A 288,358-nucleotide genomic window follows, 5' to 3' on the forward strand; every position below is an offset into this window, starting at 1 on the left:
TGAACATTTTTATTTTATGAAAGCAGTTCTAGAGATAAACCTGTTTATTTATATGGTTTTCAATTTTCCCAGAAAAATGTTATTAATATATAATGTTATTAATATAAATGTTTTATCCCAGTATATTTCCAGGAGAAAAAAAATGAAGAATTCTCTCCAGAGGCACATGGCAGTAAAGAAAGGTGAAATCTCTCTTCACTACATGCAGAGTACCAATATAAAGTAAACATACATCTCTTATTTTTAGACCATGCAAGTACAGGGTCTTCTTGGTTATAAACAATATATATTTTTATCATTATGCCCAAATTTAGTCTGATATATCTACATTGTGGATCCATGTTGTCTAACTGTTGTTTTACTGATCCCATTATCTTTGAGTGCAACGCCAAAAGTATATTTACTGCTGAGCAAAGTGCAGTCATAGCTACTGCTGAGAAATGAGTGGAATAGGGCAGGGGTGGGCTTCTTATCCAGCTGAGTGCTTGGGAAATGATCCTACTCTGGATTAAACTAATATTAACAATATCTGTCCCTTCCCCAGAAAATATTTCTTGTCCTTTAGGAAATGTTCCTGATTCATTTGGTCTAAATTCCCCGTTGTGTTTTCCTTTATTCCATTAGCCCTTGTTAGATGATGCTGGATGACCCAAAACAATTCTGCTAAACCATTAATGATTATCCTATCCATCCTTCATTTGCTGTTTAGCTACAACTATATGCCTTTACTCCTTTTAATCTTTAGTTTAATGAAGTGTAATTAATCAGGCTCACAATGAAATATTGGATCTTGAAATTTCTCAATTCTTTCATAATAAGCTACTTCATGCATAAAAAGCTGACTTGGAAGAAGAATTATCACAGCTGCTTTCTCTCCCTTGTTTGGGTAAACAATCTCCATCAAAATGGGAATATCACTTAACAAAACCGTAACCAGTGTTGTTATAGTTTGCAACAGAGAGAAACTTTCCAGAGACACAATTTAAACGAGCTTGAGGTTTCTGTTCTGCGGCGTTCACTTAGAAGCCTGAATGCTATTGATTACTTGTCTAATTTGTATTATTTTCCAAGCTTCCCAGACAACTTGACTGTTTTGTTATCCGATCTCCTCTCAGACTTGCATTTCTGTTCAAATCCTTGCAGCCGCATTCAATACTCAGAAGTCTGTTGGCCCATTTTAGAGCAGGGTCATTTTCTTCAGATGGCAGGACTCTTAAGGGGTAGAGGAAGAATTGACAACTCAACTAAAGAAAAAAGAACTCCCTTCCTGCTGTTTTTCTTCTGTTCCAAATGCCGAGGAACGTTAGTCAAAGAAAACCCTCCATTTGTCACACTGGGGAATTAGAGAGGGTACCCAGGCCCTTTTGAATAGGTAGACAATTGAACAGTTATCCAGCTCTCCCCCTCCCTAGAAAGGGCCCTGTCCAAAGAATAAGATCATCTCTTTGAGATGATCAGATGGATTCATGCTTTTCAATCAAGCCTGCAAAACCAATCCCTGATTACAAGGGAGGGTGTGCTAGCAATGGTAATGTTATCAGGAATATCCATGTAGTCAAAAAAGGCAAGATGGCAGCCACAGCTGTACAATAGAAGCTATCCTTTTTAATAAGCTTGCACCTGCGATAAAACAATCTTTTAATCAGAATGTATCCTTTCAAATAGGAAATGGACTTTAATTATAGCTCTCTCCTGAGGTTTTTTTTTTTTTTTATACTCTCCTGGTGCTTTTATTGTTTTAATACTGCAAAGTGGCCAGAGTCTGGTGAAACAAGGAACCTAAAATCTTTGTAATGAGTAAGTATTAATTATGTCAAACATTCTTTCAGGGTGTGAATTTTGCCACATGATACATTATTCATCCATTGATTTTAGAGGGGAGAAGAAATGGAGGCAAATGTATACTGACAATGCAGAGGAAAGGCAGGGTAGATCTGTGTATCAACATTTCACCCATAACACCAATAACTGAATCCTCATTTTAGTATGTTTCATTAGAAAGATTTCAGACTGATACTGAGAAGTAAATCCCATTTAATTACAAAAGTGTTCCTCATTCTGAGTAAACATCCATAAGCACGAACCAATTTTTCATTCTGTTTGAAGGCTATTATGGAGATTCTCCATTTTTTTGATGGCAGGATTACATATACATAACATCCGTTTCTCAGCATCTCTTGAATGTGGCTTTCAACAGATCTTCAGAATTATGTCTTTCTATTCCTATGCTCTTTTGATAATATAGACCAGTGATGGTTAACCTTTTCGGCACCGAGTGCTGAAACTGGAGCGTACACATGCATGCCGGGGCCCAGAGGAGAGCAGCTGTCCAGTGTGCATGCGCACAATGGAACCTGGAAGAGCAGCTGTGTACCACCTCTGGCATGTGTGCCATTAATTTGCCATTACGGATATAGACCATTTTTAAAAATGCAATTAAATGTTTTAAACAGGGATGATGGCTTTCCAAGATTTCCTATGATTGATGATGGTTCCATGCTATCAAGTCATTGTCAACTCTTAGCGACCTCATAAGGTAGATAGATTTACTCCACAATGATTTGTCCCTAACCTCGTCTCTCAGATAAGCCTACAGTACAGTCATTGATACTATACTGAGACTGGTCATCCTTTCCTTTGTTTGAACTTTCTCAGCATTTGAGCTTTTTCTAGAGAGCTAGAGATCTTCATAATGTGTCCAAAAGAGATTAATTTGAGTCTAGGCATTTCTGCCTTGAATGAGGACTCTGGTTTGGTTTGTTTGATCCATTTGTTGTCCACGTGATTCTTAGGAGTTTTCTCCAACATCAAATATCAAAGTTGTCAATGGTCTCCATATACAGGTAGCCCACTACTTACAACAGTTTGTTTAGTGACCATTCAAAGTTACAAAGGCACTGAAAAAGTGACTTTTTCACACTTATGACACTTCCAGCATCCCCATGGTCATGCAATCAAAATTAAGATGCTTGGCAACTGAATTTATTGAATTTTAGTTATGAAAGTTGCTGTGTCCAGGGGTTCATAAGATCACCTTTTTCCACCTTCTGACAAGCAAAGTCAATGGGGAAGTTAGATACACTTTAACAAAGGTATTACTAACTTAACAACTGCAGTGAATCACTTAACAACTGTGGCAAGGTCGTAAAATGGGGCAAAACTCACTTAACAAATGTCTCGCTTAGCAATAAAACCTTTGGCCTCCATTATGGTCATAAGTCGAGGACTACCTATACTTCTTTTCAAAATCCCACAAAAGTTTCCTATAATGTCACAGGGAATATCACAGCATGCACAATTCTGATCTTTGTAGGTGTGGACACATTGTGGAATTTGAATATCTTTTCCAAGGCCTTCGGGACTGCTCTACAATGTGCTAATGTGTGGCATATTTCTTGAGTCGTTATTTCATTGCTATTGATAGTTGACCCTAAAAGGCAAAAGATAATAGTTTGGAAAAATATTCAAATTCCACAATATGTCTATACCATCTTGATATCTTATTGTCAATTGTCAGTAAGGCTGATTATTTTACCTGTTGTCATTAGTTATGATTTAGTGATTTCATATATAGTATTTATATACCACTTTCTATGTTGACCAACTCAAAGCTGTTCATAATAACAGCAGTAATAGATAAGACACACAATGAAATGAATATTCATTAAAGGGTTTGGCCTATTTAATGCTCATACGAGGAAGGTGGAATGAACATCTAGAAGAAATAGTAAAAGAAATGGTGGTCTGTGACAGAGGGATAATCATATGCTTCTTCATTGACATTGGTAGCAAGAGAGCACACACAGAAAAGATCTGCAATGAGAGTTTTTCAAGTATATTTTAGGAAAACTGGGATTAAAACTTTAAAGAGTTTAGGGCTTGATTTATCATTGATTCATTTATTCTTTGCTTTAACCAAAGAATAATAGATTGTCTTGTTTGAAATCTGTCTAGAAATGAATATTTGCAGGGGGGCTGTTCTGACAATAGTCTCCTCTAAGTGGTTTGCTCATTATGAAAACAGGAAAGGAGAGGAGTTGCATTGCTTCCCCCATCATTCAGGCCTTTAAATATCAATGGATTTAATATAGAGGTTTTGTTGTTGGACTTTAAAAATCAACAAACAGATGACTCCAATCACTCGAGCTTTCCTCAAAACTCATCCATTCTCTATGCCAAGAGGTTGCATTTCCAACATCTATCATAAGTTTTCCTCAGAAAAGAGGTGGTTTTAAATACCAGTAACTCTGATGGTTGGGCTTTTCCCCAATGGAAGTCTTAGAGAAACCAAATGTTTGCCAGAGGAAGCTCATAACATGCTGTATGTTTAATTATGTTCAATTCATTAACACAGCTACAGTAGTGAACAATTTATTGATGTAGGCAGAAACACTTAGAAACAGCCAATAAGTCATAGATGAGAGAAACTCATTCTTTTGCAATGTGAGCAATACTCTGGCAAACTCCTAAATCACTTCAGAACATGATCTGAGTCGTAGTTTAGTTTTTTCACTTTCTGATGCAAATCCCTACAATAATTAAACATAGTTTGAGAAGAAAAGATTACATTATGCCCTATGATACATTAATCATAGAATACCACTTTAAATCTGGTATTATTAGAGTTATCTTGGTGGTTTATAATTTCTCTTGTAAAAAATAGAAAATGACATTGACAATGGTTTGTTCTTATGGGTAGAGGAATCTTCCAGTGACTCTTATATTAAATACAGAGCATTGGGCCAAAACCAGAGAGAGATGATTCAACTCCAAGTTCAGGTCTGGAGGTATTCTTGCGATGATAAGTCTTTTAAACTACTGTATAGATGACCGGGGTAAATAAAAGCTAAGGGATTTGTCCAGTGCAAAATTTCCTGTGGCACTCAAAAATGGAATTGTTGTGTTCCAAAATTAGCATCGCTTAGTATCATTTTTTTCTAGCTAAGCTTCACCTCTTGTTTAATCTATTTGTAAGAAGGGGTAAACTTCAATAGGAACATGTTCCCAATCACTGTCTGCCCATGCTAGAGAAAACAACATTTATTATATTTCTGTTCATCTTGATAAAATGGTTGTCAAATCAACAGACATTGTAATTTACCATAGAATCTTAAAGATGGAGGTGAACATAGAGGCTACTAGCCCAATAGACCACTCAATGCAGAATTTATTAGAGCACCCCCCCCCCCCCAATCTTTTGGGAGCCAGGAACCTGTTCCATGGAGAGTGTTTTTTCTGTGGACCGGGGGCAGGGGACATGGATTCACATGCTGCCTGGATCCCATGGATGCCCAGATGAGGCTTTGCTCATTTTCATGGCCCAGTTCCTGGTGGCCCGGGGTTTGGGAACCCCTGCATTAGAGCATCTCTAACAATCAATCATCCAATCCCTGCTTCAAAACCTCTAGTAAAAAACTAATATCAAGTAACAAACTTTTCTTCCGATATGTATGGTAATCACAAATAACATCCCTTCATGTTTGAGCGATATATCATTATCTTCCTGATTTAAGATCTCTAGTTGTGCCAATTCTTCCTTATACTGTGCATGATGTAGAAACATGTGAGATTCTGAGTGCCACTATCCTATTTTTGGTTTCAAATACATGCAATTGCTAGGGTAGTTCATAGTTTACTCAAGGTCAAATAGATAACAGTCAAAGCATACAAAAAGGAGTCTCTGAAAGACACTTGCCTGAGTTAGTTTGCTTTTAATAGGAACATTCAGAAAATAGTTCAAAATCAGTCCAAAGTTCTAAAAAGCAGGTCAGGTTTGTCAGCCAGTCCAATGGTCAGAATTTCATGTGCAGACTCCATGCAAATGTCATCCAAGAGTCAGAAATCAGATAGTTATTTCCAGCAAAGGAACAGGGGTCAGGGCTGCCTCTTAAATTAGGCTGCAGCCAGCTGTCACTAATCAAAAGATTTACTCCCTTGCTTGGCAAGGAGCCTCATGGAACATCTTTACTCTGCTCTCCTCACTACTTGCTTAGTGTGGAGGCTGAGAGGCCTTACATCATCTTCATCTGACTGCTCCAGCTGTCCAGGTGATGCCTGTGTTTCATCAGCCTCAAGTGATTCTTGACTCTGTGTTTCCTAAGGCTGACATGTCATAGGTTCAGCTGGAGCATCTTCCTCAAACTCAGAGTCTAGGATCTGGGCCTTGACACTCAGGTAATAATATCTCTATTATAGTCTTGCAAAAGCCTGTCCTCATCCTGGCTTCCTGCTCCTCCCTGGGCATTTTCTTGGTCTCAGTGTTTGGCTGCATATTCAATTCTGGGCTTTTGATTTAGTTACTCTGTCCTGATAAAATTGCTGAAGTATCTACCAGACAATGATGACAGTATAATGATCAGTCTGGATGGATTGTTTTCAACTTGAAGAAAAGATATTCCTGGAACTCAGGTATAGAGTGGGAGGGTGGAATCCTAAGGAAAGAATCTGGCAGGTTAGCATTTGTGTGTAGTATTTCCTTACTACATGAAATAGATGGTGGTGATGGGAATCATTTCCATTTTTGCTAAATAACCTACATCATCTGATATATCAGTTTTATTAACTTCAATTTAATCAAAGCTAGTCACCGGGGGATTTGCAAACTGGTTGATTATATGTCCTTCTTTCCTTCTTGTACTTAAGTGGTGTTTAAATTTAGTGCCTCAGTAAGCTCCCAGTTTGTTTTTTTTCCTGTCTATAATTATGTCTTCCATATTTTGGATCTATCAGCCTCCTGACCTTTTTCAAGTTTGTTGATATAGGATGCTGCTCTAATTTTCTTTGAAGGGTTAATGTTTGGGTTTTGCCTCTCCTAAAATTAAAGATGCACATCTAACGTAACGGAGGCCATTGCTGCTGAAATTACATATTTCAAGAGAGCACTTGAACTTCATCAACCAATTCTTCTCAGTTACTCAGGGTTAAATCCAAGACATATGCTCCTCTTGTTCTGTTCTGCATGTTCTGAAAGATGAAACTGGCAGCAAAGCAAACCATTTTCAACAGAGTTAGCCTTCCAGCAGATGTTAGGGTAATTGTAATCACTCATTAATACTGCAGCAGAAATTTAGAGGCACTAAACTCTTCTCCTTATCCTCATTCCAGAAGCCAACTCTTGTTCTTGAAATGTTGGCTCACTCAACTGTGCTTGGCCTTCAGCTGACTGGAATACTGAAGAATCAACATTTCTTGGTCTTGAAAGTCTTGGCTTTGAAATTCTTTCATTCAGCCCTTGCTTTTCCTAACAGAAAGGCAAGTGCCAGGCAAATCTAAGCCACCACATAAAAGGTTTAACAGCCAGATTTCTGGAAGGATATCTACTGAGTCTTAGCAAGGCCAGGGAAGAACCATTGGACCTGCAGGCCAAGTTTTCCATCACTGCAGACATACAACAAAATAAACTGAATGTGAAATTGTGCCTTTCTAATAATCTTGTAGACACAAAACATAATTGGCATAAACTTGATATTGTGCATGAAATTAAATTTTTGAAAGACCAATTCACTAATTTTCAGTTACTCTGCCAATAATAGCAAATCTCCTGTTCTCTTCCTCCTCTTTTCCAACATAAAAATGTTTATTTTGCTATTCTCACTTTCAATTTTTTTTTATATTGGGAAAACTAGGTTATAAGGCCAGTTGCTATCTTAAGAACATTAGCTTTTAAGGGTAAGTTCTTAGTTTTGTTCAGACAAGACAAGTATAAGGAGTGCATGACAAAATGTCTTTCTGAAAATGCAGTTTAGTCATGCTGTACTTTAATTTATTGGCTCAATCTGAAATCAAAGAAATTAGTTCTGCCATGCCATTTACTCTGTAAGAGTATATGATTGTGTGCTCCTAATATTCAGGAGCCTTGATTGCTGAGGAAAGAAGCATCTGAAGTATAATTTCCAGCTGGTTTTTAAAAATAGGAATAAATATATCTTTTCTCATAGACTCAGCATTTTATTTGATATTTACTTTTTAAAAATAATATACTGGACAAAGAATGAGATTTCATAGAAATTGTTTGGAAGGTGAAAAGGCAAAGAAATATAGGCTGTGCTCAGAGCAAGTTTTTGTTTTCTTTTATAGCTATCAATTTTCTTACTGAATGTCTAGTTACAGCAGTGTTTCTCAACCTTGGAAGCTTGAAGATGGGTGGACTTCAACTCCTAGAATCCCCCAGCCAGCAGCGCTGGCTGGGGGATTCTGGGAGTTGAAGTCCACCCATCTTCAAGCTACCAATGTTGAGAAACACTGAGTTACAGCTATAGAAAAAAACCATGTTCTAAACTGTACTTCTATCTAAATTAGATTATCTAAATTAGATACATCTATCTAAATTAGGTATCAATTCAAATGTACCTCTTGTTTCCCAGCATCTTCTATGTTCTCCCCTCTTCCCAGGGTCCTCGTGCTACCTCAGTATTCAACCCATCTTTCCAACATCTATTTCTGGTTGCTATTGCCCTTTCTATTGATCTGCCCTGCATCTTCAATTGTGTGTTTTGTTCAATCTAGTCCAGAATAACAAATATAGATGCAACTTAAAAAAATATATCAACCAGCTCATTAAATAGTATATACTTACCAAAACCAGATATCCTCCTTCTACAGAGCTGAAGGCTGTTTTGTATACAAACCATTTTATTAAAAATGAACCAATACTGTGGAGCTACAGCAGATATTTCAATATGAGGTGTTCATAACTGCACGGTTTATAAAATGGCACTAAAGTTGCAGTGTGGCAACAAAGGGTTGTTTATGGCAAGGGATAAGTTACAGAATTAGTCACCTGTTAAAGGAAGAATCTAAAGAAGGGGTGGGACAGGAAAAGCCTAAGCAGACTAAGGAGATAAAAATGACAAAACAACTAAGACAAACATTAGCGCTACTCTCTTATCACAAGGAAACAGCACTAGATACTTTCCTCTGCAATTATTCCGCCTAGAGATTTAATTGCCTCAATTGAGGTTTAACTCCTCCCATATGACCAGTTGAAAAAAGAATTCCAACCTTTAATTTCTCAAAACCATACTAACCCTAATGCGAAATATAGTCCTGGAAGAAGAGACAAATGTGGCCTTCTGAAATACATAATATTCACATCTATTGCTTTAAGTACACCCTTTCCTACCAAATTCAATGAGTGCAAAAAGGGCAGGATGTGGTGGTCTTAAATTGGTCTCATAAAATCTACAAGCATATTTTGCTCAGGGAGTAGATTGTTAAAATTGGCTGGTTTGGAAGGAAGGAAAATGGATTGAGCGAGGTCTGAGTGGTAGATGAATGAATGGATTAGAAAATGGGAAATCCTTTTTTTTTTTTTAAAAAAAACCTAAATATATGCAGAATGCTATAAGCAACTGAAACAACAACTGGTTTGCTTGGAATAGGTTATGTTTATAATAGGGGCAAATATATTTAAAAGAAACCAAGGAAGAAGATTAATCTGAGAAAGTATTGGCAGATCTAATTGGACTGATGGGAAAATGTAGTAGAAAGGTAAGTAACAACACAAGAGTGAATTATCACGAAGAGATAAACTACCAGAAAGCTGTAGCAATCAAAGAGATAGCCCTCACATCTAAAAATTATGGTGGCCTCCCTATTCATCAACACCTTTCTATGAATGCCTTCTGACCAGCCCCTGCTCCCTCCCAGAACAAAAGCACTCAGATTTATTTGGTGAAATTAAATCTTTACAGGAGGGACTTGCTTGGGTTGCCATTCTTCACTTACCAGAATTAAAAGACATTCATTTCCGGCTGCTGGTCATAAATACAAAACTTCCAAAACTTTGAATTTGACAACCTGCCTTACTCACAAATACAAAGAGGCATCCAAATATGCTTTAAAATTTCTGTCAACTTTGATTTGTATTGTTGTCATCTTTGAAAATGATCTATGCTTTGCCCCTGCCCAAGAGCTGGGCTCTCTGTTCTTTGTATCTGATACCATCGGATATTATGAAACAGGATATAAAATGATATGGTCGAACCTATTGTAGCGTTGAGCCACTTTTTATGTACAGAGAACTTTTGGAGGGCTCATCAACCAAATTCTGTGAACAATGAATATCTAAGAAGCAGACCAATGAAGCAGGAAAATTCTGCAGTGATTCGCTAATGGTTTTATAATCCTTCAGTGCCCTCCATAACAGTGATTCAAAAGAGAAGGATCCACTAAGTCAGGGGATAAAAGAGAAAGGAAAAGAAAAACAAATTAAAACACCTGGAGTAACGTAAAGAATCTGAAATCTATAAGTCAAACGAATGACATGATTATTTCCTATGGCAGATATAGTAAAAGTAAATTGATCCAATTATAAGAAAGTATAGTTAGGATTGGGAAGTTATATACTGTATGTTTTACCGCACAGAGCCATGTGGTTATGTACTGCTTTGGAGAGCATGGAGGTGCTTACAAAGGAATTGCAAACAACTCTTTAAAGCAGAGGTGTCTTCTCCCAGGACCATGTATCCATGCCCTGCAACTGTAGCATAATCCTGGGGAAAGCCATTTTTGGCTTGAATTTTAGACAGTAAGTGTTACAATCAATTTGCTATCACCAATACAATACTTCTAAATGTGTTGGAGTTAAGACGCCAGGATACCCACACAGCATATTACTGGTCACCTGGAAATGAATTCTGGGTGTTGATTTTTCAAGACTTTTGGAAGATAATGTAGGGAAGGGTACATTATATTAACATTTTAACAATTTCATATGGATGACATCACATCATTAATTTATTTCATTTTATGTTTATTTATTGTTCAATAGAAGAAACAGGCTATATTTCTGAAATAACTGTAAAAACAGCCGAGACTATCTGATTAAGAAAATGCCCCTGATTCTTCAAATTGTTGTCAAATAGCATTTATTTTAGATGTCATTACTATTTGGAGTTTCTGATTGTTGAAAGGAAAGATGGAGACCTGTTCCTGAAATTGTTTTCGGATATTCTTCATAGAAATGATGACAGCAGTTGACCAATTGCTATGGAAACCTTCTTTCAATTCAAAAGTTCCACAACTCGATTATACTAATGATGTCAGTATAAAAATCTTCAATGACTGTATGGTACAGTAAGCATAGGCATCATTTTTGGCCTTAAAAGAGTTAGCTTACAAAACTGGTTGGAGAAGTAATGTTTAAACAAATTGCCCAGCTCTGGAATAGGCTTGACCAAACTTTCCAAACAGAGGAATTGATGGTAACACGGTTAAGAAATCCTAGAGGGGAGAAAAAAATGGAAAATGTGTGAAAATTTAAATCTGCCCCCACCCTGAACTGAATACTTTTTTCCCTGTGCTTCTATGTATACAAAAACATTATGACAAACTCAACTTAATCATGGATATTCTGTTAGAACATTTTTCACATAAATAACTCCTATATATTTATAGATCTGCAAACAATAATTGATGCCCAATAACCGAGAGGTATAATTTATGTACAGTAAAAAACAACTCATTCTTACTGTTGTCCAAACATTTCATAATAATAATGATAATGATGATAATAATAATAATATGAAAGCAAAGATACAAAAATCCACCAACAATCCAAACTGCCGTCTTTGCAACAACAGAGTCGAAACTGTTTCACATTTAATATGTGAATGCAGCAAAATCACACAAACTGATTACAAAGCTAGACACGACCAAGTTGCTAAATTAATCCACTGGTCATTATGTAAAAAATACGACTTACCTGTATCCAAAAAGTCATGGGAACATAAAGTGGAAAAAGTTATAGAAAATGAGAAGGTGAAGATCTTGTGGGACTTTCGAATACAGACGGATCATCATTTGGAACACAACACGCCAGATATCACAGTTGTCGAAAACCGAAACGTACAATTTATTGACATCGCGGTACCAGGAGATGCCAGAGTCAAAGAAAAAGAACTGGAAAAAATCATGAAATAACGCGACCTGGCCATCAAACTACACGGTTATGGTTGAAACAAGTAATAGTGATACCCATTGTCATTGGGGCACTTGGTACCATGTCCAAGAATTTGATAAGATACATCAACAAATTGCAGCATCCTGCAATAACACAGTGGAACTGCAAAAAACTGCATTACTTGGAACATGATACATCTTAAGAAGGTACTTGGTTGATACCTAGGATGCTGGCAGCAACCCGTATCAACCATTAGCACCAGTCAATGGTATTTGTGATGCATTTTTGAATGTTCAGTTGACTGAGTTTCATGTTTAATGAATAAAGTAAATAATAATAATAAAATCTGGCAAGACAGGTATATCTATGAGTATGCAGGACGGAACAATCTTTTTCTCTAATTATGTACAAGAAAAAATGGAAGATACTCTCTTTGTTTTGCACATTAACAGACTTTTCCCCCTGGGGCTGTAAGTGAGTTTAGTATTGGGCAGGAGAGGCTCTGGGAATGTTACTTATTCAGCCTTATTGTTCATGCTGGAGAAGTTGGCTTCTAATGTGGTAGAGGAAAACCCAAAGGTAATTATCACTGGGATTTCAATGACTCTATCTAACTTTGAAGGGTGTGATTTAATATTATCGCCACTATGATGAAGAGCCGATTTAAAGTTATTTCCTTAAGATAATGTTATAAACGTTGTGCAAAATCCAAAATCATGAATTTTAGAAACAAATAAGAGAGATAGAAACTATTTCTAATTCTTCCTTCTTCCCTGCCAGCCTCTGATTGAATTAACTGTACAACATTATAAAAAATATTTACAATATTTAATTCATTACACTTCTATTAACTTACTTCTAAGTGAAAAGATGAAAGAAAAAGAATTGAGTAAAGTGACTGCCAGAGGCTCTGAAGCTGATAAAGGTCTTTTCCCCTGATGCTTCAAAAAAATATTTCTGATGAATTTCTAGGTACCATGAGAACAAGAAACTTCTTTGAAAATACAAACATTATAATGAAAATGTGTTTTGCCAGATTCCAGGGAATATAACAAATCCCCCCTCCCCCCCCCAAAAAAAAAGACTTTATATTCAAAGAAAGCTAAAACTGGGGACTGGTTTGTATTTGGATAATTAGGTTTTATTGGGGTAAACAAGGGGGGAGGAAAACATCAAATCACAATAAACTTGTTGGAAGTCACAATCAGAATATAATAATAATAATAAAAAAAACCCAGCTGTCATTATTTTACTCTCAGTAAATCTCTGCTTCCGTCTCTCATCATGTTAAAGCAAGAACAGCCATTTCTGACCCCAGAAATAAGCTCTGATTTGAGAGAGCAGACGGCTTTGGCTATTAGGATGACTTGCCAGACAATAACAACAACTGACTGCCAGAATTAGCTCCTTGGGACAATTTAGGTTCCTTTGAAGTGAATGGCTTTTTGAGCTGGAACTGAGCCCATGTCCAGCTCCAAATCCAAGTCAAAATGACAAAGAGGAAGTCTACTGTGTCATTCCAGTCCCTTAGCATAAGATTACTTTATGTTGGCAGCTGTACTGTTTATCTTGTTGTTTAAAAGCTATTTCACTACATGGTCACAGCTGAATATTTAAACTAGTGGATGGGTTTCCTCTGACTGTAGCAAGACAAGTTCCCACCAGTTCTTAGAACAACTTAAATGGCTGTATGATATTATGCTAATGAAAGAGTATATTAAAATGTGATTGCCTTCTTATTTTTCTAATTATTCAGAAAATATAATAAATGCCCAAATTATTAACCAGATTTTGCGGGCTAGTTAATGCAAGCAAGCATTCTCCGGTCACAAATTCAAATGAATTGTCTTAGATAAGACTCACTGATATTACCAGAAGCAATTTGGAAATAGCTTATTCCTATGTTTAAAATCACCAATTGCTTAATTTTAATTTGCTTTTAAAAATGGAGTGTTTTAATTAGTATGGGCCAAATTTGTTTAATATGTTTTAAATTGTTTTTAAACTTTATATTGTATGTGTTTTATCTTTGGCTGTTCACCGCTCTGAGTCCTTCGGGAGAAGTGGGGTATATAAATCCAAATAAACCTTAAACCTCTGAAATATATATTTTTAAAAAATACGATTGTCATAAAACAGTTACAGAACTACTTCTTTACTGGGTCATTTTAAAACAGTAATGGCCCCCTTTTTGAGGAAAGGGGCTCAATACACAGCAGGGGTGGGTTCTACTTACCTCCGCTATCGGTTCGCAACGGAAGCGCATGTGCGTGCATGCGCAGAAGCTTCTGTGCGTGTGCAGATTATTCATGATGATGTCCGGGCGGGTGGCAGAGCCGGGTGGCTGTTACTACCGGTTCGCAAGAATCGGACCAAACCGGGAGCAACCGCCACTGATACATAGGGTTTTTGTTAACCTTGGACTGTTTGGTTTATTAATTTTTTTATTCCTATCTGTATTAAAGAAAGTCACAAGTTATTCTTTTTCTCTTTTTTTTACTTTCTCTTTTTTTTTTTTTTGCATTTCTATCTTCTTTCTTTCTTGATCGTTTTTCTTTTACACATTTTTTCTTGTCTGTTTTTTATCTTATGTTTTTGAAAATCAAGTTATACTGTATATTTAAAAAAGAGCTATATTAGGCAGGTAATGAAGTACAGAGGTAGGGCCATATTACACATTTATGGGAGGCCAGGAATTAAATTGTTTTCCCACTTTTTGCTGGAAGGGTTGGTTGTTGAGAAAGAAAACACATTAAGCTAATATGCTGCAATGATTAAGATGTTGGATTTCTATAGTGATATTGAAGAGAATGCAGAGTTTGTTAAAAGTCGCTTGATCGTGGGGAGGAAAGCTATGGCAAATCTAGACAGCATATTAAAAAGCAGAGACATCACCCTGCCAACAAAAGTGCGTATAGTCAAAGCTATGATTTTCCCAGTTGCAATGTATGGCTGTGAAAGTTGGACCATAAGAAAGGCTGAGTGCCAAAGAATTGAGGCCTTTGAACTATGGTGCTGGAGAAGACTCCTGCGAGTCCCTTGGACTGCAAGGCAATCAAACCGGTCAGTCCTAGAGGAGATCAACCCTGACTGCTCTTTAGAAGGCCAGATCCTGAAGATGAAACTCAAATATTTTGGCCACCTAATGAGAAGGAAGGACTCACTGGAGAAGAGCCTAATGCTGGGAACAATTGAGGGACAGCAGAGAATGAAGTGGCTGGATGGAGTCACTGAAGCAGTAGGCATGATCTTAAATGGACTCCAGAAGATGGTAGAGGACAGGAAGGCCTGGAGGAACATTGTCCATGGCGTTGCAATGGGTTGGACATGACTTCGCAGCTAACAACAAGAATACATATACATATACATATACATATACATATACATATACATATACATATGTATGTATGTATGTATATGCAATGGATTCTGTATTCTAAAATATTATATCCAATAGCTGATAATCCAAACCCGAATGCTAAAATCCCCATTAATTTTGTAAGAAAGCATAGTCATTTTCTGATCCTATTATCTTTCAAGAGAATATAGTCTAATATAGTCATACTAACTAGATCAATAGACCTAGTGAGCTTTTTGGGCTGTCCTATGGGTTAATCAGTTTATGTACATAATTCAAAGGCTACAAATGACATTAGCCAAGATCAGTGTATTGAGGAGTATTTCTCCAATTCAGCTAAAGCAACCCAATGTCCTAGCCTACCAATATAGTCAGTGAACCCAAAAGCAGCTTTATGCATCCGATCCCAATCTAGATTATCCCTAGAGACGGCAGATGAGTCTCAGGGAACATAAGCAGTTTTTCAATCTTGTTAATACAGTTCAACTCCTCAAAGTTTAACATTTTTAAAAACAGTACATATGGGGAAACAAATCTATCAAAAAACAAAAACTCTAAAGGTCCAAGAAATCCATCAGTGTCCACTGGATAAGTGATGTAGCTACAACATTGGTTAGCAAAAATCTTGGTTTACTGATATCTCCATTCTTCTCTCAGATAAACAGATGGCTACACGAACAAGCTGACCAACATATGGAAATATTCAGCAGAACCTAAATTGAGGAATGTTTAGATAAGAGGCAGAAAATCATTGAACTTTCAACAGTATATTATAGCATAGCATCTTCTATTATGCTGAGATGGAAAAGATTAAAATATATTGGATATGTCACTGAAGGAAAGTTTCTCAGGCATATGTTTAAACTGGAGACCAGGACACAATTACACTGAAGCACAATGTATTTGGTTTATTGACAGAATTGATATTGGAAATAGAGAAGCCTAAAGAGGGTTCTTATAGAAATTATTCTTTCTTTTTATAGTTTTACAATAAAAACCAAAGGTAGTCATTAGTCATGTAATAGAACATAGCAAGTTAATGTGATTGATAAAGTTAACCTTACTGATTGGGTTAATTCACATATATATTACAATGCATAATAAGTGGGGGGTGGGGAGGAGAAAGCCATACATCCCTGAAAAACTTATTCTTTGGATTAAATAAAGGGGTCTAAGAATTGGTGTCAGTTATTGTTTTAGTAAGTAAGTTGTTATTTTAACCTAACTGCTATTTAAAAATCTTGAATTCCCAATGCTTTTAATTCTTTGTGGCCAAATCTACATTTCTGCAGGTAACTTTCATTTATCTTGTTAGCACTTGTTACAGTAGGAATGCCAAACAATACCAAATGCCTGATTATTTTCTTGCCTAACCAAGCAATACTGTTTACATAAAACATATGGATACATCCCTGAATTGGACCACTCTAATTTTCCACTAATCATTTAGGAAAGTGGATCTAGAACTATGAATGGATCTAGAACTATGAATGGAAACCAATAATATTCTCAACTAGGAATCTGATTAACATTTGAAAGCTTCTCATGGTTTACCTTTTCCTTACTACCAATTTAATAATTTGCATATGTTTGTTTATAAGAAGTTTATACCCATAAATGGGAGTGTGGCATATATACTTTTAAATAAATTCAGAATGTGAATGCTGTTTATTTTTAAAAGACTAAAGAAAAAGAAAGACAGAAAACAACTTGTACTGAGGTATTGCTTCTAGCAATAGTTATCTAACTAGCTATTTTTAATTATTTCACAGATAATAAAGGTTGCAATCCTATGTTTGGAAAAATATACCAAATTAAGGTCTGCAATGTAATAATAGCTTTTTAAGGTCGTATATACTAGATAGATTTTGTCCTGATATCAGCAGAGTAAAACCCTGTTTATATGAAAGAAGCTTTGCTTTTTTGTTGTGTTTCTTGCTATCCAGCAAAATAGATTGAATTAGAGGATAAGGCATCTTAGTCCAAATGACCAAAATCACTTGTTTCAGAATTATCTTTTGGAAGAAAAAAAAATTCTCTTCTCACTTTGCTTCACAAACAGAATCGACAATCCTAAAGTTATCCACTTAAGATTTATAAATGAATTATGCAGTTTTCACTCTCACACCTACAACTAAATTAGGGTCTATGCACTATCTGAAATGTTTATTTCATTGGGTACCAATCATATGTTTCTATGTAAATAAAAAGATATGTTTTGTTTTCAGATGTTGTCCAGTGCAATTGTACTTACATTTTATTTGGAAAAAAGCATTTAATAGCAAAGATATCTTACGAGGACTCAGTGGGAAGTTCTGCTTCAAAATCAATGGCAAAAAATATGGCCCCCTCCATTTAACTCTAGGGGTCCTCATCCAAGTCTTTGCTGAAATCCTAATGACTGTAATAGTAAAATAAGAGCTTTGAACTGAGAAGCTACAAGCTGCAAGATACTTCACAAACTTTTAATGACTATGCAGTGCTATTTAACAGGAAAAACAAAAGGGGTTGGGAGGAGGGATAAGAAAAATAAAGGAAAAAAATGGGAAACTACTATTAAAATAAAATGTTAATCAATATAAATTGGGGATTCCCGTTAATCAAATTAATGCTGGTTAACACTTCCATGTAGTACTAGGGCTTTTGACATGACAAAATAAGTATAACAGGCCCTTTTGTCAATACAACACATATGTCATTTAAAGTGCTCAAAGCCACTAAGCTACCCTAAAAAAGATTGATTTATCTGCTCCAATGTTTCTTTGGGGCAAACTTTCCTCAAAACTGAAACCAATTAGTGGGCCTGGCACTTGTAGTGCAGAATGTAGGTCAGCATCAAGTAATAAAAAAGTATTGACTTTTCTCTGTCTGTAAGCAGCATGAAAGGGGTACCATGGCCTTGTCGTATATGAAAAGAGCTCCATTAATTTCACTTATTTCAACAAGGGCTGTCAAATACTAATGCTGCTATTGCACTTTTCACACAAAGTACATTGACACCAATACTGGTCTCAGTGAAACAAGTTTAAAATATTTCAGCTAATGAAAGGGTCCTATACTATAATTTTCAATTCCTACTTGTACATCTAGACACCTTAAGTAGCATTGCTCAGAAACAGAGAGATGAGGTGGGATATTAACCATAACCAGCAATTACTTCTCAGGGCTAAAGGAATCTGATTCTTATTTATAACCTGATCAAAATAATCAACCAGAATGGTAGGCATTATCTTTCCATGAAGTTCTATCAGTTGTAGATTTGCTATGAATAAACATTTTTAAAAAATCAATGACTAAATTAGGGTTTTACAAACCTTTAAAAAGGGGCACTTCACAAACTTTTGTTGTAGCATCTGAAGAAAGTTGGTGCACTACTAGAGGCTATAATTTAAATGTCTCTGATGTAACTTATTTTATTAGTAGTAAATGTTCTACACTACAGTATATATCAGGGAGGCGAACCTTTTCGGCACTGAGTGCCCAAACTGGAATGTGTGCACGCCAGAGCACTAAAAACCTGAAGACCAGCTGGCCAGTGCACATGCATGTGCTGGCCACTTGGTCTTCAAGTTTCTGGCTCTCGCATGTGTGCCAGCCAGATGGTCTTCGCTTGCGCGGGTACGCCGGAAACTCAAAGACCAGGTGGCCGGCACAACCGGCCAGATGGTCTTTGCATTTCTGGAGCTCTGGCGTGCATGCAGACCAGCTGGTTGGTACGCTTGCGGGCGCCGGAAACAAGAAGAGCAGCTGGCGACGGCGCGCATGCCCACAGAGAGGTCTCTGTGTGCCACCTCTGGCACGTGTGCCATAGGGTTGCCATCATGTGTGTGTGTGTGTGTGTGTGTGTGTGTGTGTGTGTGTGTATATATATATATATATATATATATATATATATATATATATATATATATATATATATATATATATATTACTTTTCAGGAAAACAAAAAAAAATCTTAACTAATCAAGGAAAGGAATTTATTCCAGTCATTTTGTGGACTGTTAAGAAATTCATTAATCCATAAAAGGTTATTTTATTTAATTTTTGTATGCTGAGAAAGAAGCGCACATCTTTTCAGTTACTTTATCATATCTCCTATCTACAATCAGCCTCCACATTCTTATGATATTATCCTAGAGTTCATTTGAAGGCTGAGTACCTTCCTTAGCTGCAATCTCAGACAAAGTGTTTTCCACATAAGGATTTAATGGTATTTTTCAATGAGCTGGTGGACTGCCTCTAAACGCAGCACATCTAACTCTCTGGCTAATTACCTCCTCCAAATGAAAGTAAAGCTAACAACAAAGATATCTCCAATTTAACAAGACTAACTGACAGAAATTGAAGTCAATTTTCAACTTATTTAATGATTTTATAAGTAGGCTTGAATCAACCTGTCATCAATTTCTAAAATAGAAAAACTAGTCATCATAAAAAAGTTTTTGTATTCTTCTGCATGCCTGTCATATTATTAGCATTCTGCTTCATACTTTATTTAGCTAATGACAACAAGGGTATGAGAACATTTATAAATATGAGGGAATTATTCTCACAGTGAGAAGTCTTTAGAAATGTTAATATTTTTATCTTTCAAAGACAAAAATATATTAATTTTGGTATAATTTTTGCAACAGAATTTACTTATAAATATTGACCAAGCCTCTTAAAAACGAGAAGAAACATACTTCTCTCAGTGTTTTCTTTCAATTGTAATTGATGGTCAGTGGCTAAATAGCAAATGATACCTCATAACAGCTGGTTTATTTTTGCAGAGAGTCAGCTTTGATATTGTAGTAATTAAGAAATATGTGTATATATGTATATGTATAGATGTATATAGGGACATGGTGGCTCAGTGGCTAAGATGCTGAGCTTGTTGATTGAAAGGTCAGCAGTTCAGCGGTTTGAATCCTTAGTGCTGCATAATGGGGTGAGCTCCCATTACTTGTCCCAGCTTCTGCCAACCTAGAAGTTCCAAAGCACGTAAAAAATGCAAGTAGAAAAATAGGGACCACCTTTGGTGGGAAGGTAACAGCGTTCCATATACCTTTGGCGTTTAGTCATGCCGGCCACATGACCATGGAGATGTCTTCGGACAGTGCTGGCTCTTTGAAACGGAGATGAGCACCGCCCCCTAGAGTTGGGAATGACTAGCATATATGTGCGAAGGGAACCTTTACCTTTACCTTTACTTTTACCTTTACCTTATAGGCAGTGGTGGGATTCAGCCAGTTCACACTACTTCGGGAGAACCGGTTGTTAACTTTCTGAGCAGTTTGGTGAACTGCTTGTTGGAAGAAATCATTAGGGCATAGAACCGGTTGTTAAATTATTTGAATCCCACCACTGCTTATAGGTGTATATGTGTGTGTGTACACACATATAGACATACCATGTGCTTGTTCGTAAATAGATTTATAAATCTATTTTGATAGCATTTGTAAAAGGATGAGTTTGGAGTTCAGTTCAGTTGGAAGACAAACAGAACAGTGCATGGTAAAATAAATGTTATTAGGAAAAGGGTGAGCTACTAGTTTTTCATAAAGTCATAATAACTCATGCAAGATTCAAAGCAATCATGGAATTATAAGATCATAACTAAACAGTTTTTTAATCTAATCTTTATTATATGAGCAGCTAACTTAATCTCTTCTCATGAACTGCTAAAATATGCCCAAGGTGCATTTAAAATAAAATCAAGAGAAGATTTGGTATCAGAAGTATAGACATGTCAGTGATTTTCACATACGTAACTCTCAGAAAGATTTAAACTTGATAAAAAAGTATATGGCTGTCCATATGATAAAACTACATTTGAAATTGAGTTATGTACTAATGATGAACAACTTATTTCTAAAATATACAAATTTTCATTGAGACTGGAAATAGAAAACGAACAAGTTAATGATTGCATGATAAGATCGGCTAAAATTTTTGGATATAATATATAAATGAGGCATTGGGAAACATATGGACAAAAGGGTTGAAATGTATAATAAGTTACAATCTTACAGAGAATTTCTATAAAATAATGTGTAGATGGAATTTATAACTGGAAAGATTGTAAAAAATGCATAAAGGGAGTTAAAATATAAGTTGTAGATGTAAATACCAAGGGACATTTTATCTCCTTTGGCAGATTTGTAAAAAGCTAAAGTTATTAATTAGAAAATTAAAGGTTAATATACAATTCAGACCAGAGACATTTTTGTTGGGTTGATGGACAAAACTTTGGATAAATTGCATGGCATTTTTTCTTATATATTATAACGTCAGCAAGACTGCTATAGACTCAATGCTGGAAGGATCCAACAATATCTATAATGGAAGAGTGGTTGGTAAAGCTGATGTGATGACAAAACCAATGGCTCTAATTAGAGAAAGGACATTGGCTAAATTTAATACCAATTAGAAGCCACTTTTGGACTTTTTCATGAAACAGAAAAAAAAATGAAATCACGGCTAGTAATATTTATAAATTATTAAAAATGGATGCTATGTTGTAATTGCAGAGCAAGAGTTGGGCTTAAGTTTTGTTTACATTTGGTTGTGAAAGACGGTGAATTGTATCTTTGTTTTTTCTGCTATCTGCTATTTTTATTTATTTTGTCTTCTATTATCTCTTGACTATTATTTTTTCTTTTCTTACTTTCCCCCCCCCAAAATTAAGAAAGTTATATAATTTAATCTCTTCTCCATGTATCATCATTACAGCTAACTTTTGTTGAAATTAGATATTATATAATACCTAAGCAAAAGCAACACATCTACAAAGAAAAACAAGAAAGTCCAGTTGCCTCTTGAAAAAGCATCTTTGGAATTGCAATAATTAAGCTGATTTTATTGGACATAATTTATATTTACTTGCTATTCAAAAAGTAGTGCTCTTCCTGATTGTGGAAAAAAACAATACACCTAGCCACTTATAAATAGGGTCATGTTTCCTATTTTGATCCTCAGCTTTCCTGGAATTTAGCTGCCTATTTCCAAGTGCGCCTTCACATCTGCAAGTATTAGAAACAGCTGTTTTACCCCTCTTTACGTAAATGTTAAGCTTCTTAGGAAATTGAATTCTGCTATACTAATGTCATGTAGTCTAATTTACACTTCATGATTCATTAAAGTATAGTTTATTGGCTAAGGAAAAAAAATATAAAATAGTAAAAAAACATAAAGGACTACAAAAAAACCCAAAGAAAGGTTAATTTTAGTCTGACTAAATTGTGTTTAGCTGAGGTATTATAATATGGCATCATATATGCTTATACATTTACTGTATTTCTAGGTCTGTAAGGATGAGTAAGATATATATTTCAATAAAGTACTCATAAATTGCAAAAGAATAACTTTATTTTTCCTATATGATATATATGATATATATATGATATATATATATATATATATATATGATATATATATTATATATATATATATATATATATATATATATATATATATATATATATATATATATATATATATATATATTTGTTTGTTTTCTCAGGTTTTCGCGGGTATTTGTATGTAGGTCTTTGGTTATTCGGGTCTTCTCCCACGTAAAATTGGAAGTGTCTTGGCGACGTTTCGACGAAGTCTCATTCGTCATCTTCAGGCTGGTGTTCTCGGCTTCGTGCTTCCAGGAGCAATGTGAGATCGCAGCTGTCTCTTCCTTTTAACTGCTAGTGGGGGTGTGAGCTGATTGGGTGGGAACTTGGCTGTGTTCTGATTGGGTGGAGGTGTGTTCTGATTGGTTAGGGGCTTGGCTGTGCTCTGATTGGATGGGGGGTTGGTTGTGCTCTGATTGGCTGGGGGTGTGTTCTGTTTGGGTGGGGGCTTGGTTGTGCTCAGCTTAGTCTGAGTTGCAGGGGGATTTGAGCTGGTGAGCTGCGTTGTTGTTGTTTGGCTTCGTGTTTGTGGCCATGCGAGCTCTTCATGGTGGGTGTCAGTCTGCTTCATGTATGGATTGGAGGGGTTTAAAGTGGCTAATGATGCAACTGTGGTCTGGCTTCTGGTCCTTGGTCGTGGCTCATTATCAGTGTGGGTTTGAGTCTGCTTTCGGTGTGGATGTGTGGTGGTGACATCCTGTGTGGCTCTCGTGAGTGTGGGTCTGGTGTCATTCGTCGTGTTAGGGACTCGTTTGTCAATAAGGGCGGGTTTCCAAATGGCTGGTAGGCAGGAGGTATCGTCTCGTTTGTTCATGCTGTGTGGGCGTTTTTCTATCTCGATGGCTTCTCTGATTATTCTGTTGTTAAAGTGTTCAGTTTTGGCGATAGTTCTGGTCTTTTTAAAGTCAATATTATGTCCTGTGGCTTTAAGGTGTTGGACCAGGGAAGAAGTTGGTTCCTCTTTTCTGACTGAGTTCTTGTGTTCTTCTATGCGTGCACTTATTCGTCTGTTGGTTTGTCCGATGTATGTGGTGGGGCAGGCGGTGCATGGGATTTCATATACTCCTTGATTTTCTAACTCAATTGAAGCCGAGAACACCAGCCTGAAGATGACGAATGAGACTTCGTCGAAACGTCGCCAAGACACTTCCAATTTTACGTGGGAGAAGACCCGAATAACCAAAGACCTACATACATACATACATACATACATACATACATACATACATACACACACACACACACACACACACACACACACACACACATATATATATATATATATATGTTATAGGAAAAATAAAGTTATTCTTTTGTAATTTATGAGTACTTCTTTATTGAAATATATATCTTACTCATCCTTACAGACCTAGAAATACAGTATATATATAAAGTGTGGGCTATTATTTTGTCCTGGCACTTCCTAAATATGCTTAATATCTATATTTCAACCCAAATTGCCAGAGATAATATTCTATTTTTGGAACGAATGCACTCTTCATTACAACGAAATTAAATTAAGACAGTGATGTGAATTTCCTCACAAGCTATTTCATACTTGGATACCCTTGAACTTTACTGAATCAAAGCTAAAAAACAAAAGTACAGATGAAATTGTTGGACTGGCATTTTAAACTTATTGACTGTTGTAACTGAAATGGTCTAAGTCTTACATGATAATTTCCAAAATTATTTTTTCTAAATGGGGATAACAGCTAATTTTCTCTACATGTTTAAATAAATGGTATTTATCAAATGTAACATTTGCTACTGTATAATAGATACTCTTATTAAAAGAGTAAGTTGACATGAAATGGGGATTATCCCTATTATTACTGTTTATACATAAGATATGTTAAAAGATTATGTGATATTACAGAAAAGAAATAGTAATCTCCAAAATTTTATTCTTACATTTTCTTACTATCTCTTGAAATAATAAAAATATAAAATTGACGCAGTATGAGTGAGGCTCTCTCTTTCCCCACCTACCCCCAAATACACACACACTGTTCAGCACTGTTTTATGCTGGTTCACCTGCTTTCTCCGAAGATGGTCCAAATTGGTCCAGTTCACAGCCCCTGCTTTGTTGGGTGCACACTATCCACTCCTTTTTAATATCTACATGACACCACTGGGTGAGATCATCCATCACCATGGGATGAAGTATCACCAGTAACCTGATTATACCTAGTTATATATCTCCATCCCAAGGGAAATGATTGATGCTGTGAACATTATTTTGCAGTGCCTGGATGCTGTGGGGGCTGGGATGGGAAACAAGATACTTCAGCTGAACTTGGTAACATGGAATGGTTGTGGATGGGCCCTTCTGCATCTAAGAGTTTATCATTTTTTGTCTTAGATGGGGTTGCATCAGACAGTGTGTAATCTGAGGGTCCTCTTGGACACACAGCTCCTTCCTGAAGAGCAGGTGGCAGCCATGGCTGGGGGGGCGGGCTTTGATCAACTCTGTGTTGTGCATCAGTTATGCCCTTTCCTGGATAGGGATACTCTCCATTTGGTCACTCATTGCTCTGGTCACTTCCCATTTGGATTATTGCAATGTGCTTGACATGGGGCTACCCTTGAAAAGTATCTGGAAGCTTCAGCTGGTGCCGAATGCAGCCACACATGAGTGTAGGGTGCCCAAAGAAAAGCACATGTAACATCTCTGCTCCGCAAACTGCACTGGATACCAGTTTGCTTCTGGGACCAATTCAGGGTGTTGGTTGTGACGTATAAAGGCCTACATGGCATAGTGCCAGGCTATATAGGGAACTGGCTTTGTCCCATTACATTGGCCAACCCACCTGGTCAGGCAGAGATGGTATGTTGCAAACCCCATATTAGTTAAAGAACTCCCACTGGTGGGGGCTAGAAAGAGAGCCTTCTCTGCTGCTACACCCACCCTGTGGAATATTCTCCCCCGAGCATAAGGCAGGCTCTCACTCTCCTGTCCTTCCGAAAAGGAACTAAAACATGACTCTCTGGCCTTGTGTGGGGAGCGCAAAGGAGCATGCAGCTGTGAGGCTGATCAGTGCCCTGAGATCTCACCCTTTGCCTTTTAAATTAATCTTTAACAGGGCTTAATTATTATTGCCTCCTTCTAAATAATTTTAATTTTGAAATTTTAGTTCTAACATTTTAATTTTTATATATGGTACTGTTTTTAAATTCTGTTATTTTATAGTACTGCCCAGAGACCTTCTTTGAGGGAGATGGAGTTCAGAAATGCGAAAAATAAAATAATTATTATTTATTAGCAATTAAATCCCCTCATATATTAGAGGTTATTTTAGTAATAACCTGATTTCCTTCTCCCTCACTACTTCTTTGTAGGTCTTAATAATAGATGAAAGTGAAAAAAACCCCACTGTTTATACAAGGTAGTTCACAGTCTGAAGCATTGGTTTGAAATACTTTTCAAAAGAAAAGATGTCATGCAAAGATGTCATGCAATCCTGAAACAAATCTTTTAATGGTTTTTTTCATAAAACAGGCAGGCTGTCTGTGAATTCATCAGATATTCCGGATCATAAGAATTCTTCTTTAGCTACATTTCTTTGTTCAGGATTTTGTTGTCTTTAATCTCCAGGTTGTTATTATTGTGTGAAAAGAAAAACAAACAAGGGGCACCTTTAGATCATCATTCTGCAAACTTTCCAGCTTTGCAGATTGGTGGGGGAGAGGTGAGAGGGGATGGTTCTGCGCAAGTGGTGGGCAAGAGCACATGTATGCAGTTCCATTTGCACAAGCAGTGGGCATGTGTTACCACTGGGGTTCCCACCACTCGCACAAATAGAGTTTAGTGTACATGCACGCACTTCCCCACCCGCCACTTCCCCGGCCCAGTTCTGAACAAGTCGTGGTCTGGAGGTTTCTTTCACTAAAGGAATTGTAGAATTAGGCATTTTATGGGATTCAATGCTGGGCAGTGTTTGGAATGTCTTGTTCATTCCATTCTTTGTGTGTCTCTCACATGTTGACATCGTATCCTTCTTGATAACATGTCAACATGGCTTCTTTATTTTGGCATAACTTATCAGCTGGAATTTTTCTTTGGGAACCTCTGGACTTTTGAAAACAGAATCTTTCATATAACTTTGTTGGCACTGGATTCCTATTTTATCAAAAGTCCCACCATTGTTAAGAACACACTTACAGTTACTTTGAAATATGCCTCCTCATGAAGTGTGATAAGGTGTGAATTTCTGAATTACTGATCGTTATTAATTTTATTGCTCCAGATTTTTAGATCTACTTGAAGAAAATGGAAAGCTATCTATAAGTGTCATTTAACTGTAAAAACGAAATCAATGCAGAGAATAAAACCCATAATTGCCTTTAATTGCCTTCATTTTTCAGATTTTAAACATCAGCACTTCTAGAAAATGTAAACCTTTCTGAAATGGAATGTTAATTTTTAAGCCTATAAATGCTTGTAATGTACTACAAATTATAATTTGTAATTACAATTACAATTTGTAATTTGTACTACAATACAAATGTTACAAATTAACATTTCATTTTTTAATGAAAGCTATATTTATATTTTAACATATAGCATTTGTTCAAATTTTAGTTGGTAAGTAACTTGACACTGTGAAAAAATGAAGTGGAAATGTTATTCTGAATTGCATATACCGGTAACCATTTCTGCGAATTACTTCCTACAGAAGTTCAAAACAAAACAAAACAAAGCCATACTTGATTTTTCTGAATGATATATGCTAGAATATAATCCCAACTCATTTAATCTGAAATCTCTGATTATATTTAGGCTATCTCTCCTTTGCCCTGTGTCTCATGTGGTTATGCCAGAATGCATTGAAGCCCAAGAATAACCATTTATGTGTATATATGTGAATATGTTCTATTACTATTGTGAGGTGGATTAAAAGCAGTATATCAAGAGTTATTTTTATTAGTTTTCTACCAAGTGATCAGCTGATAGAAGTAATATATATAACATGCACCCATGCTGACCTACACACATACGTTTGAGTATTTTATCCTAAAAAAGATAATATTTCAAAAACAGCCTAAGCTTTGGGGAAAAACCAATTACAGAAACAGCTTTAAAAGTGCCAAGCACCGGGCAGAAGCAATTCTAGATCAGTTTAAAAAAGTGATTGATGAAACTCTAATCTGAGCTGAAGGAACAGTTTCAAGACAAGCTGCGACCATTCCCCACACTTCATTAGCTGCCATAATTAGCCTGGTGTTTCAATTTGTTAGAACTGGTGGGGACAATTTTACTCAGAATACAAACATCAAAAAGCAGGGTCTCTTCGACTTCAGAAGTGGCTGATGAAAGGCTTTCTAGTCCTTCTGTTAACTGAAAGATTAATTACAGCTGATGGGAGGCTGTACTTGGAGTGTCACTCTGTCTCTGTACATTACTTTTAGCATTAGAAGAAAGACATGGTTGACACTGCACTGCTCAGTCAAGCAGCTTCACATCAGGGCACCAAGTCGGTTTTAATATGCATGGTTTTGTATTGTTTGATTGACTTGTTCTCTCCTTTCCAAGGACCTAAGTGCTGTCACTAACTAGACTGTATCAGCAAAACATAGAGCAGGTATAAATTAAAGGACATTGTTAATTTACACCCACATGGAGTCAACCTCATTATTATCATAACTTTCTTTAGGAAACTTTTTGAAAACGTCATCATAACTGACCTGCTCTGAGTAAAATGACAAAAGATGTAACAGCAATACAGTGTTCTTAGAAAGAAAAATAGAAAAAGTAGAAAAGAGAGAAAAGTAAATAACTTTATATTAATATAATCCTTGCTCAATAAGCAGAACTCCATCAGCACAGATGCAAACAGTGAATGGTTTGATTTCTTAGCTCATTTGCATTCTGTGAAAGTTAGAAAATCTTGACAGAAATATTGTGTGCATGTTTAATAGATCATTTGTCAAACTCTTAGGATGTGTTGATTAAAAGTTATCATCTAATTTGGGGTTTGGGGTCATTGCTGTCTTTGTTTTGGAATAGAAAACAAGACTAGAGACAAATTACTTCATCAAAAATAGAAAGTGAAAAATAGTCCAGATTCATAGCTGAGCACTTACTAGTGCTCTTACTAGGACCAATTAAAATATCCTAAATAAGTATTGTATGCTAGCTTTCAAGTTCTCCAGAGTCCTTCATTGGGCTAGGTGACACAAAAAACAGAGATAACAGGTGACACAAGCCTTAAGAACAAGGAACTGCAAAGTTAGTGGTCAACCATCTATCAGTTCATCTATAAGTGTTTCTGGTTCTCCTTTTGGGATACAGTATGGAGAGATGGACTATGAAAAGATCTTGATCCTAATAGAACCACTTCATTATCTGCATGAATACAATGATTCAGGTAATCCTCGATTTACAACAATTGGGACCATAATTTCTTTTGCTAAGCAAGGTGGTTGTTTAGTGAGTTGCAACTGATTTTATAATCTTTTCTGTCACATTGTTAAGCAAATCTGGCTTACTCTATTGCTTGTTGAAAGTCGACTAGGAAGATTGCATATGATACTCATATGACCCTCAGACACTGCAACTGTTGTAAATATATGTCAGTTGCCAAGCACCCAAATTTTGATCACATGACTGTCAGAATTCTGGGAGGGTCATGTGAGGACACATTTTTCAGTGTTGTAACTTTAAATAGTTGCTAATGAATGGTTGAGAACTTCCTGTAAAGTGAAGTGAGATGTTTCTAATGTTAGTTTACATACTTAGAATCCCCGGAAAAGAAAGCAGTAGTTGACCAATCATTAAAGGGAGATTTAACTCTGATAAACTCCCATGCTGGCTAGGAAAATAGTAAAAAAAAAAAAGTGAAATATGAAAGTATTTATATTAGTAAAAGTAGAGAATTTTATATTGCACTGTGACAAAAAAAAGGATGTCATTTTGCACAACAAAATCTTTAGCATTTTGAGTTTTCTTATTGCTATGGGTTTTCTTCTCTCCTGGCCTCAACTGTGTAGCAGGATTTAGCATGCATTGGGACAACCCAGGATACCCATAGAACAAATCTGGATAACTTTGCAAAAAGAGATAACTGTGTAAAAAACTTTACACAAGATGCTCCATGACAGCTCCAAAATGGGTTTGGCTGTTTGCCAAGATATTAGCAGAATTATTAACTAGATATCAAACTTTTTTATTCAATCATCTCCATTAAGAAGAATTGTTTGGAAAGCTGAGATCTTTTTGTATGCTAACTTATCAGAATGCTGATTTTATTTTATACTAGCTAGCTTTCTTATTAAAGGTAGGCAATAGGCAACACAAGAGATTTATTATACAATAAACAAATCACACTGGATTGTTAGTTAGATGATATAATAAGTACCATATAATTTCACTTTAGAATCTGCTTATTCTTTGAAATCCCACAGTACTATTAGAGCACAGAATGTTTTTGCTGAGAAATTACAGAACTGAAAATCAAGTTTTATAAAATATTCAAATGGTTGCTGACAAACCCTTTTCAAATGTTAGAAAATGCTGACAATTACTTTTTTCATGCAAATTTCACTGAATGGCTCAGATTCTCGTAATCACCACTTTATATTCTACCTTCCAAATTATTATTTTTTTGATCCATTAGTAATCTTCTAAAAATGCTGTTTGGGCTTGTATATTTGTGTGTATTTAACTTTCTGATTAGGGAACCTGAATCTAATATGATAGTACAAACGGACTGTGGTCTTGTTTTTGAGACAGCAATTATTATTTTTTTGCTGATTGAGCTGTGCAGTTATTATTTGCTTTGCCACATCCTTTGTCGTCAATGAGATTCTCTCAATCATCAGGATTAAAGATGGAGAGAAAAAAAGAAGATCATGCTGTATAAAGAGAAGTGCATTTAAAAAAGTTAGAATGCCATAACTTTTACATATTAGATCTACGATCAAATCCAGAACCTATTTCACTGTATGCAAAAAGATATTTCAGAACCTATTCTTTGATAACTTTTTGCAAATCATATATCACATTGGAACTTGATTAAACATTATTGTTAAATTTTTAACTTTGTATATTAACTTTGATTAATATAACCTGCATTCTGAAGAGGAATTGCTTTTGTCATTAATTATCTAATTAATTATCAATATTTGTAATGTGAATTTTTTTTTTTGAATTGCTATTTTGCAGCAGACCTGGATCACATGTACACGCACAGACTTTTTTCTAAGATTATTATAAAATGGGCTGTTGAAAACATATTTTATCCCAATCAGTGTGTAAAAATAAAATTATCCATAATCACGCCATGTTCCTCTATCATACATATCATACAGTTTAGCTGTAATGATCCCCACACACTACACTCGCACATCAATTATGATAATCATAATAACGGTCGTTAAGCTCAATGTTCATTATTATCTGGATGCTGGTGACAGCAGATTCAATCATCGGGTGCAATGGGCGGGCAGGCACAATCCCACCCAAGTTTCTGCAGACAGCGATGTGCCACATTAAGCCTATGATGTCTTCCACATCCCACTTCATTTCAAAAGCTGCAGACGGTAAAGGTCAACTTTATGTTCTGTGCAATATGCTTAGGTTCTCTAAATTAATTGTTTGGAGTACTGGCTATTTTTATACTTTGTAGTATATTAAAAATTCTATCTGAAAACAAATATACAGGAGCAAATAAGGAAAAAAGGCTTAGAATGGCTGGTAAGTCACCAAAAACAAGGTATATGATGTAAAGTACTACTAGTAGTAAGATCTTAATTACCACTTCTTTATTTTGGGAGAGAAGGAACATCTCTAAAGTTGCTGCCATTAGCAAGTTATTGGTCTAAAATCTTTATAGAAGTTTCATTTTTTGAATTAAAGATTGTGGACTATCATTTCATTTTGATGGATATGAAATTGTAAGCATTTTGACAAGTGGAAGATTGCTTAATAGTTCTTATCCCTTAATTACCTCATCACAAGGGACAAACCATGGTTGATTACATTTTTGGTGCCTAGTGCATTCTTATTTTAAAAAATTCATACTTCCTGTAAATGTATTATTAATCATTTGGGATTTTCAACCTAAACCAATATACAGATTAGAATATAACTTCCTTCATGTTGTGCTTGTCTCTGAATTTTTAAATGCAGCTCTCAGTTCAAGATCACATCCAAAATCTGTATGTATACTTGTAAAATTTAAAATTAAATATTCTATATTAGAAAAAATTATATAAGAATGTAAAATTGCATCAAAATAAATGCACATTTTTCTATTTTAAACAAAGATTGCAAAATCATATAGACATTTTATGAAGACATATAACTGAACATATGGAGATACAGCACTAAGACAGTGAGACTGGCAGCACATTTAAAAAATAAATTAAATAAGTATATATTGAATATTTACCGTATTTTTCGCACTATAAGAAGCACATTAGCTTTAGAGGAGAAAAACAAGAAAAAAAATCTGCTTCTGCCTCCCAGCATCTATCTGGTATTCATCTGGCTAGCATCCTTGCAGCAAACAGCCAGCCTCCTCCGTGTCTGCTGCCTCCGCCGGGGAATGCTGGAGCCTTTGCTGCCGAGCAGCTGATTGGTGGTTGGATCAGCCTCCCGGAATACCACAAATCATCAATATTGCCACTGGTGCCTATCGCCACCGCCCATTCGCTACCGCCACTGTTCGCCGCCACCCATTTGCTACCGCCCGTTCTCCGCCACTTATTGCTGCTGCCCATTCACTGCTGCCCATTCACTGCCACCATTCGCCACCGCCAATCCGCAGTGATAGACAACGGCGAATGGGTGGTGGTGATCGGGTGGTGGCAAATGGCAGCAGCAGCGAATGGGCAGCAGCAAATGGGTGATGACAGGCAGCGGCGATCCCTGCCGCTTAGAATAGCTGATCAGCAGTATTCCAGGAGGCCGATCCAACCACCAATCAGCTGCTTGGCAGCGAAAACTCCAGCGTTCCCAGTGGTGGTGGCGGCGAACACTGCCACCACACCAACCTCTCTCCCCCTGCTGCAATATTTGCTCTATAAGACACACAGACATTCTACCTACTTTGGGGGGGGGGGAAGTGTGTCTTATAGTGCAAAAAATACGGTATGTACTATTTGTTTAATAAGGAAGAGAGCCATCATTTGGCATCTTCTGCTGTATTTTTGTGAAAAACAATCCATTGAACCGAAAGCAATTGCTCGTTTTGATGCAATGGCAAAGATGGAGCAATAAACAATAGTAAAGTTTTTCTCATGTTGAATCTGCATTCGTTATCCATCTGGGAACTGAGTATGAGGGTATGAGTGACTGTGAGTAGAACCTCTCGATCTAGAAATGGGTGCAAATCGTGCACAACATGAAGCTATGGAAAAAGCCTTTGGCTATGACTGATAGATCCTTTTTGAACAGGAGATGTGAGTTCAGATGGACCCTCAAATTGCTCCCTGGGTCTATTTGGGGTAGTCCAACCCATTCAGGACCAAAGATGATAAATCCCCAGATATAGAAGGTCCCCAAATCCAAAACCACTCAATCTTGCCAGGGTTTAATTGAAGTCTGTTTCCCCATTCAGAACACTATAGCCTCCTAGCATTGAGAAAGGATATCACTTAACTCAGAAGTAGCAGAAATATAGAACTGTCATCAGCATATTGATGATTCCTCACCTCATGGTCATGATCTCACATAATCTCACAAGACCAAAAAAAGTACCGAACCGTGCAGCTTCCCACATAGCAGAAGCAGAAAGTGGGGCTTCTCACTCCCAATCAATACAAATTGGGACCGGCCTCAGATAATAGAAAACTGTGATCCCCATCTTCAACTCCCAGAGCTAGCTCAAAAGTATACCATGGAAAGGAAGAGAACAAGCCCAATATTGCATCACCCACTTCCAACCGCCAAAGACAGTGAAAAAATATACCTGGGTTGATGGCATCAAAAGCTGCTAAGAGATCAAGTAGAATAAGGATAGATACACTACCTCCTTTCACTCCCACCAGAGATTACCCAAAAGTGGAACCAATGCCTGAATCTGGACTGAAAGGAATCCAGACGGGGCCTCTGAAGCTGCTGCCGAAACTTCATGAGATAGGCCTTAATAATGGTTATCACTCATATTAAGTTGAGTTTACTCCTTGTTAGTTTCCAGCAGCTCTCCAGGCATTTCTTCACCCATTTCACCTCTCTCAACTTTTCCATAAACCATAGAGAATATCAGTTCCCAAGGGGAAGGAGAGGTTGCATGAGTGCAATCTATTCCATGGTCTCAGCTGTCCTCTTGTGCCCTCAAGTGACAACTTCAACTGGATCATGCAGAAGATCATCAGGAATAATCTCTAGCTACTTCTGAAACCCATTTGGTCCCTCAGTCACTGGGTACACACTGATCAAAGAGCTCCCACCTCTATGATACTGCCAAAGAATCTCATGGCCACCAGGGAGTGACAAAAGGGTCAAAAAACCATCACCACTTCCAGATCACATCTCCACTGTTCTAAGAGGAAGATACCAAGTATGTAACTACTGTCCTATGCAGGGCCTGGGATGGCCTGGGATAAGCCCAGGGTTGTCATGGAAACCATGAATTCCTGAGCCATCTCAATCCCAACTCCCAGAGAAGGCAGATTGAAGTCCCCAGGACCATAAATCTGGGGAATTCCTCTGCTACCTCTGAGATAAGAATCAAGGAGTTCTACTGTGAAATCTATTTTTAAAATCTTTTGAATATACATATAATCATTACAGCACAGAAGGCAAGTCTAGTTCCACATTCAACTCCTCCCTGCCCTCCCTTGCTTTGGCTAGCCTTAAGAAGTTGTATCTTATCCTTGGTTATCCAATACAGCTCACCTTCTTTGTTATCCATTTCTCTGGGTGTTCTTCCCGGAAATACTTGAGTCCATAATTTGACTGACCATATTTGCTTGCTCTCTGAATGGATGGAATATATACATCTGGCACATTATATGAAAATGGCATAAACCTGAAAAGTAAAACATTATATATAATTATTTTTCACTTTACCTTACTCATTAGAAAGCATGTACATTACCAATAAGAAAATCGTAATTTAAAACAACTTTTTCCTGCCTCAATTATCAATGTTGCTTTATAATGCCCTACTAATATAGCCAACAGTTGTAGTAGTACATTTGCAAACAATAGTGTTAATAGTACTATTATACTATAGTGCAATAGTATAAACATTCATCGCAGAGTACATAATACAAATAAGTTAAGAATTAAATTGTGCTCAAATGTCAATCTTCAGAAGAGAAAAATGAATATATATTTCCATATAAGGAGTGCATTTGTCCTTATGTATATAGTGATTCTCAGTCATCCAGATCATGGTTGTCCCAAAGGTGTTTTTTCAAAAGGCAACTATACTTCCTTTGTTTTTCCTTGAAGACAATTTGCTTCTTCTCCAAGAAGCTTCTTCAGTTCTGATTGAATGGTGGAGAATGGAAAGATTTATATTCTTTGCAGTCATCTGGCCATTAGCACTCTTTCTGAGAGTCGTTGAGGCCACTTGAAGGTTTATCTGTGCCTTCTGGGTCACCTGAATAGTGCAAATGGATATGGGACCTTCTTGGAACTGCTGAAAGGACTATGTCATTCATTCATTTAATCTCATTTTGTTTTCTAAGTTTTTTGTCTCTTTGCTATATTGTCACATTCTTTCATTACTTCCTGCTTGGATTTTTGTAGCATGTTTGAATGGAGATGCCCTTCAAAATGTTCAGAAACTACAGCTGTTTCAAAATATTGCTGCCAAAGTGCTCACTATATGACTCCTTTATTGCTCCAATAAATAATTACTTTTAGAGCTTTAAACAGTTTGGGCTCAAGATGCCTAAAGGATCACCTCCATCTGTACATGTGCACCCGCACTTTAAGAGGTCATGTCCATGATTTCATCCAGGCCATGAAACTTCTTTCCCTCAGAGATTAATCTAGAATTTTCTCTACTTTTAGTTAGTTAGCTTGATAGGCATTTGTATGTATTTCTATTAACAGTACTGAAAATGAAAAGGAAGATTCTAAATTTGTTCAGAGGATGGGTGAAAGCAGAATGAGAAGAATAAAAGCAAGCAATAAAATAAAATAAATACCAGAAACTAGGGTTGGGAAAAGTAGCAGCAAGCAAAAAAAAAAAAAAAAAAAAAAAAAAAAAAAAAAAAAAAAAAAAGGGGGGGGGGTGGTGCATGAAAGTGAAAAACTGTCCTAAACAGATACAAAAATTTGAAGGGGTGGGGTGGATGGAGATTTGAAAACACATACAATAAAGGGAAAGCAAACAGAAATTAATGGGAGCATGAGATAATGGTGGAAATGGAATAAAGGAGGAGGTAGGTATCCCCAAGTCTGGGCAGCATAAAGCAAAAGGAATTGAATCACATTACAGGTAGTCCTCAACTTACAACCACAATTGAGCCCAAAATTTCTGTTGTTAAGTGAAACATTTGTTAAGTAAATTTTGCCCCGTTTTACAACCTTTCTTGCCACGGTTGTTAAGTGAATCGATGCAATTGTTACATTAGTAACACAGTTGTTAAATGAATCTGGCTTTCCCATTGACTATGCTTGTCAGAAGATTGCAAAAGGTACATGATACCAGGATATTGCAAATGTCATAAATATGAGTCAGTTGCCAAGTGTCCGAATTTTGATCATGTGACCATGGGGATGCTGCAATTGTCGTAAGTGTGAAAAAATGGTCATAAGTCACTTTTTTCAGTGCTATTGTGAATGAACTGTCACTAAATGAACTGTTGTAAGTCGAGGACTACCTGTACTTTGACGGTGGTCTCAGTAAGGTAGAGAGTATCAGCAACTTTTATAAGCAGTAGAATCAGTAGAGAAGAATTTTGGAAACTATTCTAGACAAGGATATCATAATCAGTTACTTAGCACAGAAATTACTGTGGTAATTACTGTGGTAAATCACCAGGGCCTGGTGGCTCAGCAGACTGATAACATTGTGACTAACACCAGCTGTCTGCAATTACTGTAAGTTCGAATCTCACCAGGCTCAAGGTTGACTCAGCCTTCCATCCTTTCTAAGGTAGGTAAATTGAGGACCCAGTTTGTGGGGGCAATAAGCTGACTTTGTATAAATATACAAAAGTATGAAGGCTATTGCTTAACGCATTGTAAGCCGCCCTGAGTCTCCGGAGAAGGGTGGCATATAAATCAAAAATTAAAAAAAAAAAATTACTGAGGAAGAGCTACACTATAACCTCTGATGTTTATTTATTTAAACATTTTTAAATCTGCTTCACATCATTGATTTATGATGGACCACAATGAATAGACAGATTCAAGAACAAATAAAACACAATAAACAAAAACTGATTGTATCTTCAGGCTTGTGTAGACAGGCAGGTCTTAACTAAGCGCTGAAATAAGGTGAATCTTGAACCACTGAAGGAAGAATATCTGACGATTAGGCTGCGAAAGCAGAGAAGGCCCTATATTCCATCTCCCCATGATGATATAATGCAATGAGACCTTTCAGCAACACTTTATACCTTTGGCAGGTATAAAACGAAAAGAATTGCTGAACTGTAAATGACTGAATTTTAATTTTTTTACTCAACCCTTAAAGCAGAGCAGAAGCCATTGTCCTTTGGTGCAACTGTTTCAGTATGACTGTTTTATATACCATTTCTGAACAAATCTAACTCCTACATTATATACTATAGGTTGTTATAACTCTCCATTTTTGGCTCAAAGGCTGTGCCACATGAAGTGCATCTTCCACACTGCATCTCTAAATTTCACTGAACTGGAATAACTCAGGTGAGTTTTTAAATTCTTTCTATATAGAAATTTAAAATGTTATTTTCTGAGAGGTTATGTAGAAAAATGTAAAAAAGGGGGAAATTGAGGACAGTTATATTTTCTGAAGCATTAACAATATTACAATATATTTGCTATGTATTACTTTTGTAATGTCAATTAAAAAGCCTGCTTATTTTAAAATAGCCTCTTATTTTAATAAACTTACTGAATTTTATGTAAAAATTCTCTGTTGAAAGAAATTAATATTTTATCAGCTGTAAATTACATCAATAAACCTTCCTTGTGGAGAAACAAATTGGTCTTTATTAGCATCTGGCCAGTCAAATTGCCCATAAAGCCTTCTAAACCAAGGGCTCTTGAAAATTAACAAAACAATAGCACAGAAGAAGCAGAGCTTTAAATTATACAAAGCTACAGAAGCATGTATATACTCATGGGACAGGTGGCTCTCATATAAGACGGATTATAGCACTTCCAGGGCTAATTTGCACTTGGGATGGACATCACACACACAAAAAATTAATGTGGCCCCAATGTCCCTGAGTATACATAGGAGGTACAGAAAGCCGGCTGCTCCACTTAGAGTTTTTATCACTTCTGAATTGCATTTTAATAGTACATTTTTCTTCGGTTCAGACATTAAAGAAAATTGGCTCTCTCTAGGGATTGGATGACGACTGAAATGACAAGGCTAGTATTTAGGAATTTGCCTATGGAAGCATGGAATTTAGGTAGTCTAAATATTCAGAAGAAGTTTTGCTTTTTGTGATAAGGTGCACATTGTTGCAAACCATCAGTGACAATGTTACTTACTTACTGTAGAAATATGTACTTTACGGTAGAAACTCCATTATTTCTAGGACTACTGACACTATTAGAAATTAAACTTAAATTTATATTCCCAGGAAGCATTTTATAATAAAATAAACATGGAGAATAGCCAAGATCACAGAAGATTTTTTTGGAAAATGAAAGAATTAATTATCCAGATGAATGATAAATATATTAAAACATATAACAAAATGGCTTTCACTAAAGTTTGAACATGAAATTGCCAAAACAATGGGGAATTTAAGCAAAACAAAATCATGAATTTAAATGATTTTGAATAGTCATATAGAACCAGATTTCCCTGTTTAGATTTTGAATCAGAGACCTACATACTTCAACATAAAGTTAATCTGAATAAATGGAAAATTTTATGCTTCTAGAAAGTTGCTCCTCAAATAAGGGTAAAAAGTCAATGTGGTTTATTAATGTGAATTTGATTCCTACAGGATGTGATTTTGTGTTTGGTAAAACCAAATTTTACTTGTATTACAGTGCTATAATAGCTGCTGAGCTTGCCACATGCACTACACTGTAAAGTGTTCAGACAATCTGAAATAATGTATAAAGTACTCAATATCAAACTGTAAGGGAGCAAAGCAACATTTTATGTAAAAGGTTGCACACATCTGATGAAAACCACAAATCTCCACGTAGTAAGTTACTTGAGAACATTTGGGTAAAAATAAAAAGAGAAAGAAATATTATTGATAGTGGAGATTGTGGAGATCTGCTTTAGGCTACTGAGATAGGTAGAAAACTTAAATATTACCTTGCAGTGTCCACTGCCTTCTGTGATGACACAAAAATGACAACATGCACCCAGTAATGTCATAAGGCAAAAACCATTACATACTTCTATCTTGATACATGACATAATTACGTAAGAAAGACATGGCATTTGTGTGATGGTGCTTTAATTCTGCCTCTCCTACCTGGACATATCTACCATTCTACATTCAAATTACCCAAGAGAAATTTGGAGGAATGAATAAATTTCAATAATTTTAATATTAATTTGACAGCAGACAAATTCTACCAATGATAAATAGTTTCATAAATTCCTGATTTAATTTGCTGACATTTACCATATTTTTCGCTCCTGACCATAAGATGCACCTAGGTTTAGAGGAGGAAAACAAGAAAAAAAATCTGCCTCTGCCTCCCAGCGTCCATCTGGTATTCATCTGGCTAGTGTCCTTGCAGCAAACAGCAAACAGCCTGCCTCCTCTGTTTCTGCTGCCTCTGTCAGGAAACACTGGAGCCTTTGCCTCTGAGCAGCTGATAGGTGGTTGAATCGGCGTCCCAGAATATCACTGATCAGCAGTTCCAGGCGGCAGGGATCACTGCTGCGGTTCGCCGCTGCTGCCTGTCTCCCATGTTCACTCCATAAGATGCACAGACATTTCCACCCACTTTTGAGAGGAAAAAAAGTGCATCTTATGGAGCGAAAAATACGGTATGTAGAGAAAGTCATCAAATTAATTGGCAGTAACACACAGGATAGAACAGTCAGATTTAGAATAGTCTTGGCAAGCTGAAAAAGTACGTCCAAGCCAACAAAATATATTTCATGAATTCATTTTAAATTGGAAGGATAAGAATAATACCATGTAGAGCAGGGGTGTCAAACTCGTATTGTCACAGCGGTGTCACGTGATGTATTGTGACTTTTCCCCCTTTGCTAAACTAGGTGTGGCTGTGGTCAGCACATGACACATCTGGCCTGTGGGTCGCGAGTTTGACAGCCCTGTTGTAGAGCTCACTTAATGAACACTTACGATCTAAATAGGAATCCACTTTGCAATACAGTATGTAAAAGACTGGTGATTCTAGATTAGAATAACAGAGGTTTAGCATTCAGATCACTATCTATACTTTTCATTATGCTTCCATCAGGTCTTATTTGCTATCCTGACATTGCTATTTAAGGGTATACTATCCTATCATTGCTGTTAAAGGCTATTAACACACATAGATGTGGCTATAAGGATGAGTGAAGATGTCTTATTAGAGTTGAAGATGTTTATATTTGTATTGAGGTTAGGAAAGATTAAGTATTGATAAGATAGTCATTATCAACTATTTGGAGGATTATCATACATATGAAGAAGAAAATTTAATTCAGAGAATTCAAACCAATGAGATTACATTATAATAGAAACTATTTCTGCCAAAGATTAAAAAAACATGTCAAAAATGACAGAAAATTCTGGTTATATTACATTTATATTATTCCCCAGTTATCAGTTTTTAACATTGCATATTTCTCATTTTCTGATATTCAACTAAAAATCATGAGGCTGTTTGATTGTAATACCAGTTTACAGGAGAAGCAAAAGTTTCAGATAAAATGCAGCTTAGTTCTATATAATCAAAAATAACAGAGACCTCTTAATTGCAGACAATTCTAGAGCTCCTTAATTATAGAGAAGCTTATTATCTGCATCCCCAGTGTTATAAAATACCAGAACTTCATTAGAAAAATTAAGGTGGAAAAATGAAGGCACTACTTTGTAAATTTCCAGTGGAAATTAGCTAGAAGAGGCAGAGGAATACTGGATCAAAAGAGGGTAATCATGCTTAACTGTGCCCTAGAGCACCAGCATTTATAATACGATTTGCTCAGTAACTACCATTCCTATTACTGCTTGTATGGGGTATTCTGTGTTAATGGGGTTAGCTGATTTAGTATTGTAACTTAAAAAGGCTCTGCTGATTAATAAATGTCACACACTGTGCTAGTAATTAAAGTAAATGGAAGAGTTACAAACAGAATGTTGAATGGTTAAAACATTATCTGAAATATATGATAATCCCTATTTATCAGAGTACAGTAGTACTCCAGAAAATATTCAAATTGCTAAAGTTAGAAAGCATCTGAAAAACTAGACATCATTTGCAAAAATATCCTGATATGTGAGATTGGTTCAACATACTATTCAGTGTTTTTTTTTACACCTTCCCTTTGTTCTTCAGATTTGTAAACACAAAGCTAAACTCTCAAATAATTTGTCCAAGTGAAGACAATACATACCTGCAATACTACATAAAAACAATATGGGCAAATAACTTCTAGATAAATGGTTGTCAGAAACTGATATAGGTAAAATACTTGCATAGTATTTTGACATGATCTATTATGGAAGATTGATGGATCAAATCCAGGTTATTGTATTTCACATCCCTTCCCTGCTCCCAAGTAAGTCCAGTGATAGATCTGCTCTCCAATCAACTGGAAGTGGTAATTAGTACTATCAAAACAGGCCAAGCCTACCATGACTAAAAAGGCAGATGCTTCATGTAACTGATCATGCCTTGAAAATGAAGAAATTTATTCTTCAAGTTATTATTTGGGTTGAAAAACTAAGTTGTTTAGTATTATATCTCAAGTGCAAAAATAGTATGGATTTCCTTGGACACTAAATATTATGATGAGGGAAGCATTATTTGTTCTTCTACCTGAGGCAACTAAACATCTTGAGGTTGTTCTGCTGCATACCCACATGGGTAGAAACATGTGGCTGCGCTAACTATCTTTAAAATGTTTGCTACTGGAAAAGCTTATGGTAACTAAAAACAGAATTAATCCTTCAGATGCAGCCCTAAAGAAAGAATGAGGCACAGTTTCAGTTAAAATCATATAATTTATTTTAGGCTACAAATGAAATTTTCATATCTAAGGGTTAATAATGTCTTTCTGAACATCTTATTTTGAAAGGTCCATTATACAGTACTTCTGTGATAAAATTCACTTAATAACCTAAGATATTCTGAATGTTAAAATGATATGTGGCAGCATGAAATGCTGAAACAGAGGAAGGTGTTCCTATCTGAACAATAGGGTTATCAATTTACAGCACATAATGATTGGGTCTATGCAGAAGATAAATGGGATTTTTAAGTTACAAACAGGCTTAAATGAACATCTAACAACGTCTATATAAAGACATCTATATTAAGAGACTTAGCTTAGTATTATTTTTTTTAATGAATATTTGCTCAATTTCCAATGCTGATCAGTTTCCAGCCAACACTTTCCTAAATAACACCTGTTAATGTGCTTCTTATAATACAAATGAATATACAAACTGAGTGAGGTTATGGGCTGATACTGAAAGCTGGTAAACCTTCCTGCTTTGACGGAGTTGTTGACAGAAAAATCACAGAGTGATTTTTCAGGAATATTTAATTTATTTGATCATGCTTAATGCTGTAAAAGAATTTGTCAACTAAAGCAACTACTTGGTATTTTTTACATACACATAATTATACACATATTAGAGTTTTCTAAAATATTTCATATATTTATATTGTGAGCTATTTGGAGCTTGTTGAATGGGTCACAATCAATCAATCAATCAATCAAACAATTGGATTACTACAGAATAATAATCCAACCAATGAATCAACCTGTTTAGAAAAGTCAAGCAGATTTTGTCTCCATTCATTCCAAATAAATTGAACAAGCTTAAAGCACCACTATATTACATAAAACAGAAAAGATAAGTCACATACGTTTCATCCTGTATACGATTTCGCCATTCTTCTTGTTTTTGTTTTTCTTGGGCAAGTTGAAGTGAAATACTTGAGGGTGCCACCCGCACAGATGGTTCCAAGGGTTTGAACCGTTGCTGCAGTACGTCAACAGTATCACGGAAGGGTCCCTGAGAATTTCAGGTAAAGTATTTATTTTTGCCTTCTTTTATTTTCGAGGAGTTTAGATTGTATACAGAGAAGAAATAATGTTTGCAATTAATATCTTCATTTTACCTTTAGATAATGATAGTTTCTAGAAAGAGAATCATGATATTCTCTTAAAATAAAAACAATGATTGTTTGCAATTTGAAACTTAAATGTGATTTGTTAGTTTTTATTTCAGATGCAAATAATATAATGACATAGATACGTTTTCACAATACTAGAGGAAATGGATAAAGATGTGCCCCAACTGTTTGTAATTCTTTGTATGACCGGCTCACATAAATTGCAAACTATAGCATAATTATAGCAAACTATAGTGCAAACTATAGCAGAATTGCTAACTATAGCAGAATTATAGCAAAGTATAGTGAACTCAACTATGTGTCTGAATGATCATCTATTTGGCAACTTCAAATTTCGATTAATAAATGCTCTGTCTTACATATTGATAAACATAATCAGAATGTCAAGTATAAGCTAGATGGCATTGATCTAGCAGATGACCCTCACTTTGTTAAGGACCTAGGTGTACTTATCTCTGATGATTTATGCTCCAAAGCTCACTGTAACAGCATTGCTAAAAAAGCATTAAGAGTTGTAAACTTAATGTTGCAAAGCTCTTTTTCTGGAAACATTGTATTGCTAATTAGAGCTTACAAAACTTATGCTAGACCAATTTTAGAGTATTGTTCAGTGGTGGGTTGCCCCCAGTTCGCACCGGTTCTATAGAACCAGTAGTAAAACCGATGGGAGGCTCCACCCACTGACCCTGACGTCATCAAAATGCTTCTGCGCATGCGCAGAAGCTTCTGTGTGAGCAAAGCGAGCGCGCGCGGCCCCGTTGTGAACCGGTAGTAAAGATAAGTAGAACCCACCCCCGATATTGTTCAACTGTTTTGAATCTCTACCATATATCTGACATCAATACAATCAAGCGAGTTCAGAAGTACTTCACGAGAAAAGTCTTGCGCTCTTCTATACACAATAGAATTCCTGATGCTACTAGGCTTGAAATTCTCAGTCTGGATAACTTAGAACTGTGGTGCTTGAGGTCAGACCTAGGTATTCCATACAAAATTATACATAGTAATGTTTTATCTGTAAATGATTTTTTCTGTTTTAATTTGGAATAATACGCACGTGAACAACCACTTTAAACTAAATGTAAATCATTCTAAACTTGACTTGTAAACTTGTAAAAATATGATTTCTGTAATAGAGTTGTCAAAGTCTGGAATGCGCTACCTGATTCAGTTGTCTCAGCTACAAATTTTCACAGTTTAAGTCATAAATTGACTTCCATGGACTTTACTTTATACTTAAGTGGTCAGTAGAGGAGGCATGCATAATTGCACTAATGTGTCTATCATCCCTGTCATTATATTTTTATTCTCTTATTCTTGTTCTTGTTTTTGTTTGACAAATTCCAATAAATAAATAAATTAAATAATTTTATAGATATCTATTCAGAATAGCTTAGAGGATTTTTTAAACTAGAAATTGAAAGATAAATATAAATTCTTGCTTTCTGTACTTAAAGAAAACAAAACTTTTCTAAATCAGAAACATTCCTATACAGTATGTAAAAATGTTTTGTTTAAACAGATTCTTTAATGCTAAAAAATTAATTATTCTTAGAATTTTTAAAAATGGTGCATTACAATTTCTATTATTTTAACCATGAAAAAAATTTACTACTGTGTTTCCCTGAAAATAAGACCCTGTCTTATATTTCTTTTGGATCCTGAAATAAGTGCTTGGCCTTATTTTCAGGGAGGTCTTCTTATTTTGGGGCGCTTGGAGCAAGACGGGGCTCCTCTTGTCATCTTACCTGATTTCCAGCTCTGTCTCCCTAACCCTAACCAGAGGAAATGGCGGGGACCAGCTGCACATCTGTTTATATATTTTCACGGAGGGCTTATTTTTGAGGGAAACATATTTTCGGGAGAGGGCTTATTTTCAGGGGAGGGCTTATTTTCGGTGGAGGGCTTATTTTTGGGGAAACATGGTACATTTATCAGATATGATAAAGCTGACACTTTCTGAATATCTTAAAAATAAGCTTAATAAATATTTACCTAAACCTTTTGATAAAAGCTGCATTTAATATTTAATACAAATAAGAAATTATCTGTGCAGTGAGTTATTGTAGATCTTTTTATATTTTAATAAGCAACATGTCTTTTATATAAGATCTCATTCTCAGAAACTTCAAATGAAGTGGAAAAACTGTATCTAGACCATAAAATTTATGGGTGAACATGCATAAACAATTGTTTTTCTACATGAAAAAACAACCCATATCACTAGCTGGCACAGAGAACAGCTCTCTAGCCTATCTTTATTATATACTATATATGACAATGTTCAATATGTATGCATACTGTAATTGCATTCAGCTATGATTAGTTCTTTGGTTTGTAGTTATCAATGGTGTGGGGACATTTGAACATATGAATGGCTTATAAATTAACCCCTACATTGCAGTTTTCTGTAAAAAGACAATGTTGTCTGGCCTTGTAAAAATTCCTTGTATCACCTCTTGCCTTTAGGCAATTGTGAGTATAAATTCACCAAGACTATCATTAGCACTATAACTTGATACCATTTACAGTCAGCTGTGACTTTGCTGAGCGACTAATTACAGCCTCTTTCCTTTTTTACCACTGTTGTTCGACTTGTGAAGTAAGGAAGCAAATTCCCCTCCTTCCAAAGGAAGTGAAGGCAAAATCCTAATCATGCCTCTTCTTCTGAAGGATCTCTTTAAATAGGTTATCACTAACAAGTCACAGCTGGAGTTACTGCAAGAACTGAGTGAAGACTGCAGGGCTAATAAAAAGAAATGATTCACGCCTCATTTATGTTCACTTATGTTTTACATTAATAGAAACCAATAATAGGAACCAGTTACCATAAAAGTCATGGACCATAAATAACACAAATGGCAAATAAGTATCATCTAGTACTTTTCACAGCTGGACAAGAGGATTGCTATATTTGAAAGTTGTTAATGGATTTTTACTGGAACTTTACTTTTTAAAGGCACAAACAGCATTCAGATTCCATCGACAATGTCAATAACTACAGTAGATATGTATTGTGCAAGATTTCTTATGCACCCCAAATTAGTTTATTTCTAGGTTCACTATGGAACACCTTCAGAACTTTTAAATGATTGCAAAAGAAACTTGGAAGATGGGAGGGAGATGGACAGTTTAGTTAGTGATATAAAATAATACACATTTATTAAAATTGTTTGGAAAATTTGCATCTAAGAACAATCAGTAAAAAGAGAATTAACTCTGACTTTATCTGACTGAACTGTATAGAATACAAAATGAGAAAAATATTACAAAAGGGCTTTTTTGTTTTTTTGTTTTGTTTTTGTAGTTCAAAATCCATCCAATTCTCTTTATGTGACATTTCAGAATAAATAGTACAATTCAGAACAGAAGCAAAGATGTCAAGGAACGGAGTGGCAATTCACAATCCATACAGTAATATTAAAGCTGCATGGATAACGCCTGCACTTTTTAAGACAAATAACATAATAGAGACATGACTGAAAAAAAATCCTGAAATTATATATATTTATAACAAGCATCTGACAAAATATTCCTGTACTGAATTCTATTTCTATAAGCCGTTTTGGTAGTTGCCTGTTGACATTCATATTACACATCATAGATTGACTTTTAATTGACAACTATGAACATGTTGCTTGTTTAACATTAGCAATGGCATACTGAAAAGGGGACCTGGCTTAATCCTGAATTTCCCAGTGCTGAAACTGTAGTCCATGGAGTTGAATCATTGGGTTATCTAGTCTAGTTGGAATATACTGATACTGGCCCTCCAAATGTTGTAGTTAACACTTGTACCTTTTTAACTGAAAATGCCAAGTGCTGAATTTGAGACCATTATCTCAGAATCCATGGCTAGAGACCAGAAGAGGAAAACATTTCCTACAATTGTTTTCATTGAACGTTGTTGAGGTCATTTACTCTGGTACGCTGTGGTTCTTATTTTCCCCTGAATCTCATCTATATTAAAAATTAGATTTGGCAAATACTGGAATTCATAATGCCACTTTTGTGGCCTTGATAAACTCAATGAAGTAGAGAAGAATTCAGTGAAAGATTATGAGAGATAACAATTAATAAACTTTTGGAAGTGCAGTGAAGGGAAGAAGTATATGGTTCAACATTAAGAATATTAAGGCAAGAATGTGCCTTTTCTCCTTCATTGTTTAATGTAGAAAGAATGGTTGTCATGAGGTGTGACAACCTCATACCTAGTGACATGCTTTCTACATAGTGGATGCCATATTGAGAGCTGAGAATAAAACTGATTTGCAGCAAATGTCTGATTGAGTGTACAATTCAGTATGGATGTGAAAATTAATGTATCAAAACCACATGTGTTTGATAATAAAAATGGTTACATAATTTCAAAGTATACAAAATAATGAAAAACAAGAGAAAGTCCATGAATTAAATACAGTACATAGTTCTTGCCTTACAACAACAATTGGGACCATATCACTTAGAGATGACAATCTTGGCAATCCTGGTTGCCCATTCTAACCCCAGGATCATATGGGTTATTAAGCAGGAAGAGAGCCAGGCAAGGGGGAAGGGCATGGAAGCTACAAATGTGCTGCAGCTAAGTGCCAGGGTGAGCAAATGCGGCAATGGGGTTGCAGGTTTAGTTTAGTTTAGTTTAGTTTTATTTGATTTGTATACCGCCCTACTCCCGAAGGACTCAGGGCGGTGAACAGCCAAGCAATAAAATACATAAATACAAAAATTTAAAAAACCAGTTAAAATCAAATTAAATCATTTTGGCCCAGACAAATTAAAACACCCCAATAATTTAAGAACAGATTTAAAATTTATATATTAAAAGAGGGAGGAGATTAGGCCAAGCCTGCTTGATGGAATAAAAGAGTCTTCACAGCGCGGCGGAAGGTGCGCAGATCCGGGATCCTCCGTATCTCTGGGGGGAGCTCATTCCAGACGGTAGGTGCCCCCATAGAGAAGGCTCTCCCCCTAGGGGTCGCCAGCCGACATTGTTTGGCTGACGGCACCCGGAGGAGTCCCTCTCTATGAGAGCGTACTGGCCGGTGGGAGGCTATTGGTAGTAGTAGGCGGTCCCGTAGATAACCAGGTCCTAAGCCATGGAGCGCTTTAAAGGTGGTAACCAAAACCTTGAAGCGCACCCAGAAGACCACCGGGAGCCAGTGCAGCTCGCGCAGGAGAGGTGTCACATGGGAGCGCCATGACGCTCCCATTACCACCCGCGCGGCCGCACTCTGCGCCAGTTGGAGCCTCCGGGTGCTCCTCAAGGAGAGCCCCATGTAGAGAGCATTACAATAGTCCAGGCGGGAGGTGACGAGGGCATGAGTGACCGTGCGTAACGAGTCCCGATCCAGAAAGGGACGCAACTGGCGAATCAGGCGAACCTGATAGAAAATCCTCCCGGTCACGGCCGTCAAGTGCTCTTCTAAAGACAGCAGTGAATCCAGGAGGATGCCCAAGTTGCGAGCCCTCTCCGTGGGGGCCAGTGATTCGCCCCCAATAGTCAGAGATGGCGTCAACTGACTATATCGGGACGTCGGAAACCACAGCCACTCGGTCTTGGATGGGTTGAGCCTGAGCCTGTTCCTCCCCATCCAGATCCGATGGCAGGTGGGCCAGCAAAGGCCATGGGAGGATTCAAGGGAGCAGATGGACAGGCTAACATAAGCCACAGGTAAGTGGGGAGGAGTACTGTGAATGCATGGGCACCATGAAGTGCAGGAGACTGGTGGGATGCTATGGAACATGAGATGCCTGGGATCTCATACTCTACAGTAGTGGTTCCTGAGGAGAAAAACCATTGGAAGTGACTTACAGGAGCAACTTGTGACCTTCACTGTCAGCTTCCCATTGGTTTTATTTGTAGGAAACTGGCAGGGAAGGTCACAAATGGCGACCATTTGACCTTGAGACACTGCAACCACTGTGACATCAATTTTAGCAGTCCTAGTTGCCATTGTTAAATGAGGACCTCACTTTCAACTTCCTGCTGGCTTTCCCATTGCCTTTGCTTGTGGGAACCTGGCAGAATATGTTGAAAGTTGTGATCAGATGATTGCAATTTGCTGCAACATCATAATCATGAGCCAGACCCCAAGTGCCCAGGTCACAATCACATAATTGAGGGGATGCTTCAATGGCCAGAACCCTGAGGACCAGTCATAAGTCCTTCTTATTCAGTGTCATAACAAACTTGAACAGTGACTAAAAGAACAGACATAGCCTGAGGCCCACCTGTACAAACATAAAATTATAACTGTGTCATTGGGCAATCAAGGCATGTTGAGTTTTACAGTTAAACACAATTTTGCTGCATTGAAAGAAACTTACATTGATTGAAATCACATTGGTTTGACAAGAGTAACTGTACTTAAAATAAATCAGTATTCTCTGAGTATTTCAACATATAGGGAAATCACTATCACATTAGGAACATATGGGCCAGTAGAAATTAAGTCCTTAAGAATTTACATAGATCAAACTCTTTCCACAGAAGCAAAGTAGCAATATGTTCCTAAGTGAATTCCTAACAAGAGTTGTGTGCCTTAGACAAATGTAATTTTAATGTTGGATTATGTTGTGCCCCTTTAGCAAAGTAACTGGATTGTATTGCTGTCCACTGATTTGTATACAGTTTGAACCACATAATTTTGATGTGCTTTGGGTCTGATGAAGTTAAGAAAAACCATTGTCTAAGTACTTAAATATTTAAATTTGCTCTGCTGTTTGATCATTTAACATTCAGGAATGCAGCCTGAGTGACTTGACAGAAATTAGGATCCCAGTTTTAATATAATTGATCTCAAATACTTCCTCAAAACAATAATTAGCTATTAGGCATTCAGACCTCATGTTAATTCAACTAATGTTTGCAACAATAGCAATGCATCATCTCCTTAGAGCAGGCCTGTCAAACTGGTGGCCCGCAGACCAGATGCGTCATGTATAGGCCACACCCCCTCAGCTTTACAAAGGCAAAAACCTTGTGGTACATCATGATCTGGCCTGTGACGCAATCGAGTTTGACACCCGTGCCTTAGAGTAAAATTTCAATGTGCTTACATTTATTTCTGAGTATGGCATCCTGAATTACTCGTGTTGGTCACAAGGGAGTAGATATACAAATTGCATCCCTGTCTTATGTCTGGGATAATTGTTTGAAATCAGATTTCTTTAGTATGGTGGCCTTTGGTCTAGTGGTTAAAGCACCAGGCTAGAAACTAGGAGACCTTGAGTTCTAGTCCTGTCTTTGCTATGAAAGCTAGCTGGGTGACCTTGGGTCAGTCACTCTCTCTCAGGCAAACTCCTCACAAAGTTGCTGTTGTGGGGAAAATAAGAGCAGGAAGGTGTGTGGGATAAGTTTGCTGTCCTGAGTTATTTGTACAAATAATACGGGTGGAATACAAAACAACCAAACAAACAAACATACCTAATTTCCTTCAAAAGGATCTGACTAGCAAGCTACAGCAGTGCATGAGAGACAAATGAGCTTTGGATCATTTTCCTTAATAAATTTTAACTCATTTGTTTAATTGGGTTCTCTTTTTTTAGTTTTAGGATCTATTTGGAGAATAAATCACATTTAGGTCATATTTATGTGGTGTTTAAACACCACTGTGTAAGACAACAGTTTATAATTATGTTTATTTCTGAATTAAAAATCATACTTCAGATAGAACATACCTATCAGCAGTATAAATATTGTCTAAATGCCACTTTCCTTAAGTGAGATCCAAAGACAAGTTAATATTTATTCCTTAAACATTTGAAAGAAATGCAGCTCGTACTTTAACACTCTCCTTGAGCACTTTTTTGCTATCATAACATACGGTGGCTAATATGGAAAATACAGTTAATGTCAAATAACTGCTGTCACAAAATACTAAGCCATAAGCATGGTTAGTAATTATAAATCCCCATTTTAACATGACCCAGCCATTTTCAGAACAGTGCTTCTGCTGGATTTTCTTTCCCAGCTGTTTCATCAGCTCAGACCAATGTCCTTTCTCAGAAATATACCTCTAAACTGTGTTGTCCACGGATTTAGCCGTGTGACTCCCATTAACATCAATAAGAGTCACACAGTTAAATCTACGCACAGCACTTTGAACATTTACTCCACAGCATACATCCGAGGGCACTGAAAGGATTAAAGTATTATACCGCAAATTCCCCCTTCAAGATACCAGAAAATAAACAAAACTCTTTTGTTCTAAAAGGCTTTAAGTTTCTTGGTGTCTAGACTAAAGGGAAGAAAAGATTACAAAATAGCCTAAAACAAGAGAAATATCAGATCAACACATTGTATAACAATTTGTGGTTTTACAATGGTCGATTATAATCAAGATACTCCATCCACCCTAAGGAATAACTTAATTGATTTTAATTGACCACTGAACACCGCAACAAGTTTTTAGTGATTTGAGATTTTATACTCCTATTCTAAATAGAGGCATTTTCTTTTTAGCTTTTAAAATACTCATGATTCCTACATAATGTAGACTTAACAAAGTTATATTTGGAACAAAGTTCCAAATGTATGTTCCTGTTGATTTTTTAAATTTCTTAAATTTATTTCTTTATTTGTGGAACATTTAATAAAGTAAATTGAGTCAAAATTTACATTCTCAGCAAGGTAGATAAATTTACCACTTTTTTTTTTAACCTGAGGCTGCAAATGAGGCTAGTGGAAAATCATGTAAAATGTACTAACAATGTATGTTTTTTTAAAAATTACTGAACTGATTTCAAAATGTGAAACATGTTCCATGTGAACACAGAACACATGAGCATCCTAGTCTTATCAGGATAAATTGTTTCCTACATTTTGATATTCCTGCTAAGACCCCCTGCCTTGAGCACTATTATAAAAGGATTATGGCTATTTTAGTACAAAGGTCATCAGTTCAGAACAATTGGGGAGGGGGAAGAAAAATGGGAAATAAATAGGAACAGATTACAAAGTGTTGGGCTTTCCAAATATTCTACTGTGTTTCCCTGAAAATAAGACCCTTTCTTATATTTTTTTGAACCCCGAAATAAGCGCTTGGCCTTATTTTCGGGGAGGTCTTATTATTTTGGGGCGCATGGAGCAAGATGGAGCTCCTCTTGCCATCTTACCCGATTTCCAGCTCTGTGTTTAAATATTTTCGGGGAAGGCTTATTTTTGGGGGGAGGCTTATTTTAGCGCATGCACTCAAAAGCCTGATTAGGCTTATTATCAGGGGATGTCTTATTTTCAGGGAAACATGGTACTCATTTAATTGTTTCCATGTCTCTGTGATACCATTTACACTCCCCACCCATTCCAAATTTGGAAACCATAGAGGGGAAGAATCAAAATAAAAGAGCCAGAGGAATGATCATTGAAAAGCAATCGGGAAAATCAGCAAGGGATGCAAGGGATTGGACTCCTCCAGTCTTCTTGAATTCTAACTACCTACTATATTAAGACTAAATATAGAAATATAACAGAGTGGTCTTTCTTGATATCCTGGCCATTAGAAAAATGCAACTCTGATGGTTAATTACTGAAAGAAGACAGGACCCAAGAAAATAAGATGCAGAAGATTTGCTCACTCACAAGTAGGAGTCATGTGAGAATCAGTACAAAAGGAAATTGGGACTGGAGAAAAGGGGATAAAGGAATTCAATACTGCATCTGCATCTGATGATGTTATCTAGTTTGGTAATGAAATGTCTGCAAGAAAACAACCAAGATCAGAGAGCACTAAGAATCCCACAGTTCAACCCTGAACTACACATATTCTCTTCGATAAGTAATTTATTGTTCTCTGGAAGGATCACCCTACAGCAACTTTAGAAAGAAATCAGCTGTTAATAGCAAATGGGTACCTAAAAGTCATTAAGCATATTACCTGTGGTTTTTGTCTTCGAATTGGAGGAAGAGTTGACATTGTTTGTAAACTAAAGGAATCAGTATAAGTTGGCCATGGAAAATCCATAGCATTTTTCTCAATCTTCTTTTTGTGACTCAAAGGTTTAGCTTTCTTTAACTGCATTTCCCACGGATCAGGTGACTTTCGATAGGGTGAATTATATATGCCTGCAATCTAAAACACAATATTATTTTGTTGGTGTTTATTCAAATTATATTAGTGAAATCAATATAAGTAATATTTTAAAAAAGTGTTTACTCTTGAATCAGAAAAGGACAAATATATAATGCTTATGTATATACTTCACATCAACTGTAATTCATTTTTTGAACTAATTTTTTCATAGTTTTCAAAATTCTTTCTGCAGGAAACCATTTCCATTGGACTTTAGACACAAAATTTAAAGCTATAATATAGCAAAAAGATAAAAATTATATGCTATTGTTACCTTACATGATATATACATGTAGTCCTCGACTTATGACCATAATGGACTCTGGAATTTCCATCATAAGTCATAAGTCAAGGCAACCACATAACCAATTTATGATTTTTTTTGCAGCAGTTGTTGAGCAAACTCCACAATATTTAAGTGAACATGGCATATTTTTGTTACTAGGTCATTAATTTTGCTTTCTCAACCAGCTCCATTAATTTCATAATCCATTCTTCTGCTATAGGAATTCACATATCTAAGTCTTGCTGTTGTTATCATATGTAAGAACTAAGTCACATGTTTCTTCTCAATCTTTGTATCCATCTTGTTTATCCATTCATTAAGCAAACACTACAGTCAATAAGCAAATCCTATGGGTGATTTTTTTTTCTGGAACCAGGCGTTCACCTGATATGCCAGTTGCGCCCCTTTCTGAGTCGGGATTCCTTATGCACAGTCACTCATGCTCTCGTCACTTCTCGCCTGGACTATGCTAACGCTCTCTACATAGGGCTCCCCTTGAGGAGCACCCGGAGGCTCCAGCTGGTCCAGAATGCGGCCGCGCGGGTGATCATGGGAGCGACATGGCGCTCCCATATAACACCTCTCCTGCGCGAGCTGCACTGGCTCCCGGTGGTCTTCCGGGTGCGCTTCAAGGTGTTGGTTCTCACCTTTAAAGCGCTCCATGGCTTAGGGCCAGGGTATTTACGAGACCGCCTTCTGCTACCGATAACCTCCCACCGGCCAATACGCTCTCACAGAGAGAGCCTCCTCAGGGTGCCGTCGGTCAAGCAATGTCAGCTGACAGCCCCCAGGGGGAGACCCTTCTCTGTGGGAGCACCCGCCCTCTGGAACGAGCTACCTCCTGGAATACGGCTGATTCTGGATCTCCGCACTTTCCGTAAGCCCCTAAGACGTTTTTATTTCAGCAAGCTGGCCTGGCCTGAATAGGTTTTATAGGTTAGTTTTTTAATTGTATTGCTAGGGGTTTTAAATTGGGGCGGCCGTTTAATTTAATTTATTTTTAATTATTTTAACTTTTATATTGTATGTTATTTTAATTCTCGGCTGTTCACCGCCCTGAGTCCCTTCGGGGAGAAGGGCGGGATATAAAATTTAATAAATAAATAAATAAATAAATAAATAAATAAATAAATAAATAAATAAAAAGGCTGAAATGAGCATGGAAGGAGGGCTGTCATAACTATGAATGGTCGCTAAGTGACCAGTTGTAAGTCAAGGATTACCTGTATTCCCTCACAGAGTTAGAGTACATATAGGTTCACAGGAAGATGTCTGAAAGGAAGTCAAATTATTTGTCCATCTAGGCTAGTTCTTCTGACCCAGCTTCCCAAACACGACAAAACCTCTGAAGTTAACTCAAAGATTCTTTTATTAGGAGCCCCGGCAGCCCCGGCAAAAAGTTTCTCTCTCACTGTAGGCTAACAAGTCCATCCATCCGGAAGATGAATAGTTGTCTGCCACATCTATGTATTCATCTCCATCCCCTGACTTTTATCCCCAGAGCTAGGGTGGGGCTTCGCTAGCAGACGTGGCTCTTCCTTTCCAAGGATCGGCCCACATATTTCTACTGCTCTCCTCTGCCTTCTGCGCTTCTGCCATTGGACCCAGACCTAACCCTAACCCTAACCCTTCCTCATCAGCCACCACCAGAACTGGGGGCTGTTGACTCTTCATCTGAGGGCTGACGGACGCATCTCTCTCTCTCTCTCTGCCAGCTCCACTCCCTCTTCCCCCTCGGAGCTCTCAGGTTACCTTGATGCTGACTCTCTCCTCTGATTTGGCTGATGGAGGGACTGGGGGCTGACAGGACACAACACTAGTACTGTATTGTCTATTATATGATGGCCGTGGCCAGGGGGTCCTTTTATCAGGTTCGCCTGATTCGCCAGTTGCAGCCCTTTCTGGATCGGGACGCCCTGCGCACAGTCACTCATGCCCTTGTTACTTCCCGGTTGGACTATTGTAATGCTCTCTACATGGGGCTCCCCTTGAAGAGCACTCGGAGGCTCCAACTGGTCCAGAATGCGGCCGCATGGGTGGTTATTGGCGCAACTCGTTGTGCCCACGTGACACCCCTCCTGCGCGAGCTGCACTGGCTCCCAGTGGTCTTCCGGGTGCGATTCAAGGTGCTGGTCACCACCTTTAAAGCTCTCCATGGCATAGGGCCCGGGTACCTTCAAGACCGTCTTCTGCCACCAATAGCCTCCCACCGACCAGTTCACTCCCACAGAGAGGGTCTCCTCCGGGTGCCATCGGCCAAGTTATGTCGGCTGGCGATACCCAGGGGGAGGGCCTTCTCTGTGGGAGCCCCAGCCCTGTGGAACAAACTCCCCCCGGAAATACGTAAGATCTCCGACCTCCGGGTGTTTCGCTGCGCACTGAAGACCCTGTTGTTCCGCCAGGCCGGGCTATCAACATAATAGTTTTAAATTGGGGTATTTAAATTTCTGGGGTTTTAAATTTGAGCCAAATCTATTTAATTATTTTAAATTTTAATCGCTGTTTTGTCTTGTGTTTTTTTTAAATAGGCTGTACACCGCCCTGAGTCCTTCGGGAGAAAGGCGGTATAGAAATAAAATTATTATTATTATTATTATTATTATTATTATTATTATTATTATTATTATTATTATTATTATTATTATTATTATTATTATTATTATTACTTTATGTACTAAAACGGATTCCCCCTCCCATTATTTCTGCATTCTATTCTTTATGATAGGGTGGGATAGAGAGGCTGGAGGAGGAACCAACATGGATTCCTAGCTCCATACCTGTTGTATGATGGCATAAATATTAAGTTCCATTCAAACTGCTATTATCACTTCTTCTTACAGGAACTAAGGAAGGCACTGGTAAATGTGACTTAAGGTGCCAATAATTTTAACAAGAGAAAACAGCTGAGAGCTTCTGCACACAAAACAGGTGTTATATCACATTGTTATATCTCTTTTGTGATTCAAGAACACTGGTAGTGTAGGGTAAATCATTTCTTCAGACAAGTTTGTTTCTATTGCTGATTTTGGCACATAGGAATGCCTGAAAAACTTCCAGTTAACTGACAAGATTCTATAAAGAACCACTGGTTATAAAGGCTACCCCATATGTATCCGCTTTTAAACCTGGAATTGTAGAGGTCAGCAAGACTAGTCACAATATTTTTTTTTACCTATTTCAGGAGATAGGGAAGATCTTAATGAGATCTTGTAGACCACGGGTGCCAAACTTGCCAGGTCACGCTGCCGTCATGTAACGTATCGTGATTTTTTTTTTCCTTTGCGGAGCTGGGGTGGGCATGGCCTGAGCATGATGCATCCAGCCCGTGGGCCACCAGTTTGACACTCCTGTTGTAGACTGTCATTTTGTTAAAATTGACAGTATGATTTCATTAATTTACTACTGTATGCTGTACTTCAGATCTTTGATAAAATACCAGTAATACATTTTGAATAATAAATACAATCCACAGCATCTTATACATGATCCCTATTTTACTCATGTAATTTAAAATAAAGAACTCAAGAATTCTTATATCTGTCTTCAAAGAGTATGTGCTCCTAATAATTGTGTCTGTCATTTCCCGGCTTACACAATCTTTAAATGTCAAAAATAGAATTCTACACTGCATTACAAAAGTGACTATAAAATAATTTATGTACAACTATGATGACTTGGTTATCCTTTTCATAATACTCCATATTGATTAATTTGCCCTTTTACCATTACCAAAACTGAATTTATGTTTCTGTGAAATTATTCACAATAACATTGAGGAATCTCTTTTTGGTTTATTTATCCATTGTTCACATTCCATCTTTGTATGGGTTAGCTAAATCACAGTTTGATTTGTTTGGCTTGGGCTAAGTGCAAAGCCATCAAGCTGGTTTATTCAACAAGCCAGCATTTTCTATGGTTTAACATGTAAATCAGTCTATATGAAGATTAAGTAGGAGCAAGAACTGACTCTTAATGGATCACTTTATCTACAAAGCCATTTTGTTTCCTATTCCTATTCTAATTAAAATTATAGATTTTCTACCCCCACCCTCGCCACAATAAAGTCCCAAGTAGCGCAGGGAGAACATGACACATTTTTTTTCTGTATCCATGTCTTCCCAAGCATTTCTCACAAGAGCCCCTGTCAAACCTAGCTTTCTAGACATCATTTTTAGGAATAATTTTCTGAAGTGACAAACACTATAGGGAAATCTGTGCTAACGGTTAAAAAACCTACAACTGAGTTATTTGCAGTACTGTCATGCTAACTTCCAACTCAATAAGACCAAAGAAATCTCTGGGGAAGACTCCGCTAATAGCTTCTCACTGACCTCTTTGAAGCCGTCTTCTGCTGAATAGTGCACAGTGGTGAATATGGCAAATGAGGTGTGAAAGCTCTGTGGCATTCCCTCCTCACTTAAAAAAAACCCTATGATTCTGACTCACTAGAAAAAGAAAAATGGAGCTACACAAACTATTTCTAGTTTCTGCCCTAGAATTCTCTCTTCACCCATGCATGATCCATAAGCATTATTAATTTTACCAGATCCCAAGCTTATGAGCAAATGTATCATTTGTTATTCAGCCATCCTTAGCATTACATTAATATTTTGAATCATTTTAATGTTTCATTTTGCTTTCTTCATATAATTTTAATCTTGGTAATGAGGATGGCATGCAAATAAAAAAGAAAGGATTTGCTGGAAAGAATCAGGTTAAATGAATATCATGTGTAATATTTTCAGTCCTATGGGTTTTTTTTCCAAACTGGGCAGATAATTTGTAAAAATCCATTTTCCTAATTTCCCTTTGATGATAATAAAGGGAATGTGATATTTATGATATTTGCTTTGATACACAGACAGGGGTGGGTTCTATTTTTTTTTACTACCAGTTCTGTGGGCGTGGCTTATTTTGTGGGCGTGGCTTGATGATCATGTGACAATTATTTAGGATTTAGCAGAGGTACTGGTCTACCAGGCTTTTAACTGCATTCAGAGCTGTACCGATCTACCCATTTATTTTTGCAGGCACTGATCTACCCATTTATTTTTGCAGGCACTGATCTACTCATGTATTTTTGCAGGCACTGATCTACTCATATATTTTTGCAGGCAACGGTCTACTCATTTGTTTTCTTTTACCACTGATCAGCTGTAGGGAGGCCCTTTGAAGCCCTGCGGCAAGAGTTTAAACAGTTTTTTTTCCTCTAGCCATCAGCTGGGACTCAGGAGGCAGCAATAGATTGGGGGTGGGGCCAAATAAAAGGTAAGAATAACGCGGGTGGGTGGGCGGGATGGGCAGAACCGATTCGGTGATGTCATATCGTCACCACTACTGGCTTGGCCAAACCGGGAGGAACCCACCACTGTACACGGAGATTATTAACCTTGCTTAAAAACAGAATATTGTATTAGGAAAGAATATGTTTTTTGGCTGATGGTTGCCCAACATACAGAAATATACTAGAAGCAGAGTTACCAGTTCTCCAATGTTCTGCTAATTGGGCAGAGTCTAGAGTTCTTTTGAGCACACAATCTATTGATTCAGGGACAAAAATATGTAACATACATAAAAACTTTAGCTACTGCAAATTCTAACAGATGCTTAACAACAGCTTTAAAATACATTTTAAAAAGCATTCATAGAAATCTTTCTTCCTCATAACATAGAAGTTAACTAAATGCTTGCAGAACATGAAAGTAGCCAATTCAGGCTGAACAGATCATATTTCTGTTATATGTGGAAGGAACTAAGCATTTAAAAGACTTTATTTTTATACAGACATAATCTATTGTAATTAGTCTGGGAAAATAGGACATTAACCTATATGGTTTAACCATGTTGTAGCTTGTCTAACTATGGTTTGCTTATCTAAACTTATCCAAGAAAAACTTTTTGTTTATTTTCCAACTCAATTTTTTTAAAATGGAACATTGTAATAGTTTGCCTATCATTTATTTGCCTTTAACTATGAACTATTATGTGTGAATCTAAAAGCTTATTGTTAGTTTGTTTCTTTGTGCAAGGTAAGTCACCTATCAGAAAACAAAAACAGTAAGAAGCAAAAACAGATAGCAAAATGAAACTACTCTACAGACTAATCTGCTCTTACTGGTATTTTCATTTCCATCTTAGTTTGTTTGACAAGAGCCTGTTCCCACCTTCCTAAGCCTCACAAATCATAAAGCCTAGCTTCTCTACTCCTATTAGAGGAAAGGGAGATTTAAAGGGATCACAACAGTTATAATAGCATCTCAGCTTGAAGACATGTACAAAACACCACTTCACTCCCTATGGGATACCTTGACTTTTTCATCCCCAGAACTGGAGATAAATACCTAGCAAAGTGGAGAATTTTTATTTCTTTTGGGAAGAATATTTTCTGAAAGTTATTGTCTTTCTCTGGGGGTTTTTTTTGGTCATTCCAAATCATAACTGCAAGATCCAACAGAGACTGCAGATAGGTATTTCTAGTTGAGATGTCCTTCTCATACATAGACCAATCATTATAGTCCTTAGGATTATAAAATTTATATAATGTATACAAGTATATGCTAGACATGCCTAGCTCCCTCATCATCCTTCTTATGATTTAACCTCCAGATCCATTATTATATTTATTGCTCTTCTTTGCACATTTTCTAGGGTCTCAGCATCTTTTTTGTAACATGATGATCAGAACTATACACAATATTCCAAGTGTGGCCTCACTAGTGCAGTATAAAGCAGCATTATCACTTCTTGTGATCTTGATGCTATCCCTCTGCTAATGCAGCCCAGGACTGGGTTTTTTTGGCAGCTGAACACATTTCTGTCTCATACTTGAGCAGTGGGCCACAAGGACACCTAGATCTTTAAGACTGTTGAGCCAGGTACCATCTATTTTGTACCTCTGCATTTGGTTTTTCCTACCTAAGTGTAAGAGCTTACTTTTCTCACCACTGTACTGCATCTTGTTGGATAGGACCCAATGCCTAAATCCTTCTGGATCTTGAGCCTATCTTCCAAAGAAATAGCTATTCCTCCAGCTTTGTGTCATCTGCTAGTTTGATGAGTTTCCTATCCCTTCAAGATCATTTATGAAGATGTTGAAGAGTACTGGGCCCAAGATCCCATGCAACCCTCCATGTAGATAAGTTCCATTGAGGACTACCTGCTGAGTACAGTTGGTCAGTCAACTGCGAATCCATCTTGTGGTGGTTCTGTCAATCCCACATTGTTCTAACCTACCAAGAAGTAGGTTGTTGTCCACTTTGACAAATGCCTTGCTGAAGTCAAATTATATTATATCCACGGCATTTCACTTCTCCTCTAATTTAGTTATCAAAAAAAGCAATAAGTTTGTCTAGCATTATCTGTTTTTAACAAACATGCTGGCTTCTATTAATCACCTTGTTCATTCATAGGTATTTTGCATGTACTCACAAATCCTCCATTTGATTATCTTTTCCAGGATTTTCCCAGGTATTGATTAGCCTATAATTCCCTGGATCCATGTATATACATCACATAATAATGTTCAAAGTTTATGAATTTATGTGGTTGCATTAGTAGCTGTCCAGGGCCACATGTGACCAGTGGGCTGCGGGTTGGTCACATCTGATCTAGAATAAGTACAATGTTGCTATGAGACAGTTCTGAGTGATACATATAAAGTCCTTTAAAATTAAGTAAATCAGCTTTCCAAAACATGTGGTGGAGTTCTCAAGTTTGAGATCAAAGCAGTGAATCAAGTTTCACTGATATTTAAATGACTATGGACACTTGCCTATGCAGGTCTAAGAAAATATCCTAAAGAAAGATCCACTGTACTTTGTGCCTACTCAACATTCTTTATAACAAGATAGCATTGCTTCAGAAGTTGGAAGAGGAAAGTTATCTTTGTTATTTTAATTATCCCAGAAGAAGATAAGAGTTGATTCATAGAGGCCAACTTTCACAGATAAATTAGAATAGAAAACAGCCTCCAATGCATGGTTAATTCTACATCAATGCATTGTGCTACTCCTTCCATTACCATAGGGCAGTGATGACGAACCTTTTTGGCACTGAGTGCTGAAAAGGGAGCACTTCGTGTGTGCATGCTCAACTGGGCCGAGACCAGGAATAGGAGTTGCCCAGGGGTATGCACGTGCGGGAGAATGTACTTGTGGTTTCTTCAGGTTACTGCCGGCAAGCTTCAGGTTACTGCTGCACATGTGCATGTGCCAATCAGTTGGCCAGCGCACATGCTCATGGCGGAAAATGGAAGACCAGCTTTTCTGATTTCTGGCACTGACGCAAGAACAAAGGCCAGCTGATCAAGCATGCATGCCAGAAACACAGAAGAGGAACGGACGAGACTGCACATGCCAGGCGACATGACTCCGCATGCCGCTTCGGGCATGCGTGCCATAGATTCGCCATCACAGCCATATGGTCTAAAAATTACACTTGAGGAAAAGATCAAATTGACTTCCTATGAGGACTGATCAGTGCTTCAGATTCAAATGCAACATGTTTCAGAATGCTCAGAATGATGCACACAACACCTGTCTGCAACTCCTTAAACCAAATGTGTACTTTCATGGGATCACACTGCAGTTGTAGAATGCAAACCCACAATCCTGAAAAAAAAAATAAAAGTGCTTTAAGGAGCTTCTTATGTCATATTTCTTTCTTACTTCTTACATTACATTAAATAACTCCTGTCTATATGTTAGTAGCAATCACTGTACCTGAGACCTGTGACAAAGTTTGATGCCATCAAATTGGACCCAACTCCTAGCGACTATATGGATAAAAACCTTCTATCACAGCAATCCACAACTTTTTCAGGTATATTTCAGTGATTCTCTATTTACATCTTATGTTCAGAGTAGGTGAGTTTCAGCTTGCTAATCATTGCTTTAAAGGAACAATATAGTTTTCTTGCAATCCATGGTTCTATTATTTTTTCAAAATCCTTAATTCAAATTCGAATGTTTTTGCGTTCACTTTTATCCCAATATATAGGTTCATAGCCCTACACTACCACTGAGAAAACCATGGCTTTAACTATTCTGATCCTTGTTGTCATAGAAATATCCTTCACCCTTATCTAAATTTGTCGCTGCCTTTCTCCCTTGGATTAATCTCCTCTTTACTTCTCTAGCATGCTGTCTATCTTTATCTATTATTGAGTCTCAGAAAACAAAACAATATACCACCTTCACTTCTTCATTGTCAAATGTAAATTCCCTAAGCAGGCTAGTTAACATTCCTTTAGTTTTCTTATTAAATATTAACCCACATTTTTCACTATCTATTTGTGCTTTCCTAAGAGCTATTCCTGAGCTGTTCCTTTCACCAAGTAAGTGAAAATCTAGTCTTCTAAATCTTTGCTTTCAGTTAACATATTGTGATCTGCATATTTTCAATTCTTAATGTTTGACCTCCAGTTCTGAGTCTACTTGTCACCGTTTAAAATTTTACTATGTTTATATTCATTGTAGAGTTAAACAAATAGGTAACATTAATATTTATCTCATTGTCTTTCTGATTCTGCACCCTCTTATTTCTCCAAATTCAATTTTTACAGTATCTTCTTTTTCATTGTAATAGTAGGTGGTGCTTAACTATGTTTTAAATTAAAAAAAAAAACTCTGCATAATATTGATCATATTGAAGAACTGAAGCTAAAAAGCTACTAAAGCCTTTATGACAATGATTGATAAAATGTGCATACAGAACACATATATGATTTGTTTTACTTAGTATATATTCACAATATGAGAAAACCAGATTTGGGGAGGGGAACATAAATGCGAAAGAATAGAGAGATTCAACTGAAATATTTCCTAGAAATGGAAATGCTGAATCAACACTGACCAATGCACTTCATCATAATTATCAGGACATACTATTGCCAAGGGATTTATAAAAAAATCCCACTCAGCAAATAATTGCCTTGCTGTTAGGAGATAGTCAAGAGTGTTAACACACTGTCACGGACCAGAATTTAGTCAGATATTCAACATTCAATTACTCTTGCTGAGAACAGAAAAAAACATGATAGTTTTTCAACCACTACAATTATGGCTCCACAAGAATTCCACTGAACATTCCTGCTAATCTCTAGCTAGAAAAGTGGGTTATAGTTGTACTTCTGATGGGAGATATGATAGAAGAATCATTAAAGATGGGGGAGATCCTGATGTCAGCAGATCATGCCTATCTGACCAGAAGAAGATCAGAGGAAAGGAGACCAGCATTCTGCCAGTCTGAGTAATCACTGCTAAGGGACTAAGGGATTTAGGCGCAGTTGAGGCCTAAGTTAGAAGAAATTCCCATGGCAAGCAAGAAAATCATTAACATAGGGATGGCCTATTCTAGAGTTAAATAAATTTAATGTAATCTTTTAACTTTATCAATATTCAAATGTAATGATAAACAAAATTAACAGAATGTCTGTATATAAAAATGGAGAGACATCATTATCTGTTATCTGTGGGAAATTTGACATTTACTTTTCTACTCAAAACCTAAGGATTGATCTAGGATTCTGACTGGATATGTAATATTTAAATTAAATGAGCTTTTTGTCATGCTTATTACAATCGTATTATCCCAAGTAATAAAAGGGATAAGCAGATATGTATTCTTATGCTATTTATAGTATATCTTTTGAGCTGCCTAGAATCTGGAAAGTTTTGCTACTTGTTTACATGAACATGATGCCTTTTTAACTCAATCTAAATATGGCTATTAATGTTGATTTTTCCCCTAAAGAGGAGCATTTTCATAACAGATTTGCCAACATCTAGAAACGAGTAAAGAAATAACTAGAAGTCAGCATGGGTTTGTTAAAACCAATCTTATTTCATTCTTCAACATACTGATTAAATCAGTAGACGAGCGAAATACTGTGGACATAATATACTTAGACTTCAGCAAGGCCCTGGTAGCGCAGCAGACTAAAGCCCTGGTAGCGCAGCAGACTAAAGCACTGTTATTAACATCAGCTGCCTGCAATTACTGCAAGTTCAAATCTCACCAGGCTCAAGGTTGACTCAGCCTTCCATCCTTTCTAAGGTAGGTAAAACGAAGACCCAGATTGTGGGGGCAATAAGCCGACTTTGTATAAAATATACAAAAGTATGAAGGCTATTGCTTAACGCATTGTAAGCCACCCTGAGTCTCCGGAGAAGGGTGGCATATAAATCAAATAAAAAAAAAAAAAAAAGGCATTCGACAAAATAGACCACAACCTATTTCTTGGTAAGCAAGAAAAAAGTGGGATAGATAACATCACCATCAAATGGACTTGTAACTGGCTGACAAATGGTACTCAACAAGTAGTCCTTAATGATACTATATCTACATGGAGGGAAGTAAGGAGCGGGGTACCACAAGTTTCCGTCTTAGGCAAGGTCCTCTTCAATATCTTCACAAATGACTTAGATGAGGGAATAGAAGGGGAACTTACGAAATTTGCGGATGATACTAAGATGGCAGGAGCAGTCAACACCCTAGATGATAGGCTCAAGATCCAGATGGATCTTGACAGACTTGAACACTGGGCCCTATCTAACAAAATGAAATTCAATGTAGAGAAAAGTAAAGTCTTACACTTAGGCAAGAAAAACCAAAAGTACACATATAGACTAGGTGAAACCAGGCTTAATAGCAGTAACTGTGAAAGGGATCTTGGAGTCTTAGTGGACAACCAATTAAATATGAGCCAACAGTGTGCAGTGGCAGCCAAAAAAGCCAATGCAATCCTAAATTGCACTAACAAAGAGATACAATCAAGATCAAGTGAGGTACTAATACCACTCTATAAAGCCTTAGTAAAACCACATTTAGAATACTGCATCCAGTTTTGGTCACCACACTATAAAAAAGATTTTGAGACTCTAGAAAGAGTGCAGAGAAGAGCAACCAAGATGATTAAGGGACTGGAGGCTAAAACATATGATGAACAGTTACAGGAACTGGGCATGGCTAGTCTAGTGAAGAGAAGGACCAGGGGAAAACATGATAGCAGTCTTCCAATATTTGAGGGGCTGCCACAGAGAAGAGACGGTCAAGCTATTTTCCAAAGCACCTGAAGGCCAGACAAGGAATAATGGATGGAAACTGAACAAGGAGAGATTCAACCTGGAAATAAGGAGAAATTTTCTGACAGTGAGAACAATCAACCAATGGAACAGCTTGCCTTCAGAAGTTGTGGGAGCTTCATCAATAGAAGCTTTCAAGATGAAACTGGACTGCCATCTGTCAGAAATGGTGAAGGGTCTCCTGCTTGGGTGGGGGGTTGGACTAGATGACTTATAAGGTCCCTTCCAACTCTGATAATCTGTTAATTTTATCGATGTTCAGTCAGATTTTCCTAGAACCAGTCACATGTAGGGAATGTTTGTTGCTTAAGGCTAAGATCTGCTTGTTTGATTTATTATATACAGATATCTTTCAGTATATTTGAAAATTTCTTTTGAGTTTAATAATAATTGTATTTATATAAGGGATATAATGTGACATTCATCTAACTAGACATAAAATTAGATGAGTCAAATTTGCTTAATAAAAATGTAATTTAAATTTTATATTTTTATTTAGATATTCAAATGCCATGATGCAAAGGTGGGTTCTAGTTACCTTTACTACCAGTTCGCAACGGGAGGTTCTGCGCATGCGCAGATCACCAAATGTGACATCAGGGCAGGTGGGTGGAGCCTCCCATTTTTACTACCGGTTCTCAAGAACCGGACAGAACCGGGAGCAACCCACCACTGCCATTATGTCTCCATACCTACAAAGTTCAGAACTGTACAAGCCATGGTGTTCCCTGTGACATTCTATGGAAAGTTGGACTTTGAAGAAGCAGGATAGGAATAATATTAACATTTTTGAACTTTGGTATTGGAGGAGATTGCTGAGAATACCATGGACAGTCAAGAAAACAAACCAATGGATCATTGAATAAATCAACTCAGAGTTTTCACTAGAGGCAGAAGTGACCAGTCTCAAATTATCCAATTTCAAAGACATAAACAGAGACTTAATGCTGGGAAAGCTGGAATGAAAGAGAAGAGGATAACCAGCAGCAAAATAGATGGACTCAGTTACAATGCCAATTAGTGCTTGATTTGGAGACTAAAGAGAACAGGTTAAGGATAGCCCGTCAAGGAGAAACTCTATGCATGTGGTCACTAGGAGTTGAAAATGACTTGATAGCACAGAATCAATCAAATATATATATATTATTTGCTTCCTTTATGTCTCCAGATGAACAGCATTTTATCTAGAATTCTTCAACTACCATTTAAATATCCACACTAGAAAATTGCATTTTGTTGTTGGCATTTTCAAATTAAGGATCTATTCATGTCTATATTTCAAAACACACTGAGAAAAAACAGCTTTTAAAATTATAATCTTCTGCCATTATGTTGAAATAGCATTTCATTTTTTTAGTTTTAACATTTCTCCAGTTACTCCATCTACACTTAAAGTATTCCCACTTTTCAAAATCCTCCCAATATTTATATTTATTTTCTTTTAACATTTAAAAAATAATTTTATAGAATTCCTTCTGATTTCATTCTTTATATCACTATCTTTCCGTCACAAATCTGTAAAATATTTCTTCCCAAATTCTTTCATCACTTTCATTTTTAATTTCAGTCATTCTACTGGAACATCCATATTTAGCTCTCTTCCCCATACAAAACCAAAGTTCCATTTCCATAAAAAATGAAGTTAATTTAACCTGCTTCTTTACTCTGCATTTAATTTAAAATCTTTGTTGCTTGCTTTGGCTACATTCTCTTTAATAATTCTTTTCATATCATTATATTTTTCTTTCAGCCCCATTTTTGCAGTGATCATTCTCTTCCATATACATTTTCTCATATACCAAACAACCTTTTTACACTTTCCATCAGTATAACTTCACACACTTTTCTGGCATTCAGTAACTTAATTCTCTATACTCAGTTCCATGTAGCTTCCATATTCTCTTTCCTTGCATTTATATTCTACTTATTTTGTTAGAAGATAAATCTATCTTTCAATATTTTTTCATTGAGGCTTCATATTTTCTTTCTTACAGTTGTTCTACTTTTACTCTTCTTTAGGCATTTTTTCAGTACTTCATAAGTGAGCAATCAACTAAAATTGGATCAACAGTCATTTCCTCAAAGTGAAGAGAAAACAAAACTGAGCAGAGTTTAGATTTTACCTGATTATATATCCTGTACTGCCATAAACCATTTTATCGATAATATACTGATTACTTTTACTGGATTATTTAAAAGTGAAAAGCAATGTGAGCACATCATTTTTGTTTTCAGTTTTTGAAAGCCTACTTCAATGTAGCTATAATAAATAACTTAGGTGTTTTAAATTCTAGTTTAAAATCTGTTTTAAACTAGAAATAGCTTTCATGCAGGGTCTAGCTTAAAGGACATTACTTAATAAAACATCAAAACTAATATTTTGGCTATTTTTGTAGTTCTAATGCTACAACTGCTGTTGATAAAAGCATTTGAATCAATATTTTTAATAGATCAACATTTTTGAAAAGCAGAATCACAACATAAACTTTCCTGAGAAAATAAGGAAAGACACCTATATAAGCCCCAAACGCAAGAAAAAGAAAGATTACATTCATTTGCCACTTTTGTTCATTCAAGGTCCAAAACTCTATATAATATATGTTCAATTAATGAAAGCTTTAATTTTAAAGTGTAGTTTACTAATTATAGTGTTTCCTACTGTTTTTATTTTAAAAATGGGTTATTTGTTTTCCCATATTTGATTTGTCATAAAAATAAACTTTTTATGCAGTCATTACCAAAATAATAAAATAGGAATAGTTCATGAGGAAAAAATGGTTCATATTTTTGTTAACAAAGTTCCTTTTGTGTCTAATAAAAATAAATAAAGAAAAATATTAAATAAATTCAAATTATCTTTTTCAAATCTTGTCAAATCAACAGAAATAGGTATGTAAAGAGAGATTTTTTTGGTACTTTATGGGTACATTTTTCAGTGCTATTATCTTGCACAAGGCAACCAGTAGGTGGAGCAGATAACATAATTTATGACTTGGGAAACATTGGCAAAGATTTCATAGCAGGTTTCTTCATAATTACAGGGATCATGAAGAAAGAATTTTCTTCAAACAAAGGAAGGCTTAAATGTGTTAGGTGTTACTTGACTAGTTATTGAAACCACAGATAAACGAAGAACGTTGATTAAAAGCTCAATATTTCATAAGTATCAAGTTTTAGAGCTTGTCATTTATTTCTCCAGGCATCATCTCACATGTAATGTGAGTTTTAATCAAAGTACAATTCTGATTCTATTTTTAACTTCTTTTCATGCTTATTTAATATCAGCTTTAAGCACACTGAAAATGTAAAGGAATATAGAAAATCTGTATGCTATAATGGATGCAAATAATTTCATTTTTTTGAATAATATTTGCATTAACATGCTGTCCACAAGATCATATTGAATGTGTAATACCTTTCAATTTTGCAAAAATAATTGGGCATGTGGGGGGAGGTTAAAACTTGAAATGCCAGTTCTTAAGTAGTATCTCAATGAATACATTATATTTTCAGACACGATCATGATTTTTACATGTTTATTCCTCAAACAGCTAACAAATGAAAACTACACTAAATTTATTTTTGAACTTTTCTTCCAAACCATGTAAACCATATATTTTTTATTTCCACATTAACCTTAAAGATGCTGATCTTCTGTCCTGAGTCCAGTTTTCCATTTTTTCCCTACTATTTAGAGGTTATTATATATTCTAGTTAAAGTTTTAAAACAACATGATGTGTTTTTTTGCAGGGTGATTATTTTCACAGTACTCTTTCTGGCAGCATATGAATAATTCATTCTTAATAATATTCATGTACTAATTAGTCTTTTCTTCTGTTTCTTCACAAACAAACCTTGATTTCACTAAATTTACAATTAAAATAACTAATTTCTACTAATCAGTTCACTTTCCCATAATTAATTGCCATGCAGCTTATATAAACAAACTCCACCATTACTTATTCATGATTGATGTGACAGAGAGAAAAAAGAGGGCGAGACAATTTTGGTTATGAAAGCACTTGGCATTGTGATTGATCCTTGATTGTAGGAATGACACTTGTTAAGTAGCAAGTGCACATGCTATAATAAAAAAACCACTAATATTCAATAATAAATTTACTTAATAAAGATTGAAATAATTGTGCTGCATTTCCTAAATATAAATAGGTGGTGCCTACAAACATTTATTCCCACCGATGAGAAATCAGGATCAAAAAGAGGAACACTTCCCACATCAAACAACTTTTCAGAATTGAAACGTGTTTCTGAGGGAGTAACTAGATTTGTCTGAATACTTTCAACAGCAATAAATGAGCAATGAAAGTAATTGTGCGGAGCCTAAAAGAGGTCTCCAGAAAGTTTTTAAAAGACATCTTAGACTTACAATTTAATTCAAACACCACAGCGAAGGAATGTAATTCTGACACAAACTTCAGTTCAATTAAATTTTTTAAAAAATCAAATAGCTCTTTGGCTTAATAACTAGCTTTTGACAACTGAGATAACACAACAATAAGCCAGTCAAAATGAGTTTCTAAAGTGAGGTTATGCCCTTCCTGTTGTGTTATCACAGTGGTAGATCAAACTGCTGACTTGGGCTCTTTCTGCCAGCCGTGCTAATGCTGTCTCTATGAAGCTGCTGTCACGCAGCAGTCATGGTACCTGCTCTCGCCTATAGAAATGCACTAAATTGAACTCGAAGTAGTGCCTTTGTGATATCTTTTCAACAAGTCATGTCCCATTCAGCCTGCTAGTTTATCTTTGTCAAGCTAGGGGTCCCAGTGGTTTGCATGAGCTGTCAGGGACAGGTACACCAACCTGCTGAGTGCTAAGGAGGTAATGCATCTTTCGAGCTAGGTAATCCTTTTTCTTTTTTTCCCTTTCAAGAGCTTTTTTCACCTCTTCTTTCTCCTTCATCTCTGCAAACTCTTCTAGTTCTTTCCTGCATCAAAACAATTTTTGCATATTACTTTCTTTTGAAAAATAGATGATTATTAAAATAAAGAACCCCTTTTTCATAGCCTTTCTCTCCCAGTGATGATGATATGCTGACTCTGTGTACCGTTTATTGAAGTCATCAACTTCAGAACCTGCTAAGTCAATTTAGCAATGCAGACCTCGTACTGTTAGAACAAAAGCAGGACAGCCGCATTCTATCAGTGTGCTGTAATGACTGACCTTTCTGTGTGATTCAGCTACATGCATGTTTTAGATGTTTAGCAAATGGAAGACTGGAGTGTCACAGATAATAGAGACATGAATATTTTTTATCCAGATTAAAAAAAAGTTTCCTAAGAAACTAGATGTAAGGGTTCTAATTTCACTAATTCTGAAATATAAACTAATGTTCTAATTTTAGGGAAAAACTAAGAAAAAGAAATAAAATATTCTATGTAATGTTGAAACATGAAGGAATCATCAAGTACTGGCATATTTTTGGAGCATTACAACAGAGTACACAGATCTTAAAATGAAATATTTTAGATGAGTGTGCAACATATATGTAGCAATAGTTATAGGCAATTGTTGTAGGGCTTGCAAGCAAGGAAATATCTGTCTCCTATTATTCAATAAACCTCTGTCCATTTTTCTGTCACAGAAGAAAAGAAATAGAAGAAATAGAAGAAAGATAGGATAGAATTCTATGGGAATTTGACATTATAGCTAGTTTATAAATGAAGAAAAATTAAAATAGCAGGACTGAGAAAGATCTTTTCCAGGGGCATTGTAGAACTACTCCTTGATCAGATGAATTCAGGGTCTAGTTCAGTAAAAATACAATCAAAGGACATCTTGTGGATTCTCTTTACCTCTTTACTCATTAACTCTTTTCTATTTTGTATTAAAATATTGTACAGAACATTTATAGAAAAATTGAAGTGTCTTGAAGATTAAATGTGAATACTACTATTGGTAATACTGTATAACGGCATGCTGCTCCCCGCACACATATAACCGTACACATACATATCAAAGTAATAGTTTAATTAACATTTGTTGGTAGTGGTATTAAGAAAGAGCTAATTTAAATTAACCTTGTATGTGAAAGACATAAATTTTGTTCAGTGAAGTATGTAGATTTAATAAATGTTAATTAAGTATGTTATGACCTTTTTCTGGGCATCTTACATAAAATACAGTATTAAAAATAATTCACTTCCTGTAGGGTAAATATTTATAATACTTCAACATATTCCAAATCAATTAAAAACGGCAGATGCAATCCATATTCTACAGAACTTAATAAAAGAGTCCCTATTATTATTAATAGGCATCTGTCTATATCTGGTATATTTTAATAGCTTTATATTATCTAGTATATTATAGCTTTAACAGAGTTAATATAGAACTCTGAGAGCTAAAGAAGCTTCTTGGATGAGAAGTGAAACGTCTTCAAAGAAAAACCAGAAATTCCAGTTGCCTCTTGAAAAAGCACCTTTGAAACAGAGTTTTTTCTAAGCACATATTAATATTATCACACTTATCATTGATCCTTGATCTCTGAATGTACTAATCACTTTTTATGTACTTTCTCAATACATTCCCATCCATCAGATCATTATTAAAATAATCAGAATTATTTTCCTCCTTATACATTAACTTGCATTACATTACATTAGTTCAGAATATTGCAGAATCCTTCCCAAACCTTATCTCTGGTTCTTTATTATCATAATTCACTAGAACATGAAACTAGCACTGAAGTGTGGATTCCAACTTTCATATCCATCTAAAATCTAGATGATACCAATTCATACTTTCTGACCTTAGCATCTAGATCTTTTTCTTTTTCCTTTCCCTGTATATATTCAACTTCACTTCACAATTAGACTACTTTCATTCAGTCTTATTATAACTTTTTCCCCTTGACTTGCTTCACAACATATCTATTTTTCATTTCATTAATTAATTTTAATTAATTAATTAATTCATAATATTTACCATTTACTTTTTTTACATTCCAAGTTGCAATGTTCTAAGAGTCATGGTCATCCCCAAATGGGCCCACATATACTGATTGCTTTGCTCATCATGACATATGTCAATTAAGCCATAGCACATAATACTTCTAATAAAATTGATAATATGGGAATATATTATCAGCCTTAACAGAACCAATAATATAGACAGTATTTCCCACTAATGATAAAGATAGCTCTGGTCAGTGATAGCATCGTTTGAACAATACATTGTAAGCACAACAAAAGCTTGGGTTTACCTCAAGCATTCTTATATTATTCTATGCAAGGTAGGATCTCTAATCGAGAAAATTAACATAGTGCCCAATTTGAAGGTACTGTATATGGAGAAAATTGTGAAATAAGGCAAAAAGAATAAACATGGATAATATCACCTTATTTTTTTAAAAAAGTTCTGAAGAATTAAAGCCTTTAATTAAATTAAAGACACAGGATCAAATATTTCTTTAAGAGGTTGAACCCACAACATAATACTGCATCAGACTGCAAATTTCCTATGTTCTGTTGATGAGGAAGGGTCAGAATGGGGTACTAATAGCTAGAGGGAAATACAGATTGAGAGGGCCTTGGATAAGATAGACTCACTATAGTACTTTGAATGTTGGCTGGCGACCCCCAGGGGAAGGGCCTTCTCTGAGGCAGCTCCTGCCCTCTGGAACAATTTGCCCCTGGAGATACAAAGGATATCGGATCTCCGGGTTTTTCGCCGTGCCCTAAAAACTTTTCTTTTCCATCAAGCAGGGCTGGCGTGAAACCCCCCCCCCTTTTTTTTTTAGTCTTTTTTAGCTTTTTAAATTGTCAAATGGGTTTTAGTTTTCAATGTTTTAAATTTTTGGGCCACAGTTATTTAATTCTTTTAATAATTTTAAATTTTGTATTGATATGTGTTTTAGTTCTGGCTGTGCACCGCCCTGAGTCCACTAGAAGGGCAGGATATAAATTGAATTAATAATAATAATAATAATAATAATAATAATAATAATAATAATAATAATAATAGAATACTCATTTTTACCGGGACTTGTAGAAGCTTCACAGCTAACTACACACTCATGGCAGGTGGTAGAATTATTCAAACAAATATTGAAACATGTGTGAATCAACTCTGTCTAGCTGAGAACTGGAGCATATGCAGCATGCTGCAATTCTAAATATTTCAACTGCTGTGATGAGATATATTTATGTCAAGACCACAATGTGGGAAAAATTCTATCAAAGCTACATAACACTCTCTAAAAATCTACATGCTGTTGTATCTTTTTTAAAATTAAATATTAACCCATGGCGCATAGTATATGAACACATGCTAAGAAATCTTGCACATTTTCCCACTAAATGGTCAAGGTAAAAGTAAAACAAACAGAAATGAATTAAAGATAGAAGAAGATATATTATTCTGTTTTGATCTCAGGATTTTTTTGTTGTTGTTGTTGCCGCTTACTGTTAAAGGTTCCTTATACAATATTTCATACAAGGTTACTTATGAAACATACTGACATTTAAAAATCACCATGCTTTGCTTTTGCAGCAGTGTAATTTTTTTTCAACGTAAGATTAAATTGCAAAATAAATGAATTACTTAGAGTGGCATGGCCCCCATTTTACCACACTTCTCTTGAAAATTGCTTATTAATATGAAAAAAGAAGTTGGAAAATAGCCTGTTTTACTTTATGCATAGCCTTTTGAGGTCTTAGTGCCTGAAGACCAGGAGTTCCTGCACATTTTAGATTGTGTTGGCAAGTGGGTACACTGACCTTTTTGACCTGCATCTCAAGGCTATTATTAATCGCTAAGTAACCTGGTAAAGCCAAACAAATTTGTTTCCATTGAAAGGATCTCTATCTGTGTCTGAGAATTTGTGCCGTACCAAATCAACCTCATTAACTGTGTCCACTTTTGACAAAGAACCAGGAGTTGGAGAGACTGGTGACCTTTCTTTGTCCTTAAAGAGCACAGCTCAGCCCTAAAATGTGAATAAAATGAGCACTTTTGTAACAATATTATTAAACATAAAACATGTTCAGGTTTTTAAACAATTACACCTGTCAACATTGGTGCACATATCTCTTAATTAATAATTATCTTTTTTTTAAATGCTCATTAGTCTTGGAAACCACTATCACTTTGAGTAGCTAATAAAAAGATACATAGCTGTACATATTTCATGGACATACTATTTTTGTATTATTCTTCATAGATTTTCCAAATACTCTATTAACTGTGAAAACTTACACTATCCCAAAAGAAGTGCTTAATAACACAAAAGAAAAAAAATGTTATGTATAACTATCATAACTCTAACATTGATTATATATAAGAATTGAGAGTCTTTCTTCGAATGTGGAATATGGACATTTCTTATAAAATATCCAAGTTTTCTGCTTGGAAATCTGATGATAATCCACAAGCCTTTTCTCTTTACATTGATTTTAATTTTTTAAATCATAGTATAGGAAGAAGAACAATATATATGTTCCCACATGGACATACATACAACATACAATATATATCTAAACTATTCTAAAGTATCATGAACTCTTAATCACAATGTCTCAATGATAAATTATTAAAAATCATATTATGTTATTCCTCTACCCCACCTCACCCCGGAACAATATAAAGCTTGAATTCTGCCAGGGCAATCTACTAAATAATAGCTTTTAATTTTGGATATCATTCAAATGTACAAATCCAAATTATTTTATTTAGTTAGGAAATTTATATGGCTATGTATGGGCAACATATAAATAAACAATAACAAAGTCCATAGTAAAAAAGCCCATATAGTTAAAACCAACAATAAAAATTAAAAGACAATCAAGAACCCAAATTTCTCTGACAGGAATTTCAGTCAATATGGACCCAATGCCCAAAGAAAGAACCAAATTTTAGTGCCTTTCTGAAAACTAGCAGGATGAGGGCTAGCCATGAATTGGTGGGGAAAAGGGATGTCATTCTAGAGAGCAGATGATGCAATGAAAAAGGCTCACTTACTATGTCCTATCAGTAACATTGCTCCAAGAAAGGGACCCAAAGCACATTCATCTTACTAAAGCATGTGGAGAAAACAAGTACTGTTGGAATAAATTAGCAGAACTAGAATCGGTAAATATAAATTTACTACATCATCCTTCCTCAGTCTGGTTCCTCCAGATGCACTGGACTTCATTTCTTTTTATCTCCTAGCCGTAGAAGCTACCAATCATACTAACTGTAGAGGAAAGGAAATAAACACCTTGTTGAGAAACAAAATAGTATATAGATTTAGTTATAGAATGGACATGACGTTAGAATAGATAATACAGAGATGTGAGGGATTCTCTTTTTCTATAAGAGTTGTAGACAATAGTGATTTTATATAATTTCTATGCTGTTCAAATCAAAAATCCTAGGAATCTTGGAATAATTTAAAGGACTAAATTTAAATTTAAAGCCCTAAAACTGAAAATTGCAATAAAAGCATATAATATACAACCACAGCCAACATATTAATAGCCAGGTTTAAGAATTAAGATATAAAAGCGTAATGGAAGAAAATCATTTCAAATTTCTTCTTAAATTCCAATAAGGAAGAGATTACCTTTCTTTTGGGGGTGAGGAAAACTATCCCAGAGAATTGTGACAGGAACAAAAAAAGTGTATTTTTGAGTATTCACCCCTTTAGCTTTATCCCATAGCATGTCCCTTTGCAGGTGTTCTAATCTTGACCCAGAACTTAGCATTTCTATTCTAAGGAACATTGACCAAAGGAAGCTAAAGCAAGAGTTCAGATGTTTTAAAAGACAGTGCCAGGAAAAGATGCCATCCATTACAGTTGCTGTAACAACAGGATTCAAGCAGCACCTTGTGTAACATTTTCTGTCACACACCAAATCCTTAGAAGAAAGGCAAGTGTGTTCTTGTTTGTAATTTAGGGATCTCAACATCTGGCACCCCATCTGTTTTAGCAGAAATATTTCTAGGATGTACATTAGCTGTATTGTTTCCAAGAATCACCAACTGGAACATCATTTGCAATGCTATTAGATGGGTTCTAGTGGTAGCTTTCTGATTAGAAGGGCTTTCTTCTGACCATGCCTCAGTAACAAAAGCCAGCCAATCAAACAGTCTGAAGTCAGACCATGACTCAAAAGTAGCTGAACAAACAACATCCACACTAATTTGCATCACATAAAAAGGTATTTAAAGACCAGTGCTCTGACAGACAAGCACAATTCAAAGCACACTAATGATGTCTCTTCAAAAGATGACGAAACGTTTGCAACCAAATTGCCAAGCTCAGAGCTCAGACCAACAGCCCAACTACCAACCCAAGCTACTTATATTCAAAAACATTTCAGAAAGACTTTCTATTTCACACTTAATACAAGGTCCTGCTCAAATCCATGTTTGCCACTATGTGCTGTTTCTGGATAGCAATTTTTCCAGGTGCAATTCAAGGTGCTGGTTATTATCTTATATCTCTAAAATGGCATGGGAAAAGTTAACAGTTTGGTATTACCTGAGGGTACCTATGCATTCCACCATATCAGATAGGATGGATGCATGTCAGGTCCCTTCCCTTAAATGTTGCAATCTAGTCGGGTCTGGAAAACATGGCTCCTCTGTTGCTGACCTTGCCCTGTGGAACCTTTTTACTAGAGATCTGGCAGGCCCTCGCCCTCCTTGTCTTTCTGAAGCCTTGAACAGTTGGCTTTTCCATAAGTGTTAAGGTAGCATGGAACCCAATAGGACAGTGTGAGGGTGTATGGGAGAGTGTTGCCCCGGTAGGCCATGAATTTTTATTGTGTTCTCATTATTTTTTATATTGATGGTTTGGAGACTTCTGTTTTTACTGTTTTGTGTACAGCCCATTTGTTGTGGTTGTTATACAATATGCAGGCTATTAAAGCCTAAATAAATAAACAGTCTAATATCTTTTTTAAAACCATCTAAATTACTGGCCATATGTGAAATCAGAAGTTTATCTATGAATTTAGTAAAGCATTTTTATTGAAGATGAATCTGTCCCCATTAGTTTCAATAGATGGTCTTGACTTCTGACATCAATAACATGATCTCCTGAAGTGCTCCTAGTGAAATATTCACTAAACTCTTGACGCTTTGTTTTCTTTCAATCTGCTTTTCTATCTGAATAAATATTATTTTTCTGCTTAGCTTTTGTTCTGCAAACAAAATAATTTCTGGGTATTTACACTCTATATAAAACACACATTTCCTATCCATCTCAAAAAAAATAGTGGATTGTGACAGTTCAATTATCCTGACAATTACTTAGGAAAATCTATAGCAGATTAATCTGATCTATTATAGAGCTAGACTAGATGGGATTAAATTGCATGGTTGGCCATTATTTACTAAATAGAAGCTAGGCATAAAGGTGAATTAAAAACATTCTCTCTGTCTGCGTATTCATGTATCTCTTATATGGGCTTGATCTTAAACCATCCTTATATTGGGGCAAAAATGTGCTATGGGGAAGAGGGTATAGAAACCAAGATGCAGTAAAGCAGGAATTCTCCAAGTTTGTAGTACCATGAACTTCTAAAATGATAAATGAATGTGTTGGTTGTTCCTACTCTAAAGGCTCCTGGAGGCCTAAAGTCCATATTAATCCCCAGGTTTTTCTTTAATGGCCTTAAAAAGCAATACCAGCACCACATATTTAATCTTATTTATAATGACAGTTTTGCAAATAATTTTAAACCCACACACTTAACTTCTATGAGAATGGATGTTTATTAAACTTATATCCTCTTTTTATTAGTATATCAACACATTAAATCACCTAGGAGTTAGATAGAATTAATACATAAAAAGAAATGTATTATTAAGGTGATTCATTTTCTTCAATATTATGTGTATTTTATATAAACACACGCATGCACACCCCACCCCACTTTGAGCTTCCTTCAAGCCTACTACAAAATCTGCCAAATTATTGTGTAAACCACTTCCTCCACTTCTACTCACATTTATCACCTCCCTGCAATGTTCCCTCTAACTTCTGATATGCTGCATGTGGAGGGAAAAAATGTTTTGTGCAAGGTTATCCCAAACCAAGTATAAATTTGTATGCCACAATACAAGAGTAAATTACATATACATGTAAAATTGACATGCCAAAATATTTATGTATTTCTTCAAGTATGGAAACTGGAAAGTATAATAGCATGTCCCATGCTTGAAAGTTTTGCCCTCAGGTCGTTGCGCATTCCGGGCAACTGCCCTCTGCACTTTCTTTGGCAGCATTTTCTAGAAGTGACTTGGGAATTCTTTTTTCCTAACTGTCCCAAAGTCACTTGGTGGCTTTCTGACCAAAGCAGGAATAACATTCAGCATCTCTTGGTTTTCAGTCTAACAACTTAACTACCATACCAAACTCTTCTTCTTCCTAGCGTATTCCCGCTAGTACAGGGTCTGCTTAACTACCATGTGGCATATGGTTCCACATAAATATGCTAATATATTACAATATAAACTCAGTAGTCACTAATAACTGCAAGCAATATTGGGTAACCATTTTTCTTTTTCCTTCCTTCCTTCCTTCCTTCCTTCCTTCCTTCCTTCCTTCCTTCCTTCCTTCCTTCTCTGCCTCCCTCCCTCCTTTTCTTATTGGATATTGTAATCAAAGAAAAGTTTTAAAGACAGAAAACAGAGGTATTCTAAACATATTTACACTTTAATTGTATGATTTTAAAATGGATTTTTTTTAATATAAAGTTAACAGCAATCATGGAGTTGTATATCCCAAAACTCAAGATATATGAATTAAACCATTTTAGAGGGAAGAGAGAAACACATTCAATATGTTTTGGAGGGAAGAAGGAAATTCAACCTTTTTTTGGAGGGAGGATAAAAATTAATTTAACCGATTTTGGAGGAAGGCACTCCTTTCTGTACTGGAAACTCCGAGTTCTGGAGCAGGTTGGCTACTATGCAGATTTGGCTATCAGCCTACTGCATGTCATGAGAATAGAATAGAATAGAATAGAATAGAATAGAATAGAATAGAATAGAATAGAATAGAATAGAATAGAATAGAATAGAATAGAATAGAATAGAACAGAACAGAACAGAACAGAACAGAACAGGAGTAACAGAGTTGAAAGGAACTTTGGAGGTCTTCTAGTCCAACCCCCTGCTTAGGCAGAAAACCTTATACCATATCAGGCAAATGATTGTTCAATCTCTTCTTAAAAACTTCCAATGTTGGAGTATTCACAACTGTGCTGCAGCACAGACTGAGAGAGAACTCCTGTCATATGGAGTTCCAGTTTAGCTAGCTGTGGCAATACCAAGCAATCCCTGCTGTTGGAGTTAAGTCAAGATAGTGAAGTTGTGCAGAATTCCTCATGAGTTATGATCCCGGAATTTTATGCTGATTCATGACTAAATTGGCTATTATTTAGTTTTAAAATGTAATATTAATTATGTTTTACTATATTTTTATTTTGTTTCGTATTTCTCAAATGCATTTTAATATAGCTCAGGCCACACTCAGGATTGTAGTGAGCCACATATCTGACACTCCTCCTCAAAAGTTAGCCACTTTAAACCGGCTTTAGACAGGCTTTGGATAAGATGTGGATCCAAGATTAGAAACTGATGCTGAATTTGTATTAGCTATATATCGTAGAAACTGATGCTGAATTTTTATTAGTTATATAGTATCAAACTTAAAGCATGGAGTACTAACTGAAATCAACCACGGTTTGTACATAAGTGGAATTTGTCTTGAATTGGCATCACCATTATAACAAGGTTCCTATAGGCTTTATAATACCATCTACAATCATGGTTGATACTCCAATGAAAAAGTATGGTATCAAGATGCTTAGTTTTTCATGAGAACTTTCATACTGACAGCTCTGATTTTATTAAGAAAATAACTAAACACATGGAAAACGTATTGAAAATGGGGAAGGGAGGCTAGTCCTTTCTCCCATTCTCCCTTTCTGGGTTTATAAATATATTGTTTTCAGAATCGATTACTGATCTGGGATTCAAACCTATACCTTATGTGAAAAATATAAACCAAACTGTGGCTTAGTGTTATAAATGAACTCAAATTTATTCTTCTTCATTAACAGAGTCAAGAGAAGAATTACAACTCAAAACTAGAAAAACCGAATGCATGTTTCATAAATGATTGGGAAGGAACAGAAAGTAAAACTGATAGTATTTAGTATTAATTAATTGATTCAGTATATTGTTCCTAGTGATGAAATGAATTTATTTTTATTTGTATTTCATTATTCTTAACTGTTCAACTTCTCAGAATTCTTTTAATACAGTCATTCAAAAGCAATGTATAAAATAGTTTTAATCATCTGTTAAAACGGCTGTTGCTAAAATTCAGAAAATGCTTATAAAAGCACTACAATTATAGAGTTATCAATATTAATGTAGAAATATTTCTTCTTTCCATCATTTGTCTTTTCAGATTAAGACTTTGGCTCTCTTACTCTAGGCCTTAGATTAAGCCTGTCCCTGTCTGCAATTTTATAATAACCATATCACTATAATTTAATCTTACAACCAAAACCCTCTACTTTGATAAACTAAATATATTAATATATAATACATAGGTAATCACATTTATATTCTTAATTGATACAATATTTATGATGCTACACGTGTCCTTGAAATAGGGACACCAAAGTATAACAAACCAGGCTAGCTGCTGGAGTTCATAAATTTTGCTCAGCTTTGGATGAGTTCAAAGAATTGCCATGTAAGAAAAGCCTTACAAAGGGAATTTATCTGATTATGGCAATAATAATTACCCAGCTGTTTATTGCAGATAGAGAAATAATTCATGTAGGCAATAGGCCGTGGTGGCAATGACACTCCACATTTAGTAAATATGCAAACTGTTCACTTCTAATTAACCAAGCTAGAGGATGCCCTTATTAAATGTATAAACTAAAAGTGCTTTCCTGACAAGTGATGAATTGTTACATTGCACAAACTCTTGCCACAGAATTATTGGAGTGAACTTGGGGCTTAACTTCATTAAGAGATCTTGTGGGATAGTTAAATGAGGATGGACAGCATAACAAGGCCAGCCTGACAGCCAATGATATGTTAGAGCTCAATAAAAATGCACCTTTTCCTTCTTTTCTCCTTACTGTACAGTTGATTCCACTTTAGATAAAGGAGGAGAGTGTAAAATCTATTGCAATCACAGTATAAACAGTCATTGAAATTTTAGCATTTGAATCATGAACTCCATAAACGAATGCTAAAACATTAGCCTCCAAATTATTTCTTTACTATTCTCTAGAATGGTTTCATTAATGGTAATATTGCTCAATCTTGAGGAAATAGTTTTGAATTTTGACAGAACCCGTAATTATCCCTGAAAGATATGTATAACAAATGGAAAATAGTTTGTGTTTTTATTTGCCATTCCTTAAGAGACTAAATGCCCCACATTAGACCTTCAAAGGTAGTTTGTTATCTAAGCTTATCTTTCATATTTGGAAAATATACCACTGTTAGTTAAATAAAATGAAATTGGTGAAAAACACTTCTGGTTGCAACAAAAAATCTACTCCTAATAAGTACTTTTGATTGTAAAACTTTCAAGTCTAACTTATAAAGGTGTTTCCTAGATCCATAACATTGGAATTGGCTCTTTACTCTTCCAATTTAATAAGTGCACAAGAGTTAAACAATTATTTTTACTGAAAGATGCTTTCAATAAATGCTTTTCTATTACAGTTTTTTCTCCACATCATTTAAAAGAATATCTTAAAGAAATGACATTTTGAGCTTATCTATTATTTTTTCCAACATTTTAACTGAGTTCAAAGATTTTGCTAAGCTACAATATGTTTTGTTTGGTTTGAGCTTAGCATGTTCTATGAGCCCAATTACATGCTGCATTCAATAAAAACTAATTAAAATAAACCGTGGCTTAGCAGAATGTCTGAGTCCAATCTGTATTTGTACAGCATCTAGCCTTGATGAGTAAGGTATTTTTTTCTTTCTTCTTTTTTCCTCATGACTTGGAGTCAGTATTAACTCCTAGCAAGTGCCTGGACTGGTGTCAACTCGTGAAGCATTCCTGACCTGCTCTCAAATTGCCATAGGCAGGGGGATAGGGAATCAAGCCTTGCAGCTGCATTGAGGAACTTGCATTTCAGTCAAAAGAAAGCACATTCCAGTAGGCAACGTCAAGGGCATCTCCACAGAGATCTACAGTGGTCAGAGGGTGTGACTTCTACAACCCACAAAATTGCTTTGTTGGGAAATGTGACTGATGACACACCTTGGGGGGAGGGGGAAGCAGGGTCAGAGCCAAGGTGCGAATTAAGTGAGGTTAGAGTTGGCTTCACTTGGTCTGTGCTGACATGAAGCTCCTAATAAATAACTGGATTTCTTTTGAAGCTTGTCTTGAGGCTCATGATTTAATTAGGGCATCGGTTGGAACCCTGACAACTGGGTTGTATTTTAATATTATGTCTGGTCAAAAAAGAATAGTCACTAATCTTCTGACTAGATTTAGTCTCTACTGGTAGTCCTTGCTTAACAACCATAACTGAGCCTGGAATTTCAGTTGAAAGTTGTTGTGGTCATTAAATAAAACACCCACATAACCACTCCACTCCATGACCACAATCTCAACTCTCCCAGTTGCAGTTGTTAACTGAACAGAGAAAAGATCTGTCAACTGAAGTAGGGCAGATATCTCTTTTGTTCCAAGTGCAGAAGAAAACTCCTTCCATGGGTGGGCTGAATGGGGTTTGGCCTTTGGGATCCAAGTTTCATTTAGCTGGTCCAGCTCAGGAATTCCCCCAGACTCCATGCACAGAAAGACATTTTCAGTCAGCCTCTTTGAGAGCGGAAGAGCTGCTTGGCAGAGGACTCAGTCCCAAGAAGGGCTGAATCAATCTGCCAGGCAGCTTTTGGCTGTTAACTTTCTAGATAGGTCAGGAGGGAATGGTGTTCAAATGACAGAATTATATGCAAAAAGATGGATGTACAAATAAAACTGATTGATATCTTGATATTTGAAAAGGACATCAAGTATTAATTCAAGATAATGATATGGATAATTTCTTTTTTTACAAAACAGATCTGTTAAAGCTTTCAAAGATTTGCTGGAAAGAAATAAGTTCAAAGAAATCAAGCAAGAGGACATTATTTTAACGGAATAAAAGTTAAGATTGTTAAAAGTGCATGTAAAGAATACAGAATCAGTTTATTTGATCATGGTTTTAAAACAGTTATATAATTACTTCTAGTAGCCTTAACAGACTTTTGCTGAGTAGGAATGAATGACAAGGCCTTAGAATTTTGTTAATAGTAAAGTTATGGGAAGAAGAGTACATTTGTTCTATCTTAAGACAGTGTTGATTTACTAAAATTGTACTTGTGATAAAGGGGGAAGTCACTTCTTTATTTTTTACTTCCTTTTTTCATTTTTCCTGCACTTTTCATTTTTATATTTATTGTAGTTCATATTAGTTTTTACTTTTCCAATTGTACTTTTAATAAAATTATTTTTAAAAACCTACAAATCAATGCTAATGCTAATTAATCTAAAACTCCACCTACCCATAAATATTTGATGGGAGGGAGTATATGTTGTTGGTACTGTCCAGTGATTTTCTCTTATAAACATAGTGCTTCGGTTATTCTTCTTACAACTGTGGGAATTCAACAGCTCAGGCAGCTTGAATACAGGTTGAATAGCTTGGAAAAGATTTTAAGGGAACAAGTGACAAGGCAGCAAACCACAAGCACCTTCTCCAATTATTTTTTCTCTGAAAATTCTGAACACTCCTACAGTCATGTTATGAGTTCAATATAGTTGGGAATCTCATAATTGCCTCCTAATTTCTAGCCTGATCCAATGGTCTCCAGTTTGAATAAAGTTTAATGCCACAAGCCATAGCAAAAAGCTTGTGGCTAACAGGTTCACATGAACTTAATCTATTTCTAGAATTAATAATATTTTTCAATTGATTGCATCCAGCAAAACATTAAAGAACAGTTAAAACCACCGTGTATCTGAAACAGTAAAGGGGAATCTTGAGTGTACTAAAAAAAACCTTTTATGAGTGTCATAATATTTTATGAATGCTGCCTATCTCTATCTATGAGACTAGTTTTTAATTTCATGAAATCATTTTCTTATTCATAACCTGGGGCAGTTTTTGCATATGAGGTGATAGGTTACAAGTGTACACCTCTAGCAAATGCATACTCAGCCTTTAAATTAATCAAACCAATTTATCTTTCGTGAGAGGCACAGTATCCCTATGAAAACATTATCCTATATGTGTTACATAACTATAATGACAAAATGGCCTTTCTAGACATCTAGCTTTCTGATCTCACAGCTATAACATCAATTATATGTTTCCAAATGGCATTAAATTTCTAACTACATGTTTATTATTTGTATTAACAGTGAATGTTAAACCAGGCAAAATGTCATTATCACTACAATAACAAAATGTACAGTACATTGGTCTATAGCAACACAGCATATTTCATCTGAACAAAAACTATTTCCAGAAGGTTAAAGTAAATGTAAATTGTCTCCCCCGAGTTGCTTAAAAGAAAAAAAATATATATCTGCCAAATGAGGCTTCTACCATTATTTTATCATTAGAATAGTAAAAACACATATTGAGTGATATATAAAATACAGATGCTGTCTCGGGATTTAGTCCTATTGCTGAAAAAAGCAAAATAAAGCCAGAGAAATAAAAAGAATGGAATTTGAAAAATTGATTTTAAATCGATAGCTAAATTCACCATGGAGGAATAGGGATTAGACTAATCTTAGACTGGCCCACTCAAGGCAGATTTTCTCAGTGGAGCAGATGACAAAATATGTATTCCTTGTTTAAACCTGGCAGCTGTACCTACTGAAAGATAGTACCGATGCAGCACAGAATTATCCTAGCCCCATAGGACTTGCCTTATCCTTTGCTCAGAATTCCAGGTCACAAATAGGTTGCAATAGCAAACTTTTAACAGTACTGCATTATTCTGCAGATTCACTTGCTCAGAAGGTCTACGATACTTTTTCTACGCAGAGAAATTCTCTGTTTTATGCATTTCAGTTTTGCTCCAATTCAAATAGGTTCAATTCTATCATACTTACCTGCATGCTGGTATAAACAAAATAATAATTTGAAAACACACACTTAGGTAGAAGATAAAATAGACCAGTTTCAGTACTGGGATAAAGAAGGCAATTCTTTCCATGATGAATAATCTAATTAACACTATGAATTATTTAAATCTATTTTAAAGTTACTAAACTAACTTTAGTATACTAAAGTTACTAAAATATCTATTTTACTATCAGTACTTTCATTTTTACCTGACCATCTCATTATTCAATGCAACAATTTCCAAGTACTTCTTTAGCGCATAATAATTATGGATATATTTTCGGACGTAATAGCCTCGCCATCTTCTTTGAATCTAGGAGAAAAAAGAGTACATATATTTGCTTCATTGAGTGTTGGTTTTTCTTGCAATAGAGAAATAACTGCCAAACATTATAAGAAATATTTATTCTGTTCTGCAAGGAACACAACTGCTTCAATGCTAGCATGCATACATATTTGCCTATTCATTAATATGGATATAAAACTCCCTAAAATTATTATACTGACATAAATGCATACATTAGTTACTTGGCTATTTGCTGTTAATAATATTGCAAAGATAAATCATTAATATTATACTAAATAAGTGAAATCAAAGTTGAGAAAGATAACTTACTACATGTAGAGAACAAATGGGCAGTTGATTTCTTTGTATTTTATATTTTAAAGTATCATATTACAACAATATTGGTATATCACATAGAAGCCCATTTGTTCAACTCCACCTGTTAAGAATCATAAGACTTTTCATCCAAACAAATGAGAAGGCTAATTAAAGTATCTGTTTCACCATCCATCACTTTTCATAATATCATAATGTAATTAGAATCTTTTGAACAGATTGTGGGAAGTGGAAGTCTGTTCCTGTAGTCCTTCCCAGTAAAAAAAAAAAAAAAAAAAAAAAATCTCATTTCTACCTTAGTAGAATGAAAATACTGATAAGAGATCATATCAAATATGTTATGAATCAGGATTTGCCTTTACACCATATAAAACTTACTTATCTACCACCTTCAGGCTAGCAGCTTTTCAGAAGGTGGAGGCATATCAACATACTTAGCTAACATACCGCTTGTACCTTTGCTCCTGCAAACTTTTCCAGTAAAAACTATGCTGTTTAATAGGCACCGGATAATGAAAAAGTGCTCCCAAAATTGTTTAAGTGCTGTGGAACTTCTGATTAAATTAATTCTATATTCAAAAGTTGTAATAAATAAATATAATGTTAAAATTCCTGGGAATAACAATGATATTTCTGACTTTGCCCAAATTTTATTATACACTAAACTAGAAAAGCTATTTAAAAATTTGAGCTTGGATAGTTCAGAAATTGTCAGAACTATCTTGGGGAATGACGTAAGGTGGTATATAAAAATATTTTTCACTCCATATTAACTAAGTAATTCAAAATATGTTCATCCTACTTTTCTATTAAAAGACTCAGTGGCTGTTAAAATTCAGTACAAAAAAAATATTAAAAACACACGATATATATTTGATACCCAAGAAAAATAATATATTAATCAGTTCAGCAGGCTAAGAACCAACTAGGAAACAAAGTAAAAATAATGAAGCCAGCTGGAAGAAGTAAATTACTTAAAAGAGATGAGGCCTAATATACACTGCTCAAAAAAATAAAGGGAACACAAGCAGAAGACATCCGAGATCTGAATGAATGAAATCGCCTTATTAAATACTTTGTTCGTTACATACAGTAGTTTTGTGTTCCCTTTAGTTGTTTGAGCAGTGTATAAACTACTGTATGTAAAGAACAAAGTATTTAGTAAGGCGATTTCATTCATTCAGATCTCCGATGTCTTCTGCTTGTGTTCCCTTTATTTTTTTGAGCAGTATATTTCAGACATAAGGAGTTCAATAAGAGGGGGTCTCTTCTCTCTTCTCTCTCTTTTCTCATATTGTTTCAAAATAATTATAAAAAGAAAATCATTCTTTTTAAAAAAGAAAGATGGAGGATCAATAAGCTTAGAAGAATTTGCTATGAGCAAAACATGGATATTCTTCAACCTCTGGTCCAGTTAAAAAAGAACTAGCTATTTGTCTAGAATGTTGTTCTAATTTTAAATAAAATGTTTGACAAACTACTTTCCTAAATAACTACATTTTACCATTGTAACTGGCAAAGGTCTGGAAACCAGGAATATAAAAAGTCAATTCTGGGCTTGGTCCCTCCCAGCCCTGATTATCAGTAAGGTAAGGCATTGCCTCTTCCACTATCCCCACTTGTCTGTCTCTGCCTTTGTGCCACCTTGCACCCTGCTTGTGGAAAGGCAAGTGGCCCAAGAACTGCCAGCTCTAGGCTTACCTGCTATGCTGCAGCGTAGCACAAAGCCTCAGCCCCCTCAGCCACACAGTACAAAGTTGCAGCTGAGCATGGAGTACAAAGCTGCAGCTATCCCAGGAATCTGCAACCACCTTGGGAAACACAGTGTGAAGCTATAGCCCAGCAATGCAATGTGAAGCCCAGCCCCTCCAGAAGCCTCAGCAGTGCAACTGTGTCCTAGCTGTCCGAGAAGGTTTAGCCGTCTCAGCCCAGCCATCTGCACTCTGAGACTTCTGCCACCATACCCTCTGCTATCCCAACTTACTTTAGCTGTCCTCCTTTTCTCACTACTGATGAGGCATGCCCTTCCTCGTAATTTGCTGACCATGTGAGAGACCATCTTTCTCATGTCTCACAAGGAAACTGCAGTGCAAGACCTGGGGAACAAACTTTGTGTGGCTAATAGCTACCTTGTGAAAGATCAGGGCAGGTATGCATGGTTAGCAGCAAGAGCAAAAGATGACAAAAGGTCAGCTAGGGCAGCAGAGACTGCAGAGTACAGAGGACCAAAAATGGATGGAGGGAGATTGGTATGAGGGGAAGTTGAAGCAGCCCTGCAGGTGTAAGTGCAGGCTGCCAAGCACCAGAATTGCTATCATGTGACTCCAACAGCTGTAACTTTGGGGATTGATCAACACTACCATAACTTCAAACGGTCAAGGACTACCAGTAGATAAATGATATTTTTTTCAGATTTTAAAAATGTTTGGTATAAACTAATATTATATTGCCATACAGAACTGCTTAGGTGTTCATTCCTTAAACATAGATATTATATAGCATGTATGTTTGGGGGGAGGAATCTGTTTATGGAAGCCTTACTAATTTTAATCATTGCATTTTCCAATGCATTCAGGCCTCTATATGCCCTACATCTTTTGTATACTGGATCATCCAACATGGAAAGGAAAATGCCAAATAGTCATAGCCATTTTAGAAAAGGACAAAGAACAAGAGACAATATTGCTCTTATATGGTGGATAATTGGGGAAGCCAAAGAATAGTAAAAGAATGACTTTTACTGTTGACAATAGACAGACTTTCAGGTATATTATGTCAAGATGTGGAATGTATTTAAGAAACTGGGAATCTCAGAACATCCTATAGTACTCGTGTAAAACAACTGGGCTGGAAGCCAGAGTCCAGAGAGAACATGGTGAAAAAGACTCCGGATCAGCAAAAAAATAAGATTAGACTGTATACTCTCTCCTTAATTATTCAACCTGTATGTTGAATATATAATAAGGGAAGTTGGACAGGAAAAAAAGAGGGTAGTTTTAAATCTGGGAGAAAGAAACATCAGCAATCTGTGCTATGTTGATGACACTACTTTGATAGCTGAAAATGCAAATGCTTTGCAAGCTCTATTAATGAAATTGATGGATAGCTTCTGCTATTTAGGATCAACTATCATTAGTAAAGGAGCAGCAATCAGGAAATAAGCTACAGACTAGCAATTGATAGGGTGGTAACAAAAGCCTTGGAAAAGAATTCAGATGCCATGATATGTCTATATCTACAAAGATCAGAGGTGTGCAGGCAATGTTTTTTCCCTGTGATCAAATTTGATCCATGTATCAAATCATTTTTTTCTGATTTTACCCAATAACCCAACCCATCAACATACACATTTCATAGAAAATAGAACACTACTTGTATCTCTTATAATTCCAAGGTGAATATTTATCCTTCCTTACAAAATATATGCCCTTCAAAGTAATTAACAAGTTTCAGTGGTGATTGGTACCAAACAATTATTGTCATTGATCAGTACCAAACAGATAATTTTAAACAAAGTCATTGTGTGCTCAGCAGATTACAGCTTGTTAACGGGCAAGTTCTGAATGACCTCTTAAGCTAGTCAAATCAATGATGCATATTCCTCATTAAGTAACATCAAAATGTAAGTGGTCTTATAAATAATGTTTATTTTAAATGCTAAACAAGTGGCAAAACCTTGATATATCAGAAGCCATCTGCTCATACAGATTTTTTTTTTAAAAAAATGGGGGTTACTTTTCTTCATAACAACCCTTAAATCTTCCAAATGAAAATAAGACTACTATATCACAATCTACTATTATAAAACTAAATCTGATTCAGAAAATTATGCATTATAATTATTGTTCTCTTTATTATTTTCTGGCTCCAAATATGAAAGTTTGAAATAGTAGGTCAAATATAATTAAGGTACAATGTTAAAGAACATGTGATGATACAGGACTATAATTATATTTAGCCAGGTGGTTTTCTTTTCTGCCTGTACCTAATTTAGAACCATTTCTAAAATTTGAATATGTTATATTTATGCAAGTCTATTGGAAAATCTTGCATCAATGGGAACTATACCAGATTATACATTAACATTTGCAGTTCTTAATCTGGTTAGGAAAATGTGGGAAAACATCCTAGTTATTTGTACAGCAGAAAGTTCAGGCCATTAATGTAAGTTTGGTTTTTTTAGTCACATCATAAAATGTACTTTCTAAACTTAAGCAGATATTTATTCAGTGCCTGGATGAGTCCAGTAAAACCTATTTACGAAATACTGAATATCATAGATGAAGTGTGGGATTTAAATGCAAATGCATGCAAACATTAAAAAAAAATGTTTTTTCCTCCTAAAATGAAATGCCACAATATTTAGAAAAGACAATGAATTTGTACTTTTAAATCTAACCAAGATTTTCAAAAATGCAATTTGGGATTACTTAGCGTAACTTGAAATTTGTAACTATGTACCATTTCCTCACTTTACCATCAGCATATCAATCAAGTTTATATTATTCTGGGTTGCTTATTTTATTAAAAGCAAATTCAGAGCACAATTGACTTTTCATTTGTTTAACAAGTGAAGAAATATTTACCCTGACAGCCATTTCATTGTAGAAATTCATCTTCATAATAAAATATGCTGTCTGTGAAACAAGGGATAGAGAGAAAAAAATGGCATACATTTCAGTTACACAAATACTACACTTCTATTTTTACATATAAAAGGTAAGAATTTTTATACATAATACATAATAAGACTTTTAGGTTTGGATGGAATAAAATCAAACTTAGAATCGAAGAGATGGGCTTGCTAATACATAATGCAGGCTTAACCAGAAAAATCTATGGTAGTCAAACCAGCAGCTAATGGAGATATATGATCATAAAATGCTCTCCGCTGAGTTTGATAATCAATGGTGCTCTACTGAGAGTAGAATAACAAAGCAGAAATATTCACAAGTGCTGGTGACATATAGTATTATATGATTTATTCACCAGGGTTCTTTTAACCAAAACTCACAGAAACATAAAAGGAATTCATATTTCAAGATGCCTGGTTTAATGAAAAATTCAAAGAAATGCTGTCTTCAGTCGAAATCGTTCAAGGATATGGATTCAGTGATGGAGCAAAATTGTGCCTTCCAACCATCTGTACTAAACGTTATGTACTTAGTTGCCTCCTGAGTAATCCTTGGGAATTTTGTTTCATTTAATATTCATTCTAACATCATAAAATCATAAATACAATGATAACATGTTACAGTGAATCCCCTGATATAAAAAAAAAACATTTCCTGGTTCCCTTCCAATAAAGATGAATTCCGCTCTCGGTGAAAGAATCTCCTGTTACAGCAAACACTCACTTGGCAAGATAGGTTATTTTAATGGATACATCACTTTACACTAAGCTTTCACATCTGTTCCACCCTCTAATTACCAATGCAAAATGAACATAATTCACAACAGTATCATAAAAAAAGTAAAATAAGTACTTTCGAGATAGAAGAACGTCCTTTATTTAGCATAACATGCAGACTCTGGGGGCTTGGGAGTGTGTTTTAACTACAAACCAGAGAGAAAGAACCTCTCCTTGATATGCAGTTCCCTGTACTCTCGATCTTCCCTCCTGGCAAAAAAAAAAAATTCACTGTAAAAGAGTTTCACTGTAATTAGTGTTATTGGAATTGCCTAGTCTGATCCAAAGCAAATTGTCTGTGGAGAGCAGCAGGACTGGATTATTTATCAACTGTCTGGGCAATTAAGAAGCAGTTGGCTGCAATATGTTATTTACAAATGAACACAATGACGCTACTTCATTTTAGATTCACTTTCTTCATTACATTAGTTGAGGCATTATTGTTTTTGTTTAATTAAGCCACTTTTTAAAATGCTTACCTTAATATCATATTGCTTCCTCAATAATATACCCAAAAGGAGGGGAAAAAAACAGAAAAGAGATAGTTCTTTTGAAGAAAAAAAAGATATACTTAAGCCAAGAAATCCTTCAATTTGGTGATAAAATCCACCACCTATTCAGATCCCTACAACAGATAGGAGCCAATGGATGGGAATATTTTTCTCTTCTTTCCATAACTCAATCTTTATTTAACTATGCTTTGCTAATATGTTTCAAATAGACTGAACTGGGAATGGAATGCTATAGATCAGAGGTGACAAGTTGAAACACATATTATTGTGGAAGCCTAATTTCCCAAAAGTTTTATCAATATCTAGAACTACTTTTGTAGTTTTTAGGGTACTAGTAACTAGGCTTATATATTATCTCTGGATTACATCTATAAAGCTCTAGTTCTTATATCTTAAAGTCTTGGAATGTGGGACATGCTAGCAGGTCTAAAGCAGCTTTTATACTTTTCCAAAACTTCTGATGCTCTATTTTAATGGGTAAAAGAAGAAAGCTGTATAACTCTCCTCAGCTTCATGGATGGCCATTGCTCAATTCATCAAGTATGGAAGCTAGATTAAGAAATAAAGACGTCCTCAAATCAAGTATTACTCTTGAATGAAGACATCCATGCAGTTTCTTAAATAAGTTGTTTATCATTGCCTTACTGATTTTTTTCAACTTCTGAGTCTGCATCCAAGGAATTCACTGGTAATCTTCCAATCAAATACAGGTAGTTCTTGTTTAATGATTGCAATTGTTTCCAGAAAGATGGTCATTAAGTGACACAGTTGCTAAGTGAACCGAGAGAGGAGGGAGGGGGGAGAGGGAGAGGGAGGGAGGGAGGAAGGGAGGGGGGAGGGGGGAGGGAGGGAGGGAGGGAGGGAGGGAGGGAGGGAGAGAGAGAGAGAGAGAGAGAGAGAGAGAGAGAGAGAGAGAGAGAGAGAGAGAGAGAGAGAGATGTGCTGCAAAGATTGCTGGTTATTGCCATCCCATTAAAATGAAATTCTCTCCTATAATGTCCTGTCCCTGGTGTGTTTTCCCCTCCTTTTTTGCCCTCCTTGTAGAGCAAGAATTTGCCTTTCTCTGTAGTGCAGCACTTTCCTAAAATGTGCTAACTGCAAGTTAAAAAACTCAGTTTTGTGACCTTAATTAGTTGATCTCCCACAAGCTCACGGTTGTGCCTTGAAACTGGCCAAACCTTAATCGGTTTCACACTGAACGCTTTTGTTGTCGTAAATGCATGCATTGGTCAGAAATTTAATTTTTTATTACTGTTCACTAGTGCTATATTTATGAACAGTTGTTATCTGAGGCAATTGCTAAAGGAGAAATACCTATACTATTAAGCCTCCTTTTGCTTAACTTCAAAACTCATATAAGGCTAGCCAGTTGTGCTATCTGCTGGAAATTCTAGACAATAGCAGCAGTGTCCACTGGGGTGGAAGGGAAGATTGAACTGATGAAAGTAGAATTGCAATGTTGTGACACAAGCATCACTCCTTTTCTACAGACATTTGATGGTACATGCACACCCAAAAAGGCTGGAACTTGCAGTACAACAACACTTCGGCACTTAACAAATGTAGCAGGATTCTGTGGTCACCGCTGAATAAGAGGGTAGTAGCACAAGGAACCAATGAAATCCTGTTTTGCAATGCACAAATTCCAAATAGAAAAATATAAGATTTATTTATCTTTTTTATCCGAGCCTATTTGCTTTATTTTTTCAGATATCTGAACACTTATGCATGACCAAAAATGCATAAATCTGAAAATACGTAACATATTAAATATTTCTTCCAATAAAATAATTCCACTTATTTTGTACTAATGCAAATTATGGAAAACTTAAAAAATAGTTTTAGAAAGTTAATTTTACCTCCAGCATTTTTCTGAATTTTTTCCGCCCTTGATAGCCCCGCCACGATTTCTGAATAAATACCATCATCTTGTTCAGATACCTAAAACAAAATACTTTAGTAAGAATATAATACTGCAAATTAATAGAGATTTTTACAGCTTTTAAGTTTCTGAATATGACATTTCAATATCAACTTTATCAATTTCGGTTTTAGAACAATTTGTATTCTGAATAGTGTATCTTGAGAGATATTATCTTTTTTTTTTTCAAAAGTTTTTTTATTTTTTCCAACATAAACATAAAAAAGAAAATTTTTCTAAGAACAAAGTCTTGGTCCGGTCACAAATGGGTAGACTAATTTAACAAATGAGAAACAAACAATTTTAACATAAATTCCAACATCTTAATAATTTTTTCTATTATCTCATCATACATCCTAATCTCCTACTAAGGCAAAGCTCCTTTTTATATTCAATTATAAATTCAATTATAAATCAGAATTCAATACCCCTTTATCTAAATTTTTTATCCCTTGCTCCTTTTGACATCAACATTAAGCACAAAAACAATCTTTTCTATTAATCTATATATTTACCTTACAATTTTATCACCACAAATCTTAATTTCCAAATGTATACAACTCAATTTTTATTTCAATTTATTAATCAAAATTTCTTTCTATTTTTCTCATTTTCTAAACCCAATCTATCCTATCATATTCTTAAACTTTTACATAGAGATCTCAAAATTTACCATTTCATTTTAATTATCACCCAACATTTCTTTTTTTTTTCCCCACTCCTTATTAATAATTATTCTTCAATATATTCTCCTCATTCACCTCCATTACTCCACCTATTTATTTGACTGATTTCCAGCATATCATATTTTGGCTGAGTTTTCAGCATATTATCCTCCTCAACTTCCCCTTTTGTTTGGCTGATTACCAGCATTTTCCATTGTTTTGGCTGATTTCTAGCATGTTTTGTTTTGGCTGATTAACAGCATTCTCCTCCTTAACTCCACCTAGTTTTTTGGCTGATTTCCAGCATTTCATTGTTTGGCTGATTTCTCAGCATATTCTCCTCCATTAACTCCAACTTCTATTCTACTAACTTATTAAAAAATTCTTTTTCCATTTCCATATCATCTTTATCATTTTCGGTTTTAGAACAATTTGTATTCTGAATAGTGTATCTTGAGAGATATTATCTTGATAATTACATTCAATATAGCATATTGAGTATAACTCTTAATGCTGTTTCAAATATATGATCTTTTCAGTGTTAATTTGTTATATAATCAACAAAATGGTTGTTGATTATAACAAATGTTCTTCTTCTTGCACTAGCTCCCCCTACGTGTATGTTTCAGTACTTCTTTCCTGTTAATCAATTTCCAACAGCACCAAACATGAAAAAAAAATTGTATACTTGGTAAAAAAAAATGAACATTAAACTTAAACTCCCCATTTCATGTAAAAAAGAATTTAATCTCTACTGTAAGTAGACATGCATATTAGTTTTCAGATAAACGTATTTATGATGTTTACAGGTATAGCTTAAATTACCTGATATATGCCCGGACTTTGCACCCTCGAAACCAACTCTGAATTTTTACAGCAGCATAATATTCTGTTTTTCTGTATTCATCTACACACCTAAAAGCAAAAGGGATAAATTTCGCAATCGGTACTGTGATCATTTACATTAAAGATCAGACTAAGCAAGTAGTATTATTTTCATTAAATCAAGTACCTTTATTTATTTAATACCTTTTTACCACTCTTAAGTGTAAAGACAACTTGCAATATCCCCTGCCCTATAACATTCAGTGTTAAACTATAAAAGCATTTATAACTGAATTTTATGTTAATTACAACAGTATCATTTTAGTATCATTTTAGAAAAACCATAGGAATAGGAACCATAGGAACCATCAAGTACAAACTGTGTTTCGGGAAAGGATCCAAATTAAAGCACTACTGACAAATGTTCATACATCCTTAGCAAAGGTTGTACGAATATTAGTTAGGGATCTTTAATTTGGATTCCTGCCAAAATTTCAATTACTGAAAAATAGCTCACTAGCTTCCTTATTACTGGTTCCATTCTTAGGTAGTTCATGACGTTAGGGAGGAATATGCCTTATAATTTTAGATCATTATTCTGTACTTTGGCACGACAGAAAATAACTTTTAACCTTTTTATGAATGCTATTCTTTCGAGTACTTGAAAAGTGCTATCATATCCCCAACTCCATCATCTTTTTGAAAAGCTCAACATACTCAATTCCACCAGTACTTAGTTCAGTAACCTAAGACTCCAGCCTTTGATCATCCTCATTGTTTGTATGTTTTTCAGTTGTCTGAATCTTCTGGTACCCAGAACTGAACACAGTATTGAAGGTGGAATGAACAATACAAACAAAAACGGAATCATTATTTCCTGTAATTTGGAAACTATATTTATGTTGATGCCCACTAAAATTGCTTTAGCTTTTGTGGGGGGACAGTCACAACACACTCATATTTACTTTGTAACTCCACATTCTTTTTATAAGCAATATTACTAAGGAAGATATCACCATCTTTGGACTTCTATTTTTAAAGTATTATATTTATTTATCATTCTGTTATTTTCAGCCCTCTTTGTAACTCACCAAGACAATGTTGAACATTTTTTTTCTATATTTTAGTCAAGGGGTTTTGAACATTTTTCAGGCCACATAATATGTTTCCTAATTTTTTTTTAAAAAAAAAAAACTGATCAAGAAGCAAAGTTTTAGTAATAGAAAATTGATTGTGCTTGATTTTTTTGTCCTTAATCTTTCACAAAACCTCATCACACTTTTGTGAAATCTTAGGATACCCTACAACACAGTTTGAACACAGTCTCCCCTAGAATACAAGGGCAATCTCCATTCTTCTCCAAGATTCCCTTGCAGTTTTGCTTAGTATGGAAGAGAGCATACCTTTAATTATTCTTAATGTAGCTAAGATCCTTCTATATTTTAAAAGATTGATGAAATACCAGATTCCCATTTAGCCAGGCCTATGTCTGGAAGAAGTACTAGAAAGGGTGTCTGAGCTTAATTTTGTTTATATTTCATATATTATCCCCACCTGAAAAAGACAAGCATATTTCAGGATTTAAGGATAACCTGAGGAAGTGGCTTCACTTGGTGGATTTTCTCCAGATTTTTTAAAGTGTGTTTTGACTAAATTGTGTACATGTAATTCCTGGTTAATGACAGTAATTGTGATCAGAATTTCCATTGCTAAGCGAGGTACTCATAAAGTCTAATGCCAATTGACTTCATCTCTTAGTGGCCAAAATCCAGCTCTTCCCATTGCTATTGCTAACTGAATCCTGAATCATTATTGGGCAAGAATCCATCTCAAATCAAGTCATTCCTGTCTTAGTCCAATTGAAGTCCAATTGAAGGGATTGCCTCCTCTTCAATTCTCCTTACTCGCCTATTTTCCTCCCATTTCTACCATCTTGGCCACCATGTTTTCTGTTGCTTCTACTGCCCTATCAGCCCCAGCTGACTTTCATTGTCTTCTACTTCCCACTGCTGCTGAGGCATGCCTGCCTGCCCTTCATGAGGCAGCTGCTGGCTGCACCAGGGCTTTTCCCCAAGATGATATGTAGTCTTGCCAAATTGTGTGCAGTCTTCTCGTGACATTTTGGAAGGTTTTGGAAGCCCAGGGCAGCAGTTCCACCGGAGATTAGGGTGGCAAGGCCAGTGGAGCACAGATTAGCAGAAACAGCAGAGATGGTGAAGGACAGGGCAGCCAAAAGATGGAGGAAGTTAAGTGGGTAGGTGATCATAAATGCAGATGGGCTGCCAAATACCTGCATTTTGATCACCTGACCAGGAGGGGAGGGACTACTATGTAAAGTAGTGGGAGCTACAACATCAGCAGGGCAGTAGGACCAGTGGAGCTCATGACAGCAGGGCCAGCAGAAGGGTAGCCAAAGGGCAGAGATTCAGGAGAAACAGGCAGGTAGGGAGAGTTGAAGTGCCTCTGCAATTGTAAATAAAGGCAAACTACCAAGCACCCAAATTTTGATCATGACCGTGGGCTGCTGCAATGGCCATAACTTTGAGTATTGGGTGTAATTACCATTTGTTTAGTGCCACCATAACTTCAAGTAGTAGCTAAACAAATGACCATTGAATGAAGACTACCTGTAGTAGTCCTCTTATCTTCAGGCTTTGACAGATTTCTACTTGAGGCATGTTTTTTTACACCCTTACCTTTCAGTAAACGCCATCATCATATCTGGATAAGAGGTACAAGGGGGAACTAGCAGCAAAACCCTTGTTTATCTGTGTGTTCTGAGGGCAAAAGATTTAATGCATTATGTATTGATCTGTAAATTATACTTGGCATGAAGAATTCAATTTATTTATCTATGGTTATATCAGTCTAACTGGTATATATAATTCAGCAAGCAAAACTGGATGTTGCTGCAGCAAGGAAGATTAGAGCAAAAGCAGTGGCAGCCATGGCAGCTAATTATAAAGGGAATAAAATAGTTTAAAATTGTGTTGATTTTTCCCTCTTGTTTTTATTTTCCCTCGATGGTTTAGGTGGTTTTATGAATGTCATTTGTAAATTGGATTCTGTTTTTAATTAATGATGGGGGTAATCTCCTTTGTTTTTCTCTCTCTTTTATTCTCTGTATGTCTTTGTCTTTTTCGCCTGTATGATTGTAGTATTATCAAGCTATCCCACTTCATTTTGTTTCTGTGAATCTGCTAAATATTCTGTCTAATAAAACACTCAAGAGTGCAAGGCCTAGGATCTTATACTTATATATCTACTGTACTAGACAATCTATGGGCTATTGGAACATTTTTTCAGAGATATTTCCTTACCTAAACAGAGAAACAGAATCACCACAGATGAGTGGGAGTGACTTCCAACTTCCTGCCAGCTTCCCTCTGACTTTGAAGTCTAACTCTAACCAATTTCGTTGTATACATGATGTACAATGACAATAAAGGCTATACTATAGCTGGCAGGGAATATAAAAATGACCGCAGCTGACTGCAACACTGTGGCAGCACTGAAGCAGAGCTACAGAATAAGAAAGCTGGAAAGGAGCTTGGACAGCCTCTAATCCAACCATCTGCTCAAGCAGGGGTTTCAAACCTGTGGGCCACGGCCTACTACTGGGCCATGGCCTCTTGGCTGAGTGAATGGCTGGCCAATGCATGCGCATGCGCATCACCCCAACTCGCACTAGCATCATGGCATCGCACAAAGGCTAGTGATGCTGCAAGTGTCATACAGGCACTGGTGCTGCTATGAGTGCAGGCCCCCACTTGCACTAGCATTGTGGTGGTGTCCATGCGCTAGGTTCGTTGCAAGCATACACTCCCCACTTGCGCTAGCATTGTGGCATTGTGCGGGTGCTAGTGTTACCTCAGTATCACATGGGCACTTGTGACCCCATTTGCATCACACACACTCACGGCTGTTTGTGCACATGCTCGTAGCCCCGTTTGCACTGCGCATGCAAGTGTAAAGGTGCCTGCCCCTCCCACCCCTGGACTGTCAACCCAGAAAGGTTAGGGAACTCTGCCCTATACCATTTCAGATAAATAGTTGTCCAATCTCTTTTAAAAAACCTCCGGTGTTGGATCACCCCCAACTCTTTAGGCAAGAACTGATTGTTTTGTCAGAAATTGCTCCTTATTCTAGATTGATTCTCTCTTTGATTAGTTTCCATCCATTGCTTCTTTTTCTTCAGGTGTTTTGGAGAATAGGTTGACCCCCTCATCTTAAAACATCGCAACACTATCATGTCACACCCTAGTCCTTCTTTTCATTAGACTAGCCATAGCCAATTCATGCAACCATTCTTCATATGTTTTAACCTTCAGTCCCCTAATCATCTTTGTTGCTCTGCTTTGCACTCTTTGATTAAAAAATCTTGTCCAATGAAGCACCAAACAATCAGACATGGAGTTTTAGTAGAATAGGGGATGAGTTATTTTCTCTCAGCTCACCTCACCTCATAGGGTTCTTGTTGTGGGGAAAATAGGAGGAGGAAGGTATGTTGGCTATGTTCACTGCCTTGAATTTTTGTAAAAATAATACAAATGGGATACAAATAAATATATTTATTTATAAATAAATAAATATAGATATTTCAAAAATATATTGAAAAATATTTCAAATATTTGAAAGAAGTTAGACGATGCAAGTTTGTTTTGAAAGTGCTTTCAAACACATTTACAAATGGATTTGAAACATTAGAAGCTACTAAAGGTACTCTATTTAGTCCCAAACAACCCTACTGATTTTACTCAAGTCCAATAAGTAGGATTTCTAAAAAAAGTTCTTAAATCATGGGTATATTTATTTAGCAGTCAAGAAATATGCAGCAGACTAGAACTTGATAGACCAGCCATGAATGCCTTATGCATGCCAAAGTATTCCCTCTATGGAAGTGAAAGTTAGACTTTGAAGAAAAAAGATAGGAAGAATGTACATGCTTTTGAACTTTGGTGATGGAGAAGACTCCTGAAAATACTGTGAACAGTCGAGAAAATAAACAAAAGGATGATTGAACAAATAAACTCAAAGGTCTCACTCAAGGTACAAATTATCCTACTTTGCACTTATAATGCTGAGACCTAGTTCTCTAGAAGAGCCTCTAATGCTGGGAAAGGTGGAAAGAAAAGAGGGGAACCAGCAGCAAGGAGACCCACCACCAGTGGTGATTATTGCGTAGTTGGAAGACTGAAAGACATGGTTAAGGGCAGATTGCCATGAAGAAAATCTATGCAGCCACCAAGAGTTGACAAGGATTTCATACCATGGCATGGCATGGCATGGCATGGCATGGCATGGCATGGCATGGCATGGCATGGCATAGCATAGCATAGCATAGAATAGAATAACAGAGTTTGAAGGGACCTTGGAGGTCTTCTAGTCCAACCCCCTGCGTAGGCAGAAAACCTTATACCATTTCAGACAAATGGTTATCCAACACCTTCTTAAAAACTTCGAGTGTTGGAGCATTTACCACTTCAGGAGGCAAGTTATTCCACTGATTGTTCTGTCAGGAAATTTCTCCTTAGTTCTAAGTTGCTTCTTTCCTTGATTAGTTTCCACCCATTGCTTCTTGTCCTATCATCAGGTGCTTTGGAAAATAGCTTGACTCCCTCTTCTTTGTGGCAGCCCCTGAGATATTGGAACACTGCTATCATGTCCTTCTTTTCATTAAACTAGACATACCCAGTTCCTGCAACCGTTCTTCATATTTTAGCCTCGAGTCCCCTAATCATCTTTGTGGCTCTTCTCTGCATTCTTTCTAGAGTCTCCACATCTTTTTTTACATCTATCCCTCTGTTTATGCAGCCTAGGACTGTGTTGGCTTTTTTGGCAGCTGCTGCACACTGCTGGCTCATATTTAAATGGTTATCCACTAGGACCCCAGTCAATAATTATTCATTCCACTGCCCCAAATCATTTGTAACTTAGAGATCATCATCAGCACTTTCAACTGGATCTAGAAATGCACTGGTAAATAGAACAGTAATACAATGTGATTTCCTTGTTGGGACTTAGAACACCAGTAAATAAATTCTGAACCATTCATAGTCAGTTTGCTGCCCATACTAAACAAAACAAAAAAGAAAGAAAAACTGCAGCTATCTATTTTGTGATTATGGCAATATTCGCATTTATTCCTATGGCCAAATTAGTTGGAGAAGTAGTGATATTTCAAAAGCAGTTCTTCCCAATCAGGTACTTTTGAAGTATAATTACAGCTTTCATCATTTCCAGCCTGTCCACACAGTTCTGATGGAAATTGCAGGCTAACATATCTCTCAACCACAAACTACTAGACAATCACACTTCAGCCTTGTATGTTTTGCTAACCCAGTTGTTACTTTATGTCAGATTGCAATGCGACTCTTCCCTCCCCTCCTATGCTTAACCCAGAGGTGAAATCTAAAATTTGTTACTACCGGTTCTGTGGGTGTGGTTGGGGGGGGGTAATGTGACTGGGTGGGCGTGACCAACTCTTTTTTTTTTTACTTTCAAAAGCATTTTTTCTACAACCTCTTCAGCCGAAGAGGTTGCAGAAGAAAATGCTTTTAGAAGCCTCTGACGATCCCAGCAGAGCCGCGCGATCATCAGAGGCTTTTTTTTTTTTACTTTTAAAAGCATTTTTTCAGCCAAAGAGGTTGTAGGAAAAAAATGTTTTTAAAAGTAAAAAAAAGGCCTCTGATGATCGTGCAGCTCAGCTGGGCATGGGGGGGAGGGGGGACAGGGATTTTTGCTACCGGTTTTCTGAACCACCCGCTACCATCGCTACCGGATCAGGCGATCCGGTCCGAACTGGGAGCATTTCACCCCTGGATTAAGGGCAAACAAGTTGTGTGTCCTCAAGCTGTTGTCAACTTTATTCCTGAAAGAACTGTTTAGACACACTGCTTTCTATTTTCATTTAAAGGCGACAACATTCCCATGACATCTGGAAAGAGCCAAGCCATTTTTTTTAAATGCTAAAGATGAGGAACCAATGCAGAAGTAGCTGCCTTCTCTCTGTCACCAAGATGAATTTGGTGGAGTTAACAGTGATGGGGATGAAGAAGCCGCATTGTTTACTTCTGGGGGAAACCTCGCTTTTAGAAGCAGAAAAAAAGCATCATTACCCGTTAGCAAGTTTCAGTTTTCCACAACGTGAACGCCCTTCCCTTTTCAATTCCAATGCTCCTTCCTTGATCTTTCCACCTACGTTCCCCATCACTCTTACGTTACCATGGTGACTGATTCATAGGCTACACGTGTGAATGCATGAACTCTACTTTGCGGAGTGGGAACTCCGCATACTTCTTGGCCGGGGGCGGTGGGGTGGGGAAGAAGAAGAAGCAGCATCTTCAAACCTGGAATCATCTCAGAGACGAGAAAGGGAATCGCTTTTGGACGAATAATTCAAGAGCCTCGGGAAGGAGGCCCGAGTTACCTGTTTCTACTGAAATACTCTTCCTTGAAGCTCGGTAGCCGCTCTTGCAAGCGGGCCAAAGTGGCCATCTTCCCCCCCCACCCTCCCAGCCGGCTCCCAGGCGGCTCCCAGGGATGGTATACAAATTTTCGTCATGGCAACTGGATCGTACCATCTGAGCCCAGTCGCCTAGAGGGGAGAAGGAGACAACTTCTGCGTGGAGAGAGACAGAGATAGAGAAGCGGCGGGTTTAGTTCCGCGGGGTAAAAGGGGGGTAATAAATTAGGCGAAACGGCGGCGGGGAGACAATCCCCCCCTCACCGTTGTGTCACGTCCCTAACAGGGAAGCAGTCATGGTCGAGCCCGGTTTCCTTCCAGCGCCGAAGCTGCTTCCGGGATACCATCATGAGGGAGTGAGAGGTGCGGCAGCCCGTCCGCGGCCCGGTGAACCGTCCTCCTCCTCCTTCTCTTCCTCTTCCTCCTCCTTCCCGAATTCTGCAAAGCGGCACTTGTCTCCTCAGGGAGCGGCCGACTGCGGGCGCTGAGTACATGTTCCGGGTGGCTCAGCCCAACCCGAGCAGACCTCCGGCCGCCAGGAAGAGCTGGTGAGGGGCGGGGAAAGGGGCGGCGAGCGGGGAGCCGGAGGAACGGGTGGCCCTGGGGCGGAGGGAGAGGGGCGACGGGCTAGGTTGCCTTTAGGCTGGGGAGGACACCCGGCGTCGAAGGAGAAGAGCGATGACCTGTCTGCTACGATCTTTGCGTAGAGAGAGTCTTTGGAAAATCAACTCTTAGAGCAACTGCGGCATGGAGACTCGGCTTATAACAATTTGCGTCGGTCTTTTCATTTAAGTCTCCTGGATGAGACTGGCTTTTAGGGCCTTGTGGAAGAAGTTGGCCGTCCCCTGTGTGCATCTCCAAGCCTAAGGGGGTAAAGTTGAGGTTTAATATAAATGGGGCTGGCTGGGATGAGAATGCAAGGAAAGGGTGGCTGGGATGAGTGGCCAGGGGGATTAGTTTGGGGAAAGGAGGGTTAGCCCTTGAGCACCTGCTGAAGTTCCTTCTGTTACAAACTTGAAAGAGATTGCCCTGCATTTACTTGTATTGGGGTACCAGAAGAGGTTGTCCACTGTACTTTCCATAGATTGGGGAGTGATCAGAATTTAAGGTGTGATTTTTTTATACTCGCTGTCGAAGGGATACCTCTGAACAGGATGGAGGTATTTTGGAAACTAACAAGAGTACTTCTTTTGCTACAAGATTAAACATCCTTAAAAAAAATCATTTAGGCCATGAATTTATTTTCAGCAGCTGAATTATTTGCTTCTCTCTTGCTCTGTTTTTTTTTAATACAGTTGTCTTAAATGCTTGCAGCATGTAAGTATAGAAGGAAAAGCAGAAAAATAGGGCAAAACTTGTTTTCCCCTTGCAAACTTGTGCAGTGCCTTCAGAAATATAGTCCAACAGAAGTCTGATAAAAAATATTGCTAAATGCAACATCAGAAAAAAGGAATCTTGCTGTAAATCCCAACACTATTTTGATTTCTTCTTCTTCTAACATTTCTTGAAGTTCAGGGTTTGTTTGTTTGTGTATCCAGTGTTGATACATTGATTGCGACAGGAATTGACCAATTGGCCCAGGCTTGATTTTATGGGCTGAAAGAGTGACTAGCCCAAAGTTACCCAGTCAGCTTTTATATCTAAGGTGGGACTAGAAATCAGTCTCCTAGTTTGTAGGCTGCTGCCCTAACCACTAGACCAAACTAGCTTTCTCTTGCTGACTTTTCATGAATGCATGAAATTCAGAAGTGTCCAAAGAGGTTTTTTTTATTATTATTTTTTTATTTGATTTATATGCCGCCCTTCTCCAGGGACTCAGGGCAGCTTACAATGCGTTAAGCAATAGCCTTCATACTTTTGTATATTTATACAAAGTCAGCTTATTGCCCCCACAAACTGGGTCCTCAATTTACTTACCTTAGAAAGGATGGAAGGCTGAGTCAACCGTGAGCCTGGTGAGATTCAAACTTACAGTAATTGCAGACAGCTGGTGTTAATCACAATGCTATCAGTCTGCTGAGCCACCAGGCCCTTAATGAGGTTAATGATGTATTTATGTGGAAGTACAAGAATAGGAAATAACTGCAAATCTGGCAAGGAGGAAACAAGGATAAATGAAAATTTCATTTTCAAATATATGACAAGTACTGAAATTGGTAACTCTTTACTGTTAAAGCAAATTATAGAAAATATATGCTGTAGCTAGATAAAAGAATAGCGCAGAAATTTTTGACACATCAACAAGTGATCCAGAATGCTTGTTTTCATATGCTAGAGGGTAAAAAGCTAATTTTCTTCAATTGCACATAAATAAGGCTTATTGATTCATAAAAGGGAGGTTTAACTCTTTACTGCTATCTAAATAACCATGTTATAAACTTGACTCATTTTATAGGCAGAGCATAACAACCACTGGCCTCCATGGAACACCTTCTATAATAAAATGGTGCTTTAAAGTTTGTGAATCCTTTTGAATGTAATATTTCTGCATAAATATAATCTAAAACACTTTTATAGGACTTTTATTTGGCTATTCCAAAACATTACTTTTCTTACCCTTTAACCATCCTTTGTTTGCATGACTTGTCTCTTGGATCTTCTTATTGCATGTCAAACTTTCTCTTAAGCTTATGTTCATTAACAGAATAGCCTGACACTTTACTGTAGAATTTTCTGGTACCATTCAGAATAGTCTATCAATGATAGCAAGCCATCCTGATCCAGATACAGTAAAGCGGGCCCAAACTATGATACTGCCATCACAGTTCACAGATAGAATAAGGCTCTTATGCAGGAATCCACTGTTTGGCTTTAACCAAATATAACCGTTTTCAGATAATCAAGAAAGTTCTACTTTGATCTCATCCATCCACAGAATAGTCTTAATAGGCTTCTGGCTTATCTGCATGGTCTTTCATAAACTGTGGACAGGCAGCAATTTTCTTTCTCCTTGCAATCCTGCTACATACCCACATACCATTGTTGTTCAGTGTTCTCAGGATGGTGGTCTCATACCAATGACATTCAACCAATGCAAGAGATGCCTTTGGTTCATTAGACATTACCCTAAGTTTCTTTGAGATCTCCCAGAGTAATCCATCCCTTATTCTTGATGTGATCTTGGTTGGTCAACTGCTTAATTTATCTTCCATTTGTGCATAGCCCAAAGGTGCTTTTTCAAGAGGCAACTGGACTTTTTATTTTTCTTTGAAGATGTTTCACTCATCCAAGAAGCTTCTTTAGCTCTGACTGTACGGTGGGGAATGGAAGGATTTATACTCCTTGCAGACAGCTGGTCATTTGCATTCTTTAGCAGGTCACTAAGATCACCTGGAGGTTTATCTGTGTCATCACCTGAGTGGTGCAAATGGGTGTGGAGCCTTCTTGGAACTGTTTAAAGGTCTGTGTTATAGATTGGAGATAGATGATGTCATATCCCTCCTCTGTTGAGAGAGGGCTATTCAATTTTGACATAGATGACCTCTTTAACCCCTCTTTCAAACCAGCGGTCCTCTCTGTCCAAATTTTGCTGTTTTCAAAAGAGTGGCCTTTGTCTTTTAAATGCAGATGGACTGCTGAATCTAGTCCTGATGTGTTTGTTCTGACACAAATAAACCAAGTGACCTTAACAACTCACTAAGAATATAAAACCTTTCATTGTCCACCATCCAATCAGAGCTGAAGAAGCTTCTTGGATGAAAAGTGAAACGTCTTCAAAGAAAAACCAGAAAGTCCAGTTACCTCTTGAAAAAGCACCTTTGGGACAACCATGACCTGGATGACTGAGAATCTCCATAGACATTAACATTTGTGTATAGTAAATAGCTGTCATACATTCAAATACATGCACGTACGGAGAACATTCGTACACTTACAAGCAAAAATATCAAGTAAAAAAAGGATATAATATACTATGAGATATGGAGCAATATTAACTGTAGAAGAAAAGAAATTACAGAAAATCAAAGCTGGATTTGTGAGCATGAGAAAACCAAAGTGAAATGTGGGGTGGGGGAGCAAAACTGTTTAAAACCAGCCTCTTTCAGGCAGTAGTTCTTTTTAATCTAATATTCAAGGCATGCACACTTTTCAGGCTATTCTTCAAAAGTATCTACTTTTTAAGCAGCAATGCTTGCAGTGATTTGTATCCTGCTCCTTTGTTTATTTTCCACACCATTTTCTCAGCAAACATTAAGACAAACCACCTCCTTTCCAGAAGTAATTATTGAAAAGGGGAGTGCTTTGTTTTTCTATCAAGTAATTTGTTAGATAGTTCTCTATTTTATAAATAGAATAATAGCTTTACCTCACTCCATTTTTTTAAACAATATACAATACAGAAATTAAAAGACTGACTTTAATTGAAAAACATTTTAACATATATTTTTGCTTGTGTTTTTATAATTATATACCCTGAATTTCCATGTAGTTCTATGATGTAAAACCTAGTAAAGATGAAATATAAAATCCTTGAGAAGTTCATTAGGTGTAACAAAGTATCATAAAGCTGAATTTTTGATTTGGGTAAAATAGGTAAAAGAACAAGATGCTGAACATTCAGAAAATCACTAGATGATTATATGACTTCATATTTTTATTTAATAAGTTTCTATGGCCACCCATCACAAGTAAGTGACTCTTGGTGGTGAATGATCATAAAACAGTTAAAACAATTACAATATAATACAAATTTAATATTTTTATTTATATTTCTAGACTATACATTTCCCTCATAAAAAAAAATCAACCTAGATATCAGTATAGCTAGGAAACATGACCCTTCATACCCTCTGGGCCTTGGGCCTAGGCTCAAAGCCAGATCTTCAAGGCCTTACAAAAGGCCAAGCGGATCAGAATTTTGGTTACAATTTATTCAGCTTTCTTTTTATCCTTCAACATGCAACAGCTTTCTTTCAGCTGATGGAATGTCATCAATATGATTCAAGCTGCATTTTTAAGAGACAGACAAGCCAGTCTATTTCCTGCATCCATTCATAAAGTGATTTTAATGGGATTTCTCAGCAACCATCTTCAGAGATCAAATTGAAATAAAAAATATGGCATTTAGTAACTCACAGTGCTTATTGCCGTATCTCATAAACATATACTTTACCAATTTTTTTCAAATGATGTCATTACTTGCACAAACTCTATGGGAGACATTTGGATTGAAAAATAAAGACTGCATGCATAAGAAGAGGTACCTGCAAATAGTATTTCAACTAAATTTACATGGCTTTCACAGTTGATTTATGCTCATACCTATTTTATACTGTACTGTTCTTTCGTTATAATTAAGAATATAAAAAAAATCACCCTGCAGCCCTACCTCACCTCTCTTGTGTTTTTCTTGGATTATGCCATTCAGAGGATAAAATATAGATGTAATTGATTTTTGTGGTCTGAAAAGCATATTAAGATAGTTTAAATGTTCGTCATAGTTTATGATTGTTGCCAAAAAACATTTGTCCAGCTTAGCAACATGGATAACAGAGAGCAAAATACATATTTTAATGATGAAACACTAAGATTAAGGAAATACTAAATTGAATGTCATTTGGTCTATATACATATAGAATGACTATGTAAAAATATTCATGTTGTGCAGTTAAAATGAAAGGAGATCCCCATGTATGTTGTCTTATAGTCCTGGAAAAGCAGGATATAAATCAAATAAATAAATTCGCTGTTTGATAGATTAGTAATAACAAATGTCTAAATTACCTTTTTCATATAATCTCTTAGGATAAAGTAAAACTAAACTAAACTATTCTGTTCTCTGTCTTTGTGTTTTGAATGCCTTTCTAATTTTCACTATAAAGTCAGAAATGAAATTATAGCATACAAGGTTTTGTTTCTTTAATTAATCACTGTGCTAAATTGGTACTTTACCAGTTAAATAGATTGCCCTATTAATGTTATTGTGTGTTACGTTTTTGTTAAGTTTAAGTTTCATGTTAAGGAAACATGAAGCATAAGAATTATTTTGTGATATTTTATTATGGAGACGTGTTAACAATTTTTTTTTTTTTTTGCTCTTGTTATCTATGGTTACTACTGAATCCTTCCTTTTCCTGAATATACTTCGCAACAAGCTTGGATGTCTGTCTGTCTCTTGTTTTTGAAAAAGTAGAATTAAGACAAATTCTGCACAGCTTTTCACAATTTATAGTGGTCTATTATATTTCTTCCCCTGAGACTCAGATGAAGGCAAGATACTGCTTTGCTCTTGTAGGGCTTTGCATAAGAATAAAAGGTCTGATATGTGGGTGGGGAGTGATTATTTCTGTTTTACTTACCATCTGATAGGTAAATGGTTAGGGCAAAAAAATTTTACAGTGTAGTGCCACCAATTCTAAAGCACCACATAAAGCGAGCAAAGATAGTAGTTCTTTCACTTTGCTAAAACAGTCACTATAACAAGATATTAATTAACTAGAAATGGCTTTTTTTTTTTTTTTTTGTTTTTGCTATTTACAGGCATTTTAGTAAGACTATGGAGGAGCTAGTTCATGATCTAGTCTCTGCACTGGAAGAAAGTTCAGAGCAAGCAAGAGGTGGCTTTGCAGATACGGGTGATCATTCTCGCAGCATCTCATGTCTTCTAAAACGTCAGGCTCGAAAGAGAAGAGGAAGGAAAAGACGTTCATTTAATTCACATCATCCCTGGGAGACTGGACATTGTTTAAGTGAAGGTTCTGATTCCAGCCTTGAAGAGCCAAACAAGGATTATAGAGAGAACTATGCTGCTAATAAGAAAGACCATAGTGATTCTGATGACCAACTGTTGGTTGCAAAACGCAGACCAAATTCAAATTTAAATAACCTAAGAGGCAAAAGACCTCTCTGGCATGAACCTGATCTAGCTGTTGACAATTTAGGTAACAGGACTCTGCGTAGACGTCGAAAGGTGAAACGAATGGCAATTGATCTACCTTCTGAAGTAACAAACAAAATTACGTTGCCCCAACAAGGCAACATTAAGGACCAGGAAATGGACAATGACAACAGATCTTACTCCCATCAAGAACTATCAAAGAGTAAAGTTAAAAAAAGAAAGCTAGCAGCAAATAGGCAAGGCCCAGACATTTTGGATGAAGGCGTGGTCATAGAGAATGATGAAATCAATCCTGTGAACAAGGATAAAATGGAGTATGAAGAGCAAAAGGGCTCAGATGAAAACATGAGTGACAGGTTGTTTTCAGTTTTTCTTTTAATTGTGAAATTTAGATTATTGTGCTGTTCTTATGTTAAAGTATTATGTTTTGCTTTAGGATTCCATAGTATACTGCCAAAGTTGAACTATTTAAAATTGTTTAAAGTCTTTCTGCCATTCTGCATTAAATCTTTCAGTACAAAAAGTACAACTCTTGTGCAATGCTACCCTATTTGGCCTAATTTGTAAGTAAGTTACAGGGGTCAGTGGTACTTATTATCAAACAAGTATGCAGAGGATTTCAATAAAATAAATTTAGCTGCCTTGGGGTTTTTTCCTATGACTCATTTTTTTTTACTTCCCATTAAAGGAGAAGTAAGGGCAAATAGTTCAAATTTTAATTAAAAGTTTTGAATTTATAAAGTTGACAGAATACAATTGTTTATTTCCTTTTCAAATACTTTATTACAGATGTTTACATTTCTTGTAAACTTACAGTCCTGGATACTTTTATCCACTCCCAATTATGTCATGTTTAAAAAAAAATTTAAATATTAGAAAATATTGAAATATAAAATATATTCTATTTTTCACCATCACTGGCACAACTGTTCTTGGGAGATGCATCACAGTGTTTTTCAAACCAGAATTCTACTTGCTCTATGCTGATAGTAAGTTCTAAATTAATGAGGATATTTTTATCTATTTGATTCCCTCTTTCTTTCTATTTTTGGGATAGCTCAGGTTTATATTTAAATAACCAACTACATGGCTCTGCCTTTTTATTGATGAATTTCCATCTTTATCCTAGGAAAAATTAAGTTGCCAAGAAGCCTGCATTCTAAGGCTCTTTGCTGGAATATCAGTTAACTAATGATTTCAGGATAAGGATGACAAGTGAACATTGTGGTGGCTCTGTCTATATTAATAGTAACTTGAAGAACTGCAAAACTAAAGAATATAAGATAGTAAAGGAAGTAACAGCCGTAGCGGCACAGTGGTTAGAGTGCATTATTGCAGGCTAACTCTACCCACAGCCAGGAGTTTGATCCTGATCAGCTCAAGGTTTACTCAGCCTTCCATTTTTCCAAGATCAGAAAATGAAGACCCAGATTGTGGGAGGCAATATGATGACATTTATAACCTGCTCAGAGTGCTTGTAAAGCATTATCAAGCAATATATAAGTTTAAGTGCTATTGCTATTTCTCTTTAAAAATTTCCACAATCTATAGCCATTTACCACTTTTTTGAAGATGAGAAGCTGGGTAGGATATTAATATATATGTAATTAATAATTTGTCTTTTTTCCAGTATGAATAGAGTTCATACAACACTGTCTCTATGTTCTTGCTAATGCGTTTCCCTTTTAGTACAATGCCTTTTATTTGTTGAGAACTTTCATCCAACAATAGCTGTAGTAATTTACTGAAACATTTGCCTCATCTTCCTTTAGCATGGGAAACAAAGACATTTAACAACAGATAACAGATTGGAAAAAGGGTGCAGTTCACAAGTGTAGTATGTGCTTGGCAAGCCATTTCAATCCCTGACTATTTAAATAATGGTTGGAAAAAAAGATCTGCCTGAAACCTTGAAAACCAATATAAGCCAATCTCTGCACTAACAGAGGTAAATGGAACAATAGGTTAACTTGTTGTAAACAATTTTCAGTATTTCCTAACTGTTATATACAATAAAATTGCCAAATAATTGTATGGAGAAAACTTAAGGAACCATTGGAAGAAATCTGAAAGGGCTTCCTTAAAATCTTAATTAAAAAAAAAACTCCATAGGCATTTATAAAGGACATTTCTAATTTGATTTTTTTTCATGGCAAAATTGTTCCTGTTCTGCTTTTGATAAGAGCTCTCCTAGATAAGTGGCAGACACTTGATGCCCTGAAATATTGAAAATAATTTTTAACATATATAAAAACTGAAGTACTGCTTATGGACATTATAAATTAGCACCAACAGAGAAAACCAGCAGTTACTGTGATAGATGCAGTCATGTGACTGCACAATTACACACTTATTAAGCAAATTGGCATTGGAAAGCTTTTATGCTTTTTAAATCCAATCCTTATTATTGCAAACAGCATTGAAATTCAGTTCTGGCTGGATGTTATGATTGGATGATTGCTGAATCCTTTTATGATCAGATTTCTTTCCTGGTTATAAGTGTCACTTGCTTGCCTACAGGCCTAGATTATACTAATTTCTAATTTACAATTAACGAAACTCTTTTTGAAGAAGTGAATGTTACTGAACACAGGTGAATTTTTAGGATTATTAACAATAGCTTCCAAATCTTTACCAGAATTGATGAAACTCACAGCATTTCTTTCGCAATTTGGGTAAGTAAAGTAACTAAGCATCCAGTTGTGTACAATACAGAGTAGAATACAATTCTTTATTGGCCAAGTGTGATTAGACACACAAGGAATTTGCTCTGGTGCATTAACTCTCAGTGTACATACAACAATAGTGATAGAACAGTTATAGTTTTAAAAGTTCAAAAATACACTTAAAAAAAAACCAAATCATCAGAGAAATTAGGCACCAAAATTGTTAAAAATCTATGAGATAACCTAGTTCAAAGATATAACTTTAAAAGAAGTTTAACAAAGTTAAGAACTATTTAAAAATTTAAAATATAGGATTAGATTGTGTTAAATAGTTAAAATATAGGATTAGATTGTGTTAAATTACTGGATTAATTTGTATTAAATTACTGATAGTAAGTCTGTCGACTAAATTCAAAATTGATACAGTATCAACATATTGATACAGTAAAGTTATTCCCTTTAGGATTTATAAATAGATTGGGAATTAATTTCAGCTGTACAAAAGTGAAAATTCACTGCAAATGTTTAAAGGTCCCCTTTTGTTGGTCACAATTAAATTCCAAATAAAAAGTGTATTTCAAGTTATTGTGGGATTTGACTTTTTATCTTTTAGAAAAATAATTCTTTGTGTAAAACAGTAGTTCATTGGCAGTGATATTTTGATGAATTTTAAAACTCAGGACCACTTACTGCAGAAAATTAGAAATGTTTGGACATTGATGGCATTCTGAATCCTGATGCTGATTTAAAATATTAAATGTTCATAATATTAAATCTACATTTGTACATAATTTTCTACATTTTTTACTTACACATGTAAAACATTTGGGTAATGAATATAAAAATATGTTGTGAGAAACAGAAATTAGAAAGTAACAGAAATTGATTTGGTTTTGTTTTTTGTTATATTGATTTTTTTTCTTGTTTTTCTCGAGAGACCTTTTACTTTGATTTAAAAGACATCATTGTACAAAAGCTCTTCTTTTTTAATTAAATAATAGAATTGCAATGAACATTTATGAGGTAGGTCCATAATATTTCCAAATGTTAAGAATAGATATTCTGACGTGGGATACCTATTTTTCATACAACCAAAAGCTGAAATAGTTTTGACTCAAATTCCCTCGTTTTCCCCCTTTTTCTTCCTTTTTTTTAAAAGTGAGCAATAATTTTAGGATCAAGCTGAATAGCACAGCATAAGAAAAGAACAGTGAGCCTTAGATGGAAGCAGATAATAAAATGCATCAATTGTATCAGCACCTCATTGCAGTCACATCTGGCTTACTGTCAGGGTCCCATTAGATTCCTGTGGTTTTATGTGCCAAAAATAATATGTTCTGTAGTTAATGGAACCGTGATATTTGCAGTTTGATCTATCTTTCTTTTTTAAAAAATAATATCCTATTTTCTTTTAGATTTTGTTAAGGCTTAAGTTTCATCTAAGTGCAATCTTGCCTGTTTAAAATTTTATGACTGAGATATCAATTGTACTTCTGATCTTTTCTTTTTCCCTATTATCACAGTGAATCCAGCAGCCTCAGCAGTAGTGATGCTGGTTTGTTTACCAATGATGAGGGAAGACAAGGTACTGAAACATTTTTAAGAAATGTATCCAGTTAAGTGTTTGTATACTTCATAAGCAGATAATATCTTAGTTTTTGTTTTTTAACTAAAAACATTGTATAGAAAATCCAGTTTGTCAGGGTTTGTATGTGTTTTTGCTGTTTTTGCTTTAAACATGGAATTATCTCTAGAGTTAATAGAACAATTCATCCTGTTCCTGTAAAATCAACATAGAATTCTTTCTGATAAAATTTTATATGAATCCTAAAACATCATAGCGTAAAATATTTCGGTTGATTTGGTGTTTACTAGACTACTGTACTGTCAAAATTTTCTAACTCCTGATATTATTTATTGTGGTGTTATAAACAAGTGGTTTAAATGTTAGAGTTGTCCTGGCAGTGATCTAATATTAAAATATTATTAGCTGCTGAAATTTAAGTAACAGAATCGGAACTGAAGTCTTGATACAATCAATATGTTTTATTTTTATAACTTCATTAAATATACTTTAGTCCAATTGTTCTCTTCTGCTTCATTACAATTGAGTTTAAAGAGACATACACATTTTAAATTATTGTTTTATGGTCCCAAAGAATTAATTTCAAAGATAATATATTTGTTTAAGACTGTGTTGCAGTAAATAGGAATTTCTGTGTTTAGTTGTGATCAATGACATTCAATATTATTCATTCTCTGGCTGTCATAAGGTGGGGTTACTTGTGTTTTTTGCACACTGAACAGTTTAAGATGGTAGTTCTCTCTCTATGGTTGATTAAGAGTCTACTGGTGAATAACTATTAAAAATTGTAAAGCACAGGCAAAAGAAACATTGACTGCATTTGCATGGCAAAATGTATTTACAGTGTACTTACTGTGATATGTGTGTATATAGTTACTGATATTTTAGGATTATTGTTTCTTCACTACATTTTGTGAGGTACCAGGAGAATTTGTCTAGCTAGTTAGCAACTAGCTAGGTGCCAGGCTGGATGGGGTGCACAGAATGGAATGGAATGGAATGGAACCGAACAGATTAGATTAGATTAGATTAGATTAGATTAGATTTTTTTATTGGCCAAGTGTGATTGGATACACAAGAAATTTGTCTTGGTGCATATGCCTGTACCTTTCCTGGGCACAGACCTCCTAATGCCCCCTAGCATCAGTATATATTATTTAATTAGCAAAAATAGCGAAAGCAGTCAGATACAGTTTTACTCAATTCTGTCCCACTCCCATTCTTTGCACATTAAAGCTTTAAAAAAAAAAATTCAGGAGAATGTGGTTGACAAAATTGCAGGCAGAAACTGGAAGTGGCAAAAATTGCATCCTTTCTTCTTCTAGGGAGAAAACTGCACAGTTCTAGCTTTCTGGTTATCTGAATCTCCATTGTGTTGGACTCCAAAAATGCCTGAATTGTTGTATCATCTCTTTTAAATCAAGGATAATTTTTACAGTTTAAAAGTGTATGTTAATGTTCATTGAGAACAAGTTGAAGAACCTTTTTAAAATAAATAAATAAATAAATAAATAAATAAATAAATAAATAAATAAATAGCAGTAGCACTTAGACTTATATACCGCTTTACAGCTCTTTCTAAGCTGTTTACAGTCAGCATATTGCCCCCAACAATTTTTGGGTCCTCATTCTACCCACCTCGGAAGGATGGAAGGCTGAGTCAACTTTGAGCCTGGTGAGATTTGAACTTCCAAATTGCAGGCAGTCAGCAGAAGTAGCCTGCAGTAATGCATTCCAACTACTGCGCCAATGTGGCTCATCTGCTAAATAAAGCAAATAAATAAATAAATAAATAAAGCAAATAAAATATAAAAGCAAATCTGGATATAAATCTCAGAAAAGAGATTTTGATCTAGCTACATCTAAGTCATTAAGTGCTTTCTCAGATGTACTCAGACAGATCATGGGATGAATTCTTTTGAGTGGACGGGTAACTTCAAATGTTCCCATACTGCTGTTGAAAGACAGGAGCTAGAGTCTTTATTATATGTCCAGCCCAGGTCTTAATTCCTCATGGTGATTCTGAAAACTTTCAGGCAAGTTAAAACAAATCCTTGCTTAAAGTGACTGCTGTTCCAGGATGGCATTTCTGACATCATCCACCCTTTTACCAGTTCTATCACTCTAGCCACATGGAAAATGAAAAATAGCTTTAGGGCCCTTTAGCAAAGATGTAAAAATTTCAGATCATTTTGTGAAGGGCATATTTGAGATTTTCTTTTGAATTTTTAGTTTCTATGAACTATTACTCTAGATCAGGGGTGAAATGCTCCCGGATCGGACCAGATTGCCCGGTCCGGTAGCGATCTTGGCCATTGGTTCGGCAATCCAGTAGCGATGGCGGAGTGCAGCTCTGTCCACCCGCCCGGGTGTCATTACTTCCTGGGTTTAACCAGGAAGTAATGTGTTTTTTACCTCTGCATGTGCAAAAGGTTTTGCACATGTACAGAAGGACTGTGCGCATGCGCGGCGTGTGCACTTCTGAACTGGTAAAGAAGGTAAGTAGATTTCTCCCCTGCCCTAGATGGTCAATATTTCTGTGAAGCTGTCATCTTTCATTTGAAAATAACTTTTTAAAAACTTGTTTCTTAATTAATCTTAATAAAATTAAGTTTATTTGGCCACACCTATTTATGATTGTTTCCTTTTATTTACCACACAAATCATAAAATTAAGCTAATTATGGTATCATTATAATCTGCAAACAACTGATTCCACAGATTTATACTTTTTAAAAAATTCCCTACATGGGATTATAGTTCGTTTTATTAATGTTGAAACCACACTAAGTGATATAAAATTTTTTGGTGTTATCATTAAAATATTAGGTCTTCAAATTATTTCTCAGATTTTTAAATGACCCGCAAATAGAATTTCATTTCCTTTGAATCTCATGCTAGTAAATGAGAAATCTCAATTAAAGTTCTGCTGCCAAAGAAAATACAATATAGAAGAGAAAGAAGAAATAGTTCTTATTACAGATGAAACACTTGGGTGGATAACACACTTCAATATATCTTTCTGAATAACATGTGGAATGTTTCTTATAGGTGATGATGAGCAAAGTGACTGGTTCCATGAAAGTGAACCTGGAGGTGCCTGTGGGATTACTGGAATTATTCCTTGGTGGGAAAAGGAAGATTCAGCAGGACTGGAGAAAGAGATGCCTGACCCCATCTTTGAAAGTATTTTAACAGGCAGCTTCCCACTTATGTCACATTCAGGCAAGAGAGGTTAGTAACTTTTAAAAGACTGTTTTGAAATTAGAGTTATATTAAATTAAATATTGTTAATAGATTTTGAAGTCTGCAACCAACTTACCTCTTTTTGATTCCAGTCTAAAGCTTACTTTGTTGTATATTGTGAAGGTATTTGGATCCTCACTGGGGTTGGAGTTACATTGTCAAAAGTTCAGGTATTTATGGAAGAGAAAACGACATAGTTTGGGCTGATTATGTCCGCCCCTTATAACTCTGTATGCTACTTCCAATATTTTTCTAAACATTATTCAATATTCTAGATCTCATTCCTCCCTTCTCCTCTATACCTATCCCATTGTGTTCTCTGGTAAAAATTAACCTTTTTTTTAAAAAAAATTTTTTTAATACATACATAACCAGTAAATGTGAAAAGGCCAAAATTAATTTTCAGTCCTTAAACAACAGTGTGATGTCTTTACATTCTGAAGTAATAATTGAAGCCATCTTCTAAGAAGATAGGAGTGCTGCTCTCTAAACAACAAATATGTCAAAGATCTTGTGGAATGCATACTTGATAAAATGAATTATGGTCCACAGTAAAATTAGTTTTCAGTGCGCCATGAGATTCTTTAATATTTTGTGCCAATTCATCCTGATTTCAGGATGGTCTATTACTAAGAAAATGAACAGTTTCTATTTCAAACCATTGTAATTAAAAACTCTTCATTTTAAAAGAGTGTAAAGTTTGAGGCAATTCTGTTTCAAGTTTGTAACTGTGCTTGAAACATTTCCCAGTGATAGGTTGTTTTACACTTGAAACAGCTATTTTGCAATTGAAGCGAGGCACTTCAAACTTCAAACTAGTTATTATCTGAAAGATCTTCATTTATTCCTTTTAAAAATTATTAAAAGAAAATGAAGACTTTTCAACAATACCATCTGTACAAATACTCTATTTCAGTTTTTTTCCTTTTATAACTTTTTTGAAAATTGCAATCCAGTAAACAATCTAATTGTGCCTTGTCTGGTTATTCATCTCTTGGATGATGACATGACTACCTTTAAGAGAGTGATTTATAACTATGTATAATTATCAAGTTTCCAATGTTGGAATGATTCCAACACTGTGATAGCATTATTTAATAGTACAAGTAAATTTCATATAACATATATATTGTATGTTGATCCATGCCTGATAATGCAACATGTTAAAATTGGAGTAGAGGTTTGCCATATTTTATATGAGCTTGTCGATCGAAAGGTCAGCAATTCAGCAGTTCGAATCCCTAGTGCCGCGTAATGGGGTGAGCTCCCGTTACTTGTCCCCGCTTCTGCCAACTTAGCAGTTTGAAAGCATGTAAAAAATGCAAGTAGAAAAATAGGGACCACCTTTGGTGGAAAGGTAACAGCGTTCCATCCACCTTTGGCATTTAGTCATGCTGGCCACATGACCATGGAGACATCTTTGGACAGTGCTGGTTCTTCGGCTTTGAAATGGAGCACCGCCCCCTAGAGTCGGAAACGACTAGCACATATGTGCGAGGGGAACCTTTACCTTTACCTATTATTTATATGTAATTTTCTTATACAATAATTTTTAAACCAAAAGAGAATTTTAAACTGTTTTAGATGAAGAAAACAAATCTTTATCTTTTAGATTGTCCCTTTATAAGTGTATATTGCTATATATTAATTGAACTGTAATTTTATTTCTAGATTTCCAGACAAGGCTTAGTCATCTTCATGGAATGCCAGCCAGGAACATCAAAAAGGTAACAGGGAACACAACTGCAATGGTGAGCTGGTTCTCATAATTTATTGTGAGCCACATTTTCTTATTAAATTAAACTATGTTCCAGTATCAACTAACTGTGCAAACAATTGTATAAAACAATTATCTTACAGTAATATTTGAGTCTCCCACCATTTTTAATAATTAACTTTTTTCAGAACTGTACAAATCCATGATACAGAAAGTAGAGATACATTAAATGATGATCTGATTAAATGATAATGACAATCAATGATAAACAAGATTTATTTATTTAGCATATGTATTTAGCATTTTGCATATTTATCAACAAATGTATTTAGCAATTGTCTCAAACTTCTATCCCTTATATTTGTAATTCTGTAGTATAGATGATCTGCTTACCTCTTAATTCTGGAAAATCCATGTATCTTTTACCCTCAGATGTTTAAGGTTTGATTAGAATGCAATGTATGAAATACTATAAACAAGTTTGGAGAAACCTAATTTTAATCTTCATTATTATCCAGAACAAAATCATTTTTGTTCTGGAAACTAAAAAATTATCCTGCTGTAGTAGACAAAATCTGAAAGCGGGGGTGGGGAAGCTTGAACCTGTCAAGTTTATTTGAAATGTTAAGCTAATATTAATATGCATTGGATTTTTACATGTATGCTTGATAAACATGACATTGTGTTAGTATAAAAAAGTCTATTTGTGAAAACTAGTTTGGCTAACTAAATGAAATTTTAGATCTCCTTGTGCAAGAGTAGCAGTTCTGGGTTAAATAAGACCTTGGCCTGTGAACTTTGTCTTTAGAGGTAATGAATCAGATGAATGGTGTCTAGTTGCTAGTTACAGATCTCCGTATTTTTATTTTTGGTTCACTGCTTGCTTGAACATATCTGGGATTTGTAGCCCATTTTCTAGGCTTATTGCAATCTCATTCTAGTATTTTATAGGTGCTATTACAACTGATAGATTAAGTTCGTGATATTGATGACACATGATTTAACCAAACTAAAAACTGCATTTCTCCCTTAAATTGTGAAAAAGGTGATTAAGTTTCAATTGGTGGAAGTATGCCGTGTACATACATGTGTGTGTGTGTGTGTGCATACATTAATGTTTGTGTATATGTAAATAAATGGGAAGAGTCTAGATTTGTTTTCTGATATAAGATCTTAATAGTTGAAATATTTTCTTTTTCCTGGTAAATACCTCCTACAAAATATATGTTTTGATTAGTTTGATTCATACAAATATTATTTATATTAAATAATTTTCAGATAGCTGGATAATTTATGCTTTTTAGCACAACTTTTTATATAATAAATTACTACTGTTCATTTTAGAAATATAACACTGGTGAGGGTATTCTGATATCTCTGTAAATTTGATAGAAAAAATATTTTTGTGGATAATTTTCAGTCTGATAAAAATTCCATCTCTCTGCCCATATTTATTAAGCTTGCCTTGTAATATTATTATTATTAATAAGTATATTGCTGCTTCGTGCAATTTAAGGAAGGATGAAGAATAACTTCAGTATAGCTGATTTCCTATCAGCAGCCTATACTTCCTAATATCTACTACAGACACACCCAATAGATTTGCTTTGAAAATTTGACCTGTCACGACAGAAGACATAAAGTTATTAGTTATCAGTGAAGAAAGTTCAAAAGCAATCTTAAAAATGCTGAAAACCAATAACAAAAGGAGGAATCTAATGCCTGTGACATCTGGTAATGCTGAACAAGAAGTAATTACTGCTATTAGACTGTTACACTGAAAGCAAAAGTGCTTTTAGAAAGATTAATTCCCTGAGCTAAATAGGATACTGCAAATGCAACTCTTTGAACAGAATTGAGATGATGACCTGTTCTTTCACTTTTAACACAGATGAGTTTGCAAAGCCTGTGCAGGAACAGTTTCTCAGTGCCTCTGAAAAGAAGAAAGGACCGGGAGGAAGGCAAAAGGACATACTTTCTGATGAGGTTTCATCTGAATAAAGGGCCAAATCATAAACTGCATAGCAATGCACATAGAGCACTGACCATGCATTTCTGTTCAGCTTGATTTAATCATATTATGTAATAGATTACGTATTATGTAATAAATAGATAAAACATCAATAGGAGCGCAGTGTAAATAAATCCTTTTTCTACAGTGTTTGTGCATCCTAAGAACTCACCGAAGTGAGTCAGGAAAGGAGTGAAGAGGTACAAGGTTATTTTTTGTTTCACTTTGTTTTGTTGATCAAAAGTGTAAGTGAAGGTATTACTCAAAAAATGGGCAGTCATTTTTCACAGATTCTGGAGCAGCTGAAATCTATATACCTCACTGCTGGCAATTCTGCCTTTATTATATATTTATGTTGAAAGTTCCAAATTGTTTCTTCTGTTAGAATGGAATGGTTGATATGTAGCCTTTGAAAGTATAAATATTTCCAAAAGGCATCTATATAAAATCAAAACATAATTAAAATAATATCATTATTATAATAAAAAGACATGCTGCAATTTTTTAAAAAATGAAAGAAATTAACTGAAGTGTGGAGAGTGGTACATCTATCCCAATATTCTTGCTCTAATATTTATTTATTAGTGAATACTTCTAGTGGTGGTCAGTGTAGTCCATCTGTTATATAGCATTAGAATATTACTATTCATGGTTCTATTAATTGCAGAACAATCTTTCCAAGAATGTTCTTGAATGTGGTATAGCTTGCAATTGATTTAAATTCTGTGAAATATGTGGACAAACAACCTCAGATTAAGATACTGCCTCATAAACACATTGAATTGTTCTACTGTATGCATCTGTTTCTCAGCTTCTGCTACCTGTAGTGTGGAGATAGAACTTCTGAAAATTTTGTCATATTATTGTAAGGATTATTTGGATTATAGATAGAGAGATAGAGAGATAGAGAGAGGGGGGGGGGACAAGGAACATTCAAGAAGCATATTATGTTGGTGTTTTCTATTAAGATATGCATTAAAAAAAGATTGCCATCTATATCATACTGTGAATCTCTATTTTCCTAGTAGAAAGTCACCTGTTAGAAAATATTGTAATACATAAAATGAACACAGTATAAGCTTGTGTCTTTATTGGAAGAAAAGGGGAAAAGTTTTGAGTATACTTTTTTTTGACAAAGGTGCAAAGGAAACTAGGCAGTTCCTGGCAATGACAAATTAAACTCAGGAGAGGCAGAGAAGGGAAATAAACACTCAAGAACATCAAGGAGAAGTTTGTGACTCAAAGAAGCAAGTGGATCAGGAGGTATGGATCAGTCTCTCACTCCTGAAGACAGTCCACAGCGGCCTGAATAAACTAGCCAATCTCAGAAAACAGTCAGGTCTCCATGGCTAAAAGAAGCCAAATAATCACATTGGAGAAATGTATTGTGGTCCTTAATGCCCTGCTGAGAGAAACAGGTGGCATTACAGGTAGCTTTTGTATTACAACCATTTGTTTAACAACCATTCAATGTTACAAGAGCACTGAAAAAAGTAACTTATGACCTTGCATTTAAAGCTGTCATAGTATCCCCACGGTCACATGATAAAAATTTGGTCGTTTGGCAACTGGCATGTATTTATTGAAGTGTCCCAGTGTCATATGAGCCCCATTTGCAACCTTCTCAGTCAGTTGCGACAAGCAGAATCAGTGAGGGAAGCGGATTTGGTTAACATCTATATGATTCACCCGATAACATGGCAAAAGTCGTAAAATTGGGCATGACTTACTTAACAGTCACCTTATCAAGTGAAATTCTGGGCGGAGTTGGGACCATAAATCGAGAACTATCTATTGCAGGTAGTTCTCGTTTATTTGTTAATATATTGCAGGAGATATGCAGGAGGTATGTTGTTTTCCCAATGTTCATACACACTGCAGGATGTGGGATGCAGGCTTTCTCAAATCCATTGATAATCTTAACAGTTATTTTGGGGATGAACAATACTGCTGGAAGGATAGAAATCCAGAAAATATGACTCCTATGCAAGAAAATGAAGAGGCAAGGAGTATAATTAATATTTTCCTAGTTTTTCCAGTTGTGGGTCATGTTGAAAAAGGGAAAATTGTTTCATACACAAAATATTAAAAGAAAGGAAAGTTGTTTCACACACAAAAGCCAGTTCACATGCACATTTAGCTCTTTTTTATTCATCATGTGTCTTTCTATTGTAATCTCATTGTACCTGCTACAGATTATATATACATAAACATTTGTCTATTTGTGTTTGTGTAATAGTCTGCATTGTGATTTTATTTTAATTTCTGGTATGTTAAAAAATAGATATAGATATATTTGACTTTCAATTCTTAAGTGTAGGAATATAATTTAAAACTATACTTTTTATTAATGTCTGTCTTTAAAAAGAATTTTCTTTGAGCTGTTATTGGTTATGCTAAAACTACAATTTTAAGAAATCAGAAACTTCTTTTGGGTTTGATGGATTTCTACTCTTTAAAGAGAAACAAAACACTAAATATTTCTAATCCTGCATTATTTACCGCATGAATGGGTAAAATACTACTTTAAGACTCATAAAATTTAGAGGAAGAAATCTGCCAACTGTAGCAGGAATTAGATTTAGGAAGAGAGGTACAGAGTCAAAATATTGCTACAGAATTAAATGTCAAAAATCTTCTTTAATAGTAGATATATAGTTCACAGTGTCTGGTTATGATTAATACATTTAATCTAAATCACTGAAAGTTGCTCTCTCCTTTTCCATAAAATACAATGAGACACAAATCAGTTTTACTATAGGTGGATAACAATTGGAAAATAATGCATCTTCCCACCCAATAAATTGTCAGTTATACCTTTTAACTAAATCAATTCATCTTTTCAAAATTTATTGCAATTTCTAATAATAAATCTTCTCAAATGTTTATTCATTTGTTGCCTGATACATTTGCACCATTTTTGCTATAGTCTATTGTTGTTGGGTTTTTTCCCTTTTGATTCATTGTAAATTATAAATCTATTCTGAATCCATTTGCTACTTAAAAGTTAAAATCTATAACCCAACCACTTCTCTTTTTTGTCCTTTATACATTTTAATACCCTTGAACTTTGATTCAGCCCAATAAGATGATCAGAAGACTTTTTATGGTCTTTGAAAGCATTAAATAGTAAAGCAACCAGTTTGAAAATGATTATTATAGATTTTATTTGCATACATCAGTTAATCAGATAAATGAAACCAAATGTAAGATAGTTGAATATGAACAAGAATAAATGTTATGCTGTATAGGTGGTCCTTAACTTATGACATTCATTCAGCAATCCTTCAGTGTTATGATATTGCTGAATGAACGGATTTATTCATGCCTGACATTATGACTGTTACAGTACTCCTATGGTCACATGGTCAAAATTCAAGCCTGTCCACATTTATGTCCACATAGGCATCTCAAGTCCCCCCATTTTTGCCCTTTGGGTGCCTTGCAGTCAATCACATACCTCTCTGCTGCTGCCCCCCACTGCCCACAGTTGACTTTACCCATCTTCCTCCTCCTGCTGGCCTGAGATCCAGGTGCTGGGTAGGGGATGCACCCCGGGATGTAATTGGGGAGGGCAAGGAGTTCGTAACTGAAGTGCTAAGCAATGCAAATTCCAGTCCAAATTGTGGTTATGTGCTAAGGTCTACCTATATTTTTTATCCCTGAAATAAAATAGCAAACATTTTTATTATGTGATATCATACAGCACCACAGATGCATATTTCCTATTTTTAGAAATCATTCCCATTTCCACCTTTTGCTTTTTAAAAAACACCCTAAACTATCTGAAAAGGAATAATATAAAATTGTGATTTCTATAAAAGTATTGAATTCTCCAACTACCAAACTATTAATTGCTCAAATACTTTTTTTTCAAGAATTTGCCACTATGTAAAAGAATCTCTTCCCCCCCTAAAAAATGGCAAAACCTCTTGGCTTTGCTCACAGTCACATTTGTCCTCATGTCCTCTCATCTGGATTATTGCAAGGCATGGTACTAGGGACTGCCCTTGAAAAGTATTCAGAATCTTCAACTGTTGCAAAATGAGGTTGCATGGGTAACATCCAAATGGTATTGGATGTTCGACTCATATAGTACATACTTAATGAGCTGCATTTGGGTCCCATTAGCCAAGAATTGTTGACTAGTTAGGAACTACGGTTCTCGGCCATAGGCCCTGTCCTCCTGGAACATTCTCTCTTCAGAAACCAGGATGACACTGGATACAGCTGGTCTTTTGTATGGCTGTGAAGACCTGTTTTCATGCCCAGGTGTATTAAGGGCACCATTTTTGGCTATATTAAAATCTAGTTTACTCAGCATACATATATATTTATTCTGTATTGTTTTGTTTTATATTTCTATTATATGTATCATGCAGAATCACTTATTGAGATGGGCAACTGTAGAAAAATTTATTTACATCAAAATACCTTCTCAGCTTTAATAAGCAGCATTTCATTCCAATCCTAATCTTTGATCATTCTGTGATCCTTGGAGATTCAGAAATCCCATTAGGTTTCCTTGTTAGAAAATGAACTTTATACTTTAAAAATAGTTATACTTCTGCCTTATGTTTAAAAAAGAATAAAATTTTCTTTCTTGGGATTGAAAATATACACCCACAAGAGTTATTACAAAAAAAAAAAAAAATCCCCTTCTACTAAACTCAACTGTTTCTGCCCCTCAGAGTAGCTTGTGTGAAATGGGTGACTATGTAAATTGAATGAATAAATAAATCCTCCAAACGGATTATATGAACAAATAGTCCATGTAGGAGTTTCTGGCAACAGGAAATAGTTTGCCATTGTCTTCTGGATCAAGAAGTTGTAGATAAAATCTTGCTATTCATTTGACACAATGCAGCATTAAAAATATGATTCTCCACCACCAATTATAATTGGAAGTAGAAAAGTACTTTGCATTATGTAAGGATTTACGGGAACTCATTTTATTGCACATATTGATTCAGCCACATTTAAAAATCACTCGATACATCTTTCAGATTCTGTATTTGGCTCTGTATTTAATTACTACATAATTGCAATTACATGTAATTATAATAAATGTAATTCCTCATCTTATTTTGTTTGTACCATAACATCAACATGTTGATAAACTAGTGGGTTATTATAAAACACTGCAATGACAACAAAGGAAAAATGACATAATAAATAAAGTAGATAAAATTGAAGCTTGGTATACTATATCGGTAAATCTGATAAGAGCTGATAACATATTGGGCGATGAAATGATTAATTTGAGAGATAAAGAAATCATTTGCATGGAAGCATTAGAATTCATTAATTTCACTAATTACATAGTGAAGAAAGCATCTGTTTTCTTCACTAAAGAGCAGACATTAATTATGGGTCTTACCTGTTCATCTAAAAATAGTGACAATATGTTCAGTTTTTCTCTCTAAATTGTTGATTTTCATAGAAAATCTTGCCATTATGGAATTGTCAAGACCTCATTAATAAGACAATTTTCAAATAAAATTATGTTAACGAAAGCATCAAGCTATTGATAGTTTTTCAAGAAATGTTTTAGATTACAACGCTCCAATTTTAATTAACAAAAAAACTGTTAATTAAAAAATAGTTTTTCTAATTATTTTAGAATGTCTATAATGAGATTTATATACATCCAGGAATTTGAGAAAAAGAAATGCTTTGAGGGATATATGTTAGGATTAAATGCCCATGACACATAATGAGGGCAAAAGAAGAATTTTTAAGTATGGTCCATATGCTACATTTACGTATCAACTTCTTCCAGAGTGTAAAAATGAGACCCTGCTTATTTGCAGATCCAGAATGTTCATTAGGGAAAAAAACCCACAAGCAGTGGTGAGTTCCTCCCAGTTCAGCCCTGTTTCCCCGACCTGGTTCTACCCCCCAGCCCCACCCACCCACTCCCCGTGTTATTCTTACCTTTTATTTGGCCTCACCCCCAATCTATTGCTGCCTGCTGATGGCTAGAGGAAAAAAAAACTGTTTAAACTCTTGCCGCAGGGCTTCAAAGGGCCGCCCTACAGCTGATCAGTGTTAAAAGAAAACAAATGAGTAGACCGGTGCCTGCAAAAATAAAAGGGTAGACCAGTGCCTGCAAAAATACATGAGTAGACCAGTGCCTGCCAAAATACATGAGTAGATAAGTCCCTGCAAAAATAAATGGGTAGATCGGTGCAGCTCTGCAAGCAGTTAAAAGCCTGGTAGACCAGTACCTCTGCTAAATCCTAAATAATCGTCACATGACCAAGCCATGCCCACAAAATAAGCCACGCCCACAGAACAGGTAATAAAAAATTTTAGAACCCACCCCTGCCCACAAGTGAATTATCTATTAAGCTTGCCAGTTCATATGATATATGAACTGAATATGCATAATTAAGGTATGTTTATTCAACTTTTTTTTAAAAAATTGATTTAAAAAAAATCACATGGTTAACCAGCCAGGTAAAACATTTAAGTAATAGAAATTGCCCAAAATTAGTAAAAGCCCAGAAATTTAGACAAAATTGGGTATACATTTCAGAAGTAAGCCTTTTTTTGTATGAAATATATAGATCATCATCTATATTTTCTTTATATAATTTCATGTCATGCTGGTATTTTCTGTCTAGAAGAAATTAGGAAAACAAAAATCATTCAAATATCCACTACAAAAATATAATTACAAAACTTTTCTTTTTTTATAAATGGACTTAATCCTGTGACTTTCATTTGTAAATTGGTGTTGCTAGATCAGTTTACTTTAAATATAACTCACTTGTTGATTTTAGCATGTATTCTCTTTAGTTTCCCATCTTCAATGTGAGGGCAATTATGAGCCGCAGTGGCGCAGTGGTTAAAGTACAGTACTGCAGGCTACTTCTGCTGACTGCCAGCTGCCTGCAATTTGGCAGTTTAAATCTCACCAGGCTCAATAGCAATAGCACTTAGACTTATATACCGCTTCACAGTGCTTTCCAGCCCTCTCTAAGCGATTTACAGAGTCAGCATATTGTCCCCAACAATCTGGGTCCTCATTTTACCCACCTTGGAATGATGGAAGGCTGAGTCAACAACCTTGAACCTGGTGAGATTTGATCTGCCAAACTACAGGTCAAGGTTGACTCAGCCTTCCATCCTTCCGAGGTGGGTAAAATGAGGACCCAAATTGTTGGGGGCAATATGCTGAACTTGTAAATCGCTTAGAGAGGGCTGTAAAGCATTGTGAAGCAGTATATAAGTCTAAGTGCTATTGCTATTGCTAATTATAGAATGCTAATTTGTACAGTGTATTTTCATGATATTTATTGTGCTATTAAAAATGGACAATGTCTGAAATTGGTGTTAAGGCAGAGGTACTCTTAACTTTGGTTATTTTAACTGTGGTGTTGCATGTTTCATGTTATCTGAACCTTGGTATAGAATTAACTAAAAGATATAGTCAGCTTCCAGTTGCTGAGTCAGGTATAAGGAATAATTGCAGTATGGAACCATTCCTAGAATGTTAATTCCATGCAGGTTTTGTTTTGTTTTCCAGCTAATTTCAGAGGTATGGGAGATTTATAGTTAGATACTCTGAAACTGAAAAGAATCAGTCCCTTCATATATGTACATAGACATTAGTCCCTTTTGCTTTATACATAGGCATATTTATGCTTGGGGCATTATGCATGGCATGGGTTATGCATGGCATGGATAAATGGACTAGGATAAGTATTTTATCCACTCCAAAATTTGAGAACCAGATGTCACCCAATGAAATAAAATCCTGGAGGAATCAAGAGAAACAAAAATATTTTTTTTCCACAACAGGCAATTTACATTTGGAATTCACTACCGTAAGAAGTGATGCTGGCTACCAGCATGTCTGCTTCAAAAATATATTGAACAATTCACAGAAGTAATGGAGATCGGAGACCATTGATAGCTGTGTGTCTTCCCCGGAAAGCCATCTTGCTAGGAAACTAGTGGGACTCCTTGTACAGTTGGTTGGCCACTGTGCAGACAGACTGCTGGACTAGATGGGCCAGGGATCCAATCCAGCAGGACATTGCTTATATTCTTTTGCTCTTATTGATCCTCACTGGTGAACAATACATATAACTTTTTTGCTTATGAAGTGACATCTACTCAACCACATAAGTAACAGATGTTAGTCAAGGAGGGGGACTTGCAAATCACTGGATGCATAGTTTTGCTGTGTATAATCCTTTTGCAATAGACTTGGGCAGGAAACAGATACTATAAGGACCATTGGAACTCTATTGTAGGGAATAATAACAGGGTCTTGAAAGCTTCCCAGAATTCCCTTCTGTCCTCTTATTCTGTGTAGAATCAAGCCAGAATTATTTTAGAGTCTCTTCTTTATTCTTACCACTTTTCCCAGAGCTGAGGTATCATTTATTATCTGTAAACATGTGTTTGTATTCCTCTTTCTCTCTTCTGTGACATCTACTGTATTGTGCATATAATGCTTGTTACCCCACAAACACTGGAGTATTGATATTAAATACAGGTCTTAACAATTCATCTAAAAATAGTGGATAGGTTTGGTTTTCTGTCTTCAATTTTGTTTTATTTTCATGGCAAATCTTGTGACAGCCTGAAATACAATTTTTTTAAAAAAATTTACCGAGCAAGTGAAGTTCTCTTAACAGTAAAGTAGGATTTCATAAAACATTACTTATTAGTTACATTATAATGAACTTGTGCTATTTTTATGAAAATGTATCTCCCAATTCTAAATTTCTTCTTTTTTTGGAAAAAAAGTTAATATTTTCAAATAAACAGGAGAGAATGCCTCTAATAACTGCAATACTGTTTTAAATTATCTATGCTTTATTTTTATTCCATATTAGAAAAAACAGAAATATATATAGGCCAAATGATTTTGACTTTCACAAATTATTATAGTTAAATTGATAGAATCAGTTCACCATTGTGCTAAATTAATCAAATTGGACAAAACCTGAACATAGTAGCAGTTCAGATAAATTCTATTGGCACCAACCTAATTAAATATAAACTCACAATGTTCCTTGATTGCTCTAGAAAAATGTTGATGGAGCTGAAGCGCCCATAGCTTGTGAAAAGAAAGACTTTATGACCTCACTTAAACTCTTTGTTTTATCTGAGAAGATCTGTCTTGACATGTCCATCAGTGTGGAAATGATCATTGAAATCTTTAATGGTCTGTCCCTTGGCAAAATGCCTGACATATAATCACTTGAAGCCTATTTAAAGTGTTTTGGATATTTTTTTTATCACAGATGCATTGAAAGAAAATAATATTAAAGAAAAGATAACTCTTTTATCCAGGTTATCTGATCTTTCTTGTTATTAGATACAGTGATGGTCCAGTGCTGTCTGTAGGCCTACTATCCTTTTCTGTAAATATTTTTGTAAAAAAACCCAACAAATTATTTAAAAGAACATTTTATTTCTTTTAATGAAAGCAACAGCAATTATACCGTTGAACTCAGCCATTGTATAAACCAAGCCGCCCAGAGTCCCTTGGGAGTTGGGCGGCATAGAAATGCGACTAAATAAATAAATAAATAAAGGGATGTTATTGCCGCCAAGTTTTTTCACTGATCAAAAGCTTTAGCCTGATAGTCATTATAATACGTATCAGCCATAGTGATCATATTTAATATAAAATTGCTGAAATTTTTTGGAGATGACAGTTAAAGATAAAGGCATTCATTTACTACTTAAGGAATATGAATTACTTGGGATATCTTATAGCCTTGGTTTCTAGATATTTTTCAAGAAATATACGGAATTATTGACCATGACCTAGGAAGCTATAATTTGCTTTGTGCCTTAGGTTCATGGCATCTGCAAAAATCATTAACAGCATCAAAATATGCTGGGATAAGATCCCAAAAGTTAGAATTAATATTGTCCTATATTTTTCATATTAATATTATGTCATTTCACTGGATATAATTGTACATGTTAACTGGGAAAAAATCCAAAAATAGATAGCGCACAAGATACAGAATACTCATAGTAAAGTTACAAAATTATGAGATAAGCTTAAGAACAAGTTTAGTTCATTTGGCACTACATTTTTGAGCTCAGTGTAATAGGCTTAGAATCTATTAAACTTTGAGATATTTACACACCAAAATCAGCAAAGAAGGTTCCCTCTTTTTAGTGACTGCAAAAGTCAACAATTAGAGAGACCAAGAATTTTGTTTTTGTTTTTAAATTAAATTTGCAGTTCAAAGAATGACCTGTAATATCTTGATATTAAATTGCAAAACGCATACATTTTTTATTATTTGTGCTAAATATATAGATTTTCTGCTACAGTTTGAGTATTTTTAAATTAAAATATATCACTCATTCTGAATGTATTGATTTATACATCTTTGTGCCAGTATTAAGTGAAAGGATTTTACAGTAAGTTAAAAAGATTTGGCAAGGCAGATTTCATTGTGTGAGTTAACTTAAATTCATATTCGTACTTCGTACTTCTATATTAAATATTTTCACTTTTTACCTTGTATTCTTTCTAAGTATTAGAATTTCAAAATGTCCTCTTATCCTCACACAGATATAATTCTCTTTAATATTTGTAATGTCCATGCTGCCCCATAAATAACTTTCTAAATATGTTAGCTGTTTGAACAAAAGAATTGATGGGTCAGATAATTGTAAAATTAGCATCTTTGGATAATTCAGAATTAATTTAATCATTTTCCCTGTCTTTTTTGTGTGACATTATTGAATTCCAAGAGAAATCTACTCCAAGTAGTATTTCTATTTAGAGTACAGGTGGTTCTCGACTTATGACCACCATGGAGCCTAAAAAATATAAATGTTTTAAATAAAGACAAAAGGGGTCATTCAGTCATTCTTACTGTTACTACAGGGAGAGTATCTGTCTTCACAGAAAACAAGTCAGTACTAGTGACTCAGAAATAGCAGACATTCTCTGAAAGTGAAACTTTTATTGGATAGTTTTGAGCACATCAATACTTTCCAGATTTTGTTCTCATCAGGAAGGTGATTGCCTTTTCCCTCACAGCAGAAAAATTAAATAATCTGCAAAATAAAAGTGTCATTTATTTTATTAATCTGAGGAAGAACATCTTTCCATCAAACAGACTTATTGTCATTTAATTGGTAGTTTATTGAATCAACAGGAAGATGCCTTGCACGGTTGAATAAGAGGTGTTTATTCATTTAATAACTGAATGAGTGCCATAAAATTTATTTAAAATGTTATCATTTCTGACATTTTCACTGTATAAAGTATGTAACAGACCTTGTAAAATCTGTTTGGCTTGTTTGAAAATTAATCCTAAAATACTATTGTATGAATGTTCAGAGTAATTACTTATCGTTTCTCTTGGTTAATCAAGAATGTACATAGTATGAAGCAAATATTGTTGATATTCTTTCACCCTTAAAAGTCACATAGCTTGGGTAGCCAAGTGAGGCCAGTGAGTGTACATTAATACATAAAGTAAATATGAAATTTGCCTAGGTTCTCAAAATAGAAAAAATAGGTTCTATGTCATGCTAGATAATGTTAACCAGAATACGCTACAATCAGTCAAAAGAACATAAGGTCTATTTTAGGACTTGCAATGCTTCAGTATATCAAGCCAATGGGAAAAAAGATGATGTGGAAATATATTGAACAAATTTTATATTACTATTAGAAAAGCTTCAAGGATTTTTAAAAATGAAATGTAATTGGTTTTGGAAACTTCTTGCTTGCCAGAATAAAATCTTACAAGGAATTCATTCAGCCTTTCATTCTGCCAATAATATGTTATAGAAAACATGAATGGGACTATAAAATATTTTCAACTTTCTGATACTTGCATTAGTTTATCATGTTCAACTCAACACAACTTTACATGCAAGGTACAGGATGTTCTATTCTAGCCAAAATAGAGACTACAGAATAATTTATTTGTGCAAGTTTTATTTTCTCACTTAAGTGTCTTGAATACATTTTTCCTATAATAAAAATTTTATCTTCTATTCATCAATTATGAATTATCATCTATTCACAATTAATGTGAACAGATACCCGTATTTATCTGCAGAAGTGTAAAAGGAAAATATTTAATTGTTCCTTCTAACTGATATCCTCTGGAAATGTGACTCAAAATATTCTAGTCTAGAATATCTGATAAATCAAATATTCATTTTATGTTTGGTAATCCATTGTTTAGCAGCCACAACTTACTCTTTGATGGTACTTTCACTGATTATCTTCCTTTTTCAATTATTTCATTCTTTGTCCAAAATAGAATTTAATATTGGTTTAACATTTTTCTTCTCTTAAGGAAGAAGGAAAAAGAAAGTGAAAGTAGGAAGTTTAGTCCCATTGTTCATGCCACTCTATTAAACTCATCAAATTAGTCAGGAATAGAACATTCCAACAAGTAAAATATCTGGTTGAAACAAAATAGAGCCATGATGGCGAACCTATGGCATGCGTGCCACCTGTGCCATATTGGTGGGCACGCGAGTGTTGCCTTAGCTCAGCTCCAGTGCGCATGCATTTGCTGGCCAGTTGCTTTTCGGGTCTTCTGGGCCCACTGGAAGTTGGGAAACAGGCTGTTTCTGGCCTCCAGAGGGCCTCTGGGAGGGTGGGGAGGCGGTTTTTGCCCGCCCCAGGCTCCTAGAAAGCCTCTGGAGCCTGGGGAGAACAAAAAACGGGCCTACCATGCCATCGCGTACCAAAAGCAGGCATGTGAAGGGGGCACACTGAATTATTGGTGTGGGCATGCGCACGCGTGACCCCCCACACACTCCCCCTACTTTTGGCACGTGATGGCAAAAAGGTTAGCCATCACTGAAATAGAGAGTTATTTAGCGTGAGGGAGTTAGCACTGGATAATATTGCATTACTTTTTAATCTATTTCTTTATGCAAGCATTAACACTTTCACTAATGTTTAATTCTGCAGTTTAGATTTTATAGCATGGATGTCAAACTTGCAGCGTCACATTGCTGTCAACATGATGTTTTGCGACATTTTTCCCCTTTGCAGAACTGGGGTGGTTATGGCCTGCGCATGACACATCCGGCCTGCAGGCCGCCCGTTTGACTTCCTGCTTTATTTACCTCTAATCAGTTTAGACTTTATCATTTAAACATTCAAATTGAACTGATAGAATGGATTTTAATTACCATTTATAAAACTACTAAACCTATATTCATCATTGTAATATTTTTAAAAAAACGTGTCCTGCCCAAGGAAGAAAAAAATATAATTGGAACACAAAAGATTGAGGAAAGAGAAAATTGTAATTAAAATGGTTTGAATACAAAAAGAAACGAAGAACAAAAAGTTCCGTCCTTTGGAAGCCATTGCTTATTTTGACTGATGATCATCATTAAGCCCGTAAGTTCGGCTGTAGGTTGTGATGGTTGTAAAGTGACTGTGCCCAGTTTTACAAACTTTTTTTGTGGCAATTATAAAGCAAATGGTTTGGTCATTATGTGAACACTGGTTGTTAAATGAACCCATTGTTTGCTATGGGGCATTTTTTGCTGCAAACCAGAAGTAAATGCTTGTAAAAACATCTAAAATCATGATCCCATTGACCGGAGGACCCTGCAGATGGCAGTAAATGCCAGCCGCATTTCAAGTGCTCAAAATGCATATATGTGATTGTGTGAGGGACTGGACATCAGAACTTCAAATCTAGGTCATAAGCCCCGTTTTCAGGGACTGTCATAACTTTGAATAATTGCAAGGAGAGAACTACTATACTAGTCAATGCAATTGATTTCCCAATAGCAGAAAAACTTGCCGATAACAGGAGTCATTAGCAATGTTTCCAGTCCTGGGGTAAATGAGCCAAATATGTTAGCCAGATACATGTCATGTGCATGATCATGAAAATGTAGCTCTTAATTACTTCTGCCTTCCCTTTCACATGTCACACTAAGCAATTGGTAATAAAGAATAAAAACGTCAGCCTCAGATTCTCTTCTCTTCTCTTCTACTGGGACAATTATGAAGAGTTTGAAAACGTTTGTTTTTATTTTAATGTAAAGACAGAACTAACTCCACTGTAATTACTCCTAAATTATGGCTTATATAAGTAAATTTCTTGCAATCATTGTTGAATTTATGATAATACCTTGTGAAGGGCAGTACATATATCTGAGGCAGTGCTTCAGAAGTTGGATACAATGAAAGAAGCATGTTGTGCCATTGTGACACATTACTTTTGTATATGAATCATTATATTGCCTGCCTATACCAAAGAGGTGGAATTCACTATTAAGTTCATGCCTTCCAGACATCTTTTAGTAATTGAAATAAATCACTTGAATATTATTTAATTATTTAAAATTAGTCAGAATCCCTAAGTATTAGATAATTGGTGAGCTATGATATCAAATTAACTATAATTTATTGGACACTCTTGTATAGTTCTTTATTCATTCAATAAGTTATATTTTCTTCTGTTGTTATACTATATAAATACTTATTCTTTTCAAGGATATTTTGAAGTTCATAATAATATCCTGATGCGAAACATTCTTTTACTTTCTCAGGCAGTTTTTTTTTAAAAAAAAATTATGCAGCAAAGCATGGCAATGTAGCTAGTTGTATACTCAGTCATCTGTTTAATCCTTATCCCCTTCACATTGTCAATACCCATCTAATTCCACTTTAACAACAGTAATTGGCTGATGGAGTAGCAGATATAGATTTGTTTTCCTGATGACTCCTTGACTTTTTTCCTCTGGTAATACTAATAGAATTCCAAATCCTTATTGGTGTGATCATGTCATGAGTAGGTCAACAGTCATGTCAAGGTCCTATTGGAAACTTCATAGCCGACATCTTAATTTAGACTTAGCAATTGCCCCCCTCCCCCCATGTGCATTTGTAAGCAATTCTTTCAAGTCTCTCAGTCATTCCATTATAATAGAATTCATTTAATTCAAAAGGAATTACTTCATGATATGAAGAAATACATTCATGATGTGAATGTATTTGGATCACTGCAGTTCAATAAAAATGAATCTAGGAACATCCGTTCTGAATTCTTGATACTTTTCAGCCTGAAAGGTAGAATTATTTATTTACATATTTGTTGGCCATATATATTATTTTTATACAATTTTATACAGATCTTTTTTATTTTTTATTTTAAACCAAGGGCAGGGGAAGTCTGACTATATGGTAGAGTAACCATTATTTATCAAATGATATAAAAGTATTTGTCATAAATCCCTTGACATCTCCTCACTGAATTCTCATGAAACCATTGCCAGCCTGATCAAAAATCTACCATTTGAGATTTGTGCTCTAGATACTTTGATGTACTAATCACTTCTGTCCTAATTTTATTATTGCTTGTTCAAAATCAACAGTTGCAATCATTGTTTATTCAAAAAGTGGTAGAGTAGAGCTTTTGTCCATCCACTTGTAACTCTAGATTCAGCATTAATTTTGATAGAACATCAGTGGACCCATGAAAAAATTCATTCCTGTTTTCAGTAAACCAACTGACTGTTCTAGGCATGAACATAAAAATATTATACTGCACAAGTTCAAGGATCTTATAACAGCACTAGAAATACCATGAAATATCTTCCCAGAATTCTACCTATGTTAAAAATGGGAATGTTTCAGGTCCTCCTCACAGAATACATTGACACTGGATGAAACAATAGACCCACTCTGTGGTGGCTCCCAATTTTCTCTCCCTGGGAAATGCCAGCTCCCACTGGCAGTTCATAAACAATCAACACATTTGTGTTCCAGTACATGTTTCTGCATGATTAGATTAGTTACTGTAAGGGTGCCTGTGATTTTAATAATGATTTCTATATAATTCCAATAGTTTATATTCAATTTCCATGTTTGTTCCCTGCTCAAAGTCTGTCAAGATAGAGGCAGGTTGTAAATATTGTAAAATAAATAGAAATAGAAGTTGAACATTCCTGACAAAATAATTAGATGTCTATAGTGCTGTGAAAACACATTTGTCATCTTTCAGATTTTGTTTGGTGTTGGTGCTGAAAGTTGTCAGAAATTAATGTAGGTCAAACTAATAGAGAAACTGAGTCTACGAAAACCAATGTTACCAACATTTGGTGCTTGTTCCTTTTATTTCATAAACAAAATCATTCAACATTACATTAATAGTAATGGTTACATTACCATTAGTTGCAGTAACTGCCACTGACCACTTCCTGTAATTAGTTACCAGATTCTCAGATTGTGATCTTCTACTCTATGGCAAAGTCCCTCAGTAACATTTGAGGGTTTTCTAGCATGAAATTCTTTTTTCAGATCTTGATACAAAATCTCTGTGGGGTTTAGATCTGGAATTTTACTTGGTCATTCCAAAACATTGAATTTGTTCTTCTTCATCCATTCTCTTATAGACTTGCTTGTATGATTGGGATCATTGTCTTGCTGCATGATCCACTTGCACTTCAGTTTCAGCTGATGGACAGATGGCCCGTTATTCTTCTGTAGAATTCTCTGACACAAAGCAGAATTCATGCTTCCTTCAGTGATGGCACCGTATCCAGGTCCTGAGGCAGCAAATCATCCCCAAACTATGTCATCTTCACACTTCACAAGTTGGTATGAGGCTCAAAATTAGAACATAGTCTTTCATTTTTCTAGATATAAAAGTCTCAGACTTTTTGATTCATCATTCCATTAAACTTTCCTCCAGGAAACTGGAGAATCAAATATGAGATGATCATCAGTGTTATTCTCAGTAATTGCTTCTACCTTGCTGATCTCTCATTTTTATCCAGTGCTTCTTTGACAATGGAGTCATAAACATTGGTTATAACTAAAGCAAATGAAGTTTGCAGATTCCTGGATGTTGTTCTAGAGTCCTTTCTGATGTCCTGAGCTGCACTCCTGAAATGATTTTGATAAGATGGATGCATTTAAGAAGATTCACTATTGACTGAAGTTTTCTCATTTCTAGCAAATCTCTCAGCCATGAATTGATGAAGCTTTGGAGCTTTAGAAATACTTATGTACTTATTTCCAGTCTGATAGGCATCAGTGAGTTTTTAAAGAACATATTCAGAAATTAAACAAAATTACATTTAATTACAAGACAAGATTTCTAGAATCTTTGTGGTGAAAACTTCATTCATTCCCTATGGTGTATAGGGAAACCTTGTGAGATTTATATAGGACAGGGTTTGCACAAATAAGGCCATATTGCTAAATGAAGAACTCGCATAACTGGCCCTAGTTATCCCTTTAATTGATTGAATTAAAGGGAGGCATATTTTTTTCCATACTGGCACATTGCAAGTCTGTTTACTGTCTGAAATAAATGAAACAAGCACTAAACTTTGGAATTCTTTTTCAATCATTCAATATCAGTAAAACCCTCACCAAAATCTGATAGCTTTCATGGATAAAGATATTCAGTAAACAAGAGAATAGCTTTCACATAATTGCATCAGAAGATGACAAGCATGGCAAAGAACTCTCCATTTGGGATCCCAGCAACTGATATTCAGAAGTTTCTTGCTTCTGATATTGGAGATATGTTGTCATCATAATTCATAGACATTTGTAATGCTGTTCTCTGATCTTTCCTTTTGAAAACATCAACATTGGCAGCTATCATTACATTTTATAGAAGCAAATTTTATCATTCAGTAAATTTTATCATTCATTTACTGTGTACTGGATCTGCCACCATTTAGTGTTGTTAATCTTGTTACACGAGAAAAGTTTGTGGCACTGATTTACAATGGTTACTCCTTCCTAAGCAGGCAATTATAATCAGTGATGATAGGGATGGAGAGATCAAGCTGTAAGCTCATCCTCTATTGTATGATGCATCTGGGTCAACATCCCCTGCTCCTATTAGTATCTGCCTGAAGCCATTGGGAAAGATCACCTAAGGTCAGGTATAATTAGAATGCAGGTAATACTCAACATTACATCTCCAATCCTGGGTTGAATAGACAATACCAAAGTGTTTTTATGGTGCCTGGAAATTATTAGAGCCTGGATAAAGAAAAAAAGGCTTGGGCTCAACCCCTACAAACAAAAATCACTTGTGTTCTGAATGGTTTGTAGGAAGACAGTTAAAACTTTGCTGATGTAACATAATTTTTAATGTTCTTTCCTCTAATTTTGAACTACTTGTTACTTCTATTCTCAGTATTTGTGTAGATGTATTTTGATTTTTGTATTGCAGTTTTGTTACTTTTTAAATCTGATTTATTAGGATATGAATGCCCCTCAGAATCATTAGAATAGTAACTGATAGACGCATTGAATTTGTTATCTGTAATTTGAGGGACGGGCTAACTATTCTGTAGAATCTGTAACTATTGATGCCATCTCAGGTATGGAATATTATCTAAAAGTTACCCAGCTTTCAGAGCTTCCATCTAAAGCTTACCTCCCTCCCCACACACACACATTCAAACATTATTTCCCAATATCTTAAGAAACTTGAACCTATTATTGAAGCATGTTCTTTGATTATTTTTTTTCCATAAACATGAATATTCTCATTGGAAGGAGTACATTATAGTCAATTCACTACCCTGATGTGTCATTGCCAACTGAGGACTCGGGTCTCATGTCTATGTGCTTGTTGCCCCTGCATGCATTATTTTACACTTGCTTTCTTTGCACTTCATTTGCTAATGTTCATTCCTCCATTCTGGAGGGAGAGAGAAAGGGGGGGAGGAGAGAGATGCTTTTGTAGGCCTTATTTTACTCAGTTTAATTAATTTGTTGTTTTGGGAACATGTCACTGGTCATTCCTAATTCAAATTCATTAGACATATATTAAAAAGTACTGGTCCCATTACAGAAACATATAGAATCCTATTGTTTACGTTCTTCCATTGAGTGATTTATCAGACCTGTTAATATATTGATTCTTGATGAACATATCTTTTTTTTTTATGTACACTGAGAGCATATGCACCAAGACAAATTCCTTGTGTGTCCAATCACACTTGGCCAATAAAAAATTCTATTCTATTCTATTGGAACTGTTTTAAGAACAGATTTGAGAATATGAATACATACACACACATATGATACAGAATTCTATTCCTTTTCTATACAGAAATAGAAAAGGAATAGAGCAGATAATGAGTTGTGAGAAAAGAGAAAAAGTGTGAGAGAAATATATATATATTAATTATAACTTATAAAAGATTATAAGCAGCTTCCAATCCGTTTGATAGAGATTATAAATGTGAGAATAAGGTTTTTGATTGACTTTAAAAGTTTGTTAAAGAATGCAACTTGCTTGCTATTTTGCTAGCCTTTATTTTACATTTTTCTATTTTCTAAATGTCGGCCCAGTAATAATGTTTAATCACACTTTGCTGTATTATAGCTAACAGCCTTAATAGGTTGGTACAAAAGGACATCTACCAGTTTTGACACAGAAAGTAATTATGAAATAAAAGACAGATTTTTGCTCAGGCTAGAATTAGTCCAGCAATTCAAAATATAAGCAGTCACCTTGGATTCGCATAACAGAAAGTGACACTCTTTCTTTGGCTATGGGCTAAATAGATCTTGTATAGTTGACTCAGATAGATCAACTGTCCACTGTGTTTTCTGTTAATTAATCTGAGAATCAGTTGTTTTGCTTTGACATTGTCTCAAAGTTCATATTGTATGTGTTAAATAATGTGAGAAATTTAATAAGGTGGGTTTTTTTCTAAACTAAAGAGTCAGGTGGTTATCAGAGGTTATTTTAAGAAAGAAAAATGTGACATTTAAATGTAGAAAGTTACAACAGATTTATCTCTGATACTTTTAGTTCTTTTAATTTCTGTTGTCATGAGCTGTGATAGAATACTTGGGTCTTCATTTTCATACTGCTGTTTTCCATATGAAGGTTGCTAATGTAAGTAGGCTGGGATGGAAGCCCTGTTCGGATCATTCATATTGGCTAATGAAAGAGGTGTCCTACAGTAGTAGGTTGGAGCTGAATGCACAAAAACATGGAGGGTATGGATAAGGCACAAACAAGAAACCCTACAGAAAAAAAAAAATCTCCAATATGGAACAGACAATTGGGCAATGGTTTGAAAGGTTGCTGATTCCTTCATTCGGTGTCCCTTGTCCTCCGCCTTTCAAATCACATGGCCTATTGCAGAGCTGCATGAAATGGGTGGAATGAAATATTGTAGCTGTTGTGACCATTAGGTCTCCTCTGTCTGTTGCTATAATATCAAAGTGTGAGTATAATCAGATATTTTCCTGAGCCAGTTTGGAAGCATGATGAAAAGTGAGTTCTAGTTTTGACTTAGTCATGAAAGATGACTGGGTGACTTTGAATCAGTCACTCTTCTCAGCCAAGCTCACCTCACAGGGTTGTTGTTATGGGGAAAAATAACAGGAGGGAGTACTGGCTGCCTTGAGTTATTTCTAAAAACAATGAAAGGTAGCAAATAAATAATAAAATAAATAAAATTTTTCTGGCTGCAACTGGAATGCTTTTATTATCACTACAGTCGAACTATCCCTTACCATCATTTAGCTGGATAGATAATTCTTCCTACTATATTAACAATAGTTTCAGATTACATACACTAACTATCATGCTAACCCAGGCTCTGTTCCTAATCAGAATTTGCAACTTAAAGTGTATTTTCCAAAGTAATATTATAGAAAACTGCTTGTAGTAATAGTGCTTGTATATTTAAATCACAGATACTATATAAAGAGAAGCAGCAGAGTGAATGTTATGAGACTATCCAAATGCATTAAGTATTTTCACTGACTCAGCAGTGATTCAGAATTAATACTGCCCTGTAGCAATAAACTTGGTTAGTTTTGTTGGTTTTATTTGCAATATAATTACAATATGCCTATTTTGATTAATAATGAAAGGAAACATGATTTCAGTGAAATGGATGACAAATGAAAAAAAAATCTGGTATTGATTAAATCCAAAAGGATTGGTTCTATTATTGGTGGTAAACTATGCTGAAAATTTTCAGTTAAAAATGTAGGAAAAAATGCAGTTAAAAATCAGACATATATCGGCACGCTTAAAATTACTGGGATAAAGATATAGTGATTTAGTGATGTAACGCTGAAGTCAAAATAAAAGTATTTTGCTGTGCTGAATAAAACTAATGGAAACATTCACTGGAGTAAGACAAATGGTGTTAAATGAGAAAACACACCATGAATTGCAAATGGAGCTGAGTTAATTTGTTGCTACAGTAGTGTTGCCCTACTGTTAAATGAAGACTGTGTAATTATCTTGCTGGCAGAGATAATGTCAAAACCTCATTTCTCCTTACATGCCTCGTTTTTACATGAGGGCTAATTGAGCTGCAAGGTGACAACTGATTATATATGGCTATCATTGGGGTCCTCTTGCTCAATTTGCAAATAATGTTATATTTCTTAAGAGATTACTTTTATATCACTCGTCAAATTAGAGGTAGTAAACTTTGGTACTCTTTTTAGTATGTGCCCTATAATCAGCAATATATTATCCTGAAAGATACAATTCCCCTCCCCTCCCAGACTTGTATTTAATTATTTATATTCTTAAGATTTGTCCACTTCTACCTTATCTTTTTGAGTATCAACATGCAAGCTATAATGGCACCTTTATAGTATTGATAACTGTCAACTAGTTTCGTTACTTTCATGTTCTAGTTAAATCACTGAGATTTCCACTAAGGTACCGTATTTTTCGGATTATAAAACGCACCGGAGTAGAAGACGCACCTTAGTTTTTGGGGAGGAAAATAAGAAAAAAGCTGATTGGCGGGTGGATGGACTCCCGGAATACCTCCAATCAGCTGTTCCCAGAGGTGAACTTTAGCAACAGGTTCGTTGGTTGTGAGCTCTGTGCCTTGCTTTTCTTTCAGCCTCTGAAACCTCCCTTTAAGAGGCTTTTTTTCAGCCTCTGAAACCTCCCTTTAAGAGGCTTTTTTCAGCCTCTGAAACCTCCATTTCAGAGGCTGGGTGAGGCTACATTTGGTGTATAAGACACACCCAAATTTTCACCCTCTTTTAGGGGGGGAAAAGGTGCGTCTTATACTCTGAAAAATACGGTAATATATATTGCCTTTTAAAATAAAAAAAAAATCATTGTTTTTCATGCAAGATGCTTGATAAACTTTTTAAAAATTGTTAATATATTTCAAAAGGTTTTTCATTTTGAATTTCAGATTCTGACCTTTATGTTTATAAGTAACAAATTTGCTCTTCATTTAAATGGCTAGTCTAGAAAAAGGGTCCCTAATCCCCGGGCAGCAGCCCACTACCGAGCCTTGAGCCGTTTAGAACCTGGACGTGAAAGTGGCGGGTGAGCATCCACACACATCCCCACTTGCACACTCAGCAGGCAAATGCATGCACTCAATTTGATTCAGCAGGAGCACATGTCCACTGGTCACTCAAATGGAGCTGCACGCACATTCACACCACACCACTCACAGAGAACCATCTCCTCTCTCCCCCACCCATCCGCAAAGCCAGAAAGGTTGGGAACTCTGCTCTAGAAGACAATCTTTGGTGCTGGTTGTATGTACAAGACAATACCCTATATTGATTTGTGATTTCCTCTCCCATTTACCTGCTGATCAGCTAGTTACATGAATTATCTAGTTAATGAATGGTAGAGAATTCTTTGGTTTATCTTTCATATTTTCTTCAAGGCAATACGTAGAGATCTACCTTCAATTTATCCTTATAACAATGTTGTGAAGTAGATTGGATTCAAAGTTAAGAGTTTCCATTGCTTGGAATAAACTTGAACCTGGATTTTTCAATCCAAGCTAGAGGATGATAGAAACACAGCACGGTGTATGGATTATGGTTCTGGAATTGGTCCCAGTCCGATTCCAGAACCTTAATCCATACATGGTGCTGTCTTTCCTCTTCTATCGTCCTCTACCTTGGATTGAAAAAAAAATCCTTAAATTATGATCTTTTTGTAAACATTAATATACATAAAATGATGAAGTTTTCAATGAATGTTTGATAGCTAAAGAATTTTACTCCTGAATGCAGTCACCAATTGTTTGATCAATAGAAAGGATTATCAGAGGAAAAGAAAACCAGTTTAGATTTTATCCTCAAGAAAGCACTCATTCTTGATTTGCATTTTTTTATTGTTATGTTTTGAAAAAATAGGAATGAAAAGATCTATTAGTGTGTGTTCTTGATTCCAACGAACAATGTTGCAAAAACTTCATAATTTAATTTAGCATCATAGCAAATCTTTGGAAATAATGTTTTGTTTTCACCAATTTCTCATTTTAGTGCAAAGGACACCAACTTCAGTAAGCTCGTGCATGCTGTTTAAATCGCCAAATAAAAACGATTTTTCATGCTTGAATTTAACTTCCTCATAGTTAGTGGAAATTGTTTCATTTCCCCTAGGGTACAATTTTTAAAAACCTATGTTTTAAAAAAAACATTCAAAATGAAACATTTTCCCACAGGAAATATTTTTAATAAGTACTTCCAAAATTTTATTTAAGATTTATCTGGATTTTAGTCCATTTGTAACTTTCTAAAATCAATATTTCAATTGCCGCTTTGCTATTTATTTGAGAAACTTTTTAAAAAGTTCTTTAAAGCAGTTAAAACTTCTTTTATTAAGGTTTGAATGAAACTCACTCAGTGCTCTCAATCATGTCAATCCAAATGTTTCTAATAGATGAAAGCAATTAACAAGCAGGTTCTGAAAATGATTAGAAAAGAATGTGAATATGTCTCTATCTTACGGTCTCTTTACATTTGTCTGGAGCATTTGTGAGTGATCCCAAGTCCTCTTCTTGTCCAGAGAAGTACTGTTTGCCAGCTCCACTTTTCAGAGCCGTCTTCAATCCTTCATTTGTTCTTCTTGAACTCTTTTCACAGAAACCAACTGATGTCTTAAAAATTAAACCATAAACCAAGAGAGTGATATGGATAATTTTCCTATGATGGATTTACAAAAAAGGCTGGTTATTGAATATCTTATGAGACAAAGTATGATAGATTATGTCTATGAAGGGAAAGATGGTCTAATAGACTACAGCAGTGGTGAAATCTAAAATTTGTTACTACCCGTTCTGTGGGCATGGCTTGGTGGTGGGGGTAATGTGACGGTGGGCATGGCCAATTTTTTTTTTTTTACTTTTAAAACCATTTTTTCTACAACCTCTTCCGCAAAGAGATTGTAAAAAAATGCTTTCAAAAGGCTCTGACGATCCCAGCTGAGTTGCCTAATCGGCAGAGGCTTTTTTTCTTTTAAAAGCCTCTGCCGATCAGGCAACTCAGCTTGGATCATCAGAGGCATTTAAAAGAAAAAAAGTCTCTGCTGATTAGGCAACTCAGCTTGGATCATCAGAGGCTTTTAAAAGAAAAAAAGCCTCTGCCGATCAGGCAACTCAGCTGGGATCGTCAGAGGCTTTTAAAAGCATTTTTTCTACAACCTCTTTTTTTTTGTTTTGTTTTGTTTTGTTTTATATGCCGCCCTTCTCCGGAGACTCAGGGCGGCTTACAATGCGTTAAGCAATAGCCTTCATTCTTTTGTATATTTTATACAAAGTCAGCTTATTGCCCCCACAAACTGGGTCCTCATTTCACCTACCTTAGAAAGGATGGAAGGCTGAGTCGACCTTGAGCCTTGGAGAGATTCGAACCAGCAGAAAAGATTAATATTGTTAGAAGTAAAAGAAAGGAAAATAATTGGAAAATAAAAGGAAAATAAAAAATTATTTGATCAAGATTAAAATAGATCCAGCCACAGAGTTGAAGATAGTCTCACCTGGGAAGTCTGTAGGTAGGAATAGGTAGTAGGCCAGGTCTGCCCCCGAGCAGTGGTCGCTTTGCGGGGAGATGTGGAGGAAGCAGCTGCATTGGTCTGTTGAAGATCTTTCTGAGAAGGGGAGGGGGGGTTCCCTTTCGGGCCAGCTAGCACTGCTGGAGTGGGAAGAAGAGCCCCCAGCGGTGTTTTGCCCAACAAAGCTGGCTTAGGCGAGGGCTCAGCAGACTGCCCTAATGCAGGAGTTCGACCAGGGGTTGGCAGCAGAGGTGGTGGCTTGCTCAGCGTCGGGGGGAGAGCGCTTCCGCTTGGCCTGGCCTTCGGATACTCGCCGTCTTCACCTGCAGCGGCTATTGTATTTGTTTCTTCAAGCTTATTTCTCCTGGTCTTCAGGTAGTCACTTACTGAGTTCAGTTCTTCCATATATAAATGCTTTCCTCACTTAACAGAAAGAGGAGTGGTCTAATTCCTAGAGGCACATGGTAACTCTCATAAAGCTCCCGTTCTAGAAAGCCATCCGCCAGATCAGCTGCTTTGTGGGAAAACTGTGCATTGCTGTTGTTCATGCTCAGCAAAAATTTCCTGAAATTCTTTAGCTATCAGAGCTAGGGCATCTTCCATGGGCATATTACGGAGAATTTTGATAGTCTGATGAAGCATAATTACGGTGCATGAGGAAAGTGTTACATTAGATGGTTCAACAAGAATGCAAAATGGAGAACCATAATTTTTAACTTCCAGGAGGGCACGTGTAAGACCTGATTCAGAAGTAAGGTATATCATTATTATCATCACAAGGCCATGATCCTGCAACCGATGGCCTATGGCTCTTGAATAATCTGCTTGGTCCTTGCTGATGGAAATAATGACACAATCTGAAGGTCTTTCTGTGTTGTATTCCTTCTCTATCTGCTGGTAAAACTGCAGGTTTACAACTTATCATGATGAGCATCCTTGGTGTGGCCTTTCTGAGGGTACTGGTGTTTCTCATAATTATCTTCATTCTCTGTTGATGGATGATTCTGCTGCCCAAAAAGTTCTTCAAAGCTGTTACCATCCTTCTGATCCTTCGGATAACCATTTGGTGGAGAGTAAGAACTCTTCTGAATAGATTTGTAAGGACTTATGTCCAGAAGTAGAGGAATCCACCCCGGACTCTGCCTTTTTTCAGGATCGGGTGTTTGTGCTTGATCTATGGTTACTTTGGGCCATGAAGTGATTTTAGTTTCCGCTCGGGCTGCCCAGGTGCCCATCCACCCTGCGAGACAGGCCGGCCTAGTCGCTGTCCTCACGGAGTGGCTGTGACTCTCATTAAAATAGATCTGTTTGTGTTAGTTTTTACTGTTATAATTATCTTGAATAAAATTACTACAAATAATAAGAAGTGACTATTCATTGTTTAACAATGCCAATATTTGTTGTTTAGCAATGCCAACAAACTACTTGTTTAAAATTGATTATATTCCTAATCATTTTTTAGAATAATAGAGGAGGGCTTCTATTGTATCTTCCACTGTACTCTAAAATGTCACTAAATTCTCTTCTTTCAAATATAAATTTTAATTCCTATTCATTGATTCTATGCCTGGTTTTAATGAAAACAATATTAAGTTTTGCATATATATAAATAAATAAATGGGTATGTATTTGAGATCTAAATTTAGCTTGTTGCAAAATAAATTAACATTTTAAACATTTTAAAAACTGAATAAAATAAGCAGGTAGGATACAGAAAACATTTCACTATTTGGGGGAAGCAAGTGAAGTAGTTGAATCATTTGCTTTTTAGTTTTAATAACCTTAGGGAGATTTTTTTTTTTCTGAACAAGTAAGAAAAATCTACAACTTGCTCATATATGCTACAATTGAGTTGTGCGCCTCAGTTGTAATTCTTACCACAAATTCTTTTTAAATGTTACAGAGTCCCTTAATTCTTTGTGCACATTGCGTGGCATTTTTACTTAATGGCAATTGAAAAACTCTGAAAAGCATTTATGATGTGTGAAATAGTAATATGGAACATAGTAAAATATTACAATATTTTATCATATTTAGAAGATTTTAAGTTCTTTCAAACTTGATAGAATAAACCTACACTAAATTAATTGAGCTTAGCTCATTTGAAGTGATCTTTATATTTTCAGTTGAAGTACATTGTGATTTGCAAGTAAAAGTTTTAGGTATTTTAATCTATTAGACATATTTGATACAGTACTGTAAATATGAAATATATCAGCATCTAAGCATTTTTGTAATATGGATAGCATATTGAACCTTCAGATACCATAGAGGTAATAACTATGTGGTAGAAAATAAAAAAATAAAAAATAAATAAAAAATAAATGGAAGAACACTATGTCAGCGTTTCTCTGGCATAGAGAGCAGAGAGAGAGAGAGAGAGATAAGCTCTGAACTTCTGCCTGCTAAATCCCTTTGATGTCCGGTTGTCGTGGAAATGAAGGGGGGGAGACATTCCTGGGAAATGACGAGACAAGGAGTCTGAAGAATGACTTGGAAGATAGCCAATGAGAAGCAGATATTTGGGGATCGGAAAGGGAGGGATTGGGGGGCAAAAGGTCAGTCTTGTCCGCATCGAGTCATTATCCAGTGGCTGTGCTCAATTAAAGAAAAGATTTCCTTAAAGTTTGGCAGTTTGGAAATTCATTTATTTTGAGATAGCATCGAAGTCTGACACACTATTATAGGGGCCATAGGATTGTTTGGATTCTTTGCCTAAGCACCTCAGAATTTTGTATTGGAGATTCTCTTCCATTTTGGCAGGTAACATCTTGATAGAGAAATAATATCCTCACAATGCTCTAAGGTAGCATGGAGAAGGGTGGGAAGATGGCACGTGGAAAAAAATGGTTCAGAATCCACCCTTCACCTAACTCCCAGTGGGGGAGGTAGGGCGGGGATTTAGATAAACTAGGTGACTTAAACTCTGATTACTTTTAGAAAGCAAGCGAAGGAGTTGATGGAACAATATAGATATTTCTCGGTTTTTATTTTCACTTTGCCAGGTTACATCCAGCTGAGTGATCCAATAATATGGAATTGTTTTCCCCATGAATTTCTAGCTTTCATTCTAAGAAGAAAATTACCTACTTTATGTTTGTTATGAATGTTTTTGACTCTAATGTAGCATGCTATCCCTTTTATTTTCAAGGATTTCTGATGACTTATTTTAACACCGTATTCTATTTCTGAATACTAGTTTCTTCTTTCCATTTAATTTGTGAAAAATATAAATGAGTGTATCTTAAAATGTATATATGATGCCTTCCTCACAATTTAGGAAACACCTATTCTCATGGAAGAGGAAATGTGTGGCAAAGGGTATAATTTTCAGCAGATTAAAAAGTGCACATCATTCATTAAAGAAATTGTTTATTTCTGTAATATAGTAGATGTGATGTCTTACATTAAAGAATATTATCCTTATAACCTGATTTATTTCTGTTGTGTTCATAAATTCTTTCCATTATCTTCTGAAGCTGAAACCAAGAAGCATTAAGTTTTTAATACTTGTTCTTTTTAACCAATTGTGGTTCTCTGATATTTTAGCACTGTTTATTGTTTGAGCAATATAAGAATATAGCCTAGAATTTCAGTTGGGTTAGCACCAACTTTTATTTAGCCAAAAGCAGTTCTGGTATTTTACAGCAGACATTTCTTCCGATGCAGAGAGCACTCTCAACAGTGGGCTGCCCTAGGTGCTGACCTCATAATTTCAAGAAGCAGGTGGAGGTGGCAATTATAGCTATGGCCACTATCTTGAACCTTCTGTACTAGGTGATGAATTGCAAATGGCTAGCCCAGTGCACAACAATAAACTCAAATAAATCTTCAATGTGTAATAATGACAAGACTGAAAGACTGGCAGCTATAACAAGGCTGCTTTTGTCACCCACTTTACTGTAGCCTTCATATCCATCATTATCAGCTGGAGCTAGCTCAAGAGCTGGACAAGAAGGTCTGAAGAAGGATGAGTTGTTTGCACTGAAGCGTCCAGTAGGTCCCATCTGGCAGAGAGTAAATGGGATTTTTTTTTCATTCTGCCTGTTCAGTGGGCCAGAGCTGTCCATCATTTTGGGCAGAGATCTGATTGCATCATGCTGTGGGACAATATGGCTCAGTTGTTTAATATAGGCACTGATAATCAAAATAACAAGAGTATTGCCTTTTTATTGCCTATTTTCCCCAAAATTGTATAGCAAAAGCAATGTCCTTACATTAAGTTTAAACACTGATGTCTAAAACATGCTTATGTAATTACTATTATATGCTTCTAGAGAGATGACAATATTGTCATCTGTTAAGAGATATTTGGATATTTCCTCAAACATAACAGACATTGTAAACGCTTCTTCAATTTGATCAAGCCTCTAGCAAATTTCAAAGAGAAATCCTATATTCTATTTGGGAAACTTATTGTATCAGAGCTCTATTCGTGCCTTTAGTCCAAAAGCAGATTGGTTGAGTTCACACCATAAATTAGCTTTAATATATTAAAGCTGAGCAGACCCACTAGAGCAGGAGTGTCAAACTCAAGGCCCACAGGCTAGATCCGGCCTGCGGGGTGCTTAGTTTTGGCCTACAGGGCTGGAAACAGCAAACAACTGGCCCTCCCAAGATCAATTTTCATTGGCTTGCAGGAGGCTGTCATAGCCGAAAATGGAGCTTGGGAGCCTATTTTCGCTGGCAGAGCGCTCGGGGCACCACATGAGTGACATCAAGCTGACCACGCCCACTCCAGCGCCCCAAGGTCAAACACAACCCTGATGCAGCCCTCAAATCGAATTTGACACCCCTGCACTCTTTATAAGCAGCATGAAAAACCTCTGCAAGCAGCTGTATCACATCTACTATGGGATGTGGTTACTTCTATAGTTTGGAATATTCTTCCCTTGTGCCAGCTCAGTTCATGAAGTACCTTTTTTAATGTTTTGCACAGCCTCACATAATTACACTTATTCAAGTAAAAGCCTGAAATAGAGAAAAGAAGTTGGGTCATTTCATGCAACTGTAGATAGAACAGGGTTTTGTTATGTCAGTTACATGCCCCAGGTTTGTATTATGCTACAGATCCCATCTGTTAGAAACGAGCTGAGCATACGATCCACTGTTTCTTCTGTCTTTTTGCACAATCTGTACCTTCAGTCATTTGATAATTTTTCAATTCTGGCCTTGATTGCTTTAGTTTGAATAACTTGCTCTTGTGCAGCCAAAATCAAGCTTTTAGTTTCTTTTTTAATGTTCCAGTTGTAATCCATTGCCAGGTTTCCCCTCAATCTTTTGTAGTATGTATGTAATACATACATATGTAATATTTTTCCTTACCAACATTACGTTCATATTTTTATTATTTTACTTCAATATTCATGTTTTGTTTCTGCTCAGTGTTCTAATTTTTAACTTCATCAGCACTCTTCTTCAGTGACTTTACATAAACAGCTAATTTCTTCTTTGACAGTTTGACTTGAAATAAACCTCTGCCTCCTATTTCAGTGAATCAATTATTGTCTATCAATATCACTATGGGGTGTAATGTATAGTGCATAGTCATTAATTTTCTTGTTTTTTCTATCCAAACAGTCTAGTTCATTTATGAATATTTTTTGTAGGAAAGAGAAATTTATTTTTGTTGGAAAGAGACTGGTGGTGCCAGGGGAAACAGTCAAGCAGGGAATTAGTCTAGAATCCTTACATGGGCACAAAAGGGCAAAGTCCAACCCTCTCTTGAATGCTATTGAACTTTATATAATCCTACCCAGGTACAGATTCCTGTGTATAGGCATGAGCAAAATCAGCAAATTGAATTATTCACATGCGGACCAGGTTGTTCACACCTTCCATAATTGTTGCACAACTATTTGTGAATAATTATTATTCCTCTTTTAATTACTCTTTGCCCAGTGCTTCTAGAATAGGAGGTGGCAGTAATTTATTTTATTTACTTAGTTTATTCAATTATATGGTTGCCCACCTAAACAAAGCTGCCTATCTCCAGAAAGTGATTCTGGGATACTAACAAAAATTAAAAACATATCAATACCAAAACCAATCCATAGTACATATGTACCTAGGTACATAAAGGGTCTAATTGTTAATATTTTTATTATTAATTATTAATACTAGATAACTACCTAGAGCAGGGGTGTCAAACTCACGTCACGACGGCATCACATGATGCATCAGGACTTTTTCCCTTCACTAAAACGGGGGTGGGCATGGCCAGCGTGTGACGCATCCGGCTCATGGGCTGGGAGTTTGACAGCCCTGACCTAGAGGCAGTGATGGACTGGAAGAGTGCCAACATACTGAATAAAAGGCAATTTTTGAAAGCAATCTAGAAGTTTCAGCTTGGAGAGAATTACTGTGACATGGATACAGCATGTCTGGCTTCCTCTGAATTGCCAAACGCAATTTCAGGCACTGATAGTACTCTGTAAAATTCTAAATGGCTTAGAGGCCAAGAACCTCGCTACCATTCACCCTGTGCATTAAGTACTTCTATGTAGTTCCATCTGTACAGATCTGAGTATAACCAATTAATAAGTTTTGTAATGCCATATAATTCTTTGTTCAATATTATAGTTTTAAAAATAGTATGAAGGTTAAAAAATGCATACATTTAGAGAACAATTTTGTACCATTAAAAAAACTTTACTATTTTGTAAAATAGATCTGTTAAAAACTTTTATTTATTTAATTCAATTTACATAGTTGGACATTTCACAAGGGTGAAATGTCTGGGCAGCTAACACAGTTCAAAACATAACCAACTGTAAAAATTAAATAACTGCCAGCAAAAGTAAAAAACAAACAGTTGAACTATGATTCATATAACTAGTATGATATTTTAACCAGTAAGAATTTACTCTAATAAGACAGTTTGGATTGAAATGTCTATGGAGATTCTCAGTCATCCAGGTTATGGTTGTCTCAAAGGTGCTTTTTTCAAGAAGCAACTGGACTTTCTTGTTTTTCTTTGAAGACATTTTGCTTCTCATCCAAGAAGCTTCCTCAAGAGCTGAGGATGAGAAGCAAAACATCTTCAAAGAAAAACAAGGAAGTCCAGTTGCCTCCTGAAAAAAGCACCTTTGGGTTCTGACTTGAAGAACAGAATAAATAAAAATCATTAAATGCAAAGTTCTAAATATTTCTATTCAGTAAATCCTGCAGACTTCAAAGAGGTAGGTGTGTTTAAGTTTGTAGCATAGAGCAGGTGACATATGCACACCTTCCTATACAGCTAATCCCTTTGTATAGGCATCCATAGTATTCTGTTGTACTGTAGGCTTACAAGCTATCAAATGAGCAGTGAGCACGGCAGTATTAAACTACCAACAGAGATGTGATTTAATTTGCTTTACAGAATATAAGAACACATATTGTGGAAACCACAAACAATCAGGCAATCAAATCTTTCTAGTTATCTGTTTCTTGTGCACGGAGAATCTCACTGCAGCTATTACTATAAAACGTTCCCTAAGTACATAAAGGCTCTAATCGTTAAGATTTTTATTACCAGCCACCCATACAGAGCCGCAAATTGCCTTGTTTCAGATTTATTATGTATTACTCCAGAAATTCTATAAAGATCAAAAGAACTGATTACAATGTTGACCTTTGCATTAACTCATCTGAATTTAAATTCAAGTGTTTGATTTGGGAAAATAAGTCCATTTATCATAGGTCTGCTACTGAGGGGATTGGGCAGCCCTGATTGGGAGTGCTGAAAACAAATTCATTTATTGAACGTGGGCTTGAAAATTGTTTGTAGGACAAGAGAAACAAAAGTTTGACGTGTTATTCTGGTGTGTCGAGGGAACAGTGTAGCAGTTGCCCTTTTTAAAACATCTAGTGGTCAATCTGTTTCAATATTGCATGTGAAGATGCAGGGTATTAATAATTAAGACAAGTACACATAGTTTTCAAGAGGCAAATCATCATTAGGCTTAACATCAAGTATCTTTTTTAGATGTTAGAAAAAGTACGGTAGTACAGTATAAAGGTTACAGCTGAAAGATGTGGTAGAAAGGAATTGGCACTGTGAAGTAGTGGAAATATTTTTTCCATCATATAATATTACTGTTGCCCATATACATAATATAGTGATAAATAAAATATAGGATAAGTTCTCTTATCCTGACACATTCACCAAAAATGTAACTTATAGAAAGGCAAAAGAGAAAAATTAAGATTTTTTTTCCCAACTAAAACTAATTATTAATTGCTTAAAATGCTCATTTCAGGATCCAGAGGCCGGGGGGGGGGGGATGTTAATTATTTTAAATGCACTCAGTTTCATTTGCCAAGTATAAACACTATCAATGAAAAATATTGACAACACTCAAACAGATACCATATTGAAAAAAGTAGAAAATTCAGAGACTATGAGTAAAATGTTGAAGGACCCACTATGTATTCCTTCAACATAATTTTGTGAAGTGCTTGTCTTTTAAGTTAATAAATGAAGAAACTCATTTGCTGTCAAATTATTCTGTCCATTACATTTTCTAAATTTCAGGTCTTAAAACTGAAATTATTTCTTAAAAGTTTAATGATGCCATCCTTCTTCCTTGTTTTTCAAAATCTTGGCTCAACTCTTTCATTAGTGCCCAAAGTGAGTGCAAAACATATGCTGTACAGTAATAGTGCTTGTATTCACTCTGGGTACACTTCTATTACGTATTGTTATTTATTGTCAATATTTTATTTTCTTATTTGTTTCTCCCGTCTTTTTTTCCATGTATTTTTTCCCATTGAGATAGTTTAGATTGTAAATGGAAATAAGGGCCCTTTGTGTGTCTTTGTGGAGAGGAGTTCTTACACTATTTTCACAAATTCTTGAGTACCAACTTGTGAAAAAATAATATTTATGTTTGGTTCTAAAGATGAGCAATTCCAAAAAGTTATCCATAAAGTCTGAAAGTGGCTTTTTCCTCTGCATTTCTTTTTCCTCTTAAAGAGTATGAAGTAGAAAGACTTTGAATAAAACATCTCTATGACATACACATACGCGCATACACACACACAGAAAATCTTATTGGTGTTTGTAGATGTGACAGGTCAGATGTCTGTCAGTAGTGAGGTACTAGTACATGGCAAGACAGCATGTTTGCTGGGTACTCTGTCATGCTATTCTGTCCATGAACAATTTAATGAAAAGGAGAAGCAGGTGGAATCCGAATCTGATTTCTAGTGTGAAATAAGCTTGCCTTGTTGCATGGTTTATGGTGATTTAGAACTGTCAAGGCACTTTCAACAGCTGGTAAGATGGACAGGTTTTACTAAAGCTGAGCCACATTCTAACTGAAGGAGCTGCATGAAATGTTTTTAACGTAGTACTATTTGGGGAATTTAGTAATTTCTATAAGATATTGTATTGCTGTTAAGTCTCGATGTTTTGACAGAAGAGCATAATACTAGTAATATATATTTCATTTTATTTTTGAAAAAAATCAAATCTGGATATTTCAGATTCTGCATGCATGACCATTCATTGGCTGCAAATGTGCTTGCTATTTCTTACTTGCAAAATCCCAAATATTCCCATGACATTTAACTACACTAGATTAGGGCCAATTTAAAATTTCACAGCACATGTGACAGACCACAGTTACCAATATTCTCAAACAGATATGCTGCTACTTTAAAAAAAAAATACACATCATCATCTTGATACTTTTTAGATAAATCTGTCCTGAAGTTTAACATATCTTCTTGCTTAAGGATATGTAACTACTTTCAGCTTGAGGAACACGTCTAGTGTTTGCATTCATGTTAAGGACAGCATTGCTGGAATTTTAACAGATAAAATGGATGCTGAAAATAACTGGAAGGCTTAAAGCACCTATTTTATCCTTTTTGTAAAGGATAAAAAAGAGTTTGGACTCTTAAGGACACAAAATGGATGTAGAAGGGCTGCACATTTTGTATCCTGATTGTGAAAGCATTATTGATTGAATTGGCTAAGTAGTGACATTATGAACAATGGGCTTTGGACTTTACCCTAAACTCACATTTAAGTAAGTTCTATTAAAGAACCATTTTGAACTGGCAGGAAACTATCCAGCAGAGAAAGAATAGTACATTAAACAGAAAATGATGCCTCTAATATGATATACAAAGAAGATGCTACATTTATCTTCATTGAACTATATTTTAAATACAGAGCTACTACTGAAATATAACTGCTAGCTAAGAGAGAATGATTAGCTTCTCATCCATAACTTGAATGTTGTCTTAAAGCCTAATGGTAGCAGGTAATAATGTGATTTAGATGAAAAGACAAATAATATTATGTCAATGAATATATAATTCTCCCCAATTTAGCAGCAACTCAGAATTAACCCAAAGATATTTTTTCAAGAGGCAACTGGTCTTTCTTGTTAATAATAATAATAATTGCTGAGCTATTAACCAGCCTCAAAGGCTGTGAATCTCACTAAAGATTAACCAATAATAATAATAATAATAATTTTATTTATTTAATATTTTTATTTATGTTCTTCTTTGAAAACATTTCACTTCTTATCCAAAAAGCTTCTTGGATGAGAAGCAAAACATCGTCAAAGAAAAACAAAGTCCAGTTACTTCTTGAAAAAGCACCTGTGGGACAGCCATGACCTGGATGGCTGAGAATCTCCATAGACAACTCAGAGTTTAAGATATTGAAAATTCCTTTAGAACAAGATTATGATCCCTTTGTTCTTGCAAAAGGAAATCCTTGGCCTTCAATAACCAAGTACTTCAAAAAGTGGTTAGGGACAATGCAAAAATGTTATATCAATGATATAAAGAATACCGAATAGGGCTAGTAAGTAGCTACTTGATTTAGTTATTTTCATATAAAAGCAATTCATTTCTTCTACCGTACATGGACCAGTTGTTATAGAAAGATTAAGCAATCTAACTCTTTTCATAAAACAATAAAATCAACTTTGAGTTACTTATAAAGTAATATAAAGTAATAAAGGTGGAATCGAAAATATCTTTTTAAATAAACTGTCACATCATAGGTTGATGTGAAGCTTTTTAGTATTTTTTTAAATAGAAGGTAATAGTATAATTCTGCTTTGGAACTTAATTTGGGGGTCTTTATTCATTATTACCAAGGGCTAGAAAGCTTTCCTCATGTATAGTGGATAATATATTTTTCCTAACATACATATAATTGTAAACTATTGATGAATTAAATAGAATTAATAATTCAAAAATTATTGGACACCCTTCTGTTTAGTCTAATCCCCCCCCAGAAGTAATCCCTGTTAAGTATTTAAGGCTTCATGTACAGCAAATGTATTTTTAAATAGGTTCCAATGAAACCTGTATGATTTGCTTCCATGTAACATTGTTAAAATCAGATTGTAAACATTCAGCATTATTTAATGTTTCTAAGTCATCTAATACATTTATTTTTGTATGTCTTATACCACTTTTTTAAAAAAAAATATGATAGAAAGGTTTTTATAAGCAATCCCTTACCTAGAGCTCTCCTTTTGTGTGGTATATATTTCATGCTAATAATCAAGGATTACTGTGGGTCAGCATGTCATATCCCAGTGGTGTCTAGTGAGATGGAAGGTTATCTTATATGTCAGCTAGATAACCCTGTGAACAATTTTGAGCAGTCAAGATAATGGGACTGAATTCTGAAGCAAAGTAGAACTCTAAAATAAGGCCAGAAATATCCCAGAATACCATGCTATATGTCTGCAAAATAATATTTCTTACAACTACAGTCACCTTTTGCCATCATTAGTCATTTAGGTCTGACAACATTCTCCCTAATAGGGTACAATTAAGGGAATGGTAGAATCAAGTGCATAATCCCATAGTAAACAAGAGAACAAATCTTAAATCCTGACAATGTTTACTTAAATCTAATTTCCATTAAAAATAAATAGATTTTATTATTAATAGATTATATTATTTATTAATAGATAATTTCAAAGAATATATATTTAGAAGTAAAATAGTTATATGATACAATTATATGATAAAATATTACATTGAAGGTGTATCCTCCATGTATGAAGTTTTACATTACAGGGCAAAATTGACAAGATTTTTCACAGGTGTGCATTGATGTAAAAAAATTGCTATATGTAATCAGAAGTGTTACCCCTAAATAATTATTCCTTTGCTAACATACCTTATTGATTAGATCCTTCAATAAATATTAATAAATATCTTGCAACACCTTAAAATCTGTCGGGTATTATGTTTTAATACCCGACAGTTATGTGGACTATAATTTATTTCATCAAATACAACTGAGTATTACCCTTATTTGACAAGCATAATACAAGGTTATAATTACTTGGCATTGGTCATCTAATGGTGGCCTGGAATTATTTTATATTGGCATCAACTGTACCTGCTTCCAGGTGTTTCTTAATTAAAACTTACTTTATTAATACAATAAGACAGAGGCATTCAATATATTCTCTCCTGAAATAAAACATGCACACGCAGATTTGTTTGAGTTGAATTGTCCATGGATTAGACTTTTTCTTTTTCTTAGTTTTTTGTACATAGGACTTTCCTCTTAAGTGCAAAAAACACACAGTAATGCACTACAGCGGGGGTGTCAAACTCAAGGCCTGGGGGTTGGATCCGGCCCCTGGGGTGCTTAGATCTGGCCCATGGCGCCACCTTGGAAACAGCAAAGGACCAGCCCACTGTGCCTCTGCCAATGAAAACTGAGCTCAGAAGGGCTGCATGCATCCCTCCTGAGCTCTGTTTTCACTGGCAGAGGGCTGCAGGAGGCCATCACAGCCGAAAACAGAGCTTGTTTTTGCTGGCAGAGTGCTCGGGCCACTACAGGTGTCCCCGACACAAGTGATGTTGAGCTGGCCACGCCCACCCTGGCCACACTCATTCCGTCCCCACATGATCAAACACAACCCTGATGCGTCCCTCAATGAAATCGAGTTTGACATCCCTGCACTACAGCATTTAAAATAAATGGGAATTTTGAACGTCATTTTACTTCAACATTTTTTATTATAAAAAAAGTGTCGATCAAGCAGGGATTCAGCCCAAAAGCTCATCACTGCTTGATTGCTTATTGCAATTATGAAAAGTAAGAAATGGTAAGACTAGATGTATAAAAGATTAGATTCAAGTTGTTTCCTGAGCTTGCTTTGTTTGCTTTGTAAGTGTAATAGCGACACCCAAGAAAACAAAAGTTGAATAATTGACTGCCATCTCCCTGCTTTATCATCAGAACTAATTTATATTTACATGTCTCTTCTTTGGGAAAAAAAAATAGAAAATGTACTTTGCATTTCCTCTTTGTACTTCTATATAAATGATCTTGTCCATGCCTTAGTGTTATAGAAAGAGATTACATACAGAACATCGATAGCATCTTGAAATGAATAAACTTTGTAGGGTGATAAATGAAACAAAAGGTATTTCTCTTCAGCTATTCAGAAAGTGCTATCATAATAATAGATGACAAGGTGACTTATGTAGCCCTTGGTCAGCCAGTAGAGGCCACTCACTGCGTGCTACATAAAGCTGGACACTGATTTGGCAATATATTTTTCCTGCTTTATGTCTCTATATACTCACTCTAAACATAGTACAATTACCTCGTCTGAGCCTGCCAACATCTTTCTAACTTTTTGTTGTTGTTGTTCTTCGCAGCAAGATTTTACTCTAACAGAATAAACTGAGCAGGATTGTTTAATCACAGCTTCCATATTCTTTCTGTATGGCAGCTTTCTAGGAGTGTGTAAAATACATTTGGCCATTTGCATTTTATGCATAACATTATTCTGAATATTTTTAAAATTAATAGAATTTGTGCTTCTTAACCAAACATATTTTTTCTGCATTTTCACCTATCCCAAGGGGATATTTTAAAGAATGATTCATTTAAAATTGTCTGACTAATGACTGTATATTTTGAAATCAGCATATATTTTTGCCCACATACAAGTAGTCTTCGACTTATTCCATTCATTGAATCGTTCATTTAGTGACCATTCAAAATTACAGTGGCACTGAAAAAGGTGACTTATGACAATTTTTCACATTTATGACTGTTGTAACATCCCCATGGTCACGTGATTAAAACTCAGATGCTTAGTGACTGGCATCTATTTATGATGGTTGCAGTGATCACCTTCTGTGACCTTCTGACAAGTAAAGTCAATGGGAAAGCCAGATTCACTTAACAACCATGATACTAGGTTAATATCTGCAGTGATTCACTTAACAACTGTGGCAAGAAAGGTCATAAAATGGGACAAAACTCACTTAACACTCTTGCTTAGTAATGGAAATTTTGGACTCTATTATAGTTGTAAATTGAAGTCTGCCTGTATCTAAATTTTCCAGAATGCAGATTTTGAAACTGCAATTTCTTCCAAACATATATCTTCTCCACCTACACATCCATAAATCTACCACAACCACTCAGTTTTTACAACTTCTGGGAGCATCTAGAATAACTTCTTACATGTTCAACACAAGACTGCACTGAATCTTTATTCCCTTCCCAAGTGGAACAAAACTGTTAGGAATAAATACAAGCAAAAGAAAAGCTTCTCCCTCCCTACCCTAAAATATTTTTGATATGTGAAAAATAATCTGAACAGCATTCAGTTATTGACTGCATAAAACATGCTTTTGTTTTGTGTACATTGTGTTGGTCTGTAAATTGTGTTTTGTTTGGAGTTCATATTTTCCTTATCCCTTCCAATATATCTAAATGACTTTTCATGGAATTTCCACATTTATTAAATTATGGATTATGTAGCAAGCTGGGGGCTTAGAAACATTTTTCTATAAGTATGGCTAGAGGTAAACAACCATTTTTAGATCAGAAAATAGCTTCTGCTTCTGTCAACACATTGTTTATTTTCTCCATGAGATAAAAAGTTCAGTTTTCTGATATTTGTACCAAGATAAAGTCAGTAAACAAGATTAATATAGTGTGGAAAAGGTTGTCAGCAGCCCTGGCAAAGGAAATAAGTTGCCTGTACACAGAACATACTGTAAACTGAATAAAAGTGTCAGGTCCACCATGAGATAATGTGATCATGAACCTCTAACAAAGCATGACATAGGCACAGTCGGCTTTTCTTATAGCCACAGTGTAGAAAATGGATTACTATATTCCAGGGATACCCACTGGAATAGCATGAAAACCTCATTTTGAGTTTAATGCAGGATGTAACTCAAGAGCTGCACCAAATGTTTACCTGCAATGTTAAAATAACTGTCAAACTGTTAATGTTATAAACAGTCAATCATATCAGTTAGAATGTTTTTTGTATCATTGATACTTCAAACCCATCCTGAAATATATTTGTATGTTTTTCCTTCTTTGCTTACTGAAATTTAACATTTCAGGAAGTAACCACAATTTGTCACATTTTTAAAGAAAAAAATAGACATGCTGTTACATTATGTCTGGATGCCTCTGTTCTGTGCCAGACACTAGACTGCATAAACATTTCATTATCAAAAATTGATAAATTGTACCCTTCGTAATTCTCGGGATGGAAAATATTAGAGGTTGCTCTTGCTCTTGTTTATACCAGTTCAAAATCCAATTGTCTACTGCCCCTGGTAGATGGGCAGACATCACTGGAAACTGTCAATGAGGCAGTTACAACTCTACATCAGGCATGAGGAACTCCATCCCATAGCTGTCCTTTTCAGGCTCTTGTCTCCAAGCTCAACCTCCTGTTCACATAGAGAAAGGGGATCATTTTGATACCAAGTCTTGGATATAGTTTGGTCTGGGAAGTTTGCTAACTGTGCATATATATTGCCATGGGAACTTTGCTAACTTTTGGTCATAATTTTGACATTTTCCAAGCATGCATTTGACCTACCACTGATCACATTTATTAGCCTACATTTTTATCCTGTATTTCAATCTTGAATAAATCCCTGCTCTGTACCATTTTATGGATTGTTTATATCCTATGTAGAAGTGAAGTTATTAAAAATTGAAACAGCACAAGGACTTTATTGATTATATTTTTAGTGTCATTGGGGTGCATTCTAATTTCACATTACTTACTTAGTTACCCCTATATCTCCTTACTTTTAAAATAATGTAAGCTAAGCTATGAAAGGTTAATTGATGGTTATGAATTGAGTAGTGCATCTCTAAGAGCCACTATGTGCTCTCTTCATTCTGGAATCTTGGGTAGCAGAAAAAGCTTAATTATAAATAACCCTTGTGGTTTTCTATTCCCATTACTGCTATACAATGCAATATTTTCTGCCCATCCTTTCAATGTGCATTGATAATTCCGATAATCTCTTCAAAATAATGTAGAAATAGAGCAGATTGGAATAGCCTTGCTGGAATATACTATGGACTGGATCTGCTCAGGATATCTAATTATTCAAAGAAGCTTGGGTATACAAAACCGGTATCTCTACAATCAGCATCTGTAATATCTTAGTATTTCAAAATAAATATTTTTCAAGCTGTAAATACTTTTATATTTCTATACACAACTTATAATACTTGTGATTCTTTTAGATTACTACCACAGGCTCATGCAGTAACAAAAAAGCTGTGCTTTTATCCCAGGAATTCCATCACCATGAGTAAGTGTCCATATTATTTTTTCATTTTTTTTTTTAGTTTCCTTTGCATATCTCCTGGTTTTAATTATATATTAAATTTCATCCTAATTGTCCAGTCAAATCTTAGAATTCTGGCCATATGAATGCTGTTCTTTCCAATATTTTTGTGGGGAAAATATGTGCTAATTTTAAAACAGCTCAATTCCTTGAGTGATTGTTGTATTTTTCCATCCTAGAATCAAAATGTTACCTGAAGATAAAGGAAGCACAGTATATTATCTAGCTTGGATCTGTCCAGAACTACTTTCTTATTTCTTTGCTTTTGCATTGGGATAAAAGGAGAGTAACTGAGAGAAGTGCACAAGTGCTTTGAAACATTTTACAAAGCTTTTTGTGACACATTTAAAACTAGCAAATTGATTGTGGGATAAGTTTCCAAGTATTAGAATCCCCTGAAACAAATATTGGAGGGAAATTAAATGCAAAATTACCAAATATAACAATTAAATAAAACAATTGATTTGAGAGTGATGATGATACTGTGTCTTGATATCATTTAAGTCACTGAAAATTGTAGCAATTTAAAAAAGCAACTTAGTGATACTAAAATTAATGCTTCTTAAAAATTTCCCCTCTTGCTAAAGCTCTGATTATCTCAAGTAACAAAGCTGATTGAGTTGGGAAGGGAAAATAATACACGCTTTTCATTTTAAACTGGTGTAGTTCTCAAAGTATTCTATAACACAAAGAATAGCCATGATATTACAATGGAGTGTATTGTAGAAACACTGAAGATGCAGTTCTATGTACATGAATTGTACTGAATATCATTGAAATCTATGGCTTTAATTCTGATTAAATTTTCTCTAAATGATGTGTGCAAATGTATTAAATTCAAAATGCTAATAATATATGTAAATATTTCTTATTAGCCATCAACATTTCTGAAAAGTTTTTCCAGTTACACTGGTTAAATCTGACATTTCTGTAGCCCAAACATAGAGAAAGGTTGTATGATGTATTATGTAAAGAATTGCAGAATGGCATGCTGCTGTTTAATGTATATTCACTTGCTTAAACAGTAGTAACCTGAGGAATGAGATACATTGCTATGAAAACTGTTACAGACCTTGAGCGTTCTGTAAAATATCCTATTTAAATAAATCATAGCCAAAGGCTACTTTTTTCTGGTGGACAATAAAATACCCAAGAGCACGCACAGGCTGGTCATATGACAGCTCATGCTTCAGTTAGCTGTGTTACTAACCCCCTTTTTCCCCTTTCCCATAGCCATTGGTTTAGCCCTGCGGCTAGAAAGGAACATAGCCAGGTAAGAACCACTTTGATCAAGAACATTTTATTTTATATATTTGAAGGAATTTAACTGTCACTTGTCTGGAGGAATAGGGACACCCGTTTGTAAAAGAAGGAGCAAAATCTCCTGATTTTGTATTGAAAATGACTGACTGAAGATATTTAGCAGCAAATAGCTCATTATGAAAGCCTCCTGGGTATGACAGGGTAGAGCTGGCAATTATCAGCAGTTCCTTTTGCTCAAAGAATGTTTCAATCAAGTGTGCAAGTGGATATGTGCTCCCGTGAGAAATAATTCAAAGAGCAATGTAGGGGAAACGGCCATGTGTATTATCTCCAGATCTATCAGCTCCACCTCAACTTTTACACACTGAGAATTCTTCCTGTGCTCACAAAACCTGAATGGTCATGCTAAAAAAGAAGCCTGTAGAAAATTGCATTTAATTTCAGGCTGCTTCAGTATGCATGGCAACACATATATTATCAAGTCACTATGAAAAGACTTCAAGTCTCTAAAACTGATAATGAATGAAATGCTTATCATGGAATAGATAGGAAAAGGAGTGGCAGGGATGTTTCAGGGAAGATAAGGGAATCTTTCCTGATCATAGTGTTCCACAGCTGCAACAGAGTCGAATGTATAAAATAATTGTCATAAGTATATTAAAAAGATTTTGTTTCCTCAGTCATAGATTTAAAATTATTATAGACTGTCTCTCAAATCAGAAAACTGAAACAAGAGTGGGAAATAATTTTGCAAATATATTTTAAGACTAATTACTATCTGCAGCAGCAGCTCCCTATCACCTGTGAATCCTTCTATGCATTGCTGCTATCCTTAACCATAACGATATCTCACTTCTTCCATTGATATGGACTGAAAAGAGCTCCATACAAAAATTTCTCTATGATAAGTGAGGGGGCAATGAAATGTAACTTTCAATACAGTATATGTAAATATAAAGCGATGCATTATAAAGCTAAGAATCCAAGCTTTCATATATTCAGACTCATACAGTCTGAACTGACAATTATTGACCTGGAAACTTTGAGTCATGGTGAATAGATAACTATATGAAAATATTGATCAAGATGCAGCAGCTGTGAAAAATGTGATAGGAATAATTAGTAGGTCTCTCTGAACCATTCAGAGGGATGTTTTACAAAACTATCAAAGTCTCTTTCCAAATCCACTGCTCACATTATTTCATTCTCTGAAATTCATGTTCCATTTTTTTGAACGTGTCTTTTGTTCCTCTCTGGCAACTGCCATCATTTTCTTGTTATTGTTTTTACAATCTGAAAGTCTGTTAATTATTTTTTAGAAAACGGTTAATAAAGTGCAGAATTAAATACAATTAAGTATTTGCTATAATTTCCCTTTCCCAATTGGCTCTTCAATTCATCTTCCTTAAAATAATATTTTGAGACTCATCTTTCTGTTAGTGAATAATCATAATGGTGGCCATAGTTCATTGTTTAGATGCATATTTTTTTAGAAAAACAAATTAACCTATGAGAATTATCTTTGACTGCAAACATTTTTGCCTTATTTGAAAGACGAAATTAAGAGCAATTCTAAATAGTCTGGTTGTTACAACAATGATAATTTAACAAATCCTGCTTAATTTGGCTATTCCTACTGTTAGAAACAGATTAGGAAAGCTGAGAATGCCAGATTCAAGTCATTTTAAGTTAGCCAATTCTGTTGAAGATGTCAAGAAAAAGAATGCAGGAATTGATAGCTCATGGTAAAGCCATAATTAATTCTAAGGGAAAAAATGTGGGGTAAAGAATGAGCACCATAGTAAAGCCATTCCTGCAGTAGTGTCTCTTTTGCTCTCTCTCTCTCTCTCTCTCTGTCTCTCTCTCTCTGTCTCTCTCTCTCTCTCTCTCTCTCTCTCTCTCTGTCTCTCCTTTTTTTGCTCTTTTACTCTTAGGAAGTAGGAATTTCTTTTGAGAAACAAAAGGGTTAGGGAAAATATTAGTAAACTTCAAATGTTGGTTTTAATTTCAGCCAGACCCACAAAAGCTTTCTTTATGGTCTTCAAGGAAATATTACCCAACTTAAAGTTTGCTGTACTATCTGGTCACAACAACAGAGTAGGTAGGAATTGCTGTGGGAATGGATAACTTAGTATTATGTCACCACAGTCATAGGTGCATGGAAGTAAAATAAAAACTGATCTTAAGGTTTCGGTATATTGCCTGCTATAAGATTATTAATCTCATTGAAGAAAACACAAAAGCATAATAAAGCTAAGACATATATACTTCTAAACATTTAAACTTTGTTTTTCATATAAATTCTGAATGTCTTATGTAGCTTCAACTATTACGAGATAACCGATCAGAAAGAGGACACAAGAAGAACAATTCAGTGAAAACAGCCAGCAGGTAAGTTTACAATACGGTGTAGTTTATAATTTACATTCTAATTAAACCACAAGCTAATATTTTACCTAGTTGGATAACTGGTAAATCATACAGTGAAATGCAATGACTATCTTTGCCTCTGACTGCTTAAAATGAAGGCACAGGTAACACTGAATATAATCTTTGTGATACATGACTCAGAGAAGGAAGTTGATACACATATAATAACAAATAAAATAAATATTTGTTTCTCTTCTTCTTTTTTGCATGTTTTCTATTTCTTTGTGCTATCTTATTTATCTCCATAGCATATTTAGGGACAATAAAGCTTACACTCCTTTTATTATTGCACTATGTCAAATAGGACAGCAATACAGCCTTTTAAAACACAATTGTCTTTAAAATGAACCTTGTTCTACCATGAATTAAATAGCAATTCCTCTGTTTATCACATATTTTTCACAAGCATTACAAGTGCAACCTACTACCATTGTTTCGTTCACAATATTAGAAATGAGAGTTACAGTGTGAATCAAAGGATTGATAGAAATATTAAGACTTGGATTTCATGGCCAGTGAATCCATTACTAAAATAGCACAGTTGGTTTTTTTACCCAAAAAATTGATCTCTTGAGGATCTGAAAATTGCTCAAATCGGCAGGTTGAGTGATACTAAAGGAAAATGTAGAATTAAAATCAATAAACTATTTGGTGGGGAGGTGTTTATTTATTTAAACATAATTCGTATTTACTCATGTTCTTCTTTATCACATACAGCCTTGTTGAGCTTTAGACTATGATTTTCATATACAATGTCAGTTATATTTGTATATTTATACTAGCTTCTATTTTGATACTCTATAATCACTAAGGGTGCTGAAAAATAAAAGTTGGGACTAAAGAGAACAAAAACTTTTTCCCATCAGGTTTGTGGAAATCTCTTTTAAAAAGAAAGATTGTTCATTGTCTCTTGATAATTCAGATGAATATGGTTTTATAACAGAAAAGTAACAAATTCAGTATAATTAAAGTGATTCTTATTTGATATTTTAGAAGCAAGATATGATAGTCTCATCTTTTTTCCATCACATCATCTGTTCATTGGGAAACAGTTTTAATTTACCTTGGATAAGAAAAACATTTTTGCCAAAAATAAGGGAAACCATCAATCACAGCATTTTTCAACATCTGTGAATGAATGTGGTTAGTAAAATGATACATTGCATTTTGCATTTCATAAACAGAAATATCATAGTTTAATATGGATTTTGTGGCAGATAATAACAGTATCAAAGAGAGAAATACTATGTATGCAATTGGAATATAAAATAAGAGGCTATCACTTGATTTTTCTTTTTTTTAAAGCAGTGTGCTATTTTTATATTACCCTGTCCATTGAAATATCAATCCAATAGAAGAATAATTTCAAGCTCTCTGGACTAAAAAGTACAATGAAAGTAGAGTGAAATTAGGCAAGTAGTGGAGAGCCAATTGGGAAATTAACATACAGTATTTTGAAAGTAGCAGGCAAAGACCCAAGCAAATTCTTAAAATAGAGAGGGCCAGTCAGGAGAGGGAAAAAGAGAAGTTGGGGTACCATCACTCTGAAAGTGAAAAAAAAAAAACATTTTTTCCCCTTTCATCTTTTCTTCTGCAACCTGATGTGATTAAACATAAGGAATAGCTGTATCAGAACAGAATGCCCCAAGATCATCCTGATTGACGTCGCTCCAAAGACTAGCAACTAGATACTTTAATCAAAGTGCTGGTTTGATTTAGATTGCCTTGAAGCTAAGAATGCCCTAATTTGTTTTATTCTTTTTAATAAATAAAATACATATTTTATTATCAATTTATTATTACCAAAATGACAATACAAGCAACTTTGCAGTAAAAAAGGGGGGAAGCAGTTAGAACTTTCTGATGGCAGTTGGTAATAACAGCCTGAGCCTGAAATTCAACTCCGTTTTGACCATTTTAGCTGTACAACTAATAAATCATTCACCTTGTCTCACTTTTATAATCCTGGCTGAGTTTTGCAGCAAACAGTTTAGTCCCCTTAATGCAGAAAGAGAAACCTATCCAAATTGATTTGAATGCCAATTTGCTTTGTCAAATTGTACCCAAATACTAGATCAGATAATTAAATCACTCTCAACCACCCAATGATGTTTTCTTTAGTAACCAATCTCCCTCTCTCAGTCCTGCAGGATATTTAAATTCTAACATAGTTTCCAAGCTCAGTAGGGCTTTAACATTAGCTTAGTTTGATGTTCTGCCATCCACTGTTCTACAAAATAACTTTCACTAGTCAATTGTATTCTTGTGGCCAGACACTTTAGATTCACTGCTCATGTTTTATTATGTGGCAGTGACTTCCAAGATTGGTAAAATGAGGACCCAGATTGTGGGGGGCAATATGCTGATACTGTAAACTACCCAGAGAGTGTTGTAAATCACTATGGGGTGTATATAAGGCTTACTGCTATTGCTATTTAGTGAAAACTTTTCAAAAGAGAGAAAAGTGATTGTGAGGAAGTGGAAGGATAATATGATTTGGCTAACAAAGGCTTCATCAGGAATATTTATAGGTTTGATAACATAAATTATCTAAGGTGAGGAGTGATATGGTAGGATCCATCTTAGAATTCTCAAGGAAATTGTACTTTGCAAGTAGGAACAAATTTGTTTTAAGCTATTTGTCTCTTTTATGCGTTGTTCCTTAACACAGAAATGTTCCTAAACATAGAATAATCTTTTGTTTTAATTAGAATTTTAAAATGAGTTCCTATGCCACTAGTAGGAAATTTCCACAAAAAATATTTACCTTTGATTCTGTTTTAAGTGCTGTTTTTCAATATTTTCATAGTTGTTGTTTTTTAGCCTTGGTATTTGGAATTTTGTGCTCTGATCATATTAGTTGATTAACGTCAGACGTTTGTTACCTATGACTTGTTTGTAAGATAAAATACTGGTTTAGATTTGCCTTGGTCATAGTCCTATACTTCTGATCAATTCCAGCTCATGCCCAATTATATTACATTCCATTAACATAATTCAGCAGATGTTGATATTTAAGTGCTTTCAGGCATTCACATCTTGGACAGCTGTCTTAGAGCTTGGGGAAAAGGCAAACATTTAGAGTTAAATGCTGAACATATGCTTAAATTACTAATTAGAAGCAAGAAAAAACCCCACTGCATTATCCTTTCTGAGGACAGCAAGACTCTATTACAGATATTTAAAAATCTTTTTTGGTTGGCATAAAGTTCATGAGTCTCTAGAGGCAAAGTGATGGAGCGCGTTAAGAATAACTGCAATTGGACTTCATTTTCTGGCAGGTTTTCTTTCTCAGAAAAATTACAACCTGCTTACTGCAGGTGACTCTGGAAGAGGCTCCTAGTTTGAATAAGAACACTTAGCAAGCATTAGTGTACCACGCATGGACACAAGTCTATTTGCAAAAGAAAAGGTCACACACACACCCCCACACACACATTCCTTGTAACAAATGTACTGGCATTAATGGCCTAATCTTAATACGCTGGAATAAAATGAAAATAATGTGTCAGGATTGAATTCTTCCAACACATGAAACATTTAAGTATATAAAAAGGGATGGTCATAGCTCTTTTGGGTTAATACAATAACACTTTGAAGAGTGTGAAAGCAGATGTATCAGTGTGGATTATGCTGATGATGTCATTGTTCTAACCAAGCCTGAGGAAAGACTTCGTAACTAGGCAAGCCAATAGCTAAATCCAGTGTAGAATTCTGATTACAGTTGCTCTGTTCCACATAACCATAACATCCACATCTATTTTCAAGTGCATTTGTTTTTATTAAGAGGCAAATTATTTTACAGGCTTCTTGTAGAGTCTAGAAGGGAAAATCAAAGCACAGTTAGAAATTTCTTGGTAATATCTTTGCAAATATGTTACATATGTATCCCACAGTTCCTCTAAGCAAAGATTTTATCCTTACTGTACTGAGGATCTAAAGGCTGAAAGACTTAGCTGAAGGTTATGTTTTCTACTTCCTAGCAAGAACACGTTTTACTTCTAAAGCTGTGTAGGAAGAAATTTTTCAGTTACTGAACTTTACATCCCCTTTGAAATATAGCAACAAACAATTTACAGTTTTTAATGAAGAACTCAACTACTACTTTCTGTGGATTCCATCCTATATATTTAAAAGGAGAGAGAGAGAGAGAGATCCATAAAAGCAGATTGTAAGATAAACAATCTTACTCTTATAAGTTAAAACACAATGATTTATGCAACTTTATGATTGAATAGGAATTTTTTAATATGGAGATGTCTCAATTTTTTTACAGTTTTGTTTCCATTTCTGATATAAAATTGAGTAATATGTTACATTCAAAATAACTATATTTCTGAGAAATAAAACTTTCTTAAAATATGTGTTTAACAGGAAGTAATTGCTATTTGTGTACTTCAACTTTTTACTCAGAGGTTACTAGAAGCCACTGATGTGAGAACTTAAGTCTTCTATAAAATCTGTAAACTTAAGTAAGAAATCTGTGATATTCTGTACTAAGTAGGCATGCAGTCTGAATAAGGATTTCATTTTCTTTCGATCTTCTACCTTCTTTGTGGTAGAAATTTTTGTACAATTTGCCAAGATAACACCTATAAAAATAACATCTCTGTTAGGAGAACAACTATTACTCTAGGGTAAAATTGTTAGACAATAATGTACTTTATTTTGTTATGAGCAATGCATGAGATTTTGGTCAACTGATTTGACAGAGCAGTCAAAGAAGTAGGACGTAATGTCATCATGGGGAGAAGGTGAATGGGTATCTTTTTAAAAAAAGTCGAAGCAGTTTTCCTGGTTTGTAAAAGTTCTCCATATTTATTAAATATATGGCAAATCTCAGAAAATTAAGAAATGAGCCCAAGGTTTATGCTTTCTAGGTGGCTTGCAGAAAAAGGCTTGTAGGGGGCCTATCCTGAACAGTACAGTTCAATGAGTCCTCGACTTATGGCCACGATTGAGTCCAAAATTTCAGTTGCTAAGCAAGACAGTGGTTAAGTGAGTTTTGCCCGTTATACGACCTTTCTTGCCACAGTTTTTAAGTGAATCACTGCAGTTGTTAAGTTAGTAACATGGTTGTTAAGTGAATCTGGCTTCCCATTGACTTTGCTTGTCATAAGGTCACAAAGGAAATTATCTGATCCCCCAGGATACTGTAATTGTCATAAATAACATGCTTGGCAATAAGTTTCCAAGCTTCTGAATTTTGATCATGTGGCCACATAGATGCTGCTCATGTCAAAAAGTTACTTTTTTCAGTGTTGTGCATCATTGGTCACTAAATGAATAGTTGTAAGTTGAGGACTACCTGTATTCATTCCACACAGATACTTTTCTTCATAATAAAACTTGCCCTGACTTGTACCAGCATTTAATTCTATAGATTGCAACATGTTACAAACAAAAAGAGAGAGATGCTTGATGAAAGTTACCAAGGAATCATTCTTACTACAACAGAAAAGTTTGGTCTGTGAAACAATGATAAGATATTTCCCGATACTTATTTCTCACTCTTCAAATTCGGAGTGGACCCTTGAAGTACAGATATACTGATTTACATTGCTGAAGAACAACTTACATAAGAAATCCATGGGTATTATTGCAAATGATCATTGCGAGAGTCAGAGGATTCCAAGGGAAAATTCCCTTGGAATTTATGGGCATACCTCCAATAGCAACTTTCCACATTCTAACAGCTTCTAAGTGGAATGCAGAAAGCCGCATTTTAGTTGTAACCTTCAACTAAATTGTGTATTTTCTACCTTTCATTTCAAGCAGTTTTAGTGAACAGAACTGTGAACAAAAATCCATTATGTGAATGGCAGTAGAAGGGCACAGTATATCATCATATGGGCTGCACACATATAACATGTGGAAGACAATCTATTTTTGCATCAGTAATTTTAAAATTATAGGATAATATACCTAGACAATGTTGCATTTCAAGGAATGTCTTCTATATCAATTGTCTCTTTCTAACTGTTGTAGTTTCCCTTTTTCAACCTGCAAATAACAATGCTTCACCATTCTCATAATGGTGATTTAATTTTTCTTTCTTTTGTTTTATGCTTTTTCCAATTGTTCTTGATTTATGTAGGTTAATTAGGTGAAACTATCATGTAGCAAAAGATAAAATAAATACTTTCTGATCTATTACCTTTCTCTCTTTTCAAGATAGTAGCTGACTTTTAAATTGCATTTTAAAACCTAGTATGAATGCTCTAAACCACAATAAAAATATGTATTGAAGAGGATAACGTTCAATTTTGCAGGGTTGATTATTTTTAAGTATCAATAAATATAATACATTTTAAAATCCAAATGACAAGTTAGAGGTTGGAAACCCAGAGTACCTACAATTTAGAAACAATTATCTACATTGCTTAGCATTAATGAACATGGGCTGCAATGAGAATTAAACTTACACATTCTCCTCTTCCGTATCACTTTATGGTAAGATGAATGAAGGTGACCAAAAACTTTTCTCCTGAAAGAGGGCAAGTTCAAACCCTTACCTATTGTTTTTCTAGCTCTGATTACATGACAGGCTGTGTACCTAGGTGTTTCATAGCTTCAGCAGAAAAGAAGAGAGAGAACAAAGAGAAATGCAAAGCTATAGGTTAGACAATTTTTACAGCTCTGAGGAACCAAAGCACTAGAAAGCAAGAGAAGAAACGATGGATGGAAACTAATCAAGAGAAGCAACCTGGAATTAAGGAGAAACTTCTGAAAAGTGAGAACAATTAACTGGTGGAACAGCTTGCCTTCAGAAGTTGTGGGTGCTTCATCACCAGAGGTTTTTAAGAAGAGATTGGACAGCCACTTGTCTGAAATGGTATAGGGCCTGCTGTATCTTATAGAGGGTTGGACTAGGAGATCTCCAAGGTCCTTCCGAGCTCTATTCTGATTGATTGTGCATATAGCTAGGTCACATGAGCAGGCATATCTTTTTACTGTAGATACTCTTTTTTCCCCATCTACATCTTTTCCTTCCTGCATTCTTTTTTGATCCAGAAGCAAATTTATTGGGAAAAATATATGGCTTCTCCACAGCTGCAAGCAGCTGGCTTTTATGAGTTGGGACACTAGTGATATTATTCCTTTCAGGTAGCTGACCTCATCATTACTAGCTTGTGAAAATTGAGGGCTTCTTACAGCTCTAAGAGCCATGCTTTTTGTGACCAAGGTCACGTTTATCTCCAGAAATGATCTTATCTGTATTGATGGTAAGGTTTTTATGTATAGCCTTGTCATTCCTGGAATTCATTTGATTTATTTAAAGAATCTATCAATCTTCAAGCAATGCATTTGCATACTTCTTTTTAAAGTACAACATCTTTTTCTGTTAGCCATGCCTCACCTTACTTTACAGTAACCTTACAACCATTCATTTAGTGACTGCTCAAATCTACAAAGGCACTGAAAAATGACTGGTTCTCACACTTATAACCGTAACAACATACCCAAGGCCATGTGATCAAAATTTGGGCACCTGGACTCAGCATGTATTCACTATGGTTTCAACATTCCAGGGTCATGTGACTTATCATTTGTGACCTTCCCAGTTGGCTTCTGACAAGCATAGTCAATGGGGTAAACTGGATTCACTAAACAACCATGTAATTTACTTAACTGCAGTGATTTGCTTAATAACCATGCCAAAAAGGATTGTAAAATTGAGCACGACAACCATCTTGCTTAGCAACAGAAATTCTGTTTCTGATTTTTCAGAAATTTCCAATTATGGTCATAAGCCAAGGACTACCTGTAGTGCATTCCTCAATCTTTTTCATCTTCACATTTACAAGTAACAAAAACCTAGGTCTGAGCAGAAAAGAATTCCTAAGGAGTTGTGCCTAAGAACCAAATCACATTAGCTCTGGGTAGAAGTGTTTGCCATGCATACTTTTGTGTTTTGTCATAGTACCTGTTAGACTATTCCTTGGCAGTTCTATTCCTCTTCAGAGCATGATCATGGAAGACTACTATTATTCCATCCTTTTGTGGATGGCCCTTTGCTAATAGCCTTTTTAAATTATTTTCTACAGCTTTGTTTATCACCTGCAAGAAATATCAGCCAGAGATTTGAGCTAAAGTATCTTCAGCAAACAATTTTATATTTCATTTCTGTCATGTAATCTAAAATAATAATTCAAGTCAGTGTTATTTAAGAATTCTGCTTCTCCAAGGAAGGTTTTTACAAATTTTTCTCATTAAGAGTTGCATTCTGCCAGAGAAAGAAACTCAGCTTGTGGTTTTTCTGGATCCAGTGATTTCCCTTTGCTTTGTCAAAATTCTGTTGCATACAGAATTCTTATAGACTATAGATTTGTCATGAGAAAGGAAAGTTGATATCCAATCACAGAAGATAAAAGCACTCTTTTCCATGAGCCAAGCAAATGTGAGTTGATATATTTTCTTTTTGCTATGTTCAGCTTTGTTTGACAGTTTCACCAAATAAAAATATGATCAATATTATGAGAAAACTAAAGCGCTTACTTTTTGAACTTGTTTAACCAAACTGAGGATCCTGAAAAAGAATATTAACTTCCTCAATGAAGACTTAGTAGCCTTATTAATGTTCCCTCTTCCAATATTTACTCCAATTTTTGATCCTTCAAGTTTCAGCTTCCTCGTGATAACTTAATCATACAGGTTGAATAAGAAAGGTGAAAAATGCAACTTTTCTACACTCCTTTATCTTGAACCAATCAGTCACTCCACATTGTGTTTGCATAGTGGCCTTCTGATTTGTGTACAGTGACTATATCAAATTGATAGCTATATTGGCACTCCCATGTTTTCTAAGGCTTTTCTCAGCTTGTCATGATCGACACAATTAAAGGCTTTCTTATAGTCAGTAAAGCATTTGTAGATATTCTTTTGATATTCTTAAGCTTTCATAATCCAGTGTAGATTTGCAATATGGTCCCTGGTGCCATGACTCCTTCTGAACCAGCTTGAACATCTGGCAATTTTCTTTCAGTGGCCCGTACCAGATGTTGTATGATCTTAAGGAGAATCTTGCTAGCATGAAGGATGAGGGCAAATGTGTGGTAATTGGAGCAATCCTTTTTTGAAAATGATATGAACATGGATTGTTTACAATCCTGTGATCATGTATTAGTTTCACAAATTTTCTGGCAAAAGGTTGTGATTGTGGGTGGTACAGGCTTATGCAATTCTGCAGGGATGTATCAGCCCCTGGGGCCTTGTTATTTAACAATTGGCTCATTGTCCACACAACTTCTTCCTGAAGGATGGCTGGTTCTATTTCTATTTCCTTTTCCCCATCATTGTTCTTGTTGCTCACATGCAGCTCTTATACATGCCATCTTTATCCCCCTTAAAATCAAGATTAAGTATTAATCATTCACTCACACAGATTAATTTGTTTCTTTAATGTTTGATGTCTTGCCTGTTAGATATCCTAAACCAGTGATGGGTAACCTTTTCCGGACTGAGCGCCCAAAGCGTGCATGCACAATGTGCACAATGTGCGTGAATGTATGCGCAAATGCACAAACCCCCAAAACACAATGCATGCACAGCCCCCTTGCATGCGCCCCGCCCCCACGCATGCGAGTGTGGCCCCCGCATGCGCCCCATGCATCTGCACGTGCCCCACACATGTGTGCAGGCCCCGCATGTGCCCCACCCCTGTGCATGCGCCCCTGGCACCCCCGCATGCATCCCGCACATGCATACATGGCCCCATGCATGCGTCCTGCCCCCCACGCATGCACTGCAGAGACCCGAAAACCAGCTGGTCTGCGAGAGGTGTGTGCACATGCGCGGTGGAGCTGAGCTGGGGCGATGGCTCAAGTGCCCACAGAGAGGGTGCTGCGGGCCACCTCTGGCACACGTACCATAGGTTCGCCATCACTGTACTAAACAGTCAAGAAAATTAATTAGTATACATTTTTCATATACTTGTATGTGTATACGTTCCTTACGTGGACAACTGTGGGGAACACAATGGAGGATGCTTGAACATTTAATCTATTTACAATGTAATCCTACAAAAAACTATCTAGAATTAAACTTAATTAAGGCTTCAGTTTTACCTCTTGCTGTAAATGCAAATACATGAAGAAATCATTTCTATTTAAAAATATTTTTTTAATCATTTTGGGGATGAATAAAAGTTGCACTTTATTTTTTCAAAGCTGTATCCAATACAATTATCAAGACTATTATTCAATAGCAGAGAAAAGGAAGGAAAAAAAACAAAAGGTTCTAGAGCCATCTGCAGGAAGTCATTGATAGTGTGCCAAGGTCTTCTTCCTATTTTCAGAGACTGTCATGATTTTAGTTAGGTGAGACTCTGAGTAACAAGGTAAGAACAAGTATGGAGTTTGCTTCTTGAAAAAATATACAAGGAAAACAAATTAAGATGCAATTCATTGCAATACAGTCCTTTTTAAATCAGTTGTTCAGAAATGCTATTGATACATATAGTTTTTGTGTGTGAATAAGATAAACACTATTTTCATTTTTTCTACAGTGTTTTGCCCCCTGAATTTCACATTCCAGCAGAGTCCAGATGCCATATGATAAACTAAATCTGTTGGTTCTTTTAAAAATTAGGATAATATGCTTTTTTTAAAAAAAAAAATCTGTAATTTTGCTTTTTCCTAAGTATTTTTTTATATTTATAAATGTAGAAAAAACTAGGATATTAGGTACGATTATATAGAATAACAATATCATCATAAACACGTTTTTAGGAAAGAAATCATTAGTTTTGATGGAATGTTCCTACAAATAAGAACATTTGGAGTTATAACAAGGAAAATAGCCTTGTTTATTGAAGCAACTTTCTACATTTTTAAATTTAAAATCTTAATTTTATATATTCATATCAATTATCAGTTCCAGAAGATGATTTACCATTAGTATTTGTAGTAATATATTTCTTATTTATTAAAATCATGCAGTTGTGGCCTCCTATTCCCATTCCCTGTGCAAGACAGAATTCTGAGACCATCCCAGATAAATTAGTGATCAAGCTTATTTGTAACCCTACAGGAAAACAAAAGCTATAATATTCTGTTTCTAAGATTATTGCATAACCATTATAAGGTAGAACAGTATTGCTGGCTGGGGAATTCTGGGAGGTAAAATCCATACATCTTAAAGTTGTCAAATTTGAAAAATGCTGACGTAGAACATACCAGTTTTCTGGTTGGTGTCCATTATCCTGTTGTGTTGCAGTAAGAAAACCCACTAATAAAATTATGTCAAAGTTGGGAGATAGGAAAGAACAAGTCAGGGATAGATTATCATGAACAAATCTATCTGTGTGGCCAGCAAAGAGTTGAAAACAGCTTGATGGCACATAATCATCAATCAGATAAGAGGCTTTACAGGCTACTTTCTGAGGTTTGTAAGAATTTAGCATATGGTGTTTTTCCCATATGCTAAAAAGTCCTAAATAACTTTTCTAAAGTTTTGTTTTAAATAAAACTCACTACTTCGAAAGTGCTGTTTAAATTGGCATATACTCTTCTAATAATACAACTTCAGAGCCACAGTATCCTAGGGACAGTTTTAGTTTTGAGTACAGTGGCTGGCAATTATTTGGGAAAGTCACAAGATATATTTGCCTTGCAACATAATAAAGTATGAAATTAAATTAAATTATAAAGGAAATAAATATTCAAAAGAGAAGAAAGCAGTCGTATTGGTATCAGATAGCATATACATAGATAAATCATCTTTTTAAAAAAAAAATAGCTGATAATACATTTTCAGTCTCATAGCTTTTTCCTCATGACTCCGAATTTTATCCTTTATTACATCTACTCTTGTAATTTGTCACTTAAGAAGAGCAAACATTTTATATATAGTTAATATAAATAATTGCATGTTTAAATATGAATATTTGTCCTCAATCTTCTGCTGTTTTGCTTAATGTCAGAAGATATGAGAACAAGCAGTACATGTTTGGTCTGCTCATGTAAATTCACACTAGTCTGGCTTTTCCAGCCAGTTTTTCCCCTTTGCCACAATTCTGTTGCCACTGTGATACTTGCAGGCCTGCTTCACAGTTGTACAGCTGATGCCCTGTCGAGGCTTATATCCTTCTTAGTGACAATGAGTGTTCTTGCCAAATGCCAGGGACCATAGTCGCATCTGTTTGTCTTCTGAGCTTGTCTGAGGCTGCTCAGAACACTCTTTATCCAGGGGGCAGCTTTAACTAGGCTTAATACTCTGGAAAGCCCTGTTTGTAAATGTGTACAAAGAGGCGACAAGTTTCTGTTGTCTTTCCTTTAGAATTATTCCCTTTGACACAACTTGCTCGAGTCCCTGTCACCAGCATGTCAACAGCCAGGTTTTCAGGCAAGGTGGTCTTAACAAGTTCTCTACCCCTGCCATCTAGTATCCTGAGTTCCCTGCCAGAATACTGTTTATAAATGATAGCTTGCAGCTATCTATGGATAAATAGAAAGGAATCAAGGGAATTAGCTCTTTTTAATCTTCAAGGCTACAGTTTCATGCTAAGAAACATATAGGCAAGGCTGTTGAGTGACGTTTTGTTTTCCCAGGTCCCATTGAAGGCATTTAAAATGTATAATTAGGAAAGACATTAATATTTTTGGTAAATATTCATTTAGTTTTGTCATAGGCTTTTTTATTTTTTGCTTTTGCTTTTTTTCAAAGAGTAAATCTATGCCAAGAAGGCTTTGAGAGAAGCTTATAATAAGGTAACTAGGAAAAGTAACATCATTAAAACAATATAAATTTATTATTTAAAGAAATTGCTGTTATGATTTCAGCTTTGGCCCCTATCTAATTTCCTGCTCACAGGCATTTGCTTCTCTTCAAGAGGAAGTGGGGTTTACTTTCAATGATGACTGTAACATCTAATCTCTATTAACAGTTTGATATTTTTGGTAGCATTCCTAGTGTTTTCTTTAAAAAGAAAACCATAAAACATTTTCTTTAAAAATATCATAAAACATCTTAAAGACAACTTCAGAAGCACCATTTACATTGAAAACTAGATGGGCAAGTGGACTTACTCATTGGCTGTAAGACAGAATTTCCCAGGTATTAATCACAGAATTCATCATAGAAATGGATCACTGTTACTACAATAGATTTGCAACTTGAGGAGAACATTGTGTGTACATAATCACTTCCTTCAAATTGCTTTTTAGATTCACTTTTCACCATGACATAGTATATCAACTATGAAGAACTTTTGTATTTTGTGTTTTATTGGAGAGGGCAGGGGATATTTTAGTAATAATTATTATTCTATTCTCCATTTCTTATTATTGTGTTTAATTGTTTTCAGCCTACTGGAAATGCCTTTTCCTCAAAACAGTAGCAAATTAAGAAAGAAAGAAACACACTATCAATATTCATACCTTGGTTAGTGATCAAATTGCTATGCTTTGCAGAGACAAATGATTCATTTATGCTGAAGAAACAGAGCTGCCTTTCACACATCTATTGATTTTAAATTAAAAAGCAACTGCGATGTTTTGCACAAAGAGTGACAACTATAACAGTAGCCCTTACTTAATATTGTTTGGTGCAACTTCATTGTAAGTGCCAAGCGAGAAACAGGGAGGGGGATCTAAATTCCATAATCTAACTGATCAATAATCTAGATATCTCAATGCAGTGTAACAGATAATCAATATGAGCAGAATTACTTAAGCAGAGCTAGCTATTATTCCTGCTACTAAGGTCTTCAGGTTCAATTGGCTGACTTTATTAATTTTTATCTTTCATCCTATTTGAATTCTGGTTTCCCTCTTTCTCATGCCTTTTCATACTCTCTTCATTATAGCCCTAGCCTGAACTATATTTAGAAGTCCACTGCTTTTGATGCTAAATAATTTTAGGAACTGGTTTCAGAAAGGCTTAAGTTGTATGAAATTCACATAATTTTCAGTTATATCTGCTTGTGATCTTTCCATTCTTTTAAGACATAAATTTAACATTCTATGAAATCTAATTGGTTAGAACATTTACTACATCCTTTCAAACTGAAGACTGTGATTGGTGCAACTAATATTGTATGGTACAGTGGACAAATTGTATATTTCCTGAGAGAACACACCCAATTAAGTCCATCTGTTTTGCTCCAAGTCTGTATGATCTGTTTTTGAACCAAAATATATTCATAGTCCCTCTTTTACAGAAGCTTTCAATTTCTTACATCAGATATTACCCCAAACAATGTGAAGAGCTCATTGTTTAGACACAATGTCAATAGCTGACATGGAAGCTTTCACTCAGGCATGAATTCTATATATAATGCAGGATATTGAATTATTTGTTTTTGGTTTGATGTGTTTCATTTTTGTTTCTGTTAAACACATTAAATTAAATCTATTGGTTACATTACTTGGTCACTTCTCATGATCTCATGAATATCTTTACTAAAATATTAAACTTTTGAAGAATTGTGTATTAACTTTAGAAGCAGACAGAGCTGAAGCAACTAGTTTTCATGGTTAATCAGAATCCTCACTACTCAGTAGTCTAATGTGTCAGGATTATCTTTTTATAATGAATATTTGTCTAGCATAGGTCCCCATGGTAACACTGGGAATAATGGAATCCAAGTAAAGGAAGTGAGTCACAGGTAAAGCATTTAACACTTAACATAAAGCAGTGAATACTATGAAGACAAGATTCCGAAACATTTCCACACGTAAGCACACATGTACAAACATTATATAAAAAGGCTGGCACACCAAGCAAAAACAGTACAGAAACTACTCTTAAAGATCCCCATCTGTACTTTACCAATGCATAATTAATATAAAAGTGGTGGGTTTTTTTTTAAGGATCTGATAAGTTATCACTAGTTGAGTTAGTTTTAAACATTCAGTCATTTCCGACTCTTGACAATTTTATAGGCAAGTGCTTTCCATGCTACCCTGTCAAGCACAGCTTCTTTCAGTTGTTGGATGTTCATCTTTGTATCAGCTTTGATGGTATAAAGCCAGCAAGTTCTTTGTCCCTTTTTCTTGATCCACTAATCATTCCTAGCATTATTGACTTCTCCAATGAATCTGCACGCAAGACATGGCCAAAGTAAATCAGATGTAGTCTTGTAATTTTGGCTTTAAGTGAAGTTTCTGCTTTTATATGATTCAGCACCTCCCTGTTGGTTATTCTGGCTATCCATGATACCACAGTTCAAAGGCATTGATTTGATCAGCTATTATTAGTGTCCAACTTTCACACCCATACATAATTACCTGAATGCAGGACAAGAAGCAATGGATGGAAACTAATCAAGGAGAGAAGCAACATAGAACTAAGGAGAATTTTCTTGACAGTTAGAACAATTAACCAGTGGAACAACTTGCCTCCAGAAGTTGTGGATGATCCAACACTGGAAACTTTAAAGAAGAAATTGGATACTATATCATGAATTTTATTATATTAATTTCCCCATGAAACTATTTGCTTACCATTTTGCCTACATATCTCTGATTTCCTTGCAGACAGACAAGCGTCCATTTAGGATCCTTATGTATGGGTGATATCAAACGAAGAAGAAAAGCAGCACCATTGCCAGGACCTACTGGTAAGCAGATTCAGCATAATTAAATATGTTATTCAGATAGATAGATAGATAGATAGATAGATAGATAGATAGATAGATAGATAGATAGATAGACAGACAGACAGACAGACAGACAGACAGACAGACAGACAGACTGACTGACTGACTGACTGACTGACTGACTGACTGACTGACTGACTGACTGACTGACTGACTGACTGACTGACATATTTTAAAGCATTTTTAAGAGCTGGCAAAAGGGTTTTGAGGCTGCAGTTTCTTTAAACCCTAGAGGGAATTAGTAATTACTAGGAAATTAATTCCATTGACTTTAGTGGGGTTTGGTTCTAGTAATGTGCATGTGATTGCAGATTAAGTGTAAAAAAAGATCTAAAGCAACTTGTTGGGGAAAACAGGATAAGTAGCTCAGTTATTGACCCTGATCTATTCTTTTCAATGATTTCTTCATGTAGAAACTAGCACCATTGGAGGTGCTATTTCTGATTAGGACCATGGAAATAAGGGGAAATTAAACTTTCTCCTCTTTCCATCACAACTCTATGCTAGCTACTCTCCTTATAATTAATGTTAACTAAATACATAGTAGCAAATAAAATTAAGAACAGCCTATTTTCTCTTGCCTGTATTTAGAAGTAGAGATCTTCAGTGGTTAGCTAGGAGGAGAAAATTCAAGGGCTCCATTGCCTGTCCAGGCAATTTTTTAAAAAAAGTATGCTTTATTCCCGGTTCATCTATCCAGAATGGAATGAAAAGATTACCCAAGGTTCACCAAACTGATTGAACACAAACACTTAAGAATATTACAAGGAGTAATAGAACCCTAAGAGTGTGCTGATCAACAAGATTGATTGATTGATTGATTGATTGATTGATTGATTGAATTAATAGCCCATCTCACTTCCATGTTACTTTAGAGCAGGGCTGTCAAACTCCCGGCCCGCAGGCCAGATGTGTCATGCACTGGCCATGCCCATACCCGGTTTAGTGAAGGGGGAAAAAGTCCCGATACATCATGTGATGACGCCATGACGACACCAGTTTGATACCCCTGCTCTAGAAACATACAGAATTAAAATAAAACTAAACAATCTATATTCGTGATGGCAAACCTATGGCATGCATGCCATAAGTGGCATGCGTAGCCATATTGGTGGGCACGCGAGCTCAGCTCCAGCCTTCTGGGTCCACTGGAAGTAGGGAGACAGGCTGTTTCCTGTCTCCGGAGGGCCTTGGGGGGGGGGAAGGCCCGTTTTTCTCTCTTCCCAGGCACCTAGAAAGGCTCTGGAGCCTGGTGAGGGAGAAAAACGGGCCTACTGCGCCCACCGTGCCATCGTGTGCCAGGAGCAGGGGGTGGGTGGGGTCGTGCGCGCATGTGTGGGGGCAGGGTGCATAGAATTATTGCTATGGGCATGCATGTGCGTGACTCACCCCCCGCTCCTGGTATGCAATGGCAAAAAGGTTAGCCATCACTGATCTATATATTTCCTAGATCACAACTTAAACCACATTATAAGCAATTATTGCATGGAATGGGCTACATCTCACAAGAGAAGAAGAAATATGTTTGGTTAGAACCCTATCAAGGGGGCTTTAAATTGAACAAGAGAGGGAGACAGATACATGGGTCCAGGTAAAGAAGTGCTGGATATTAGAGATATGGCTATACAAGATCACACAGGAGGAACATGGTGGGAAAGGGTACTTAAAAGTCCCTACTACAATCTACATGATAGAAAGGAGATCTGTAGGTAGTGTCATCTCCAGCTCCTGTTTATCGGTGGAGAGAATAAAGGTAACAAACAGGAACTAATGTGTGATAGGGAAGAAGTAATGGGGACGAGGACAGTTCTGCTTAAGTTCTTTGCAAATATCTTTTCTCAGACTAAGAAAAAGGAACTAGACAAGTTTAGAGCTGGTAAAATACAGAAAAAAATACCTTGCTACCTTACAAACATTCAATTTTTCAATAGCCAGAGGAATTGCTTTCCAGAATTTTTAAGGAACTAGTGGAAGTGCTTTTTGAAAACTGCTAAAGAAGTAGTCAGGAAAAAAAAGAAGCCAATGTAGTCCTAATATTCAAAAAGCGGAAGAGGAAGACTCAGTTTAACATCTATACTTGCAATACAGTAGCACAAATTTTCCAAGTACATATCTGCAAACATGTAGAAAACAATGCTACCATTAACAAGAAACAGCATGCATTATTAAGAAAGAATCATGTCATCTTAACCTCTTTTCTTTTCTTTTCTTTTCTTTTCTTTTCTTTTATTACAGAGTGCTTAGTTTGGTGGACGAGGGGACAGCTATGGATATAGGGTTTGGGGAGGTTAATCAGTAAAAAGAGGGTTTATTATTGCATTTTTGTGGTTAGTATGGGTAAACTGAACTAGGCTGGTCTCATATATTTTCAGCTTGTTGAATAACAGCATCCAAAGGGTGCTTTTAAGTGGCTTAGAAACACTTTTTCAAAGGAAGAATTCCCTATTTGGCCCAATATTATTTACCATTTTTGTAAATGACCTAGACAGATGTTGCCATAGTGAACAAAATCACTATTCAAAATTATCACAGCCTTGAGCATTGGGCCAAATCCAACAGGATGATTTAAGTTCTGCTCCTGGAAAGAAAGGATTTTTGGATGTGATATTTCAGTTTTTTTCTTTTTAATAAATGTATAGACATTTCCAAAATTCTGTTTTCACTTTGTCATTATGGGGTACTGAGTGTAGATTAATGAGAAAAATGAATTTCAACAACTGTAGAATCTTGCAGCATAACAACTTGCAGCATAACAAAATTGACAAAAGTGCAGGGGGTCTGTATACTTTCTGAATGCACTGTATTTATTTAATACATAATACACCTTGGAAATTATTTCTGGAGTTAGCTATCTGTACTTTACTATTGGTTTATTTCTGTGTACATTTGAAAGTTAAGAATCACGTAGTTCTTCCTTCTGCTGATACTGAGTTGTTTCCGGGGGTTATCTAACTTTGTCATTCCATTAGAATGGCTTTATATTTTCACAGCATTTCAGCTATCACTGATAGCACCAGACCAAGAACACTCTAAAAATATTGCTAAAGTAGCTTGGCGGTAGTAACATAGAAATAGAAAATGGCTAGGTCAGGCCCCTAAGACTACAACCATATGTTAGCAAGAAGTAAAATGCTTAATAGCTGAGGAGAGGATAATATAATTATTTCTACAAGGTGATTTTAACTTCACAACTTGCAAGTGACAGAAGGAAGTTGTTTTATGAAAATATTTGGAATATTTCTATTGCATCACTTGAAAATGTTTTCAAATAATGGAATAAAAATAAAGGAAAACATTTCTCGCTAACTATAGAGGAACTATTTCTGGTAGAAAATAATATAATACTTAATGAATAGTTGTAGTTGTGGGATGATGCCCCTGCTTTCCATGCTAAAAGAAACAGTTTCAATCTCCAGCATATTTCTCTCAGAAATCCAAAAGAATGTTACTGCCAGTTCATGTCATTTTTCCTAGGCCAGGTGGACCATAGTTTGATTGGAATAATGCATCTTCCTGTTTTTTTGGGTGCCTAAACTATGATCCCTCTGGATCAAATTGTGTTTAAATCATGGTCTCAAACTATTCTATTTCAGTTTTGTCCCCATTTCCTCAATAATAGAGTAAACTACCATTTACCTATATCTGCCAATGAAAGGTATCTTTCAGGTGGTGACAGAAATAGTTAGCTTTTCCATCTCAAAGAGGTCTAAAGATCCTTTAGAAGCCACATTGAGGATGATAGAAAAATCTAGATGAGAGGAAAATCTAGAGTCTTGCTATCTTTGGTATCGAGGCCCAAGTATTTAACGATATTTTTTTAATGGATGACTTATTTGCTGCATTGTTGAGAAAGTTTGCAGTAAACTGGCAGAAATCATGGGATGATCATATTTCTAGAAAATGTTACAATGCTAATTAACAAAATATACTCTCGTCTGTATGCATTTTCCCTAATAATTGAAGACCTTTTGTCAATACTAAATTTATTGAAAAGAGGATTGTGCACTTGCATAGAGTTTGCTTTTATTCTTGCTTGGTATGTTTCAAACATGATATGGGCAAATGTTTTTCCTTCATTTCTTTCCTCTCTGCCCTCTACAAGAAGATCAAATCTGTTAAAGAACCTCTAACCTGCCAAATCACATATGTGGAACATACAAATTTGACTTCTACCTATTAGCATATGCTCTGGGCAATAGGAATGGTTGCCCTTTCAAGATAATATCTACATTCTTGAAATTCTTTCCTTACTACCAATTTTTGCACAGTTCTACAAAGAACAAATAAGTAGTTGCCAAATAACCTATGACCCATTGGGTCATTCTTCTTTCCTCATACATTATAGATGTGTATCATTTCTTCTATCCTCGCAACCCTTAGGAGAGCCCAGGTGAAGTCACTGCTTCTCCCCTTCCTCTGTTGACCCATAGAACTGCCTGCCACTTTGTTGGGAAGAGGGGAAAGCAAGGGAGCTGTGAACTGCACCCCACTCTCCATTCTGACATGTCCCCAAAGACCCTCTTCCTCCAGGGAGGAAAGGGGCCCATTCATCAACCATCAGTGCTCCCATCAACAGGCATGTTTTGTCTTTCCTCTTTCCACATATGATATAGGCTTAAAATTTCCCCTCCCCTTTTAACCCTCAAGAAAGATGCCGTGAAGACTCCTCCTCACCTGACCCACAGAACTGCTTGCCACTTTGCTAGAGAGAGAAGCAACAATTGGAGCCACTGACCATAAGGAAATCCTTGCTTCCCTTTGTTATGTCCCCAAGGGCCCCCTCGATTGTTGGTGCTCCCAATCAACTCTATCTTGCTCATAGGCCTCCAAATGACTCCCTTGTGTTTCTCTCATTGGACACCACCATTAAGAGAACTCAGATTTCAGGCTTGGTTCCAAAGCAGGTAATGGCTGCTTGCCCATTGAGTCTTGTTCATTAAACATGCCCTTGAGCCATCTGATTGGGTGCAGGGTTAGAGGGAAATTAGAAAAAGGGTTTCAGTAAAGTTATACTATTGGAGAAAAAATGTCTCAGGAGTTTCTTTTGCCTTTTAATGCAGTGGGACAGTTGACAGAGGGCAGGGATACACCTCTCCTATTTTCCCTTGCACCACACAACCTATGGGTTTCTAGTAAATGTAGTTGGAAGGTGTGTGGTGGCACTGAAGCAGCCACTACTTTGCCAAATTTCATTCCCATAGGAGACATAGGTTTAGGCATTCTGTAAGTTAGCCTATTTGCGTTATCTTGAATCAATTAATTGTTGCCCTATACATTCCTATTTTGCCCAATTGAAGGTTACAAATAAACAGACAGAAGTGTTTCAGTAGTATGTAGATAATTTTATCAAATTTATTTGCTGCCCATCTCATGCACCCAAGGCAACTCTAAGCAGCTAAAATTATAAATTACATATGTTGAAATGTTATTATGGGGATATTATATGGTAACCCTAATCCCAATCAATTGTGCCTCCTTCAACAAAAAAAAAAAATAGGTATGTGTAACTGGAAGAAGATATACCTCATATTGGTGGATAAATTTGATTTAATTCTTCTGTCTCATTTATTTGTTTATCAAATTTATTACATAAATATTTGACATTGTAAGATCTATCTCTTACTGCCAGACTTATGAACTTAGCAAGCCTATGAAGACAAGGTTTCAGTTGGCACTTTCTTAAATGTCAATTGATGACAAATGGTTTTCCCTGCCTTTGTATGCAGTGTGTTGAATGGCCTTAGTAATGCACGTTCAGAAGATAGATAGCATGATGGAGCTAACACGGAATGAGGATGGAGCTGATGGAATGAGGTTTTCTCTAGATTCTGAATTTTTGTTCGGCATCGGTGTGACTGTGTACTTCAAGATATGTGACAGGGCTATAGACTACTGTAGCTAGAAATGTTATTGGTTAAACATTTATTAATTGTGACAAGAACACCCAATTTATTTCAGCGCTGTAGCTTATTTACTGCTCTTTCACCTTTGTATTTTGTATTGAAAAAGTAAAATGAATATTGATAGAGTTAGCTATTGATTTCTAAATTTATAGCCTCTTCTCAGCCTTGAGACAAAGTCACATACCAATAGCATTGTGTGCATTAGTAACAAAGGATGTAGATTTTATCATACAGCAAAGAAAACTGTTGAAGCAAGAAACTTTTATCAGAGAAGAGCATTTTATAGTTTAAAAATGTCATCTGTAAAGGTGAACTAAAGCAACAAAGAAAATAAGGTGAATTCTGTTAGAAGATTCCAGTCAATAACTGGAATAGAAAGTTCTGTTATATTTTCCTTGGAACAGGAAATATTTAGCTAAGATAAAGTCTAAATAAAGTTTCTGTTTAAAAATTGAGAAACAAAGCAGTGAAACAAAATGCAATTTTCTTCACACGTTAGATTACTATGTTTTTTAAAAAAAAAAAACTGTATGGGTATAATTAGATGCTTTGGTGTTTTTAGGGCAGCCCTAAGTCGTTTAGCAATAAATACTTAAAGAATGGATTAGTAGTAAAAGCAATAAATTACCTGATATAGAAGGATATTCTGAATATCTTTGGTGACTTACTAACCTTCAAAGGACACTTTAACAGACTTTATTGCAAGAGTAGGGGTTTTATTGGAAGTTACGTACTGGTTTTGATATAAGCATGATACAGATTCATCAGAGATGACTTAAGAACTGTGTGAAATCTGTCTGTATCTTCTTGACATTCCTAAAGACTGTTGTCCCCCATATCCTAAATTGATTTTTCCCTGAATACTGGACTTAGTTTTCCTTCTGTCTATTACTAGCAGCCATCAGAAGAGCCCACAACCATATATATAGAAACTTCACTTCTATTCACAAGGAGGAAAGGGCAAATAAATACAAATATCAGTGAATATATTAAGTCCCCCATTAATTAGTCCATAATACATTTGTTGTTAGCATTTAGATCAAAATTTATTGGGACCCTTAGTCCACTTGTAACTTTCTAAAATCAGTTTTAATCACCCTTTTGCTTTATTAAAAATGTTTTAAGTCCTTAAACTTATAATTAAAACTTTATTTCCCTAAGGATTGAAGAAAACTCACTCAGTAGTGTTGATCCAAAGTTTCTAACAGCCAAAAAGCAGTTAACAGGCAATTTTGAAAAGTGATTAAGAAAAGTACTATTCAAATCTAATGTCATTTCACAGGAACTGACCATCGTTTGAACAAGTGGCTCAGAGCTCTAAACCCACCAGAGAAACCACAATATTGCAGTCTCCTTACAAGGAACAACTGCCTGGAGCACTTGTTGGCTATCTCAAATTCTCTCCTTATGCAGAAAGGAATTGTCAAAGAGCCTGTCTACTCACTGGCTCTTCATTCTGCTCATTCATTCTCTCTTCTGTCAGATCTGCTGTTCAGAGCCATCTTGTCCACCATTTCTTCCATTGGAAGTCTTACGTTCAACTTTTCAAGGTAGCTGTGTGCTTTGAGGTATGGGTTATTAATTTACCTGTGCTTCACACACTTGTTTATATTCTAGAAGACAAACAATTTGCATGGGAAAAATCAAACATATTGTAGAAATCTTTCTATAAGTATAAAACAGTCTTAGAAGAGTAAAACAGATAGACTTTAGATTTTTTTTCCCCAGCTAAAATTCAAATGCTGGTAGTGGCCAGCAGTGGCACAAAGTTATTAAGCAACATTTGTCCAAAAAAATGGATACCTCATTTTTTTTTCTGAATTGCTCAATTACATGAAAGTTGGTTTTATCAGTTGAAGAACAAAAATGTGTTTTGATTTGACAGTTCTCAATTATGATACATAATATAACATTCTGCTATTTGTTTCTCAGAAATCTCAAACACAGTTATAAATATTTTCATTGTCTTTAACAAGCAGAATTGAATATTTATAGTGCCAAGACAATGTAACTCATTTTATTGGCAATTCAAGTGTCCATCTTTCATGAGGCAGGTCTTGAGAGTGTTATCTGGGAGGGGTTCGATCCTGTGGCTCCCGAGGACGTGGACAGGATCCTGGGACGGCTGAACGCGACCACATGTTTATTAGACCCGTGTTCCTCCTGGCTGGTACTGGCTTCCCGGGAGGTTACACGAGGCTGGCTCCAGAGGATTGTTAACGCTTCTTTGAGTGAGGGGGTCCTGCCGGCCGCTTTGAAAGAAGCGGTGGTGAGGCCCCTCCTCAAGAAGCCCTCTCTGGATCCGGCTGTATTGGCTAACTATTGTCCAGTCTCCAACCTTTGCTTTGTTGCGAAGGTTGTTGAGAGTGTGGTGGCACGGCAGCTTCCCCAGTACCTGGATGAAGCTGTCTATCTAGACCCGCTCCAGTCTGGCTTCCGACCTGGGCACAGCACGGAAACGGCATTGGTCACGTGATGATCTCTGAAGGGCTCGGGATAGGGGTTGCTCCTCTATCCTGGTCCTGTTAGATCTCTCAGCGGCTTTTGATACCATCGACCATGGCATCATGTTGCACCGGTTGAAGGGGCTGGGGGTGGGGGGCACCATTCTGCGGTGGTTCTCCTCCTACCTCTCTGACCGGTCGCAATCTGTGTTGACAGGGGGGCAGCGGTCGACCCCGAGGCGCCTTGCTTGTGGGGTGTCGTAAGGGTCGGTCCTCTCGCCCCTTCTGTTCAACATTTATGTAAAGCCGCTGGGTGAGATCATCCGTGGTTTTGGGGTGGAGTTCCATTAGTACGCTGACGATACTCAGCTGTACATCTCCACCCCAGGCCACCCCAATGATGCCCTTGAAGTGATGTCCCGGTGTCTGGAGGCCGTGCGAGCCTGGATGGGGAGAAACAGGTTCCGACTCAACCCTTCCAAGACCAAGTAGCTGTGGCTTCCGGCGTCCCGATATAGCCAGCTGGTGCCATCGCTGGCTATTGGGGGCGAATCACTGGCCCCCACGGAGAGGGCTCGCAACTTAGGCGTCCTCCTGGATGCACGGCTGTCTTTAGAAGAGCAAATGACGGCCGTGGCCAGGGGGGCTTTTTATCAGGTTCGCCTGATACGCCAGTTGCGCCCCTTTCTGAATCGGGACTCCCTACGCATGGTCACTCAAGCACTCGTCACTTCCCGCCTGGACTACTGCAATGCTCTCTACATGGGGCTCCCCTTGGGGTGCACCCGGAGGCTACAGTTAGTCCAGAATGCGGCCGCGCGGGGGATTATGGGAGCGACGGGGCGCTCACATATGACACCTCTCCTGCGCGAGCTGCACTGGCTTCCTGTGGTCTTCCGGGTGTGCTTCAAGGTGTTGGTGACCACCTTTAAAGTGCTCCATGGCTTAGGGCCGGGGTATCTGCAAGACCACCTTCTGCCGCAAATAGCCTCCCACCGACCGGTTCGCTCGCACAGAGAGGGCCTCCTCAGGGTGCCGTCGGCCAGACAGTGTCGGTTGGCAACCCCCAGGGGGAGAGCCTTCTCTGTGGCAGCACCCGCCCTCTGGAATGACCTACCCCCTGAGATCCGCACGATATCAGACCTCCGGACTTTTCGTTGGGCCCTGAAAACACACCTATTCCATCTAGCCGGGCTGGCTTGATCCCATCCTCTCAGTTTTAATTGAATTCAGTTTTAATTGGGTTGTTTTTAATATCTTGGGCCAAAATTATTTAATTGTTTTTTAAATTGTTTTTAAATTTTATATGCAATGTTTTATCTTGGCTGTACACTGTCCTGAGTCCCGCAGGAGAAGGGCGGTATAGAAATAAAATAAAATAAATAAAATAAATAAAATTTAACTGGTATATAAAGCCTTTTCACATTTGGCCTTTGTATTATGGAGACTAGGTGTAAATATTAATTCAGTTATATAGTAATAGTATCCCTTATGACTGAGATTGAATTGTGTACATTTTCTGGGATCCTAAACTATAGGCCTGCAGGTAGTAGGACATGTGAAAATATGTTTTCTTCTCAGTGGATAAATGAGACTATTACCTTGCATAGAATTACCTATTTTTACTTGGATATATGTAGTCCTCAACTTACAACAGTTCATTTAACGACTATTCAAAGTTACAACTGCACTCAAAAAAGTGACTTATGACCCCTTTTTGCATTTGCAGCCATTGCAGCATCCCCATGGCCATGTGTTTAAAATTCTGCCTGCTTGGCAGCTGACTCATATTTATGATAGTTGCAGTGTCCTGGGGTCATGTGAGCCCCTCTTTTGCGACCTTCTGACAAGAAAAGTCAATGGGGAAGCCAGTTTCACTTAACAACCCTGTTAGTAACAACTACTAACACTTAACATCTGTGGCAAGAAAGGTTGTAAAATGAGGCAAAACTCACTTAACAAATGTGACTCACTTAACAATAGAAATTTTGGGCTCAATTATGGTCAGAAGTCAAGGACTACCTGTACTTGGTTCATAAGGAGAAAAGGAAAAGACTTTACCTGGTGTTTCTGCCTTCTGTCCCAGCATCTCAAACTATGTTATTGATGAGATTTAATGATGGAACAAAAGGAATCTCGACATGAGTGAAATACTCTACATGCAAAAAGAACATCCTGATACAAAACACTTTTTAAGAAACTAGATATTATGATAGCTTCCTCAGTACTTATAGCAATTGATATAAATTCATGCTACCCATCTCAAAAGAAGTGTATTAATGAATTATACATATGGAAACAAAATGGACTTCTGTGTGAGGGAGAATCTGTTCCTGACAATGTATCAGCATAGCTCCATGAGAAGGAATCTAAGTCTCTACTAGTTACCTAGAAGACGTGAATAGTTTTGTTTAATAGTGAAGAGTTGGTTTAAAAATTCACATGCAGCTTGATAGTTAAAAGAGATCTACCTTTCTGTAAAAGATTAGTCTTTTTTTTTTTTAAAGCTTGCTGTAAGGGATCCCTGGGGAAAAATAGCAGAGAATGATAGCGCATGCTTTTGAGAGTACAGCTAGATACACAGCTTCCCTGTATTAAAAATCAAAGCCTAGCATTTTAAACATTTGTATTTTGCAGGTTGCTTTGACAATCACAAACAGAGAACCGATAGTAATACTCTGAATCTAAAATGTCTTCAGAGAATAGAGGAAAGGGTATACTAGGTTATAAGTGAAGCAGCATGTATCTCCCTGTTTCCCATTGGTTGTTTATGCAACATCAATACAACACTTTAGAAGCCAAATTACTAAACAAGCTGCCAATTAGGCTTGCAGTCAGCTGGATAGATTAGTAGCTAAGAGAAGCAGTTACAAGATTTTCATCTCTTGAGCCAATTACTCAAGTGAATTACCATCCACAGAGCTCCTTGGGAATTTAAGACAGAAAGACTTTTTCAGCTATGATAGGCATAAGTGAGACCCAGGATAAGGTTAGAGTTGTCAGATCATGTAGATTGGCCAACGAGGCAAAAAAAATCCATCTATTTGAAGACTTAAAGTATTTAGGATTTAGAAGTGCTGGAGAAGAAAATAATAAGTGTGCAAACTTGGTTAAATTCATGTATGTTAAAAGTTATAAATAGAGGCAATCGGAACCAAAATTGATCTAGCGTAATATAGAATTATGCTTTGGTAAAATGTTTAATTTATCGTCTTTTACATGTATTTATCATTAAAAGTTTTAAATAAGTAAGGTGAGACAATACAGAAAAAGAAAGAGAAGCTATTTACTACTACAACTTTCATCATGACCTTTAACTGGGTGAAACAGTGCATCTTAGGGCAACTATTCTGAACTAAAGTATCTCAAATGGGCTAACTTACAGAATATGTCCAAAAAGCAGGACCGAGGGATTGAAATTTGGAAAAGTTGTGGCTGCTTCAGTGCTGCTGGCTGCTGCTGTACTGTTGCTGTGGTCATGTGAGCTTCATTGTCAATGTTCCATGGCAGTTTCCCAGCCAATCTCACAATCCCTGCATTCACTTACCTGCCTCCTGGGAAGGAAGGAAAGGGGAAGAAGGAACAGCCATGTACCCATCATGGGCCAAGCCACCGACTGCATACTTCTTCAACCTGTGTGCCAACTTCCCCAATTCATGTTGCTTTCCCTTCATGCCTTCCCCAACCCATACAGTACATCTTGCACACCCCCATACATACACCCTTCCTTGATCCATACGATACCTCTTCAGTACCCCTCCCCCATACCCTTCCTAGCCCATAACATCCCCAACCGGCACGGCAGCTCTTACACATCAGTGTGATCCCCATGCATTGTTCTTGTTCTGCACCTCTCCCTGCACACCCTATTTGATCCATAAGGGATCTCTTGCACAACCCCATGACTCTCACCCTTCTTTACCTGCACACCCACTGTAGCTCCTGACCCACACAGCATCTCACACACACTGGAACTTTTATTGACACGTACCACCCACCTGCACTGCATCGCTGGTGCACGCTCATACCCCTTGCAACCCATACCACACCTTTCATGCACCCCATATACCATTCCTGACTCTACAACTTGCTCCCTCCCCCACTTAGCAGCAGCCACTTACGTGCCTGCTGACCTTGGACTTGCAGCTTTCTCTTGGCTTCCCCACTGACTTTCTCTCTACAAGTTTCTTAAATCCAAAGCAAATGGAGAAGCCAGCACAAATTTGAGGAAGCAAAGGAAGGAGAAAGGAAGCGAGGGAAAGAGAGGGGAAGGAAAGGAAAGGAAAGGAAAGGAAAGGAAAGGAAAGGAAAGGAAAGGAAAGGAAAGGCTTCCCTGTCAGCTTCCCACAAAGAAACTCAATGGGGAAGTTGGCAGGAAGTCAAAAGTTGCTCTTACTTCAGCTGCTGTTTTGCCCACCCAAGGATATTCTGTTTCTCTGCTCAGGTAAGGAAATTATGATTAAATGATGATGCAATGGAGCATAGGTTGCCTAGTTGCTTATAAAGCTTCAGTCCTAAAAGTGTGTAGCTCCTATTTTACTGCAGTAGTTTCTGCTGAGTTCAAGAAGCCGAACTAGGTGGGCATAGAAGTGTCCTGTTAGACAATCAGACAATCAGTTACACTGAATAATTAAAAACTACTTGGGAACTGGGAACAGTACATCAAATCTGTACTCTGGTATTTTTTTTTAACATATGGAAGGGTATTTGTATAGATCTGGTATTGCAATTGCTGTGACATATACTTCAATTATTTAAAAGCAAAAACATTCCTTTCCAAATTAATTATTTTATTCATATACTTGTTAATCATTTAAAGTGTTCTTAATTAATAGAAGCCCTGATCTAATATTAAAATGCAGTGTACAAATATATATATAAAACTTTCTAGCCATGAAATATATGCCTATAGTACATGAAAGTAATGGTTGTTTCTTTCTAAAAATGCAAACATCTAAATCAAACATTATATCCCATGAAAATGGCATTTTCTCCCAATCTTGAATCTTTTAAATGTATTCAGTATAATGTTTTTTTAAAAAGCATAATCCTGTAAATTGTATTCCTATGGCCTAGGAATACAGTACTTACAACCTGTCCATCCTGAGTGAGTTTTTCTTCCTGGTAAGCATTCTTTGAATGGCAGCATCAATCTTCTGTTAAACATAAAGCAGCATAAATTTGATTACAGACATGAGAAGGAAGATTTTTTTCAATTGTAGCGCTAGACTTAAAGATTCACACATATTGAAAATGACATTTTTACTTAATTGAGGCCAGTTCTGTATTCAGCTGGTTTTCAAAAGTCCATTTAAAAGTACCATTTAAAAACTGACAAATCAAAAGCTATAAATGTTAGAAAATACTTTGTATATTGAAGTATAGTCAATACTTCTGACATTCTTTTCAGTTTAAGACCTATTGAAATTCTCCAACTATTAAAATTCTCACCATTTTTAAATATTCCGTAGTTATAAAGTCTGAACTTCAACAAGCTGCTGTATCCTAAAATGATTAAACAGATGTGAAGTCTATAGCAGCATTAGACCTCTGATCTGATTTTAGCATACAGATGGAATTAAATTAATTCATAGCAAACTCTGTAAAATAAAGGGTATGGCACTGAATGCTAGTGCTCTGTTTAACCAGAATGTACCTGTACCAACAGCTGTTGAGAAAAATTGCATGCCTTAATTTTCATAGAAATCTACCTTTAATGACATCACATTATTTTGAAATAAAAATTAAATTGCAAATTTGTTTTCTTTTTGCCCCTTTTTTTCTCTTTTTAAGGAGTTCCCCTGATTTATTACATATAGACTATAGAACGTTTCATTTTTTCCCATATTGCAAGTAATATTTAAGCTGTGCAACACTTTGATACCTAAACAGTGTTTCAGAGCTTGCAAGTGCACAAGCATAGCAACTGTCGGCAACTCTGTAAAGTATCCATATAATCCCAAGAAAACTGCAGCCGTGAAAGGATTGCAGACATATTGAAACACTTCTGCCTTATACACTTCAAAGCATCTTTTCAGAATTGAAATGCTATATAGATTTAACATATCGATTTAAATAGGTGTGATAAGAGGCGTATCATGAAAAATACTATCTGTATTTCTACTTCTATTACTTTCAAGCGTTTGGCTGTAAGGAGTTCCAAAGGTGCTTTTTCAAGAGGCAGTTGGACTTTCTGGTTTTTCTTCTTTGAAGATGTTTCGCTTCTGATCCAAGAAGCTTCTTCAGTCTTCAAGTTTCTTGGATGAAAAGCGAAACATCTTCAAAGCATTGGGACAACCATGTCCTGGATGACCGAGAATCTCCATAGACATTTGGCTGTAAGGAGTGTTTAACAAAAATACATCATACAATGACATTGTCACATTCATATAATGCATTTTCTTTGAAATAAGGAAGGAAATCGGCCTATACTATTTTCAAATTAGCATTCATTCTTATTCATGTGAGTGTACTGATTAATGTTGAATATTCCTTTTTGTCTCAGGGTTTGTTGGTGAAAATGCTCAGCCAATCTCAGACAGCAACATTGGGAATCGGATGCTCCAAAGCATGGGATGGACGCCTGGCACAGGCCTTGGGCCAGATGGCAAAGGGATAGCCGAACCAATCCGGGCAATCCAGAGGCCAAAGGGACTTGGACTTGGATTCAGCTGACAGAAAGAGATTCCAACTGCTGGTTCAGACATCAACAAAACTAATTTGAACTTTGAATATCTGAAAGCATTCTAATTTGTTGCCAAAACATCCAGTGATTCTTACTGTAATTTTTTTAATAGAGACGCTTCATTGTTTTCTGTTAAAGCTGTGTGGGGCCAGTCGTTAGGACAGTCCTAATCTTTGAATCCTGAGCGTGTAATAATAATCATCTTTTAAATTGTACCTTTTTTAAAAGTGTCTGTGGTCTTAATTAGTTACGTTGTCAAAGATTCTAAGAAATGATTAAATTCTCCTCCCAACACTGTACATAAACCCATTATCCTTTGCTGGTTTTAACATGGGCCTTTTACTCTGGAAAGCTGCTTTGTTACTAAGGCACCTTGTCTGGGAAGCATTTTGCTGCATTTCTCACATTCATTCCAAAAAGTTGTAGTGGGTAGTACAAAAGAAAGTCTGGTTGCAGAATTCTTTTTGTAATAAGAGGCAAAAATAGAATAGGGAAAGAGACCAGAGTTTACCTTTTGTATTGAAATGCACAAAATGCTTTGAGCTAAAGGCAGCATATGACTCTTTAGACGGGGTTAACAGTGTCATTTTTTTACATGGGTGTGATAAATGTAATGAATGTTAACAGGGTAAGGGGTTTCAATTGTTCTGTGGCATGGAATATTTTTATGCTATAGATATCTGTGTCTCCACAGATGCCCCCAGCCCATAGAACAAAACATTAGGGGCAAAGCCTAAATTAAATTGTGTGTATATAATTAAATTAATTACATACAAGTAATAAGACCTTCTATTTATTTAATACTTCTCACCTTTGGGCACAATAATTGTGATTGCAACAGGTGCTACATCAAATTTTGGGGTCACATTTAGCCCTGGAGCCTCAGGTGATGCACCCTTGTTTTTAAAATATTGCCATCAGACTCTCTACAGCTTTGATTCAATTGGGTCTTCTAAATGGTTCAGTATTATGCAATCTCTTTAGATCAGCATAAATCGCTTCTTGCTTCAAAATGGGCAATTTTGCATGAGAAATGCAAAATGACAAATGATGAATTTGTCTTCCAACATTTGCAGCAGGTAACTCAATTCTCTTTTCTTATTTACACACCCTCCTAGTACAATTTTAAACTTTTTTTAAAAAACTTTGCTTTCTGGTGTCTTAGCTTGTATTCTTTCTAAAATAAAGATTTTAAACTACTATCACCTTTTACCATATCACTGTCTGTCTAACTTGACTGTCTAACTTGAGGGGATGGATTTAAAATGGGACCATATTAACTAGAGTCCATCTGTGGTAGTTTGGGGAATATTTCTGTAATTGACAAATGGTGCCTGCTAGTGAGAAGGAAGGCTTCCCAGGCACAAATCTTTTAAAAAGCAGCAAAGGGAATAGTAAAACAGACAACCTTTTGATAAGATTAACAATATTATACTTAATCTTTGGACTTGTCATTGTGCTGACATCCCAAATTCATTAAAGAGGACTTCCATCAATGCATTAATGATGTGTTCTAATTATTATGCTAGAATGGCATATCTGCTCCCCAAACTAATTGCCCTTTGAATTCATTAAAATACTCCTACTAGAATATGATCATGAGGCAGTTCCCGGGTTAAGAACATCCGACTTACAGGGAACTTGTACTTATGAATGAATTGCCATAAAGTCTATTATATTAAAAAAAATTAAGTTAAATGCAGTGATTAATAATTACGAACTCATAATGAACTCGTGCTCTTGAAAACTGTGCGGCTTCAGCAGTTTGTTGTCTTGAGGAAGGAGATCACTTTGTCATTAGCGCTGTGTTGAGTGTATAACTTTTGATTTGGCTTTAATTTTTCTCTTTTTTACCTTTGTAACCATGCTTCCAAAGTTTAAGTCTGCTAAAAGTACTGAAGATGCATCAAAGAAAAGGCAAACAACTGTGTGTGAAAATAAAGTGTAAAGGCTACAATTTGTCAATGATCAGAACAATTTTGAAAGATAAAGTAGGAATAATGGAGCATGTGAAAGACCCTGCCTTCATGGAAACTACAATTATTATTAAACAATACAGTTATTTAATCATTGAAAGGCTATTGATAATTTGGTTTGATGATCAAAATCAAGGTAATATGCCTATTAGCCTTTATTGCAAGAAAAAGCTTGAAGCCTTTTTAATGATTTAAAAGCTGCACATGCAGCAAGTGAAGGTAATTGTGATGAGGAATTTGTTGCAAATAGGGGTTGGTTCAATTGTTCCAGAATGAAGGCAGATTTACAGAATATTAAAGTACAAGGTGAAGCAGCAAGTGTCGATATAAATGCTGCATTTGATGTTCCTGAAATGTTGAAATAAATTAATGAGAAGGGAGGTTATTTGTTAGGCAAAATAATTAATGTAGATGAGATTGGCTTATTTTGGAAAAAAAATACTTGATCTACATTTTGAAAGGAAAAAAGTGCACCAAAGAGCAGTAATGTATTGGAAAGTAGGCTAGCATTTTTATTTCAGGGTGACGCATCCGGGGATTTCAAGATCAAGACTTTGCTTGTGTATCACTCCCTAAATCCAGGAACACGTTGCTACATCATTAAAGCATCTCTTCTCATTATTTGGAAGGCAAATGCAAAGTCTTGGTTTACAAGTGCCACCTTTGAAGATTGGTTCTTGAACCATTTTGTCCTAGTGTTGAATGTTATTGCATGGCCAAGAAACTTTCTATCAAGATCCTCCTTGTGCTTGATAATGCATCCAAATATCTAAGCACGACCCTGTTTTCCCGAAAATAGAACCCAACCAGAAAATAAATCCTAGCATGATTTTTCAGGATGCTCATAATATAAGCCCTACCCCCAAAATAAGCCCCAGTTAAGATTATCGGCCAGATGGATGCATTTAGTACCGTATTTCCCTCAAAATAAGACCTAATCAGAAAATAAGCCCTAATGCGTCTTTTGGAACAAAAATTAATATAAGACCTGGTCTTATTTTTGGGGAAACACGGTAGATGATCTTCAACTCAATATAAAGGTCATATTTGTGAAGTTTCCGAAAGATGCCCTAATTAATTCTTGAAACCTTTGCAAGTTGACAATATTTTTAGCCCCCATCACCACATTGACACCACAGCCAATGGATTGGAGAGCCATGATTGTCTTTGTTTTATGAAGCCCATCTCACTGATACAATGACTCTGGGCAGCCAACAAAATGATAAAAAGTAAAGTAATACAAAACAATTAATGAGGAATTAAATAGAAAAGCTAAAAACCAAGACAGTGGGTGGGCTGGGGGTGGGATTTTCTCTATCTGGTGAGCCACTGTCAAGGTAGAAGGCCTTTAAGGGCTGATTATTTATGGTGGGCATTCTCAGAGTTAGGCTAGCTGTCAGGATTATCCAAAATGATGTGATAAGCATTTGACTGGCACTAAATAACTCTTCAACTTACAAATTTGAATTAAAGACAGACTTAGGAACAGATCTCTCTCATAACCAGGAACCAATCAGAATTTAGATGTTACACCTCTATCTTTGCTATTATTGGCACGTCAACCTATCCAGATCATTGTACCAAACTCAATGACCAGTTTTAAAGAATTGGTACTAAAATTCTTACATATTTTTTTCTTGTGTTTTCATTGCAAATCCTTGGACCCCCTTCCAAATTCTCAAGAAGCAGTTGACCCTACAATGTAGCAGATGGCAAGGGTCCACAGCAGGAGTAGGGTACTCTCTATTTTCAAGTGTACAGAATAATATTCAAGATAATGAAATTCAGATCCCTGATTCTACTTGTGAATGGTGCAAGCACTCCATTATTGCTGCTTGAGTTGCAGCAGGAGCACGCTGATTTCTGAATGGCTATCAAACTGTTCAGTGGCTGATTATTAGATGCCATCAAGTCAATATTGACTCTTGATTTGGTTGATATATCTTTTCCATGATGATCTTCCCAACCAGGTCTCTTAGATTTTCAACTGTGTATCCATTCTGGCAGTAACTGAGCTCATCTGCTACATTCTGGTTATTTTCTTCCATTTTTCCCAGCATTATAGATCTGTCAAGGGAGCCAGGTATTCATGTAATGAGTCCAAAGTATGGTAATTAAAGCCTGGTCTTTTATGCCTCGAGTGAGAACTCTAAATTGATTTGTTCTATGATTTTTTTTCCCTCAGGATCCATGGTATTCTCAACCATCTTTTCAATCTCTAAAGTTCAAAACACTCACTAATCTTTCTGTCCTGCTTCTTAAAAAGTGCAACTTCCATAGAGTATCATGGAAAATACAATCCTTATTTTTGTGGGTACAGATATGTCATAGAGAACATCATATACATATAAGGATTCTGATAATTATAAGTATAGACATATTCATGGCTTTAGAACACCTTTTTCAAGGTCTTCATTGTTATCTTACCAAGTGCTCATCTGCAATGCATTTATTAGATGTTGATTCTTTTACTGTTGATAGTCATTCCTAAAAGAAACCCAGAAACTATCTACCACTTCAATATCTTCATTTTAATTTAGAAGGCTGATTGCTAAATCTGTTATCATTAGTTTAGCCTTCATATATAACCTTATTCCCATTTTTTTTTCATTGTGCTCCTTAACTTTCATTGCTAGATCATTTGCATTTTCAGCTATCAGAGTAATGTTATCAGAGTAACATTGTCATAGTTTGGCTAGAATCTTGACTGATTCTTCTGTTACTTTTCTGTAGATATTCAATTGCATCAATTGCTGTAGCTTTCTAGCTTGGTACTGACCAGAGTGCTGATTTAATCATTTCTTAATATTAAGTTTTTTTTTCAAATAGGAAAAATTTTCTAAAGTATCTTAGATGTTGATACTTCTACTGCACAGAATTTCAGTATACTTCTATCTCTGTCTGGTCTTTTTTGAATTAGTGACTATCTCTCCATTGGTGTCCTTCAATACCACTTCAAGGTTGGAACCTCTTTATGAGTTCAGGGAACTTTTGGAAGACTCATTTTTCAAAGCCTGTTTCTATTTTCAATGTCTTTAGAAATTTATTGTAATACTTGCTTCTCATCTCTTCTAGCAGCTCTCTGAAATTATTTGTTAAAATCCTGCCTGAAATTGTTGCTTTGTTTTCTCTTAGATTTTGGCTTCTCTTGGAAATTTCCATTTATTCTGACATTATAACCCCCCCTAGATGGACCTGATCAGAAACTAAATAGACCTTCCCAGGTAAACTAAAACTATATTTATTGTGATTAGTTATACCAAAAGAATCTTGCAAGTCCAATTACGTTCCTCTTTCTTCTTATATTTAAGTCAGTTAGGATTTTCATTTCTTTCATGCCAACTTCAACAACTAGGTATCATAAGGTTTAGTTGCATCACAAACAGCATTCATTCCCTGAAACATCCTAAGCAATTTGCTCAGAGGGGTCCATAATTGGAATTATATCACCATTTTTCATAGATTGCTATCCGATATAAGTACCTACTTGCTTTAGTTGGATAGCTTTCATGCCTTGGCTGACCCTGCTGGGAATTCTTGGTATATATCCCAAGCATTCTTCACTCATCCATCCCCAGAGCGCCCCCACCATAATAAGGCAGCATATCTGGACATGTAGGGAAAGAGTTCAATGGAAGAAAAACAAGTGGCTACACCCCCCTGTCTTAATATTAAGACATTTGTCACTTGCATTATTTCAGTAAATTGCAATCAAACAGATGAGCTATGGGTAAGCTCATGTTTCCAGTGAAGAAAACAGATAGCAAGGAATCATACAGTATAGATACACCCTTGAAATCTCAAGCATTATGAAATGATTCAGATAGAGTTTCATTCTCCCCAGGTAAAATATGCCTAGAATAGGTCTGCAAATGTGTGTATCCGATATGCTTTGCTGTTAACATTTGCTTTGTAAAAGTTATTTTCCCCACGACATGACAACCCTCTGGGCATATGAAGAAAAAAGAATGTCAAGCAGCTGTAAAGTTTCTTTTTTTTTTCGCCTGGAGAAACTGTTCCTTTGCATTTTCAGTTTATGCTGTCTCTCGTTTTCATCTTTCCCTCACCAAAATGCAGAAAACCTGAAGAGTGAGGTAGAAAGAAACCTTAGGTCTTGGTCAGACTGAACTTCTGATATTAAAATATATATATCCAGATACACTGTCACTTTTCCTTAATCACCATTGCAGTTGTCTCTTTATTTAAATATAGATGACATTGCCTTAGAAAAATACTGAAGTTGGCAAAAACTCAGTGATTTACGGAATCAGCATATTGCCCCCAACAATGTGGGTTCTTATTTTACCAGTCTTGGAAGGATAGAAAGCTGAGTGAACCTTGAGCCAATCAGGATTGAACTCCTGGCTCTGGGCAGAGTCAGACTGCAATACTGCATTCTAACCACTAGGGCTCTAAGCAGCAATATTGCATGCTTTCGAACTACTGGATGGGCAGGAGCTAGGGATCAAGCGATGGGAGTTCACTCCATCTGACAGAGCCAGGCTCGAACTGCAGTAGTACAGACATTTCTGGCCAGCAGTTTCACCATCATTAAGCCTCTGTGCCACCGCGTCCCCTATCCCCACAGGAATAAAAGCTTACATTTCACATGATTTTAAGTCTCCGATACCATCAGTCTTGCCTGCTATCAAATGCAGTACTGCATAAATCTTGCACCTGGTTTAATTTCCTTAAATTAGGAGGAGAAGTGTCCTGTTTTACATACACTAATTATTTTTTTTAGAAATGCTTTTATTAAAGTCAGGCTAAATTTCTTCATCCCCACTGCTCACTGCTTAGAGTTCCTATGCTGCAAAAAATCTTTCGACATGATCTAATGACTCTTTTTTTTTTAAATTATTATTATAATCTAAACAGCTTTTGTTGCTACATTAGCTTTTCCAATATTATTGACTATACTTAAAGAAACATTGATCTATTAGGATCACAAATCACCATCAGGATAAAAGAGTATTAAGGAAAGATGACTCCTCTCCCCCCATCCCATAGCACTCCGTCATTAGGTATTAAATACTCATTGATTTAACAGGTTTACTGTAATATATATTCAACTGACAAGTGGACCATGAAGGCTCCTTCTGGTGGTCTCCTACTAAGCACAGACTCATTACTTTACACACCTGATATTTTAAACAGATCCAGATTTCTCTGCAGTTAGTCAATCCCATTAGCTGTCAGTGCAATGATCTACTATTGCCATTTTTGGTTTTCTCTGTATGTTAGAGATGTCCCCTGTCTTTGAATTGTCAGATAATATAAATCATCATCCTGATTCAGACATTGCTGTGTTTGCAGTGGAACAAGGAGACCTGATTTCCTGTCAACGTTTTTTTTCAGAAAAATGTGTCAGTGTGTGCATTTTGTCACAGTTGCCTGTTATATTTGCAGAGCCAAGTTATGTGAGGAGTGAGGAGTTATAACAGTTTCTTACAATAAAATGTTCTGCTAATCTCTCTCAATTCAGCAAGCAAAATAATTGAAATTGTACAACATTTAATGATCTGTCATAGGACCAAGGCTGCTTAATAAGGCTAATTATATTAATGGTAAAGCAAGATACCTTTGAAATTAGGTCAATTCTTAGAGACTTCGTGTACAACTGTTTTGTTTTCTTCACAGTATTGCAGAAGTGGTTTGCTATTGCCTTCTTCCAGTTTTATATATTTTATTATTATTTAATTATATATTAATAATTATAACTCCAATTATTAAATTATTATTACTTTAAGGCTAAACTACAATCCTCGGATTTTACTTTTTCAAGCCAGATCATATTAAGACATATGATTTATTACCAGTTTAAATTTTTAGCTGAACAACTATTTCATATTGCATTCTTTCAGTCTGATTGGTTTAAAATATAAATACTGTTACTTGAATGGCATATAACAGCACCTCCCCTAATAATGTGATATTTCTCCTGGATTAATTACAAAAGGATAAACATTTCCAAATTAATTCTACTTCTGTTGAATTTGCTTAATAATTATTTTTCTATAGTAAATAATTATAAATCATATTTATAGGCTATTGCTAGAGTTAAAAATATATTATGCAGTTTAAATTCATTAAGCTATAAACCATAAAACACTTCAATATTTTAGAAATCTAACTATGGTGCAAATTGAATATTTGCCTGCCATTTTTAATCATGAATGTCCAAGTGCCTTGAAAGCCTAGCCTTCTGGAAGGAGACAAAGGGGAAGAATGGGGAAAAGTACATGCCCAAAGCAAAGCCAATGCATGGGACATGAAATACAGTCTCCTAGTCATTTTCTAAAAAGTGCAAAAGACCCCCACTTAGTTCAACCACAATTATTTTTTTTTTCATATACCTTCAGGTCAGTTGGATTCCTGGTGACTACCTGGACAAGTCCCTTGGCAACAATTTTTACAAGTGGTTCGTCATTTCCTTCTTTGTATATTTAGCCCAATCTGAATTTAATGCTGGTGGTAAAAACCTGGTTTCATTCCCAGATCTGGAAAACTTGAATTATGCAGTATTTTGCTGGCCGAGGCAACAATTTAAACTCCGCTGAGATCAAGACCTGTCTTCTCAAACATGAATGGCATCTAATTGATAGGGAACTTTGACAGCTGTAGTTCCGCTATTTCTGTCTTTCTTTATTTTTAAAACGTCAAATCAAATTTTACATGATAAAGATATTCGCCACGTTGACTTCAGGTAATTTCAGTTTTTCCAAATTCCAAATTCTAAATTTAGTATATATTAGACCAATAACCTGTTTTCCCCAAAATAAGACATCCTCTGATAATAAGCCCAATCAGCCTTTTGAGTGCATGGCAATAAGGCCAAGCGCTTATTTCAGGGTTCAAAAAAATATAAGACAGGTCTTATTTTCAGGGAAATATGGCATTTCATGCATTTTTTAAAATTAATGATGCCCTTCCATTTTATGTTGTTCCAGACCTTTGTTTGGGGATAGGAGAAGATAATGCTTCAGCTCAGAACGTTTGAATCTTGTACTTCTGATATGCGAGATGCAGATCATCACTTTCTAGCTAATTTCTTTGGCAGACAGAATTATTAATAAAATGGTTATTAAAAAAGCAGTGCCATTGTCTTCTACCTATAGGACTTTATAAAACCAGATTTGTATTGAAGAACCCTTCAAATGAAGAGTTGTAAAATACTATATAGGGTCAGTTTCTTCAGTGCAGAAACAGAAAAGAACTAAACAGAAGTTTCCATTGTTATCTGAATGCCACATCTGATCAGTGGTGGGTTCCTGCCGGTTCAGCCCAGTTCTCCCGAGCCGGTAGCGGTGACGATATGACGTCACTGAACTGGTTCTGCCCCCCACCCACCCCCCTGCGTCCCCCCATGCCCCCCACGCCCACCCCACCCACCCCCCGTGTTATTCTTACCTTTTATTTGGCCCCACCCCCAATCTATTGCAGCCTCCTGAGTCCCAGCTGATGGCTAAAGGGAAAAAAACTGTTTAAACTCTTGCCGCGTGGCTTCAAAGGGCCGCCCTACAACTGATCAGTGTTAAAAGAAAACAAATGAGTAGGCCAGTGTCTGCAAAAATACATGAGTAGATCAGTGCCTGTAACAATACATGAGTAGATCAGTGCCTGCAAAAATAAATGGGTAGACCAGTGCCTGCAAAAAATAAATGGGTAGATCGGTACAGGTCTGCAAGCAGTTAAAAGCCTGGTAGACCAGTACCTCTGCTAAATCCTAAATAATTGTCACATGACCATCAAGCCATGCCCACAAAATAAGCCATGCCCACAGAACCGGTAGTAAAAAAATTTAGAACCCACCCCTGCATCTGATCCAGTCATAGACAATAATGCCATCAGATCTAATTTTTCCAAAGGTGCTAGGTAAAATAATTTTTAAAAATTCATCAACTTCCCTATTTTTTTTTAAACAGAAGGATAAACACTTTTGTAAATTCTGTAAAAGAACAATGACCTGATTGAGGCAGATAAGATAAAGCTGTATATTGCATTCTTTTTATACCACAGTTGAGACTGGAACTTCCATTGTGAAGTGCTTTGATCATTAAGTGAGGCCCACCTGATTTTACAAATCTTTTTGGCTCAGTACATAATTGAATCATCACAGTCATTAAGGGAATGACTGTGGCTTCCTCTACTGACTTTGCTTGTTGGAAACCCCCTGGGAAGGATACAAATGGCAATCATGGGATCCCAGGATGCTGCTACCTTTGTAAATGCATGCTGGTTGCCAATTGCCCAAATTTTGATCATGTGACCATGGAGATGCTGCGACAGTCATAAGTGTAAGGATTGCTTGTAAGTTACTTTTTTCAGCACCATTGTAATTTTGAACAGTCATTAAATGAATGGTTGGAAGTCAAGGACTCTCTGTATTTAGGGGGAAAAATAGGGGCAGCACTTCTGAGCTGTAGTCCTTGGAAAAGATCATGCTGGCTGTTTCCTTCTGATCTGATGTGTGAAAGAAAGGGGGTGTAACCAGCAAGCATGAAAATAAAAGGTGTTGCAGATTATAAAGTCCCTGAAGGAACAGTCCAGAGTGTATGTGTAGAAAGTCTTTTGATTTCGTATAAAGACTGGCAGAAGCTTTTTAAATGTCTTTATTATTACCCGCCTAAGCAGCAGAAGTTACGATTTCATACTACAAATGCAGTATTATGTGACTGAGACTTTTGATTTTGAAAACTGCTTCAGGCCCAGTTAGTTCTGGTGACAGTGACCAAAGAAACCATAACAGAGGAAGAAAAGAAAGGCATACATTTTGCATGGTGCATTACTTTTCTGGAGTGTCCCTTTCTTCAAAAAATAAAGAAATATGGTCTGCCTAATTAAATTAGTCAAGAGTCTCTGAAAACTGGATTTTCAAAATATGTACCCTTTATAAAACTACTTGTTAAAAATAACTGAATGGGTTTTTTTTTTTTAAAAAAAAGTGAAGCATGGAGAAATAAGCTGGATCCCAAACCTCAAATACTGTACCTATCTTTTAATAGTGTTGGGCTTATATTATTACAACTGCAAAATGTTCCATAATATTGAAGCAGACAACAACTGAGCAGAATTGTTAAAAGGAAGGAAGAAGGCCCACCCTGTGCCTCTCCCACACGATTGTATTGTGCCATTATGCTATTTAGCAACGATGCTAGAAACAAGCAGCAGATTTCTCTCCACTCTGTGAGTAATTGTCTTCATAGCAGTGACAGATGTGCAATATCGCAGCTTCTTCAGGAAAAAAAATTAACAGTTTGTCCAGCATGTCAGCTCGCTCTTTTTAGTGCTTTGGAGGTCCTGGCCCCATTATGGATGATTTAGAAATTGAGGCAAGCTAAGACCAGCTGCCTACGCTGAAAGGCTTCGTTAGAAGACCCTCATCTGCATTCCAGTATTCACGTTCAGCTAGAAATTGGTCGGGCCCCTCTGGCCACGAGATGAGTGCAGGCTGACAATGCCTTGATTTGTCGAGAGAGAGAATAAATGGGTTTTTCAGAAGATGAGGAAATATCACCATTACTGGCCAATTTACAGCATTTTATCTGTTCTTCAAACATGTCACTTTTGTTATTGTTGCATGGTAATTACATAGTGAAAGAGAAAGAAAACAAATTCCGGTTACATATTCAGATGGATTGCAAAATCATATAATTCTGATAAATGCCCATTTATGATACACACGGATGGAAAGTTCATTTTAATTTTGAATAGCCAGCACACAGCCTTAAATACAATCTAGGATTAGATCCCACTGAATCTGATTATGAAAAAGGAACAGTATTTTCCTCACACTTTTTTTTAACAGACAGCAAATTTGAAACTCGGGTGAGGTGGTATTTAATATCATACAATATGAGATGTATTTCTTTATTTGGTTGTGATTTTAGAGTTGCTGCCTTTCTGTTTCCCTAAAATAGGTTTTAGAACACTTTTTATACTATGGCTCTCTTGGATAAGATTTACCTCAGTAAATGGGTACACCCTGTGTCATCAGCTTTGGATGTTAAACGCTCACAGTATCCTAACAAATTGTGCATATCTCTTGCACAAGGCAGACAATTAGAAGGTGGACATTCCACTAACAGACAATAAAATTAAAAATACTTCCATTATACCAGTTGTTATGCCCAGTTTTTGAACAGAAGACTGAACTCAATTGCTAAAATTTCTTGAGACAAATATTAAAGAAAATTCCAGACACCTTTAAGGCTTCTGGTTAAGAGATGGTCGACTAAAACCATCAGAGCTTATCAGAGGAAAATTGGGCTGTCTCTTCTGTCGATGATAAAAACACAATCCACCAGGAATGTTTCTGGCACATGTCCCATTTAAGATAAATATGAGTTAGACAAGCATCAAACAGATCACCACTGGATAAGGCCCCATTGCATGGGACTAAAAGACAGAAATATGAAAAATTATTTCAAACAATTTTCTGAACAAAAGGAAATCATTTATATATGTGGTAGCTGTCCTGAACAGATTCATCTTTTCAAAGATGAGAACCATGTTCAAATTCCTGTTCCATTTTGGAGTTCACTAGATGGTAAGTTAAAGTAGTAGGCATATGCAGAGCATATTTTGTCCTGTGACAAAATAATAATTTTGCAATAAAGTTAGATTACAAACCCACATATATAAATATAATATAAATTAATATAATATAATAATTTGTTTAATATAAATTAAACAAAGTTTCCACTTTGAATGCATGAATTGTTCATCTGGCAAAAGAATTAAAGGTGTGAACAATTACTGTATAAAATCACATCCCAGCATTTGAAAAGTTTACTTAGCAATCACTTTAGATTCTTGGATTTGATATACATTCTATAGGGGCTTCTCCGTAACGATCATACTTCAAAAAGAAAAAGAATAATGGCCAAATTTTTACACTGAATATTTTATTTTTGAAAATGAAAATGAAAATGAGTTACGTCACCATATCCTTTCACATTTTTAACAACCACCAAAAAAAAAATAAAAAAAAATGCAGAGATTTATATTTGTGTTAAAATCAATCATCTACTTCTTGGCATTAATGGCCATATGAGACTGCCAGAAATTTAACTGGTGGAATCAGATGGAGTAGGCAGAGTATTAAACAGCTACACTGACTATTTATTTAGCTTTTTGGAGTACCTTTAATGATGTAAGAAATTTTACAACAGTTCCTAGGATCACTTCATTCTGGGTCTTAAGAATGTCAAATGAGGCATTTTTGCACTTTCAAAATATTCCTTATTTGAAGAACAGGATGTATCCTCTGAGCCCAGAAAATCTAACGAACTAGGACAAATGGGGGAGCAGGTAAAGGCCAATAGACACAATTCCTGAGGCACAGGTTCTTATTAGGATTTGACCATCAATACACTTCACTGAAGTCACTAATGAAAATGTTGAAGAGTACTGGGTCTAGTACCAAAGTCACAGACTATAACATTTCAGAAAATGAAATGTTATTAATCTGCTAAGATTTGTGTTTGGACGATTCATGCTGACATTGCATAGTTTTCAAGGTGTAATTTAATCAATCAATTAATTCAATTTAATATAGCCATCCAACTTCAGAAGACCTTGAGCAACCTACAAATTCCATTAAAAAGTGAACAATTAATATCCGCAAATATGAGCAGCCTGGACTAAATCAACTAGAACAACAAACATGAAGAAAACAATGCAGTAGGAACGCAACCAATGAGTCTCACTTACATTAACTTCAGGCCTAAACAGAAAACAAACCTTAAGGTTTCCAAAATCCCAGGAGGGTGGAATCTCCTAGAAGTCGCTGTTCCAGATGATGGGGGTCCTGACAGAGAAAGTATGCTTCTTTGGTCCTAAAAGATACCAGCATTTAATTGAAGGATCTGTAGTGCATTCACTCTGCATTAATGTACTGGTCTGTTTGAAACAATTGGAGATAACCAATCCCTCAGATAACCAGGCCCTAAACCATAAAGGGTGTTATAGGTGGTAGCCAGTACCTTGAATTGAATTGCAAAGGAAACCTACTAGCAATCAATGCAACTCACATACCAGCATTGGCACATAGGCATACTGTGAAGTGCCTATAATTGTTCATGCTACTGCATTCTAGGTGTAGGTTCTGGAAGGTTTTCAAGGGCAATCCCACATAGACCACATTGCAGGAGTCCAATTGTGAGGTAATCAGGGTGGTCATCAGTTGAGAAAAGGGAGCAAGTGGAACATAGACCACAGCTGTCAGGCCAGGCCACAGCTACCACCTGCACTTAGAGCAGGAGCTGTGAATCCAGAAGGACACCCCAGTGTATACACCAGTCTTGAATGGAAAAACACAACCATATCCAGGGCCAAGATGAAAATGCTCCTGCCATCCCTTCCATCAAAGAGGCTGATACCTGGTTATTAGTGGAACAAACTTTCTGAAAGCTGTCAGAATCTGTAAATAGCAATTATTACACTCCTGCCCTGCACTCCCATTGTAGCTGGAGTTCACATGAAACCCAGTCAGGCACGTTTCTGAAAGGGAACTCTTCCCTTCTATGCTCAGCCAGGTTTCAGTAATGTATTAAATAAAATTAGGATAAGGAGACTGTGGGTGTTAAAATGGTTTGATTATATAGAAAAAAAGAATGAGCATGAATCACAAAACCAATATATGAAAAAAAAAAGTGGATGAATTGAGAGGAAGGGAAGGCTAAGACATTTACAGTTCTGTGGGGTTGGAGAGTTCCTCAGGAAGAGTCAGGTGAGATGTTTAAAGAACAAAATGCAGTGAAGTGAATTTGAAGTAAGGTGGATGTGACAGAAGCAAGGATTTAGCTATATTTTATTTTTTTGGGATCTTATCCCTTTAATTACCTTTGCCTACTGTTTTTATTTACTTATTCAAGACATTTATATAGCCATTCAACTTTCAACCAATTCTGGGCATTGTATTATTATTTTCTCCTTTTCTGTGCTGAGCCTAACACAGCTTACCCAAAAAGGATAGTATTATCCTTTGGGGGTGGGAGGTGGGGGGTTATTTTGTTTTATTGTACTATATTAATTAATTTATTTATTTATTTATTTTTTAATTTGATTTATATGCCGCCCTTCTCCGAAGACTCAGGGCGGCTTACAATGTGCTCAGCAATAGCCTTCATCCTTTTGTATATTTATACAAAGTCAGCTTATTGCCCCCACAAACTGGGTCCTCATTTCACCTACCTTAGAAAGGATGGAAGGCTGAGTCAACCTTGAGCCTTGGCGAGATTCGAACCCTGCAGTAATTGCAGGCAGCTGGTCTTAAGCAGCTTAATAACAGGGTGCCTTAAACCCTAGTACTACCAAGGCTCTTCTTTTTGATTTGATTCTTTTTGTTAGTTTTTATTGTTTTAAATGTGGTCTTAGCTGCTTTCCGTCACAATGGGTGAATAGGCGACAATATAAATTCAATAAATAATAAATACATTGTACATACATACATACATACATACATACATACATACATACATAATATGTGTGTATGCAAGTACCTAACCTTAATTGAGTGATCCACTAACTAGGGGAGCCACTTGTTATTGGATTATTAGTGTTCTGATAAAGCTACCTACCGTAGATATTCAGCAACACAAATTCAGATTCGGAATTCAGATTCAGATTTTTTTTCAGTACTTTTAAACATTTCTTTAGAAATAAAGTGGGAATTTTATAACAAAGTACATATCTTGACAACTATGACTCAGTCCAAATGATCTTTTTACCTTTTGATTGTCCTTTTCTAGTGTGAGGAAGGGACCTTTTAAAAATCGGAGCTTCAAATCTGTTGCACATAAACACCATATCATCTTCAGAAAGACAGTACTCGGCATCATCTCATTTCGCCATTTGTGTTGATCTTCAACTTTTCAGTAAGGTTTTTGTACAATCACATTGTTTTCCATTCCTTGGAATCAAAGCCATTTGTGCCTTTAGTATCTCATTTTTAATGAACTCCCATCATTCATGGACTAATTAGCATCTCCAGCCATTCTCTGATTTAATTAAAATGTGTTTTCCTGATAATCAATATATATTCCTGACTACATTTAGCTTTAATATCACCTACACTCAAGAATGTCCACATTGCACTATTTCTTGAACGGACTATTGTCTGTTCCTCCATTCTCTGAAAGGAAAAAGAGAGGTCTGCAGAACAGTGTAGGAACTTCTAAGAAGGAAGCTGGGGATAATATGGTTTAGTATGGATCTGCACTGCTTCTCACACAATTGTGCCTCAAACTGATTTACAATAAAATATTAAATACCATCATAAACCAATAAATTGTAGTAGCATAAATATTTCATTAAAAACCTGGCTGGGAAAAACAAAACCATTGATCACATTGGGGGGAAGGTTGATTTTGCAGGGAAGGGCTGGGCTAAGTAGATCTTGTATAGGTACTGAAAAAAACATCATATACTGTAGGCACCTCACAAAGAAGAAAGCATATCATTCCAGAATGCAGGTCCATGAAGGAGGCCTTTTCTGTAGGCATGCACTTATTTCACAACTGTAATTTCTTCAGGATCTTCTCAGATGAACAACCAGGTTTGTAATAGTGAAGGTAATGTCAGTTATTCTGGTGGCAAGTTGTTTAGAGCCTAATTGGCAGAAGGAAAGACTTGAAATGGCCTCCATCTCTAACGATATGTGCAGGTAGACATTCTATAATGTCAGTTTTGCAAATTGCCCAGAAACACTCTCACATATAGTTGAAATGGAACATTTGGAATGCAACCTAGTCTTTTCTTCTTTTTGTCTCTGCATAGTCAGCATATGGTTATCTTAATGCATCTTGCAAAAGACTTCAGAACCATAACAACTCCTTTTGAAATATATATACACATACATATTCTACGGCCTAAATCTGAGAACTGTACAGATGCGGATAGTCTTCAACTTACAACCATTTGTTTAGTGACCAAACAACTTGCAACTGTTATAACATTCCCATGGTCATGTGATTAAAATGTGGATGCTTAGCAACTGGTTCATATTTATGATGGTTGCAGTGTCCTGGGGTCATGTGATCATCTCTTGCAAAGAGCAAAGTCAATGGGGAAGATAGATAGATAGAATTCTTTATTGGCCAAGTGTGATTGGACACACAAGGAATTTGTCTTGGTGCATACCAGTGGTGGGTTTCAAATTTTTTTACTGTTCTGTGGGTGTGGCTGGGTGGGCGTGGCATGGCTGGGTGGGCGTGGCTTGGTGGGCATGGCAGGGGAAGGATACTGTAAAATCTCCATTCCCTCCCCAATCCAGGGGAAGGTTGCTGCAAAATCCCCATTTCCTCCTGATCAGCTGGGACTTGGGAGGCAGAGAATAGATGGGGGTGGGGCCAGTCAGAATTTTTACTACCGGTTCTCCAAACTACTCAGAATTTCCGCTACCGGTTCTCCAGAACTGGTCAGAACCTGCTGAAACCCACCTCTGGTGCATACGCTCTCGGAGTAAAAGAAAAGATTCATTCATCAAGAATCATAAGGTACAACACTTAATGATAGTCATAGGGAAACAGTCAATATAAATCTTAAGGATACCAGCAACAAGGTTACAGTCATACAGTCATAAGTGGGAGGAGATGGGTGATAGAAACGATGAGAAGATTAATAGTAATGCAGATTAACCACCATGTTAAGAATTTAACGACTGCAGTGGTTCACCTAATAAATGGCAAGAAAAGTCACTTAACAAATGTCTCACTTAGCAACATAAATTTTGGGTTCAAAGTTGAGGACTACCTGTGCAGTTTTGCATTTCTAAAGCTATATCAGCTATGATTCATTTGAGGATTCTTATTGAAATGTATCATAAATATGATTGGGTATCAGCAGCCTGACCAAGCACCCTACAGCTAAATTTGCTCTGAACTGATTAAATTATATTTGCCTGAACTTCCTTGGCCATGAAATTGTTTAAATAGTTATAGTTTTAGATCAGGTGTTATGAGCTATATAATGGTTATAATAAGCTTGGGGATGATGCAGAAAATTGTTAATGGCTGCTATTGTTTTTTAAAAATATTTTATCCTAAACTCTGTACAGTAATAACAGTTACCTATCTCTAATTTGGACAACAGAATGCATTGCCAGCATAAGTGAACAACCTAACTTCTAAATTGGTGGGATGTAGAAAATAATATGTTGATTTGCAAGGCAATCTTTAGATTAGAGAATTTAGCTTGCATAGAAAACTATGAGATTGCTTGGACTGTTATTGTACATGTAACATACTGGCCAAAACTGATTGGTACTGACTGAAAAAGTATAAGAAGAATTTGCTAGTGCAGTGAAGACTTATGTCAGGCAGTAGATGGGCAGACCGGGTTTATATTAGGTCACAGAAAAATTATGAATGGGAAAAAGAAAGCTGATTATATATTAATACTTTTGAGAAAGCATACAATAAAGTGAATTTGCACAAATATAAACTTGATGATTAAGGATGGAATGCAGTAAAGCAGTATCTTATGAAAGGAAAGCACGCCTGGCAAAAATGAAATGCTTGGCATATGGTTTACTATTAAGACAAGATGCATGATTTCCCTTTTGCTGTTTATGGCTGAATGTATAAAATACTGCTTATGAGTAGCTTATGAGCTTAAATGGACTCCAGAGGATGATAGAGGACAGGAAGGCCTGGAGGAACATTGTCCACGGGGTCACGAAGGGTCGGAAACAACTTCGCAACTAACAACAATATAAAATACTGCTTACGGTGACATTACACGTATGGTGGTGGTTGGGAAACATTAATGTATAGATAATTTTGTATGCAGATAGATGATATGTTGTTAGTTGAGAATAGCTGTTTATAACAGCAAGCTTCTCCCCTCTTTGTTATGTGGGATGATAGTTTTGGTGTGTCAGAAGAAACATTTAAAACAAGTTGGAAACAATAGGAAATATTGCAGAAGACTCCACACCCATTTGCACTACTCTGGTGACCCTGAGGATACAGATAAACCTCCAAGTGGCCTCAGCGACTCTCAAAAGAATGCAAATGACAGCTGTCTGCAAGAAATATAAATCCTTCCATTCCCCATCATCCAGTCAGAAGCTTTTTGGATGAGAAGCGAAATGACTTCAAAGAAAAAACAAGAAAGTCCAGATGCCTCTCAAAAAAAAGCACCTTTGAGACAAGACTAACAAGATATTGACAAGAGATATATTAACAGTTCCTTCACTGCTTTCCTGAACTTGCAGAAAATTGGGGGAAAACCACAATATGTGATACCAACCAAGAAAAACTGGAGTCTTTTATTGTTGGGAGTAAAGAATTTATCATTTTAATATCTGTACGAGGCAAAATATTTGAGCTTGTTGTCTATTTAACAGCAAACTACCATTTTCTGGACATCTTTAAATTTTGTGTATTGAAGGAGCCAAAATAATGCTTGGATGACTAATCAAACCACATTTAATGACAGAAAGCATGTTTATTAAGACTAAGATTCTCTTCATACTCATCTCAAACCTCCAAAGAAGGCTGAATTCTGCCTGGAACATAAAGCTAAATTTATGTTCTACTATAAAGCTACATTTATGTTCTACTATTCAGAAAATCTTAATTCCATTTTAAACATTTTAAACAGTTTTGTCTAATATAATCTACTTTGCATGTTATTATTATAAATAAATGCTTTTTTGTACACTCTTTTTATTTAATAAACTGCACTGCAGAATTTGGAGAACTGCAAATAGCAAAATACACTTTTATTTCAGTTTTTATTGTTGAGTCCGAAAAGTGTTTGTTAGTTACTAAATGATTTTTTCCTTCTAATCCCAGTAGCTGGATTAATCCAGAAAATCCCAAATCCATTTTAGCTCATAACTCCAACCAACAAAGCATGTGCTTCAGGATTCTAACAGAGCATGTCCTTAGTTCTGTTTCTTTCTAATAGCTGGTTTTATATGCTAACTATTCCTATTGTTTTAAGACTCCTGCTAAATATTCCCATTGTTTTAATATTCCTGATTTTCTCATTCATATTCTATAGGATTATTGTTAGTGTCAATTCATTTGATATATCATTTAACAAAAGCACTTCTTCAAAAAGTCAGCACTGGGTATTAAATGGTGATTGTCTGCAATGAATTTTGTCTCAACATCTGCAAAGACAATTTTGCCTTTTCTTCTGCCACTTAACTCTAAGTGAGAGATCTTAAGAATACTTAAATAGAATTCATAATTTCCCATGAGCTTGATGTTATCTCTAAACTGAAGTTGCTAGAGAGCCAAGTAAAATGCTTTTCTTACAAATAAAAATCTTCCTGAGAAGACAAATAAGAAATATTATATATTTCCGTTTCAGACTATCATAATTTGTAGAAAATAATTTTAGAAAATCCAGATTTCATCTGGCATAAATGGATCTCCCTTCAATAATGATTTTTTTGGGGGGGGAGCAAAGGGCCAAATGCTGATGTCAGTGCAACTTTTCTATTAATAATACTAAAATTCAACATTGATATTGACTTCTCTCTTTTGAAAATTCACAGAAAAATCTTGACACTATTACTTGGCTTTATGTAAAACCTTATGAATATGAAATGAAAGTATATCAAAAGTTTTGCAGATGACCAATTTCCCAGTACTTCTACTGATTGCAGGTGGTTGCAATATAGGAGAAGGACAGAGATATAGAACCTTCAAGCTCCTAGAAGATGTTGAATCACCACTTCATTGCTAGAATTTAACTGCCCGGAGTTAGGGCAAGGCAGATCTTGTCCAGATCTTGTCTGGTAATTTGCATTGTATGAAAGATTTGTGTACTGTGGTGGTTTGGAAGAGGAGATCAGTGCCCACTAGCTGGGATGATTTTGGGAGTGTAGACTGGATGAGGTTGGGTTCACCTGGCCATTTTGGGTAAAAAGACAAGGTGGTTGGAGAATAGTTTCTGTCTGCCTTTAGCTTGCTGTGTATATGGAATTCTGCCCTGTGAACCAGGAGAGAAAAGAATGGTGGTGAAGAAATAAAGTGTAGATTGGGCTAATGTAAACCCTCATTCTGTCAAGGACCTTGGAGTACTCATTTCTAAAGATCTAAGTGCCAGAGCCCACTATAACAACATTGACAAAAAGGCATTAAGAGTTAACCTAATCTTGCATAGCTTCTTCTCTGGTACTACTAACTAGAGCATACAAAACATTTGCTAGACCAATTCTTGAATACAGCTCATCTGTCTGGAACCCACACTGCATATTGGACATAAATACAATCAAGAGAGTCCAGAGATATTTTGCGAGAAGAGTCCTCCATTCCTCTAACCGCAATAAAATACCTTATGCCACCAGACTTCAAATTTTGGGCTTAGACAATTTAGAACTACACTGACTTCAGTCTGACCTAAGCATAGTACATAAAATTATCTGTCACAATATCCTTCCTGTCAATGACTACTTCATCTTCAACTACAACAATACACGAGCAAATGATAGATACAAACTCAAGGTAAACCGTTCCAAACTCGATTTCAGAAAATATGACTTCAGTAACAGAGTGGTCAATACTTGGAATGCACTACCTGACTCTGTAGTTTCTTCCCCAAACCCCCAAAACTTTAACCTTAAACTGTCTACTGTTGACATCACCCCATTCCTAAGAGGTCTGTAAGGGGCGTGCATAAGTGCACCAGGGTGCCTACTGTCCCTGTCCTAATATTCCTTTTTACTTACTCTTTTCATGTATTCAAATTATGTTTATACTTTCACCTGTTATCTTATATATGCTTGACAAATAAACTTATGATTATGATTATGTAGTGTGAAAGGGAAGGATTGCCAGTTACAGGCAATGAATGCTCAGGAGAAGGACTGGGGGCATGGCTTGGGCTCTCTGCTCCTCATCTTGGATGGAATATGTTAATGAAGTTGGGAATGGGTCCCTCTGGTCTGGGATGGGGGTCTGGTTGGTACTATGACGAAGACCTGGTCTCTGGAGCTTAGGAGACCCTGCATTCTGATTATTGCTGTTTAATTTGTCAGGTCAGCCTGTAATAAAGCTCACCTCGCCATGATTTGAGTGGACCAAAATCCTATATAGTGCTAAAACCTGCTTAGCAGGGGTGTAATTCACTTACCTTCCCTACCGGTTCACAAATGTGTGAGCGCCTTCTGCGCATGCGCAGAGGCTTAAAATCGTCACAGAAAAGTGACGTCATGACATCGGTGCAGGTGGGCAGAGCCTCCCGCAGCCGCCGCTACCGATTTGGCCAAGCCGAATAGAACCAGCTGAATTTCACCGCTGCTGCTTGGGCATGAAAGAGAGGGGGGTTTCTTTCTCATAAATGTGTCATTCCAGGGTTGAAATGTACATGGGTCAATGTGAGGATGTGGCAATTGTCATCCAGGGATCTATGTTGCCATTAGAGAGGCGCCGCACCTGACATATGAGACAAGGAGTAAATCTGACTAAACTCAGGTGAGAGTTTTTATTAGGATTTATCTTGTGGCAATAAGAGTGGCAAACCAAAGTTACATCTCTTGTATTGCATCCAGGTGACCATGTTCCTCATTACTAAGAGACACTGACTAGGCTGCTGTGGGGATACTTGGCATCTGTCAGATAAAACAGTTTGGATTCACTGAATTGGATCTCATCTGGGCAGGGTTTGTTGACTGGGGTGTGTCTTTGCTTGGATATAATGGAACATTTTCAGACCCCAAAGAAGTGGGCAGGATCCTTGCAGCTCTGCCATCTGTGTTCTGGAGACATGTTCCTCTTGGTTTGTTACAACCTTCTGAGATGAATTATGTGGTTGCATCCAAGTGGCAGTTAATGCCTCCTTTTGGGAAAGAATGGTGCCACTAGGATTATAGTTCATTGTCAAGAAGCCGTCCTTGGACGTGATTTTATTGGAAAACTTTTGTTCTCGTCTTTGCTATTGTTCACATGGTGGTAAGCATTCAGCCAGGTTCCTTGTAGGAGTGCCTGTCCTGAGAACATCTACCCATCTCACTAGATTGGAAAAGGTGGGCTCATTTTAAGTCTGCTTTCTTAAATGTTGTCATTTGGAGGAATCTAGACAGTGAGCCCTTTCCATTGCTGTTACTGCCTCCCTCATGATGTGAAGAGAAAATCTACCTTCCTTGTTTTTCAGAAGGTCTTTAAGACCTGATTTTTCCCTTAGGCAATAAGTTAGGAGATGAGGGAAGCCTGGAATTGTGATGGGTTTGTTATGATGTTTGGTGTTTGAAAGTTATATTCTTAGTTATTTCACTTATTTATTCAATTGCTGTTAGCTCCTCAGAATTATTTAATATGAGCCATCATAGTACTCTTTTAAATAAATATACTAGAAAACCTGATGTTCTGGTCCCAACTCTCTGGAATAGCAGGTGCCCAGAGATACTGATGTTCCCCATTCTCCTGGGGTTCTGAAAAGTCCTTAACAATCTTTGGTCCCGGGCCTGAGCTTAATATGCTGCATATGGGTTGGGGAATACCATGTTAGGTTTTATACTGGCTGTTTTAGTCCAGGCTCTCTTGTTTTGTCTCTGTGTTTAATTGTTTTAACATTGCATTGAATTCTGTAAGCTGCCCAGAGTCTATTGGAGGGGCAGCCACAGCAAATTCAATGAAAAAACAACAACATAAAAATAATAAAGATCTCTAAAACTTGATCCATGCTGAGCTGTGCATATAGGAAAGCTAATATCTTAATTCACGAGAGCAAGTCAATACCAACAGATTAGGTATAGAATTTGTCATAGACTGAAATGAAAGAATCATGAGAACAGGTATAAGCTCTTTTTTATATGCTGCATTTGCTCTGTAGCCATGTTTGTCATCTGCCAATCCACCTGCTGTTCTTTATATGCTTGTCTGAGCCAGCAAACACAGAGATGCTTTCCAACATGCAAGAAATGAACACTGTAGCCAGGGGCTGAAAACTTTAATCATGGTGAAACACACTATAAAAAGAGAAGCCGGGTTTCCAATGTAATGGAGGGAGAAACGAGGAGTCTAAAATGAAGCAATTTAGAAGTCTAAGTTGTACCAATTAAGTTGAGCACATAATCAATTTTAATTCTCATTGATTCCAAGGCAAACACTTAATTACAGTAAAATAGCCAAATTATTCCCCTAAATCAGAATATAATTGAAACCATGGTGCATTCCTTTTTTCATATTTATTTGCATGTTATTGTTCAGCTGGGGGGAAAAAGTAGCTAGAAATAAGTTCTGTTAATTTTAGTAGAGTTTATGTCCGGATCAGTATGTTTACAATCAAAGCTTAGAAGAAAACTTAAAACTTAAATACATCATGTATTTCTGTAATCTCTGGGGCTTTTTTTAATATATAAGAATGAAATGTCTGACTTAGAATAAAAGGAAATTCTTTACCACTTTTACTTTGTAGGACGATAATCCTTTGGTTGCTAATAAGCTACATGTTATTCAGTATATGACAAAATAAGAATAATTAATAATCTTTTCATGGCATTTTCAGCTAACATTTTCAATAGGATTGTAATGCAGAACTCAACATTTCCTAATACCGAGCACTCTGGTATTCATAGGAAAAATTAACGGTGAAATAAGTTAGGTGATGCTAAGAATGCAGTTGATGAAGAACTCACCATGAAGGTGATGGATTACACATTTAAGGACCTGTATCTCCTTCAAAGAAATGCAGAGTTCATCATGTGAGCAGAAAACAAGCACCTCCTCTTCTATAAATTTATATCACTCTCCTCAAGTGCATTAGTTTGCAGCAAAAAGCTTTTGCATACCACAGTGTACATGTAAAGTTTTCCATACGATCCCAAGCAGGTCTTCACCCATCTCACCAATGTGGTATTAAAGAAAATAATGTTAATCACTGCTGTCATGATGAGGGTTATATTCTTTTGTAAGCCTTGACTGGATCTCTTTAATGGGACATTGTAGGGCCTGCATGGTCTAGAAAAAGGCTGTCAAACTCCCGGCCCGCAAGCTGGATGCATCACATGTTGGCCATGCCCATATCTGGTTTAGCGAAGGGGGGGGGGAGTCCTGATATGTCACGTGACACTGCCATGATGATGTGAGTTTGACACCCCTAGTCTAGAAGCTTCAACTCATGCAAACCACAATGACAAGTTTATGGTGTGGTGTATAACTCCTGTCACCTTACATTAGCTACTAATTTTCTAGAGGGGCTGCTTCAAGGCTTTGGTATTTCCCCTACAAAATTCTTGGAAGCATGATACTTGACAAAATGACTTCTCCCATATAGATCAAACTGGCCAGGTAATCATAATGTGAAAACTCTCTTGCTTAGGTAAGAATGTTCATTTGGTGATCGTCAGAAAAACTGACATTTCTGGTTTGTTACCCACCCTTTGGAATGCTTTATTCCACTGCTCCACTGATGCAATTACAGTTCAAACACATGTTGAAAACGTTTTCTTAATGTGCTTTGACATTTGATGATTTATGATATAAATTTAACCAGATTTTTTTACTGAAATGTACGTTTATATTGAGGTTTTTATTATTGTACACTGTCTAGTTAATAGGCAGTAGAAAGAGAACTTTGAAATAAATACAATAAATTGCATAGTGAGCCCTATGTTCTGCATTGCACCTGATTGAAAACATTGAGAACTCTATTGATTCAACTACTTTTAGTACCTCCTCTGGAACCAACAGCAAGTATTGTACAAATGTGTACCTTGTGACTCTTAAATAATACTTACTAATGTTTCAACAGCCCATAACTACTAAGAAAGAAATGTTAAGATTTAGGATGCAAGTCTTTCTTAGTTCACCAAAGATTATCATTCAGTCAAAGATTGCGCTGTGTTCAAGCTGAGATGTGACAATCATATCTGAAATTTTACTCCATTTGGGCTTGTTTGCATAATCCTTTTGAAGAACACTTTGCATTTTAAATTTTGTTTGCAGATTTCCCAATTCTTGTGAGCACAAGTGTCAACAATGTTTTTCTCCTGTTTAACATGTTAGAGAGCACGGGTTTGAGCTACATGGAGCAACTTTGATCTGAAATGCTGGAGATGTGTTACGAACCCGAGTCAACAATACTCTGCTAGAAGAACCAAAGGTCTGACTCAGTGTATAGCAGCATCCTTTGCTTCTATGTCCAGAAGTGTGATGATATTTGCAAATATCACACCACAAAAAGAGGAATGTCAAGTTTCTCACAATATGTTAAGTTTGCTTTTGTTCCAGATCAGAGCTGGGCCCAAACCAGGGGTGAAATTCAGCTGGTTCTATCTGACTCAGGCAAACTGGTAGCGGCGGCTGTGGGAGGCTCCCTCCATCCATGCAGATGTCATGATGTCGCTTTTTTGCGACATTTTAAGCCTCTGAGCATTCGCACGCACATTTGCAAACCGGTAGGGAAGGTAAGTGAATTTCACCCCTGGCCCAAACTGATCTTAATAATCATAGTCAGTTCACCCCTTGCGTTATTTCCTCCTCATAAATTAACAATACAAAAGGAAGAAAAGCTACAGAATGTCATTCTAGAGGGCAAATGACAGACTTGAAGAGGGAGCACAATTTCAAATAATCTTTTTTCAAAAAGGAGAAACTTTTTAATGTTGCTGAAAATCTTAACTACTACAAGTAAGTTTATATTCATTGAATTTTCACTTCCCCTGCATTTTGTTTTCTGTTCTAGCTTAGTAGGATGCCAAATTTCACCCTATCTTTCCTCTCAAAAGCAAAGTCACACACATACTACACATCCTTCACTTGTCGCACATACAGCTCTTTTTTCTCCCCTGTTTTGAAACCAAACTATACTTTCATTGTCCTGTTAGTTAAATAACTGAGTTTAGGTACTCACTGCTGTCTTTCATTGATCCCATTTAGACTTGTCTTTGTTGTTTTGCAAAAGAAGGTTGAACTTCCAGCACAATTATGTGTTGCCTAAGGAGCACACAAGGGTTTAGATTGCATCTTTTCAATGCATTATGGCAGTGCAGCCTAAAGCCATCATTTGTTTTTAACTGGCAACCACCCTAGCCTCTGTGAATGGAGGAAACAGGCTGCCTTTTTGCTGAACATTTAGACAAGGTACTGATTTAACAACAGTGGACAAGCAGCTGGGAGCTGGGCTGTCAACCTGTCACACACTGACAAATCTGTTGTTCATATGCAGGCAGGATGGTGGAGTGAGATTGTCATTTTTATCATAGGTATACAAGATTCCTATTTCTACTGCACATACAGACATCTTTATGAAGCAAGCTAAAGGGGCAGAGAAAAGAGAAAAATAGTATTAAACCTGATCTTCTTCCGTAAAGCAGTAAAGTCTTATTTCGGTTACCCAAGTCTTTATTCAATCCACTCCTTTAGCTCATAGATAAGAAGGTCCATGGGCCTCATTGGGCTGTGTCATTTGCTTTCTTGCAAGAAACACAATGCAAGAATTATCTCTTTGCAAATGTAATAGACCTATCATTGGAAATACTTAAAGCTGGTGACTATTTTTTTTCCCACTTGACAAGGCTATTGTATCTTTGAAAGTCCACAGGCCAGCCGGATATTTAGCAGATGAAGCTTGTTCCTGCCAAGAGATGAAGTGAAAACAAAACAAAACAACAGCAACAACAAAAAGAAACTTATTCATTTCTGGCAACTCTGAAACTCTAAAAGATATTGAGATAATATTTATAAAAGTACTTTCTCAGATGTCACAGTTTGGATGTGATGATTATATAATATGTCTGTAGTGCCTGTTTATGCATTTTTCTATTTTGTCCTTTATGTATGGGGATTACTTATCTAAATATACAATGAAGACACAGACAAACTCACTTTGATGCTAACATATTAATCATCATTATTCATTCTTCCTAGAATCATTTCATATTCTGGGCTCAGCATTGAGATAACAGCAAATGTTGATTGACAGAAGGATTGTCTAATAAACCTTCATCACAAATTAATTAATCACTTCAAATGCAATGTTAAATTGGCTACATTAAGACACCAAAATGCTCGGTGCTGGACCATGTTCGAATGCCTTAGTTAAGCACAAATAAAGCTAGGTGAAAAATACCAGTAGTATTAAATAAAATAATACCCTCTGAAGTTTAGCAGATTTGCCTGTTTAAACAAATAATTAAACAGCATATGATTTCATAGGATAAAGAATAAAAGGGAGCTGAAAACATATACACACATGCGCATACATGCACACATACGTATAATGTTTTCATCTCCCTGTCATATATACACACACCATCATGCTATTCCATTTTCAGGTAGACAGCAAAATGCAATGGAGTAAGAAATGTGTGTGTGTGTGTGTGTGCCTTCAAGTTTGTGTTGACTCTTGCAGAAGTAGTTTGCCATTCTTCTTCATAATTCTGATTTTTTTTCCCCTGGGCATCAGCTCTATCAAACTACGTATTATTTTTTGGTCTTTCTCTTGACCCTTTCATTCTGCCTTTGTGGTTTTGGTATGCGATTCTATCCTCTGAATCTACAGAGCCAGGTATTAAGTATGCTGTGCTCAAAGATGTCAAAAACAATTGCAAGATCAAGGAGAATCAGTATCCCTTTTTTGCAAAGGCGACCATGGCTTTCACAATCCCTTAATTAGGCCTGAACCCATTGGCTTATTATGCCAACCTGTACAAAGCCAACTGAGGAAATGCCTGACAATCTAGATAAACTGTCATTCCTTTGTTAAATCACATTTTCTAATGCCATTAAGTCAAGCTTGCTTTGCATTTTTATCCTCAGCCTATCTTGAGAGTAAGTTTGTATCATTTTCTTCTCCTTTTTCCTGTTCCTGAGAGCAAGTCTTATCAAATGGTTAGAATATTGAATTAGAATTGGTAAGGAGGGTTTGGATTCAAATCTTATTCTCCCACGTGGACGTCCAAAAGTGAATTGTATGACTTTGAGCTCGTTAAACTCCTTCAAACTAAACAACTTTAAAAGTTTGAGGTTGAAAAAAAAATGAGGCGAGAAGGAGAAACAAAGCCTTACACACTTTAAGCTCCTTGGAGGAAAGGTGGAATAGAAATGCCATAAATAACAATATTAATGAATTTAACTTGGAATGGCCATCTGAATTATCTCATCATTCTTTGAGAATTGCCCCCCTGACTCAAATTACAAGCAGCCCATTTCACAGGCATTACAATAGCAGCATTTGTGGGAATGTCAATGAATTGTCAGCTGCTCTCAAATACACTTATTTACCCCTCAAATTCTTCGCCCTGCTGCCTTCCCTCCCTTCTTTACTTTATTCTTAGTACTCAGACTAGAAAGAGGAAATATTATTTATCATGAGCCTGTTGAAAATGAAAGGCTTTTACATTTTAATGAGTACTAAATAGGAGCAAGGAAATATTGTTCATTAGCTGTAATCGGTGGAATTGCTTGAGTGAGCTTCTTTTAGAGGCCGCTTTAAACGGTTCACTCAAGGAAAGCAGTTTATATGGTAATTAAGGGAGCATTTTTCTGTCAACATCTGTGCTACTATTTATAATGCTGAAGGTATCTTATTCCTCCACTGGAGAAGCATGAAGTGGGGGCGGGTGATGCCAAAGAGAGCTTATAGTCAGTCTCTCTCTTTGTCATATTTCACTTTTCTCTTTCTCTCGCTTTTCTCTTTCTTGTTCCTTTTTCCAATCCCCAGGGTAGGGTGAAAAACAGCCCTCTGGTTCCTAATCGAACAACATTATCATTCTGATATCTTTTCATTAATCTTTCCTTTTGCTCAGCAGCTAGCCTGGGAGACCCAGGCTGCTTAGGAAAATTAGAGATCTGTCAGTCAGGCATTGTAATATCTACTAGGCTTCCCTTTTTAGTCCCTGGTAAATACCCGGGATGTTCACTGGATGAATGCAGTACAGTTTCTGAAGGTGAGGCAAGCAACATTTGGGACAGGTGAGCCTATTTCAGATTTTGAGAACCTGTCATGGCTCTCTTTCAAAATGGCTGCACATTCATGCAATGGCTGCTGTGGCACACACATGGCCAAACCCAGACACCCAGTTATTATTAGAAAGAAAAATCTACTGTTATCCCAGCTGCTCTTCCACATGCCTTCCCTCCCTGCCACCCACCCCAGTTTCTTTTTCTGGACAGGTGAGCACACATCCAAATGAAGACTGGGCTGTAGCTTCCTCTTCATTTCTAAGAATGACAAATTCAAGATTTGGTTAGAAACTTCCATTTTTTAATTTCAAAATATTAAAGGGAAACGTGGGTATCAGTTAGCCTGGGGCAATCCTAATTATTCCTGTTCTAGGACATTGCCCATAAGCCTGGTCTTTTATAGTTTACACTTGGATCTGATTACCTGTTCATTTGCTGCATGTGTGAAGCCATGGTTTCCTTTAATTTGCTGAAGAAGCCATAGCGGCCTAGTCTATACAATGCTAAATTATAGTGTTGTAAGAAATGTCCATCTGGGTTCACTTCCAAGTGGGGAGAAAGACACTGGAAACATGGAGATTGATTGGAAAGATGGTTTAATGGTGGACAGGACCACATGGTTTGAGGTCCTGGGCAATCGAGCACATGGGTGAGAAAGAGAGAGAGAGATTTATACCCTCTCTTGGGCCCTGCCTTGGAGCTTCCTGTTCCTGTGTAAGGGCAGGTATCCTGATTGGTTGTCAGACTCCAATGGGGCCATGCAAGGATAACTTTGTAGGTTGTCTTGAGTCCCAGGCTTGGTTGAATCTTGCTGGGTGATGAGGTAATGAAGCTAATCCTATCATGTCCTGAGGGTGAAGATCTTAATCCCATCACCTTGTAGCTGAAGTGGGGGGCAGGGAGCTGCAGGGAGCTGCTTTGTTTTTAAAAACATGTTTCTTCTTTTCTCATTCAGGGAAATATAATATTCTGCCTTTTTAATATTTCCTAGAATATTTCATTCTTCTAGGAGATGGGTGGGTGCTAACTTTCTTACAATAGTTTACAAATCACACTTTTAGGGCTCATCCATTGTAGCTAGCACAAAGCAAATTGCCACTAGAAATGCTTAGTTTGTTGTGTGAACTCAGATGGGTCCATAGAACATTCATATTTCTGCCATTTTTCATTTCTGAAGCAAAAGCAAGGAGCAGCAGCTTTATTAAAGCTCACCTGGGGAGATCAAGATTTGAGGAAGAGGAACCCTCCCATGTTCTCCTGCCTCCTTTCTCATCATTTTCCTTTTGGGTTTCCTGAAACCTTACTTTCCTGGCTTAGACTGATAGAAATCGACAAAAAGCTTTGCATTATTCTGAGGTGCGATGGATTGCCGCTTGGTTTCAGTCACTGTTTCCTGCCATTGGCTTATTTTCTTATTACATAGGGGAACTTATTTCCACATCTGAACAGATCTCTTCCCTTATGTGTGTGTGTACAAAGACACAAAAGCAATTCATCAAGTGTTCTTTTGGAATCGGTGGTGTTTCAAAGGGTCTTTTTAAACTTTTCATTCTCCACTGACAATGTAGCATTGCCATACAACACAAGCACACGGCAGGGCATGTTTTAGAGGTTCATTAATACCCGTCGTGGATTTGCAGCCGCACACATTCAGCCGCCTGAGGTGTATATTAATGGACCATTAAAACATGCCCAGGAGTATTTTAAAGCTGTTACAATATGTCTGTGCAATTTTAAATTCAATTTTTTGGTGGGTGGGGGGAGGGGGTTCCTAAGGAAAAAAAAAACTTTGCAAAACCATGGGTTTTTCTTCCTTGTTTTATGAAGATGAAAATAATGGCAATGAATAGTAATGAATTAGAAATTTCAAACACTTACCCTCCTTCCCTAATCCCCAAGCAGTTTTCCTTGGTCTCAATCTCTTTTAAAATATAAGTTGTTGTAATCATATCAGTATATGAGACTTTTAGAGTGTTCAGCATATGTTAACCAGTGACAAATGTACTTATGCTATCACAAAGGCACAAAATAGTGAATGCTGATGCCTTCATTTGTAAATTCCAGGCACCTCGAAATGTGTATTTAATGCATACACTTGCTTGTTTGAAAAGGGGTGCAGTGGTGTTGGTCTCACAGAAACACAGCACCACTTGAATGAAGTAATTTGCATCCCCACAATGTTGTCTCCTAGAGGATTGAATATTGATCTTAAGGCTCATTTCACATATCATATATTCGAAAATCAGGATTAGCTGTGGAAGATGCACTTAGTGGAGATTCTAAATCGTCTTACAAAATATCTCTGTCTACATTCTGTTCACTTTCACCCTTGGTATTAATGTTTAATTGTCCATATAAAACTATTTAGGGGTGTGTGTTTGTACAATATATATTTGTTGGTGTAATTGCAATTATACGATTATGTGTGTGCGATATATCTGCATGTGGGCTATGAATTACAACTTGCCCGTTTTAAAAATTATTTGAAAGAGATGCTTCAGATGCTTTGCACAAATATAAACGAATCTCCTCTCTATTATTCATCCAATTAATCTAACTTTTTTCAGGGTGTCTTTTAAACCTGATAAAAGTACAAAAGGCATTCTCTTTATTAAGCGGATTCTTTCAAATCATTTCTGAAATATGAATAGTAACACAGGTGAAGGCTTTGCTAGAGATTTCAGGATTCAACAAGATACATTTCAGCACACAAAGACCTTCTTCTGAACCATTTTTCTGCATTTAGGTCATAACTGAAAGATAGTTTCTCTATCGGCCAAGCAAGGTAATAATATAAAGAGCATTAATTTAAGCAGATAAGCAAAAAGATTTCTCTTCCTCCTTTGTCTGGCTGCAAAGACTTCAGAAGAAAAGTTGAAATGTAGCAACGTAATATAGCCTTATTTTTCTACCATTCCAATCTGTTTCCCTTCTCTATGTCAGTGTGTCTAGTCTACAATGTAATAATATGTGCCTAACTTAAGCTATATTATATGTGTAGAACTATTGCTACATTCTATCCTTAGAGTTAATAGCAATAGCACTTAGACTTATATACCACTTTACAGTGCTTTATAGCCCTTTCTAAGCAGTTTACAGCATCAGCATATTGCCCCCAACAATCTGGCTCCTCATTTTACCAACCTTAGAAGGATGGAAGGCTGAGTGAACCTTGAGCTGGTTAGACTCAAACTGCCAAACCCCTTGCATCCGGCAGTCAGCAGAAAACCCTGCAGTACTGCATTCTAACCACTGCGCTACCATGGCTCATTTAAGCAAGAGTTTTAATTACACTGTGCTGGCAATCTAGCAAAAATATTATTTTGGGGGGAGTTTTTTGCACTCTTTTCTTGTCGACATGATCTCTCAAAATCTGTTACTCTCTTTGAATAACAGTGATCTCATTGATTCAGAGTATTATACAGCACCAAAATATACATGGCCACCCTGGAACCTGTGGCTCTTCAGCAGCTAAATTGACTGAATCTATCTTAATTTTCCAGCTGTGGTCTTCTTTTTCCCAAGTTCCATAGACCATATCATTTTTTTGTCTCTTTTCTACCCCATCATCTCCATCCTAAGAACATTTGTATATATGGCAATCTTATTTGTTTCATTCACTACTTTCTTCCCAAACCATGATTGTTACCTTCTAAGTACAGTTTCTGTGTTTAGGAAAACACAAAATATGACAATGCTTAGTTATTCCATTCTAACATGTGAAACTCTATGTATTTCGGAAGCAGTTCTGCATGATGTATAAAACCATTCCTCATCTTCCCTGGTCTTTAAAAAGAGAAAATGAAACCAAAGCAGGGAAAGAAAAGTTATGAACAACAGACAGGAGATTAAACAGGGCAGAGACCAGTACCAACAATCTACACCCACATCTATACATCTACAATCTATCTCTATATCCTGTTGTGAACTGGTAGTAAAGGTAAGTAGAACCCACCCCTGGTCCAAAGGCTTTGTCTGAAAAGCTATTTAGAAAATGTGTTGCTTTTTGAAGCACTTCAGGAGTTCAATATAAATTTGGTGGGAAAAAAATCGGTTGGACTCTTTTAATCAAGACTGTTGGTCTGGAATGGTTAAAAAACGTGTCCCCTTCCCATTTTCCTAGTATCTCCTCATCTTCTATCTTCTCTTCCATCCACCCTAATTGCAGTTTTTCCATATTATCTTGACTCTGATGACATTCCTAATATGTGAAAATAGAAATCTCTATTAACCGCACAACTTTATACTGCTGGAACTGATAACCTATAGGTAGCAACTTCTTTATATGTAAGTATAAGTTTCAGAAATATTCACATGTAACATTTTATTATGCTAGTTACCACAGGACACTTAACATAGGTTTATCAAGAAAAGGGGAGAAATGGCATTCCAATGTTCTTATTGAAGTCATGTTTCTACAGGAGTATGTTAAAGAGATGATATCTGAAAATGTTAATGATTTGCAGGCTCTAGTAATGAAAATCAGGGAGTACTGTGAAATGGGACTGAAATTCAATATATAGAAGTCCAAATTAATGACAACAGATACAGCAACCAGCCTTAGAATTGACAATGAAGATAATGAAGTGTTGGATGGCTTCTGTTTTTTAAGGATTGACTGTCAACAGTAAAGGAACCAACATTCAGGAAATATGCCATAGAGTAGCCACAATGGTGTTGGGAAAGATATTCAAATGCTGGAATGAATCTACTCTATTTACAAAGATGAGAGTAGTGCTGTAACAGGCTGTAAGAATAACCTTGAAGAGCAGGAGGAAGAGCCACAACCAAGACAGTAAAAAAAAAAAAAAATGAGTCCAAGGCAGAACTATAATTTGAGAAAACTTCTCTTGATTCTTCCTAGTTCTCACAAAGAAAAAAAAAAGAGGAAAGGTATTTAGATTCTGTTACTGTTGATGAAAGAAGTGGTGGCACAGTGGTTAGAATGCAATACTACAGGCTAACTTTGCCCATAGCCAGGAGTTCAATCTTGACCGGCTCAAGGTTGATTCAGTCTTCCATCCTTCCGAGGTCAGCAAAATGAGGAACCAGATTTTGGGGGTTATATGCTGGTACTGTAGAGATTGCTGTAAAGCACTATCAAGCAGTATGTAAAGTCTAAGTGCTAATGCTATTCATAATTTTAGTTTTCTAGTATGGTTTAGCTCAAAGAGCTGCCACTGCCAGGTACACGGAGTATATTTTTAATGATACTTTATGGAAGCAAAAGATAGACTTTGAAGAAGCCTGGCAGTATTGATGATACAAATAGAATATCGCTCAGGGTTGAAATAGAAGACTCTGGAGAATACAATGATTATCCAAGAAAACAGGCATTTGTTTTCAAACTATTCAAGGCATAGGTGACCAGATTAAAAATATACTTTCGACACACTGTCCAGCAAAAAGGTGAATAGATTTAACTACAGTGGCAATGAGTGCATAATTTGAAGATCTGAAGGGCCAGGTTGAGGACATATCGTCCTGGATAAAATCTACGTGTATGGACTTTAAGATGGTACATAATGAATGAATGCTAAAGAAAACAGACTTTTAGAGATTATAGATTCAGAAGTCCTTAGCCAGACTCAGTAACAGTTCAGTTCAGTAACAGTTGTTACTGAAGGAAGATGCCAAAAGAACCCTCATCTATGTGGTGGAGGAATAATTGAAACAATGGAACACGTCATTCTGTAATACCCCCTCTTTGCAGATACTTGCCAGAATTATTGTTTCCATTCTTAACTAAATATGCTGGTCATTCTGACTTGTTTTATCTTAAGTTATTATTATTGGATCAATCTGATTTTATTTCCTTGACCATAGCCAAGCACTGCTCTATATAGTTTGTACAGTATGCCATAGTATTTTCTCTAATCCTTTTTAGATATTTTACAACAATTATATTTTTTTCCATTTTTATCCTAATTAATCATGACTTTTGTGTTTCATCTGCTGTTCTATGACTGAATAAAGATGGATTGATTGAGAGATTATAGAAATAGATTATGATGAAATATTGCATTTCATTTTAACAGTCTTAGTGACAATTACACTTTCAGGGGGCTATTACTGGCACTTTTGTCATTTTGTAGCCATATTATCGAGAAAAAAAATTAAAGAAGACTAAGATATGGAAGGAGGCAAAAAACCCAGGGTGAATAACATGAATGATGAATGCCATCTGGCACAGATGTCATTTACTGCTATTCATGAAACCTGCACTGGTTTGATTTATTTAGGACAGTTAACATCCGTATACATTACTGAACAAAGATGAGTAATAAAGATAACATTCTTAAGAACTTATAGAATGCTAAATTATATGGAAGGCTATTCTTTGCACACGAAGCACATAGATCCATATCTAAATAGCCTTTTCAGTGAATAATTATCAAGTCATTATATTCGTTAGCTATTTACTATATTGCATAACTGTGATTGTTTGGGGGAAATTCCTCTCATACTTGAATTCTGATGTTTTTCAAAAACTCCTGCTATGTTTTATAAGTTTTTTAGTTGTCTCTCATGTTCAGTTCAACTGAACTCTCACGTTCAGTTGAGATCCATTCAGATCATTTGGATGCATAGAATTTAACAACAACAAAAAAAGAGAGTACTTCCTCTTACCAATTGTTCTTGCTATTATCATATTTTATACAAGTGAACTGTTAAACTTACGACTTAGCATTAGCTCCTATATTTCCTACATTCTAAAAAGATTAATCAATACTGTTATTTCAACAGTATTTTTTGGAATCAACGTTAATCATCATAATCTCCCAAAACATAGAGGGAACAGTAAGAGTTCCTCTTCTGTGACTCATGCATACAGAAAATACATAGAGAACTGTATTGTGCATAGATATGAAGGACTGTCATTTGGATTGACAGAATTTATGTTCTCATAGGAAAATTGATGCAACTGAAAGAGTTTATGTAATTCCTTTTAGAAGGTCTGTCCGCTTTTTAATACTTAGAACAATCACGTTTTTATGTTGCCATTTTAATTTTTATAAAAAATGCAAAGAGCAAAAAGTGAGAATGGAATGACAAGCCTAATTTTAAAAAATTGACTTGCCACCAGAAAAATTAAAGAAGCTTGGAAATCATAAAGCAACAAATAACAGTAGTAGTTGGGAAAACTGAATGCTATAAGGCACAAATCATCCATTTTAGGCAAGACCAGTTTTTTCACTCATTCTGTCATTCTATCCAATTATAGCTAAATAGTTTAATGAAGTATTGCATAAAGAAGACATAAGCCATTTATTAATAATAGGCAAAACCTATCTGACTCAAATGACCCACCAAAAGAAACAACAGCAGGGAACACCAAATTCTTTTATTTGTTAATAGTTCAATGTGCTTTAAAACAGTTTGCAAAACCAACAACAAATTATCTGCAAAGACTCTTAACATATATATTTCTTTTTTAAACTTTATATCCACAATCCTCTTATTTTGTCTCATGTGTCTATTCAATATTTCAAGAACCAAAATAAACAAGAGAAGGGACAGTAGACAACCTTGCCTTGTTCCTTTTCATATTTCAAATGGTTTGATTAAATTTCCATTAATATTCGTTTTGTTAAAAATAGTCTAATCTAAAATCATAATCTATCTAAACCAGGACCCGTGGGCTGGATCTGGCCAGCTGGGAACTTAAATCCGGCCTGCCAGAATGGCCTGGCAATATCAAAGGATGGGCCACAGTACATCTGCTGACTAAAATGGGCCATGTGCACCCCCCTGTGGCCCATTTTTGGCTGGCAGAGTGCTGCAGGAGACCCCCCCTACCCCCTACCCCCCCACCGGCCCATGGAGGAGAAGTACAATGTTGATCCAGCCCTTGAAGAAATCCAGTTTGACACCCCTGATCTAAACAATCACATTCTACTCCATTACTTTACCTTTTATTATCCAGAGTCCCTCAAAGAAACATATTCTTTATCACTCAGCAACAAGCATTCTCATGAGGTCTGATATTTTTAGTACAAATTTAGCACAAATTTATACCAGAACATTTTTCTCAAAAGTAAAATGATAAAGAAGACTGTCCCTTTTCCATTTTAAAACTTTCTTAAGTCTTCTCTTTATTAAGTTTTTAGTAAGTGATTTTTCAATCTTTAAACCAAAGTCTGTCTTTTTTATTTGTTTGATAGTTTTGTAATCCTGAAAGAAAAATTAACTAACTGCAAGAAGTCTTATCTTTGCCATAAAAGAAATTTCTCTATATCTGTAGATTAATTACTTTCCAAAGTGATTAAGAAATGAAGAAGACAGGACTTAATGTCCATATTCTGTAGGTCTCTGATGGCGAACCTATGGCATGCGTGCCACAGGTGGCACGCATAGCCATATCCATGGGCATGCATGCTTTGCCCTAGTTCAGCTCCAGTGCTCATGGGCGCACTGGCCAGCTGATTTTCGGGCCTTCCTGGCCCACTGGAAGTCAGGAAACAGGTTGTTTCCAGCCTCTGGAGGGCCTCTGGGTTGCAGAGGTCCTCCAGGGGGGGGAGGCCATTTTCGCCCTCCCCAGGCTCCTAGAAAGCCTCTGGAGCCTGGGGAGGGTGAAAAACGGGCCTATCAAGCCCACTGTGCCATCACATGCCAAAAGCGGGGGGAGTGCGGGAGGGTCACACAGGCATATGGGGGGGCGGGGTGCATTGAATGATGGGTGTGGGCATGTGATTGCATGACACCCCCCCGTGCTCCCCCTGCTTTTGGCACACAACGGCAAAAAGGTTAGCCATCATTACTGTAGGTTATAAGCAGTTGGGAACATAGATGGAACTTTGGGACATCAGTTCATGAGACAATTGTAACAATTCCTGATTACACTGGCCAGAATTCATCTTCCAGCCAGTGTTTTTGTTGTGTCTCTCCTTCAAGGAACATCATCCAACTGCAATTTCCCACTGGAAGCTTCCATTCAGCCATTTCATCTTGAAAGTATCCTCTTTGGTCAAGACAAATACAAGTTGAAAAAACATCTGTTAGTTTTGTTCTGTGGGTCAATCAATACCGTTTGGAATTACATCTGTTTTTGTGGAACAGCTGGGAAAATATATTTAAGGATTTCTCCCCTATATATCACTTGGGTAATAATTTTTCTAGAACTCCCATTCAACATGATCAAATGCTCTTAAAGTCAGCACCATGGCAACAGTTATTTTGTCAGTGTTTCTGACATGAACAACATTTATTACTCACTGGATCAAATCAACTGCTTTTGCAGTATAAACTTAGTTTGGGCAGTTCAAAATTAAACTCTTTGGTGACTTAAAAATTATTGTATTTCGTGGATTAGTTATTGCTTACTGATTAAAAATAGAATTCTGATTTAGGAGACTATAGAGCTATAGTACCACAATTTAACATTTATTTCTATGTGTCTGACAGCTTTCATTCTCTAAAATACTATTTAAAATATGGCATCCAAATATATTTAACATTTTTTGTAAAACCTCCACATTTTTCCGTGTTTTTATCAGTATTACCTCCTCTTATGGCTGCCAAAAAATTCCTGTTCAGATATATGTTCATTCAAGATGTATGTTCTTTCAAGAAGTCAATATGTTTTGTTGGAGTGATATTAGCTATTTGAAAATATGACTTGGGTCTCTGAAGATCTGTCAGGTTTAGAAGTGAGTTTGCTGATATATTTAATATAAAACATAGTTCCTGCTCCTGAGATCCATTTTCTTTATTTTTAAAAGGCATTTATCAACAATTTGAAGTATACATATGACTGAAGTTTTGACCGCCTTCTGTTATGTGATGGGATGATTAAAGTAAGCATATGTTTTTTTCTTTGTGGCTTAATTTTACAAATAAGTAAGAGCCTTGGTAGTACAGTGGTTTAAAGCACCCTGTTATTAACACAGCTGCCTGCAATTACTGCAGGTTCAAATCTCACCAGGCTCAAGGTTGACTCAGCTTTCCATCCTTTCTAAGGTAGGTTAAATGAGGACCCAGTTTGTGGGGGCAATAAGATGACTTTGTATAAATATACAAAAGTATGAAGGCTATTGCTTAACGCATTGTAAGCCGCCCTGAGTCTCCGGAGAAGGGCGGCATATAAATCAAATTTAAAAAAAAAGTAATATCTGAAAGGTGGATTACTTTTCTATGTCAAGTGGCAATAGTAAAATTTAAAAAGTAATAGTAAAAATCATAAATTACAACATATCAATTAAATATATACTCCTCTTTAAAAATCATACAAATCAGGCAATAACTATCCATAAATTCCTAGATAAACAATTGTGGTTTAGGTGTTCTTATGTTTATAAAATTTATATCACTTGTTCTTGTACACAGCATTCCAAAATCAAAATGATAATGTGGAAAGACTTTATTTGCCTAATAAGGTCTTGATTATCTTGATTTTTTTTTATGTTAAGAAGTTGAACTATTCTATGTAAGAATAGTACAGTAGTATTTCCATAGTAAATATAAATGTTCTTTCTAATGTTTAATAGATTGCATAAATAGAAAATGGCAGAATAGAGTTGCCAAAAAATAAGCAGACAGGAGAGAACAAGCAAGACCCTGAAGGCTTGTTGAAAAAAATCAGGTCTGAATGACTGAGTCAAAGGCCAAAAGAATTATTATAATGTGATATAGTCTATTTAATGAGCCGCGGTGGCGTAGTGGTTAGAGTGCAGTACTGCAGGCTACTTCTGCTGACTGCCAGCTGACTGCAATTTGGCAATTCAAATCTCACCAGGCTCAAGGTTGACTCAGTCTTCCATCCTTCTGAGGTGGGTAAAATGAGGACCCAGATTGTTGGGGGCAATATGCTGACTCTGTAAACTGCTTAGACAGGGCTTTAAAAGCACTGTGAAGCGGTATATAAGTCTAAGTGCTATTGCTATTAATTAGATCTGAATGACATACAATAGTCCTCAACTTATGACCACAACAGAACCCAAAATTTCCATTGTTAAGTGAAACATTTGTTAAATGAGTTTTGCCCCATTTTACAACTTTTCTTGCCACAGTTGTTAAGTGAATCACTGCAGTTGATAAGATAGTAACCTGGTTGTTAGCCGAATCTAGCTTCCCCATTGACTATGCTTGTCAGAAGGTCACAAATGTTTTGTGTTCAATTGTATAAAATAATATGGTTGCAAATGGAACTGAATATTTCCAATCTTGTGGTCACCTAAAAAGGGAAAAAGAAAGGGGGAAATGGAAGAATTTTACCTTCTTTCACATGGCGCTTTGATAGTCTCTCTGTGTGTGATTTGTAGTAAGACATTTTAAAAACATAAATGTCACTGTTTAATTTGCATTTTTAGCAAAGGAATGCTTCCTTTATTATGTTGAATTATTAATGATAATTAATAATTATCTTGGTTTTTACATCTTGGGTTTTTTTTTCTTACTAATCGGCACATACTTTCTGGTTAAAAGCATCTCTGTGCTAACTGGTTTATCTTGTTCATATGAAAAATCATCTATATTTTAAATATCTTGGCTCTAGGGTAGAATCTATTCATCTTTTAAAAACCTGATTACATTTCAACTTCCAGACTAAATAATAATATAATATTTTATGATATATTCCTCTAGAGCAGCTTTTCTCAACTTTAGGAACTTTAAGATGTCTGAACTTTAAGAAGTCCAGTCATCTTAAAATTACGAAAGCTTTTTCAGTATTCTGCCCTTCCCCCTTTGTGTATTTTATAAAATTAGTCAGGGGACTGAGTATTGATCTTTCTAAAAATCCTTGAACTGCTTCTATAAAGCATAGTTAGTGCCACACAGGAGATAACAGCATAAACCAGAAACAGGGAAAAAATAGCATCTAAAAGGAAGTAAGATTGTTGCTCTAGTTATAAAGCCTTTTAAAAAAACAGTTGCTTCTAAAATTATACTGTTAGCATTAAATACTTTGCTAAATGTAATTTCAGAGCAGCCTGGCTATGCTGGGAGTAATAATGTTTCAGCAGATGTTAACAGTGAGAGAATTTAAAGATTACAGGTTTTCATGGGTGCAGTAAAGCTGCAGTGGGAACAGAAATATTACTGTAGCTGTTATGTTCTGAGTGCACCCCATTTACTGACAAGTAATACATGAGTGATAGTGAGGACCAGGGGAACAGAACTTTATACTTACTGGTCAGTACCATATAAATTCCATAAATTAAGCAAAGTTTTATGCATTTTTATTTCTTTTCAGAGACATCCTCTCCTAGGAAAGAGACTTCACATTTGTGCCAGCCACAAAGGAAAACTCAGAAGGAATTTCCTCACATACATGGCTCTACTCGCCTTTCTCTCCATCTTCTTGCCTTCAAGAGGTAACTTGAAGTAGCTTTGTTCTTAGACTGGCTTTGGAAACTATTTTCAGCACTGATCTTTGTCAATAATAAAGTCATAAAGTCAGATTCTATACCTGCATTTGCATTATTATGTGCATTTACCTTACTATGTTCCATAGCTATTAAGGGCATGAAGGAAGTTTGGAATTTGTAAAGAATGAAATGCAATTATATGGAAAGATCCTAGTAATAACTTTAAGGAAAAATTTATTACTAAGAATCAATCAAAGATATTTGATCCTGGATGGACCAGTGACACAGAGTGTAGTGGATAAGGCTGGAATTGAAGCCACTGCAGACTTTCAGCAAGTTAAATACAGTAATAGTGTTAACAGAGAGTTTTGAAGCTTGTTTTTGCTGTTGGGCTTACCTGTTAACTATTTTTTTAGATAGTTAGTTGATCAAATTGCTTTCATAAATAGAAATGTAGAGGCTTATATATGGTAGACCTGTTTTGCAAGGGAGGAAAACTACTATGTTGAGATATCAGTATTTGACTGAAGAAACAGTATATGTGTATTATTATTATTATTTGTCTTTTGTTCTTGTTTTTCTTGTTTTTCTTTTTGGAGTTTATATTTTTACTTTTGAATAAAAGTTGAATAAAATAAATGTTTTAAAAAGTATACCTTATTCTCAAAAACTGCCTGGTCCTGCAGTTTTCTTGGCAAGGTTTTTCAGAAGTGGTTTGCCATTGCCTCCTTCCAAGGGCTAAGAGAGAAGGACTGCCCCAAGGCCACCTGCTGACTTAGTGGCTAAGGTGGGACTAAAATTCACAGTCTCCTACTAATTACTAGGCAGGGAACACAGCTGAAATCCTCCAATCAACTCTGGATTTGGGGTGGAGTTAGGGGGTGGAGTAGCAGGGTGGGGCACACTGGGTTTAAAAACGGTGATGGGAGCACATATTGTTAGAGCTGACAATATTTCACTGAAATTGCACTGGGTGATTGTTGGAGATGCCGAATCACGTAAGGTAAACTTTACTACAACCTCCACCTTGTTGTCTGGTGTTTCCTTTCTCATCCTGATTCGGAACCTGATAGGTGCCTTAGCCAAGCTGTCTTTTTTTTTCACCACTTTGTAATATCTGCAGTATTTTAAAACAGGGATACTAGGGGTGAGAAAAGACAAGACAATAAAATACAGCAGCCTTAAAAATAACCCCATAGAAATATTTTGGGAAACAATATATTGGTTATAGTGTTCTGCTTGATTTTGAAAAGTAAACAAAAATTCACAATCTTTAACTACTTGGTTTGGCAGATTTATTGCCATAGCAGAATCAGAATGAATGTTGCTTGGACAATTTTTTAAAGCAGTTTATGTGATATTTACTGCATATATTATGCACTGTGATATACACAAATCATCAGTACTATGTTTAACAATCTAGGAGCAAGTAAACTAAGAGTCTCACACATAGTGAAGACATTGTATTATGTTAGTTCATAATGTCAGAAATTAGGAGGCTGGTGGCTTCTTTCCCAATTAATAAATGTTATCAAGAGGTATAAGCTTTCGTAATTTAAATCATATGTACCCTGCCTATGCATAACCAACCTGTCTTCTCCTTCCTTACTGCCAAGCCCACTTCACCCCACTTAAAATCCTAAATGAGATCCTAAATCTTGGCACTCTATGCCTCTGATGAAGTAAGTTACAGCTCACAAAAGCTTATGTCTCCTAATAAAATTTCATAATTAGAAAACTATTCTCCTTCACACAATGAATAAAATCCAGTCACTTAGCACAGATCAAGACAGGCCCATGCAGGTAGCAGAAATAAGGGTTTTTTCCGATAGGAAGAAGAAATGGGAAGAATGAAAGAAGTATGAAAGAGACTAAAAGGAAGCAACTGGCCAGAATGAGTCAGACAAATAGATTGACAGTTAAGTATGGATCAAATAAAAAGCAAATCAGATACAAAAAACCTCCCGCAGAATGAGAATCATTACTAAGAAACACCACAGCTTGTATGAAAGGAATGGCCTCTCCGAAATGAAAAGAATACAGAAAAAAATCAATAGTGCAAAATAAGCAATAGTGAGACATCACAGGGAAAAAAAACAATACTACTCCATTCTTGATTAGTTGCTTGTAAGAAGCAATTGTGTTTATAAGTGGTTGAAATTGAGAAACGGGTTGTAGCTCTATCTATGGAACATAGAAATGACCTGGGAAGTTGACCTAATGCTCTTAAGCAACCTCTTCTTCTCAGTAAAGTTAAAGCAGCACCTTAGTTTATGTGTGTTAGAAGCCATTTAGAGCAAGGGTGTCAAACTCGATTTCATTGAGGGCCACATTAGGCTTGTGTTTGACCTCAGGGGACCAGGGTGGGCATGGCCAGAGAATGTGTGTCCAGCTAGACGTCACTTGTGTCAGGGGTGCCTTTGGGGGCTCAAATGCTCTGTCAGCAAAAATGTGCTCCCGAGCTCCGTTTCCAGCTGCGACAGCCTCCTGCAACCATCTGTCAGTGAAAATGGAGCCCAGTAGGGCCGCATGGAGCCATCACAAGCTCCATTTTCAGCTGTGATGGCCTCCATTTTCACTGACAGAGGCACTGTGGCTGGTCCTTTGCTGTTTCCAGGGTGGCCCTGTGGGCCAGATCTAAGCACCCCGTGGGCCAGATCTGGCCCCTGGGCCTTGAGTTTGACACCCCTGATTTAGAGGAACATAAAGACCCTTAAGGCGTCGATGTAATCCCACTCCATGGTAGTGCAAGTAGCAAAGAGGCTTTTTCTTTCGGCTTCTGGAAGGAACAAGCTAGTGACTCTCTTTCATTTTGTCTGAAGTGGTGTAGGGTTTCCTGCCTGGGCAAGGGGTTGGACTAGAAGACTTCCAAGGCCCCTTCCAACTTTGTTATTCTATTCTATTCTATTCTATTCTATTCTATTCTATTCTATTCTATTCTATTCTATTCTATTCTATTCTATTCTATTCTATTCTATTCTATTCTTTGAGGCATCTCCATCATGGTTCTGTGGGAGAGGACGTAGACCATTAGATGCTTTCTGAAGACAATTTGCATCATATTTAAGAAGCCCAAGTCTACCAGTTTGCCTTATGGCTCTACAAATTTGGGTTAATATTAACATTATTGTTCATATTTTTGATAAGAGAAATGAGGTTGAATCTCATGTTAACGTGATGTTATTTTATTTATTTAAAAAAATTATATAACCACTCATGTTATAACCAACTCCCGACAGTTCTCAATCAAAACTTAAATCAACATAGAAAAACATATTAAAACTATAAAACTAAATATATTTAGTTATTTATTCATTTGTAGTTCTACATGGTCTGGAAATTTATCTTGACTTATTCAAAATCAGGTTGAAAGATTTCATCTTGCTTCAGTTTATGTATTTACATTCTTATCCAACTTTTTAAAAAATATCAGCATGGTTAATATAAAAGCATCAATGTATAAATAAATGAATGAATTCAGAATGCCAACAACAGTTTTTAAACTTATTGAATCCACTGCTTCTGAATGTGGATTAAATCAGAACATACAAATAAATAAAGATTACTGCCATATGTACCGTATAACTCAGCTCTTGGTCATGTTAACTCTCTTTATGATCTCTAGCTCCTTTACATGGTTTTTCTCATTTCAGCTTTTCTCTGTATTTTCTTTTTCTTTCTTTCTTTCTTTTTGAGGAGATGGCATGTATTCAACATTAGGTTTCACCCAGCCATCATTTTTCATCTCTAAGCATGTTTATGAAGCAGATTTCAGAAGTGAAATCATTCTTGGAAATAAAGAGGATGTCCAGAAGTTTCCAACTTATTCATTTATTCATTCATATATTTCAAAGAATCCATTAAAAGCATTAAAGCATTAAAGTCAAGTGAAGCAGGGAGCTTGACGAGCATCAAGGGAGATGGCCATTGGTCCTCAGATGTCCCAGGATGCTATCTATCTATCTATCTATCTATCTATCTATCTATCTATCTATCTATCTATCTTCATCATCTCCATGTACATCTCTATCTTCATCATCACCATCATTGTCTATCTATTATCCTCCTCTCTCATTGCTCATCTCTCACCCCCCTCTCTCTCATCTATCTCCATCTCTCTCATCTCCCTTTCCATCTCCATCTCTATCTTCATCATCTTGTCTATCTTTCATCTTTCTATAAACTATCATCTCATCTTGCTTTCTCTCATCCATCTCTCTAGTATCTTCATCCCTATCTTCATCATTATGTCTGTCTGTCTGTTTTTCTGTCTGTCTATCTCTATCATCTATCAATCATCTATCCATCTGTCTGTCTATTTCTCTCATACACACAAGAAAACAATGCATCAGCAGAATGAAATTGATTAAAAACAGAGCCACCCCACACAGGAATGCTACCCAGTGAAAACCCTTTTATATTGATAGTAATATTTTACTGTCTATAATAAACTTAAGGAATCAGGCTTTCTGAAAACAGGCTATTGTTTTATTGAGCATAAATCACTCCCAACAGGACGTTTTATGCTTAAAACTGTTTAGTGTCCTTATTGGTGGTCTTTAAATTAATATTTATAACCTGAAAGAATCCTAAAAGAATATAAAATATTGAAATATTATAGCTTGGTTTGAGGGTCCCTCTTCACGACCACTGACAGTCCTTAGTTACCAATGACCCAGGAACAACTGTTGTTGCTGCTCTCTTCAGCTCACAAATCATTGCTTTTCATGTCTGTGGAGATTCTCAGTCATCTAGGTTATGGTTGTCCCAAAGATAGTTTTTCAAAAGGAAACTGGACTTAGTTTGAAAAACAAAGAACATGTAGAACTTCAGTTCTGAGTCATAACTAAAGAAGTTTCTTGGATGAGAAGTGGAAGGTCTTCAAAAAAAAAACAAAGTCCAGTTGCCTTTTGAAAAACCACCTTTGGGATACTGCTTTTGATGGCACCGTGGTTGACAAAAGTGGTGGGTCAGAATTCATTGCTTAGACAGGCATTCTTGATAGCACAGCTCTCCATCTTTATGTCAGTGTATAGTCTTTGAGTCTTAACAATTAAAAAAAATGTAAAGGCTGCTGCTTGTAGGGGACCAGATTGTTAGCTTATCTGTATTATTTTATTGCTTGAGACTGGGAGAAGCATTTGTCAAAATTATTGAGTTATATTTTAAAATAATTTAATTCTGCCTTAATTTAGTTTAATTTTTGCCTTCTAAAATAATATAGTTGGGTATAATAACAATGTTTGTTAAACTAATAAATTACTGCATGATGCAGGTTTTTGAAAAACGACTTCCAAGATCATTTCTGAAAAGACATCAATCCATATCTTCTTGGTGAATTTATACAAATCCAACATGTGTCCTTTATGTCATCATGTGGATGCTAGTAAGGATACTCTTTGGGTAAGAGAGTCAGCTTGGTCTGGTGATTAAGGCACCAGGCTAGAGACTGTGAGTTCACATGCTGCCTTAGTCATGAAAACCAGCTGGATGACTTTGGGCCAATCACTCTCTCTCGTAGCCCAACCTACCCTGCAGGGTTGTTGTTGTGGGGTAAATGGGAGGAGGAAGGTGTGTTGGATACATTGGCCACCTTGAGCTATTTTAAAAAAATAATAAAGATGGGATATAAATAAATAAATGTTGGCTGCCTGCTTATTTAAATCCGCAAAGATATTATTAATACTCATTACTGTATCAGATTCAGCTCCACTATTAGACTTAGACATCTTTTTCAATAATAGATACAAAGTGTTTGCGTCACAATCCTAGTTAATATAACATTGACATTGAAAGTGATTGTCATCATATTATTTCCTGAATAGAATTATCTTCCCTGTCATCATAAACTTGCTTTATTTTATGCTAATTCTCCAAAGCAAAATTTCTCCTTCTTACAATATTAGTTGTGGAGCTGCCCAGAGTTACTTTTTAGAGTGAGATGGCTGGCATCTAAAATAAATAAATAAATAAATAAATAAATAAATAAATAAATAAATAAATAAATAAATAAATAATTCTAGTTCTGGGAGAAATAACTTTTAAGCAACATTTCGTTTTTGAGAATAATCTGTAGTAAGGGACACCTGGGTGGGATTTAAGCATGCAGTGAGTAGGTTCAGAGGTAACCATTCTCTCTCATTCTGAGGGATGGCAAATGTGAGCCTCCCTGAATTTATGCTCTCTGTTTTATTTGATTTTACTTTAGATTTCAACTTGTTATTTTAATTTTCATATACTTCTAATTTATTTTTTTTATTAAGTGTGATGCTTGGGAGGTCCTCTATCTGCTCCAGTTACAATAAAATATAAAAAAGGACTCAAGAATGAGTAAAAGGAAGAAGAGACAGTGTGCGCACCAGGGGTGGTATTCACTTACCTTCACTACTGGTTCGCAAATGTGAGCATGCGCCTTGTGAGGGCCTTCCCCGCACACACAGAGCATCAAAAATGGATGTGATGACGTCCGGGGGGGGTGGGCGGAGCCTCCCACAGCTTCCGCTACCAGTTTGCCCGAAATAGATAGAACCAGCTGAATACCACCACTGATGCGTACACTCCACAATGTAGACTCCAACCAAGCCTTTGAAGCAGCAGAAAATGGGTGAATACACAGTAAACAAACATGCAACTTCACTAAAGTAACTCTGACCCTGCTTACTCTCTAGATAGAATGATACTTATAACTCTTTGGAATGGGATCTGCAGACAGAAATGGAAGATCAACAGATTATTGATTTTTCTTCTTCCTTGATGGAGGGATTACGTCCCTCCCCCGGCCCCCAGAATGTTGGTGTTTCTTCAGCAGCTGCATTGCTTATGCAAGATGAGGAAGATATGAACTTAAAAAGGGAGACTATAACAGAGTTCATAACTAGGCAAGTACCATTCACAGTGCAAAGTGTGATCTTGATCGTCAAACTTTTGACTCCAGTCAAAAATAAGGTTGACCTAGTAAAGAAGTGCTATACTTTGTAAAGTATACCAAGAATCACCAAATGAAACAGCAGAAGCTTGTAGAAACAAGCAATGAGCAGCTAACTCAGAGTCCTGAAGCTACTTGGAGAGAAAGAAATAACTGTGGAGGACTTAAATCTCAAGCAGAACAAGGGCAGAGACTAGATAAGTGCAATTATTACTTACCAATTATTATTACCAATTGGATCATTTTTTCCAAAAACAGAATGAACATAGGGTGATGGGATTTCACAAAAGGGCAGTTATTTTAGTCTTGACCAATCTGTTCCATGGTAAAAGCTTTTGGATAGATCTATTACATACTGAATGGCTGCCCTCTAGAAGAGGCTGCATGAAAATTCTCCTAACATTTAGACAATCTGCAATCCCTAGCCTTAGGAAAAGCGCCTTCTCAATCTTCCCAGTACGTGTCCATTTAGTTGAATCTTGTCCATTTTTTGATATGTTTTCCCCAAAGATATTACCTCTTTAAAATCTAAATGTAACCATTTGAATCCAGGTAACCTCAAGAATATTCCACCAGCAAAGATCTAGAGAAAGAAGAGCTCTAATCATCAAACAGCATTATTCAGAGTATCCAGAGGGTCCAGAGGTATTTCACAAGAAGAGTACTCCACTCCTCTACTCACAATAGAATCCCTTATGCCACCAGGCTTGAAATTTTGGGCTTGGACAATCTGGAACTGTGCTGCCTGCAGTCTGATCTATGTATAGTACACAAAATTGTCTGCTACAACATCTTACCTGTCAATGACGTCTTCAGCTTCAACCTCAATAATATACGGGCAAACAATTGATACAAACTCAAGGTAACCGCTCCAAATTCGATTGCAGGAAATATGATTTCAGCAACAGAGTGGTCAACGCCTGGAATGCTCTACCTGACTCCATTGTTACATCCTCAAACCCTCACAGCTTCAACCTTAAACTGTCTACTGTGGACCTCACCCCATTCCTAAGAGGTCCATAAAGGGGGCGTGCATAAGTGCACCAGCGTGCCTACCATCCCTGTCCTACTGTCCCCATTTATTTGTATTCATTTCCTTCATTCATGTCCATGTTCATATTTATACCTGCTATCTTGTACATGCTTGACAAACTAAAAATAAATAAATAAATAGATAAATAAATAAATAAATAAAGCAAGCAAACAAGCAAGCAAGCAGTCACCATACAGAGACTAGATGAATTAAGACAAACATGGGGGACAATACGCTCCACAGAAAAAGCATTAATTAATCTGATCTTATTATGTACTCAGTACTGTGGCCATAAACTCAATCAGGAAATTGCTAATGCTGTCACAATCACAAAAAACCCAAGCACAAGACCAACAATGGAGAGACTTTAATGCCTAATCCAGTCCTGATAGTCTGCTGCTTGATAAAATGCTGCATCAATTAGATCCAGGTATACCTTAACTCCCCGATTGTACCTTCCAAAATATAATTATGGGAAATAATTTTGGGATTAGATGGGGATGCTCATCAACCTTACAAAGGAAAATAATTTTTATGGTTAGCAGTTGCCTCTTCTGATATTGATTTCTCTGACACCTAAAATACTCCCATTTTTCTGATAGCTGATCTCTCACCATTTTGAGGATCTGCTTCTTACAATGGTCACTACTGGAAACTCAGATCAACACTGGCTATCTCGAAAACCCTAACAATTATTTTTCAGGCTGAAATCCTAAATCCAAAGGCTCCACTTTCATGAATTGTGTTGCTGGTTTTGATGTATGCCTACATAGAGAAAACCGGCTAAATAAACATATAAATAAACCATAAAAATAAACCTACATATAAATAAACAACTTATTTATACGTGGGTATAAGTCTAATTTGTCTAATTGAAACACCGTTTAGTTCTATGTCCTGGTCCACCCAAATTTAAATATGCAGGAACCGATTCCATATTAATAATTCACTGAGTGAAGAAATATCTTCTTTGTCAATTGTGATTATATTCCCAACACTTTTACTGGCTGGCTCCAAACTATATCATTTTGAGACCCCCTCTTAGTCATTTTTATTCCTGCTAAATCAAAAACTCCTGGCATTTTAGACTTCATTGTTGGAAGTAATATTCTCTTTTCCCCAATAGATTGACAGACATGCCAAATCCTGGGCTACAACTCAAGATGAAGGGAAGAATCATTTTGGTGGCTGCTACATAGCAGACAAGATACTATAGCTATCTTCTTAAACTCTTTCTCTTTTAAATAATTGCCCCTGAATTCTGTCCCTTCTTTTCTTTTTCTCCCATAACTATAACTATCTCACCCATACAGTATCTCCAGCCAATTCCCAATGTTCAGATATGCTCCCAGATTCTAAAACTTATGTGTTTCGTAGTAAGAATGCAGATCCTTGAGCTAAATTCAATCCTTGAACGTTGCAACCACCAGGTCTACTCCAACTTTTCTTCTGCTTCCTGCATCCTTTCCTATTCCAGCCCTTTTCTCCCCATCCTCCTCACACCTTTTTGAGTTTCTTGCAATGACTATTACTTCTCTTCCCACCTTATTTGCATCATTCTCTCTTTTCTAATTATTGAGCAAAATACATTTCAGGGGATTTTAATTATATAAAACTTTATGTGCACATCTACACATGTAGAAATACTTCACTTTTTCTGCCTAACACACAGAAACACCAAAACACATCTTGGCACAGGATACCAAAATTATGCACACACATGCATAATATCTATCTTTTATCTTTCCTTGAAAGTGCTGAAGACAGTTTAGGTAGAGTCATTGCTGTTTTTATCCAGATGTGATATAGAGTGGGCCAGGAGTGAAATCCAGCAGGTTCTGACAGGTTCTGGAGAACCGGTAGTGGAAATTGAGTAGTTCGGAGAACTGGCGAGTGCCACCTCTGGCTGGCCCCAGAGTGGGGTAGGAATGGGGATTTTGCAGTATCCTTTCCCTGGAGTGGAAATTGAGATTTTGCAGTATCCTTCCCCTGAAGTGGGGTGGGAATGGAGATTTTTCAGTATCCTTCCCCTGCCATGGCCACCAAGCCATGCCCACCAAGCCACACCACGCCTACCAAGCCACGCCCACAGAACCAGTCGTAAAAAAATTTGAATTTCACCCTCGAGTTGGCTGAGAGAAAGCAGTTGGTCCAAAGTCATCAAGAAGCTTCCATGAGTGGTACCTTCAATGTGCGCTTTGATCCAATCCAGCCTTTTAATCACAATACCATTGGCAACCTGTACCTTCCTCTGTAAATCTTTTCCTAAAGACAGACTCAGAGTTGAAAACTGGGTGGACAACTCATATAATAACTTAATCCATCCGATTCTGTACCTCTCCAAAAACAAAGCCAGTAAATAAACTGAAACACTTTCCTATAAATATAATTTATTTTCCATTTCCTCACTTTCAGGTCCATTGCAACTCATCCCACTGGCTGTATACCAAAATATATGATTCTGCTTCACTCTTGGCACCACTCCCAGAAATGGTGTGGCTGCTATCCAGTGTCACAGAAATTAGGGCCTTGCAAACCTTTCAAGAGGGGCTTCCTTTCAAAGAAGGTTCATGCAAAATGCTCTTTCTGAAGCCATCTCGTCCCTTTATCTCATGGAGTGAAGTACCTATGTTGCTTCACTTAGCTCTACTTTGCAATTCACCCCTCAGCACAGTTTTTTGTTACAGCACTTGCCAAGCAAATACTTGGCAAACATTGAGCTGGGATGCTCCACTCACCTCCTCTGGCACTGTTTTCCCCAAGCTCTGGCAAGTGCTGTAAAATGACACATCATTTGCCTCTTCTAACAGGCTGCTGCCAAAACAGGAAAATCTTCTGCCTGGGCACCTTGCCTGCACAGAAGCCTCTTCTGAGTTTGGCAAGTGAGAGGTAGGGGGCAGGGAGAAACATTGAGGCCACAGAAGTCACTTAGGTCTAACAGAAAGCACTTGTTCCACCAGAAGGAAAGCAGCTGTCACAGGCTGCTTGAGCACACATATGTATCTGGCATGATTTGCTTCAGGTGTAGGGAGGGAAAACCCTTGGTAGTTGGAGGCCACGCTTGATGCTGTGGAAAGTGAGAACAGCAGTGAATGAAGATGGCAATGATGCAAAGTGGATTTGGAGCCATGTCATATACTGTATATTGCTGAAGATGGCAATGGAGGATTTTGCATTTGCAGGAGACCGCTTTGTTTTTAAGCCATGTCCAAGTTTTTTGAGGGATTGCATTATACTTCAAAATGATTGGAAACTAGACATCCATTTTCAGCCAGAAGGATCTTGAAGAGCCCCCAAAACAGGCTTGTAGCCCACATGCAGTCCTGGATTCACACAAAGGTAACTGAAGCAGCTCCCCTACTAGAAGGACACCTGACATCCCCAAAGATTGATTAATTGATTGATTGATTGATTGATTGATTGATTTAATTCAATTTATATCCCACCCTTCTCCTAGTGGACTCAGGGCAGTGCACAGCCAGAACTAAAACACATACCAATACAAAATTTAAAATTTTTAAAAGAATTATGTAACTGTGGCCCAAAATTTAAAACATTCAAACTAAAACCCATTTGACAATTTAAAAGACTAAAAAAGGCTAAAAGGGCGGGGGGGGGGGGTTCACGCCAGCCCTGCTTGATGGAAAAGAGCGCTTTAAAGGTGGTGACCAACACCTTGAAGCGCACCCGGAAGACCACTGGAAGCCAATGCAGCTCACGCAGGAGAGGTGTCACATAGGAGCGCCCCCTCGCTCCCATAATCCCCCACGTGGCCGCATTCTGCACCAGTTGGAGCCTCTGGGTGCTCCTCAAGGGAAGCCCCATGTAGAGAGCATTGCAGTAGTCCAGGCGGGAAGTGATGAGCGCCTGAGTGACTGTGCGTAAGGAATCCCGATCTAGAAAGGGATGCAACTGGCGAATCAGGTGAACCTGCTAAAGAGCTCCCCTGGCCATGGCCATCATATACTCTTCTAAAGACAGCCTTGCATCCAGGAGGACACCCAAGTTGCGAGCCCTATCCATGGGGGCCAATAACTCGCCCCCAATAACCAGCGATGGCCCCAGCTGGCTATATCGGGATGCCGGAAGCCACAGCCACTCGGTCTTGGAAGGGTTGAGTCAAAGCCTGTTACTCCCCATCCAGGTCCGCATGGCCTCCAGACACCGGGACATCACTTCAAGGGCATCATTGGGATGGCCTAGGGTGGAGATGTACAGCTGAGTATCATCAGCGTGGTGATGAATGGTGCCCCCCACTCCCAACCCCTCCAACCGGCGCAGCAGGATGGTATCAAAAGTCGTTGAGAGATCTAACAGGACCAGGATAGAGGAACAACCCCTATCCCGAGCCCTCCAGAGATCATCCACCAATGCGACCAATGCCGTTTCCATACTGTGCCCAGGCCTGAAGCCGGACTGGAGCGGAACCAGATAGACAGCTTCATCCAGGTACCCAGGAAGCTGTCGCGCCACCACACTCTCAACAACCTTCGCCAAGAAGGGAAGGTTGGAGACCGGACAGTAGTTAGCCAAAACAGCCGGATCCAGAGCAGGCTTCTTGAGGAGGGGCCTCACCACCGCCTCTTTCAAGGCAGATGGCAAGACACCCTCACTCAAGGAAGTGTTGATAATCCCCTGGAGCCAGCCTCACGTAACCTCCTGGGAGGCCAGCACCAACCAGGAGGGACATGGGTCCAATAAACATGTGGTCGTGTTCAGCCTCCCGGGAGGTTTGGTTTCTGTCAGACTTGATCCACCTTCCGGACAATTGTCACTTGACCAAAACAGTTTGTCTTGATGTTCAATCATGCCTATGGTTTCTCAAAATTCTTGTTGTTGTAATGGAAGTGTCTTCACATTTTTCCAATATGACTTTTGATCCTCTTTCATATTTCATTAAGCCCTGATGAAATATATGAAGCTAGGAATAGAAATATTTTAATTTATACAAATGGATGTGATTCACAGGGAATGAAGATTCCACATACAGACTAGATTAAATCCTAAATTATAGTCCAGATCTTATCCTTAAAACAAACAAACAAAAGCATCAAGGTTGAAGTCTTATGTACATATATTTGGGAATAAGCTTCAATAAATAGTTCTTTTGTTATCTAATAGTTCTTTTGTTATCTAATTGTTATCAGCGGTAATCGTGTTATCAACACACTTTTCAGAGGCATGTGCATGGAAGATTTGTACAGTATGCCATTCTAGACACAATGGGGAAATCAAAAATTGGCAATTCTTCACAGTGAAAATATCTATAAAATACATAAAGAAATAACATATTAATTAATCTGCATCCCTGGTGTGATGGCCTAACTGGCTATTTCCTTAACAAACAGTAATGAGAAAATGAGAAAAGACTACAGTGATGAGTTCAAAAAGGAAAAATACATTATAAAAACGTTGCTAAGAAAAGGGCGAAACATAGGTACAGGGAGATCTATTGACTGACATGCGTTAAAATCCCACTTTATATCAACAAAGGTCAGGGATGGGCTTCAAAAATTTTAGCAAGGGGTTCTCTGCCTGGTTGCTGGGTAGGCATGACCTAGTCGGCCTCCTGCACAACGGGTGCGGGGTGATGGGTGGGGGCTTCCTCAAGCCTCTGGGAGGGCAAAAATGGCCTTCCCAGGCTCTGGAGGCCAGAAACAGACTGGTTTCCGGCCTTCCCGAACTTCGGTAGGCCCATTTTTCACCCTCCTGGAGCCTCTGCATGCGCCCTTCACTTATCTGCATCCAAAACAGGCTCTATGGGGACTCCTGGGAGGGGTGGGGTGGGTGGGACCAGCCAGGAGTTGGATTTGGGGGTTCTCTGAACTGCACAGAATCTTCGCTAGAGGTTCTCCCGAACCCCTGAGAACCCCTAGCAGCCCACCCCTGACAAGGGTATAATGTGGGATATTAATTAGTAATTAAAAATAGCAACAATTTATTTAAAACTGTAATTTAAATGTTTTAATAGCATAAGAATATATATTTATCTACCAACAAACCAATCAAAGTATCTTTACATGTCAGCTTACTTAAATAGAAATGGTTCTCTCCACGGTGAAAGGAAGGCAGAAAGGATATGGCCTGATTTTCTTAGAAAGAATTCCAAAGTCTAGGCATTAGTTAAAACAACTAATAACCATTAAGGAAGTATTTTCTTATGCTTCCACTATATTGTTGGTGATTTTTATTATTATGCAGTTGGTTATGCAGAAAGGGAATATACCATTTAGAGAGATATTAGGAGAAAAACAAAACAAAATATCAGGAAATACAAAGACCAATGGCTATCTAAGTTCCAGGGATAAACCAAAACCTATGTAGCTTTTAATCAATTCTGTACTAATCAGTTGAATATATGAGTTAAGGAATTCCAGTTTGAAATAATATTCCCAGAGAAATTTGACTGATCGTGCTATCTTTTCAACACTAGGCATTTTTTGCTATGATTTCCCAGGGATTTCAAAGTGGCAATACGTAGCTTTTGAGCTTAACTTTGAAAAGCATGAGACAAAACCCAGAACTCAATAACTATATTGATACAAATGCACATATACATATAAATGATAAACCTAAATAAATATACATATATAATTATACCCTTTGCAATGTACTTACCTATAATAATAATAAAATAATACAATCATACAAAATGTTTAAAAACACAGCAGAAATAACTTGCATAGATACTGTTTAAGAACTAGCTGTGTTCCTTGAGGGAACCATTAAGGTTCTGGAATCTGGTCCCCCACCCCCCAATAACTAATGCTTTCATAAGCAAGAAACTTTTAGAAGATACAAGGTAATTTTGCAAAGAGATCTGAACTGGATCCTTCCATGAAAGTTGACCTATGGCTGTCTCAAAATTAGGACAGCTGACAAATAATTGCCTCTTCACCTTTGAGAACCAAGCAGCGATGTTGATTTAAAAGGATGGAAATCATTCAAGTAATCAAATGTGAACTGCCCATACCTACATTAAAAGGGCAATGAGCATGTCCTAGTTCACATCACAAACAGCCAGCACTTATTTCCATGCCTTCTCTTTATTTTAACTTAAGTCATAATAATGAACCCATTACACTGGATTTAATAGTTGAACCAGGAGGGACAAAACATGAGCTATATTCATAACCCATTCTTCTAAAGTTTTGTGTTGTTGGGTATTTTAATTGCCCCAACCCTTGTCTCCAGCTGTGGCCTCACCTGAGGCTCAACAGCATGATAAGGTCTAGCTTGTCAAGGCTGATTATTTATTCACTATCCCATCATACCTTTGACATGCCTGTCAGTTTTTATATGAGAGAAAAATGAGCAGGGTTGCTGAAGTTCCCTTTCCCACAGTGGAGATTTGTCCTTTTTAACCACACCCTAAAGGCTTATGTGTCAGGGTGCAGTTGCAGTGACAGGGTGCCAAAAGTAGCTAGTCCTTTGCCTGCCTCTGTGGTGTTTCCCTTCTAAGGAGATTCATGTTTAGCTCCAATTATTTGTCTTGCCACCAGCTTTTGTTTTATTTTCAAATCCTCTCCCTCTCATGCTAAATCTAGGGTAGGGCAATCCAGTTTTTAATTCCTATCCTACAGGCTGCACATTCTGTAGACCACCTTGAAAAGGAATCTGTTGATAAACAGAATGGATATTGCAGGTCTCTGGGACACGTATATTTGCCTTCATTCATAAGAATGGCTATTCTGCCAGTGCAGTCAGAAGTTGTACTAAATGAACAAAGTAAACATCTAAAACACGGGTGTCAAACTTGATCATGTCACGTGACATATCGTGACGTATCGTAATGGTTTTTTTTGCCTTTGTGGAGCTGGGGTGGGCATGGCCTGGCGTGACGTGATGTGACGAATCCGGCCCATGGGCTGCCTCTTTGACACCCCTGATAAAGTCATATGTTTTAGAAAGTAACTAGATGAATCCATTCTATGGTCATGTTCTGCCAGACATTAAAATGAAACTATCTTATTAAGAATTATCTTAAGTATTGGGAAGACTATTTACAAAAGAATACCTAATATTCCAATTGTATATGGGGAATGTGGGGGACAGAGTGGTATAAAAACTTTCTGATACTAACATGAATAGTTGGCCAATGAGTGTTATAACCTCATTTAACTCTCTTCCAGTTAGAACTCTTTGGGGATGACAAGGCTAATGTGATTTTGGACTTCCTTTACTTCCTCAATTTGTTTACTTTGCCAGGTAGAAGGCTTTGCTCTGCTTTTTCTTGGCTAATGGGATTTTATTTTTCTATGCTGGTACTGCCAAAACATCTGGGAGTTCAACCAACTCTCAGCAATGTAAATATGGGCTCAAGAATCACCAGTCTAGTAATGTACTCTTTGGGCAAGCTTTTATTTACTTAGTTGCCTACTAAAGCTTATATGCCATTCCAATAAAAAAAAATCTCGCCACAGTTTGCATTCTATAATGCAATATAATATAAAAAAATGTAGAAATCATATTTAATTATTATGAATTACCAGATACTACTTTATCAAGTATTCATGTCTTTCCCAAAAGCCATCAAGAACAGCCAGTTCTTAACTGCTTCCTAGAACACTGAACATAAGTTATTCCAAAGACAGAGGGCAGTTACCAGGGGTGAAATCCAGCAGGTTCTGACAGTTTCTGGAGAACCGATAGTGGAAATTTTGAGTAGTTCAGAGAACCGGCAAATACCACCTCTCGCTGGCCCCAGAGTGGGGTGGGAATGGAGATTTTGCAGGATCCTTCCCCTGCCATGCCCACCAAGCCATGCCCACCAAGCCATACCACACCCACCAAGCCACACCCACAGAACCGGTAGTAAAAAAAATTGGATTTCACCACTGGCAGCTACATATAAGTCTCACATTCAGGAACATTGGTGATGATATTCCTTAGACAAACAGAAAGCTTCCATTATTATACTACATCTCCCTGGACAGGTGTATTTTACATGGCATAGCCTATGAATGAATGTATTATTGTTGTTGGTCACACAGACAGCCAGATTTGGCATTTTTATCCACCTATCAAGTCCTTCCCAAAGACCTGGAATAGGCAGCTGTTGATGTTTGATAATGTCATCGGATTTAAGCTATTTCAAGAAAACTGTCTTTTGCAATTGACTGATGTGGATTTTTTTTCCCAATGTTTAGATTTAGGAAGTTCCTTGTTAATGAGTTTCTGGATGTTAAGAACTGTTCAAAAGATAAGTTATGTTACACTGAGAGATTTTCCTTCTATCCCAAACAAAAGAATCTCTAACTACATTTAAGAAGTAGAAAGAAAAGCTTAAATTTTTGGAAAGCAACAAATGGAGGACTAGAAGGTTGGTTTTTGAAAGTTAAGGGGCTAGATGAACTTAAAAGATCATTTCCCCAATTATGTCTGATTTATCTCTGTTTCTTAGCTGAAGAAACCAGATTGTCCAAATACACTTCCGTGGTCATGTGGCCAGCATGTCTATACAGCGAGGCACATGGAATGTTGTTACCTTCTCACTGAAGTGGTACTTCTTTATCTACTCTTATTTGCATGCTTTCAAACTGCTAGGTAGGTAGGAGTTGGCTGGGGCAAGAATAGGGGCTCACCCCATTGCACACTGCTTGGGGTCTCAAACCCGGGCTCTCAACTTTCCTGCTGACAAGCTGAGTGTCTTTAACTGCTGAGACATCACATCTCCTTCATCTCAGATAATGAATCTCAATTTATATTCAATTGATGCTCTTCCAATTGAAACATGAGACAATGAACTAAATATTAGAACAATATCTGAGATGCTATGTTTCTTATCAGCAGAACCAATGGAACTGAACTCTTGCCAAAATTGTTTATAACAACACTGTACATTCCATAGGCATGTTTCCTATTCTGAAAACCTGTAATTGGCACCCATGCATCTTGCCCTCCAAAACTTGTGCATCTTCTGTTCCTTGGGCCTCATACTTTTAGTAGGAGAGGCAGCCCACTCATCTCCTCTTAAAGGAACAGTTAGGCTTGGATGCACAGAAGCAAAATGATAACAATCTATTTGGTGTGGCTTTTGACTAAATTTTTATCTTGTGCCTGCCCATCTAAAAGACTGAAGTCCAAGTTTACTAGTCCCTTTCTAATTACCCCGCAAACTAACATATTTTGCTATGCCTCCTTTCATGAAGATTCATCTGGTCAGTGCCAGCTCAAGGACCTACAGTATGGTACCCATAGGCCACATTGACTGATAGCACCACCTCCTGATGATGTGAAGATTTGCATTTTTAGAAACATTTGGAAGGAAGGGTAATATGCCAGTTTGGTCTAGTGGTTAAGGCATCAGACTATAAAGCAGGTGACTATAAGTTCTAGTCCTACCATAACCATGAAAGCTAGCTGGGTGACCTTGGGCGAGTTACTCTATCTCAGCCCAAATCATCTCACAGGGTTATTGTTGGGGGAAAAAATAGGAGGATGGTGTTGGATGTATTAGCTGCCTTGAGTTATTTGTAAAAATAATAAAGGCAGGAAATAACAAGCAAACAAACAAACAAACAAACAAATAAAAAATATTAGTGCTTCTTAACCTTTGGCACCCTAAAGTCTGGCTACTGTGTATTTATTCTCTGTCAGTTGCAGTTTATGTGTGAGAAATCATCTTTATTTATTCAACCCCTATCCTGAATATATACAGTATAAAGGCAAACTGGATTGGAGGAAGATGAGAATGGTTTTAAAATTCTAGTAAGTAACATCAATCTGTGCCATGATGATGACACTACTTTGTTAGCTCAAAATACAAGTGATTTAGAAGTTCTCAGAATGAAAGTCAAGGACTTTCTGGAAAAAATTGAACAAAAATTAAATATAAATTAATGACAGCAGGCACATCAACCAGTCTTAGATCTGAGAATGAAGAAAGTAAGGTGCTGGATAGTATCTGCCTTTTAGGATTAACTAGAAATATAAAGGAACAAGCAATAAAGAAGTACACCACAGGTTAGCTCTTAGTAGAGTAGCAAAAAGACATTGGAAAAGATATTTGGATGTTGTGATATATCTATACTTACAAAGATAAGAATTGTTCAGGTGATGGTTTTCAATATGATTCTCTGAGGAAGTGAAAGTTGAACCTTGAAGAAACAGGATAGAAGAGTACTTTTGAACTTTGATTTTGGAGAAGACCTTGACAACACCATGGATAAGAAACAAACTAATAGATTACAGAATAAATCAATCCAGAGTTTCCCCCTGAGTTACAAATGACTGGATTCAAATTATTGTATTTAGAACACATTTATAAGAATGTTTTGCTCCCTTGAGAAGACCATAATGCTGGGAAAGATGGAAGGAAAGAAAGAAAGAAAGGAGGCGCATCAACAGCAAGGGAGATAAACATGCTTTTGATGATGACAGATGACCTGTTGAAAGATCTGAAAGGCCAGATCAGGAACAGATCATCCTAGATAACTTCTGTCTACATGATCTCTAAATGTCAACATGACTTGAGAACATAGAATCATTTTTTTTTTTTTAAAAAAAGAGGACTGCAAGGAAATGTGATCTGTCTTGGGAATTTATCTTCCAGTGTAGGACCACAAATGCTACAAATGTTGCAATATGAAAATTGATTTGTAGACTGGGATACTACTCTCAGTTTAGAATCAAAGCCTAAATCACTTAAATTCAAAAAGGAACAAAACTTTGCTTCTTTGAGTTGAAATAATCCATGTATAGCTAAAGTACCTCACATATTTAAGGACTCGGCTAAGTGTAGAAATAAGCATGTTATAAAGTATTAAGCAATCACTTTCAGACAAGGGGGAGGTTGCTGTTATGCAGTTTTTAGGTGATTTAAATCCCATTGCTCTCCTCCTCCCAACCCAGCATTCTTTCTTTCCTGTAAAGCTGTTTAAATCAGCAGTTCTGAAGCACCAGTTTACAAAAAATGCTAATTTTCATTGGTCCTCAATTGTAATTCAAATTGCTCCCCGCAGCCTCCAGGATGTATTCAACAGACAACTCAAAGCGGGCCAATTGCGATGCTGGAGGTCGCAGATGCTCCAATAATTTATTTTGTTTTATTTTTTAAAAAAAAACATGAAAGAAGAAGTTGGTTGTGCTTAGAACTCTCAGGCCTTGTCCCCTTGGAGGTCTGTCCCGTTTGGTTTTGGCTGGGATTGCAAGAGTTCAATTTCCTTTCTCCCTTCCCCCGCCCTACTTTCCAACATGGTCAGAAAAGCAGTGCTCTGTCACCTGGAGTGAAAGCTGACAGGAATGAACACAGGCAGGAAGCAGCGTGACACACGCATTCTCATGCATGACTGAGCCGGAGCCATCAACAGCAATTAAACACTGAGAGCTCGGGATCCTTCTGGACAGGTTCAAGTTTGGTGGCACTGCTGTGATTAGATGTTTTGCACTGTTTTTCTGTAGCCTGTTTGTGACACAGTTCTTGTCCCTTGCTCTTTTCTGATGTGTGTGTGCATGTGGGCGTGCATGCACATGCACATTGTATTGCCCTAATGCTCACATGTTTTCAGGGCAAATTTGAATATTTGAAAATAAGACAATTGCAAGCCCCATTTGCAAAATAAATAAATTTCACTTCCGTCATGCTAACCTATTTATAGATTAAAAATAACTAAAATATAACAATGGTGGAATATTCAGCTTATAGGAAGAAGATAATTTACACAAATACAAGTAGTCCTCGACTTACAACAGTTCATTCAGTGACCATTCAAACTTATAGCAGCACTGAAAAAAAAAGTGACTTTTGACCATTTTTCACACTTATGACCATTGTAGCATCCCCATGGTCACATGATTTATATTTGGATGCTTGACAGCTGGCTCACATTTTTGACGGTTACAGTGTCCCAGAGTCATGTGATCCCCTTTTGCGACCTTCTGACAAGCAAAGTCAATGGGTAAAGCAGATTCACTTAACAACCCTGTTACTAATTTAACAATTGCTGTGATTCACTTAACAAATGTGGCAAGAAAAGTCATAAAATGGGGCAAAACTCACTTAACAAATTTCTCACTTAACAACATAAATTTTGGGCTCCATTGTGGTCATAAGTTGAGGACTACCTGTTCATCTATACATGTTGATACTTAGCATTATCATCCTTTAATAGTTTAGGTGTTCCCAGGAGTGATAGACTATTCCTAGGAGTGATAGAAGATCCAGTAACAAATTGGATTTTCTTTCACTTCCACCTCAGAAATGAAATGGAAGAAAGAGCAGAACTTCCTAACTATTTAAAATATATTCCATTTAATCTGTGATTGACTTGTGGAGTGGAAAAAAATAATCAGTCATGTCCTTTGGGAATGTTTTCATTATGATAATGACAGAGGTCTACCTTTGCAAGGTTTCTTTGACCTAACTATTCAAGTTTCTTCTTTAAGAATGATGCTGAGTGACAGAACAATTTCAAAACTGCTCCTCAGTTCTTGTAGCTTATTGTGACTAATAGAATGTACAAGTTATTTCAGATGGCAATTGCCTGGCCTATGCTGACCATTATTGTGGAGAAGACAAGGAGAAAGAGGAGGAATAATAACCTGAAATAAATTTATAAAGTCAAGAATCATATTGCAGGAAATGATGCAGACTTTCAATGAAATAAATTATTGATTTGTGTAGAATTCCACAATAGTTTTTCTAACAAGACCAAATGAGATGGTACTCAGATATTATACTATTTCCTCCATTAAACTTTAATTCTCATTTTAGTCATATTTATTAGACATATGAAAGTTTGTTTATGCCAAAGTTTATATCCCCAGAGGTCTCAGCACAATCCTACAGCAGGATTTCTTGTAGTATAAGAAAGAGGTAACAATTTGTTGTCCTATAAATTGTTGAGACTTTAGCTCCATTAGTCCTCATCAGCATAGTAAATGGGAAGGAATTCTGGGAACTGTAGTTCAAAATAACGAGAATGGACCAGGTAGCCTGGTATAAGAAAAAAGACAGTGATAATAGTTAATTCACTGAACTGAAGATAATTGTTGAAATCTAGGAGTTTTACAGTACTATAAAGTGAAATTCAAACCAGATATTGCCTGATGAAAAATTGGTGTAGTTCCAAAGCAAAATTGATGGGATGGGATGGAGTGAGATGGGATAGGATAGGATAGGATAGGATAGGATAGGATAGGATAGGATAGGATAGGATAGAACAGGACAGGACAGGACAGGATTAATGGAAGAAAGAAAGGACATACTATTTTTCTTGTATAATTTTCTTTTTCTGTGTGTGCATATGTGCTTTTGCATCAATCTTGAATCATAGCAACTGACTGGACAAATCTATGCAATATTCTTGGCAACATTTTCAAAAGTGGTTTGCTTTTGTCTTCTTCCTAGATCTGGGAAAGAGTAAGTGACCCAAAGTCATCCAGCTGGCTTTGTGCTTAAGGCAGGACTAGGCTGTTTGTGCTTTTAATCACTATACAAAACTGGGTCTCCTATGAGTCTTTTTAGTTATTCTAAAAGTTATTCACATTAAGTGCTAGAAATTGTACAAAACTCCAGTTTCAGGTACTTTCTACAGATTTACAAAATTTAGAAAAGAATGCGAGGAAGTGGGTTCTTCAGCATTCACTTTATAATCAAGTGTTCTGTTGACATGAGCAGCTTCTCTTTATCACAAAAGCTCAGCTATTTAATTCACTAATGTATCCACTTGATGTCAGTATCATTGCCCATTAAAACAGTATGCCAAAGGGTCAATGCTTGTGTATGGACAGCCGAAGACAATGTCAAATGTGTATGTGTGTGTGATTTTTCTGCTGTTCTGAATGAAAAATACATCTCCCCATTACACCATATCTCCCTGTTTTCTGCAAACCTTTCATATAAAAGAGAATGAAAACACAATATAGCTAATTAGACAACTTTATGGCTAAAGAAAAAACAAAATAGCAGAATTTTATCGAACATGTGGAGCCAAATGTAGGTTTTTCAATAGGACGATAAGAAACCAAGACATTGAAACTGCTCTATCTTCCTCTTTGCCAGATAAGCAAAGTATCTTAATAGCATGGTACACATTTTTGAGCACCAAAATATGGATTATATGTTTTTAATTATCATGTTCTATGAATCCGGGCAATGTAATTCATAAACAATGATTTATGTAAGTATGTTGGGAGGGTGTGTCAAATTTTTCAACTTTAAATTTCCAGGCTGCTCAAATGTTGTGACATGTCTTGGGGATTGTAAAGATATTTTGGTTACTTTAATATAATTTATATGTGCTTGGTAAATAACGACATAAATATCATAACTTTTAAACATTTTGTTTGTTTCATGCGCAAGGACTCATCTTACGATGGTCTAGGAGGTTTCTCTGTTCTAGAGAATTGTTTTGAGAAAACAGAAACTCCGCCTTTTCATTATCTACCACAGGAAAAATGTCTAACAGGAACTATAACGTTTGGGGGGTTTCTTTGGACAGAATGAGGTAAAGTCAGACCATTATGATGAACGGAAGAAATTGGTACAATAATTTTTGAATTACTGTACATTCTCTTACAATCTGGATGACTAATATCTTCCTAACTGTTTTGGCTTTCATTTCAACCTAATTAAATTTTCAGGAATCCAGATCAGAGAGGGAAGATGCATGAAAGAATCCATAGAGACCAGTGAAAGAATTATCCAATTATGCTGTCCTTTGACTGTTGCAACTGCATGTTCAGAGCATTTCCATGCTGTTCCCAGTCATTCTTTGCCAGTACAACCTGACTGAGAACCCACCACTACCTACCCATGCTTAATTTTTATTGTGACAGTGCCTAGTGGGTACTCCTATGGCAGAAATGGATGGGGGATACTGCCTACAAAGGCAGGAAAAAGTAAGTAGACAGTTACAAACATGTCATATCCTGGCTTAAGAAAGCTGGATCAGACCAAAGTATTTTGTCTAACCAACAGTAACTTTTCTTGGGTTTGCTTATTTGTTTGCTTTGGAAAACTAAAAAGTTATTATGACATATTTATGTGGCTAGCATAATGAAAAAATATCTGTTCAATTGCAATGTAGGAGAGAAAGGGCCTGGTGGCTCAGCAGACTGATAGCATTGTGACTAACACCAGCTGTCTGCAATTACTGTAAGTTCAAATCTCACCAGGCTCAAGGTTGACTCAGCCTTCCATCCTTTCTAAGGTAGGTAAATTGAGGACCCAGTTTGTGGGGGCAATAAGCTGACTTTGTATAAATATACAAAAGTATGAAGGCTATTGCTTAACGCATTGTAAGCCGCCCTGAGACCCCGGAGAAGGGCGGCATATAAATCAAATTTAAAAAATGGAATCTTTTTAATAAGATAATGCCATGTGCAAAAAGATGGCCACATAAGGAAAAGGGAGTTTCAAGAAAGTGTTTTCTTTCTTTTTTACAGTACTCAGTCTAGACTCCATCAAACTGAAGTGCCATTAATAGTCTAAACAGACCATTTAATTCATTTAAGACTGGATTTAAGCAAATATGCAAAGCAAAACAAAGCTCTTCTATGTGATCTGTTTTAATGCCAAAGCTCATTGATTAGGATTGTGGACAGCTGCATCCTTCTTGAAAGAGCTTTGATCTTTCCACTGTTGTCTTCTTGTTGTCTGGGGAATGGCTTGGTCACTTCAGACTTATATTCTCAGTGCCTCAGCAAAAGTCTGATGGGAGAAAACAGAATATATCTTCAGCCTTTAGATTCTAAATTTCGTCTGTTCTTGTACCTTCTCTAGTAATTTTTCTTTAGAATTCCTCTGGTTCTTCAGGTTGTTCCAGGACAGGTACATAATCCCACATTAGAAAGCTGCATTCCACTATCTGTGTCTATTGCACAGGTATTATTAAAAGAGAAGCTGGTTGGAAACAACTAACTAGAAAACACGTGTGCAATGCAAACCAGTGGTAAAACTGATTAGAACCCACCACTGATTTGGACTAGAAGACATCCAAGGTCCCTTCCAACTTTATTCTGATTGATTGATTGCACCATCATCATCTACATGCTGTTGTTTGGATTTTTTTAAAACCATTGTCTGCAAACACTTCTGTTTGACATCTAGGTAGGAAAATATTATTAAGAACAAAGTATTTTGTTCCAAAAATATTAAGTTTGGAGCACAGCCTATCATTTTATATCCATATTTTTCATATAAATGCAATGATCAGATCTTATTGGTACATTTTCAATGAATACAAACAGAAGCTCAAAAGAAGGTCTTCAAATGATTCATTTTATTGATGGTGTATCATCAGAACTACCTTAAACCTTTCCTTCTTTGAATTCTGTGTTTAGTCTTTAATCATAAAATATGATTGAACTTTTCTTACAGAAATAGATTTTTAGGGCAAAGGACAAATAAACAAGATACTTGTGCTAGGCAGTGGCCAATCTATATATTGAGAAGCAATGAGATAAGAACTGCCATTTGAATTATCCAAGAGAAAAGAGAGAGACTACTAAGAGAAGGCTAGAAAAGCAGGATATGATGGCACATTCTTCTTATGGTTAAATCATAAATAGAGAGGTAGAGCTTAGAGGGAAAAGAGGCCACCCTACATTTAATCCTAAATAATGACCACGGTCCAGTGCTAGATATATTTGGCAATTGGGAAAAAGGCAAATTATATTCAAGGAATCATTTGGAAAGACAATTAAAATAAAAAATATCCTAACAAACTACGATACCGCATGTATGCATCTGCATTAATGTGTATAGCTTGGGTTGCTGAATTGAAGAAATATATAATAGAATTGGAAAAAGTGTAGAAAATGGCAACACAAATATTAATAAGAAAAAGCTAGATGTTTGTGATTCTTTAGCTTAGAAACCAGTATCTGAAAGGGAACATGATTGAGGTGTACAAAATTATGCATGGCATGGAAAAATAGACGGGGATATGTTTTTCTTCTCTTTTAAAATATTAAGATCAGAAGCCATCCAATAATGCTTGAAAGGAGATTTAAATCATAGGAGGTACTTCTTGACACACCACATATTTACTTTGTGAAATTAATTAGTAATGAAGGATTTCACAAATTCACACTCAAGGTTGTTTCCACATTGGGGACACTCTGCCTCCTACTGTAGTTGTAAGAGAACAATGGTAGTGGTAGGTTTCTATCCTACTTGCAACACTCAGAGGTATGTGGTTGGTCAGAGTGATCAACAAACTGCTAAGACAGAAGTGAGACTTGGTCTGATCCAGCACTGCTTCTTATACAAGTGAACCCAAAGGTGCTTTTCCAAAAGACAATGGGACTTTCTTGTTTTTTTCTTTGGAAATGTTCAGTTCAGAATTGAAGAAGCTTTTTAGATGGAGTGAAGTTAAAAATTTTCAAAGAAAAAAGCCCCAAGAAATTCTGGTTGCCTTTTGGAAAAGCACCTTTGGGAAAACCTGGATGATTAAGAATCTCCATAGACATTTATACAAGTGGACGTTCCTAGAATTAAAGAATTTGGACAGAAAATATAAAAATAAAATGTGGCGGCCATGTTTTTATTTCCCTTAAAACACATTAGTACTGTGTTGAATCCTAAATAGGTATGGACAGAATACATGAATATATTTCAAGCCTTGGGTAATTCCTTCACATTCATGCTCAAATTTATTTATTTATTCATTCATTCATTCATTCATTCATTCATTCATTCATTCATTCATTTATTGGTTCAATTTATATGCCGCCCTTCTCCGGAGACTCAGGGCGGCTTACAATGCGTTAAGCAATAGCCTTCATACTTTTGTATATACCTGCTTAGTAGGGCTTTCGGCCCCCCCCCAAGCGGTGTTCTTTTTTATACAAAGTCAGCTTATTGCCCCCACAATCCAGGTGCTCATTTTACCTACCTCGAAAGGATGGAAGGCTGAGTCAACCTTGAGCCTGGTGAGATTTGAATTTGCAGTAATTGCAGGCAGCTGGTGTCACTTAACACCACTTTAATCTGCTGCGCCACCAAGGCTCAGCATATAGGACACAAGTCACAAAACTATTATATTTGTTTCGTGTACTCCATTCCCCAAATTCAGCTTCTTTTTTCTTACCCCTTGTTTCCACCTCCCCGCACAACATCCTTTGCTGACACCTTGCAACTTCTGACAGCCCTCCCCTTAAAATTTGATCTCCTCAACCTCTCTGAAATCTTGGCACCCTGATGTCAAAGAGTCCACTACCACCACTTTTTCCTTTCCCTGCCTCCTTTCCCACACCTCTTTGTGGGTTGCTCCTGCTGACACTGATGCCTGGGCCAGCCCAGCCCTAGATCTCCTTCACCTTCCCTGATATGGAGCCCCCAGGATCACTGCTCCTGCAAAAATGCAGGCAAGCTCAGAGAGCCCCAGCATGAAGGCCCTGGTGGTATCTCCCTTTCATGTGCACTCTTTCATCACTCCCTCCTCCTCTTCTCACTTCTTGCTCACTCCTCACTTTTCTATTCAGCTCACTCTTCACTTCTTGATTCATGCTTTTCTCACAACCCTGCTTGCATGCACATGCTCAATCCCAACTCCTCACTGGAGTTTGCACACACTCCAGTAGACTAATCCAATGTTGGTTGGAGGAGTTTTGTTCACTTTTTTTTTCAAATAAAATCATGATCTTCTAATAACCTCTCAAGAAATCCTAGGCAGGGGATTCAGCAGGTTCTGACAGGTTCTGGAGTACCAGTAGTGGAAATTTTGAGCAGTTCGGAGAACTGGCAAATACCACCTCTGGCTGGCCCCAGAGTGGGGTGGGAATGGAGATTTTGCAATATCCTTCCCCCAGAAGTGGGGAGGGAATGGGAATTTTGCAGTATCCTTCCCCTGCCATGCCCACCAAGCTTCCCCTGCCATGCCCACCATGCCCACCAAGCCACACCCACTGAACCGGTAGTAAAAACTGATCCTAGGGTTCCATGGAACCTTGTTTGAGAAACTCTAATTTAATCCAATAGGTAATAGTGTTTGGGGTAAAATGATCAATAATGCAGTGTCATCAATCCTTCCAGTCTTGAAATCAGATAAGAAAATAAAAACTAACTAAACTTTTGCAAGATTTCCTTTCATTGCTAACAAGGTTTACTTCAGTTACATCAAAAACTGAAATGTCTTTAATTTTAATTTCATTTCAACTAACTGATACACAGTGGTGTACAATTTAAGTATCTTAGAGCAAGCAGAGACAGTTGAGGAGCTTGGAAAATATGACAGTGGTTTGCAAACAGAAATGCATCAGACTGGGTATTTGAGAGGTGGGTCAGAAGTTAACAGAATTTTGCCCTTCTACAAAAACTTAAGCTGCAGATCGGAAAGTGTTTATGTGATATCACAGTGTGAATGATAAGTGTCAGTGAGAGTTGGAAGGAGGTGAGGTCAGTATAGATTTTTTTTGAAAGGCTGCCTGACTGATATTGCCTTTGATGAGATAGTTGTCATTTTCAAATCACTCTATACATTCAGCAAATCTAATACCAAAGCAGCATAGCTGCATAACTAGGAAAGGAGCCAGTGTAGCAAATTTATTGTTTAAAGACACAGCCATCGAATTCGATTGTCAAGTTTGATTGCCATGCAGTTCCATTAAGTAATCAGTTCAGGATAAAGGTTAGATTTCTCAGGAAGCCTCCTTTGCTTCATTTTTAAAATATTTTGTAAACTTATTAACTAGAAAGCAGTTATTTCAACAGTATATTAATTAAACATCACAATGTATTTTATGCTTGCTTTAATGGACCCAAAATGACCTTTTGTTTAAAAGGGTTTCACTGTACGTTATTACCCATTTTTCATATAATAAGGAGGAGAAAATCAATTATTTTAAGAATTCCATTCATCAGGCATCTCGCTGAAATGAAGTCTGGCTGTGTTAAATCGTCATAAGTTCTTTTTCCCATTTTATAGTTTCCTTGAAAAAGAATGTAATGATAAAAATAATAAAGAGAACATTGCTCTGTTTTCAATGTATTACCATTTATTTCATTCATAGAAAACCAGAAACGTGAAAAGGCATCTTGTTGGAATCTGTAAGTTTTAGATTTTTGTCTTCTTAAAATTTTGCATACCTTTATTATAAATGTTTTAGATTAAAAAGTAATTGTCTCGAAAGTCAGATTGCTGTTATACACAGCAATAGCAATAGCTCTTAGACTTATATTCTGCTTCATAGTGCTTTTACAGCCCTCTCTAAGCAGTTTACAGAGTCAGCTTATTGCCCCCAACAATCTGGGTCCTCATTTTACCCACCTCGGAAAGATGGAAGATTGAGTCAACCTTGAGCCTGTGAGATTTGAACTGCTAAACTGCAGCTAGCAGTCAGCTGAAGTAGCCTGCAGTACTGCATTCTAATCACTGTGCCACCTTGGCTCTTGGTGTCTAGGCTGTGGTTTGTCAAGAAGGAAATCAAGAAACAAGAATTGCGATAGGTGGGTCAGTATAACCATGAAAATTCTTCCATAAACATAATCATTCATCAGCTATGTCATACAGCAATGATGAAAGAAAAACAGTAGTAAAATTATGGGAAACAATGCAAAAAAAATGTGAATGCAAATTTAGCATAAGAATAGGGAAATGAGAACTTCAAATTGTGATGAGCCTGAAACAAGAACTCTGCATCAAATTACTTCAAAGTATGCTTACTGAGGTTTATGATGCATTTTTTCCCATATAATTTATGGGAATATGTGTGTGTGTGTGTGTGTGTGTGTCTGTGTCTCTGTGTGTCTGTGTCTGTGTGTCTGTGTGTCTGTGTCTTTGTGTCTCTGTGTGTGTGTGTGTGTGTTTGTGTGCTTATGTAATTTGAACAAATTAAGAGTTTATATCTGTTAGATCGGCGCAGGGAAAGCAAGACGCGACCAGCTCTGGTCCAGTTCAGTACTTTATTCAAGCACAGGAAAAAGACGAGCGGCTGGGCTGCCGGAGCTCCTTTTATACGCTCCGGCAGACTCAGCCGCCCACTGACAGTTATTTGAATCTCCCGCCGGAGGATTAGCCAATCCCCGGCGGGTGCCCATATAAGGACATAACACTCCTTCCCCCTTAGTCTGAAAAATGTCCATCACAGTTAATATACGTTACGAAGTCACGCAAGTAGGCGGGGCGCCTGCTTGCCCGAGATGACCTGCGCAGTTCAGTCTGAGCTTCGCCGCCGGCCTGTGCAGGCGAAGCTCCTGTCCTTCCCGGCTCCCCGGTGGGGGTGGCCGGGGCTCCGGCCGTCGAGTGTGCGGGATCCGTCCCAGCACCTCCGGCCGCAACATCTGGAAGTTCGTGCTGGAGTCGCTGGTCCTTCCCTCGCCTGGAGAATCTGGAACCTCGCGGCTGGACATCGTTGCTGTCCGGTGGGTGCCGTCCGGAACCCGGTAAGTCCATTTGTGTCTCATTGGGCTCCCGTGGCTCCCGTCGCTGTCGCTGTCCCGTGTGGTCGACCTCGCCGGGGTGGTGTTCGTCTCCGCGGCTGGGTTGGAGCTGGTTGGTTTCGCAGGGTTGGTGCTGGCCGACCTCGCTGGGGTGGTGCTGTTCGACCTGGTCTGGGTGGTGTGCGCCTTCCTTGCTGGAGTGGTGCTGGTCGACCTTGCAGGGTTGGTGTTGGTCGACCCAGTCTGGATGCTGGTTGGGGTCTCCCTTGCCGGTCGGTCGCTGGCCGGCTTGGGTTGCGTGTTGTGCGCCTCCCCCGTGTGGTTGTCCCCGGTCTACTTGCCTGGAGCATTGGTCTCCCTGGCAGGGCCGTTGTTGGTCCTCGTCACTGGAGGGGTGCGATCCTCCCTCCCTGGGTGGGTCCCGGTCTACCCCTTGACTGTTGTGGCGGTCCCTCTCCATGGAGTGGCGGATGCCCACCTTGCCGGGTTGGGGATGCCATCCCTCTTGTGACAGGTCCCGGTCTACCGCTCTGGATCGCCGATGGGTGAGTGCATGGGGATGTGCTTGGCCGGCCTCGTCGGGGTGTCGGTGGCCTACCTCGCCTGGGTGTTGTAGGCCTGCCTCGTCGGGGTGTTGTAGGCCTACCTCGCCGGGGTGCTGTAGGTCTGCTCCGCTGGGGTGTTGCAGGCCTACCTCGTCGGGGTGTTGTAGGCCTACCTCGTCGGGGTGTGGTAGGCCTACCTCGTCAGGCTGGTTTCCTTCCGATCCCCTCCACCTTTTTCAAAGCTGGTCGATGTGCCGTCTACAGACCTGTCCATCTTCCAGCTCGACTCGGTAGGACTTCGGGCCGGTTGTGCTTTCTATTCTCCCCTTTAGCCACTTCGGAGAGCCGTTGAAGTTAAGCGCAAACACCAGGTCTCCTATGGTGAAGGCGCGGAGCGGCCGGCTGGCCGTTGCTGTCACTTCAGGGTTATACTGGGGGTGCAGCCGGTCCAGGGGTGACCTCAGGCGTCTGCCCATCAGTAGCTCAGCTGGGCTCTTCTTGGTGGTGGCATGCGGGGTGATGTGTTGTGTAAGGAGGAAGTTGTCGATCCTCTCTTGCCAGTCGCCCGGACCCATCTTGGTGAGCGTCTCCTTGGTGAGTCTCACCATGCGTTCCGCTTGACCGTTTCCGGCTGGCCTGTAAAATGCGGTGAGGGCGTGGCGGATGCCCTGTCCCGCCAGGAACTCTTCCATGGCCTTGGATGTTAACTGTGGGCCATTGTCAGAGACTAGGACATCCGGCAGCCCGTGTGTTGCGAATAGGCGCCTGAGTGCCCTGATGGTGGCTTCGGAAGTGGTAGATGCCATGGGGATGACCTCTAGCCACTTGGAGAAAGCGTCCACAACGATTAAGAGGTAGTGCCCCTGCATTGGACCCGCGAAGTCAATATGGATCCGTGCCCATGGGCTGCTGGGCATCTCCCACTCTGACACTGGGGCTTGGGCGGGGGCGGGACGTACCTCTTGGCACGGGTCACATCTGGCGACCCACTCTTCAATGTCCTTGTCCAGGGATGGCCACCAGACGTAACTCCGTGCCAGTCCTTTCATCCTTACGATGCCCGGGTGTCCGTTGTGGAGCGTCTCGAGCGTCTTCTTCTGTAAAGCGCTGGGAATCAGCACCCGGTCTCCCCATAGGATACAGCCTTTCATGGTGGACAGCTCCTGTTGCTTCCGTGCGAAAGGGCTGAACTTTTCTGCCGGTTTTTCTGCTGGCCAGCCTCGCAGGACCCAGGATCTCACTTGCCTGAGTATGGGGTCCCTCTGGGTATGGGTGGCCACATCTGCTGAGGTCACTGGGCAGTCTCTGTCGGCGTCGATGTGGAGGAGGCTTATGGTGGGTGCGGGGTCTTCTACTGGCTCTTTGGATGGGCACCTACTCAGGGCATCTGCGTTCCCGATGGTTTTGCCGGGCATATGAATGAGTTTGTATGAATACCCGGCAAGGAAGATGGCCCAGCGTGTCATCCTGGGCGACATGTAGCCGGGTGTGGGTTTGTCACCCGCTAATAGTCCCAAGAGTGGCTTATGGTCCGTGATGACCGTGAAGTTCCGGCCATATAGGTACTCATGGAAACGTCTGACTCCAGCCACGATGGCCAAGGCTTCCTTGTCCAGCTGGCTGTAATTCCTCTCGGTGCTGGACATCGTTTTAGAGAAGTAGGCGATGGGTGCCTCTGATCCGTTGGGGAGCTGGTGGCTGAGGACTGCGCCAATCCCATATGGTGAAGCGTCGCAGGTCAGCAGCAGAGGAAGCGTCTCGTGGTACTGGATCAGCACGCTGTCGGAGGATAGGAGTCTCTTGATGGTTTTGAAGGCGTTTTCTTCCTCTGTTCCCCATCTCCACGGGACCGCTTTCCCCAGCAATCGATGGAGTGGCTCAGCGGCTGTTGCCTTCTGTTTAAGGAACACCGCATAAAAATTTAGCAATCCCAAAAATGCCTGAAGCTCGGCTTTGTTTTTGGGGGCTGGAGCTTCGTGGATTGCCCTGACTTTAGCTTTGGTGGGGTGGATGCCGGTGCCATCTATGAGATAGCCCAGGAACTCGACCTCCTGGACTCCAATGATGCATTTGTCCCTCCTTACTCTCAAACCCTTCTCCTTGAAGCGCTGCAAAACTTGTTTAAGTCGCTCAAGCAGCTGGGTTTTTGAGTGCCCGGAGATCAACACATCATCAAAGTACGGCACCACCCCTGGAATGCCTTGGAGAAGGCGTTCCATCATTGATTGAAAAATGCCTGGGGCTGCGCTGACTCCGAATTGGAGGCGGTTGCACTTGAATGCGCCCCTATGGGTGACAATCGTTTGCACCTCCGCAGTTTTTTCATCCACTGGCAATTGCTGGTAAGCCTGGGCCAGGTCCAGTTTTGCGAATATTGTCCCACTCCCAAGTGAATGCAGCAGATGTTGCACCACTGGGACTGGGTATGCGCTCTGCGACAGGGCCTTATTAATCGAACATTTATAGTCGGCGCAGATGCGCACAGATCCATCATGCTTCATGGGGGTCACAATGGGTGTCTCCCATGCTGCATGATCGATTGGTTCCAACACGCCCTGGGCTATCAGCTTATCTAGCTGAGCATCTACTTTGGGCCTCAGGGCAAACGGAACTCTGCGGGGCTTAAGCCTAATGGGGGTGATTATCTTATCAAGATTAAAGGAAATGGGCTTCCCCACAAATTTCCCCAGCTTACCGTCGAAGACTTCCTTGAACTCTTCGAGGAGGGTGTCGAGTTCGTCCTGACGAATTTGGTTAACCCCTACTATTCCGAGCCCTAGTGGCTTGAACCACTCCATGCCTAGCAGGGTTGGGTGGTCGTGCTCGACGATGGTGATGGGGAGGTTGCCTTGGAATTCTTGGTAAGACACGTGGAGCGAGGCTCTTCCCAGGACTCCGATGTGGTTTCCTCCGAAATCCACCAGCCTGGAGCGCAGGGGTCTCAGGTCTCTCTTGCGGACGTCTGGCTTGATGCGTTTTAAGTTTTTCCAATCCATGATTGAGTAGATGGAGCCAGAGTCTACTTCCATGGAGCATGGGGTCCCTTCGAGCAGCACGGTCGCGTGGCACTTGGTGGCGGTGTCGGCGTCGTCGGAGAGGTGTATTGTGGTTTGGTGTACTGCTCTCCTCCGGTTCCCGTCGCTCTCACCCCGTCTGGATTGGTAGGAGGATCGTTTGGATGCCCTCGCGTTGTCCTCCCGGTTTTCGCGAGGGCGGTGGCTGGAGGGCTCTGGGGCTGGTTCCTCAGCTCTGCACGCCTCTGCAATGTGCCCTCTCCTGTTGCAACGCCGGCAGGTTGCGTCTCTCCATTTGCAGCTGGCTCTGGCATGGTCCCCTCTGCAGCTGGCACAGCGCTCCCCCTTGTAACTTTTGTGGGCGGTTTCCCGCCTTGGGGGTCTGGATACCTTGTGTACGGTGGATTCCTCCTCCGACTCTGATCCCGCTGTGGAATCCTCAGTTGATGATTGCGTTGTGGAGCGAATCTTGTGGATTCCCTTTGCTCTGCTTACTGCGGCGGCCGCTCTCTCCGAGATTTCGGATGCGGTGGCTTCCTCCACCACATCCTTGAGCACGAGTTTCTTCCTGCTCAGGAATTTCTTTTGCAGGCCTCTGTCCCTCATGCCGAAGACCACGCGGTCAGCGATGGCGTTGTCCACATGATCGAACTCACAGCTGGCTGCGATTTGGCGCAGGGCAGCCACGAATTCTTTGACAGTCTCACCTTCCTTTTGATCCCTCTGATGGAAGGTGAAACGGTTCGCCACTGGTGTTCCAGTTGGGGCATAGTGTTCTTCCAGGATCTGTAGCAGGTCCGTCCATGGCACTTCTTCGATGTCTCGTGGTGCGACGAGATCGATTGCCATATCGAGGACTTCGGATCCACAGTTAGCCAAGAAGATGCCCTTTTTCCGGTCATCATCGGCATCCCTGATGTTGTTTCCTCTCAGGTATTGCCGAAATTTGACCACGTAGGATTTCCACTTGTCCTTCCCTGGGCGGAAAGGAGCAAGGGCTGGCAAAGTGACTTCAGCTGATGCCATGCCTCTGGAAATCCCTACAAGGTGACTCAGTTCTCAGTGACTTAGCTCTCTGAGGTTGGCTTGTGCCACGAGGTTCGTCGCTTGGTTCAGTTCCTTCGTCGCCAGTGTTAGATCGGCGCAGGGAAAGCAAGACGCGACCAGCTCTGGTCCAGTTCAGTACTTTATTGGTTTCAAATAGTTTAGAGATGTTTATTGCTCCCGGGGAGTTTAAATTGAGTCTGCAAATAAAACCTACATGTACTATAGCAGTGGCTAACCTTTTTGCCATGGCGTGCCAGGAGAGGGGGGCAGGGAGGGTTGCGCGCATGTGTGCCCACACCGATAATTCTATGCGCCCTGCCCTGCGCATGCATGCGCAACCCCCCTCCTCCCCCCCGCTCCTGGCATGCGATGGCCTGGTAGGCCCGTTTTTCTTTCTTACCTGGTTCCAGATTCTCTCTATTTATCTGGGAAGGCCGAAAACAGTCTTTCTCACTCCCTCGGAGGCCCTCCAAAGGCCTGAAATGGCCCATTTCCCAACTCCTGGTGAGACAAGAAGTGATGTTTTTTGCTGTCCCCAGCCTCTCTAGGAGTCTCTGGAAGCTGGGGACAGCAAAAAACATCACTTCTTGTCCCACTGGGAGTTGGGAAATGGGCCATTTCAGGCCTTTGGAGGGCCTCCAAGGGAAAGGCTGTTTTCACCTCCCTAGACTCATAGAGAGGATCTGGAGCCAGGTAAGAAAGAAAAACGGGCCTTCCCCACCCCCAACCCCCCAGCCCCTCCGGAGGCAGGAAACAGCCTGTTTCCCTACTTCTGGTGGGCCCAGAAGGCCCGAAAATCAGATGGCTGGCGCACCAGAGCTCAGCTGGCGTGCCCGATGATATGGCTACGTGTGCCACCTGTGGCACGTGTAACACAGGTTCGCCATCACAGCACTATAGAATCTGCATTTCAGCTGAGGTAAAATATGCTTATATCTGTCTGTACATAAAAGGAAAACTTTTTTTTTTGGACAGGACAAAACAGAATGATCTCTCAACATTTATGCATTGCTTTGTGCTTAAAAAGGAATTTCTCCATCTCTTTTGCTGAACTGTAGAAGAAGCAATCTCCAATTCTGCTGTTTTATCAGTTTTAATAAAGATCATATTTTGTATCTTACAGTAAAAAGTCACTGGAGCAAATCTGAAGCATTAAGATGAAAAATACTATCAGGACAGACTGACTTCACATCAGATATTTTGAGCCTCAGCTGATTAACTGGTGTCTAAAATGGGGGAGTTGCTACCACCTACCATCAATGACTAAAATACCATAATATGGAAATCTTTCATATCAATGAAAGCATCAAAGAAATTATTCTGTACCAAGATGAAAATAAACATCTACTGAAACAAAAAGATAATTGGTTTTAGGAAGTAATTTTTTATCATTATACTGATGATCAATAGAATGAAATTTCACTCCAGTTATTAATGACTATTAATATCAAGCCTTTTCATGTGCATGGCCATTAAATGTATTAGTTTTCTCAAAGTTAGTTATAAAGGACTTGAGTGGAACTTTTTCATTTGCTCAAAACCAGAAGACAGAGATGGTCTCTTTGCTTTGCTTCAGGAAAGGTTACAATATTTTTGAAGTTATCAACTCCAAATCATTTGGCTGCTGAAGTGGCACGTGGGGCCATGTCACCTGGTACGTGTGGCGTCACCTGTTCCTCTTCTGGGTTTCTGGCACACATGCACACATGATAATCAGCTGGCCTTTGAGAATGTGTGCTGGCTGTTGCCCCGGTTCAGCTCTGCTGGGCATGCGTGTGCGCCTCCCGCTGCCAGCTGGTCTTTGGGTTTCTGCCGCGCATACGGGGGGGCACATGCTGGGGCCTGGGGGTTTGGGCACACACGTGCGTGCTCTTTAGGCACTCGGTCCAGAAAAGGTTAGCCATCACTGCCCTATGGTATACATTCGTGCTAATTCTGTGTATTTTTTAATAGCTATTGAAAATAGCTATTGAAATATAAAAAGGCACGAGGAGTTAAAACTCAGCGGAAACAAATTGGCTGCATCAGTTGAAGGTTTTCTCAGAATTGTGTACATATACTACATTTACATCACAAATGAAAGAGAAAAAAAATGCTATTATTCTAACCTCCTGTATTTTAAATGTCAATGGCCCAAAGTTATTGAGTGTTCACAAAGTAGCCTCATCTGAATATAATCATTATGTTTATCTGAACTTCTTATTATCCTGATGTTTTGTGTTTTCTCTAGGCCATTCCGATAAAAGTGATTGTGGTTATATCGCAAGCACATACATTGATTGGAGCTACCAATCTATTTTCATGAAAGGTTAGTTAAATCTTTCAAAGGATGAGACAGGCAGGGTTGGATATATAATTCAAACCTGCCAGTTTCTCGTGAGAAGGAATAACACTTGTCTGTTACATGTCACTAATGTATACTGCATTTCTCAGAGATCTGCACTTTCTGCATAAAATGACTAACCTTTAATAATGATATGGATTTTGATAACCTAGATTGAATCATTCATCTTACAATGTTTGAGCCATTTGGATAAATGTTAATAGGGTCTTTGCTCTCTTATAATTTCAGCCTGTTAAAATAGCAGGCTTGTATATTTAATGCTATGCTTGTTTTAAAGTCACACCTGCAGATTTTTTATCTGTATTCCCTCAGCAGATTTATTCCAGGATCAGCACTTTGCTGTTCTCCCATGAAAAGTGATGAGGAATTGAAATGGCTCAAGTCATATGATCTGCCTTGTGCTGTCTTAACCCGGGCACCAGGAGCTTGGGCATAAAAGCAAGTTCTATTTTGGCTACACTTTATTGAATTCCCCGTGCAGATGCTCTGCATATTTCTCAGCAGAATTAGTAACAGTAATCATTGTGGAAGATGTTCCAGCTCGTGGCTGCTCCTCATACTGGGTGATGACAAACTTGTTCCATCCATTTGACACCAGAAAAAGACCACGAGTTGGAGTTTATTGGTTTTGAAGTGAGCACAGGGAGGGAGAACTCACCAGGGGAATGAGTAGCTTCAGTAACTGAGCCATTTTTCCAGCTGGCATATAAAGCAGTCAGCAGATGCTGCCAGCCTCTCACAAGCACTCCGTCTTTTACATCATGCTCAGCAAGAGTTCGCTTTTGTGACAAATGCATGATCCTTTGATCTCTGCCAGCACCAGCCAATAATACACTGCATGGAAATGTCAAGTCTATATCTTTAAGGAGACGCTTATGAGCACACTGTGAAAAGTCCAATACAGCAACAGTAACTGATATACTGTAATGGTTAACATACACAATGAAATTGGTTGTCAATGATTAAAAAGTAGCACCTCCATTCATGAACTTAACAAAACAGAAAGAAAAATAAGGTAGGTCATAGTAAGCCTTGAAAATCTGCTTTTCTAATGATAAGTTTCTATTCTCTATATTGTTTTTCAAAACAAAATATTATTTCAACTTAATAAAGTGCTCATCATGTAAATGTTATATAAAATGTGATGTACAATTTTAAATATTATAGAATTCTGCATCTTGAGTGGAAGCATGCTTAAGAATTTCAGAGTCAGCCCAAGCCTACTGATAATGAAACTATGTAGGTCAATCTGTCTAGTTGGAATTAGAGTACAATAAATAAGGCTGCATTTAACTGACTGTCCAAAATATTATAAATAAGATCAAATAAACAGAATGTAGAGTGCAAGTAGTTATTTTAATATCTCAGTCATAAATTATATTATGTGGGTATAGATTTCATTACATATCTTTCAAAGGCATCACATATCTGTAAACCACAGATAACGTTTTCATACTTCTGACATAGTGTTTATGGAGGAATTCTAATGTGATAACTGCAGATAACAGTATTGAAATCTAAAGCATTTATGTGGCTTGATTTCTCCTTCTCACTTGTAGAGAGGTATTCTGAGATGGGGATTTCTAAGTAAGTGAATGAAACGCATGATGACACTGAGAAAAGTGCAGCCTCTGACTATTTGGACTCTTTATAGATAGGTAGAGAGATTCTGCACAGATTTTGGTACAATTATTTGAATTCATGCTTTCGTGCATAGCACAATCAAAGTAAATGGCATTCTGCACTATTTCTCATTGAGATGTCTGTTCTCTTTTGCCTTCAGTTCATTTTAGTGCTCTAAATAATCTATACAGTAGACTTTATATGTGTGTATGCTAAAAAAGATAGAAGAATGCAAATCATTACTAATGCATACTTGACAAAAAAAGCCAGATTCCTTCATAGGAGATATGGTATGTATGTATGTATGTATGTATGTATGTATGTATGTATGTATGTATGTACACACACACATACATACATACATACATACATATATATATATATATATATATATATATATATATATATATATATATATTTGATTTGATTTCTATACCGCCCTACTCCCGAAGGATTCAGGGCGGTGCACAGCCAAACAATAAAACACATACATACAAAATTTAAAAGTAGAATAAAATCAAATTAAATAATTTTGGCCCCAACAAATATATACTGTGTTTCCCTGAAAATAAGACCTGTCTTATATTTTTTATATGAGAGCTAAATAGCTTGAAATAGATCTATACTAGTCTCCCTTTATTTCTTTATCAGTGAAATATAAATTTGGTATAAAATGGTTTGTAGTGAATGCGACTGCTTGAGGGCTCCTGGATTGGAGTGTTGGGAAATGAAGATTATACACTCATAGTTTCATACATCATGTAGTAAAGAAGTAGTTCCTTCTTTAGTTATGTATAATTAAGGACTTTCTTTTCATGGACCAAGTAAGAATACATATGCATGCATGGCTACAAACCTGAACAAAACTTTTTTCTCACCTATGCATTCTTGTAACATACAATAACATACAATAAGGTTACCTGAATTCTTTCTTTGCTTTTCTTTTATCTCAAAGCAATGCTTCATTATCTCTATTGCAAGATAAGCAATCTGTTTGATTTCTGTGCAGAGGTAAACATTCAGACATGAGCTTTTGATTCAGAGTTTTCTAAATACTAACTCAGAGAAAATGTAATTAACACAAAACTTCATATTTGTATTCACTTAATTCACTGGTTTTCTCTCATTGGCCTTTATACAATGGACAAATGGCATAGCAAATATACTGAGAAAATATTTAAATTTTGAAAGAATCAGGGTAAAGTATCTTAACCATTTCTATTATGTGAATGCATGTGAGTGTGTGTGTGTGTGTGTGTAGATTTTAATATCTCTCTCTTGCTCTCTTTTAAACTGTGGGCATAGATTAAACCAACACCTATCTAGTTTATTGAGGTGGGAGAACAAAAGAGGGTGTACACTGTTTATTTAACAAAATGGCCTGTGCTTTTGGTTTGCCTGCATTTGTGAATTTGTGGATACCACATGGTGCAAATACTGCTGAGTTCCCTGTTATCATGCAAGCAATTGCTAACTGTAGACCTCTGACTTTGTAATTTGTTCTTTATGGACTAGCCTGCAGCCAATAAGCAAAATCAATAGTCTTTGCAGAAAAGTAAGCAAGTGCCAGTGTGTTATGTGACAGGTGAAGATACATGTGCTTACCAGGGGTCAGGGGGCCACATCAAATTTCTCTCTGACTTCTTTTCAAAAGCTAAATCCATTTAGGGAGCATTCGTCACTGGGAAAATGTTACAGTGGGGAATTAAGCAGGTGCCTGCTCTTCTTTTCTCATTTAACGATGTTTGTTTTCTACAGCCTGTTCAATAATGTCACTGAGAAGAAATTATGTGAGAAGAATAAAGTGCTTATAGTGTATTCATTCATTCATTCATTCATTCATTTCTGTAGTATGGCGCTAGCTGTTGCACTCTCAGTGTTTACTCATACTAATCATGGCGGTTGCCCAAATGTTTCTTCTCTTGGCCCTGTGGATCTTACTTGGTGAAACTGATTAACCATAGTTTTAGACTGAGCTAAACATAAAAAGTTCCTTAGAAACCTACATTTTGCATATTTGGTAAGGCAATTCTTCTTGGCAATTTTGGTTAGGGCTACCCACCTGTCTGTCATTTTGGGGATTGTATCCCAGTATTGCTTTTCCTACTCTTTTATTGATTATGAAGGCATGTGATATATATATATATATATATATATATAGATAGATAGATAGATAGATAGATAGATAGATAGATAGATAGATATAGATATAGATATATATATATATATATATATATATATATAGATATAGATATATATAGATATATAGATATATAGATATATAGATATATATATATATATAGATATATATATAGATATATATATATAGATATATATATAGATATATATATATAGATATATATATAGATATATATATATAGATATATATATAGATATATATATAGATATGTTTTCTGAGGTTTTTGTGGAGGATCTTGCTGATTTTGTCTGTGGTGAACAAGAAATGGCAAAGCCCTCCTCCCATACATAAAAGGCACCACAGACAAAATCAGCAAGATCCTCCACAAACACAACATCAAGACAGCATTCTGCACAAACCGAAAAATATCCACCATCCTAAGAAACCCCAAAATTGAGTTAGAAAATCAAGGAGTATATGAAATCCCATGCACCGCCTATCCCACCACATACATCGGACAAACCAACAGAAGAATAAGTGCACGCATTGAAGAACACAAGAACTCAGTCAGAAAAGAGGAACCAACTTCTTCCCTGGTCCAACACCTCAAAGCCACAGGACATGATATTGACTTTAAAAAGACCAGAACTATCGCCAAAACCGAACACTTTAACAACAGAATAATCAGAGAAGCCATCGAGATAGAAAAATGTCCACACAGCATGAATAAATGAGATGATACCTCCCGCCTACCAGCCATTTGGAAACCCGCCCTTATTGACAAACGAGTCCCTAACACAAAGAATGACACCAGACCCACACTCATGAGAGCCACACAGGATGCAACCACCACACATCCACGCAGAAAGCAGACTCAAACCCACACTGATGATGAGACACGACCCCGGACCAGAAGCCAGACCACAGCAGCATCATTAGCCACTTTAAACCCCTCCAATCCATACATGAAGCAGACTGACACCCACCATGAAGAGGTGGCACAGCCACGAACATGAAGCCAAACAATAGCAACACAGCTCACCAGCTCAAATCCCCCTGCTATTCAGACTAACCTGAGCACAACCAAGCCCCCACCTAAACAGAACATACACCCATCCAATCAGAGCACAGCCAACCCCCATCCAATCAGAGCACAGCCAAACCCCCAACCAATCAGAACACACCTCCGTCCAATCAGAACACAGCCAAGCTCCCACCCAATCAGTTCACACCCCCACTGGCAGTTAAAAGGAAGAAACAGCTGCGATCACACACATTGCTCCTAGAAGCACGAAGCCAAAAACACCAGCCTGAAGATGACAAATGAGACTTCGTCAAGGCTATGGTTTTCCCAGTTGCAATGTATGGCTGTGAAAGTTGGACCATAAGAAAGGCTGAGCGCCAAAGAATTGAGGCCTTTGAACTAAGGTGCTGGAGAAGACTCCTGCGAGGAGTCAAACTGGTGAGTCCTAGGGGAAATCAATCCTGACTGCTCTTTAGAAGGCCAGATCTTGAAGATTAAACTCAAATACTTTGGCCACCTAATGAGAAGGAAGGACTCACTGGAGAAGAAGCTAATGCTGGGAAAGATTGAGGGCAAAGGAAGAATGGGATGACAGAGAACAAGGTGGCTGGGTGGAGTCACTGAAGCAATAGGCATGAGCTTAAATGGACTCCAGAGGATGGTAGAGGACAGGAAGGCCTGGAGGAATGTTATCCATGGGGTTGCGATGGGTTGGACACAACTTTGCAACTAACAACAAAAACCCACCTGTCTGCACAATTTTTTCACCCCTATGAACATATTCATTCCATCTTTGAATTCCAGTGTAGAGCAAAATCTTAGCCCCTGCTTTGCCAGATTGTTATGCCCATCCAATTCCTTTGGGAGGATTCTGCTTTCTTGTGAAGGAATATCAGAAATTCCCAAACTCTCTATTGTCTCACTGCAAACCTTTTCTATTATAACTATTGTGCCTTTATCTTCTGTGTTGTGTCAGAAGGTCTGGACTAAATTGACAGTGGAAATTATAGGATGCAAATAGACTCCCAGCTTATAGAATCTTAGATTTGAAAGGGGATGTTTAAGCTACAGGGTCAATCATCTAATTAGCACAGGAATCAAAATAGACAAATGGCTACCTACTTTGTGCACTGCCAAGGGAAAAACATTCCTGAGTTTGGCTTGTGTATCTCAGCAAATAGCTAGCTAGTCAGCTAGACACATCTATATTGCTCCAGAAATGATTAAGAACCAATGAGCTTTGTATCTTCTGCTACTGCTGAACAAAGTTCTGCAAGCATTCTGCCTGCTATGTGCCACAATAACTATTTACCAAAGCCTCCAGGCTCCTGTTATGGTTGTCACAGACTTTAGTTTTGCTACCATGTTGTTCTCGCTTGGAGGCAGGACGTACAATCTCCATTTAAACACAGTTTTCATCTCTAAGAATGGAATCAGAAAGTTATTCACACACTGAGGTTGACTATTGGAACTTCAAAGGTTTCTCAGTCTGATATACAGCATGCCACGTCTATAGAAGCAAGTTATCTCAGAGAGATTTGATGTCTTTGCTGCTGTTTTTAGATTACTCTCTAAAATATTTCTCTGATGAGCTCTAACCTGATGATTTCCAGGCAAGCTGAACTGCAACATTAAAACATTCTTTGACAGGATCTTCCTGCAATGACAGAATAGATGTAGGAGTAGGACTGCTTAACTAACATACTGCAGTCAATCCAGGTTCCGTAGCTGTTGAAAAGACGGTAGCAAACACTTGGTGGGCAGGGACATTTAATAGTTTGGGGTAGAGGCCATACTTTTTTCAAATTGCTTCCCTGGAGTTCCCTGGTAGACTAGAAAGACTAAGGGCAAAAGAAATTTCATTTAACTGTAGCCAATTTCTATCACTATAGCTCAGTCCCTTGATCAGAGATTCCAGGGTGACAACACTTAATCTCCAAGAAATGTCTTTCTAGCATTGTAATAGAAAAGGAATCCCAATTATGTTGCCCTCACTAAGAACTTCCACCGTTGCCTAATTTGTACTTTTGTCTGAGAAAATAAGAAAGGAAAATTAAACAGCAACAAAGTTATTCAATTGTAAACCAGTTTCCTTTTCTTAAAGTATTCATATTACAACTTATTTTAGAAGTTGTGGCCTTCATCAATAGCATATTTCCTTGAAATTGTTATGAGCTAAAGTAAATGACTTTACTTTACTTTATGAGCTAAAGTAAATGACTTCTGCCAACCTAGCAGTTCGAAAGCACGTAAAAATGCCAGTAGAAAAATAGGGGCCACCTTTGGTGGGAAGGTAACAGCGTTCTGTGCACCTTTGGCATTTAGTCATGCCGGCCACATGACCACGGAGACATCTTCAGACAGCGCTGGCTCTTCGGCTTTGAAACGGAGATGAGCTCCACCCCCTAGAGTCGGGAACGACTAGCACATATATGCGAGGGGAACCTTTACCTTTACCTTTAAAGTAAATGAGTATATGCACATAAAAGTAAACTAGTATATGCACATAAAATAAATCCATGTGGAAGAAGGAGGATTTTTGTAGTTAGTGACAAAACAATGTATAGAACATAGAGGGAAGGGAGGTTAAAGGTATATCTATTTTCTAGTAACTCTTTAAGTCTCTAGATAATATGCACTCAGGTGCTTCTTTAAATGTGAAAAAGTAAAAGAAAACTTGAAGGGACTTTGTCTGCGATCGAGAGATTTCCTTTCTTTAACAGTTGCATTCAGGTCAGGACCCTGCGAGAGCACACAGCTTGCTTTAGGCTATCCTGATGTCAGCCTTTCAAAAAAAAAAAAAAGGCTCTTGCAAATAGAGGGTTTTCCTTTGCAGCGTAAAAGACACTGAGTCACTGAACAGTTAGGTTTAGTGGCTCAAGAAGGGCCATACAAGCTGAAAAAGAGGCTGGAATTGTATATACCTGCATATAAGGTCTGATGTTTCGTTTAAATCAAATATTTTAATAATGCAGCATCTTAGCACCTTTTGCTTTCTGATGAGAAGTGGAAGTCCTGCCAGCCTTATACTTATCTGTATGACTTGCTCAGGAGTGGGTATCAAATCCCTTTGCTACTGGTTCGCTCATGGGTGCTCGCGTGCTCGCAAGCATGCACAACGCTTCTGTGCATGCGCAGAAGCATCCGGGTAGGTGGGCGGAGCCTCCCACTGTCGCTGCTACCAGTTCGCCTAATCCGGGGTGAACCAATAGCAATCTACCACTGGACTTGCTCCAATGGAAAGGCCTTACTTCAGTGTTCTGATTTGTAACCATGGGTTGGAATAAGTCTTCCTCACTTCTCTGGAATGATTGAGATTTTTTTCCAGAAACAAACTTATTATAAGCACTATTGTTTATTCTGAAGACTTTTTAAATGGCAACTGTTATGGGAATGTAGCCAGTGGCCATTTGCACAACTGGAAAATGATTGTCATACATATTACTCTATACTTTAATCATTAATACACATGTTTAAGTCATTTTCTAAGTCAAGTACATTTTTGAACAAGGATCAATAGGTGGCAGCAGCAGGCTGGCCGTGTCTGGTCTCAGAAGTCAAATTGAGTCAGTCCTGAGTACTGCTTGAATGAGAGACTACCAGGGATGAAATCCAGCAGGTTCTGACAGGTTCTGGAGAACCGGCAGCAGAAATTTTAAGCGGTTTGAAGAACCGGCAAATACCACCTCTGACTGGCCCCAGAGTGGGGTTGGAATGGAGATTTTGCAATATCCTTCCCCTGGAGTGGGATGGGAATGGAGATTTTGCAGTATCCTTTCCCTGCCATGCCCACAAAGCTACGTCCACCAAGCCACACCATGCCCACCAAGCCACATCCACAGAACCGTTAGTAAAAAAGTTTGGATTTCACCACTGGAGACTACTACAGAAGACTGGAGGGAAACAGCCTAGACAGGGAAGTAAGTATTGGGGGAAGGAAATGGCAAACCAGTTCCATTCTGTGGTTGAGATCATACGTGAACATGCTCATGAAGTTATCATGAAGGTGTCATGAAATCCAAGCTCAGCTTGGCCATTTTACTTTGTTTGAATTGATTTAATTAGATTTTTTTTACAAATCACATCCCTTCATGCAATAATTAACAATACAAAGAAGTAATATCTAAGATATGTATGTGTTTCTTGTCTGATGCCAAAAATAATCCATTAAAATATATGGAAATCTCAAGAGAAGCAGGGTTGGAAATTAGCATATGCTTAATCAAGTCATGGTTATTGCCACCTAGTGGCCCAAAGGCAGAACTGATATTCGGACAATTAAATCAGACCATGCGCCTTGCCTTGATGGGCCTTCCTCAAAACATGTCGAACCAACTCACCCCTAACAAAATCCATTTAAGGGCCCCAGATTACTGGTGGAATTGTTTTATTGTTAAAGCAGCTTTCTCCAGCTATTTGCCAGATGTGTACAACACTAATAACTATATGCCAGGTGTTTCATCAAAAATAGGAAAGGACAACTCAATCAATTGAGATAGTTTTGCTGATTTTACTCGGGCATGATCAGAGCAGGAGCCAAAACTTTACGGAAAAAGAAATACATTGACAAGACAAGGGTTTTCTGAAAACTGTCTGCTCCAGACTTGCAAAATGGCGAACTTACTTTTCTTTTGCAGACAAATCTCTTTCCCCTCTTCACTGCTTCAAAGAAATATTAGAATTTATGTTTTCTTTCAGTTGAGCTCAACCTTTGAAGCCACTGAATTAATGTACTTAGTCTTTCTGTCAGACTGAAGTCTTTTCCTTTACAACTGGATGCTACTCAACTCTGGGCCCACGCTCAAGCCTGGCCCTGGGATTTCATATGCTGCTTCTTTTGAAGCTACACACTACTCTTGTGACTATCCATGCTTGTAGGAGAATTGATGAGAAAATTCTCACAATACATCATGAAGCCTGAACAACAAGAAACACATGGAATGTAAAACTGACTCTGTACACAGGCCACCAAACTCTACCAAACTCTTAAAATACCTTTTAAACTTAGATGGGTCTTTTGTTAATGCAAGGGTTTTGGTTCCTGCTTATGGCAGGCTTTGCGTGTCTTGATCTCAAAATTGATTTTATTCATGATTTATTCAAAGATTTTGGGCACATTAATTTATTATGTTTATTCCAACACTTGGAGCACCTAATTCAGAGCGATGTATATTTCCAAACAGTTTTGAAGCCTAGCACAAGGCAGCAAGTCAAAATTCTTTCAGTTTCCTTATTTCAGCCTTGTAAATTAACTATAAAAGCTAGTAGCCTACAGGATTCAGAGAAGATTTCCAACCTTCCTGCTCTCAAATAACCCATGCTGGGCTGGCTCTTTTGCCAAGCTCAGAATACCATTTTTGTACATCTGATTTTGTCAATCAGTGTCAGACTATACATTATGTTTATTACAAAGTACACAACTAACATAGCTCACTCTATACAGAAGTCACAGGGAATCTGATAGTTTGGAGGACTTGACCATCTATAAATTCCTTTCCTCCCAACCACTTTTATTGCCCTTATTCTGAATGCCTTTTCCTGTTGTTGCCATTAGTGGGTCTTTTTTTCCTTTTTTCAGTGCTGGAGAGGAGGATTTTGAAGTAAAGCCATGCATGATGCAGCCAGTTTCAGGACACTGTGCAATTCTTGAATCAATGAGCCATGTGAGCTGTGTTCTACATAACAAGCATAATATAAAGCAGTGGTGAAATCCAAATTTTTTTACTACTGGTTCTGTGGGCGTGGCTTGGTGGGCTTGGTGGGCGTGGCAAGGAAGGAATACTGCAAAATCTCCATTCCCTCTCCACTCCAGGGGAAGGATACTGCAAAATCCCCATTCCCATCCCACTCCTGGGGGGAAGGATATTGCAAAATCTCCATTCCTCCATTCCCACTACCACTCTACCAGCCAGAGGTGGTATTTGCCAGTTCTCCGAACTAGTCAACATTTCTGCTACCAGTTCTCTGAACTGCTCAAAATTTCCCCTACTGGTTCTCCAAAACCTGTCAGAACCTGCTGGATTTCATCCCTGATGTAAAGCCTAGACCCTCATTTTGCAGAAAAATATTCCACACATTTATTAAACTGAGCATATTGGCTTTATCAGAATCTATAGCAAAAACTATTTTAATTCTACTTAATGTTCTTGAGTCGTAAAGATTCAGAATAAGTGTAGATTTTTTAAAAATCCCACAATTCTCAATAAGAAAAAAGAACTCATAGAGACAAGGCAATGGCTTGATCAATTCCTTGGAGAACTTTAAGTGAAAGGTATATTTGGCAATCTTTTGTCCAATTTCTATACATTCTTACAAAGAATGTTATTTCATTTTCAAACTCCAAAATTCCTAAACAAAAGGTATCGATGTTACTTAGTTGCTATGCAAATAAATATTCATTACAATGGGTGCATGAATAGCTAATTGAATACTTTTTGTTAATATTATACTAGATATTCATGGACATGTGCCGTTTTCTATCATGAAAATACTGCCCTAGGCTAGCTTTGTTTTTCTTGTCAAGAACAATTTGTGTGCTTTCATTTAAATGAATATAAACTCCTACTCTCATGACAAAATAATTCACCATTAATTTGAATAAAGATTTTTTTTTTAATTTTCTTAGGTATGTTTTATTTAAAAGAAAAGTCTCAGTGCATTTTGAACTTTCTCTTCATACAATATAACTAATTTTAATATTTGGGTGTGTTATTAATGTCTGTATGTAAGATATACAGATGCACCCCTATTAAATGCTGGACACAGTTCCAGTTGTGCGTAGAACAGATTATATTTAAAAACTAATGAAATTGCAAAAGAAAAAGAAAAAGAAAAAAATAAAAACTAATGAAATTGCAAAAGAAAAAGAAAAAGAAAAAAAAAATAAGACTGCCTTATGGAAACTAAAGCCGTTACTCTCTTCTTTGTCATACCATCTCCACCCACACATAACTTTTTCTCAAGCTTGTGTTCTTAAAATTATGTTTCTAAAAGACCTGTAATATTTAAAACTAATGTTTATTCAAAACATATCCCATTGATTTCAGAGGGATTTAAGCATTTCAAGCTTGTTTATAGAAAATATAGGATGAAAGGGGTCTTTTAGTTTGTCTAATCCACGGGTGTCAAACTCAATCACATCACGTGACGTATCGTGACATTTTCTGCTGGAGTGGGCGTGGCCTTGCATGTGACGCATCCAACCCCTGGGCCGTCAGGCCTGATCTAATCCAACTTGCTCCTCATTGCATAAATCCACTAAACCCATGATGGCGAACCTATGGCACGCATGCCACAGGTGGCATGCACCACCCACTCTGTAGGCACGCGAGGCGTCACCCCAGTTCAGTTTCGCCACGC

The 288,358-nt window shown here is 36.8% G+C and overlaps 2 protein-coding genes, 1 long non-coding RNA gene and 1 pseudogene across 15 annotated transcripts; 1 reads left to right on the forward strand and 3 right to left on the reverse strand.

The window, feature by feature from the left end:
• Window positions 1-10,736: 10,736 nt before the first annotated feature.
• SPATA17 (spermatogenesis associated 17) lies at window positions 10,737-103,547 on the reverse strand. 5 transcript variants are annotated; one of them, XM_034427840.3, is made up of 11 exons: window positions 103,017-103,117; window positions 98,284-98,364; window positions 95,588-95,677; window positions 94,036-94,117; window positions 90,841-90,891; window positions 85,842-85,945; window positions 70,328-70,451; window positions 52,942-53,136; window positions 42,797-42,945; window positions 34,493-34,625; window positions 10,737-11,223 (listed from the first exon to the last, which is right to left on the reverse strand). In XM_034427840.3, exons 2-11 carry the CDS (start codon window positions 98,304-98,306, stop codon window positions 11,143-11,145), a joined length of 1,032 nt encoding a protein of 343 aa, XP_034283731.1. In that variant the 5' UTR covers window positions 98,307-98,364; window positions 103,017-103,117; the 3' UTR covers window positions 10,737-11,142. The 5 variants fall into 5 exon arrangements, with proteins under 5 accessions (XP_034283731.1, XP_034283732.3, XP_034283733.1 ...); XM_034427841.3 differs by lacking the exons at window positions 98,284-98,364; window positions 103,017-103,117 and adding an exon at window positions 103,317-103,547; XM_034427842.3 differs by lacking the exon at window positions 98,284-98,364 and having other exon boundaries at window positions 103,017-103,145.
• Window positions 103,367-198,324, forward strand: GPATCH2 (G-patch domain containing 2). 7 transcript variants are annotated; one of them, XM_034427833.2, is made up of 10 exons: window positions 103,367-103,600; window positions 109,533-110,246; window positions 114,080-114,141; window positions 117,192-117,374; window positions 119,058-119,113; window positions 162,395-162,462; window positions 163,732-163,771; window positions 166,082-166,152; window positions 181,671-181,753; window positions 196,645-198,324. In XM_034427833.2, the coding sequence occupies exons 1-10, from the start codon at window positions 103,545-103,547 to the stop codon at window positions 196,812-196,814; spliced, it is 1,503 nt and encodes a 500-aa protein (XP_034283724.1). In that variant the 5' UTR covers window positions 103,367-103,544; the 3' UTR covers window positions 196,815-198,324. The 7 variants fall into 7 exon arrangements, with proteins under 7 accessions (XP_034283724.1, XP_034283727.1, XP_034283723.1 ...); XM_034427832.3 differs by having other exon boundaries at window positions 103,372-103,600; window positions 119,058-119,137; XM_087883181.1 differs by having other exon boundaries at window positions 103,590-103,923; window positions 119,058-119,137.
• On the reverse strand, window positions 145,822-147,116 carry LOC148116903 (nuclear receptor coactivator 5-like; annotated as a pseudogene).
• Window positions 198,325-207,783: 9,459 nt separating the features above from the next.
• LOC117671420 (uncharacterized) lies at window positions 207,784-211,434 on the reverse strand. Of its 3 annotated transcripts, none has more exons than XR_004592853.3 (3): window positions 210,840-211,434; window positions 210,546-210,640; window positions 207,784-208,364 (listed from the first exon to the last, which is right to left on the reverse strand). It is a non-coding gene; the product is annotated as an uncharacterized LOC117671420 (long non-coding RNA). The 3 variants fall into 3 exon arrangements; XR_004592852.3 differs by having other exon boundaries at window positions 210,516-210,640; XR_004592854.3 differs by having other exon boundaries at window positions 210,516-210,640; window positions 210,788-211,434.
• Window positions 211,435-288,358: the final 76,924 nt, after the last annotated feature.

This window comes from Pantherophis guttatus, chromosome 1, assembly GCF_059756535.1.
Source record: "Pantherophis guttatus breed Tessera chromosome 1, ASM5975653v1, whole genome shotgun sequence".
In the NCBI taxonomy this organism is placed as follows: domain Eukaryota; kingdom Metazoa; phylum Chordata; class Lepidosauria; order Squamata; family Colubridae; genus Pantherophis; species Pantherophis guttatus.

What these genes read in the sequence shown, in the direction of transcription:
- GPATCH2 (XM_034427832.3), top strand. Translation starts at nt 103,545, where the DNA reads ATGTTCCGGGTGGCTCAGCCCAACCCGAGCAGACCTCCGGCCGCCAGG. An exon ending in CAATGATGAGGGAAGACAAG is followed by an intron (nt 114,142 to 117,191) that starts GTACTGAAACAT and finishes TGTTTCTTATAG; the next exon opens with GTGATGATGAGCAAAGTGAC. An exon ending in CTAGAAAGGAACATAGCCAG is followed by an intron (nt 163,772 to 166,081) that starts GTAAGAACCACT and finishes TGTCTTATGTAG; the next exon opens with CTTCAACTATTACGAGATAA.
- SPATA17 (XM_034427841.3), bottom strand. Translation starts at nt 103,546, where the DNA reads ATGTACTCAGCGCCCGCAGTCGGCCGCTCCCTGAGGAGACAAGTGCCG. An exon ending in AATTCAGAAAAATGCTGGAG is followed by an intron (nt 90,892 to 94,035) that starts GTAAAATTAACT and finishes CTTGTTTCACAG; the next exon opens with ACAGCATATTTTATTATGAA. An exon ending in TTCGAAGACAAAAACCACAG is followed by an intron (nt 42,946 to 52,941) that starts GTAATATGCTTA and finishes TGAAATTCTCAG; the next exon opens with GGACCCTTCCGTGATACTGT.